Source organism: Anastrepha ludens, chromosome 2, assembly GCF_028408465.1.
Source record: "Anastrepha ludens isolate Willacy chromosome 2, idAnaLude1.1, whole genome shotgun sequence".
NCBI classification, from domain to species: Eukaryota; Metazoa; Arthropoda; class Insecta; order Diptera; family Tephritidae; genus Anastrepha; species Anastrepha ludens.
In genome coordinates, this window is record NC_071498.1 from 146,535,402 (window position 1) to 146,789,902 (window position 254,501).

At 37.7% G+C, this 254,501-nt stretch overlaps 16 protein-coding genes across 28 annotated transcripts; 7 read left to right on the top strand and 9 right to left on the bottom strand.

The window, feature by feature from the left end:
* Window positions 1-6,581: 6,581 nt before the first annotated feature.
* LOC128855513 (uncharacterized) lies at window positions 6,582-23,218 on the bottom strand. Its single transcript, XM_054090472.1, has 7 exons — window positions 22,962-23,218; window positions 15,516-16,591; window positions 13,366-13,594; window positions 13,054-13,254; window positions 11,516-12,973; window positions 11,226-11,414; window positions 6,582-8,547 (listed from the first exon to the last, which is right to left on the bottom strand). Exons 1-7 carry the CDS (start codon window positions 23,062-23,064, stop codon window positions 7,118-7,120), a joined length of 4,686 nt encoding a protein of 1,561 aa, XP_053946447.1. The 5' UTR covers window positions 23,065-23,218; the 3' UTR covers window positions 6,582-7,117.
* Window positions 23,219-50,973: 27,755 nt separating this feature from the next.
* Window positions 50,974-61,641, bottom strand: LOC128855514 (attractin-like protein 1). 2 transcript variants are annotated; one of them, XM_054090474.1, is made up of 10 exons: window positions 61,345-61,641; window positions 60,804-61,255; window positions 58,958-59,176; window positions 58,738-58,895; window positions 57,298-57,445; window positions 56,190-57,164; window positions 53,299-55,162; window positions 53,143-53,229; window positions 52,081-52,162; window positions 50,974-52,012 (listed from the first exon to the last, which is right to left on the bottom strand). In XM_054090474.1, exons 2-10 carry the CDS (start codon window positions 61,106-61,108, stop codon window positions 51,858-51,860), a joined length of 3,993 nt encoding a protein of 1,330 aa, XP_053946449.1. In that variant the 5' UTR covers window positions 61,109-61,255; window positions 61,345-61,641; the 3' UTR covers window positions 50,974-51,857. The 2 variants fall into 2 exon arrangements, with proteins under 2 accessions (XP_053946449.1, XP_053946448.1); XM_054090473.1 differs by having other exon boundaries at window positions 60,804-61,641.
* A 416-nt stretch (window positions 61,642-62,057) lies between these two features.
* On the top strand, window positions 62,058-65,054 carry LOC128855516 (protein CASC3). Of its 2 annotated transcripts, none has more exons than XM_054090478.1 (2): window positions 62,058-62,189; window positions 62,245-65,054. In XM_054090478.1, exon 2 carries the CDS (start codon window positions 62,282-62,284, stop codon window positions 64,997-64,999), a length of 2,718 nt encoding a protein of 905 aa, XP_053946453.1. In that variant the 5' UTR covers window positions 62,058-62,189; window positions 62,245-62,281; the 3' UTR covers window positions 65,000-65,054. The 2 variants fall into 2 exon arrangements, with proteins under 2 accessions (XP_053946453.1, XP_053946452.1); XM_054090477.1 differs by having other exon boundaries at window positions 62,255-65,054.
* Window positions 65,055-68,171: 3,117 nt separating this feature from the next.
* LOC128855515 (RNA exonuclease 1 homolog) lies at window positions 68,172-72,129 on the bottom strand. Of its 2 annotated transcripts, none has more exons than XM_054090476.1 (11): window positions 71,880-72,129; window positions 70,674-71,824; window positions 70,402-70,591; window positions 70,170-70,336; window positions 69,964-70,098; window positions 69,673-69,775; window positions 69,512-69,614; window positions 69,154-69,437; window positions 68,796-69,096; window positions 68,467-68,726; window positions 68,172-68,408 (listed from the first exon to the last, which is right to left on the bottom strand). In XM_054090476.1, the coding sequence occupies exons 1-11, from the start codon at window positions 72,007-72,009 to the stop codon at window positions 68,329-68,331; spliced, it is 2,904 nt and encodes a 967-aa protein (XP_053946451.1). In that variant the 5' UTR covers window positions 72,010-72,129; the 3' UTR covers window positions 68,172-68,328. The 2 variants fall into 2 exon arrangements, with proteins under 2 accessions (XP_053946451.1, XP_053946450.1); XM_054090475.1 differs by having other exon boundaries at window positions 69,154-69,440; window positions 71,880-72,128.
* Window positions 72,130-75,211: 3,082 nt separating this feature from the next.
* Window positions 75,212-82,407, top strand: LOC128855518 (peroxisomal carnitine O-octanoyltransferase). Its single transcript, XM_054090479.1, has 9 exons — window positions 75,212-75,452; window positions 75,810-76,199; window positions 76,254-76,437; window positions 76,503-76,708; window positions 76,785-77,000; window positions 78,431-78,622; window positions 78,693-78,823; window positions 81,720-82,136; window positions 82,202-82,407. The coding sequence occupies exons 2-9, from the start codon at window positions 75,822-75,824 to the stop codon at window positions 82,329-82,331; spliced, it is 1,854 nt and encodes a 617-aa protein (XP_053946454.1). The 5' UTR covers window positions 75,212-75,452; window positions 75,810-75,821; the 3' UTR covers window positions 82,332-82,407.
* A 2,473-nt stretch (window positions 82,408-84,880) lies between these two features.
* LOC128855519 (protein suppressor of variegation 3-7-like) lies at window positions 84,881-87,778 on the top strand. Its single transcript, XM_054090480.1, has 4 exons — window positions 84,881-85,048; window positions 85,105-85,401; window positions 85,459-85,534; window positions 86,615-87,778. The coding sequence occupies exons 1-4, from the start codon at window positions 84,999-85,001 to the stop codon at window positions 87,152-87,154; spliced, it is 963 nt and encodes a 320-aa protein (XP_053946455.1). The 5' UTR covers window positions 84,881-84,998; the 3' UTR covers window positions 87,155-87,778.
* A 3,678-nt stretch (window positions 87,779-91,456) lies between these two features.
* Window positions 91,457-95,726, top strand: LOC128855520 (protein suppressor of variegation 3-7). Of its 3 annotated transcripts, none has more exons than XM_054090483.1 (9): window positions 91,457-91,657; window positions 91,778-92,176; window positions 92,254-92,673; window positions 92,732-92,902; window positions 92,961-93,296; window positions 93,359-93,574; window positions 93,639-93,830; window positions 93,902-94,447; window positions 94,526-95,726. In XM_054090483.1, exons 1-9 carry the CDS (start codon window positions 91,641-91,643, stop codon window positions 95,109-95,111), a joined length of 2,883 nt encoding a protein of 960 aa, XP_053946458.1. In that variant the 5' UTR covers window positions 91,457-91,640; the 3' UTR covers window positions 95,112-95,726. The 3 variants fall into 3 exon arrangements, with proteins under 3 accessions (XP_053946458.1, XP_053946459.1, XP_053946457.1); XM_054090484.1 differs by having other exon boundaries at window positions 92,967-93,296; XM_054090482.1 differs by lacking the exon at window positions 91,457-91,657 and having other exon boundaries at window positions 91,664-92,176.
* A 4,366-nt stretch (window positions 95,727-100,092) lies between these two features.
* Window positions 100,093-104,517, bottom strand: LOC128855523 (TBC1 domain family member 5). The gene is made up of 10 exons (XM_054090488.1): window positions 104,239-104,517; window positions 103,011-103,190; window positions 102,857-102,941; window positions 102,673-102,789; window positions 102,470-102,615; window positions 102,358-102,408; window positions 101,949-102,045; window positions 101,754-101,890; window positions 101,131-101,692; window positions 100,093-101,055 (listed from the first exon to the last, which is right to left on the bottom strand). Exons 1-10 carry the CDS (start codon window positions 104,370-104,372, stop codon window positions 100,468-100,470), a joined length of 2,097 nt encoding a protein of 698 aa, XP_053946463.1. The 5' UTR covers window positions 104,373-104,517; the 3' UTR covers window positions 100,093-100,467.
* A 106-nt stretch (window positions 104,518-104,623) lies between these two features.
* LOC128855527 (uncharacterized) lies at window positions 104,624-171,403 on the top strand. Of its 4 annotated transcripts, none has more exons than XM_054090497.1 (4): window positions 104,624-104,833; window positions 170,137-170,515; window positions 170,585-170,712; window positions 170,811-171,403. In XM_054090497.1, the coding sequence occupies exons 1-4, from the start codon at window positions 104,831-104,833 to the stop codon at window positions 171,216-171,218; spliced, it is 918 nt and encodes a 305-aa protein (XP_053946472.1). In that variant the 5' UTR covers window positions 104,624-104,830; the 3' UTR covers window positions 171,219-171,403. The 4 variants fall into 4 exon arrangements, with proteins under 4 accessions (XP_053946472.1, XP_053946470.1, XP_053946471.1 ...); XM_054090495.1 differs by lacking the exon at window positions 104,624-104,833 and adding an exon at window positions 126,059-126,251; XM_054090496.1 differs by lacking the exon at window positions 104,624-104,833 and adding an exon at window positions 126,262-126,408.
* On the bottom strand, window positions 106,753-107,332 carry LOC128855529 (uncharacterized). 2 transcript variants are annotated; one of them, XM_054090499.1, is made up of 3 exons: window positions 107,224-107,332; window positions 106,975-107,160; window positions 106,753-106,913 (listed from the first exon to the last, which is right to left on the bottom strand). In XM_054090499.1, exons 2-3 carry the CDS (start codon window positions 107,147-107,149, stop codon window positions 106,846-106,848), a joined length of 243 nt encoding a protein of 80 aa, XP_053946474.1. In that variant the 5' UTR covers window positions 107,150-107,160; window positions 107,224-107,332; the 3' UTR covers window positions 106,753-106,845. The 2 variants fall into 2 exon arrangements, with proteins under 2 accessions (XP_053946474.1, XP_053946475.1); XM_054090500.1 differs by having other exon boundaries at window positions 107,227-107,294.
* On the bottom strand, window positions 133,927-190,576 carry LOC128855521 (tubby-related protein 4). 2 transcript variants are annotated; one of them, XM_054090485.1, is made up of 12 exons: window positions 190,162-190,576; window positions 179,969-180,150; window positions 159,003-159,167; window positions 157,663-158,122; window positions 157,076-157,584; window positions 156,781-157,009; window positions 156,430-156,692; window positions 153,548-154,909; window positions 151,118-151,828; window positions 146,762-147,094; window positions 135,393-135,584; window positions 133,927-135,300 (listed from the first exon to the last, which is right to left on the bottom strand). In XM_054090485.1, exons 2-12 carry the CDS (start codon window positions 180,065-180,067, stop codon window positions 135,184-135,186), a joined length of 4,440 nt encoding a protein of 1,479 aa, XP_053946460.1. In that variant the 5' UTR covers window positions 180,068-180,150; window positions 190,162-190,576; the 3' UTR covers window positions 133,927-135,183. The 2 variants fall into 2 exon arrangements, with proteins under 2 accessions (XP_053946460.1, XP_053946461.1); XM_054090486.1 differs by lacking the exon at window positions 151,118-151,828.
* On the bottom strand, window positions 177,640-179,154 carry LOC128855525 (jerky protein homolog-like). The gene has a single exon (XM_054090489.1). It carries the CDS (start codon window positions 179,090-179,092, stop codon window positions 177,668-177,670), a length of 1,425 nt encoding a protein of 474 aa, XP_053946464.1. The 5' UTR covers window positions 179,093-179,154; the 3' UTR covers window positions 177,640-177,667.
* Window positions 186,570-187,773, bottom strand: LOC128855298 (protein suppressor of variegation 3-7-like). Its single transcript, XM_054090083.1, has 3 exons — window positions 187,739-187,773; window positions 187,240-187,671; window positions 186,570-187,167 (listed from the first exon to the last, which is right to left on the bottom strand). The coding sequence occupies exons 1-3, from the start codon at window positions 187,771-187,773 to the stop codon at window positions 186,570-186,572; spliced, it is 1,065 nt and encodes a 354-aa protein (XP_053946058.1).
* Window positions 190,577-191,405: 829 nt separating the features above from the next.
* Window positions 191,406-195,368, top strand: LOC128855522 (programmed cell death 6-interacting protein). Its single transcript, XM_054090487.1, has 7 exons — window positions 191,406-191,790; window positions 192,051-192,169; window positions 192,247-192,528; window positions 192,592-193,541; window positions 194,163-194,802; window positions 194,859-195,053; window positions 195,127-195,368. The coding sequence occupies exons 1-7, from the start codon at window positions 191,579-191,581 to the stop codon at window positions 195,243-195,245; spliced, it is 2,517 nt and encodes an 838-aa protein (XP_053946462.1). The 5' UTR covers window positions 191,406-191,578; the 3' UTR covers window positions 195,246-195,368.
* Window positions 195,369-195,525: 157 nt separating this feature from the next.
* Window positions 195,526-216,077, bottom strand: LOC128855526 (HSPB1-associated protein 1). 3 transcript variants are annotated; one of them, XM_054090492.1, is made up of 4 exons: window positions 215,915-216,077; window positions 196,455-196,954; window positions 196,013-196,376; window positions 195,526-195,948 (listed from the first exon to the last, which is right to left on the bottom strand). In XM_054090492.1, exons 2-4 carry the CDS (start codon window positions 196,937-196,939, stop codon window positions 195,574-195,576), a joined length of 1,224 nt encoding a protein of 407 aa, XP_053946467.1. In that variant the 5' UTR covers window positions 196,940-196,954; window positions 215,915-216,077; the 3' UTR covers window positions 195,526-195,573. The 3 variants fall into 3 exon arrangements, with proteins under 3 accessions (XP_053946467.1, XP_053946465.1, XP_053946466.1); XM_054090490.1 differs by lacking the exon at window positions 215,915-216,077 and adding an exon at window positions 197,034-197,143; XM_054090491.1 differs by lacking the exon at window positions 215,915-216,077 and adding an exon at window positions 197,034-197,096 and having other exon boundaries at window positions 196,455-196,976.
* Window positions 209,958-241,155, top strand: LOC128855528 (uncharacterized). The gene is made up of 4 exons (XM_054090498.1): window positions 209,958-210,853; window positions 235,787-236,092; window positions 239,756-239,954; window positions 240,009-241,155. Exons 1-4 carry the CDS (start codon window positions 210,816-210,818, stop codon window positions 240,381-240,383), a joined length of 918 nt encoding a protein of 305 aa, XP_053946473.1. The 5' UTR covers window positions 209,958-210,815; the 3' UTR covers window positions 240,384-241,155.
* The last annotated feature ends 13,346 nt before the right edge of the window (window positions 241,156-254,501 follow it).

Below are 254,501 nucleotides of genomic sequence, written 5' to 3' on the forward strand. Positions count from 1 at the left end.
CAAAAATTAACAAAGGGCGCTCGGGCGCTCCGAAGCATTCAAGCAAGTAGATAGCAGCAACCGACTTCTCGTTAACGCGCTAACGATAACACTCGACACTACGTCGCCAACAGCAAATCGATATTTTAGAAGCGCTATGACGGCTGAAGAACTATTATATGGCCCAGGAATAGATGACACAGTGTAAGTAATTAAATAATTCGTATTACTCTACATAAATCCATAGCAAAACTTTAAATGCGTTTTTCTTAAAACTATATTTTTTGACCTGGGGATCCTGTAACTCAAAAACCGCTTAGTAGATTTTAATAAAATGTATACTGCTTTTGAAAAACATGGAAAACTCGGGTCTGATCGAAAGAATTTTTTTCAAATTTTTTTTTAAACAATTGTCGGTTTTTTTCTCGAAAACATTGTTAATTAAAAAAAAAAGCTTCGATCAGGCACAAGACTATCTATTAATAAAACTAATTTCTCTTGTCCAATTGATTTTATATGAATCTCCAAGGACTTGTGATGATCACCACAAGGGACTTCTGGAGATTCGGACTCCAACAAACAGCGATAACTTTTAAATTATTAATTTTTTTGTTGAAATTTTGCTAAAGTCAAGTCGAAACATGATGTATTAATGATATGTTTTTATCTTTGTGAAATAAAGCAATTGACTAACAAAAAAACAATTATTGAAAATCATCATTTTTCGGGCCTCTGGCTACCCCTGACCCCATAATATTTGAATGTAAATAATATATTTTATCGACATTTATTTCATATACGTATGCCCATATTTATGTGTATAAATAAATAACGCGTGATTTTTTAGATATTATCTTTTTAAACAGTTGGTTTAAACAGCTGACGCACGTTTCGTGTTTTGTTTCACTATCAAACATCTTCAGTTTGGTCTATAATTTAACCATCGTCTTATATTTTATTATAAAAAGGCGTGTTCTGTTAAGAAGTTTAAGATCCACTTTTTTATCGAAAAATTGTGTTCAGCGACGAAGCTCATTTTTGGATCAATGGATACGTAACTAAGCAGAATTGTCGATTTTGGAGTGAAGATCAGCCAGAAGAATTGCAAGAGCTAGCAATGTATCCAGAAAAGGTCACAGTTTGGTGCGGTTTATGGGCTGGAGGTATCATTGGACCGTACTTCTTCAAAGATGCTGCGAATCGTAACGTAACTGTGAATGGTGAGCGCTACCGTGAAATGATATCCAACTTTTTTTTGCCCAAAATGCAAGAGCTTGACTTGCATGACATGTGGTATCAGCAAGACGGTGCCACATGCCACACAGCACACGTAACAATGGACTTGTTGAGAGGCGAGTTCGGTTAACATTTTATTTCACGTCAATTGGCCACCCAGATCGTGAGATAAAACGCCTTTAGATTATTTGTTGTGGGGCTTTGTTAAAGCTCATGTCTGTTCAGACAAGCCTGCTTCAATATCAACATTAGCATGAAATAATCTTCAAACTTTAAATTATATGGACTGTACTATTGATTTAAATACAAATTTCATTTCAAAACCTTCCTATAGCTCTTAAAAAATCACCCTTTATGTACCATATGCCAAGTCTGATATGAAAAAAAATTGTTTCCCTTATTCCAAGACTATATTTTGTGAATTAATTTTTAAATTTAAAACCGATCGCGAAGTTTGGCCAACGTGAAGCTAGCTATGTTATCTAAGCAAATAGGTCATAATGAATTCTCTCATAGAAGAAATGGATTCATCATACATTTAATTGACTAAAAGAACTGTAAACTTACTTTCACCTTATTTTACTATGCTTTGCCCACGTAAGTTTGGCGTCACCATCATTCTTACATTACTAACTGCATTCACACACTCTGTTTTGAAAAAAGCTTCTTCCCGTCGGCGCTAGCATTCAGGTGCTGCATGCCGAACTGCCGCATGCCGAACTACCGTTTAAACTTTTGAATACTAGCTCCAATTTTCTAGCAATGCTCTGAAAGCTGGCACTGCGCTTTGATAAGCCTCTTCTGGACGGATGAACCATGGGAAGGTGGGCTCATTGGAAACAAGCTCCGTCAATCCCAACTTTCTTATAATGATGTCTGCAATGTTATCGATTTCGTCGGGACTGCCCAATCGTTCTCCCTGTTGGAACTATTTGGGAGATGCTAGCTCTTTGCAAAACAAATTATCACACCATAAGAAATAAAGCCTTTTAAGTTCTCCATTAGTGTATTGATCTCGGATTGTTTCAAATATTCTATCATGTCCTGACTTAAGCGGTATGCGAGGATGTATTTCATGTCATACTAGCCTTGGAATTATCAACACCAACTCTTGAGCGAGTTTTTGCGCGTAAGCAGATCATTTTGAAAATGAAATGAACATTTTTTCTAAAAATTTAACTTTTCCTCCACTTTTACTAAAAATTTCTGTAGCTTGCAACCCAGAGTCTTGGGAGCCGATTTTTCAAGTCAAGAGGGAACGCGAAAACTGCTTACTGAGCAAACCTTTTATTATTGAATCAGGATATACATTTCTATTATTTTGGTTATTTTATTTGTTATGTGATTTATGAACACCATAGTAGTTTTTGAGTAACATACCATAAAATCCATCCGAAATTGTGTAGAGAAATGAGTCTCATATGATTCATGAACTCATTTCAAAACGTTCTCGTAAGTCACATATGGCTCATTGTACAGGGAAGTTGTTAAGCTACCACTTCTATTCCACCAAATTTCCAAGCAATGATTACTTGTTTCTTTATCCTTACATAAGTACCTCTAGCCCTCGTTTTTTAACATTCTACAAAATCAAAATTGTTGTTGTTTTTTTTAACAGATTAAAAAAAATTATGAGTGCATGAATCATACGAGTTTCCTCAATACGAAAAAAGAATTTATACTCCAATTTTCTCGTCCCAATTTATTTTGTTTATTAAAAAACTACAAAATATGAAACTTGTATATTAAATTTTTTTAACCAAAAAAAGGTGTTGCCATACTATGAGTCATACTTTAATACAATCAAGCAACTAACTACTTGCCTTCTTTCTATCTATTCACGCTGCTCTTCAACACTACTAGATGAATTTTCACGGGGTTCCACATTGGGTAACCTAAAACTATGTAGCTTATTCCCAAAGACAGTTCAAAGCAATAGGAGATATCCATCTTGATTTTACTTTATGCCCAGCCTCAACCTATTAGTGGTAATGAGCAAGGAGGGTCGTTTGAAAAGTCCGTGCAAAATTAAAAACTACTTATGTAATTGTTTCAGGAAAACTTTTTTTATTTTTCGACATAGTCTCCTTTCCTTTCATCCACTTCGTCCAACGTTGTTCTAGTTTGTTGATCCTTTCCCTATTTTGGGTTGAAAACTAGCTACTAGTTTCGGCAATCACCTTCTCGTTTCAGTAAAATCTTCTTCCCGCCAGATCTTTCTGCGAACAAATAGGAGTCCGAGGCATCCGAGGGAGGCAAGTCTGGAGAATAGGGGGATGTGAAATGAGTTAGAACCCTATTTCCATTAATTTTGCTTCCATAACTGCTGGGCCGTAAGCTGGTGATGGAAAATGAAAATCACTCGACTTCCTCGATTCAATTGAATGCCAAACAAAAGAAATAGACCTACCTGGCTGAAACTTGGCGTGTGCTCTTCAAAGAGATGCTACTAACTAAATATAACATCGATACGCGCCAGTAGTGCTATTTTTCTGACTTTGCACGGGCTTTTCAAATGGCTCTCGTAGTCTATAACAAACAGTTGCAAACGCATTTTCGCTAGCTAGGTATGACTAGTCATAAATAAAAGTCTTTTTGAGTTGAAAAGAAAAAACTTTGATTATGAAGGTTCAAGAACGTCAAATCTAATACAAATTTCGTGGTCAAGTTTCGATTTGCAAGGAAGTTGATAGGTTCAGTAAAAGTGATGCGAAATTAATCTTTTTGACGACTTTATCGAAGACATTGATCCTTGCAAACTTCGAAAGTCGTATGAATAATCCAGCCTTTATTTCTGAATTCCCTACTCGTTTGACTATGGAATCATTTTTCAACAATTACTATCCCTGGGAATATTGCAGTCAACCAACCAACCGTTGAATTGTATGCAAGAATCCAGTATATAAACAGCACTCAAAATCTCGTATACGTTTTGCTTACCTTCCACCGAATCCATAAATAAATATCATTTCATATTTTACCAAATTCTTTCATTGCAATGAACTTTTTTTCTTCAACCTTCCTTGAAACGAGTCAAAATAAAGAACAAAACAAAAAAAACTTTTTTTTTTCTTAATACATATAATTAAGAGTACACACAGAAAATTTAATGTCGTTCCGGTGAATATTTTCGAAGTTACACGCAAATTTGGTCAAAGTCGGTGACCAACATTACTCGAAAACGGCTAAGCCGATTAGTCTCAAATTTTAACACGAGCTTCTTAAATATATTTTTGAGTAACTAATCACAGATTTTTTCTCACCAATAAATACTTCTTTTTTTATAAAAAATTTAAGGTCGTAATTTTGATCAAAAATCTTTTTTTTTTAGAAACCCCAATTTTGTCAAAAAATGTATTTTGCTTATTCTTGAAAATTCGCTTTTTTCGGCCTTCCAACTGTATATAACCCCTTAAAAATGAATTATAAATGTGGAGCATTTGCCACATATTCCCATGCAAACGCATGGAAATACATAGAGGTCTGGCCAGACCCGGGTGCCCAACAGAAGGTTTTAAAAAGCTTGACGAGCCAGTTAAAAAATACACCCAACATTTTTCCATAGCATCATAAGTTGCGGCTGGCCAGCGCTTATCTTTAAGGAATTAATTATTTATAATTAGTTCGCAGGTAAATAAAAAAAAAAAAAAACAATAAATAAATAATTGGCGCGTACACTTCTGTTACAAGCAACTAAAATTTGACAGTTGACATCGACAAAAAGGCATGCAGTTTGTCTTTTATTTCCAGCATTGGTTAAACCTGGATATTCAAACAAATAAGGACTTGAATGCTGCTTAGTCATCAAATTTCTTCTTCACAAATTCGAGCGCTTAATCGCTTGTATGGCAAGTAGTGGGATGCAACAATATTTAGTCCAACCTCATCCGAGAAGGTAATTTTTTTTTGCCAAAATCCAGATCTGCGTATAAACAACTGAGACGGAATTGCGATAATCTACATTCTACCAAAAAAATATCATCGGGAATTATTCACTTAAAAAGCGCGTGCGACACATACCTATGTCTACATTTTGTTTTTGCTGGAATGTTAGAACAACTGTTCTCTATAGTGTCGCAGAGTTTGAGCGGGATCTGTCAATTAGTTTGTTTTTGGTATTTATGTTAATTATATCAGTTTACCGCAGGTGTGCTTTGCGATTTTCACTATAGATAAAAATATCGAACAAGGAATTTGTCTTAAATTTTTTGTGTGTGATATAAGGCTTTTGCAGAGGGCCGAGAAGTCGTGGAACATTTGCCCCGATCTGGTCGCCCATCAACGTCTTCAACGGATGAAAACGTTGACAAAGTCAAGGAAATGGTGCTGGAAAACCATCATTTAAGTTTGAGGGTGGTCGTTCGTAATCTTTAGCGTGTCTCACGAATCAATTCGCAACATTTTACACCATCACTTGGACCCGAGACGCGTGGCTGCTCGGCTCGTTGCAAGAGAGTTGAATTTCTTTCAAAAAATTCATCGGAAGAAGGTGGCTGAAGGCATGCTTGAGCAAATGGATTCGGACCTAACGTTTATCCAGCGCATCGTAACGGATGATGAGACCTAGGTATATACTTAGTTTGAAATGCAAACCAGTCAACAGGCGGGTGACTGGCGCTATCCACATTAGCCGAAACCCAAAAAACCATCTCAAAGTCGGTCAAAAGTGAAAGTCATGCTACTTATTTTCTTTGATTATCATGGTGTTGTGCACTCGGAATTCATTCCGAAAGGTTCCACGGTAAATAGAGAATATTATTTGGAAGTTATGCGACATTCGAGATAGAATGTGTGTAGGAAACGACCGAATTTGTGGAAAGAAAACTCATGGATCTTGCACCACGACAAATCCCCGTAATCATCGATCTACCACCGTATTCACCGGATTTAGCGCCCTGTGACTTTTTCCTTTCCCAAAACTCAAATTGCCATTCCGCGGACGCCGCTTTGCATCGATACAGGCCATTAAGGAGAATTCGCTGAAGGAGCTGAAGAAGATCTCTTCAAACGCGTTTAAAAGGTGCTTTAATGACTGGCCTAATTGTTCGCAGTTGTGTATTGCTTCGAATGAAGCCTATTTTGAAAGTAATTAAACAAATATTTTGCATTTTATTGAACAATTCTCGGTACTTTTTTGACAGAATGTAACGTTCGGCGAGCGTGTAACGATGCATAAAAAAATGAGAAAATTTACTGAATATTTTGGCAGCTGGATGTTAGCCGCTGAAGCAAACACTGTTTTTTCATTGTTAAAAAGTAAAAAAAAAACACTTGTCAATTGAAACTTACAATTAGAATTCACTGAAACAGGTATAAAAAAAATATAAATTTATTCATGCAAAAGATCTTTATTTTTTAACTTCATAGTCTTAAAAAATCTAGTCATATTACAATTTGTCAGCACTTTATAAATAATTAGAAATAAATACAAATACATATAATAAAATAACCAATATGTACATAGGTATGTATGCATGTGAAATCGCTAAAAAAAAGTAAATAATGTATAAATGAATAATATTTACAACTTCTAAAACAATAATTATTTTAATACTATCTCGCCACTGTTATGGGCATCTATGCACAAAATCTGCAGCGTAGAACAGAAATAAAATTAACAAATACAATCAATCAACGCCAGGCACACTCTGGGCCACACCGTACGCCGAAGTGTGCGGATATTTTATGATTCGCCCACGAAAAATGCCAGATTTTTAAAGTTATTTTTTCTTTTGGAAAAATTTAATTTGCTGATGTTTATCAAATACAAAGTTGATCCATTTCGCAAAAAAATAACATAAATAACGATTAGCTAACTTCTGGTAGCCCTTTTATGTAGCGACCAGAGCGTCACCCGCAAATAGTCAAAAACAAAATAAATAACAAAAATTGATTTTATAAATTACAGCGCTTCCTGTTTTGACGAGCTCTCCAAATCATGTTCGTGAGTGCTCAACACAAATATCGGTGCAGTAAAATCCACTGCTTTATCGCCACCGCCTAAGGTTTTGGTACCAGTTTCAGCTGGATAAACGGGATAGCCATAATGGTCGGTTAGAACTTTTGTTCGTTTGCCTCGTTTTAGCATAACATACACCACGAAGATGCTGACTAGAAACGCCGAACTGGTTGCCATAATGAATAAAACCAACTGAATCGTACTTTCGTGGGAAACCGCAGTTGTAACAGGCGAACTCACGCTGCGGTGTATGAAATGCGAGCGCGTAATGTCGGGTGTGAAATGCCCACCCACTAAATTGAATCGATTCGCATTTATGGCCGATTCAATGGCGAAGGCCAGATCGATTTTCGCCTCATTGTGAAGTTCAAAACGCACAATTACAGATCCGTCGAAATTTTCTTGTACGCGTAAATTCTCCACAGCATCGCCGAGCAATTGGTACAGCTCTCTACGTATGGTGTCATAGGCATTTCGAATATTTCTATTTGTGCGATTTACCATGTGCAATTCGATCGCCACTGATGCGATTGGGGTCTCCGCGCAATGATGTGTACCCTGCCGAAACATGTTAGATGTATCCATTTGATTGCCTGCCGCATCGACACACCAACAAGTTTTGCTATTGCATTGGGTTGGCAGGAATGCGCCCTCTTCATCACAAGACACGGGGAAGGGCGCGGTTTCGGCGAGAGCACGACAACGAGTCGTTTCCACCGGCATGGGCTTCAGAGCTTCGATACTCAACTGAGAGTCCAATAATGAATTCGCTAATTCCAGTATATGCTCAGTAACGTACGCTTCAGCTGCAGTATTTGGAACGGCTGTAACTTCTTCTTTTCGATTGGCTGGTATTTGATGATGTTCACTCTCAACTGCCATGTTGTCATTTAGCCGTTTTCCAACACGATTTCGACCACTATTCTCTTCGGTATCGATGTTTATGTCTAGAGATTTTGCCTCAATGTTATACTCCTCAATATCGACCATTGTTGTCATTTGCCTGATTAGTTCCTCCATCAAATGATCGTCAACATTGAATGCTTTACTTTGACGGCCCTGGCGGCTGTTACAAATGGGCTCCACATCTCTTGTGAGTGTACCTTTCAGCGGTGCTCCTTTCTTATCGGCACACCAGCAAACTCCGTTTGTTGAGGAGGAGGTCTTAATGGGACGTTGTTTTAAAGCGCGTCGTAGTTCCTTTGTTCGAGGAGTTGACTCGTCATTCAGAGATGGTTGCGCTCCTAAGCATTGCACTGGACTCCAATGACCAGTGACGGGGTCACAGCGTGGTTGAAACCAGACTGATGTGTAGCCAGAATGTTGCGCAGCTAAGCTGTTTTTCAGCTTGAGACGCTCACATGAAGTTAGAACTGAAATTAAAGTAAGGAAGAATAAAATATGAAAAAAAATAAAACAAATAAATATAAGAAATATATGTAAATTAACTATTAGGTTCATAGAAGTTAAAACATTTATGTGCATACAAAATAAAACTTTCACGCGCTGCCCTTAGAGAGCTCACGCGGCGGCTACAGAGACCCATTATAGTGACAAGAACAAAATTGGAATATCCCCAATTCCTTTCTTTCACACGTTGAACGTTGTAGCACTCTCATTCGGGAGTACGTAAGTTCGAATCTCCGTGCAAGATGATTGACAATTTTTTTCTTTCAACTGAATGTACCTACACTGTTCAGGTGCTCGGAGGGCGTTCATTGGTACAGTAAACGTTGAGTGGATTTTCCTTTGTTCTTTGTTCAGGAGCCTATATTAGTTCACCTGCTGTTAGTACCTGTTCCAGCAATTTCATCTACCCTTTAATACAGTGAATCTAGAGGATTTAGAATGCTTGTAATCGATTATCCAAATACTGTTTTCTCAAATACTCATCTGCTCCCCCATTTTATGGAGCACTATTAACTGAGAGCCGAACAGGTCAACCCTATGTGTTCGAAGAGATTATTGGAAAGCTCTAAGTAGAGTTTGTCATTTGAGTGGCGAGAGGTCGCGCAAGCCATGACAATCTCGCTCATTACGGCACAACCCCAATAAAATACGTCGCGCTGTGGTGCAGCAGGAACTTCAGTGAAGTAAATTTTTATACAACTCAAATGCTTTCGGCGCACGCGTATTTCCAGAAATACCTGTTTGAAACACACCTTTTGAAGTGAAACTTCTTTAGGCGCGTCGGGGACCCCAAGGCAGATTGAAAATAAGCGAGTGAAACGGTAAGTTCGGAGCGTTACCGAAATCCGTCAAATGGGCGGGGCCAAGGAGCAGCTGCTCCTTCCCACTCTCGCCTATTCGCTCTCTCTGTCGCTCTCTCGCATCGCAAGCGCTGAACGATGTGAGGGGGCCACCGAGACACGCCGAAATGTATATAGCACACAAGTAAGCATTGAAGTAGACTGGCGACATGCAGGCAACCGACAATCGACAACCGACAACGGGTATTATAGATAGCCATAGCCCGTGCAAATGAGTGCTGTGTGTGAGTATCAGATAAAGCGCCGATTGAATGTGTGTAAGCGGGAAAACAATAAGAAACTGCTGTGAAGTAAATAGATGGTAGGTATGGAGGAGACGAAGCGATACAATGAGTGCGTTTGCCAAACGAGTGACGATAGTTCAAGTAGAAGGTTGTAAAATGACATTTCAACCGTTTTGGTGATCAAAGCAAATTGATTAACGCGCCAAAAGTAGGCAAAAAATACCATTGGAAGTGCAAAGAAATGTCAGCGTCAAGTGCAACACTGCAGCCAAGTGTCAAATTTGAAGCTAATAAGGACAAAAATAAATAGTACAAATTTATGTGGAGTGATAGGAAAAAAAATATGAAAACCTGAATTTAACACGAGAGAGGGGGGAGAGATCTAAACCGGGGCTCCCATGCATGGATCAACCAACTTAGAAGTTTCACTTCTAACGTGCGTGAGTCTGACAGACCCCAGTTTTTTTTTTAATGCATTTGTTGGGAACAAGAACGCCAAACGCTGGTGAATACAGTCGGTCCCATAACCACTGAAAATGTAATCGACCTCATGCTAAGCCGCGAGGAAACGTGGAAATAATCAGTGGTTTCGAGCCAAAAAAATCTCAGTTTTGGGAGTTTACGAATTGCTCAATTTGAAAAAATGTCTCATCGAAAAACACAATGTTCGGTATTTGACCGCTTTCGGCCAAGCGAAGCAACTCTTTCGCTCTCTCAAGTCTGACTTGTTGCTGCTTTGGTGTGAGATCATGCGCCTTTTGGATTTTGTAAGGCTTGACTTAGAGATCATTTTTCAGTATGCGACGGATGTTTCGGACAGATACATATTTTCAGTTCTTTCGCCAATTGATTGGCATTTCGTTGGGGGTTTTCGCTCAAGTCGATTCTTCACTTTTTGAACAAATTCACGTGACGTTGCAGTCTTTTGATGAACACCTCCATGACGTGTCGCGATGCTACCAGTATGATTGTAATGAGTAATGGTGCCATAAACAAAAACTTTATTTACTTTAAGGTGCTCGAGCTCACGAACATGGATGGAATCTCGCTATTACGTTTGAAATCCATTACTGATTTTATTTTTTCGCGTTTACTCTCAGCAAAATGCTTCCGCGCGCTTGTAAACTATACTGTCATTTAGCCAACTAACAGACAGCTGATGCCGGTTCATCAAGTTGGTTACACTTCCAGTGCCAGACCCTGTGTATTAGTCTTATAGCTATGGCTGAGCTCGTAATTGTAATACATAGATTTGTCTTAGATATTTGTCCCACTAATTTAGGCCCCCGTAGTCAAATGGGTTTGTTTATATCAATAAATGATAGTAAAAGTTTTTCCTAATAGCCACCACTCTTCGACAAATAATAGTAAACTTTCGAGTGTATTCCTGCCACGGAAAAGTTGCTCGTAAGAAATCAACCTTTCGGAGGTGACAAAAAGCTGTAGGTTCTCCCATTGTGTAGCAACATCAAGACGCAATTCACTAATTGGGGGTCAAGCTTGCTCAAACATTTAACAAAGTGAAAGGAGAAATTTCATTTAAGTCTAATAACTCACCTGGGCACACTGAATTGCAAGCCAACTCGCTGTGAAATAGATTCTTCGTTTGGCACGTACTCGCATCAAGATCAATTGTGACAGTTACACATTTATTAGATTTGGGGCTGAAGCGGTATCGAGTTACGTTCCGCTCAGACAGCACTTTACCTAAGCAAGCATTGTCCATAGACTCAAAGCATACATCTCCTGCAAAATTGTATTAATTACAATGCATGCGTATGTAGTTAGCTGCTATTATAGTACAACGCATTTCACACATACATTTTTGCAAATGCACTCATACTTACTTGTTTTTGAACAACAGACTCCACGATGTGTCACTGGATTCAATTGGCAAGTGTGTGTAGTAGGGCATGCCTCGTTGTCGTTGTGCGGTCCACAACTCACCTCAAGATCGCCTTGCTTCAGCGGACTACCTTCGGGACAAACTGATACCCTGCGTGGCACACAAATGGGCATTTTCGGACACGGCGAATCAATACACTCCACATTTATCAGTTGGCATTCCTCGTCATTCGAACAATTGATTTCATCGCAAAAATCTCTACACTCACAAACTGCACACCCATTTTGATCGATTTTGTATCCGGCTTCACATTTCTTATCGCATTGCGATTCCGCACATGCGGCTGTTGAATTCATCTTACATATCGGCGCTGATCCTTTGACTCGTGTGCCACTTAACACCCAGCCATTCTCGTCAACGCACCAACAAAAGCCATCCGGTGAGCACTGTACTTGATTCCATTTGCCAGTGTGCGCGTCACATTGAGCAATATGCATTTTCATTGCCGGAATACCAAGCTCGGAAGCTTGGTGCATCTGTATAGTGTGTAGGTGTTGACAGGCTGTTTTCATTTGAGGTAGCACGCACTGGGTGCCACAGCCATTCGAACAACAGCGTTTGTGTCCATCACAGTGTGAGTCTGTGCGACATTCGTAAGCACAAGTATTGGCGTCCAGATTGTCAGGACCAGGTGGCACTAGGAATGGGCATTGGCCGGGTTTGCGTGGTAAACACGCCGGCACTGGTGGGCAGTACTCTTCATCGCAGGAGACATCGACAATGCGACATTCTTTGCCATCTCCACAGACGATACTCTCACATGGGTCACGACATTGGCAGGCGGGACAACGTGTATTGGGATCCAATGTGAAACCGTACTCACATCCCATACGACAAGTTAGGTCCAAACAATCAATGGATTCTCGAATATTCATGCAATCGTTGTCAGTTAAGTTAAATCCACGTGAATTTGGTATTTCAGTGCCAAAACTGTCGACACACCAGCATTCCTCAACTTCGATATCCACGAGTTCATTGTCGGACAAAGACTGCTTTGGTGCTGGCAGCACTTTCTTGAATTCCACTTCAAAAAGTTTACCCAAACTTTGCACACGATCGGCACCGACATCAATCACTTTAGCATTACGACTCTGCATGGGTGGGGCAATGTGCACTTTTAGGGCGTCGTCGTTGACGCGGTATAATTTTAAACGTTCCACTTGCCGCTTTTCACGTTTCTGTCTTTGATTAGCGCTCTGCAATAGCATTCGCATACGTCGTATGGTATTCTCCTCAAGAATCTTACGTTGCTCAGCACGAGTAACACGTATTTTCTTCATGGTACATTGTCGCTCCAAATAGTTGCCGTCGTCGGTGCAGCGTGGGGCCGGTATAGCCAGTTGCATGCCTTCTTCAGTACCCTCCATACGCTCGGAAAAGTCTCTTAGATATTCGCACACTAAGAATTTTATATTAGAGAATAAAAATGTACACTTGTGTCGTTTTTGCAAAAACAAATAAATAAGAATATTAACGCACTGGTTTGTTGGTGAGCCGAATGTCCTTCCATGGCCGCGATCTCTTCTGGGAGTGGACAACAAACACTTTCCGTATCGTGAGGTAATTTCACACATCTATAGTTATCCGGACACATAATGCGGCTAGACATAGCACGTGACTGTTTCAATTCCGGTCCAGGTTCAAAGAAGGCTGTTGGTTGAAATGCTCGAGATTGGCGTTCTATGCATGTAAATATATAAGTATGTGTATATGAATATATAAATATGAACGTGTTGAAGTTTATATAGGTTGTATAGATCTTGGATTAGCTACTAAGAGCTACTTACGTACCTTCAAAACAATAGATTACTTCACCAGTCACATTATCTGCTAATGGCGCACCCACGTCGCAGGGGTTCGAATAGACCAAGTCAGGTTTACAAACAGGCCAGGAGGCACATAACGCCGAACCAGATTCACACAATGGGTCTGTGGCAACCTCGCAGTGCGAACCGATGGTGCATTTAAAGCCCTCACAAGGCTCTGAGCACTCGCATGAAGGGCAGCCATTGTGATCATTCTAGAATGTGGAAACGGATATGGCATGTATATAGGATATAAAAATATTTGTTTGTGTTTTTATTTCTTGATTTGAAAAGTTAGTACGAGTAATATATGTAGATAAAGAAGGAAAAAAAGAAATAATAAGGAATCAGCCTACATATGTGAAGTATAAAATAATTGAGCTAAAATGGAAACGACAGGGACTTTGTTCTAATAACTTCGAGTTTATTTATTTAAAATAGTCCCCTCTGGCCTCGATACACTGTTTTGCCGGATGTAAGGCTTTTCTAAAGACGGTTTCAGGTCATTGACCGGAATGTATTTCAGGATGTCGGTACAAGCCTTTCGGATGGCCCCTACGGACGCAAAACGTTTTCCTTTCTTGGCCAAATGAAATTTTCCGAATAGGTGGAAGTCACACAGAGCCATATCAAGAGAATACGGTGAGTGATTGGTGGTTAAAATGCGATTTCTAATAAAAAAATCAGTCACAAGAGTGGATCGATGAGATGGTGTATTATCATGCAATAAGCGCCAGCTTCCTCCTTCGCGGTAATAAGGACGAATACGACGAATGCGATGCAACAAACGCTTCAAAACGCCAAGATAGAAAATTGGCGGGAACTCCTTGTGGGCAATTCCCTTGGAATCGTAAAAACAAATAAGCATCGATTTTATTTTTGACTTCTCCAAGCGCGATGTTTAGAGTGGTGGCTCGTCTGGGGCCTTCCATTCGGCACTTTGACGCTTAGTTTCAAGTTCATGTTGGAAACACCACGTTTCATCACCTGTTACAATGTTGTAAAGAAAGTTATCGTCTTTTCTCGCCTCTCTAATGAGGTCTTTCGAATGTTGAATTCTGGTAATTTTTGGTCCTCAGTTAACTTGTGCGGAATGAAATGTGCACAGACCTTTCGTAAGCCCAAACGATCAGTTAAAATGCGATAAATCGATGTTTTGGAGATAGTAAACTGCGATTCTGTTAACTTCAACGATGATTTCGGTTCCTTATTGATAAATTTCCAAACAAAATCGAACGAATTTTCGGTGATTACTGATTTTGGGCGGTCCGTATGTTCAGTGTCATTTATAGTATGTCCTCACAACCACCTCTGAACTCATGAACTCTGGCATGAGATAGACAATCAGCGCTGAGATGAGCTGTATGAGCTTAACGTCGACATAGACATAGCGTAGTGAATAAAGCTCCAGCGGCTACGTTGGCTGGGTCATGTCGTCCGAATGGGTACAAACGCTCCGGCTCTGAAAGTATTCGATGCGGTACCAGCTGGTGGTAGCAGAGAAAGAGGAAGGTCTCCTCTGCGTTGGAAGGATCAGGTGGAGAAGTATTTGGCTTCTTTGGTGTGTCCAGCCGGCGCCGGTTAGCACGAGAAAGAATCGACTGGCGCGCTTTGTTAAACTGGGCCAAAATCGCGTAAGCGTTTCAATTCCCAATAAAAGGTGTATGTAAGAGTCAATTGTATATATATATATACCCGGATGGTTATATATATACTATATTCGGCCGCCGTAGCCGAATGGGTTGGTGCGTGATTACCATTCGGAATTCACAGAGAGAACGTTAGTTCGAATCTCGGTGAAACACCAAAATTAAGAAAAAGATTTTTCTAATAGCGGTCGCCCCTCGGCAGGCAATGGCAAACCTTCGAGTGTATTTCTGCCATGAAAAAGCTCCTCATAAAAATATCTGCCGTTCGGAGTCGGCTTGAAACTGTAGGTCCCTCCATTTATGGAACAACATCAAGACGCACACCACAAATAGGAGGAGAAGGTCGGCCAAACACCTAAAAAAGGGTGAATGCGTCAATTATATATATATATATATGTATATATACAATATATATTCATATATACTTATACATTTATACCATTAGATTTCGTTCACTCACAAATAAATCTTAAACTCCATTTCTTACCTTGAAGCCATATTCACATACAGCGGCGCAAATATTCGTGTCACATTTTTCCATATTAAAGCTTCTAGCCAGCGAATGACTTATCATATTCTCCCATCCATCGCAATTAACATCATTTGCGGGTCCCATTGTGCCTTGAATTTTATGACCAGTACGTGGATCAACACACCAACACACTAGCCCATTACGCGAGCACTGGCGCGGTGAGAATAGCCCACCGGGGCCATTACAATCTGGTTGATAGCCACGACCTTCGCGTTCATTGACTGACAAAATATCCGATAGCGCACGCGCTTGATGACATGTGGTCACATTATATGGCTGTTGACAGTTAAATTGGCAACCCTTTGTAAAACAGCATTTCTCCATGTTACCGCATTCCAGATCGCTGTTACATGGTGAACCGCACATGTAGCCAGTACGCTCGCTGTAATCAACTTTATCTTGCGCTGGACATATTCCGGGTTTCGAGAATTTCATTGAGCTGGGACAACATACTCCATATTCATTACCCGCTTCAACCATGCACCGATAAAGCGGCGGACATTGTGGTTTTCCCACTTCGTTACCACAAAGGAATGGCCGAATGCTACCCTCAATGGCGAGTGGCGTTCCAGCTAGACAGTATGTAGATATAGAACGTGCTTTTTTACAAGTAGGCACCGGCGGACATGGTTCGATTTTGCATTTCACTTCTTGTGACTGGCACGATTGGCCATTGGGACAAAGTATACCTTCGCAAGGATCACGACAACGACAGACACTACATCCAGTCTTAGGATCACGTGCGAAACCAGCTGGACAGAACATACGGCATGCAGAAGCCGGGCAATGCGCTGGTTCGGCGCAGCGTACGCTAGACTTCGTCTCATTACGCGTACCTGGTATTTCCATGCCGTACTCATCGATACACCAACAGTCTAAATCGGCTCTCTCGTTCCTACACTGGATCTTTTCAAACTCCCCATTTTTGTTACATCTAGGGATACGAAGGGCGACATCTTTTTCATTTGGATAGAGGGCCTTGGCACGTCTCGTCTCAACACGACGCAAATGTTGGCAAGCTGTTAGGTTTGCTGAAACGGAAAAAAACACATCATTAATTTAGATCAGACGCAAAGTGAGTTTTCCGATAACAAGAGAATTTCCGAAGGAAGTTTAACTATGGTAAAATGCACGGCGTTCAAATATTAATTTTTGCTGAAATCGGTACAAAGTAGATACAAAATAAGTTTAGTTTTCACTTTTATTTATTATTTAGTTAATTGTTGTTGCTGTTACAGCACTAAACATTCTCTATACATTTTCGGTGAATGCTGCTGAAACGTCAGCCCTTGGCCTGATATAAATCCGAGTCGTTCCGGCAACTGTACCGTTCCGACTGTGGCACTTTCCTGGACTTAGATTGAATTTATCGCATAATTTGTGGCACGCATCGCAATGTTTCTTCTAAACAAAAAAACTTACAATATTATGTAATTGGTTATATAAACCTAACACGGCTATCGAGGCATTACACAATGCACCGCACTGGCAAGGATTGTATGAAAGAAACAATATGTTGTTGTATACGATGTTTGCTGAACTTGGCACCTCTTGTTTAAAGATATTGTCTTGTGGGTATCAAGGTCTTGCGATGCCGCAAAGTGCATTTTGTTCTTTTGCAGTTGTGTTTCTTTGGGTTTATGTGAAGTAGAGCAGGTCTATGCCAACGACACAACGAAATTCTACATCTAATGGAAGATAAAGGGTTTCCCAATAAAAGGTGTTACAGGTGAATGGATTGCGCCATCGAGAGATGATTAACGATTTTTTATGGCCGAAATTTTGCGTATCCCACTAAAAATAGATATACAACTACTCGATGCCACTTTATCGGCAAAAAGAGTGGTGAAATACCTAGAATTGCAAATTAGACATAAGGCTAACTTACTGGGGGCACATAAATCGTACATCACATGCACGAACTCCATTCTTTTATATGGATGCGAAATATGGGCAGATAGTTAAAGACTTGCTTGACTTTGGAAAAATATAAAAATCTATTTTTTGAATTTAATTTTAGGGTAGTTCTTAACACTATGTTAATACTGGACTGACTGCCAACATATTTGACAGTCGTACTTATACTTATACCTCATCTTACTGTTTTAGGTACGCGACTTGTATTTATATTAGTTTCTTTGTTTGCTGTTTAGGAAAAACATGTTTATCTCTTGTTATACTTAAATATGTTTGGATTTGTTAAGCCCTGCATGATTATACTTAGAATTTACTTAACTATTTTTATTTATTATTTGTGAATTAAATCATTCCTCAAAACAGGCGACCCTGGACGCAAGGTGAGTAAGTAAGAGTCCTTCTTAGGACGCTGGCCCTATACTTCGAAGCAATGCGGAAGCAGTCACTGTGTGAAGGGAAAAATCCAAGAGAAGAGGGGGGATATATTTAGTGGTATCACACACACATAGTAGCGACGGTTACTATATGATGCGAAGGCATTTTTAACCCAACCTCACCGCCAAAAAAAAACTATATAATTTCATCTAAGAGATGCTGTTAATAGACATGAGAGCTGTGCCAGCTTAACTGTGGTGACTAAAAAAAACTGAGATTAATCATGTTTTATTTGTCAACAATATAAGGGGCTGTTTTTCTTACGCTAACTTACTTCTGCATGTGGATGATTCAAATATAATTTTTTAACCCGGAAATAAATTCTACACAAAAATACTACAAATTTACAAACACGCTATAGTGAACGTCTCTGTAAAATTCTCCGTGCAAACAGTAACTTTTCGGTAAATCCTACAGGGATCCTAGCTGCTTAAAAACAAATCAGACTACACAGTCCCTGACCTTAACTTCAAGAAAGATTTTACGGTACGTTTTCCACCGAGAGCCGAATGGGGCAAAGGAAAGGTGATTGGAAGATACAATATTGAAATTGACACTGACGATTCTAAGAGACTGTGGTGTGGGAGCTGTCTTCCATTCGGAGCGCCGCTCAACCTATCTCATTCAATTCGGCTTCCTGTCTATGCCAGCGTGTTCCAGGCAGAACTATTAGCGATCAGAGAAGCATGCAAATCACTAAAACTCTAAAAGGAAGTTGGTGCAAGAGAAGCTATCTTTTTACGCACTCAAGTAGCTATCAAGGCCTTAGACTCGAACTCCATTTCATCCATACTAGTCTTACAGTAAAGAGAGGAACAGTGAGTTGCTTAGTAATTGGCTTGAAATTACTCATGCAGCCAGACTCAACCTCGCTTTCAATCCCATCTGTAGAAGCTGTCAAGCGGAAGGGGTGACGCGAAGTCTTTTTCACTACTCATATGAATGTCCAGTGGTAGCTAACGCACGACTTCGCTCTTTCAGTAAGTCTTTCTTACAGCAAATTAATGAAATCTCAGACATCGAGATAAAGAATTTGCTGATATACTTGGATCTCACTTTGAAACAAAATCGAAAAAAAAGAGACATCATCACACGAGAACAGTGGTAGTGAAGCGGTGCTGCTCACTAATTAGGATTATTTCAGTATAAATACTCCACCACTTCAACAATAACAACAACAAATCACACAGCTTTAACTATAAGTTACTTAAAAACTATAAGTCTCCGTAGGATGCGGTTTTCAGTTTTAGGATTGGGATACACCCCCCGCCCCAAACAGAGTTTTTTCAAAACGTGTGGCATTATACTGAATATTTCCCAATACCCAGCGGATTTATATAAATTTCAAAACGAGTCGGCTCCTGACAATCGTTTAAACTCTAGTACTAAGCTTGCATTTCACGTGAAATTACTGTCAAAAGTCATATAAATCCATGCATTTCGTGAAATACGCGTGAAGTTTCATATGTGTCGCTTATTCATTTTTTATTCTACCTACAGCGTACTCCATACTTGACTTTATAAGAAGAAATAGCTCGAACTTTGCAGACCAATAAATCCTTAAATTGCTATTTACTGCTTTTCGCCGATGTACATTAGAATTTACATTTGTTTATTTGGAAACCTTGCCAGCAATGTCAATTCTGTCAATAGAATTGAACGAGCAAATCAAGTTTTTCTTAAGTTTGCTCTCTTTTTGAATTTCTCTGATCCATTCCCGTTATATCTGATCCATTCCGCTTACTTCTAATTAATGTTAAACAACTAGAAAGTAGAAATCGATTATTGCGCTATTTTTTTTGTTTTGTTTAATATTATCAAAGAAATTGATGGTTCGTCTCTTTTAGAAAGGATTAACTTTTCGGCCCTATAAGGTCTTTACATAACAAATATCCGTTCGGTTTGAATGGATTCAGAACAAACTACGCCTGCAATGTCCCAATTGCTCGTTCTCTCCACGAACTCAATGTGATCTCGAATTCTATTAAAGCTCATTTTACATTACCTAAACTATGCTTTTCTGCTCAATTAAACAGTGTATTTGTAGTAAGTAGTCATTTAGAACAGTTGTTTATTGTTTTCAGAATAAATAAATAAATAAATATATAAAATAGGGCGTTCAAACTTAATTGTAAAGCACAGTTAAACTAACACTGAAAATCGGCCCTTATTGGTAACCGTTTTTTAATCAGCACTTAATATCTTTCAAGTTCAATTTCAGCGCAATATAATGGATGCCCAGTAGCTTGCGCACCCTAATTTGTCCAATATTGTTCTAATATACATATATGGATGTATGTAATATACTCGCTTTGAATAAAAGCATTAACGAAATATGTAATAACTAGTGGTGTACAATTAATTTGTTTTGAATAACTTTTCTACCAAATAAAAACAAATGATGATAGAAATCGGTATTTTGACCTTGATGCCCCCCATTGCTTGTCTGCTTGTTTGCTGCAACTGTCTAGTTCACAAGTGCCAAATTTGATTGACGTGCGACGTCATTTGCGAAAATTAAAAATATTCCAACACCGTGATTAGTTATGCGCCACCTTGTATACTTATACGTATGGAAGCATTTATATTAAAAAAATGTAATTCCTGAAAGTGTAAACTACCGATAATGAATGCACATACATACAAACACCATTGAGAAAATATATGTTTAATAAAAAAAAAACGGATATACATACGTACATGTGTATGCACAAGCTTATGCACATATATGCACATACTATATGCATACAAATGCAAACATACACCTTAGCCGACATTACTAAATATCTGAAACGAAAGCGAAAATTGCTAGAATTGGTGTATAGGAAACCAACTGCGTCGTCTATCGTAACGTTGTTAGCACGACGAATGACACACGAAGTTGACTACTACTGCACGATGCTAGGTGATGTTGCTACTTTTTGCCCATTGACCGACTGACACAGTGCTTTCTTAATATTTCTTTTTGCCAGGGTTCTTTCATGACTTTTTGCTTTATTTATGTATGTATGCATGTAGATATCTGGCTGTGTATGTATTTTACACCAGTTTCTTCCTAACCGAAATCTTACCATTAGTTCATTATTACGGAAATGGGGTGTTTGATGTTGAGGCATGTTATTGTTTTTATTTTATATTTGTTCGTTCGTGCGGAGTCTCGACATGTTCGTGCAACATGATGTGTTGGAAAATCACTATAAGTACAGTGGCTTCCCGCACGCAATGTTATCAACTAATGCGTTTCTATGCAGCAAAATCTGATTTAAATATGTGTGTGTGTATTATTATATTACATTAACGTTAAATTTGTTTTAACTTACACCCAAAATTTATTTATCCATACTTAAAATGGTTACAACACAATATATTATATATTGCCAATAGGAAATTTTTTTTTACTTTTTAATTTTAATTAAAATAGCGGAATAAAAATCCACAAAACGCCATGGTATTTCACCGTTTGTGAGATCAAACTGTATTTTGGCGTAAAACTGTACTGTACAGACTACCGTTACTACCACAGCTTCTCGTTTTTTATGATTTCTATCGTCTTATTTTTTAAATTATGTTGAATCATTTTTGTTTTGAAACGATGGTTTTCTATTTCTTTTAGTGTACTTCGTTTTCATTTGTTAAATAAATTTCATTTGATGTTGCGTATATTTTTATGTTGTCTTGAAAGTACATAGTTATATTAATGTCAGCGGAATTTTCTTGTTTCTTTTTTTTAATTCGTTGCAGTTTCCTCAGATAGATTGGCTTGTATGTATATGTAGTTGTTTATTTTTGTTATACCCCTTGGGTCTACGCGGCTTTCTAAGCGGGGAGCCATTTTGTGACTGATAGTGAATTTTAGCGTTATTAAATGCTCAATACGAGTCCGTTAGTTCTTTTGAGGTGTGCAAAGAGAATGTGTCCCCTTAAGAGTAATTTTCTCATAATGTGATTTAGATTGAATTTTTTTAGCAGGCGGCTAAAAAAAGTGACTTCTCATTATTCTGTTAGCGAACTACAGTAAACACGAACTACTACAGTAAACATATGAAAATAGGACGACGAACTGCTGGTTATCTGTTAACCAGCTAACCATTGCTAATAGCAATGAAAGAGATAAATAAAACAATTTGCTTTACTAATATTTTAGAAGTCTATAAAGATTTTTTTAAATAGTAGGTAATTTTGAAGGAATCACTCTTCTATCTGGGTTAAAAAATCTTAGCTAAAACAAGGAAGCAAACAACTTCATCCTGGAAGCTGCGTTCATTCTCTTGTTTAAAATTATAATAATTAAAATAGTTTCAATAAGATAAATAAAATGCAATAATTGTAACCTAAAAAAAAATTTTCGGCAAGCATACATACATTCAATGAAAGAACAAAATACTCATGAACAACTAGTAAGATAAAGCGGCACTGTCATTTTGAGAAGTGAACTGAGCGGCTAGAGTATAGTTTTTGTACACAAATATAACTTCGAACTGCTATCTGAAGCTCGAAATAGCAATCGGGGCATATTTAATCCAATCCCAATGCGTAATTTCTAGTTTAATTACAAAAAAACTTCTGCTATCACGTATGTATGTATGTGTCCCAAAAGGTCCGATGGAATTAACTAAACGTGAGACCACACATTGAGAAAATTACACTACGACTCTTACTGCTAATTTGAGTCTAGCACTATTTTCACGCAATTTGAATAATTTTATTTTATTTTATATTCCTTGTTTTTCGCACAGGTATCGAAAATACTATGCTATTGAGCAAAAAACGCTTTCAAATGCATTATTATTCTTATAATTTTTTATTCACTTCAAAAACTATTAAATTCAGTTCTACAAATCAATATTCATTTTAATACATATGTGTACTTATGTATGTACCTACGATTTCGGTACAAACTCGTCTGCGTTACAAGTGAATATTTGTATGTAAATATAAAAGGACACATGTCCATAAGTATACGTCTGTATGTATGTATGTACCAATATGCATATATATGCACGCTTGTTGGCACATACATACATAAATTTAACTTCATAAATTACTCACCATTTAATCGTTTAGCCTCGGTTGCATCGAATACGCATGCGCAAATGCATATAACGAAGAGTACAAGTTGAAGCAGCAGCTTTCGTTCATTCACCTGCGCCATTTTCGTTAAACTCAAAATTTGGCAACAGCATGAAACCTCAACGGCACACAAGTTTTTCCCTTTTTTATTATTTTGTTTACGAAAGCAGATAGTGTGAGAAGCAAAACCAGCTTTGGTTTAAATTCGTTTTACTTCGTACAATATATGATTACTTTTGAACTGCAACGAAATTAAAATATGTATATAAAAAAAAATTAAAAATAATGATAATAATAATAATAATAAAAATACAATAAAAATTATAGTTGTAATTTTGATTATACTAATTCTCAAAATTATTATTACTTAAAATGCTTTGTTTTCCATAAATAAACGCTAGAGTAAATGATAACCAAGTAAATGAGCTAAAAATTAAAATTCTTTACTTAATTTATTTTAATGGTCCAAAAACTTTAAATCTGCAAGGTGCATTTAAATAGCTTATAATGTTTCTTACTGCTGAATAAAAACAAAATTAAATGCAATTAATACTTCGAAAATATATACAATATAATTAACTCTGAAACTTCTTGAAAGTTTCGCAAAACCGAAGTGTAGCCAAGCTTTGCTTATGGCTATTACATTTACTACTGCAGGCACCTTAATGAACATACGTTTCATTTCATGCGACCGCAAACATACTTACATACATATGTACATGCATACATATATACATATATGCATGTGTATGTATGCGTAAGTTTGTAGAAGATGTTTGAGCGCTACCATCTCAGCTTACACATTTTTGCCAACGATGATTAATCAGTGAGAGCGTCATGGATCGCTTTCACTTTAACAGCGGAATTCAGTTGATTTGTCGCTTACCTTACACTGAGGAGAAGTGGTTGTGAAATCAATTTGAGACGCACGCACAATATTTATTATTAGGATTTCCGTTTGTTTTTGGAATAAAAAATCTACACCAGTGTCTACGTCTGTAATAAGAGGTATGTGAAACTGGTACGAGGAACTTCATTTAGCGAAGGAGGGGAATATGGTAGGATGAGCTACATATGTACATATATATAAATGCATGTGCGGTTGCAAATGCAATATATATAACATAATAATATTTCTCTATTAGGGTGCTTCTTACTTGGCCTAAATTTTTTTTTTTTTTTGTCACGTGTCGCACTTTTATTCTAAGGCGTAAAAAACGTTAACGATTTTCCGAACTTTAATTAATTAAAAAGAGGATAATGTAACTTAAATCAAACAATTATTATAAGAAAAAAAGTATATTATTAATAAAGATTTCTTTGTATTAGGGTACTTTGTTCTGTAATTTTTCACTTCCCAGCATAACAGAACTCACGTGCGCTCTTTAACACGACGCATAAGTGACTGCTTCTTGACAGGGATACAAATTTACCGTTACATCAGAAGATATACATATATTTTCCCATAGTTTCTAGATGAAACATGGGGCCTCAATAAACAAGTTATAATTTCGTTTGTTTGGAGCTGCTGCTACCTGTCGCCTCCATGTGTTGGCTGGTCTCCCGCACTTACGGTTTCCTTGGGGATTCCAGTCTAGCGCTGTCCTTGCGATGCCATCCCGTGGTTTTTGCAATTTGTGTCCGATCCATTTCCCCAATTTCCGATTTCTATGTGAACTGGCGTTTGCCCGGTATCCCGGGTAGCCGCCCAAAGATCATCGTTGCTTATAATATCAAGTCAAAATATCCGTATTATCTTTCGTAGACAACGGGTTAGGAAGGATTGCAATGATTGTGATATGCTTGTGTTTAAGTTCCATGTTTCACATCCATACAGAACTACCGACTTCACCTTGGCATCAAATATTTTCAGTTCTGTGTGCCTGGAGATGTGGATTGATCTCCATACCTTGTCTTGCATGCCAAATCTAACGCGTCCTTTAGATATTCGGTTGCGTATGTCAGTTGTTGATCCACCGTTGTTTTGAAATTATGCTTCCAAGGTAGCAAAATTCATTTACATCTTCAAGCGGCGTGTCGGCAATTTGAAGGGCTTGCGTTTCAGTTGTGTTAATCCGCATTACTTTGGTCTTTGCTATGTTAATTTTTAGACCTATTTGTGCTACTGCGTTCAACAAAATACAAGAACCGGATTTGAATTATTGTACAACTCTATTACAACTACTAGCGAATAAAGTACTAATTGATATTTCTACCATCAAACAATGCCACCACAGCTTTCTTTTTATCTCTTTTTAATCGGGACTTAATGGGCTGTAACCGCATTTATAAATATAGCATGTATTTTCGTACGCTGCTTATTGAAGAAAAAACACGTTGTGTGTGTCTCTCTTGTAACTACCATTCGGATATCAGAGTGAGAACGTAGGTTCGAATCTCGGTGAAACACCAAAATGAAGAAAACGTTTTTTCTAATAGCGGTCGTTCCTCGGAAGGCAATGGCAAACGTCCGAGTGTATTTCTGCCATGAAAAAAGCTCCTCATAAAAAAAAAATATCTGCCGTCCGGAGTCGGCTTGAATCTGTAAGTCCCTCCATTTGTGGAACAACATCAAGACGCACGCCACAAATAGGAGGAGGAGCTAGGGCAAACACCCAAAAAGGGAGTACGCCCCAATTATATATATTTATTTAATTATTATTAAAAATTTTCCGATAAAAGTTCTCGAAATTCAACTGTCACTCTAGTTCATACTGCCTTCAGAGCGATATAATTTCTTCCTTGCTCACATAATTTTTTTCTAAATACTGGCTAATGTCCAAGATTTAATGTATTTTATACCGAGAAATTTTTTTGTATGCGTTTTCAAATATGTTTGTCACTGTATTTGTTTCCGTGTTATGTCAATTTAAAAAATAATCAAAATACATAGATTATAGAATGGTGTGGTAGGGCACGCTAATCACCTACCCTGCCAGAAAGCAAAATAATGTAGGTTAACGAAACCAACACAAGACTGAGTGTGTCGGGGCCCTATGCTCCCGCGTGGAGGCAACAAAGAAAAAACAAAACAAACAAATTTCAAACGTGTGGTAGGCCTTAGAAAACCAGTCTTCATCGAAAATGTTATTTTATATTTAGCAATAGTAAATGGCCTGCCTAATTGTGCAATACTTCAATTACTCGTACTTGACACGCCTAGAAACCCTGACACATTAGAAATACACACTTATATAAAAAAATTAACTGTAAACGCTGTAACGTTCCAGCCGAATTTGCTCCCATATAATACATATATTTATGCCCTTATACTCGTATGTACTATATGTGTACTTATAAATAGAGACATGGAAAATATATAAATATGTTGTAGATATGACCGATGCGTCGACCTTTCATCAATCAAATAACTTGACACTCCAATAACTTTAACGTTAAGTATGCATTTGAGTACATTATGTAAATCTTTATCTGTTGTTAATCTGACATAGGTATACGCTTACATTAGGGTGGCATTGATCTCAGAAATATTGGTGAACAAGTCAAGGAGAGAAAATGAAGTAAGTCGGGCCATAAAGCAACTATATGGGCTAAATTGAAAGTCTGACATTGTCACCAGCACACAATGGTATTATATTCGTACTTGTAACTTTGTTCACATATCGCGGTGGTTTGTAACAGCCATACAACGCAACAGACAAGTGCATACCAAAATGTTCAGAGAAACGAGATGAATCGATTTAGCCAGATCAGGGCGCATAAGTACATAAGTTGCCATTGGATCAAAATCCATCTTCTTCACATAGACACTTGTGAACTAGACAGCTGCAGTATACAAACAGACAAACAATGTTGCGCGTAAAGGTCAAGATAAAGATTTCCATCACCCAAAATTATTATTTTTTTATTTAGTAAAAAAACTATTCAAAAATAAAATTGGATGATAAATTTTCCATCACCTTGTAAGTAACAACATTAAGAAGTCGATATTGATTAGATATTTATATTGATTAGATATAATCCACGGAATAATGAGAAGAGTCGATTTATCTATGTCGGTTCGTACCAGTGGCGTAACTAGGGTATGGCACACTAAGTGACACCTCAACTTTGTATATTCAATATATATTCAATCGCGATTATGAAATTCAGTTTTAAATAAAGATACAAGAAGTCAGGATAGTCGACTCTGTAATCTGTATACTCGCCAGCAAAGAAAACTTAAACGTATACTATCCGCGCTCTACCCTGTTTAAAGTCAAAGCCGGTTTAGCTGACGACTACCGGTGACTCGAAAAACTTCGAACAGCGTGGAGGGAAGCGAGCACGACGGGGAAAGTAGTATGTGCGAACGAGAAAAAACACCGAGGTGGGTAGCGAAGGACCACCCCCTTCTGGACATTTTACGTCTTTGCATGCAACTAACTTGCTTCGTCATGGCACTTCGGTGTAAACATAACTCTAACTTTTATTTTTTATTTGGTTGATTCCAAAAATTGACATCCAGTCCACGTCAAGGACGTCCAAAAACAGCAACAACATCAGAAATCGTAGAAAAAATACAGGATATCGTATTGGAAAATCATCGAGTGACTGATAGAGATTTAGTAGAAGTCCTAGGCATCTCAATGGGTTGTGTAAACTATATTTTGACTGGAGTATTGGCTTTCAGAAAGCTTTGTGCGCAAGGGATGCCACATTCAGTAACAATGGAACAAAAAATCTATTCGAATGCAATTTTCTTAGCGTTTTCGAAAGGATTCAGTGGATTTCGTGCATCGATTCATCACTATGGATGAGACCTGGGTATATTACCATGATCCTTAATTAAAACAAAGCTAAAGTCTAAAGGGTGGTGTGAATCTGGTTCTGCGACTCCGAAACTAGTTCGTGTTCAGAAATCGGTCGAGCATCAGTTTTTTGTGATGCGAAAGGAATTTTGCTTGAGGCTTACTTGCAAATTGGTAAACAATGAATTCTGGATACTATTGTAACGTTTTAGACCAGCTGAATGAAAAAAATTCGTGAAAAAATACCAAGTTTGCAAAAGAAAAATATTATTGTATTTTTCATCAAGACAATGCACCGTGTCACAAAAGCATTTTGAGAATGGCTAAAATCTATGAAATAAAGTTCGAAGTGTTGGAGCATCCACCGTACTCAACAGATCAGGCGCCTAGCGACTTCCATCTGTTTGAAGACCCAAAAAATGCATGCGTGGAAAGCGTTTTTTACAAAATGATGAAGTCATAACTGCTGTGGAATCGTATTTTGCAGCCCTTCCAGGTTCCCACTTCAGTGATGGAATTTATAAAATAGAATCTCGTGGGAACAATTGAATTGATGTTCAGGGAGACTATACTGAATAGTAAAGTGTATTTCAAACCATAAAATTGTATGTTTCTTATCGAACCGCAAAAGTTATTGAACAACCTAAACAACCTAGTATGTAGCGCAAGTTCAGCCAACATATTTTAATTGTTTGTTTGCATCCATTCCTATAGTTCCAACTTGGAGCAAAGGGCATAACCAGCACATTGCACTGATCTTCATAACTCTATCGTGGATAAGTGTTTTTAAAGTGAAATGAAGATTTCCTCTATTGAAATGAGCATCCCCAATGTGTTTATATCAATAATATGTACGGAATGTGGGTGGTTGTGACTTAACGTTACAGACACATGTATGTATATATGTATATACTTAGCGGTTCGTTAGCAAAGTTGGTAAAAATCATCAATGCTCGAATTGTCTGTGGTTGGTTGCCCCACATACGAAAAGCACACCAAACAAACAACTCGATGCCAAATTATTGCGTTTGGCCAGCAACCAACTTTGATAGTTCACATCTATTCACATCTACCAGTACTCGTACATACCTATGCACGTAAGCAGACGGTGGCAGTCGAGTGTGAACAGTAATGTATGAAACAGGGAGTGTGTGTATGTACTAGTAATTAAAAATAAAAGCTTGCGAAGGTGTATAAGAAAACTTTGTAAAGCACATACACACAAACATGAATCGTTACTGTACTCTTTTGAATAAATACAATATAATATTTTCTTGAACTTATTTTTACTAAGATTTAAACGAAATTGAAATAGATCAATCTGAAAATAATATTATTTTTATGTATGTTGCACTAGATTGTTGTTGTAACATATCGAACTTTCTTTTCGGCGCTCCACAAAGAAAGACAAAATAACAGTTGAGGTATTCTTTTCACACTTAGAAGCTGCCATTTAAAATATTTATGTATATAAGTAGGTGATTAGACTAAACTTAAACTATTAAGCTATTCACCAATATGTAGTGTAATCACTCGTATCTAAATATAAGTAGGGATTGCGCAGTCGGTAAAATTTAATACCACCTTTTAAAGCAAAATAATGCACTGAATAATGGCGCCCTTGACCTAAAGAAGTATAGAAAGTAACTTGACTTAGGTAGGTTGGTGAAATGGCTGATGTACCACTCTGGCACTCCCCAAGTAGCGCTAGAGCCCCGTTTTCATACCATTATGAGACCTCCAACAGGCAGATATCTACAGCCAACCAGAGCTGTTTGTAATAGAGAAGAGTGATGGGTAACTTTAATCGTAGAAGAGGGAAACTCTTCAACACCTACTATGTCCTTGCCCTGCATTAGTTAGAACACGAATGAAATATTTAGGAGCTCTACAATATGAGAGATTAGAATGTCTTTCAGGGCTAGAGCTTCAGAGCTTACTTAGATTCGCAAAAGACGCAGGCTTATTACAAGAAGCCTACTACAAGGTAACGTAAGGGTCAAGCTCCACTAGCTGGTACCACTAAGGACCAAGGAATTTCTGAGACCTCCATCTGTTTTGCTGGGGCCAAAGGGTTTTCGAAGTAGCACATGAAAAAATAGAGCTCCATTTGTTCTGCGCTTTGCTGAGAAATAAGTTCTGCAATTCCCTTGTAACAACAGTCAAAAGGATGGCGAAGACTGAAACCTATTCAGTCTCCTTTATGGCAAGCTCGTCAGAAATTTTATTTCCCTCTCTGTTCCTATATCTTGGAATCCAGATCAGAGAACTGTTATCTGCACACCCAAGAGATTTGATCTTCTTCTTACAGGAGGATGTGTATATTTCCTTCGCTCCCCAAGACTTCTACATAAAAAACACTAGCAGATTCTATATTGGAGCTGTCAGTGCAGACTGAGATATTAGCTTCGGTGCAGATTTTGCCCTCGTTAGCGCTTACTTGAACTTAGACCCTGAAAAAATTATTTCAAAGCGCTCAAGTAATTTTATCTAGGCAGAAATTCGCCCATTTCTTATGATTATTCGCTCTCCAAAAGTTTGTAGTAATAATCCATGCACTGCATGATATAATATGTTACTCCGTCTTAATGCAACTATTTTGCACTTATACGATTGGTATTGACGTGGGCAGCAGCATTTGCTTGTAGCGCCTTAACGCCACCTTTGCCTGCGACATCCAAACCATAATTTTTTTCGAGGTGCATCAATAGCTGATGAGTCACTTGTGCATTAGTGTCGCTCCAATTGCGCTAATTTTGATTATTTACATAGTCACTGAGCTAAAAGCGCAAAATGGATGAGGTGCTCTGTGAAAATTTCGCAAATACATGGATTTCTACGATCTGTAGAAGTTGTTTGGATGAAAGGTTTTGCATGATAATTTGTCAATGTCATTTGTTGTAGTAATATCAAATAATTTCAAAATCTCAAAGGATGTATTTACGTGTACACCTGGTTTTATAGTTAGCCCTATCGAAAGTTATATAAATTAAAAAAATATTAAAATAAGAAAGAGATTTTCACGCCAGCCAGTAGGGAATAGCCTTCTATATTTCAATATTTCTTCGACATGGTGCTCAGATAAATGGTGTGCAAACAGTTCGTTATCAAAGTGTATGTGCAGAGTGTCTGAGGACATAATTAGGTTTTTAATTTATAATTTCTCCCTAACTCTTCAGCGTATGAGTGGAGAAGGGACCGTGTTAACTTCGTTCCGAGTAAACTATGTGCGCGCACATTTGAAGTGTATTTCAAGGCCAATGATTCGTATGCAATTCTTCTTTTCCTTAATTGGCGCGATAACCGCTTACGCGATTTTGGCCGAGTTTAACAAAGCACGCCAGTCGTTTCTTTCTCGTGCTAACCCGCGCCAGTTGGACACACCAAGTCCTTCTCTACCTGATTTTTCCAACGCAGAGGAGGCCTTCCTCTTTCTCGGCTACCACCAGCTGGTACCGCATCGAATACTTTCAGAGCCGGAGCGTTTATATCCATTCGGACGACATCACCCAGGCAGCGTAGCCGCTGGATATTTATTCGCCGTTGCCAACGTGCAAAGGTCCAAAAGTCTTGCGCAGAATCTTTCTCTCAAACACTTCAAGCGTCACTTCATCGGATGTTGTCATCGTCCACGCTTCTGCGCCATAGGTTAGGACGGGCATGATGAGAGCCTTGTAGAGTGTTAGTTTTGTTCGTCGAGAGGGGACTTTACTGCTCAATTGCCTACTTAGCCCAAAGAAGCATTTGTTGGCAAGATAGATTCTAGGATGGACTCTACGTTCGTATGCAATAGCTTTTTTTATTTTGCTTACTTTACAATCGATGTTTACGTGATGCCCAAAGGGAAGATTGCAACCGGTTCGTTGGCAAACAGCTACAAGTTTGCACAATAACTCACGTCAGTCCGTGCGCAAAAGAGCGACTGCCTTGGGACTTCCCAAAACTATAATGCATGCAACATTGAGGTTGGATAGAAGACATCACCACTTCAAAATTAAAATCGTGCAAGCGTTGAAGCCTTCATGCAAATGGAAGTAGAAACAAGCAAAATTACCGTTATTGGTCACCTTAAGGATAGAACCCACTTTGATGTCGTCCTACAACTACAGACACGTACAGTTTTATGCCACCTTCGTACGACAGATGTTTTTTATGCGAAACTTTTTCGGTACAGAAATGTACTCGGAAGTTTGCCATTGTCTGCCTAGAAGCGACTGCTATTAAAGAAAAATATTTTTATATCATTTGATGCATAATGGCAATAGCGAGTGGCTGCTAAAACAAGCAAAAAACCAAGAAACACCCACTTACACAATGCACCAGTAGCGCAGACACACCAAATTTTGCGAAGTCCTCAACCATTTGTGCGATTCTTCTGCCAGAAAAATGTGAAACACAGATGTCGCTCTAAACAGTTAGAAGGCGTTGTTGCCAAGCAACGACAGGTGGGCATTCCCCCTATTTAGGACTGGTAGCGGCAGGCTAATCTCCTACCCTGTCAGAAACCAAAAAAATATGTTAACGAAACAAACGCAAGATTAGGTCTTGTCAAGGCCCTATGCTCCCGGGCGGAGCGAACAAGGAAAAAGAAAAAATAAAAGAAATAAAAAAGTGTCATTATACTTTCCTAAGCGCCTTTCGACAGTCTTGAGGGTTTGAAAGAGCTACGCCCCGGTTGAGAGAATACAGAAGGTTGCCCATGTCGTGGTACCATCACTAAATTATCAGTACATTTGCCATAATCAGTTTTTTAGCTGATTTTAAAGGTTTGATTTTGTTTCCAAGCAGCTGTAGTTACACAAAATTACTCTCAATTCCTACTTTGATCTTGGTAATTTTGCATTTTATTATCCTTGAAGCAGCTGAAAGCCGCCTTTGCTAGCGCTGCGTTATCTTTTTGTTTATTTAACAATTCTATTTTTATTTAAGCTTTAAAAAAATAAAAAATAAAAAAAAATAAATAAATATTCTTGATGCCGTGCTGTGTTATATTACTGTTATTTCCTTCGCCTGGCACACATATCTACATATCATAACAGGATTATCAAATAATTTAATAAAATACTTATAGTTTGTGCTCATACCATAGAAATCACCTCAACAGTTAGCTGCATATCCGAAAAATACAATTTCTTCGGCAATGAGTACACTAACACACCTTCCGATGCTACTAATCTCGTTGCATACCTTAAAACCAATTTTTCAAAAGAATCTGAGAGTGAAGAGAATGTCTCGTTCGATGAAAAGATTACCCTGTATTGGCTTCCACTCAGACTTTCCAAGTTGGGTTGCATTTAAGGGGTTACATACGTCTAGAATTTTCAAAAAACCGATTTTTTTTACAGATTATTATTCTTTATAGTTTAGGCGTATTTCTATATTTCTGTGGAAGTCGATTGTAAAAATTCCCCATTGATACAAAGTTATGGTAGAAAATGTGAATGCCCAACGAGAGTTTGATGCGCACAGGTAGCTGTCCTTCGTTTGAGGCACTTGAAAGTTTAAACTTGTTTTTACTTTTACCGGAACGGTGTGCATGATAACTCTTACAATTTTTAATATTTTTTGATGCGTTTTTTTTAATATTCGAAAGTGTTTTCTCTATAGTTTGTCAATCCGGATTCTTGATATTTTTATTCAAAAATTTTATAAACATAATTAAAATGTGACATTTCTGACGTAAAACTCATAATTTTTTTTAAATGCCGTAAATTTCAAAATTTTTCAAAATTCAAAAATCCGGCTTGACAGACTATAACTACAACTTAATTTTACAAGCATTTTTTTTTCATTTTTACAGATCCATCAACATTTCAAGGAGAAATTATGCAGACCGTGGAGCAACTTTTTTTTCATTGTACTTTGGGTCACGAGATTTTCTATATACTAATTTTTGTAAAAAAAAATTAAAATACATTTTTTTATAAAGTTTAAGTACTAATAAACAATGCATAGCATTTGTTTATATTTATTTCTATTGTTATCCCGTCTAAAAACAGTTTTCCTTTTAGCACATTTTTGACGCTACTGGACGTATGTAATCCCTTAACTACACAATCGTTGTTGTCTCATTCCCTTTGTCCAGTCTGTACAATTCTCATGAGACTTATGAAATGAGAATTATAGTTGTTCATTGATTTATGGATCACTTTTTTCTGCCAATTACTGCTTCGCAAAAAACTCATCTCAAGTGGATTCGCGATTACTCAGCATAAAGTTGTAGAAAAATACGGAAATGGGTAGAAACTGTAAAGCTAGTTTTCGGGTGATACCAAAAGTCAAGACTAAAATGAAAGAAATAGAAAAAGAAATTCGAAAAGTTAACCCAAACAGTCGCCCATCGAGTTTTCGTCTAAAGAAATGCAATAAAGGCAATTTCGCATTTTTTCTTTCATTTCACCAACATTTACTGTTGATTGCCATTTCGTTGTGCATACAGTATACCAGCTGAGTGACCCCGATTTCGCCGTGTTTCATGCAAAAGTGAAGTAAACAATAGCTACAGTTTACAACTACAAACTAGGAAGTAAAATAGAGGAAACGACGTGTAAGTCGAAAGAGAAAGAAAACGCCATCATCAATGGCACAGTGCCGAAGACACTAGACTTTTATGGCAAATATTTGCAACCGTCAAAGAGAAGAATTTTACTTGAATTAAAAAAAAAGGAAAAACAAAAAACCATTCACACTCTTTAGCACCTAACGTTTATCTTGGTGCGTGTGTAAGTGCATGTAAATATGTATGGGCGCAAATTTGTATAGTACATTTTATTTCGACATATTTGCTTTGAATGTACGTAGATAAATGTAGATATAGCATATATATATATATATACATTTATCTAGGCACATATGTATATATAATATATATATATATATATATATATGCACATGTAGTATAGTATATGTAAATGTTAGTCATAGGATTTGCATTTAATTCAGTCACAACCTTGGTAACCTATGTACGCAAATGTGTGTATATACATACATATGTATGTACATATGTTTGCAAGAGTGTAAAGTTTAAAGAGTTAGCTGTTTAACGTAACATAAAAATTTTGCAATTTTTAGAGCTAAGCTTTGTGGCGGCTCGTCTCTAAGAAAAGCAAAGATAAACCGCTAATATTTTTGACCATTGCCACAGACGCAAACACATACAAACACAAACAGCTAGACATTGGACGACGTGTTGACGCGTCTGAAAGTATGTTTGCACGGTATACTAATATACTTGCATTTACGCGAGTGAGCCTGGGTAGCAATGGCTTAGTGTAACTTAAGCAAAGTACTGTTATATTGTGTCTTTCCTTGTCGTGACAGCTTTTATGAGGCAGAAAAGAAATTGGTTATGTTTTAGTGGGGGAAGTTGAGCTTACATATAGTTTTTCGTAGAAACAGTGCTTGTGTACGCTCGCACATACATTGACTTATTTTTAATACACATTTGTGCTGAAAACTCCAGCATTATACGCATGAATATATATATAATATATACAGTTGCTATTAAAATAATAGTAGTGCAAGGAGTGAGCTGCCAAAACATTATTATAACATATTTATTTGTGTCAAAATTAACAAAAAGGTAGGTACTGCATTTTTTATGTATTTCCATATAATTTTGTATAATCTGATTGAAAAGGTTGAAAATTTTTCAACTATAGACCGCTAAACAGCGCAACCTTATCAAAAACTAATTTCGAAAGGGAAAACTTAGAAAGCAGCAGCGGGCTGTTCACTGACAATGATTTGTAACGCATTAAAATATAAATCCAAACCTGATATAAGTGGACGGCGTCCCGCACTGATTGCTAAATCAATTAATCGTGTGGTTAGGTATAATTTTTCTTTTAAATCTGATTAAAATAAATAATTATTTTAAATGTTTTTTATTGAAGAAAATCATGCAACTATTGTTTTGCCCGCCCATATGCAAAAGTTTGTATGAAATTTAATTTAAAACACGTTATAATGAATTATTTTTTTCTGTTTAATTTCATGGTTTTAATTTATTTTTTACAATTTCCTAAAATAAAAACAACAAACATAGTTAATAAAAAAAATCGTACTTCTTCTTCATTGCTTTCCCCCTGTTTAGGCACTACTATTATTTTGACCACAGCTGTACATGAAATATGCATATGATATATATGTATGTATATTTTGTTTGAATGGAAATATTTAATTTTTTTGGCAAAACAACTTAACTGACTTCAGCAGGTTTCGAATTCAGTTTAATAAATCTTGAACTTGCATTGAGAAATTTAGTATTTTAACGCAACTTTTACTGTTTTTCACTGGTTTCACTATTAAAAATCAACCGAAAGCTTCCGTTTTAAATGATGTTTTTTATGTCAGTCTAATGGTAATTTTAAATTTTTATTTTTGTTTAATAATCGTAATAATAAAAATCATAATACTGCTCGAAATTAGTGTGGAAAAAATGTATAAATGCATCATTTGCAAATATGTATATGTGTACTGGGATATTTAAAAAAAATATTCAGCTATGCTTATACATAACTCATGCTTACATACATACATCACAAATTTTTCCCATGCACACATATGAATACACTTTCGCTAAAAAAGCGTACAACCACACATTCACACTAGCATGACACACACCTCCCATCCATCTACACCAATATACATACATACATATGTGTGTATGCATTTACAAGAGCCAAAAACAAAATTTCCAATATGACTGGAAAAAGTAATGCTAAAAACTTTTATGATTTTTTTTGTTTTCAAATCCATTTGCATATGAAATTAAAAAAAAAATATGCCGTTTTCAGATTGGTACAACTTTCACGCGTCATCAGTTACGACATTTTGATTGTCTTTTACTTTTGTGCTACTTTTTTATTTATGTAAAACACTATGCATTATAAAACAAACCAAAACGCACTTTGAAGCGATTTTTTACGTTTTTATTAATTTTTAATTTTATTTAATTTGTTTTTTTATTTCTATTCAAGCAAACACCTTTTCACGCACTCATACATATGTATTAAATGCATATATGTATGTTTATGTAATTCCTGAAGTTGGTTTTATTTCATTTTTTTCATTTATTTAAATATTTGTTTCAATTTCGATAAAAATACCGTACAATTTTTTTTGCATATGCACACATACCAACAATTATATGATACTCGAAAGACTTAAGACACAAACTCTCACTTTAACGCGCAACTCATAAATGATTGCACACAGCAGCACCCCGTTGTAAAGCCCGTTGGTGATGAGTGTGAGTAAAAAGATTTCGTAAACTTTTCGTTTGTTCGAGTTGCAAGTTCGTTTCAAACATTCAGCGATTTTCAGGTGTCCGAACTTCACTTTCCTTACACGACGCTAATTTTGTGTCTTTCTCTGTGAAATAAATTCGTTTTTTAAGGTAGTATTGTAAGCGTAAGTAACTCGACGTCTACGCCGTGCGATGTCTTAAAATGTACTAAAGCTTAGTGCTGGCTTGCTTGGTTTATTTCACTGAAATATAATAAATTTAAACGGTTTTCGTAGCTAGTTGTAGTGTTCACCACCACACTGTGATTGATGTCTTTCGCTCAGCTGCCATTCATACAGTACGCAGATTTACAATAGTTTTTTTTTTATGTGATTCATTTAAGCTTAGCTTATGGAGAAACCCAATCGTAAACAAATATAAAGATAATAGCAATGCAATGTTTGTACAAACTGCAAATTAGTTTTTGCGTATTCAACTGAAAACCGGTAAAGGCATATATTTGTATATTTGTATTTTTGCTATTTGGAGTCGAAAACTTACCCCATAACATTTGCGGTTTTTTGCGGAGGGCTGATTATCAATGAAAACCTGTCATCGGTAGCATGAATGGACCAAAATATACTACATATGAGCTTTTTTATGTACTCCTACATCGAAATCAAAAATTTTGAAGAAGGTGAAAAAACGTGGATAACTTTGTGTGAGTTCAGATTATAAGCATTACCTCTTAAGATAGTTTGTTTACGCAGGGTGTACGATTGCAGAATTAGAAGTTAAAAGCCAAATTAAATTACTAATGATAAAAGTTTATTTAAGTAACTATTACAAGGAAGGTAAGTGCAGATTTTGTTTTTTATTATTTATGGATACGTCGGCTACACTCTTGGAATCTGACCTTCGTACTCTGTGCCACTCGTTGGAGAAGTTATGTCGGAATCCCATTAACCACGCGAGCGATATTTTTTTTTAGCGCTGGGTTTCTTTCATAGACTTTACATTGGAGAGGTACTCACACAAAAAGCCCATAATTGTAAGATTAAGCGACTTTGTTCGCCAGGATATCTCACCAAAACGGCTTATTAGTTTGCTAGGGAAGAAATCAGGCATTACTTATATAGCCTTGGTTTCTCTGGTGGCCATTTTATTGAAACTATGAGTGTGTACTGAAGGATGGATCTTCTCTCATTATTGGCGGAAAATAATCGTTCAGCATACGCCAATAAAACATCGCCCACAGAAATTGCTTGCCCTCGACGATGTTTAAAAAAATATTATTCAACTAATTATTCTACTGCTTGACAATGCGCACAAAAACGTCACTTTGAGACTATGAAGTGGCTGTTGATGTTTTAATAATGAATTCTGCCCTTTAAGTGACCAATAACATTTTTTTTAATTTGCATGTCATTTAAATCAAAATGTGTTTCATCACTGCAAAAGTTGTGGTGTACCATTGCAATCGCTGCAACATTGACCTACACACTTACAATTAGAATTTTGAAGGGGTAAAGTCTACAAGATCCTACTTAATGCACAATCGTTTTTGAAAGTCCCAGGGCAGTCGCTCTCTTGCGCACGGACTGACTTCAATTATCGTGTAAACTTATAGTAACGAACTCGACATTTTCATTTGCTCTCGATGTCCGGTTGGGCCCCGACCATGAGGTTTGTTGATCGTTTTCCTTAACTACCGCGATTACTGACCACTTCGTATTCTATCCGCTAGGCCAAACAGTGAATAAGAAGTGCGTTTAAAACTGAATAGCTTAAAAAGGGTGAAGGAGCCAAGTATAGTGATAGGGTTGCCAGAACATCAGGATGAGCTCATTTGTGGTTATATTTTTTTGAATTTATGGCTCGTATGGCTTGTTAGCGTACACCAATACGTGTGGCTAACTACTTTTTATTAATTTATTCAACCTTGTAGCTCGTGAGGCTCCTGAAACAAGTCCTGATCTTGTGGATAGAGCCTGATGGCATGCATGGCTGTGGTAGGCTCCCAGTGTACATTTCCAATTTCCTATTTCATAAGCCGGTATTTAAATGGTAAACAAACAGGCGAGAAAGAAATTTAACGCAACCCGCTTAATGAGAGACGATTGAGGGGAGAAGCGCGAGAATTCGTAGAAGTAGCTGAAGATAATTCCGAAATCGAGCTATGGTAAAAAGTGTTTTGTAGATTGGAAGAGGCGTTAGAACATGTAGATTAATAACCAAGTGGTGGCACAAAATTAATCACCCTATCGGAAGATTTATAAATCTGGCTAATGTCGCCATACGTCAATCACATTGTATTTCACACTTGTGGATTCGATAGCTGCAGTATACAAACTGGATAAAGAACCAAAGCGAATGGGTCTGGTGGTGAACGAGGACAAAACGAAGTACCCTTTCCCAAGTGATGTGCTGCTTATAAAGGGTTTTTAAATAAGGGCGGGTAAATGTTGAAATGGAATAAAATGGCGTTTGCTGTGTGGCACGTAGCGCTGTCCTGCTGGAACCACATGTCGTCTAGGTCCATATGGTTCAATATGGGCCATAAGAAATTGGAAGGGCCACCACGTCTACCGAAAACGGGCGCAATGCGCGCAACGCTTGCGTTAATTAACACTCATTTTGATAATATAGTATTATCATTTAAACGTGCTGTTCAATCGTGTAACTTGCCATGATGATTTGGCACAAACAACTGAATAATAAACAAAAGATTTGACAGATGTCACCAAAACAAAATTTCTGCCACAAGGCGCTAAAATCGACCCGCGCCAATTGAAAAACCTTATATATTTATTAAATTCGTTTTCTAATAGGAACTGAAGATTGGTTGACTTAAATTAGTTTATTTTATTAGGAACTGCAACTTCGTAACTATCCAGCGGAATAACACGCCGATAAGGCCAAAACATGCGTAATTCTATTGAATAGCCGTCTTTATTTTTTTTGATTTCGTAAGTGTGTAAATAAATACATACATACACATATGTATATACATATATGCCTTATTGTGTATGACTATTAGGTTTATTCCGGCCTTTTTCAGAAGGTTGACAAAGTTTAGCGGAGATCATTTCCCCTGATCCGCCTTAAGGTTAATTTACTCGCATTAAACTACAAACCTATATTTATATGTATATGTGTGCACATGGTTGAATAAATAACCCTCTGAAATACCGTCAAATCAATGCCAAGCAATTCGAATAACGAATTTGTATTAATGAGTAGATAATTTTTTGTTTACATACGAGGCTACAAACGAAAACAATCCGGTTTTTCGGTTTTACGCTTTGAAAGTGAATCACGAGAACGACAAATGGAACGGCACGGGGCTTGGAAGTTTGGGCACCAAAAAATAAATATTTATATAAAATGTTTGCTGTACATATCCATCTAATAATAAAGTCGTATTCATAAGTCAGCATTTGGTAGTACATACATACGCACTGCACACGCATGCATATATACTTATACAAAAAAAATCACATTGATATGCATGTCATGCATGTATGTATGTGTGTTTGAGTATATATAAAATTAAATAAAAAATATTTGTTTTGTGATTTAACGCCTTTTTGTGCCGTGAAGTGAAAACGAAAATTGTTTTAAATAAAGAAGCCTCTCCAAAGCAGAAACGATTAGCGTAGCAATGTGAAAGAGAATAAACAGCACTTTCGTTTTCACTTTGCTAGGCGAAACCACTCCGAGGCGAACATGAATGTATTCAGAATTAATTATTGTATATACGAAGATAAATATGTAAATATTTCTTTTCTTCCGCTCGTTCAATATGACTTCGGAACATGATGGATAGGTATTTGTTGTTTTTTTTTGTGTTTGTATAAATTTCCAATTTTATTGCCATTTTATCTTAATAAAATACAATAATTCAAGATTTCCGCAACTTTTTTAAAACATAGAAAAATGTTCACGATATGCCGTGGCCGCTCTTTTCCGACAATACAATTGAAGAATAAAGTATTCAAATAATTTCGACTCAAATTCATGATCTTTTGTACCTTTTAGAGTTCCTGATCCAAATTCTGCGAAGAATTCAAGCACCTTTAGATATTAGAAACTGATGAAATACCACTCTGTACAAATATACAGGTTTTTTCCTGCAAATCGTACTATTTGAAATCGGTGCCAATTGCAAAATATTTGTAATGAAAGAAAGAATTTTTTCGAATGAAAACTTCTATGCCTTCTTCTACTTCTGCATTAACACCTGGGCTGAAAAGTACCGGCCCTAACACATAGATGGCACTAGTTTTATAGCATTCACCTCTTTTCAGTTAGTTATTGTGTTATTGATGTTAGTGAAGCTACTTTTAGTATTTTCAAAACAATGGATCAAAAAGAATTTCGTGTTTTAATTTTAGACTGCTTCTTGATGAGAAAAAATAGCGTTTAAGGGGTTCGGGTAGGCAAAAGCCTGAAAAAATGATGATTTTCAATATTTTTTTTTTGGCTAGTCAATTTCTTTTTACAAAAATAAAAATATATCATTGCTACATCATGTTTCGACTTTAGCAAAATTTCAAAAAAAAAAAAATTAATAACTGTAAAAGTTATCGCTGTTTTTGTTTCTCTCTCGTCCCTTACGGTAATCATCACAAGTCCTTGGAGATTCGTCTAAAATTAATCGGACAAGAGAAATTAGTTTTATTAATAGAAAATCTTGTGCCTGATCGAAGCTTTTTTTTCAAAATTAGCAATATGGCGACCTCAGGAAATATTTTTCGGATTTTCGAGAAAAAAACCGACAATTAATTGTTAAAAAAAATCGAAATTTAAAAAAAAGTCCTTCGATCAGACATGAGTTTTTCATGTTTTTCAAAAACAGTATAAATTTTATTGAAATCTACCAAACGGTTTTTAAATTAAAGTGATCACCAGTTCAAAAAACATAGGTTTGAGAAACACGCATTTAAAGTTTTGCTACCTGCTCTCGAACGCTGGGGAGCGCCCGAGCGCCTTTTGTTAATTGTTGAATAACTCGAAAAGTATTTGTCGGATTCACTTCAAAATTTCACACTATATTTTTAAAATATTACACTTTACGAAAATGTAAAAAAAAATCCAATTTTTTGAAAATTTTGACTACCCGGAACCTCCTAAGCAAAGCAATGATATGAAAAGTGGTATGGGGACTCCGCTCCAACAACAATAAAACGATGGCTTGCTGACTTCAAACATGGACGTAGAGACACCAGTGATGAAAAACGCAGTGGACGTCCAAATGACACGGTAACAACAGCAAACATAAAAAATCCACAAAATCGTTTTGAATGATCGAAAACTGAAGTTGCGTAAATTAGCTGACATCGCTAATATATCAAAAGAATGTATTGGCTTTATATTGCACGAGCATTGGACTATGAGAAAGCTCTGATCAAAGTGCGTGCCGCGTTTACTCACCGTTGACCAAAAACAAGTCAGTTACAAGTAAATCAAAACAATGGCAAAACTACATGAATTTAACTTTGAATTGCTTCCACATCCTCCGCATTCGCCAGATTTGGCTCCCAGCGACTACTGGCTGTTCACAGACCTTAAAAAATGCTTGCCAGTAAGAAATTTCGCTCGAATGAAACCGCTGAAACCGACGCCTATTTTAAGGCAAAAGATAAATCGTTCTACAAAAGTGGTATTGAAATGTTAGAGCCCCGCTGGAATGAATGCGTTGTTCTAGTTGAAAGTTACGTTGATGAATAGAGCTAATTTTGAAAAAAACAAAAAACGTGTTTTTCCTGTTGGGTCAGGGACTTTTGAGGTGTTATATACTTATTTATAAAGTAGTCCATAATGATCGCAGCATACCATAGTCTCTTCCAATTGGCCTATAATTGTGATTATTCCAAGTCAGATTTCTATTAAAAGTTATTTCTAGGTTCTTTGCAGTGTCCACAAATTTTATAACAGAATTATTCAGTTTCACTTCATTGCAGTCCTTAAGTAATGTCGTTGTCAATATAAAATTTTTCATATAGAAACTTCCATAAACACGTACATTTTTTTTTTTCATTTTTTCTTAAGAAATCTCCGAAAGAGGTTTTGTAAATCGCACTGATTTCAAAAAATCGTACTATTTGCGAGTCGAGAAGAGTTTAAAAGATTTACAATATAATTTTGTTTATGTATATATTTGACCTCGAAGGTACAAACGATTTACACGGTGCTCAAATAGACTTCACAAGAAATACTTAGACGGTTGCAGTAAATATAGTAAAAAAGCTAAATTGATATATTTACATAATTTTTTCATTGAGCACTGCCGTTTTGTTTAATTATTTATCTCATATCATCAAAAAATTGTTGTTATACAAGTGGCGCAAAATTAATCACCCTATCGGAAGATTTATAATTTTAGGAAACGCCGTCGTACATCAATCATATCGTATGACACTTACAGATTACACAGCTGCAGTATACAAACTGGATAAAAAACCAAAGCGAATGGGTCTGTTGGTGAACGAGGACAAAACGAAGTATCTTTTTCACTTCGTACGATTTTGCTATTTTTTGTTGGCTTTCGCAATATCCTCCAGCCTTGTTGATATAATTTCGAGACAAGTGGCCTGTGGGGTCATGCACGTCTAAGATTAGTCTTTTTCGTCCCACAAATTTCTTATTTTGAAAAGGTGTACTGTAATCTAACCTGTGAATATAGGAATAAACTGAATCTAGCTCTAAATAATATTGCTGGGTTTATTTTGAGTGCACGCGCCAATATATATATATATATATACTTTTTGGGTGTTTGGCCGAGCTCCTCCTTCTGTTTGTAGCGTACGTCTTGATGTTGTTCCACAAATGGGTCCCTCCTCATAAAAATATTTGCCGTTCGAAGTCGGCTTGAAACTGTAGGTCCCTTCATTTATAGAAGAACATCAAGACGCACGCCACAAATAGGAGGAGAAGCTCGACCAAACACCCAAAACGGGTGTACGCGCCAATTGCATATATCTCTTCTTCATTGGCGCGATAACCGCTTACGCGATTTTGGCCGAGTTTAACAAAGCGCGCCAATCGTTTTTTTCTCGTGCTAACCGGCGCCAATTGGACACACCAAGTGAAACCAAGTCCTTCTCCACCTGACGTTTCCAACGCAGAGGCGGCTTTCCTCTTCCTCTGCTACCACCAACTGGTACCGCATCGAATACTTTCAAAGCCGGAGCGTTTGTATCCATTCGGACGACATCACCCAGCCAACGTAGCCGCTGGATCTTTATTCGCTGCGCTATGTATATGTCGTCGTAAAGCTCATACAGCTCATCGTTCCATCGTCTGCGATATCCGCCGTTGCCAACGTGTAAAGTTCCAAAAATCTTACGCAAAATCTTTCTCTCGAACACTCCAAGCGTCGCTTCATCGGATGTTGTCATCGTCCAAGCTTCTGCGTCATACGTTAGGACGGGCTTGATGAGAGTCTTGTAGAGTGTTATATGCACATATATATGTTATGCATATATATATATATATTATATATTTACCAAAAATATTCTTAGATTTAGCTTAGAGAATGGTTTCTTTGGTCTAAAGATGAGGACGTCACACCGATGGGCAACTATACGAACTCCTTTCTGGCAGAGGTATCCGCCATGAGTTTGGGTCCAAAAATCAACTAACAAAGAGAATACTCGAATGAACTAATTACCATTATAAGTAAAATTCAAGCCGCACTCAATGTTTTATAATCGTTTGAAGTAAAATCCTTATTAGCTTTGAATTGTGTCTATATTACAAACCTCTCAAAAAACAAATTTTATACGCCTCCTCCGGAAGTGTCAGGAATGCCAACGCACCTACTCGAATGCGACGCCATCTCGGGCATTAGAGAAAAACCCTTAACTCCATTTGACCAAAGGAAGAGCACAAACATTCAATGCAACCCAATACCCTTCTAGATTTCATAAGAGCATTGGGTTTGGACTATTTAGCGTCCGTAGTGTGCCAGAGAAATAAATGTATAAAAAATGAAAATGTTGGGAAATCAAATTTGAAAGTTTATTCTTCTTCTCCTTGATTAGGGCGTAAACCACTTAAGTGATTTATGCTGAGATTAACAAAGCGCACCAGTCGTTCCTTTCTGGTACTAACCGATGCTAGTAGGGCGCAGCAAGTAAAGCCAAGCCCTTCGCGAGCTGGGATTTCCAACGCAAAGAAATGCTGCTACGTTTTGTAGCCATCTGGAGTGTTTGTAACCATTCGGAAGACATGACCTAGCCAGCGAAACAGCCGAATCTTTATTCGCTGCACGATCCCTCCTCTCCTTTTTTGGGAGACACCCTTCCCGGAACTGCTTTCTATATTACTTCAGGAGAGCCCACAACGGCATCCATAAAGGAGAAATTCTATTCACCCACGTCTAAGTTCACCATATTTGTAACCAGCTTTCATGCTATAGGCTCGTCTTCTTGCTCGTCTTCTGTAGTACGTTCGCGATGTATTTCTTTACCACGTTCAGCGCGAGGACAGTTCGAGCATTTTCCTGATTATGTTGCTCGGCGCGATGTCGCCAATCTGCTCCCTCAGAGCATTTCTTTCAGCGAGCCATCTGTTACAACTAAAAAACGTGTGTTCACCGACATCGCTAAGCGCTTCGCAGTAAATGCACTTGGAATCGGTATAGGTATCTCTGAAAGTATCCGTGGCCCGAGAGGAACTGAGTTAAGAAGTAGTTCACTTCCCGGAAGTTCCTTTGTCAATTGATGGAATAAGTTTCGCCGTCCATCTGCCACTCGGTTCAGTGTTCCATCGGCTTTGCCACCGCAGCATGGTTTGGCATCTCCGTTCTGAGAAGCTGGTGATGACGTGTTTCTTCTTGGAGTCCCACGCATCCATTCGTTCCCGGACCATGAGGTCGACGGGTATCTGCCCGCTGATCACGAAAATTGCTGCGCCTGATACAGTGCGGTAGGCTGAGGCAACTCTGAGTGCCGCTGTTATTTGCACGGCCTCCAGTGCTTTGCGTTTGGCTTTGCAATTTAGCACAATTCCTCTGCTTCGCTGCCGTACAGGAGAATTGAGTCTGTGGCCGCCGTAATCAGCTTTATTTTGCTCTGTGTTGTCCCACCGATATTTGCCCTTAATCTACTTAGCATACCCGTGACCTTTGCTGCTTTGGTAGCCGCATGCCGTATCTGGGCCCAGAAAGTAAGCCTGCAATCAAGTTGAATACCTAAGTATTTTACTACTTTTTGAGTCACTAATGACGCCTATTTTCTTGCTGACCTCAAGCAGCATGTGACCCCGCGTCATAAGGATGACTTCGGTTTTATGTTTCGAGAAGTTCTCAAGCCATATTAGCGTCTTTATCATGACTTGGTTCAGCTTCCTTCAAGCGTCCTCAATATCCCAAGCTGGTATGACGACTGCTATATCGTCCGCGTATCCCACTAGATATGTATCTTCTGTCATTTCTGTGCTCAATATCCGTCGTAGCTCATATTACAGGTTTTGGTATAACGTAAAATATCCAAAGGTTAATCCAGTCAACCCATCAACTCAAAATTGCTTTTGATGATATGTGAAATGAATATAACGAATTATTTTTCTTCACCTTTAACTTTGAGTTTCGAAGTTTCATTATATTTCTAAGCCTTTCTTCATTTGTTTCTATAACACAATTGAATTTCGCCTTACTACATATTTTAAGAGCTAAAAAATTTAAGAATTTATGTATATGTAATTACTTACTCACCAATATTATTATTTTTTTAGTTCTTTACCTGTCAAGTTGAATCTTTAAAGCGGATTTTTATTACTTTACTTCTTCTATTTATTATTCTTCTAAATATTTGATCAAACAAGAAAAGTTTATGGGAGGAATTTATAAGAATCAAAACGTTTTCTTTTGATTCATAAGAGAATATCTTAAATATTTTTATTCATGAATCCAATTGAATGTTTCCGTCTTTTATTTTGTTGAAAATGTATTGAAATCATTTAAAGAATAGCAAGCTTGAGAAATATACTATGGTGTCTGGCAGTCTGAAAATACAGTTTTTGAGGGCGCACAAGCTTTTCCTATCGTTTTGATGTTACATGTCACCCACAAGCTTACAGCCATTCAAGGCGAATCTTTAAAGGTGGTAAAGGCGGTAAATCAGCTAATTTGTGTTTTTCTTTCGCCATGTCCATGTGGCTGTCAGGAGTTCGGTTGGTATCTCGTCAGTAATTTTGGTACATGTAATGCTAATTTCCAATGCTTCAATCGAAGCTGGATTATCCACAAAGCATTTAGACTTTACTTACCCCACAAATAAAAGTCCAAAGGTGTGATATCACACGATCTTGGTGGCCAATCCACTGGTCCGAGACGCGAGACGCAAATCCATTGTTTCATGGGTTTTATGACTAGTAGCGCCGTCTTGTTGTTGTGGAGATCACGGCCTTCAATTTCCTTTATCACGGCCTCAAAAAGGCGTTTATCATGGCGAGATAGCCTTCGCCGTTCACTATTACGTTGACGCCATCTACGTCTTTGAAAAAATATAGGCCGATGATTCCTCCAGCCCATAGGCCACACCAAACGGTTGTTTTCAATGGATATAATGTCTGTTAGTTGGCTCTTGAAAGGCTTCGGGCTGCTGTTCAACCCAAATACAGTAATTTTGCTTATTGGGATAGTCATTAACACGTTTCCGCCGGCGCTGTTATTCATGGTCTTCGCCCACAGACGGCAACGTTTACATCTTTTCGCTCTATCGGAAGCGATTGCAGGTTATATAAAACGAAATTTTTTCATAAGGGTAGTCGTTTATGGCTTCTCATCTCATAGGTACCGTCTAATAAAGTACCATTGGTGGTACACGCCGTCCCATGAAGCAATCTTGTGCGAGCCACCGTTGGTACGCGCCGCCCCATGAAGCAGACTTGTGCGAGCCACCGGTGGTACGCGCCGGCGTGAACGTGTTAAGCCAAGAATGGGCCTCATGGCTGAACGACATAAATTGGCCTGAGCGCGCGATGAGCTATTTTCACAGATCGTCGATTTTCGTAATAAAGGGCTTTTCAATTGGCGCGGGTCGATTTTGGCGCCCTGTGGCAGCCATTTTGTTTTGGTGACATCTGTCAAATCTTTTGTTTATTATTCAGTTGTTTATGCCAAATCATCATGGCAAGTTACACGATTGAACAGCACGTTCAAATGATAAAACTTTATTATCAAAATGAGTGTTCATTAACCCAAACGTTGCGCGCATTGCGCCCATTTTTCGGTAGACGTGGTGGCCCTTCCAATTTCTTATGGCCCATATTGGACCATATGGACCTAGACGACGTGTGGTTCTAGCAGGACGGCGCTACGTGCCACACAGCAAACGTCATTTTATTCCATTTCAACATCTACTCGCCCTTATTGAAAAACCCTTTACAATTGTACGATTTGCAAACGTTGTTGAGGCGTAAGTCTTTCCATGCTGAAATGTCATTGAATATTGTAAAATTATGCATTTAGTTTGACAGTAGTCACGCGTGACCTAATATGAAATATACAGCCGTTGGAAAATAATTAAGAACGATTTGTTGTCAACCATATAAGCGCATCTTTTATTGAGTACGGAGCCATAATGGTAATTCTTCATTGAAATGCGTTTATTTATGTATTTCTCTTAAAGAGTTCGCATTGATTTTTTGCGTTTTAGTAAGTGTACTGATGTTTTTGTGAGAAATATACGATTCGGTCTTCCAAAATTTTGTGAGTTGTTTTCTGTTTTATATTGTAATTGGTAAGTAAGTAAGAAACAAAGTATCTGGAGTATTCCTACAGCACTTTACTTTAGTTGAAACGATTAAACGATAATGTCGAAAGGGGAAAATTGCACTCCAGCTCTTCGAAAAGCAATCATAGAGTAGCAAAAGACTGGATTATCCTACAGTGATATTTCAACACAATTAAACGTTTCAAAAACGATGGTTTTTAATGCTTTGAAATATCAGTGGCGATATATTTTATTCAGCGATAAAGCGAAAATAAAGTTGGTCCAGATGGTAGGAAGTTCAACATGATAATGATCTGAAGCATACTTCTCATGTTGCAAATAAGTTTTTCGAAGACAATTCGATCACTATTCTTGATCGGGCATCTTGGAGTGCCAACTTAAATCCAATCGAACATCTTTGAAACGCCGTAAAAAATGCACTCAGTACGCAGAATATCAGCAATTTGGATCAATTATTTGAAAAGGTCAAGTAACGGTTGCTAACAAGTGCTGATTTGCACTAAGTAGGCAATTGAGTAGTAAAATCCTCTCTCGATGAACAAAACTAGCACTCTGTACATATACTCTCATCATGCTCGTCCTAACATATGGCGCAGAAGCTTGGAAGACAACAATATCGGATGAGGCGTCCTTTGGAGTATTTGAGAGAAAGATTCTGCGGAAGATTTTTGGACCTTTGCACGTTAGCAATGGCAAGTATCGTAGGCGATGGAACGATGAGCTGTATTAGCTTTACGACGACATAGACATAGCGCAGCGAATAAAGATCCAGCGGCTACGTTGGCTGGGAGATGTCGTCCGAATGGATACAAACGCTCCGGCTCTGAAAGTATTCGATAGCAGAAGAAGAGGAAGGTCTGCTCTGTGTTGGAAAGGTCTGTTGGAGAAGAACTTGGCTTCACTTGGTGTGTACAATTAGCGCCGGTTAGCACGAGAAAGAAACGACTGGCGCGCTTTATTAAACTCGGCCAGAAGAATGCAAAGGCGGTGTGCAGCAGTAATAAAGCAAAAAGGATTTTTAACAATATATAATATTAATATACGCCTTTCCCCTTAGTCAGAACTTTTTATGATTTGACTTTTGTTTAGCTCCACTTCTTTAGAATTGTTATCAAAAACTTTTCAATTGTATTAATTCTTGTAAAGGGTTTTCCAATAAGAGGTGTTATTTTGATATTCAAAGAAAAATGCTATTTTTTAATATAAATGATCGGATGTTTATTTCAGAGGAAGGTATGCCGTTAATAGTGGAAAATAACATCAGGCAAATTACCACCACGATCACGCTTCCTATCTTTTCAAGACATTTTCCATAACCGAATTGCAAAGTGGCTGTCCTTTGTCCTCGATAGCCTCACGAATTCCATCTTGAGGTCTTGAATCGACCTTGGGCTGTAAGCGTAAACCTTCTCTTTCACGTGACCCCAAAGAAAAAAGTCACAAGGCGTTAAATCACAAGATCTCGGTGGCCAATTGTGATCACCTCTTCGAGAGATAACACGGTCCGGAAACTTTTCCTGTAAAAGATCAATGGTTTCGTTGCTTGTGTGGCATGTAGCGCCATTTTGTTTAAAATCAACGTTGTGCAGATCAATACCACCCAATTCCGGCGATAAAAAATCGTTAATCCTCTCTAATCTAATCTAAGTAACACCTGTTATTGGAAAACCCTATAGATGAAGTAGAGAAATTTATATCCACGCTTTGTTAGGTGTTTGGCCGAACTCCTTCTCCTATTTGTGGTGTGCGTCTTAATAATTTTCCACAACTGGAAGAACTTACAGTTACATAACGCCTTCGAACGCAGATGTTTTTTATATGTAGCTTTTTCATGGCTGAAATACACTCGGAGGTTTGCCATTGCCTGCCGAGGGGCGACAGCTATTGGCAAATGCCTGTTGTTTTAGCAGCATAAACATTCCCAATACATATACGGGGAATGCTGCTGAAGTGGCAGTCCTTGGCCGGATATAAATCCGGGTGGAACGACTACCGGTCACGTAGAACCGACTGTCGGGGGGAACGAAAAAAAAATTTAATCAACAAAAACAGAAAAAACCCTGTTCTATCATTTGGTGTTTCATGCCCGAGGTTTCGAATCGGTGCACTGCCGAATAGTAGTCACGCACCAACCTATTCGGCTACGCCAGCCGAGTAGATGAACATCGTATTCAATTAGAGAACAAAAACTATAAAAATATGGCAACGTGTGAATAAGATTAACTGAGCTAAAGCTTTTTAATAAATTTCGTCAGTGATATTTTTTTCTTCATTTCTGAAAGTGTTGTCTATTCATAGATTTTTTATTTCTTACAGGCTAACAGAACATTAATTTATGTCTGGTTTAAAAATTTTATTTTTGAACTATACTAACATAACTAAATAAACAATTAAATAAATGTTGTTTATATTGTATATGTATGTATGTATGTTTATACCCATTTTATCTTGTTTGTATTTGGTTAATTTTTTTAAATCGTCTTTTAACACAGATATTAAAACATTCTACCGCAAAGTATATATATCATACACATTTGATACTTTACTTAATTTTAATTTTTACAACTAATGGTGTAATTATAGCGCAATTAAGCATTGAACCAATCAAAAAAATAAATTATACAAAATAGGTGCACTAAACAAGACATTCCGTACAGCGAACTGTACCTTGCACTCAATTACGTAAAACTTAAATTGTGTTATTGTATTAACCTTTATATAATGTGTCTCTTTAAGTTACATTTTAATAATATTAATGTCTTTTTAGGCTGGCATAAAATCTGTTATAAAGATTTTAGCATTTAAAATTGTAACTATAATAAATAATTTTATGCACTAGTATTTTACAATTATTATTACTAAATGTAAGTGTAATTAATATGTGAAGTAAATCAGTAAGTATGCCTTAGTACAGTGTTTTTTGTTTTTGTATTATAATTATGTATATTGTATAAAGGCATTCATAATGTTACTCCTTTCTTGGCCCCCGATCTACCATACCGTATATGGTTGTGTTCGACTGACTTAGATTTTCGAATGCAGGCCAAAGTGTAAACATGTATCCATGTATGTATGTAAGTAAGTATGTATAAAGGAAATACTTTTACAAGTTTCGCTGTTAATTGCTACACTGAATGTTTTCTCGCATTTATTATGTACAACTGTCCGGATGTTGACTTTGTTTTCTTTTAGATTTTGGCTCTTTAGAGTGTTCGATAGATGGCCGCCGGGGATTGCCTAATGTTACAAGAGCACTGGCTACGGCTAAACCTGCAGACTGTCCAGCAGGTGCATACTGTAGACCACCTAAAACATTTGGAATACATAGATGTATTGTACATTTCAGGTATTTGTCAACTTGTAAAAATACAAACCGGTTGGTAAACGAACTAAAAGCGATAATACAGCTGCTCGATTACCACTACAAGGTTCCAGTGCTATGGGGCTGGGACAATCCTAAATAAATTTTTAATAGAATATTAGCTTAGCTACTATACATATTATATGAATATTAGCTTGGGGAGAAAGAAATCCATTATTTTCTGGGTAGATGCTCGCAGTGATCGATTCTCGTAAAGTGTCGATGAAACAATGCAAAGTTTATGACTGCTATCAAGGTGACATTTCACACTAAAAAAATGATTTGCTGTTTTGTGTTTGTTCCAAGGCGAATCCATTAAAGGTGGTATCGGTAAATCAGCTGATTTATTTTTTTCTTTCGTCGTGTCCATGTGGCTGTCAGCCCAGAGTGAAACAGGGCGAATTCATTCTTTGTTTTCTACTTTGCCTATACTTTTCTTTGACAATCAAACGTACAAAATATTGTTGTTGGCCTAGTGCAACCACCTTTAATGAATGTACCTTGGTTTGTTTCATTCAGTTGTGAGATACAGGGTGCTTACAATGGAAGTCAACAAAGAGAAAATTCGGTACATTTTACAGTTCTTCTGTGATAAATGCGAAAATGCAAGCCAGAGTTCTGAATTTGGGAATGTGGTTATGATGCCATGAAAAAGCTCCTCATAAAAATATCTGCCGTTCGGAGTCGGCGTGAAACTGTAGGTCCCTCCATTTGTGGAACAACATTAACACGCACACCACAAATAGGAGGAGGAGCTCGGCCAAACACCTAACAGAAGTGTACGCGCCAATTATTTTTTTTTTTTTTATGATGCCGATACTGCAACAGCTAATTAAGTGCAATTTTGGTTTCGTCGATTCCGTGCAGGCATTTGTTATTTTAAATGAAATGTTGATAAAATCACAGAAATAATCGAAGTTGATCGGCATATTAGTAATCGTAGCGTCGCCCAGGAGCTAAAGACCGACCATAAAACAGTTTTAAACTATTTGCGCAAATATTTTACGCAAAAATAATGGATTTCTTTTTGCCTCAAACTAAAATATACTCACTAAAAATGTGCAAGCAGACATACCTTTTTACGCTTTTTGGTAAGATGTGTTACGCCCTCCATAGTATGCGTTAAATCAATATTATCTCTATTTTCGATTTCCACTACAACCTACGCAAATATTAATATTCACATAAATCAATATAATTCGCTTTTAAATATGTAAGCATGTACACATACCTGGGAAAATGGACGGCTAGCCATTTGTTCCATTTCGACAAATAATCGCTGCCTTCTTCGGAACATATCGTATTTTTGTTTTATTTTCCATAAAACAGCTGCCATTAGGAGGAGCAATAAGAAGCATGTGGAGAATGTTATAAAAAATTGCTGCAAATTAAGCTTTGGATACTGCGAAAAGGCGATCTGTATCCAAATTGGTGGCCGGAAATCACGAACGAATACGTAGAATGTTGTTATGGAACTGTTGTCTTCTAGCGAATGCCCAAAGGAATACTCCGTTTTGGGAAATCGTTGCCTGAACGTGGAACAATTAATGCCCATAAACAAGAGCTTTTCTGGAAAACCAGCACGCTTAACTGAAATATCCATTTTAGCAGGTACACTACATGTTATTGTGAAATCAGCATCGATCTCGGGCTTTTGTGGCGAATTTCGAAAGTTTATTCTCGTAAAATGTCTATCTTCCTTCTTGGATAGATTGAAAGTAAACTGGTAGTCTATTGTGAGCTCGTAATAGCATGATGATTTGATAGGATCGCCGTTGTAATGATTTTGGGTGTCGCATTTTTCACAATGGTCGCCAACTATGCCCTTGGTATTGCAAAAGCATTTTCCCGTATCTGGCTGGCAATTTTCACCTTTCCCATTGCATTCACACTTCTGGCAACTCCCACCATTAATTGGATTTCCCCAATAGCCTTTGTTACATTTCTCACAATGTTGACCAGTTGTGAGATTCGAACACGGTTGTTCGCAGTTAATGTAGTCGGGGCAGTGAGAATGGCCATTACAGTTGCAGCGCGGACATGATGTAAAATACCAGTGTTTTAGTTGGCATTCGCTGGAATCGTATGGTGACAACGCACCGCCAGCAATACATTTGCCTAACCCGGTATTGGAACCATCATCGCACCAACCACAAGCCGGATCATCCAAGCATTGTGCACAACTATTATAGAAACCACATTGCGCACTGGACTGCGCAGCAGTTGAACGACCAACACCAGTATTTGTAGGCGATGAGCGGCACTTTGCAGAATGAGTGGTCCATTCACGGCATTGTCCGTAGGGAAAGCTGGGAGTGTATGCATTGCGATCCACACATCTTTGCTCATTCTGACACCAAATGCAGTCATCTTCCGTGCAGTTGTTGCAAGTTGTCAACGTAGCGCATGGCTGCGGACAAATAATATCTTCGCGGGTGCGATTTAAATGCACACTATTTGACAAGTAAGGCCTACAGCGATTGTGTTCGGCATCCCAACTACATGCCACATTTGCTGAGCAGGCGTGACAGCTGTGCAACTGCTCACAAACTGTAATAATCATAAATTCTTCGGTTTTCGGACAATTTTCTAAACGTTTAATATTTGCCATTGGAGCGGCTGCCGGCACAAATTGTTGATGCTGTTGTTGATGTTTGTTATTAGCTTCATAAAATAACGTAGTTATTGACGTAGTCTCACGACAACGCTCTCTTGTACAAACTCCATTGCCACAATAAGTACAGCCATATGAATTCGAAACACAAGATTGGCAATTACTAAGTTCTTGGCAACGTAGCACATCATTTAGTAACTCTGAAGTCATTGTGATGCGACTTTTCGATGGACAAACCACATAATCGTATTGCTCCCGGCCGAAAATTGCAGAGCGTTGCACTTGAGTTACCGGTATGCAGCGCATTTTTTGCACGTCCCAAATACATTTGACACCTGGCAGACCATTTGTACACTTCTCTTGTTTCGTATAGAAACTGCAGTAACCAGGAGTAAATCGCAGCATATCATTCAACAATTGACCGTTAAAGCCGCCATATATATAAAGTGCGTCCTCGAAAACCACAGCACTGTGTCCAAACCTTCAATAAGAAATTAAAACACAAGCTTTAGTTCGGAAATATAATATTTAAAAGGCTAATAAAAAACTTAAATTCAACAAGGAAAAGGCGCATTCATTAAAGGTGGTGGCACTAGACCAACAACAATGTTTTGTACGTTTGATTGTCAAAGAAAAGTATAGGCAAAGTAGAAAACAAAAAATGTATTCGCCTTGTTTCGTTTTGGGCTGACAGTCATATGAACACCACCACCTTTAATAGATTCGTCTAGGAAACTATTTTGAAATTCATTAAGCAAGTCTCTTTTTCAACAAATGAATAGTTTTCTGACGCCTTGTTGTTTTTGTTGCTGTGACATAATAAACTTCCGAATAAAATTACGGGGAATGCTGCTGGAGTGGCAGTCCTTGGCCGGCTATAAATCCGGGTCGTTCCCGTAGAGTAGAACCGACTGCCACAGGGACGTTTTCTGACGCGTATAGCTCAGTATTCAATTCATTTTCATTACAAAAAGGTGATAATTATTGAAGGAAAATTAAAGTTTAAGTCTAAGTAAACTCAAATGTCACAGGAATGAATCTTCCTGCAAATCGAATCAATGACATTTCATTATTTGGCACAATTTTTATATGTAGGGTATTAAGAGCTAGCCGCCGTAGCCGAATGGTTTAGTGCGTGACTACCATTTGGGAATGCGTAGGTTTGAATCTCCGCGCACGAAACATCAAACGATAAAAAAAGGCAGGCAATGGCAATGACAAATCTCTGGGTGTATTTCTGCTATGAAAAAGCTCCTCATAAAAATATCTGCCGTTCGGAGTCGGCTTGATACTATAGGTCCCTGCATTTATGGAACAATATCAAGAAGCACCACACAAATAGGAGGAGGAGTTTAGTCAAATACCCCAAACGGGTGTAAGCGCCAATTATTTATATATTAAGAACTATAGTCTCGCGCAAAAGTCTAAGATGTTTGAGAAAGTGAAATACAATATTAAAGAAACTCCTCTTCCAAAAAAACATTACAATAGTTTTGTTTTGTATTTACCTGGCCAAATCTATTTGTAAATGTTGCGGCATTTCCTGCACATGCCATGAGTCACAATACACATCGTACACTAATAAATCTTGACTATAACACTTCGCTCCGTAACTCTGTGAAGTATCATTATGAGTGTTGCCTCCAAAAACCATCATTAGACCATGATTTATGAAGTTGGCCGTATGCAGTAATCGGGCACTTGGCGCTGCAGATAATAGTGTCCATGTTCTAGTTGAAGGTTCGTAGGCGTACAATTTCGAACTTAGCACCTGACTGGATTCACTCTCCGAGATAATGCCGCCATAAACGTATACTTTTTCAGTCAAATAATCAAATGCTGCGCTATGACCAAAACCACCTTTCACCACGTAACCAGACGTCTCAACAATTTTCCATTCGCGTGTACCGAAATTAAATTCTTGTACCGTATTCAGGTAACCATATTGTGGTGAATGTCCAAAAATTGCAATCATATACTGGTAATTATTTTTTTCACCATAACCGGGTACCAAGGTCGCCGTATGACCTGCTACACGTAACGGACCGCACATAGCATACGCCGTTAAGGCCGTTGCATTACATAAGTCGCTCTTAACTGTTATGTTTTCCCAAGTTTTGGCAGATACATCAAATGCCCACAGCTCATTCGAAATACCGCGTCCTTCGATTACACCGCCGTACATGAAAATTTTGTCGCCATACATAACTGTAGAAGCTCCATAGCGCTTCTCAGGTATACTACTTCCGCTATCAATATGCAGAGTTTCCCATACATTGCCATTGAAATCATACGTGGTCATAAGTTCACCGCGACCATATGATTCGCCGCCAATTATATGTAGCGTATCACGCCAAACTGCAGCACCATGCGATGCGGTTCCTGGTGGAGGTGGTGACTGTGTCGGATATATAGTGGACCAAACCCCCAGAGCTATCAGCTGGCCGCAATCATTGCCACCAAATCCGTCATTACATACACATCTAAAGACGTTGGAAAATAAATTAAACATATACCTATTAGAAAATTTGGCGTATAAGATGTCATTACAATCGAAATTTTTTAAATTTATTTACACTCATAATATGTATTTTTGCAAGAGGATTACATATTTACCTTTCTTCGTCATCTTTGCATATTCCCTGGCCTTTGTCCTCTGAGCATCCACTAGGGCATGCGGCTACATCACACGCCTCACCCTTATATAAGGTATTACAAATACATTCACCTTCACTGCATCTTCCATTTCCAGAGCATTCAAGATCTAAAATTATATAATACAAATATTAAAAACATGTTCAAAATATAGTTGTTATATATTACATTTGCCAAAGCAAGTGCGTTTGGGGTAGTTCTCGAGCTAGCACCGAGCTAATATAGTCATTTTGCCATCAGCCAAACGTTCCCTATTTAACATGGATAGGGAAGGTTTGGCAAAGCTAAAGTGATCTCATCTGAGAACATGGAATCTTTAAGCCCGAGGCTGCCGCTAGCCCAAGCCCAGAGCTGATATCACAAAAAATATAGTTTTTGAGCAAAGGTTCAGAATTGAACTGGATCTTAAGGCAAATTGGAGTACCATCATATTTTAAAGAAAACTAAAAAAATTTAGCCTGCACTGGTATACAGATGAATTTATGATCTCAAAACAAAGCTGGCTGTGCCGATGAGAAACAGTCAGGCTACATTCAAGGCTTTACCTTTCTTTGAGGTTTATCCTAACTAGTCCTTGAGTGCAAAGAGAAACTAATTTTATTAGGAGTGCACAATCGTATCAGGCTCTTATAAGTCCCAGGACCCATGAGAATACCTCGAAATGAGCGGTTGATGCAGTGGGTAGAGAATCTGGGGCCTCGCTACTAAAATTCCCCGATCTCTTCCTTGCCATGCGTTGAAGGGAAGAGCTAAGGCTAAGTCTTCATTGCGAGGGTGCAATTCAAAGGGATTTTGGCATCTCATAGACCCCCCTAAGGAGAAACTGAGAATGGTAACTGGCATTCTCAAAGGTCAGTGTAGACGCCGCAGTCATCTGTATAGGTTCGGGGGGAGTAAACTTCGGCCAGAAAAAGGGAGTATACGCTCAGCTTTACTGCAGGAACTGGGTTTTGGTGAAGTGTTGTGGTAAGTAGCGGTCACCGTAACCGAATAGGTTGGTGCGTGACTACGATTTGGTAGTGCGTAGGTTCGAATATCCGCGCATGAACATCAAATAGAAAGCTTTTCTAATATTGGTCGCCTATCGGCGAACATGCGATTGTATTTCTGCCATGGAAAAACTCCTGCTAAAAATCATTTATCGTTCGGAGTCGACTTAAAACTGCTAAACTAAAGTCCCTATATTTGTAGAACAACATCAAGACGCACACCACAAATAGGTGGAGGAGCCCGACTTTACAGCTAACAGAAGTATACGCGCCAATTATTTATTTTTTACTTATTTTTTATTGTGGTTGGTAGAGGGCACAAGAGTCCTTTAGGTGGAAGTGCAAACCTCCTGTTATTTTAATTCTAATTATATTTGTAATAGTAATAGCAAAAAATCGGAGATACACTCACCCTCTATAGTCGTAGGACAACCATCCATCTTGTAAGACAGGTTGAAACCAGACATATTGTAGGCATCATCACTAAAAAAATGAAGTAGCGCTGTACCTGATCGAGCGATCACTTGAGGCACTCTTCGTATCGCAAAGTTATCTCTGTACATCAGTCCGCTATAAGGCAATTGAATAGCTTTTTAAAACTTAATTTATCTTAAATATATATGAACTCTTACCTAAAAACAGCTAAGAGCGGGGAGTCCACGCTGTCGCCGTCGTAAATATACAAATGATCCCAACCGCATTCCGTAGCAAACTCACGCAAATGAATGCGAATAGTAGGTGTTCGCAGAGCATTTGCGTGTGGATGTCGAGCGTCAATAAGCCAACTGCATTTAACACTAACCGAATAATTCCCCTGCCCATCGTGAATTGTTCCCGATGGGTGGTATAATCTTAAAGAAAGGAGAACATAAAATATATTCAAACGTAATTATATAAAATATTGTATCCCTTTGCTAATTAAGTTTGGTTGGGGGTAAATACTATCATGTTTTCAACGCAATATAAAATTTTAAATAAAAATGCTCATGCTTTCAGAACTTGCAAACGGTATGCCGAAATTGTACAATGAAGTGCAGTTGCACAGAAACGTAAGGGAAGACGGGTAACCGCTGGATGAATTAATAACATAATGTCCAAAGAAGGGGCCGAAGTAAAGCAAAGATGCCAAATTTGTTGTTAATGTTACTTCTATGAGTGTTTGCGAGAATTTTCGCTGATTAATCTATTGGCGACGATGGGGTGTACACATTTCCACCCGACTGTAGGTTCCATGTTGACGAACGCTTTAAATCTGGCTAAAGGCTATAATTTCAGCAGCACTCAGAAAAATCTTATGCAGTTTATGCTCTTACAACAACAATATTGACACTAACCGGAGGCATAACGCCAAAACGCAGGCTTCTTACCATTTTTTGACTCATTTATTTATATTGTTAGCGCAAGAAGTAAAGTTTTAAAGCAGTAAGTTGTCTAATAACTTTTAGATTTGGAGGGCATTTTAATTTTTGTAAATACTTTTCATGAATCGAAAAACAGTTGTCGAAGCCATGGAGCTCTGTTGGAAAAATGCATTTTCGAAAGGATACGAATAAATGTATTGTATTACTTATGTATATTTACTACTTTTGGAAATCTTTACATGACAACTTGTAAGAATGAAGTCAATTTCATTATTTTGATGAATATGTTTTAATGTTTATTAAGTACGACGGCTCACGGGTGATTGAAATTGTTGCCGTTTGTAGGTCTTATCTCAGCAGAGACCCAACTCCACATATTTGCAAAAATAGTATTATTTTACTTCAATATACAATTGCAAAATATTTTATTCGCGTACGTAAGTATTAATTACGTATTCCAACAAAATATGAATTAAGTGAACTATGATTAATTGCTATGATTTATTTACTATTGGAAACTCTATAAATTTGTACCTTATATAAGATGAAATTGAACCAAAAGAAATTTTTGGATTTCTATTAGTTTTTATGTTTGTTTCGGTCCAATCTCGAGCCAGGGCAAGGTCAGACGTATAGTAAATTATTTTTAAAGTACAAGCGTTAAAAATATCGAGGAGCTGCGCATTTGTAAACTAGTATGAATTTTAAAATTGATAAGTACTGAAACCCGTAATACACTGCTTCTACCTCACCTATGTTAAGATAAGCCACTACTCCCGATTTTTTAAATAAGCAAATATACATATGTATGTGCATATGTTTATATATACAAATGTGTAGTTACAAAGTATAATACGTCATATGCACAAATGAAAAGGTTTTTTTGTTGAAAAATATGAATGTAATATTACAAAACAAATGCCGTGCAGAAGCCACATAATTGCGGAAAAAATTACAATCAAACCAACATAAGAGACGGTAATCAATAACAAGCAGCCCTAAGATTTTCTTTTTTCCAGGTTGAATATCATATAAGCGATCGACCGTTTACAGGAAATGCCAAAACACTGCAGAATATAACATAAAATAGCTTGGCAATCTACGAAAATTAACTTACCTCACTTTTCCTCCACAGAACTGACACTCAGGGCCCTGCCAACCATCTGCACAAAGGCATTGACCATCTTTCTGACACTGGCCTTCATTTTGGCAGTGATTGCCCTGAACTGTACAATTAAAAGCTGCGACACGACTCAACTCACTAAAGCACCCATGGAAGATCAGAAGCAGTAGAAGTAGTAGAAATTTCCGCCGGTATTTTGCATTAAATATGGAAAGATTGTGTGCAGGTGAAATTGATGCTACCGTGATGGAAATATTACAGTTGGAAGACGATAGCATGGGCAATCTTAAAGGCCTCATCGACTTAGCAGGTAAAATAATATTCCAACCTACTAATGGATTTTGTTCTGTTGTGTCTCTATTTTGAGAACACTGTTCCGATTGTGATTGCTGCCGCTGCAAGTCTCGCTTGCCTTTGCTGTTCGGTTTTTTCCTGTAGCATATAAACTGTGTCAAAGCCACACACATTGTTTGCTTTTAATACTTTTCCCGATTACTTAGTAAATACTAATATTTTTTTAGAGCCATTGACTCACATTTTTATAACATATTTTCAATACGATTGTTAACGCCTTAACAAAAAACCTCAAAAAAATAAAGATTTCACCGATCCACCACTCCACCCTTCGCCGATCTGCCTATTCGTTTCGTGTTGGTTTATGTCTCACTTTAAGAAAAATATAAATGCCATTGAAATTGTTTCAATACATGAAAAAAAATATTTGAAATCACTTAAAAATGCTATTTCTTTGACTTAATTTTGCAAGAAGCCCAAATTATTTTCAGACATTTCTACTTTCTTTGACTTTTCTCTTCACAACAACAATTTGCTATTTTTGCGCTACCAGAATGATAGTTTTTTATATTCGAGAATTGCCATACTTCTAAATATTGTTTTACTTTAAAATACATATAAATACATTGACTTTGATCTAATTTGAGCTTTTTATGTAAATTGTCTTTAGAACATTACAAGAACAACCTTAATCGCGTTAACGTCTAATATTATAACCACTTGTTCGATAAATTAATTAAATAGTTTGTAAAGAAATTTATTGGAAAAAATTAATATGCAAAATTAAAACAATAATTTCAAGCATATTTAATTTTTTATTTTTTAAATTAAAAAATGTCTATATAACTTTTTTTTTTTTTGTGTGAATATAAATCATTTAAAATTCTTGCACGTAAAATGTAAAACATTGGAAAAAATGCATCCCTGAATTTTTCTTATTGACTATTCGGGCTTTTACACGACTCTTCGAACTTTCTATTTTCTGTGATTGCGTTGTGAGCAAGGAACACCTTTTTTCAAGAAAAATATTTGGACCAATTAGTAAAAGTGTCCTAATACATATAAAAAAAAATTTTTGCAAAAAAGGTATCGAATTATCCTTAGTTTAAGAAAATAATACACAACAAATTGAGCTTAACAGAAAATTTCAGACTCGGCGAAATTTATAGAATACTGAAATGGCTGAAGTTGAGAAAGTTTCAACTACAGCGACTAGTTCCCCTGAGGCAGTAAAAGGCGCTGATATACCTTTGTCTGAGATCGGGGAAGCAGCCGGCACCAACGCAGTAGAGTTTGGAACTTCGCCGACACAAGAACGATCGAGCAACTCGCACCCTCATGATTCAGAATATGATACGGCCTCTGATCTTGAAGGCGGCGGTGAAGAATACGACGATGATGAGGATGATGACGATTTAGACGATGAAAGTTTGACGGATGGGGAAAGCATGTCAGACGATGATGATGACGACGATGAAGAAGATGGAAGGCAAGGTAACGTTAGTTTAGAGAAAGCTGAAATAGAAGCCCAAAAGAAAGTAGATGAGGATCGTAGCAACCCACAGTATATACCAAAACGGGGAACATTTTATGAGCACGATGATCGTACTGCTGAAGTTGACGTAGATAGGGTAGTAAATTTAGATGGAATCGGAGAACCTCAGGAGGGAGGTGTTGGAGGAGTTAAACCCCCACAATCGCCAACGATTTCTCATGCTTCCAAAACAATGAGAAAATGGCAACCAGCATCAGCTGTAGAACGTTGGAGTCATGACCGTTTCGATGCTTCAGAACAAGCTCCAAAATCACGGTCAGAATTAGTTTCTTCCTACGGTTACGATATCCGTACAGAAGATGCACCACCACGCGCCCGTCGACGTCGTCGATACGGTCGTGGCCCTAGTAAGTATTCTCGTAATTGGGAAGATGAAAGTGCTTACTTAAAGGCAAGTAATAAGGAGCGCAAACCGCCACGTCCTTCTGATTTTCCTGTATTAAATGAGCGTAGTGCCCACAAAACTCGAAAGACACTCGTAACTCGTGAAGAGAAAGAGAATCGAGTAGATAAAAGGTCTAGTGCTGAAAAATCAAGTAGTTCTTCTCGTCCAGCCCAGTTTCAAGAAGAACGCCGTGATATGAAAGGTAATACTAGTAAAAACAAGAACTTCAGTCATCCATCAGGGCACACTGGTCGACAAGCACCAATGGAATTCAAGCAAAAGCAACGTAATGGTCGATATTCTGGTTCATCATATAAAGATTCTCAAAATGTACGCAATGAAGCGCATTATGATAGACAAAATAATCGCCAACAATCTAATGGCCAACAAGGTTCTGGAATGACTGATCATCCACAACAAAAAGTTGGTAATGGAAAACAGCAGACACATTCCAAACACTCTCAAGCAGAAAGTGGTTATGGGCCAGTGGTAGACAACCAGGTCCTCGTCGGTAATAGTAGCAATAGTCACCAATCGTATCAGCAGCAAACGCAGAAATCGTTATCGCAAATTCAACCCCAATCTTCTACTCCATCGATGCGTCAGCAGCCACAATCAAAAAATCCTTCAACTACATCCAATTTATCCCAGCGTCTTCAGCAAGTTCAGAATCGTAACGATCCAAGTCACGTTGGTAGCGTCCAAATGCACGCTTTAGCATCACAAAATCAAATAGTTAGTCAGCAACAGCAATTAACTGGAAATAATGTGGTAATGGGTACTCAACAGAACAGTCAACAACCTCAACCAATACAACAGATCTCACAAGAGCAGAGAGGACCACCAAAACGTTACTCGAGCCTGCGTCGTTCACAACATGAAGCGCAACATATTACTGAACAAATGCAGCAAATGCATCTCCAACAGCAACAACCACCGCCCATGTTAATTCAAGATCAACACATGCTACAAGCAAACCTCATGCAGCTTTATCATCAAGAAAATATTCAAGCTATGCAAGCTCTACAAGCCAACCAGAACCCAAGTCAAACTCAGAAACCGTCTACAGGCTATGCAGCGGTACCGACACCGGCTCAAGGGCCCCCATATGCTGGTGCTGGAACTACTGCAGCCACACCAGCAGCGTTTTATGTTTCTTCCCCTGATGCCTACACTGCCTCTGCCGCCGCTAATCCTCAAGCGCAACCTGCTGGACAGTATGCGCAACAGGGCCCTCAAAACTACCTGCCATCATCTTCTGCAACTGCTACAGCTACAATCGCTTATGCTGGAGGGCCTTCTTCAGGGACCCCACCTCAAGTCGCAGGGCCAGCCGCAGCGCCATTCGGTCCAGCTGCTGCTGTACCCGCCCCAACGGCCACCAGCTCTGCAGGAGCTGCTAGCACCAATAGCAATTCGAACTTTACAAACTATCAAAATTACAATACTGTTGGAGGAACTACATACTTTGTGCCACCAGCACAATCTACTACTCGCCCTGTTGTTTTACCACAACGACGCCCAACAAACGCCATACCCATATTGCCACCATCCGAAAAGAATAAGCAACGCATCGCAGATGCCAAGGACGAAGCAAAAGGTCTCAACAATGCAGCAACACAAGGCGGTTCACAATCATCGGCTCCTATTGGCAGTGCAGAAAACATAGATCATATAATTGATAATATGTTTGTACAACGTCCGGCTTTCCAGCCACCTCAGGCCGCAGCTAATAATCCGGCTCGCAAAAGCTCTTCACCCTCGTCGAATACCGACAATAGCAATGGAGAGAGCAGTGCGAATGTCAGCAGCGGGGGCGGCTTAATCAATTCACCACTTACCGACGATTTTATTGGAAATAATACAGCAAACGGAGAGAAATCTGCCAGTAATAATGCAGAAAATGCTCAATTAGAAAAGACTATTAACAATTCTATAATACTAACACAAGAATGAGATTCTACACCAACTACATACACATAAAAAAAACAAAAAACAAAAAAAAAAACAATGAATTCTGAAAACGAGGAGCTATACTATACGTAGATAGTATATGATAACTAACCATGTCTTTTTTATGAATTGTAATATGTTGTCTTCAATTTGATTTCATTCCTACTTAATGGAATGTTAAAACTCTAAGCAGGCATGGAGTGGATTTCGCGAATTCTTGATTATGGAGTCAAGTCGAAGAATTTATAATAATGGTTCTGTTTTATTGCTTAATCTTTATTCTGCCAAAAGTTAATACGTATTTGCATATATATACACATGAATTTTAATAAATTAACAGTAGCTTTAAAAAATTGTAGTAAAGAATTATCTTATCTTGAAATAGATTTGTTACATTTGAGATATAAATTTGATCTGCATATGTTTAACTTTTCAAAAATACAATCACTTTATTTATTCGACAAATATTTGTTGTCTTTATACAGGGCTCGTCAAGTTTAAGCATTTGTTTCTCAAACTAAAACCTCACAAAAACAAGTTTTTTTGTTGCTCGCTTGGATAATTATTTATTTTGAAAAGGATATCGCATAAATGGAAACCATTTGACATTACGGCAAAATTACGTTCCCACGGTGCTACGTAACTGGAACGGCTCGAATCTATATCCGGGCAAGGACTGTCGTCACTGCAGCAGCATTCCGCGTATATATATGGGGAATGATTAGGCTGCTACAACAACAACAACGGCGAAATAGACACTGTTTCTAACGTTCTCCATCACGTTGGTCAGAGCTTCGATAGATGTGTTGGTGATTTTAAGTCATCGTGTGTTGACTTTCTACTATGCCAAGAGGCTGGTTGGTGTACACTTTGAACGTCAAACTTCAAAAAACCCCATTGGTCTGGTGAGGTTAAATAGCAATAGAAATAACGTTTTGCCATAATTTAAGCCGCTGTAGCCGAATGCGTCGGTGCGTGCCTACCATTCGGAAGTGCGTAGGTTCGAATCTCCGTTATCTAATAATAGTGGTCGCCTCTCGTCAGACAATGGCAAACCTCCGAATGTATTTCTGCCATATAAAAGCTCCTCATGAAAACCATTTGGCGTTCGGAGTGGGCTTAAAACTGTAGATAAATAAAATAGGAGGAGGAGCTCGGCCAAACACTTAACAGAAGTGTACGCGTCAATAATTTTCTTTATTTTATAAGACGATTATTTGAGAAGTTGTTTTGAATGTACGACTGAATAATTTCTGTTGTTGTTGTAGCATACTAAACCCTGTCAGTGCAATGTAGTTACCGGTCGTCTTCGTCTAGTTCTTCTAACGGTAGGCCCACGAAGCGTGCTGTTTCGACAGGTTGCGCTCAGATGGAGAGTGAAGAGGTGGTTAGTGTCGTGCGGAGTGTCTTCACATGCTGGACATATGTTTAGTATGTCGGGGTCGATTCTGAATAGGTAGGAGTTTAACCTGCTACAATACCCAGAACGTAATTGTGCCAAGGTTACGCGGGACTCTCGGGGAAGTTGGAGCTCTTCGTCTGCGATTGGTGGTGGTTGGACTCCGATAACAGCATTCGGGGGTCGGGAGGTTAAGAGGGTGGTGAGAGTCTCCCGACGAATGTCGTTTATGGCCTATGTGTACACTGTCTGATCCAGTAACTGTCTGTTTGTTTTGTCTGAGATCTCGTCCACGTAGTTGAGGAAGTGCCTCCTGATGTGCCTGGGAGGTGGCTCAGGCTCGAGCAGGTGTCTGCATGGGTGAGGCCTGCGGTAACACCCTAACAGAAACTGCTTACTGAGCAGTTTTTTATGCTCCTTAACAGGCAGCATTTGGGCCTCATTATGCAGATCTGCATAATGAGGTGGTGGTTGGTCTCTAATGACGGCATTCAGGGGTTAGGAGTTTAGGAAGGTAGTAAGTGTAGCCCGATGAATGTAATTTATCGGCTGTCTAAATTCCGTCCGCGTGCTTTCGGAGTATGAAGTTGCATTGTTATAAATCTTATATGAATGATATTGTGAAAAGCAATAGATAGAGCTGTCCCATGATTCCTCTTAAAATGGCCAACCCTCTACGGAATTTTTGAGATATGTATGATAAATGCAGTTTAAATTAAATTGATACTTGTGTAGATGAATTGAGCTTCCATAAAAATATAAGCAGATTTTTACTTAGTGGAAATTCCGCTTCCCTAAACATGCATCAAAAACGAAAAAAAACAATGCGGATTTATATCTCACAAACTCAGTTAAATTCCCCAACAATTTCTGTTTTAGTCGTTACACAACCAGACCAAATTTTGTGCGTGGCATACCGACAGCCAGGCTTGTGTTCCGTGTCCCATCTGAAGACATAGAACTTGAAAAAAATTGTTTCTAGCGATGATAGATTCGTTAACTGAACAACCCGAATTTTTCTTACATTCCGAATACCGGACACTTCTGTCCCGAGATCTCGGAATTCAATTCTTTCTCACACCAAGAACTGACTTCGGACTGCATTCAATAAAAATGTATGGTGTATTTTTTATGCTGTTACAAGAAAAACGATTTGCATGAAAATGATTATCCATCCGAAGGAGCAATAGAACACAGGATTCTCCAATTGCTACTGAAGTCCAAAACAGCAACAAGGTCCTCAAATCGCTTGCCGGCCGATTCTGAACTATGCTGCGCCTATCCGATCGCCTGGAACTAGTGGGTCACGGAGGACTAAGCTTCAGACATGCTGAAATACTGCAATTAGGACAGTCACGGAATGCCTTCTGATGTCTCCCCTACAATGCCTACACAATGAGGCGCTAATGATTCCAGTAAAGGAGTTAAACAATGTGCTCAGCAAGTAGTTTCTCTTCCACTCCAGGACAAAACACATTTACAACTACTGGACTGGACAATATTTAGGCAGAACCTAAACGACATCCATCGGGAGACACTTATCACCTTCCTAAACTCCCGACCTATGAATGCCGTAATCGGAATCTAACCACCACCTATTGCAGATGAAGGTCTTCAGCTACGCCGAGAGACCAGCGTAAGACAACCGGTAACTACATTGCACAGATCTTCCAATTGTGGTGCGATTTCAACAACCGAAGAAAAACAACACCTAAACTCCTTGGAACGATTTTTTTTTGTTAATACATACTTAAGTGGATTTTTATTTAAATTATTTTTTTATTTAATTTAATTTTGATGAAAATGTGCATGGATGTTACATTGTATGTATTATTAATTTATTAAATTAGCTTAACAAATGAATTTGTTCACGTTTCATTTAAGTGAAGTAATAAATCCTTCCTACCATAATGCTTACCGAGATACCATTTGCTCAACTAATCTTATTACGAAGATAGAACTTAACTAGCTGTATGCAGACTTCTGCATCTTCTGCACTATCGTGACCAGCCTCTGAAAGATTACTAAACATTTTAATATACAATAAAGCGAATGCGCAAAGACTTGTTACCATTTTCTTGTATGATGCGTTTCAAATTTTCAATACACAAAGTCTTTAGTGCACGCTTTTTCGGTGGTCCCATTTTGTGTGGAAATAATACCGATGTATCCACTATCACACTGTGTATCAGCTTCAACGCCTTAAGGTCACTATCCAGACTATGACCGACTAAAATACTTTTTGAATGAAACATCGACATTAGTATAGCTTGCACGTCACGCAATGTTCGTGTCTCGTGCTTCAGCATCGCTTCTGTTATCCCAGAATAACTATGTAGAAAACAAAATAGAACTATTGGATGTAGTATTGCGGGTTTAAAATTTACGCATCTTACTTACACAGTATTGTAATCTACAATTTTGTTTTCGGGTTTCACAAGCGCATCGTATACTGTACGCCCATTAATATCTACGACTGTCACTCGTGTCAGTTCGATGCCTAGAGTGGTGTAACACATTTCACAATCGAGAGCGTAAATATCTTTTTTAGTTGGGATGTATTTGGCTTCCTTTTTAATTGTTGTAACATAACCGGTGAGATTATCGTAATCAATATAGTCCGCAACGTGATAATTAGCATAAGAGCAGCCAGGGGTTCCCGTTGGTTGTTGACAACAACGATGATGATTGTCCGCAAAACCTTATTTCATTATACAATTATTTTAAAAATTATTATAATTATGTGGAATACACAAACCTCTACGATATCCAGCACTTTTAGGATGGTAATTACACTCATCGACACACACCTCCTCATAAATCTTCAAATTGAAAACTTTTCCACAACGACTACAATATCGTTCGTCATCATTTGGACGCCGTGACGGTTTCGCACTGGTTATAACTGCAAGACCGGGTCCTTTTCCTGGCCGCGGAAAACCATTTGATACCAATTGCTCTTCTGTTAGACATAGCTCCTGTACCATGTCGTAAGCTTTATCACCAGGCAGCTTGTCGAACGGTTCATCCGAAGCATCACTTCTTCTGTGTGGATATTGATAATATTTAATTAATAAACACAAATTTAACAAAAACCTTTAGAATGACAAACTTACATTTTTTTCTGAACACTCCATGTATTCGACTTAGCTAGTTTTCCAGCTAATACGACTTCATGAGACATCATTCTGTTTGTGTCGGCAGGTTTATTTCCAGAATCTAGACATACCGTAACATTATGATTGGTTAAAAGCGTAACTCGTAAAATATAATATACCTGCCGCTTCCTTTCTCAGTTTATTAATAGCCAGCAACGAGCTACTTTTATAAATAACAGGAGTATTACATTTTTTAAAAACAGCGAGTTCTTCAGTTTGTGCCTGCAACGGAAATGTAACAAAAAGTTTTTAGAAAATATTTGGATTCCCTAATCGCAGTTGACTTCAAAGCATCAGTGGCATTTGATTTATAATTATTGGCAGTTAATATCGAAGTATGCAGTATTCTAACACAATTAGAAATATGGCACTGATACTTTGTAATAATGTGTTCAGAAAGACATATTTACCCGCTCCCACGCATCAGCTACATTAGGATAAATGGCTAGGCAATGCTTCACCATCATTTCGTAATACTGCATACGTATGTTGAATGATATTTTCGAAGAACTTGCTTCTAGAACCGGTGGTTTCGCGGGTTTTACCTAAACAAATAAATAAGCAGCACTATGAAATGAAATACACGAGGGCGGTTTATGGAATGAACTAGACGTACGGCTTCTTTAGTCGCTAAAGCCTCGGTAACTTTGTGTGCAACTCGTTCGCCCTTCTTTATTGTTTGCGCAGGTGTAAATGCCGGGTGCTTTTCGGCTTTAAGCTCTTCCACTTTCTTTTTTGCGCGCTCTAAAGCAATCATATTAGCAACAGGGGCAATAGTACGAGCTGTAAGTGAAAAATAATTGAGAAACTTTCACAATGCTTTCTTGAGAATGCATTAAGAGCCTTACCGCCAGTGCGAGTTGGTGGTGTTAAGTAACTCTTCGGTATGAGTGGTGTAAGCTGGCTCTTTTCTTTGGCCTTGCGCAAAGCTTCGGTTGCCTCTCGCACCTTTTCTTCTGCTTCACGTACAGCGGCTTCTACCACTGAAGCCTCTTCTTCCCTTTTGCGGTGCATAGCTGCTTGTCGATTGAAAATAGCCTTTAACAATGAATAGGAATGGCATTATAATTTATACTTATTTATGAACTCCGTGTGAATGCCGTCCATCTTAAGTACTTACTTGCATTGCATTGCGTATGTGATCTGGCTTGCGCAATAATAGTGGAGATTGCACCTTTAACTTTTCTGCATTGTGATAAGCAACGCGTTTTTTCTGTAATGTGTTAGCCGCGTATTCATCATCTTCCGATTGTTTACGCTTTAATGGACTAGATTCATGTGCGTGATTTTTAGTCTCAGTAGCATTGCCTTTATGCAGGGAAGCGAAATCTTTTTCCAATTGTTCATAAATCATTTGGCATTCCTTATTAATCTCTTCTGTTATGGGAAACTCTTCTGTACTTTCAGTGACTTTACTTGAAATAAGGTCTTCCGAAGTAGGGGGGTTAATGTCTGTCTGCAGTACTTTTGAAGTGTTGTAAGCTGATTGTGAAGAAGAAATTTTTTTGGAACTTGTTTTCGAACTTCTCCCATGCTTTGCGTTTTCCCTACTATCAGATGAAGTAGATGAAGGTCTGCTTTTTGATGACGAAGATCTTGAAGATTTAGATTTTCGCTCTCTTTCGTCACTATGGCTTCTTTTTTTATCTTTATCTTTTTTTAAGGTATCTTCTTGCCGTTGTTCTTTACTTTTTTTACTGTCTGTTTTGTGTATGTTTTTACTTTCCTTTTCTGAAACCTCTTTCCGAGCAATGTCCTTACTTTTGGATTTATCGTTTGAAACCTTTACATCGTTGGAAGCAGAGCATTCTGTTTTAATTTTTTTACTACTAGCAAGCGAATTTTTCTCATCTTTACTGCTGGTATCTGTTTTATTAGGTTTTGGGGGTTTTAGCACTTCATCACTCTTGACTTTCTTTGTGCTATTAGAACATAAAGCATGCTCAGGTTCCCTTTGATTCTCACCATTAATTTTAAGATTTTTTTCTTCAACTTCACAATCTAATATTTCGCCAAGTTCATTTAGCTCATCCTCACAATCTTCAAGATTTAATCTAAAAGTTTCTTGCTCATTTTTACACGTTCCTGGTATATAAATCGGCGCTTGTAGTTCGATGGCTAGATAAGGTTTAGAAGGGCTAGCATTTAGAGCTGGTTTCTCAGGTTGATATTCCAACTTTGGTTTTGACTTTGTAATTGTTGGTAATGGGAGCAGTTTTGGCGTTGGCTTATATTCCGGCACGGATACATTAGCTGTTATGGGATTTTCATCTAAAAAACAGAAATTAATGGAAAATATATGGATTTTAATCCAAAATATAAGTACCTTTTCGCACATGCTTAAAATGACAATAGGGTCTTTGACAGGATTGTGACCCAGTACTAGCACTGTTCCCGCTTGGGCCTAAATAATATGGACACGGAAATCCTTTAAATAAACCAAGCGAAGGTAACATTTTCTAGTTTTCTATAAAGTCATTGTGCAATGCGAAATACTCTAAAGTTTGTTTGAGTTTATTATTTCATCAAAGTACTGTTCGGCCAAGATAACAGCGTTGCCGGCACAAGAGGGAAATTTAGAATAAAGAAGAAACAAGCACAGGGCGGCAAGTTTTGAAAATATTTTAATGGTAGCTCCCTGTGCGGACGCTGATCGCTTGCAAGTCATCTCATATCCCATATCGCAAATGGAAACCATTTATCGTACATCTCATGGAGTAAATTGGAAAGTTTAAGCCGGACGCTATTTTCTTTTGCTCGAAAATGTAAGGACTGCTTTGTTCGGAATTTCGTTATTGAAAAGTTGTGCAGGGTCTTTCAAAAGCAACACCTGGATGTCTGTAATGCATGATTCCAAGAAGGTACTTTTTTCTGTTTTTTTTTTTTTGTTTTATGTCAAGTAGGCCGATGCACAATTTTACATGATAGTTAAAAGTATGGAAACTTATTATGAAAATGTTCAATCTTTAAGAACAATTTATTGCGAAATTCGATATTTTTTTGTTGGAAATAATCGTCCGAAGGAGTTTGACAATTAAATTTTGGTGAAAAATTTCAAGAAACTGGTCAACGATAAAGAAGGATTCGCTGATCAAAAAATGGACTTTCCGTTGAGAATATTTTTCAGCAAGTTCTTGCTGTTGTAGTGCAAGATAATGCTGAAAAACCTTCAACATTGATATCTGATATCTCTACGTTCACGACAATTAAGTAGAGCACAGATGATGAGCATGCTCGTATTTAAATTTGTATTATTGTATATTTTGGAGCTTCGTTCTAAATAGCTTGTCTTTTCCTGTAGAGATGACCTCATCCAGATGTTAAAATCTCGAAAAATATAGTAGCGGTTTTCGGAAGTCGCCACTTTATTAACTCTGTAGACCGAGATTCCTCTACTAATATTAAGTAAAAGTATTGATCCCAAGGTGCTATCGAAAAATCACTAATAACGAGTCAAATAAAAGAGATTAAACTTTCACTATCAATGTGACGTCACTATATCGACTAAGATATTTCAACCAGACGATGAGACAGACTGCACCAAGAATGATAGAATACAAACAAAAGGAAGATAAATTACTTGGTGGTGACGAAGAAGAGTATGCAAAAGCAATAAAAACTAATAAACACAATAATTATTCAGAACGCATTTTCTTACGAGGCGTCATCGCCAATGAAACGCGAAAAATTGCATTCGGAGGTATTTTTTATAATTCCTGTTTTCACAATTTAGAACTAGGTACATCATTTTTGTTAGTTTGTTTAAATCTTAAAATCTCAGTAAGAAGAGATTCACTGAATATTTATCTTCTTCTTCTTAATCGGCGTATCCATGCTGGATGTTCGCGATTACATACAAATGTCATTATGATCTTAGTCGCGCGGTTGTCAGGTCATATTATTAATGATGTCATTATATTTTTGTCTGTTTTTCGCTGCTGCTGTTAGTTCGCCGATTGTTTTGAGGCCTGTCCACTCTTTGATGTTGTCTAGCCATGTTATTTTCTTCCCACCAATTCCTCTTTGTGCTTCAATTTTTCCTTGCATGAGCAGTTTTAAAATATCATACTTGTCACCTCCTGTTATGTGTCCGAAATAAGCGACTTTTCTCCTTTTTATGTCCGTAAGCATGTTCCTAGTGGTTTGCATTCTATTTAGCATTACGTCATTTGATATTTTGTCATTCCAGCTTATTTTCAACATTTTTCTGTAGCACCACATTTGAAAGATTTCGGTGTGTGCTTACGGTTTTCAATGTCCAGGCCTCGCATCCATATAAGAGTGTTGACCATACATAACATTTTAAAAATCTTGTCTTTAACCCGATTGGTATGTCCCGGCGTAACAGTACCTTTTTGATCTTCATGAAGGCCGCTCTAGCTATTTCTATTCTGCCTCTTATCTCCTGATCATGGTCCCATTGGTCATTCAGCCATACACCCAGGTACCTGAAACGTTTTATTTGTTTTGCCCCCTATGGTTAGTCTCGCATAGGAATAGTCTCTGCTGCTTTTATTTACAATAATAAATTTCGTTTTATCAATATTTATGTTTAGCCCGAAAAACACAGTTTCAACTTTGTTTACAATAGTTTGGAGATCCTGGAAATTGTTTGTTACTAACGTTGTATCGCCTGCGTATCGAATGTTATTTATATATATCCCATTAACTTTAATACCTCTTTCTGCGTCATTTATTGCTTCTTCAAATATTTTTTGAAGTAACTGTTTCGGGAAGGCACCAACTTTAGTATTCAATTCGCCTTGAGTTATAACATCAAATTTAATGAATTTGGTATTTTTTACACTCGCATTGGCAACATCTTTGATAATTTTAGTTTTCCAGACTATGCATTTTCCTTCATTGCTAAAAAGATTCACCTAGAATTTGGGCGCCATTCTCTCCATATCATCGTATAAATCAACCAAGTACTGGTTTACTTGACGACATTTTCGAAATGACGATAACATAACATGGCAATGATCACACTTAAAACATTACCTCGCATTCAATCAAATTTGACAGTTGTTATAAAATGAATAATAGAGTGTCGAGATGTTGAGTTAAATCTGAAAGACTTAAACTCAGTTTTTAAATTTCACCACAGTTAAACTAACATTGGGAAACCAGTCATTAGTCTTCTGTTATCTAAAATCGGGTTATGCGTTGGGTTATAGCCAAGTTATGGCTATGCGCCTATGTATCATATATCAGGATAAATAGAATTGAAACGTACGTTGCCAACGACACCAAGGTTACCTATGAATTTCCATGTTCTGGATTTCTTTGTAATAATGAACATTTGTTTCTGACTATTTACAAGTATTCGATTAGTTTCGGGGTGGTGAAATTATCCCTAGTAAAATGGCCGGAAGCACACACTATAATGTGGGCGGAAGCAAACTTTGTACAAATGCTCCTCCAAATCCAATGTGATCACTTCTTTTTAAATTTTTCGTTTTAACGCATCGTGTCTGAGCCTTGACTGACAACAAGCAGCAAATATATGAAGTTAAGTCTGCCAGCGTTTTGCATATACGAACCCTTCGTTTTTGCAAATGAAAAAATATGCAAGTTTGTATAATTGTATTTAAATCCATGTGCATTTTTGTCTGGCGACTGAAAATAATAGGCACAATATTAATTTAAACAAGACAATTCGTTCCACTTAGTTGTTTGCCAACTTTCTGGCAGAGCGGTTGTTTAGTCACTTGCTTACATTCATATACCAAAGTTAATTATAAACACTTACATATATGTAAACGCTTACATACGGTGGGTTAAATACTCGCTCTATGTTGGAGTTCTGTTATTATTTTTGTATTGATAGTGGGCCGCAAATATAATAATTGCGTTTTGCGTATTTGGTTTACTATATTATAAGTAATAATGCTTATAGGTAAGTGTTACAGTTTACATATCACAGTAAACGTTTTATGTTTTGTTTTATTATTAACTATTAGCTTGTGAATATAAATCACATTTGCACTACCAACAGATTTTCGTTTCGAATACACCAGCAATTCCTGATATTAAAACAAACTCAACGCTTTAATTATATTGTAATTTGTATTCATTTAATATAATGAACGACCGAATTCAATTTTTAGTTGAACGAAGTCTAACTATATAATTTCTTTGTATATATCGGCAACTTTCACATTACTATGTGCCTGCAAGTATCTTTTGGTTGTCTTGTGCATATACTTACATATATATATTACCCACATGTATGTACATATGTACCTTTCCACAGAGTTTAACAGTCATGGATCGTGCTAGCATTTACTTCTTGGATAAAGGAGAACCAAACACTTACGATTTTGACGAAACATTGCCTGCATTGCCATTACCAGAGCTACATGACACACTACAACGCTACTATGAATCGTTAAAACCATTTGGTACAGCTGAGGAACTGAATAATTCAAAGCGAATTATTAAAGAATTTGAAACTGGTGTCGGCGCTCAGTTGCATAAGAAATTAAAGCAACGTGCTGCGATGAAAAAAAATTGGTTAGATGAATGGTGGGAGAAATATGCCTACCACATGCTACGACTACCTCTCAATCCTTACATAGTTATGGCAATGCCTGTAAAACTTGAAATTATCAATATTCCAGAAACACCACCTTATATGCTCAAGGTTTGTGCACTTATTACTTAGTTTTTAAACCTGTTTATACAAAAAAATCCGCAGAATTTGTCACGAATAATATTCCATACTCTTGAGTTTTGGGATTTGGCTCGTAAAGCCACCATCAAACCACTTTCCTCCAATGGCGGCAAAATTAAATACTCATCAGCGTTGTATAAAAGGTTCTTCTCAACAACACGAGCACCTGGCTTGCAATATGATTACATAAAAAATGATTTTAAAATTGGTAAATTTCTTTACAGCATATCAAAAATGTTAATTAAACAAATTCTGTTTTTCTTTTGTTCCCAGTTAAAGATGGTGCAACGCCTTCTCATGCTATTGTTTCTGGTAAAGGGCGTATATTCGTTTTTGATTGCCTGCATGCCACTGGTAGGATTATTACTCCACAGGAGATTTTAGACGTTTTACAGCGCGTTCGGTGTGTCTTAGATTATGAACCAATGGGCGATTGTGTACCTGTTCTTACCCATGATGATCGTACTACTTGGGCAAACGTAAGTACATATGTACATACGAGTATATGTAAACGTATTACACAGGGCTCAAATCATTGAACGGAATTAATTATAGAATTATGTACATCTCCAAGAAATTTCGGAGAGAAATATCGAAATTTTGAAGACAATTGAAAGTTCTGCAATTGTTGTTGCATTCGACGAAAATGAACCGCAAAACTACGAAGAGACTTCGCTTTTTTGTGTCAATGGCGATTATCACTCAAAGTGGGGAGATCGAAGCAGTACTATTGTTGCCTATAAAAACGGCCGATTCGCTTGTGTTGGAGAGGTAAGCAACTTTTTTATTGTTCAAATGAAAATTATCTAAAGGGTGATTTTTTAAGTGCTATAGGAAAGCTTTAAAAAAAACACACGTAAAATTCAGAACAATGCATGAAATTTGCGCTTCAAATGGACCATCCGCTTAGTCCAATTTTGGCATACTCTTTCCAATGTTTCAGCCGGTATCTCACATGTAAATGCTTTAATGTTGTCTTCCAATGCCTTAATTGAAGCAGGGTTGTCTGAATACAGGGTTGCCAATATTCGACGGGCCCACCTGGCAACCCTGTATCTTTTGATAGAGACGTCAGATCGCTTAATGACATACCGCGTTGGTGATGCTCTTTCTAATCCAAAGAGGTCAAATCAAAACCGACCAAGGCGTCGCCAAGGACATCCCAAAATCGCCGTTCTCAGCAGTTGGGCATTGCTCGGACCACTTTACAACGAATTATCCGCATTGATTTGCATTTATTCCCGTATAAGATTCAATTGACGCAAAGATTGTTGCCTGCGGACAAGCCTCGTCGATTGGAATGGGCCCAAAGAGTCATCGAAATCCGTCGGGGCCGTCGAATATGGGCAACCCTGTAGACATGAGCTTTAACATAGCCCCACAAAAAATAATCTAAAGGCGATATATCGCACGATCTGGGTGGCCAATTGGCAGGTCACGAACGTCAAATAAAATGTTCACCGAACTCGCCTCTCAACAAGTCCATTGTTACGCGTGCTGTGTGGCATGTGGCACCGTCTGGCTGAAACTACATATCGGCCACATCCATATCTTCCAATTTGGGCCACAAAAAGTTCGTTATCATCTCACGATAGCGAACACTATTCACAGTAACTGCCTGACTGGCCTCTTTTTGGAAAAAATACGGCCCAATGATGCCGCCGGCCCATAAACCGCACGAAACAGTCACTCTTTGTGGGTGCATTGGTTTTTCGGCAATCACTCGTGGATTATTATTCGCCCAATTCTGCTTATTGACGAATCTACTGAGGTGAAAATGTGCCTCATCACTAGAACGGAAGAAGCGCGCGATAAACTTTCTTAACAGAACACGCATTTTTATAAAAAAATTCAATGATTTGCAAGCGTTGTTCGTTTGTAAGACGATTTATGGTTAAATTACAGACCAAACAGAAGATGTGTCTATGTTACTGAAACGACCCGGATTTATATCCGACCAAGGACTGTCACTCAGCAGCATTTCTCGTATGGCGAATATTTATACTGCTACAACAACAACGAAACGTGCGTCAGCTGTTTAAATCAACTGTTTAAAAAGATAATAGCTAAAAAATCACCCGTTAGATATTTAAAACGTATATTTGATAGAATATAAATATACGAAAACATTTTGCTTCATAAAGTTCACAAGTCACTTAATAAATAATAATTTATTCATTTCATTAATTTTTTACTCAAAGCATTCTGCATATGATGGCACTATTAGCGTAAGTTATGCACTTTTTGTGCAACTTAGTATGTATGAAATTTCCGAAATTGACTGGAACTTGAAGGAAACTGCGTCGGTCGTTACCTTCAAGGAACTTAAGTTCGACTTGGATGAAAAATTGCGGGAGGAGATCAAACGTGCATTAGTGGACTGTGACCGAAGGGTAATCACTAATCATAAAATCAGTCTTAACCCAATAAATAATTAATGCACTAACCTGTCAACCCTTTTAGAGAAATGATATTATTATAACACATGATTATTTCAACGAATATGGGAAAGATGTTATAAAAAAATGGAATTTACATCCCGACTCATTCGTTCAAGTTGTTATGCAATTAGCATATGCAAAACTACATAACAAGTAAGGCACTTTTACTCTTTTCAAAAACTGTGTAATAGTGTTTCAGGATATACTAACTTTATTCATTGAGTAGAAGTAGTTATAAATGTTGTAGATATGTAGAAGTATTTAGAATTGTGAATGTTTTTAATTAGATATTTACATTTATAAAATTGGCGCTTACATCTTTGTGGTATATTTGACGAGCATCTTCTACTAATTGTGGTGTGCGTCTTGATGTTTTTCCACAAATGGAGTGACCTTAAGTTTTATGCCGAATGGCAGATGGATTTTTATGAGAAGCTGTTTCATGGCAGTAATTCATTCGGAGGTTTGCCATTTCCACTCCTCGGCAGATTAGAAATAACTTTTTCTATCATTTGGTATTTCATGCCCGAAATTGATGATAAAAATCTATAATTTGCTCCTTGAGAAATCTTGATATTCGAAAAGGAGATGGATGACCGTTAAAGGTTTTTTTATTATGTAGGCAGTTTGGGAGAATATTAATTTTTTAATTTCTTATCCTGGTTGGTTGTACATATGTATGTACAGTATCGGACAAAACATTTACAACTGCAATGCAGCCTTCAATTTATTTTTTGTCATAATGTCATTCTTCACTCAATTGCAATTCAATTTCACGCTATGGATACTAGAGCATCTGAGTAATATTTTTCAAAAAATCTTTTCAAGATCCTTTCCTTTTTGTAGCTGTATTTAAAAAAAAAATTAAATTATCTGGCAACTATGAGCGACAAAACAATTGCAACCTTGTGAGCTTAGCTATATAACGGTAAAAATGCTTGAACTTGGTTTTGTTTTCTAACTGTTCTGAGTTTAGTTTAATCGTGTCAATTTGTGAACATCAGTTTTGTGCAGAATTTGTGGCGATAACATAATTTTTTTGTAAAGTTGAGTTAAATGAAGTAATGGCTCGAAATAAGTTCGGTGAAGTATTACGCGCGCGTGTTGTAGATAAATATAACAAAGGAATGACCCAGAAATATACATATATCCATAAAATATAATATTCGTAAGTCATCAATTTCTCGAATTATTGCGAACTTTATAAAAACCAAAACTATCGCGGTGGTGCATCGAGGAGGCCGACCAAGAAATCGGATGAAAGAACTGACAAGAACTGATAGCGAGAGAGGTAAAAAAATATTCATTTAGAAGTGCCCCCCAATTGGTAAAGGAGCTTGGGTTACCAATCAGCTCAAAAACTGCCAGTCGTCGCCTGGCTGAAGCTGATTTACGGGCGTACCGACCAGCAAAGAAGCCGCTTATTAGTAAGCGTAACCAACAAAAACGATTGCAGTTCGCAAGGGATCACATAGATTGGCCATTAAGCAAGTGGAAAGCTGTTCTTTTCAGCGACGAATCCAAATTTAATTTGGTCGGAAGTGATGGCGTATCCTACGTTCGACGCCCACGTAACAAGCGTCTTCAAAAATCATACTGTGTAAACACTGTTAAGCATAGTGCTTACATTATGGTCTGGGGATGCTTTTCTGCTGCTGGTTTGGGACCACTCCCTCGTATTATGGGCATAATGGACCAGTACGTTTACAGGGACATTATGGAATCGGTAATGCTGCCACATGCTGAGTGGGAAATGCCCTTGAAGTGGGTCTTCCAACAGGATAATGACCCGAAGCACACGGCGAAGGTCCTGAAATCATGGTTCCAGAGGAATAAATTGGACGTAATGGAGTGGCCCCCACAATCCCCAGATCTTAACCCTATAGAAAACCTATGGGAAATAGTAAAAAAGAAAATTGATCGGACTAATGTGGCAAATACTGACCAATTTTTCCAAAGAGTCCTGGAGGCATGGAGAAATATACCACAAACGATAGTTGACAATTTGATAGCTTCAATTCCGAGACGATGCAGAGCTGTTATTCAGAGCAATGGTTTTGCCACGAAATACTAAGTTTAATAAAAATAGTTTACTGATTTCCTTTAGTTGCAATTGTTTTGTCTTATTAGATACAGGTGTTGGACACATTTGATTTTTAAATTTAAGATATGAACTGTTGAATTTGAATAAATTTGTTTTATTTACGTAAATCAACATCTTTTATTACAAATAAAGTGAAATTAACAGGTGCCAAACAAATAACGGCTGAGCAATCGAAAGTTTTCATTGCCCACATTTTAGTTGCAAATGTTTCGTCCGATACTGTACATATAGCTGATACATTATTAGTTATTGAATGGTGGAAGTGTTGATTGTATGTTCTATTGTGGCATATATTGTTAGTGAATATGGCATATTAGAGCACTTTTTCGTTAATGGATTTCATGGTAGTTGTGGTGGTTCATGGTGATGCTTTAACTTTTAGCTTTCAAATACAGAAACTCTTCTTAGTATTTACTTTCTTTTCTTCGAAAAAAAAAAATACATTTTACACGTTGGTCTTCGTCTCAAATTCACGTATGTATTTATTTTCTGTCTTTTATAAAAAAAAAAATTTAATTTAAATTTTTTGTTTTGCTTTTAACCTTGCAACCTACTAATCATTTCGAAAATGTAAAACATACATATTTATTTAGTCAAATCTTATCTGTCCAAAATAACAATAAAAACGAAAGCAAATAATTACTATTTCCTTCTCATCACTATTTTATTTGTTGTTCTATTAACTTTCTAACATTTATCATTATTTTTTTTATTTTGTGCTATTATTTGAATCGCGGGATAAAAATCCAATTCAATTTGAGTGTTTTTATCCGCCTATTTAAATAATAGCACAAAAAACGGTCTACATTTTTGGCATTAATGAACGCATACATACGTAAAAAAATTATATAATACATAACGACTCATTATGGCGGTCATAGCAAACATTTATTTGTTTGTTATTTTGTGTATGCCAATCATTGATTATTACGATATTTTTCACAGAATTGCTTCAACTTATGAAACTGCTCTTATGCGGCACTATTACAATGGTCGTACCGAAACTTTGCGCTCCTGCTCCACAGAAGTACTCAAATTTATTGCAGTTGCAAGCAATTCAATGTCTTCCACTTCAGAAATTGCCTCCGGCTTTCGGAATGCTGTTAATCATCACAATCGCATGATGAATGAAGCACGGAAAGGAAATGGAGTTGACAGACATCTATTTGGTCTATGGTGCATAGCTTACGAAAACCAAATAGATATACCTGAGTTTTATGAAGATCCATTGTATATTCGAAGTGGTGGCGGAGGAAATTTTATTCTATCTACAAGTACGTTGGGTTACTCCACCAATGTGGGATTTGTAGCACCAATGACATTAGATGGATATGGTGTTTTCTACACTATAACTTCGGACACGTACGTTTTATTCATTCAGTTTTATTCCTAACTTTTGTGATTACTAAAATTTTATTTCTTTTTAGTATTTACATTCAAATCACAGCTTTTCGCGGTAGTACAATTACGTGTGCACATAAATTCAATGAAATATTTAAGCAGGAGTTTTCCAAACTCAGAACTATTTTACAGGATACATATAATTCAAAGTTATAAGATAGTTTTATTGGTTTCTGTTATTTATTTTGTTATCACTTATTTTTCAAGTAAACATTTTATTAAAGACATCAACGACCTTTTTTGTCTTATTTATAGATTAAATATACAAGTATCTACATACATATATATTTGATGTTTACACCACTTGTAGGTGTTTGGCGAGCTCGTCGTGGCCGTGTGTATGTGCTTCCACAATTAGAGGAATCTACAGCTTTATGCCGCCTATGAGCGGCACATAGTTTCTTTGAGGAACTTTTCACACTAGAAATATACCCGGAGGTTCCCCATTGCCTGCGAAGGGTCAACCACTATTAGACAAAAGCCTTCTATATTTGTTAAGTGATTGATGTATACAATGTGTTTTCCGCAAGTATTAATGTTTAGTACAAAACAATAGAAAGCAGAATACATTACAGCTTTGATTTCGTTATATCCGTGCTTCCTATATCTGTACATTAGCATGTATTACTTTCCATAAAAAAGTAGGTACTGTTTCCATCCATTCCATCGGAATTATAAGAGAAATAATTTGAAAAAATTAAGTTACGTAAATTAGACCGATTTGCATATATAGAATTTTTTTATAAATAAAAAGAGCATTTTTTCGAAAAAATCACGTCAGTTGATAAAAAAAGTTAGCCAAATCAAGCCATTCACTGAATCTCCACAAACATGCAATTTTTCATCCTTTTATTAGTTTGTTTCGTATTGGAAAGAAGTCTGACGTCAGATTTGTCAAAGTCGCGAAAAATAAAGTAACTGTTGTAGGAAGACGCCACCTTCTGTATTCAATTCGCCTTGACTTACCTTGCGAATTACGAAATCGTTGCTCTTACTATTTTTTATCGAAATTAGCTGTCAAACCAAAACCAATTTGTAAATTAGACCAGAATTAACAAACAATGAATAATAACCGAAAAAAGTTCAATTTTAATAATGGAAGCACAAAAAGAACACCTCCAGAATTGTGGAGTAGACCAAATTGGGTTCTGAGGGCCAAATTGTGTTCCACTTCCATAAGGAGCAGTTGCAGCTATTGAAGCAACTGCATCTTCTAAGAACAGTTAAAAGTTCAACTTGGAAGAAAATTAGCCCTTTGAAAAGCTAATATAAACTTGTGAACAAATATTTTAGAATTAAACTCAATCCTTCTGCGAGATAGACTGATAGCGCGTTGATACACGCTCCTTTTAAAACAGTTTTCAGAAGAGCTGAAAACTTTTTATAAAGTTTGAGAATTATCAAATAAAGCAAAATCTTAGTTTTAACTTTTTTTCTCTTTCACCAATATTTACAAAAATAATAATAAAGAGTAATGAATAAGAAGAAGAGCTACCACAGTAATGAATCATTTGCAAATTACTTATTTATCGGGAGCTTTTCTAGCGGCATGAGAATTATCGATATCGATACTATGGTTTGACAACGCTTCCAGATTGTGGAAATTTACTTCGAAAAAACCCAATCAGTACTGGTGGCATCATCGATCTTTATTTATTTCGGAATGAAGAGAGATGTCGTTACGGGGAATGGCGAGCTCTGTCTGTTGTTTATAAAGATTAATCAGCTAAACAACGACGACATTCGATTATAACAAGACGGCGTAAATTGGTATACAGCGCGCCACGGCCAGATGGCTGAAGCCACTATGACCTGATTTAGATACAAATTGGACTGATCCACTGGACCATGCAACTCATAGCCGCGGCAAATATAAAGTAATAAAAACAAAATCATTCCAACAAAATTTGTTTTGTATTATTATTTTAAATTCTCAAGCTCTAAAAATAAACGGATATTTGGTTAACAGCCAAATAAATCATTGTATAGAGTCATTAGTAAAAACGACGCTCATTCATGTAACAGGATTGCAAAGAAAAATTATAAAATTTCACAGAAAAGCGTATCCAAAAGTCTAAAAAATGATGTAAAAATTCAGATGTTTCTCAATTAAAAACGTTATTATAACTAATAAATATGGTAAAAAATATTTGTTATTATACATTTTCGAAGTCAAAGATATTATTTTGCAGTTTTTCTATTATTTTTAATGTTGCCATAAAAATTCTAATTTGACATAGCCGCCAGTACGCTCAAGTCAAAAAATTCAAGCACTCACACCATCACACACTAGACTGCCTGTCAAACTCACACCAAGCCAAAAAGTATAAAGAAGAAGAGTGTTTGTTATTTGTATTTATGTACGATCAAGGTGGATTTAATAAGGTGACAGCATTCACCCAGCTGAATTTTTCGCCGTAGGTATGGCTTACGTCAAAATGATATGCTTTGTTTGTATGTATTGGTATGTTTGCATTCGTATGTTTACATTTGCTTGCTGATTTTGACATGATGCTTGCACCAAACGCAACAACAAATACATGTAGGGTTTTACTTATATGTGTTTGCTGTCACCTGTAATAAATTCGCCTTGTGTACGATGAAATAAACCTTTCAGAAACCAAGGCGAATAATTTTTGTGTTGAAACAAATTTCTTAAAAATCAAAAATAAATCGATACCCCATAAAATCTATTCATATCGATATAAGTGTATATCGTTCGTTTTTGTACATTCCTACAAACAACTAAATAAAATTCTAAAACTTAATTTTAAGGCAAAGTAAATCCTTTCAAATATCTGTTATCCTGTATGAGAATTTGTAATGAGTGAAAACGAGAAGAATATGTCCACCGAGGATGACACTGAGGAAAGGTATGTTTCTGCTTGGTTCGTTTTATGAACTTCAATCTAAATTACAAAAATTTTAGCTTCTCTCGGCTTCCATTAATTAAAACTCGTGTCCGGAAAAATCTTACTGAATTGCGACATCCCCGACAGAAATTTTGTGCTCGTTGGGAAAAAGATTTCCCTTGGCTTAAAGCCGATAAAGTAGATGAATCTGTTGGAATATGTACCGTATGTAATAAGCATTTAGTGTGTAAAAAAAGCCATTTGGAGCGTCATCAGAAATCATATAAGCATCAGAGGCTTCAGGGTTTTGAATCATTTGACACAGAAGGCGAACCATCACAACCAAATGTGCCTGAATTTATGGAGTGTGGAAAGTACGAGATTAAATATGAATATCTACATACGTTCTAATTATTTTGTTGTTTTTGCAGGCGAGAGTTTGAGCAAGAAGAGCAGGAATTTGGCCAAGCGATTGAGCTAGATCCAGATTATAATTTAGATAATGAGGTAAGTAACGCTTTTACATTTTGGCTGCGGTTTCTCGCACAGGTAATTTTTGTATTTACTGCACTGGCTGCAGAAATCGTCCGTAGTTCTGCCACTGCTTGTATAAAAATACTTTTGATTCAAATTGGTACTTCTAGACGACTTTTTCAGTACAACTATAATACTGCCTTTACGAATATGGCTCTTACAGGACTCTTCCTTGCTACACAAATATCTAGTACATAAGAGAATTTATATTAATTTAGAGGTTTGAGGATTTTGTTGGTAATACCAACAATTGGACTCAACTTTTTAAAACAAAATACTTATATGGTTGTGTTGCAAAATACAGAAAAATATCACCTACATATTTTTAAGAAATTTTACTGAACTGACAGTCCTTGGTAGGATATAAGCCCGATGCATTCCTTTAACGTAAAGTCGACTGTCGTGTAATCTAATAGTATTAGCCCGACTTTAAAATATACTTATTTTCACATTGCAAACAGATTTTTCTTTTACTCAAAATATTCCGTCACGTAACACTTTTCAGGAAACTGTCAAAATAATGCTAGAGTCTAGCTCGTCAAGTATGCACTTAAAGACATAAGTTTCAGATCTTAGAAGAGGATCTTACTGTAACTTTAGTCATATGATTATCATCAGAAGAATCCTATGCTTCTGTTTCAAATAATTCAAAACTTTCATCCTTGTTTTCTGTAATGGTAAAATTGAACACAATTTCTACTTCAGTGAAGTTGTATTCTGGACGGTATAGTCCGCATGGTGTTACCAAAAAAAAATTACTTTTAATATGTATTCAATATGAGTCAAATCCATGCAACAAATTTAAGAGTCGTAATAACAGAGAGAACGTAGGTTCGGATCTCGAATGAAAAAAGTTGTTTCTAATAGTGGTTGCCCCTCGGTAGGCAATGGCAAACCTCCCAGTGTACCTATTTCAGTGCAGACAACTAAATTCTTTCTATAAAGCTGATATTGTATAGTGTTAATAGGGTTTTGCATTTTATATAAATTAATGATAGTACAAGTTACAGTTTCTAATTGCTAAATTTTTATTATGATATTAAACTTTTATAGCGAGATTCTGAAAAAAGATTTAAAAGAAATGTTTCAAATAAACTGAAGACTTCATCACACCAATCGTCTGTGAATGGTTTATCGCAAGAAGAAAGGCTTAAAAACCGGAGCTTCAAATTGGACCGTTTTAAATTGCTCAAACGTATCGACCGCGACCGTAATGCGCTCAATGAATATTATTTAATACGAAAGAGACAACATTCACCAGCAGTTCAACAGTGCAAAGATACATTCGACTTATTTTTTGATAGCGTATGTGCAACTGTAAAAGCTTTGCCTCCAAAACTGGGTGCTGAAGTGAAGGGTCGAATATCGCAGTTGATAGCGGAATTCGAGTTGCGTGCAATATGTGAGAGGGAAGCTCAACAATGTAGTCTTACATTACCTTCAACAACAACGGAAAATACCGCAATGGTAGTTGCTGCCACTACAACTCATCCATCAGACCCAACTCCATCGGTAACGCAGGAGTCAACGGTCATAGATCCCAATGGTGTTCCACATATCGTTTACACTTTCCAGTCGAAAGTACCGGAATGATTTAAAAGATGGCATGCCAGGAAAATAAATGTAAATTTATAATTGTATTACACGTCGGATTGCCACCATTAGTTTATGCATTATTTCATACTTACATACATACGTTTTAGGAAAGTAATACGATTGTAGAATATTAGTTTGTTATTTATGTGATTTAAATAAAAATTTTAAGTTTCAAATTTAGCGGCCGCCGTAGCCGAGTAGTTTGGTGCGTGACTGCCATTCGGTAATGTAGGGTATATTCAATAACGCATTATAAGGCGCAACGTACTTTTTCAGTGTTGGCAATGCGTTCAGAAATGCAAATATGGCAGTACTGCAAATGCATCGCGTTCCAAAACGCCATTTTTGTATCAAACGTCGCGCATTATTTGCAGGAAAAATTTTAATACTGCCAATCTATCAATTGCAACACTTGTCATATTGGCAGTGCTGCCAGCGCTGCAATTACTGCGCATTTATAATGCGTTTCTGAATATACCCATTCTCTGTGCAGGAACAGCAAATAGCGTTTTCTGATAACGGTCAACCCTCGGCAGGCAATGGCAAACCTACGAGTGTATTTACGCCATGAAAAAGCTCATCATAAAACCATCTGCCGTTCGGAGTCAGCTTTACGTTGTAGGTCCCTCCAATTGTGGAAAAATATCAAGACGCGCACCATAAATTGAAGAGTAGCTCGGCCAAACACCCAATAAAGTGTGTAATCGCCAATTATAAAGTAATTTAAATAATATAATTTATGTAATATAAAATTATATTAAAAATATTGCTTGATTATAAATAAAAACGTTTCATTTTTGAACTCAGTGCTAGCAGTTGTGGCCATCGTGATGTTATAAACGAAACGAAATGGCTATCAAAGCACAAACAAATAGGAATTTACATAATGAGCATAATAACAATAGTCATAAATATATTTCATTATAAATTAATAAATATAGAGAATATTACAATTTATCGTAAACGTTTACGTGCTTTTTTATAATTTATCCGTTACGACCATCATATAGTCATACTAAAGAGACACTAATCTCAAACGACTTATTTTTGAAATTACCTTCAAATTATCTCGAGGTTCCATACACAAATATTCAAAATATTGAAAAATTGTTCACGAAAAAGAGCAAACTCGGCTGTATTAAAAATGATGGAGACTCAAAATTATCTTAAAGCCCGGGTGGTAGGTAGCAAACATCGAACTTGTCACAAAACTACTGAAAACCTGTGAACCTAATTACGTAAGTACTCATTTCATTAAAAGGATTAGGTCTTACATGTGTAGAAATCAATTTAGGACGGCAAAAAATATCACAATTAGCGCCTTTTTCATATATGTAAATGAATGATGTCCATCCAGTCAATAGGTCGCCCATGAAAATTAACTCTATCTTTCTATTGTCCAAAAAAAAAAAAAAAAACAAAAAAATAAAGTGAAAAAATTGTAACGATCAGTACGACATTACGTCTCTGATGGGGGCCAAATCTTGTATTCTATTATTCTCATGCAAAACTGGCTTCTGCAGCAATAGCTTTGCATTACATAAAAAAAATATAGGCCCCTATTATGAGTTGCATTTGATCTTCGATATTCGTTGGTTGTCGAAGATCGAAAATCGAATGTCAATTTGGTATTATGAGCGGTGCAACGCTGTCGAAATTTTCGTTGTATACCGAATTTAGAGTCGAATGCAATTTTGCTTTCGATTGTGTAGCATATTGTGGGAAAACTTGTTAAAATGTAAGTTGTTTGCGATTATTTATTGTTTTATAGTAACCAAATAATAAATATATACAAATTTTGTTAATTTTATGCAGGTCGAAAGTCGTGAGTACCAAACAGCAATTAGAAAGGCTAGTTGCATTAATGAAAGAGAATCCACAATTCGCAAAAGGGATTTGCACCAAAGTTCAAGCAGCAAAAAAATGGGAGGAATTTACAACGGAGCTGAATTGCTTGGGACCACCAGTTAGAACGGCAGCAAAATGGATTAAGGTTAATAATGGTTTTTTTCGTGATGTTTATAGAAATACATTTTTATTTTCACTTGGCAGAAATACGTAGAGGAACTGAAATACATATTTTTTTCGAATGACGAATAATTGAATAAAGAAAATTTATAACAAAAATAAAACAGAAACTGTGGCGTAAAGGTTTCTATTTAATATTTTTTAGATTTTTCTATAATATTCTAAGAATTTCATTTCTTATGTTTTCTGCTTCTTCGTTATTTGGCTCCACTTCAATATCTTCAGCATCATCGTTGAGGGTCTCATCGGATAACTCTTCATCCGGAAGTTAAACATTATAAAACAAGCAAATGTGCAAAGCTGCACACACATAAATAATTTGTGTTGCTTTTTTTGGAGAATAGTGAAGAGCTCTTGGCTCGGGTGCACTGCTGCAACTGGTTTTCCGTACTGGACAGTAGGTTCATAAACACCTCTTTAGATAATCTTAAGTTCTTTAAAAAACTGTAAGGAAATTTCTGTAATATTAAGAACGTCAACACATTTTGAAAATACTAAACTTACTCAGTGGAAGCCATTTCTAGGGGGTTGGATGCGCCCCTCAGCTATTTTCTACATCTAGCTAGTTCCACTAATCTTTCATCGTCCGATGAATCGTCGAACCACAACTCCGTTGTACTCATTTTCACAAAAAATACTTTTTTTAACTTTTAAAAATGTTGTTAGCAAAGAATTTCAACACAATCGGTTGTTCTTTTATTTTGATTTGCTGTATCAGCTGAGAAAAAATTATCTATTGTAAGTGCGTCGAGCGATCGAAATTCACAATAGTCCTATTCTTCAACGAATAAGCACCATAATACCAAATGAAAATTCGTTCGATCAGCACTTTCGACTACAGTCGAAGATCGAATGTTGCTCATAATAAGGGTAATAATTTCCTTAATACTTTACTTACTAATAAATATAAAAATTGCTAGTGCCGCCCGACCAAGTTGCAATCAATGCAACTTTTATTTCTGATTCAATATTGCCTGATTTTAAAAAATCATTAATAGAACCCGAAAAATAAAACAAATCGAAAAATGCGGATAATTTGAAAATACTCTTATATATCCTGAGCGCGCTCTTATATAATAATATGTAGGTTCACATATGACTAGATTATCTACTGTTTCGATTTAGCTCCAAATTCGAGAGTATAAAGTTAAAGATACTTTTTTCCATGTGTTATCGATAATTATTACTACGCATGCAAGGAGAAACGTCAAAGTAAAAACTAAATAAAATGGATGCCGGCAAAGAAAAGAGGTTTGTAGACATAATTCTAATAAAATTTTTATTAGATGTTATTAATTCAGCATTCATATTACAGAAAAAATGTGTCCATAAACGCCTTCAACCTGTTATTGCTTATTGTAAAACGCATAATCGAGTTTCACGTGTGTATTGCTGCCATAGTTTTTCACAACTTCAGTAGACGTTGTTTACGGATTTCTTCTAACAGTTGGGAAAATTTTAGTATAATGTAAAACGCTTTGAAAAAAGGTGATACAGGGGGATAGGAGGATGTATCCCCATCTTTCGGAGGTTTATAATTTTAAATAATTTTTTGTAAAAATTGTGTAATTTAGCGAAAAGTTGGTGTTGCCAAACACCTCAAATAAGAGAAAAATTAGCATGGTGCCCATTTACACTGGGAAACACTGTTAACTGTGAAAATTTGCTTTAAGATACGAATAAGAAGCGCCAAGCGTGTGGCCAGTATGGGAGAGAAAATCCCCTCTCTCTTCCATGCCTGGCTTCTCACACGAACAAAATGTTTCCCTGTGTAAATGGGCACTAATTCGGAAGGCGCTTCCTTGTAGATATTTTTATATTACGTGCTTTCACAATTTAACGCTCTGTACTTCGTTTTTATTAGTTTGTTTAGTTTAAATGTTAAGAAACACAACATATTCACCCATTCACTAAATTTTTACAAGCGTGTAATTTCTCTTCCTCTTGTGCCTAACGTCAAACTTATCAAAATCGCGAAAAATAAACTATTTTGGATAGTCGCCACCAAGGCGCATTCATTAAAGGTGGTGGCTCTAGACCAACAGCAATGTTTTGTACATTCGATTGTTAAACAAATCATTGGCAAAATAGGAAACAAAAAATTAATTTGATTTGTTTCATTCTAGGCTGACAGACACATGGGCACGGCGAAGGAAAAAAACAAATCAGCTGACTTACCGATACCACCTTTAACAGATTCGCTTTGGTCGCCACTTTTAGCATTCAGTTCGCCTTGGCATTCTACTCATAATGGGATTTATGAATTAGGTATTTTTGAAGTTTGGCAACCCTGGAATATTTTTATGCAGTCGCGTCTGGACTTTTTGTTTCTATCAGTACACTATTCTTAATTCGGAAGTTTGTTTAAGATTTTTTGTTCGGAGGAGGTTGAAAACACAGTTAAAATACGTATATCATCTTCGTATGCAAGAATATTTCTTGAGGAGCTGTTAAAATGTTACTTAATATTTCGTAAGACTATATCCGATATTCGCCATTTCGTTTTCTTCGCAACCAACAGTTTCGATATTTGAAGCGAAATTGGCGGCTTTTTTCTTGATATATTCGTAAAATGGAGTTTGTTTGTTTAAGGAACGTAAATATAAAAGACGAACCAGTTGATTATCCCGAAAATATTGAGACCATGGAAGTCACATTTCAGGCCGATGAAGCCACTATTGTTGAAGTAGACCCAATGAATTTGTTAGAACCCGTGGCGGAGCGTTGCAGCGACGAAGAACAGGACCAAATGAATGTAACTGCTAACGGCAATGACGAGGGAACTGTTGAAAAGTGGCAGAATTGGATGAGAACTTTTCCATGGTTATTACACAGGTCAGGAAAACGTCTCGGCTTTTGCCTTTATTGCGGGAAAAATTTGACCGTCGAGGGAACTTCTTATTTACAAAGGCACGATGGAGCCTTGATACATAAGGAAAGGCAACAAAACTACGAAGCATTTCTACGTAGTTGTGAGGAAACATTTAATGAGTAAGTATAGGGAAACACCATTGGCAATCTTCACTTTTACTTAATAAAATGCAAATGAATTGGAACACATTTTTCAGAAACGGCTTATGTGATATAAAAAAAGAGATAGACCCTGAATCCGCAGAACGGCTTTCGGTAGAACTAATAGAAAAACGTTTAGGGAAGTCTAAGGAACTGTCCGATTTTAATTGGAAAAATTGGCTAGCTGCTCACAGCTGGTTAGAACGTGAGAATATCGAAGACGAAGTCGGAACAAAGGGTTATTGTAAATATTGTAAATGCGTATTCGACGTGGAGTTTTCACTTACTAGAAAAAGGCACGAAAACGCTGCTAAACACAAACTTGGTGAAAAAATGTTCTTAAATCAAGCTAATGAACAATATTCAAATGAAACAGCGGAAGTTAATCATGAAATATTTGGAAATGGCTTTGACAGAGGGGATGAAGTAGAGGATGGTGAAAACACAATAACAAGAGTAGATAATCATATTACCAGGTTGGAAATGTATACTAATTATTGTTATAAATTGTCTCACGTTAAATTAATTTTATAGTAAGGTATTGAAAGGACGCTTATTCGACAAAGTAGCAAACAAAAGTACTCATCGTTGTTGCCGTGTTTGTAGAGTTGTAATGGATAAACACAGCTGCAGGAAACACATGAAGTCAAAGCAACATCGGAGGAATATGCAGGCGCTAGCCATCAGTTCCAGAAAAGATAAAAAGTAATTATCAAATGTACTATTCTTTGTAATATTTACTTGAATTAAATTTTTTTTTAAGAATCAGTATTTGCCAAGTAAATGGGAATAATATGCCAATCGACTGGAGCAAGTACACCAAGATCCACAGTTGGATTTGTGCAGATCCAAATGATCCTAAATACGCGTACTGTTCATATTGCGAAAAACGTTTTATGTATGGGTTGTCAAGCGTAAAAAGAACTCTTCATGAAAAATCACATTCACATCGCGATGCTGTGAAGCGAAAACTCGGTGAGGGTAAAGTCAATGGTGACTCTACAAACAAACCGGATTCCATGCAGCAAAATGAAGGAGAAAATGTTGAATTTGAATGCGAAGAAAGTGAGCGTGCAGCAAATGACAGCAACCTGAAACGGTATGCAAATGGTATCTACGTACTTTTAATAAAATATTCTACATTACATTAATTCACAATAGCAAACGCGCCATTTATACCGATGAGTGGTTTGAATTAAATCCGTGTTATCAGAGAAACAAAGAGGATGAGGACTATATCTATTGTAAATGTTGTAAAGTACTGCTTTTAATCAAAAACTTGAATCTCGGCAAGCACGAAAGGGCGGAACGTCACCGTTTTTCCCAAAATATACAGGCTCAGCAGTTAAAGGGAGACAAGTTAACTGTTACAAATTTGTAAGTTCATTACTTATAGATAGCCATATGAGTAATATTTCATCTGTCTAATTCGTAATTTTAGGCACCAAGTACGGAAAGAAAAACATGTAAATTTACCCTGGATAAGACGTACAAAGAATGGGCAAACCTTTTGCAAGTTTTGTCGAGTTGTACTATCCCGTCAATACCGGCCGGCTCTACACGAACGTACAGAGCGACATAAAATAGCAGCACAAATATTTCTTGCAAGAAAGAGTAGACAAGATAGCAATGGGTATGTACGGTATTTTGTTGCAATTATGAAGTTAGTGTTAATGTTTTATTATTTTTTTCATAATTGTCTAGCTTAAAAACTGAAAATCATCACTCGGGTGTGACTCGAGAGGGAAGTATTGCCAGTGAGGAGGAGGTCAAACCAACAATGGAGGGCACTGATGATAATGTACCGAACTGGCACAAAAAATACGTTTGGCTATCATTTAGAGAAACGGAATCACGTGAATACTACGGTTACTGTAATTATTGTAAACAAGATATATTCGTACCTACTACCAAGTTCGCTTTGAAGCATGAGTGCAGTGCGAATCACATACGATCACAATTAACTCAGCAAAGCGAAATAGAAAAATCACAAAATACCAAAACACAGGATGCCAATACTCAAAACAATATGAGTGCGAAACATAAGCTGTATAAATGGCTTTTACCTGATCCAGAAGAGAATAGAAGTTTTGGCTATTGTAAATTTTGCAAAACTCGCGTTATGACTGAGGGTTTGATGGCTTTAGCTCATCACAACTCGCGGAGCCACAGAACAGCCACTACAATATTTTTGAGTCAGAAAAACGAAGATTTCGATGAGATCGGTCAAAATAGTATACTCGACGATAGGTAAGTATTAAGTAATATGTAAAGTGTGTAAAAAAATCATAGTACACAACTCAATAAATATGTATATCTCGTATTTAGCACGACAGAGCAATTACATAATATGGAAGGTATTAATCCAGATGAAACTTGTTCAGAAACATCACTGGCTACACGCCTAACAAACGCTCACACGGAAATGCTTAGCTTAATACGTGAAATGAGAGGCAATAAGACGCGGCAGAACATGACATTGTTGTCGGGGCCACTTTCGACAGCTGCATCGCTTTCGCCTTCGGATGCTGATATTTGTTATTCGCGCGTTTCAGAGCAACATAATGGAAAATTGGAATTGAATGTTTTGAGTCAAGCTAAGCGAGAACGCAATACCTACGATTTGTTCTTTGAAAGCATGAATGAGACAGTAAAGCGATTACCATCCGACTTGGCTGCAGAAAGCCGAATTAAAATTATGCAAATCGTATATGATTTAGAAATGCGAGCGATGAAACGTACAACAACACAGCAGCCAGCGCGTAGTCCGAACACGACACCGTTGTCGTCTCGTTCGACAATAACCATGAGAGAACGTAGCACTTCCATAACGAAGCCGACTGCTGCTGAAACGATCATTCCAGACAAAGGCGAGCAAAGTACAAATCAATGCAATGTAAACGAAACGCCGTGAACAAATACTAGTATATACCACCTATTTTATTTATATACTTACATTTTTTTATTTAACGATTTTAATTAATTTTTGTGTTTCAATGCCAGAACAGTTAAGAAAAATATATTGTATGTATATTGGCGAAGTTATTTCCATGTGGATTTTATTGATAAGTGGATTTTTATTGCGCTATATTGCTCTTAATGTATTTTATTTAAACCTAGCCGCAACTGGTTTCTAGGTGACGCATCTTATTGCATTAAGCTAAACTACTTTTGAGATATTTAACTGTACTAACTTGATCATTGACTTGCCTCTCTAATTTCAAAGAAAGAGAAAAATATATATTATTTTGGGTCAATCTGAGACGCTCGATCTACGTATAGGAATTCTTAGCAGTTATGGAAAAACATTATTTAATATATTTGTTTAAGCTTCATCTCATATGTCCTCTTAGTTATGGCTTCATCAACGTAAAATTTAAAAATATGTCTGATATAGTCGTATGTACATGCATACACACATGTATTATTAAGTAGAAATGTAAGTGTAATGAGTGGTAAAATTATCACCATTAGTAAAGTTTTTGAAAAAATACAAATAAACGAATAAGTATTTTTAAATTTAACATAATATGAGAGATGCACCGCTTTTTGCTTCCATTTTTATATTCCGTTATTATTCGACTTGGGAACATAGGGCTTCAACAAACCATTTATATCTTATTCTATTATCTGCTGTTTTCTTTGCGAACATCCATCGTTTGGTTTACTGCTTTTAAATCACGAAGGTTAGAACGCCTCCAGGTATTTCTTAGGCGACCGGGTCGTCTGTGTCCTTGAGGGTTCCAGTTCAACGTTGTTCTGCTTATGCCTTCCCTGTCCTTTCTGACGATACGTATCCTGTTTGGCTCATACATTTTTTGCAGATTTTCCGGAGTTTTCTTAAAGTTGAATGCCAACTAAATGATTTTTTATAAGAATCTTCATGACACATATACACTCAGAAGTTGACCGTAGTCTACCCGGGGGGCAGCCGTTGTAAGAAAAAACGTGGAGTTATTTTATACTCGCACAGCTAGAAACCATGACTACTCACAGTACAATGTCCAGACCCAGTTCTCTTGAGAAATCTATGATGGTTTGGGACATATCAGATGCTTACTTAATGGGAATGCATTCGAGCAGTAAGTGCAATGGTGTTTCTGACGAAGAGTGGCAGAGTTGACAAACCATATCCCAACCCTGTGTAGACAGCTTCGCAGTCTAAAGTGATTAGTGAAAATGTCTATAAGAATTCTCATTTACTTAGATTACTTAATTAGTTAGATTGTAGTTGCCAAATCGATGGCCGGTCTTGACCGCTACCAAAATGTTGTGCCAATCACCACTGCATTACGCGCATTGACGCCAGTTAAAAACGGAGGGTCAGGTTCTTTTTTGCGAGTTCCACCAGTACATTTCGAAAGGATTACCTTCTTTGCTGGAGCGTTATTGTCCATTCGCTCAACATGACCTAGCCAGCGCCGGCGCAGAATTTTAATGCGCTTCGCTACGTCGATGTCGGCGTACAGCTCGTACAGGTCGTGGTTCCATCATATGCATCATTCACTCAAATTGAACCAAAGCGACGCTTCATCGGATGATGACAATGTCCACGCTTCTGCACCATGCGTTAGGACGGGCATGATGAGAGCCTTATAGAGTGTTAGCCCTGCCACTAAGAGGGTATAACCTCAAAATATTTAAAGACTTCATAAAGCTATCTAAGAACAAAGTATCAACCTTCCGGTCTTACTGTATGGCGCTGAGTCATGCACATTGACGTACACCGGTGGACGGTTATTAGGAGCTTTCGAGAAAAAAATTCTTCGCAATAATTTTGGCCCTTTGCGCGTTGGTGACGGCGAGTATCGTAAGGCGATGGAGCGATGAACCTTATGAGCGTTACGACGACAAAGACCTAGCGCAGCATATAAAGGTCCAGATGCTTCGTTGGCTGGGTCATGTCGTCCGAATGGATACAAACGCTCCTGCTTTGAAAGTATTCGATGCGCTATCAGCTGGTAGAAGTAGAGGAAGGCCTCCTCTGCGTTGGGAAGATCAGGTGGGGAAGGACTTGGCTTCACCTGGCGTCTCCAACTCGCGCCGGTTAGCATGAGAAAGAAACGACTGGCGCACTTTGTTAAACTCGGCCAAAATCACGTAAGCGGTTAACGCGCCAATCAAGAAAAAGAAGAAGTGGCAGGCAAAAGATATGTTGTCGCCAGTCTCTCTTGTTAGGAATTATCTTGTTCCGTTTTATGTCTTATGTTTAGTCTACGTATTCCGGAACTATTAAGTATTAAACCTCAAAGGATTATAAAGCCTTCAGGGCTGCTTGGCTATCATTGCAGAAGTTTGTCTGCAAATTTAGCTCCGCACACAGACTGATGGCAGATGGTTTAACTAACTGATTGTTTATTGGTTGTTGTAGTAGTTTATCCGCCCTGCTGAACACGGTGAAGTCGGCGGCCGTTGTGGTCGGTCTTATCTAATGGTAGGCCCCAACAACTCGCTATTACGACGGGGTGCGTCCAAAGGAGAGTGGTATTAGGTGAGTGGGTTTAAGGGAGCACGTGAATAGGTGGTTAATGTCGTTTACCTTCACATGCCGATGGTTGGACTACGATGACGGCATCCGGAGGCGAAACATTAAGAGCGAAATATAGCGCCATCTCAGGAAACTACTTTGCAAAGTGAAGTTGTCATAGATAAGCACACACATACATACATAATTAATATCCACAATGAGAAGTTACGAGCGTTAACATTGCTAAGACTGCGTGGAATAGAGTTCAGTAGCGCCAAGCATTCAGCCTGAGTAAAGCTTAACATTAGAGTCTAAGCAATACACATTTTTAAGGTTAACCAAGTGTGACCACTTCAAACATGTTTGGACCATTAAGAATGTGGTAAGAAGCTCCCCATGAATGCCGTTTAAGGCCACCTTGTAAACTGTTGGGCTCGGTAGGCTTCGTATGAAGTCTTGGATCTCGCCAGTTAAGTCGAAGAGCCTGCAAAGCGTACATCGTCCAGCAAGTGCTGGCAGTAGTGGTTCCTGCGGTGTCATACCAGTGGGAATTGCTTAACCGGGAGCATAGTAGCCTTGCTGAAACATCAGGATACATTAAATGGCGGTCCTGATAGCAGTATTTTGGCAGGTTTGGGGCTTCATCAGCAGCGTGTCATTAGTATCGGACGGGTGCTGCTTATCAGACCGCAAGCAACATTTGCTTGTCCTGCTCTCGACTAGCGATTTGTGGTTCTTGTTGCGGTTATATGCGCGAGAAGGGGAGCAAACTATCGAAGGTAACGCCCAGCAACTTGGGGTTACTGACAATCGATTTTGGTGTGCCATGGTTTGACGCTCAGTTGTAGTTTAACCTTCTTCGTCCCTGTGGTGAGAAGTTGGAGGTTCCTTGCGCTTAAGAAGCGAGAAAGTCTGGAGAGATAGCCGATCACAAGTAATGGATGTCGTTGCCGGACGCCAATATTGAGCATAGCTTAGTTGGAATATGAGATCAACTAAACTCCGTCTGGTGATTGAAGAGACTTTGAAATATAGAAGTTGAAAACCAAGGGAGAATGGAAACCACCCTGTGCCACTCCTTGTTTTATCCTCCTCTGTTTTTAATTTTAATCTCGTAATGTTACTGATGATCAGCGAAAGCGATGGCAGCGCTGCCATTGCGCTTCATCGGATTTGACAGGACCTCACTGTGGGCAAGAGCAGAAGTAAAGCCAGCAGGTTTATCCACCGAAATGATAATGAGCACATGGTCTAGTGCAAGAGATGGCATACTATATATCGCCAAGTTATGCTATTAATCAGATCAGCGAAAGCTGCTCTGCCGAAGGCTGTCCCCTACGATCATTTGGCATATTTGAATGCTAAGGATCGTGATGTGCATTGAAGTCAGCGTTCACCTCTGAAAGACGTACAACTCTCAGGGTAGTAGCAAGTGGCAGGGGGTGTACAGGCATTAAATATTTCGAGCTCGACATCGCCTGACCGGAGAGCTAGACCATGACATTCTAAGGTGCTGTCGATGTCTTCATCGATAATCCGATGTTGCAAAATATGGTGTACTATAAACGCTACGCCACCACCGCTACCGAACCTTCTGGTGAACATTGTTGCCTTTAGGGTAATCTGCGAGGAGCTACTATGCAGTTTTGTTTCTTGGGCCACAGTATCAATTATCTAAATGTGAAATCCGCTATCGCGGCAATCTTTCTCGATTCCTTGCACTTGCAATAAATAAATTGTTGGAGCTTCAACTGGGGTGGGTGGGATGAAATAATGGGGAAGTGATGCTGCTCTGGTGAGTTCCGAGAAACCGTAGAGGATCCGATTGTGGAGCTTAACGGAGGCATCGGCGCGTTGTGCGAAATAGAGGCCGGAGCCGTCTGATGCTGGCATCTGCATGTGGTCACAAACTGTGTGGTCCACTACCTGTGGGTCTGAATAGATCTTAAAACAGCACCACCCGTTACGTTTATTACATCTCATCGAAGTTGAGTTCGGTTGGAGCCGTTTTTTAGTAAACGCTGCAGAAATAAACTTCGGGTCGAGGTTAGGCTTTCCGGTACGAAGGACCGACTGCCATAGAAATGAAGATTTCTTGGTGACCTACTGTCGTTGTTGCAATAGCAGTTTACATATTCGTCGGATTAAGACGTTGAGCGTCGTAAAAGAGCTGCCTTCTAACATGATTAGGAGACAACTCGTCTTCCCGCAGATACTAACTAGTTTCCCAATTTGTATCAGTTTCGATTCGACTATCCACCACGCTTGACAACTCTGACATGGGAAGCATTATGAACAACACCAATTGTTGTCGCACGGTTTCTCGTCCTCAAGCTAACCGATTCGGAAGATGAAAATGTTGGAACTCAACACTCCTACTTCAACAACAAAAAATATATAGATACGATTATCTTAATTTTTTTTCAAAATATTTATGAATTTATTTTTACTGACTTGTATAACACTTTTACTTTTGCATAAACAATTTATGTACATATATTTCAAAACTTCAGTCCGAGTAGTTCATTTCTCTCCAAGCAAAATATAAACAAATGTATTTGTGACTAAATTATATACCAAAAATGTTAAAATTTTGCCCTGATTAATATGAGAACATAAAATTAAGCAAATAAAGTATTAAAAAGATTTTGTGAACATGGGCAGATAGTCGTAGATGTGAAATATTTTATACTTAAGCAATATGCTTAATCGTTTAATCGAATATCACTATACGAAGCATCTGCATGATAAGGATATGTTTGTTTGTATATATTCCACAAATCCATAGTCATTTGCTATGTTGTCAAGGGTTTTGAGATATGCTACTATCATTGTGTGGATCATTTTCTTGATTCAACTCAATATTCGGTTGACTGGCATTGATAGGTTCAAGCACACATTCGGACGGTGCAATGGTTAACAGTTCGATTTCACGAATGCTACCAAGCAAACAAGACGGGGTCGGTATGACATTGTCTTCGGGTCGCTCGTAAGAATTCACACCAACCACTGCACTTGCAGAAAATGAGACTTCATCTGCAACACTTGGAAGATCCTTTTCAGTGGCGCCATCTATAATGGAGCCTACATCCGCCATAGATATACTTTCTCCTCTGGCATGGTTTTTCCAACGGCCTTTTGTCAAATTAACTTGTTCATTGGCTTCCAGTGCTTCGTCAATTGGAGCTCTGGCCACATGTATTGGAAACATAAATTTTACATCGAGAAAACTGCAAGTTTCATCAATACCATCCACTGCTTGTAATAACTCTTTTGAGCTGTTTCTTGGAAGATGATCCTTAATAGTTGTTACATATGTTTGAAGTTTGTGTCGTGCTATAGAGATTATTGTTTGAGCATTCTTCAATTCCAAATTCAAAAGTTCTTGACTCTAAGGGGAAAACAAAAAAAAAACAATATTTTTAATTTAGAATGATTCACATTGCAACAATATAATTGAAAGTACATTTTTTGAGTATCCCTCAGCGATGGTGCTTGGCTCTTCGAGAAGCGCGTCTTTTCTAAACCGAGAAATAGCTGCAGAGTCCGCAGCATTTCTTGTTTGTAGTTTTGCTATTTCTTGCTCTAACCTAGTAAAATTATCCCTAGAAGAAACTGGCATACTTTGCTGTTTGCTAGAAGAATCTGTGTCATTAGAAGTACCACTTAATTTTCGCAAACTTTGTATCGTTGCTTTCACTCCCGTTTTCGGTGATGTGCCCGTAATTGGCTTCTTCGTTTTGAAGTAAACAAAAATATTTGGTGGACGTTCAAATTTTTGCGGCGTAAGCATGTGCAATGCGTGACGTAGAATCAAATTCACATCCACGTTGGTCGGATAACGCATTAAATGGGTAAGGCAAGTTGTTTGATCACTTAAGAGCAGTTTATCTCGAATTCGTATTAACATTGCCACTAGAATATATTTTGGCAACTCGAAATGATCGCTGTCAGCGAAAATTGCATCCCAAAATACCAATAAATCAATAAGTGCGAATTCTCGGCCGAATAGCAGACGAAGCCATCGTCTATTACAAAAACACATTACAAATATATGTAAATTCTCCTATTAAATTTTTTTTTACATACATTCCAAATACATGTAACGGTATATCGAGCTTCAGGAGGTAATTGTGCAAGTGTAAGTCTTCTTTGGCAAGAATTTTTTCGCGAATGGAATTCAGCTGACTTATAATTTCCACCCCGGTCTCAAATGATTTACTCGACTAAAATTGGAAACGGAGTTGTTAAATTTCAGAAAATATTATTTTATAGTCTACATACATCACCATCCGCTGCAACGCAATCATTTGTTGGCTGCACGAAACTCTTTATCCGATAGTAAGACTCAATAGATGACATCAACCGCGAGAATATTGAACTACAAAGATATAAAATTACTGAAACATCTGGATATGACATTAAAATACATACACAATTGGGACCTAGTGACAACTTTGAAAAATCAAAAACCTAGAATGCATCATAACTATAGATGATAATGGTGACAACGATTCTCTTTTAAAATATATGAGGTCGTGAAGAATCGGCCGCGAAGGACCTGCCATAATTAATAACTCTGAATAATTTCTATTTCTAAATATTGTACATAGAAAAGAAAGTACTTCAGCCAACCGATATTGTAGAGATAGTAACAAAAATAAACTACTATTAAAATATTGAAAAAACTTACTAAGAATCAGCTTCTAAATAATTTGCATCAAGCACGTTCAACAGAAGGTCACTGAAAAATTAGATTTCCATTCCATTAGTTGTTGTATGCCAGTAAGGCTATGCGCATTTACCTCTGATGCTGAGATATTTCCAAAAAATGTAGCAGTGACTGCTGATCCCCATATAATACAAATAATATAGGGGCGAGAATTTCGTGCATACCTTGGCGGTAACTCATATAAGGATGCTCACGTGCATAATAGAAAAGGATGTTACACTGCGGATAAGTAAATGGCAATTACTTGATCATAATATATTATATATTTGTACGGACCATAGCATTTTGTATCACTTTTTTACGGAAGAAGTCCACACCAGGAAAAGTACGAACAACATCTTGGCTTATAACAGCAAATAGTTCCTGGTCACTGAAATATTGGTTCCACACGCTCTTAAATGTGAAAAAGAAATTAATAAAACATTGAAATTGAATTACGGCGCATGACGTATAGATGCACCTCTTTCGATTGCGATAGTGGATTATCATCAGGCATATCAATATCATGCGGATCTTTTATAAATTCATCATTGAGTTTGTCATAACTGGCGAAAAAAATTCAAATGCAGCTTTTAAATTGACATTACATTTAGAAAAAAATTATTTATACAAACCGTTTTCTTTGCTTCTCTCGTTGTTCCTTCCAGCTGCGGTAATCTGTATTCAAAACCCGCAGCAATAATGACCAATAAATACTGCGAAACTTTGAAACTTTCAAATCCCCTTCAAATGCTTGTTCACGTATATATTCCGGGTCGTCATCAAGGAATTTCAACAGATTCTCCCATTCTTCTCTGTTTAAATAATTCCATAATATTTAGTATGTTAACTTAATGGCCCAAATACCATACGTTCAAAATTCTTAGTACAGAATAAATAAATATTTTTTTTCCATTTTGCTCTCAATCTAATAGAAATTTATTTTAAAATTGAAGATAATACGCAACGGTCGAACAGGATCCAACTAGTTCCATCGACAGTCAGCATATATTTTGCCGGAACTACCTGAATTTAACTCTCCGTTGGATACCTTTTTTTAAAACCTTCGGTTGGGCACCCGGTTGGCCATTTTTCGTCCTGTTCGAGGATCGTTTAGGAAGCTACCTGGAAGCTCAAGTCCTTAGCTATAATAGAAATATGTTAAATTCACGTCCAAAGTCGAAAAAGTCTGGCCAGGTCCGAGTGCCTAACGGAGAGTTAACTCCCACCGAAGGTAGTTACTTTAACAAAACTATACGAAATGTTTTATGATTTATTTAAGAAATGAGGCTGTATCGTTAAGACTTTTTAGTACTTTATAATACATACACTGGTTGGAGGTTACAAAATACGAAGTCAATTACCCACTTATATAATAGAAACTTAAAACTAACAATTTCGAAAATAATAACAGTAAATTTATTACATTATTAAGTCGATGTTAGAACAAAAATAACAACATTGAATCTAACTGTCGAATGAGTCTGAATTTTTACGGAGAAACGACATGTGGAAGATTATTTTTTAAGTATCAAATCTTTATACAAATACATTGGTTTGGATATATATAAATATAAAATAAACGCCCATTTATTTAAACTGTAACCAAATATACTTGGCGAAATATTGCCATATGTCACATACATACATGCATATGTCAAATGTCGATTACAACAAATTAATTTGTGTGTCCACATAGCTATTCTTGTTTGTTCCATTTGCGGTTGTACATCATTTATGTTTGCCATTTTCATGCGTAAGTAGTGCAAACGTATTTATATGCAGAATTGATAACAAGAGGAAATATAAACACTAATAATGGACAATTTTATTTAAACATTTCGTGTTTTAATTACGAATTACCTATACCGTTCAGCCGAGGACATTGTGTTGGTTGTACTTAGTTCTTCTCCTCGCTCTTCCTTTATATTTGCAGAAATCTGAGAGTTATCTTGAGGCATATACTGCTTTATAGCTTCTATGCCCCTCACATACATTTTCCAAAGAAATTGTACACGTTTTTAATATATATCATCGCCAAACACCAATGCTTTATTAATCCCAGCTCTTGCAATATACGGAACGATGCACTCGAATTTATATTTGTTTTTATCAATTCTCATTGTTTTATCAGTGCTGCCCTTTTGAAAAATTTGGCCCTTTTCAATGATGTTTAATGATATCGATTATAATGCGCTATTATACAATTTGCATATCAATAATACCATTTGTTTCGCCCATGTCCGTTAACCAAAGTTCGGTTCGGCTTCAATTAAAATTAGGCGAACATTTATGTGCGGTTTTTTTTGTTGAAAATTTGCTTAAATATTTGGTTCTTATATGTTTTTCATACGTTTGTGTAACCCTGTGCATAAATTTCAATTTTGAAACTGACAACAATTTGATGCCTGATTGCGAAAACTTATGAATATTGCTGTGAATTACTTGTTGCTATATGGTAGGATGGGGTGACTATCGGGTTCAGCATTGAAAGTGATGTTAATTAAACAATTTCATCTTTATGAATCAAAAAATGTGTGGGGTCGGTTTCCGTCGACCCATAATAAAATTGTGTGTAGGATGGAGGGGATCCAATAAGGTGAAGCACAATGAAATGATGGCAATCACATTTGGTGGGCCAGGCTTAACGTCGTGTAATCATAAGGTGGCACAATTGGACAAATTTCAATGCGCTATTTGATTTCATTAGTAATGAAGCTTAGGTAGTCATCAGGCAGTCAAAAGCTATGACGTAATAAGCATGTTGATGATCTCTTTAAAGTCTCTTTAACGCAAAAAACAAACAGAAACGTGACCTTAGCCAAAACCGTCCCTTTGAGAGTACTGTCATAGTAGCCTGAAACTTGTTGAAAACTTTCGACGCTATCAGCCACACAACGCTACTAAATCGGGTAATCCAATCATCCCTAATATTTCGATATAAAAATTCATAAAAGTGGAGGATAAAGTGCGGGGTGGAGTACTCAGTGTGGTGTATTTTGCCCCTAGTACTCAGCTCGTCAACCACCAGAAAAATACTGAGGACTGCGACGGGATGCCTTCTGATGTTCCCAAAGTTTGCCTTCACATTTGTATTGAGTTAAATATGCTTTCAGTTGAGCAGCTTAACACCATACTGAACAAGCATTTTGCGTTGGGGTACTAACGGGGTCCACCCCAGTGGGTACTTGGTGGAAGCGAAGCCACCTCTTAGGCATTTCAGAACTCATTTCTTCAGGTTTACTGTTGAGGTCCAGACTTATAAAAACCCTCGCCCGAATGGCGTTGTCGGAAACCAATCACCACCTATCACAGCCAGAGAGTTCCAGCTTCTTTATGTCAATTATATTCTGGCATATGCCTGTTATGCACATCCGTTATACAATCCCTCGACCTTCAACTCATAGTACAACTATGGAGTGGGTAAATACAAAAAGCATACATTGAAAGTATGCCGATTTGTCCTATCAACGACAAAATAAAAATATGAATATATCTGTGTATATTTACATATACATACGTACATTTGTATATTTAGTGCATGAATCGTTTGTTAGGAGCATAGAAGAGATCTGATTTGTGGTGTGTTTCGGAATTATCCTACAAATAAGAACAAATAAGCGACATCCTCGCCATTCCCAGTCATTCAAACATCGAAAAAATAAGCAAATTCGTTAAAACTATCGAAATGACAATATAACAAATAATCCAGACACCCACAGACGACACAGAGCTGATGGCCTCTGCAGCCAATGCTCAAACATAATTTTAGTACTGGTATTCATACCAGTCACTAAATAATAATAATAATAATATCCTACAAAACAGATGCCTCCGAATGGTTGTTTTTGTATTAGAAATCCACTTACAGGTTTGATATTGCCGGTCGCTACCAGAAATAATTCTTTCCACCACTTGATGTTTATTCTCACAGTGGGCGACGATGCCCAAGATCGACCAAATGCGACTTGCTCGCGGACAGTGATCATTTAACACCAATATTGCAGACTGAAAAGGTGTAATTTTTTTATGATGAGCCTTTTCATGGCAGAAATACACTCGGAGGTTTGTCATTGCCTGCCGAGTGGCGACCGAAAACTTTTTCTCAATTTCGGTGTTTCACTGAGATTCAACCTACGTTTTCGCTGAATTACGAATGATAGTCACGCACCCATTCGGCTACAGCGGTCGCCATTTGTGGGACAACATCAAGGAGCTCGGCCAAACACCCAAAAGGGGTGTACGCGCCAATTATATATATATTTATATAAAAGGTGTCATTCCTGTCCTTCAAGCTAAAACAATTTGTTATTGGTTATTCAATGTATCCAGTTACAACATCCATTATGATATTCTAATTACTCAACCGAGCACAAATATGTTTTCTAGAGTCAAAAGCGCGCTATTTATTCCAGAATATAATTTCAAATATTAGATATACATGATGCGGCCACTGATCGTTTTGTATGTTTAATGATGTTCGGCAGCTTCCTTAGCTTGGCTTTCGGCCCACTTCTTTTTGTTTTCAGGTGAGTTCGCTAAAATGAAAATAAAATCATAATATTACTGGTTTAAGGAACTCATCTAGTTTCTACTTACCCAATTTGCTGATTTTGTAGAAGACGGGAATGCAGAGACCAAAGGCAACGAAATAATATTTCCAGATCCACTGTTTCTGAATGTAGTGCTTTATTGGGAATTGAGCGATTTTTGCACTGAAAGTATATGGATACTTCATAGGGCGCCCAACTTTTTCAACGGCTTTGTCAGACATCTTTACGATTTCTAAGAAAATTGATATTGTATATAATTTTTAAAAGTATATTTGTTAAAAATTATGTAACTCACAACTATTTCCTCTAGCAAAAATCAGCAGCCCACCACAATGTGATTCCTCTTCTATCAAAAACGAATCATTCACAAGAGCAGTTGTCAGAAAGTCAGTGTTGTTCAAATTGATTTTTGTGAGTGTTGCTAGTCTTATTTCGCTATTTTTTTAACCAAAGGGATTTTTTTTTAAACCAGATGTTGATTACTAATAAGAATTGTAAATATATATTGTGAAATGAGAAAAAACATATAAAAACTATATAAATACTGAAGAGATCTCAAGAAACTTTCTTCTGCTAAATTTTCTCAAGAAAGTCCCTGGTCTGTAGAAAAAATTGCTTTCAAAGGTTCTTAGAAAATAATGTAATTATGTTTGCCAGATAACAAAAATGGATATAAAGTTATTCTTAAGAGGAGTGGACAAGTTTGAGTGCTAAAAGCATTTTTTCTTTTGTTTTATTAAATCGCTGGTCGTAATGGAAGGAACGGGGCGGAAGTATAGCAACAAAACGGGGAAAATTTCGGTAGGTTACATCACTCCTGTTCCGCAACTGACTCTCGTAATACATGTAAAGATGTGTAACCGAAAAATTAGTGATCTAAATTAAGAAATAGTCATACAAAATATGTTTGCACAATTGCTTCATCCTTTTCTTTGTAATTTTTAACAGTAAATTGCGGTCAGTATCGAGATTATCAAGAATTATATTTACCACTATTTTGACGTGATAACGTCTTATAATTCGATTTAACAGGCTGCACGCACGAAAAAATGTGTCGTTACTGTTGAAAATAACTCCAATTGCAATGCGACTCTGTAGTACATACACATTAACATGTGTGTATACAAATTCATATTGTCATGTCATTTTCTATGTTCAAAATTGAAGTCAGTTACTAAAATAAAGCGAAGTGAACAGGTTATGGGCCCAGCCACGAGGGTCTCGCGCTTTGAGTAGTCGGGATATCAGTGAATTAGAAGTTGTTCGAGAATCTGAAACTTGAGTGAATTGTGTGCGGTCACCATGGGGTCCATGTACCAAATTGAAAAATTAGATTAAGGTAACTATGACTCCTGGAGCATCCAAATGCGCAGCGTGTTGGTGCATGCAGAGATATGGATGGTGATAGACGGAGAGCGACCAGTAGCAGATGCGGCGAGCTGGGATGCACTCGACAAAAAGGCATTGGCAATGATCACGTTGAGCGTGAAGCCATCGCAGTTGTGCTACTTAAAGAACTGTGCGACAGCGGCGAGCGCATGGAAGAAGCTCAAGGATGTGCATCAACCCAGTGGTCCAGTGAGGAAGGTGTGCCTGTATAAGCAGTTGCTTGGTTTGCGGATGATGGAGGGTGACGTTATGTGCAGCTACATTAATAAGTTTTGCTCAGCGGTGGACAAGCTCTCGGAGCTGGACATTAAACTCAGCGAGGAGCTAGCAGTTATAATGTTGCTTTCAAGCTTGCCTAAGCACTATGAAAATTTTGTGATAGCCATGGAAACACGCGACAATTTGCCTTCGCTAGAAGTATTAAAAATAAAGTTATTGGAAGAAGGTGAGCGCAGGGGTACCGAATCCAAGGCGGTAAATTGCAGCGAGCAACAGGCATTCCATGCAAATACAAAGGCGTTACGGAAGAAGAGAGGGGAAAAGAAAGATGTCGAATGCTACAGGTGCGGGCAGCGCGGTCATTATAAAAATCAATGCAAAAACAAAATCAAAGAAGAATCAACGAAAACGCAACAACAACAACATCGATCATTTACAGTTCTAGCAGCGGCAGATGTAAGTAAGTTGGAAGGTTCGAGTTGGTGTCTAGACAGCGGGGCGACAGCGCACATGAGTTGCGCGCGTAGTCTTTTTACGAATTATGTTTTCCAAGAAGAGAATGTGGCGTTGGCTGATAATAACGTTATACGTGCAGTAGGCAGAGGCGACGTTATTTTTCGAACTGAATTCTGTGAACTCAAATTACAGAATGTTTTGCATGTACCGCAAATTAAGGGGAATTTCGTGTCGGTTAGTCGAGCCGTCGAACATGGGTGTACAGTTAACTTCAACAACGAGTGTGCGGTTGTAAGTCAGCAAGGCCAGCCAATTTTGAGAGCTGTGAAGAAAAACAAACTGTTTGTAATCGAAAGTAATGGTGACGTATGCTTTAGCACAGTACAGTGCAGTGCGGCAATGTGGCATTTTCGATATGGCCATTTGAATTATGGCAGCCTCATGAAGCTCACCAAGAATATGATGGTGCGTGGCATAGATAACGTAGATTTTTCAGACAAGTCACAGTGTAGGACGTGTATGAAGTGTAAAATACACACTCAACCATTTTCAACAGCGTCAGAAAATCGAGCAACGCAACTACTGGAATTAGTGCATACTGATGTTTGTGGTCCGTTTGAGAAGCGTTCTCTTGGTGGGTCAGCTTATTTTTTAACTTTCATCGACGACATGTCTCGTCGCATATTTACATTTTTTCTCAAGTCAAAGGACGAGGTCTTTGAAAAATTTGTTTCATTTAAAAATATGGTAGAGCGTCAGACTGGACGAAAAATTAAAGTGATACGTAGCGATAACGGACGAGAATACATCAATAAACGTTTTGACGACTTTTTGAAGCAGCATGGCATAACGCGTCAACTAACTGTGCCGTATAGCCCCCAACAGAATGGCGTAGCAGAACGAGCAAATCGCACTCTTGTTGAGATGGCGAGAAGTTTGCTAGTGCATTCTAATATGCCCGAGTTTCTGTGGGCAGAGGCAGTACAGACAGCGGTTTATATTAGAAACAAATCGCCAACTACAGCCTTAGTTGGTATGACACCGTTCGAAGCGTGGAGTGGCAGAAAGCCCAATGTGCAGAATATGCGTATATTCGGGTCAGTGGCTGTTGGTTTGGACAAGACGCATCACAGCAAATTTCAGGCGAAAGGAAAAGAGTACCGTCTGGTAGGGTATTCGTTAGTATCAAAAGCGTACAGGCTCTACGATAAAGAAAAACACCAAATCGTAGAAAAACGTGATGTTTTGTTTGATGAACCTCTACACGCAGCCCAAAATGATGACCAGATAGTATTCAATTTTCCAGCAGAAAATTCAACAGCTGATACACCAGGCCATAATAGAGTGAAGCTACTTCCATGTAGTGATGACGATGATCAGCAGGCAGATTCGTTCAGCGATAGTATGGGTAGTGATGAATACGCCAGCGCAGAAGAGTCAGAACTGGTACACAAGCAAGGGGTGAAGATCGGACCCGGCAGACCGAAATTAATTCGAACTGGTATGCCAGGACGTCCAAAGAAAGATTACAACATCATCCACGCAGTACAAGCTAAAGAGATACAGTTGCCGCAAACATTTGGTGAAGCATGTGGCAGTAAGCACGGTTCATATTGGCAGGCAGCCATGGACGCAGAATATGAGGCACTTGTGGCGAATGGTACGTGGACGCTGACAGACTTACCCAAAGGCCAGAAGGCGATTGGCTGTAAATGGGTTTACACAGTCAAGAGAAACGAAGTTGGTGATGTTAAAAGCCATAAAGCACGATTGGTAGCTAAAGGGTGCTCGCAAAAGTTCGGCGTGAACTATGGTGAAACATTCTCACCGGTGTGTCGGTATGAAACAATACGCTTAATTCTTGCGCTTTCTGTTGAACTGAAACTGCACCTGCATCAAATGGACGTTTGTACAGCATATCTTAATAGCGAGTTAAAAGACGTAGTCTATATGAATCAGCCGGAGGGGTATGCAGACAAGACCTGTCCCGGAAGAGTATTGAGGTTGAACAAGGCGATTTATGGTTTAAAACAAGCAGGAAGGGAGTGGAACTCCATGCTGAATGCAGCGCTAGTTGAAATTGGGTTCACTCAGTGCCAAAACGAGCTATGCTTGTATAAGCAGGACATGAAAGGTAGTCTTTGTTTAATTCTAATTTATGTTGATGATTTGCTTATAGCGTGCCAGAAGAAGACGGATTTGATACAAATCAAGTCAATGATTTCAACAAAGTTTGAATGCGTCGACAAGGGTCAATTGCAGATGTTCTTGGGTATGCAGATACAGCGCGATGGCGATTTAGGCGACATATCGATGAACCAATCACTTTATATCAAAGATATGCTACAGCGTCACAGCATGCAGCAATGTAGGGTCGCAGCAACGCCATTAGATGCAGGGTATCAAGTAGCATGTGACAGCGAAAGATGCGAGGTAGAAGATCCAACGGCATATCAATCAGCGATCGGCGAGTTGATGTGGCTAGCTTTGACTTCCAGACCAGATATTTATCATTCAGCTGTAAAGTTGGCACAGAGGAACAAGAACCCACATAGGGAACATGTCGCAGGTGTGAAGCATGTAATGCGGTACCTAGCAGCCACAATAGATCTGAAGATGAATTATCGCGCATGTGGGCAGGCGCTTGAAGGATTCGTAGATGCGGACTGGGGCGGTGATATAAGCAATCGCAGATCATACACCGGATATGTGTTTTTTCTGGCCGGTGGACCAATTTCGTGGAAGTCCGAGAAACAGGGATCCGTGGCCTTGAGTAGCACGGAGGCTGAGAACATGGCATTGTCGTCAGCTGCGAAGGAAGCGTTGTATTTGAGACGCTTAATGATTGAGATTGGCTGTGGTAAAGCTAATACACCAATTGTTATATATGGTGACAATCTCAGCGCCCAAAGCTTAGCTAAAAATCCAGTATACCATGCAAGATCAAAGCACATCGACATCAGAAAACACTTCGTCCGAGAGCTTGTTCAGAATGGCGATATAGAATTAAGATACATTTCAACTGAGAACATGATAGCTGATGTACTAACTAAGAATTTGTCAAAAACAAAGCACTCTAATTTTGTAAAATTATTAAATTTATATTAATTACTGTAAAATTTTAATGTAAACAGATTCACATTGAGGAAGGGTGTTGAAAATAACTCCAATTGCAATGCGACTCTGTAGCACATACACATTAACATGTGTGTATACAAATTCATATTGTCATGTCATTTTCTATGTTCAAAATTGAAGTCAGTTACTAAAATAAAGCGAAGTGAACAGTTACCTTGCTCATTAGTGTTACCTTGCTCATATGTCGTTACCTTGCTCATTGCATTGAATGAACTGCAAGCGAAAGCGCGGAACGAACGACAAAGCAAACAAAACAAACGAACGGCAACGTTCGACATCTTGCTCTCTCCTACTTAAGTGAGCGTATATATGTATGTATATGCGCATATGTACATATATAAATTCACGTATTTGTATTTGCATATGCCTTCTTATTGATTATTATTAATTTGAAGAATTTAAAATAAAACCAAGTTTGTTAATAATACCTGTTGTTTTAATATTATTATTATTATTATTTTTATTATATATGAAGGAAAAAATGTATGGTAATATTTACCACATACCTTATAAGATATGTTGTATACTAACATGATGCAAAGAATAATGAGATGGCGCCCATCGTGGTCCCGTTACTTTGCGCTCAGCGAATTTGACAACTAGTTACGTGATTTTAGCTCCAGTATGGCCAGATTACCATTTTCGTAACTTGATTTAGCATTTTTTTTTGTTATTTTTATTATTTTTTGTCTCGGAGTTTTAGTTCTTTCTTCATGACATTTTTCTAGCTGTTCTAATTAAAATGTCATGTTTATAATTTTGTAAAATATACATTTTTTAATAATTATTTAAATAATTCACTCAGTTTTATTTAGCTTTACTTTTTTTAACATCTGGTGGCATTGCCCGCGATTGCCGGTATTGTTGGTGTTCTTCTGCTTTCGGCAGTCAAATCTCTCTCTCGCTACTGCAGTGTTGCCTAGCTTTGGATATAAAAACGCATTAAAATGCCCATTCAAAGAAAATAACCCAACAAATTTTTATTGAATCACTTAAAGAACTGTGTATGCGTGACAAATTGTCTTTAAAATATGCGTTTTTTTTTTTAATAAATGTGTTATGCTTATGTACAATTTAATTTATGAGTTTTTTTTGTTAATCGAAATTCTTTTGTTAAGGGAACGACTTTTTTGCTATATTTGAAGTTATGTAACTAGATAAGGTACTCTTTTTGTAAAAATGTCAGTATGGTTTCTTTAGTATTTTCTGGTATTTTGTTGCTTATTTTTACTATAAATACACCTCTTGATGCTCTATGTCTCACTAAGGATTGATGACCGGAAGAAACGATTACACCTCTATGGTTTCAATTCGCATTCAATAAATTCAAAGGCTTTTTAAAATGTGTAAAAAGGTTTTCAATCTTAAGAAGAGTTGAGAGAGGGGCATTTAATATTTTTGCATAGCCTTAAATGGAGCCAAAAATTAAATCTGCACTTTCAAATTATCAAATTATATAAGACTAAAAAAATTTTCATTAGCACTAAAATCTTCTCAGAGTGGCCTTTTTTAAACTTCTTTTGTATAATAATACCGTTTTTCTTCAACCTAAAGTCTCGGTAGCCTTAAATTGAAAACAAAAAGACACAAACACCAAACTTAAAAATTGTCGCATTTTCGGTATAAAAAAGCACTAAATTTATTGCGAAGAGCAAATGGTTGGCAATACCTCACAACTCTGCAAACGTGACGTCACGTACGCTCTGATGGGCGCAATCTTCTTTCTATCATTCTTGGTATACTAATATATGTATATAAACATGCATATACATATACAATTTCGCGCAATTTCAAAAAGAACAAATCTATATGTAAAGATGCATACAAATCATATGGACATATCAAATATACGAATCTATTCCGTACGCAAGCAAATGTAAGCTAATGTGCTTGAACTGCAAGCGAGAGCGTGGAACGAACGACAAAGAGCACAATCGGCCCCCGCGTTCGGTAACGTTCGACATCTGGCTCTGTCCTACTTGAGTGAGCATATATATGTATGTATATGCGCATATGTAGGTATATAAATTCACATACTTGTATTATTTGCATATGCCTTCTTCCTGTGTGCATGGTAATGAACCATTTTTCTGTTGAGAATAGGACGATGATAGAAAAAGTAGGAAATGAAAGGGAGTGTTTCGAGTGTAAAGTGTTTTGAAAAAGGCAAATCGATGATGGTGCCTCTTAGTGTTGTTGGCTTATTAACGTCTGATGCACAATCGAAATTGAAGATATCTTTCATGAATTTGATAAATGTTTCGTCATTTTTCACGTTTGTGTAAATGTAACTTGACCTATTCCATTGCAATTCCATTTACCTCCTTCTCTATATCCATACAAAATATCTATCAAACAAATAAAATTAAAATTTTGTTTTGAAAATTGCAACCATTCCATCAATATTTTCTTATGACGTTGTCTCGTTAAACTATCGACAGTAAACCGACTTTACAGACAACCTCTTTTTTTATTTATAGCTCAGACATACTGAGGCGTTGATCGGGATTAGTGAACAGCCGATTTGCTTATTGGATATTTTTGTCAGTGAAAGATAGACCGCATGTAACAAATACGGGTATTAGATGTCCTGATACTAAGAAATAAATATTTATTTAGGAAAGTCTTAATATTCAATTTCTCAAACTGCTTCAAAATATCAAGGCAATTAATCCAATTTCGAACATGTTATTACATCTGGGCTTTCTTGTTCTTCTCTTTAAAAGTTTCATTATTTATCATTCACAATAGATATTAACTGTAGTTTTTCGGCAATGTTGCCATCGTTCCTAATCCCATTAAATTATGCGAATTAAGTCTAGCTGTCAATCCGCATAGTTGTACTAAATTTCGAATTAGGTCGTTAATCCCGGTTAACGATGCCGTCTGTCTATATTAGGCATTTTTCCTTTTGCTTATGTTCTGTTGAAGGTTAAGGAAAATTCTGTCAATTAAGTGAATAAAGTTTATCAAATATGTTCAATAAATGTATTTCATTGTTCTCTAATTCTAGGATATAAACTAGGCTGGTTTATCAAAACCAACTACAGCAATAAAAAGAGTGTTCAACAAATTGCAACTGTAAATAACGCATATAAGCGAAATAATTAATTTTAATTGAAACGAAAAATATTAAAATACATGTATTTAAAAGTTTCATTAATTCAATCGATTTATAAATCATAATTTAGATACAAATTCCTTGAATGCATGGCAATTTTCAGAGGGGGTGTACTTTTTATCCGGAAAAAGTTGTACAATGTTTAAATGAATTATATAACACATATTTAACTAATTTAAAGCTATTAATAGAGTATTTTTAACAATTTTTGCTAAATCCTCAACATGACGCAAAAAAAGCAAACATTTTTTACCCATATTTCGTCGTATACACCAGCTATTTTTTGTATACAAATGGCGGTCGCCAAAGTATTGCATCTCTTTACGATACACACCATTCCCGCACTCTCTTTGTAAACATTTGCTTTCATTTTACATTCAATCGATAATTAAGTAACAATTCACTCCGATTTTTCAATAGTAGTGCAAACTGTAGTTAAACTAAGTTTACTTAAACGTAGTTTAAATTTAAACAAAGTTTAAAGTGCAGAGCTGTTATTCAATGATAGTTTAAGGTAATTTAACTACAACTCTTTGTAGGGCAGGGCTGTTTTTTCTTCATCTAGCTACAACAGCTGATGTTTGTTTACACATTCGACATTAATAACAGAAAGGCAGAGATTTACAAAACCGGCATTGGAACTAGAGGCGGAAAATACTAAGTATTTACTAGCGAATTGGGGGTAGTGGAGGTATTTACGATAATGATGCTCTAGAAATAATTGGTAATTAGTTATCGAACATATTCCAACACTTTTTAAAATAGGTTTATCATACTTTTGCTTTACATGAAACATTTATTATACAGGGTCCGGCAATTAAAAAAGCCATAAATTTAGTTTAGAAAATTACTTTTATTCAATTCAGAGTAAAAAATGTGAGAAAATATAAGAAAATTAAGAATCAATTTAATTTTGCTGTTTGTTGTCGTTGTAGCAGCATAAATATTCCCATGCATATACGAGGAATGCTGCTGAAGTGACAGTCCTTGGCCGGATATAAATCCGGGTCGTTCCGGTTACGTAGAACCGACTGTCGTGGGAACGTAATTTTGCTCGATATGGCCACCTTTTGCCTTGATTATGACCTTGAGACGCTCCAGAAACGAAGCTGCCCGAATATGACTTGCGGGTATTTTGGTCCACTCGCGCACAATGGCTTTTTTCAGCGCCTCGAGACTGGTGAATATTTTACTTCGGACCTTGCTCTCCAAAATGGCTCAAAGAGAATAATCCATCGGATTCGCGTCTGGTGAATTTGAGAGCCATTGTGTGGACGTTATGAAGTTCGGAACGTTATCTTTTAGCCTTTCTTGGTTCACTCGAGCTTTGTGAGACGATGCCGAGTTTGCCCACGAAATGTTTGTTTGCCCACGGCTTCAAAGCAACCTCCAGAATACTTTCCCGATAATATTTCGCATTTACCTTGACGCAAGGTTCGATGAAAACGATTGGAGAGCGTCCATCTGCGGATACAGCGGTCCACACCATTACCTGTGGAGGGGGCTACCGCAGCCTCCTGGTGACCAATCGATGACTCAAATTCTCCTATGAACGGTCGGTCAAATAAACCCTGTCATTTTGGGAGTTTACGAATGGCTCAATTTGAAAAATTTTCTCGTCAGAAAACACAATTTTCGGAAATTGACCGCATACGTCTTTTGGATCTTGTAAGGCTTGACTTTGAGGTACTTTTTCAGTATGCGGCGGATGCTACGATCAGATATTTTCACTTCTTTCGCCATTTGATTGGCACTTCGTCGGGGATTTCACTCAAGTCGCCTCTTCACTTTTTCAACTATTTCACGTGACGTTGCAGTCTTTTGGTGACCACCTCCATGACGTTTCGCGATGTTACCAGTATCATTGTATCGATGTAATGGTGCGATAAGCAAACACTTTATTTACTTTAAGGTGCTCGAGCTCACGAACAATCGCTGGTTGTGATTTTCCAGCCAAATATAATGCAATCAAACTATTATGTTTGAATTACTGATTTTCTTTTTTCGCGTTTACTCTAGACAAAATGCTTCCGCGCGCTTGTAAACAATACTCTGGACTGTCATATTAGCCAACTAACAACTGCCCGTCACAGTGCGCGAGCGGTCTGAAGTTGTTTACACGTCGAGTGCCGGACCCCGTAGTGTGTGGTACCATACGGGAAAATCGTGCCTTGCCAAAAGTCATATTGGAAAAATCTAAAAGCCTACACAGAGTCTCCTGACTTTTTTGTGAAAAGGGCCAAGTTTTCTTATTGCTTGGAAGTATAAAAGAATAGTGCCGATGGTATCAACTATTCATAATGCTTTTATGAAATCAATTGGAAATCGAAAAAAAGATTTAGATGACACAATCAAACCTACATGCATTGGGATCTCATTGCCTACCTGCGGTGTGCTCCTGGGAGGATGGACTTCGCGCCAACTCAGCGAGCTCTGGGCAAGTACACAAACTTGTAAGGTTGCGAAATCTTTCTGCCACGTATGAACCAGGGGCGCTCGAGGGAGCTTCTGAGGCGCACACTATGCGCGAGGAATGCATGCTGCGAGACTTGGAATTACCTCGAGTCCTTTTTGCGTCGAATGTTTGGAGAATGAGATGGAATCATCTCAGCGCCTTCTCCTTAGCTGCCCTGCTCTGGCGGGGCTAAGATCTAGGCATCTTGGCTCTTACTTCTTTGCTATGCCTGTTGATATAGCTGGCGTTGATATTTCATCAGCAGCACAAAGCTGTTGACGCAACGTAGCACAGTCATCGTTCAGAATCCACACGCTCTAAACCCATCCTCCGAACCCTCCCACCACGACCTCTCCCCGCCCTCTCCTTTCATCCCATCGGTTTTCGCTTTCACCTTACCTCCTCCAAAATGGCATCACAAAGGACGAATCCGTTTATCTTCGTCCAAGTGCGCTCATTTCTTGGGTAACCATTCCAACCTAACCTATCGGACCAAAAGTAAAATAAGATATAAAGAGTTTCTACTGAAAGTAGCTAGAGAATGGATAACTGTGGCTTCCAAAGAATGCAGCACTGTACCTGACACTTCTCAAAGAACTCAAACAGTTCCTTCTATATTCACCCTCCAGGCTTTCCGGACAACTAAGAGATCTTAGAAAAAATACTTACTGCCAGAAAAGCAAATCCGACTAAATCGTGTAGAGTCTGTTCTTGGCAAGGAAAACGGAGCGAATCCCGTTATTTTTGCAAAACTTGGGATGTAGCATCATACGCAGGTTATTGTTATACTTTTTATTATACGGATAAAAATATTAAGAGTTGAATTATAAATAAAATTTATTAAAGTTTATTTATACTGTTCTACTTCCGCTCCGTTCCACATCCACTTTCAAAACAATAGCCCGAACCGGTTTTTTTTTTGTATATATACAGTGAAACCTCCCCTTGCGGACACCTCCAATAAGCGGACACTCCCCATAACCGGACAAAAACTGAGGAACCAAACTTTATGTTGGGTTTTTAGAACGAATTCCACTCTAATAACCGGACACTCTAATAACCGGACGCGGACACTTTTTCTCATTTTTTTTGTTCTAATCACCTCTCGAAAGTGGACGCGGACCTCTCGGTAACGAACAAGCAAAATATATCATTGAACAAATGTGTAAAGAAAACAATAAAAACCTCTCATAAGCGGACGCGATACTCTAATCCACGGAGAACAAAGATAGTAGATAGACAGACAATAGTTGAAATAAAAGATATTAAAAGAATATGGATGGGCGGTGATAACGTCAACAAAAAGAAAAAGTTCTTAAACGCGGATGGCTCAAAAATTGATCATTTGAGTTTCGAATGGTTCGTTAAGGCCAGAAGCCAAAATATACCAATATCGGGTATTATTATAAAGGAAAAAGCAAAAGAAATCGCTGGCCGATTAGGTATTCGAAATTTTTCTGCGTCAAATGGATGGTTGGAGAAATGGCGTAGGCGTCATAATGTGACTTTCAAAAGAATATGTGGGGAATCTTCCGAGGTTAATTTCGAGGATTGTGTGCCAATATGGTTGGAGATAAAGAAAAGCCATTGGTTATCGGAAAAGCAGCATGCCCACGCGCCTTTAAAAGAGGCAATATAGGAAGTTTGCCAGTGGAATGGAAGTCAAACCGGAAAACTTGGATGTCTCGTGAAATTATGTGTGAGTGGCTAGAAATGCTTGATAAAAAAAATGGGCTGCCAGAAGAGAAAAATTTTATTATTTTTGGACAATGCCACAACTCACCCTCGAGATATTAAACTAGATAACATAAAGTTGATCTTTTTACCTGCTAATACAACATCCGTTTGTCAGCCCCTCGATCAGGTATAATACAAAATTTTAAGTGTCATTACAGATGCCATATAATCAAACATATTTTGACAAAATTAGGAGGCATTCCAATGGACAGATTTTCAAAAACTTTTGACATTTTGGAGGCTGTTTTTTTTATTAAATCTTCATGGGATAACGTAACGGCAGAAACAATTAAGAATTGTTTTTCGAAAGCCGGGTTTCAAAAAGCTCCGCTTGAATGTTCTGACTTCGAGGCAGAGGATGATATTCCCATATCGACACTAGCGGCTTTGATAAAGATTTTAAATGAAAATCAGCAAGGTCAGTATACAGATGTGTTTTTGTTAATCGACGAAGTTGTTAATACAGAAGACAATAATATTGACGTTGTCATTGACGAAATTAATACTGAGGAATTATCTGACGGAGAAAGCGGAGACTCAAATCATGTATGTGTCCAGGATGAATGTCAGATGAAGTCATAACCTGAAGCATTAAACAATTTCTAAGAGACGATATTACTGGATTCCAATACACCAAGACTTTAGAATGTCATCTTGAAAACCTTTTTCTGAAACATAAACAGGAAAATCTACGACAGACTACGGCATATGAATTTTTGAAGCCTAAAATATAAATATGCTCAATCAAATATGTATATTCAAATGTGTAAATATACTCATTGCCCCAATATAAAAATGTACATACATACATATATATTTTTCAATAAATATGAAAAAAACTAAACGTACCATAAAAGAACATAAAAAAATTATTTAAAGAGGTGGGATAGTAATTTTAACCTAGAGTTTTTTTTAACCCCCATAAGCGGACGAAAATTGTGGAACCGTGAGTGTCCGCTTGTGGGAGGTTTCACTGTACATATATATAATTGGCGCGTACACCCTTTTTGGGTGTTTGGCCGAGCTCCTCCTCTTATTTGTGGCGTGCGTCTTGATGTTGTTCCGCAAATGGGGGGACCTACAGTTTCAAGCCGACTCCAAATGGCAATATTATTAGGAGGAGCTTTTTCATGGCAGAAATACACTCGGAGGTTTGCCATTTGTCTTGTAACTTCAAGATATATTTCGTTCTGCTTTTTGCTGCGTAATAGTTCCATTCAAGGACTACGACGCCAGTGCTAACTCTGGTTAGTGTCGTTCGAAACTTTCCCGTAAACGCAAACAAACTAAAATGAGTGAGAAGTACGCGAAGAGTTTCGAGGCAGTATTTTTATGCACGCATTCGAAAAGACTGAAAGTATCTTACCCTGCGGCTGAAAAAGTAATTAAAAAATCAAAAAAGTTTGTTGTGATGTGGAATCAGCGGTATAAGGTGTACAAAAATGTTGATGACTTTTCCGAGCGGGGCTTGAAGATCGTCCAACTTCTTTGTGACTACGCCAAGCACAATCAATTCTTGCTAAAAAGGGAACAGATGTGAGTATCAACACATCATCATCACCACTACTCTCAGGAAGACACATTGAGAAACAACAAAACAAGAAAATGGCGTCACAGTAATGAACTGGCCTTCCCTGTCCGCAGACGCCAACCCCATTGAAAATGTGTGGGGAACTGTGAGGGCCAGTCCATGTTTGTTGACGAGCTACGCAGAAAAGATGGTTCAAAGCACGAAGAAGATGCCAGGCTATACTCGGCAACGATGGAGACTACACGGCATATTGAGTAATTGCGACTCGTAGTTTTATACATACTTTCATCTAAAAGAAATTTAAAATAAAGGGTTTTCCAATAAGAGGTGTTATTTTGATATTCAAAGAAAAATCCTATTTTCTAATATAAAGGATCGGATGTTAATTTCATTATAAAGAGGAAGGTATGCCGTTAATAGTGAAAAATAACATCAGCAAATGACCACCATGACCATAACCGAATTGCAAAGTGGCTGCCCTATGTCCTCGACAGCCTCACGAATTCCATCTTAGAGGTCTTGAATCATCCAATTCCGGCCATAAAAAATTGTTAATCATCTCTCCTGTTTCACACCTAAGATCTGTTATTGGAAAAGGGTTTTCCAATATCTTTTATACTACATGGACACTCGCGGTTCCTTTTTTCTAACACAGACTGTAAATTTTCAGAAAAGTTGGCGGTCAGCAATGTGTTAATGCTCGGGCCTGGGGTGCTCTTTCCTTTGAATCTACAATCCAATCGCGAAAAATGAAAGATGTAGACATCAAATTGTTGTGAAATTCATATCGGTAAAATACATTTATTGAATAAATCACGAATACTCTTTTGTGGTATTCCAATTGTGCTGCATGCTATGTGTCTATGTATGTATATTTGTAATTTTTTTTTTTCAAGTTTTCGTATTAGCAATGTAGAATGAACATATTGTACATATTTCCTGACATGTTATTTTATATATTATATTTCAGAAATCAAGTATTGCATCTGCATTTGCATATACGTATGTATGTACTTATACATAGGTATGCATAGGTAGATTAGTATATGCATTCATTTTTTAAGTTTTGCCCCAGCAATGTAGAGTGAATATATTGTACATATAATATATAATTGTATTTATTTACTATGTATTAATTACATTAGTCGACATGTTTCTATTTATTTCAGAAATCATACATACTTATTATCTAGCGTGATTTAGAATTGAATAGCAAATTTTGAAATTGCGACTAACTACATATCCGATATCGAAGCAAAATTGTTTGAAAAGCGCGTTAAAATTTACACATAGTTTTATAAAAAATATTCCATCCATTTTTCGAAAGGATGCTTATGCAACTACAATAAATTTCACACTGACGCTGCTACTTAATTCCTTTCTATAAGAGCAGGTACATACGTACAAGTTTATACCGATGTCACTCAAATATTTAATTAATTTTTCAATTTATATTTTTCAAAATAATACTTTCCAGTGACACACACACATATGTAAATTTGCATGTGTTCATCATTGCATGTGTCATTGTGTGTAAACAAAGCTTTTTACAGATTCTTATTTCTATGTAAAATGTGTATTGCAGAAGTTACGCTTATTATTGAACATTTCTGTGAGTAATTTCCGTGCTATACATTTCTTATATAAGCACATGTATATAGTTATGTAAAAGTATTGCACAAATGTATGTACTATAATTATTATTTTTAAATAAAATGGATCGGAATAAGAGCTTTAAAACCTAGTACTATAAACTTATATGTAAATACAACATTATTCAGATTATTCATATTGCAAACAACAGTACAAGTATAAGATTTAATTAATAAGATTTCGTGGAACTTAATGAATATACAAACAGCAAAATAATTCATAATAAGAGCATTTTTATAATGCAGATATCGGTTTATCATTGCACAAATATGTGTATTGAAGAAGCCTATGTGTGCATGTATAATTATTTCCATCTCACTTAATTCTAGCAAACTTAATACAATTTTTTTTTTTTAATTTTAATATTTTTTTAATTTTTTGTTTGTTTAATTTAATATTTAATTGAATATATAAAAGAAGGGTCTTTTTACACAACAATTACAAAAGAGATAATAATCTAAAAAAAAATGTTTAATTGCCTTAAGCAAACTAGCTTTTATGTTAATTGAAACAACTCGTCCACTTGTCAGTTTTCGTATTCAATCGCCGCTTTTATTTGTGATCAACTTCGATGTTAGTTATTCTTCCACAAATTGATAAAAGGCAGATAACGTTAATGTATAGAGAAGTCTCACGGGCTACGAATAGTGTGAATTGTCACATTGACGTTCTCTGTGAAAGGCTAACACCCGCAATCGTTCGCTTGCGCATTTGCTACAATCGCTGAGTTCAGTTAGAGGTACTCACACCAAATTCGTTACCTTGGCGGTTTGTTAGTTGGCAGTTCGACAAATGTGTTTTGCTGTGAACGACCTTTTTGACTTATTTCTGGTACTTTCTGGCAATGCTTTGTTGCGCCCGCTGATTTACAGTAATTTCATTGAATACAAATATAATTTAAACTAAAAAAAAACTAAAAATGGCGAAATATTGTGAGAAAACACAAATTAGCAAGTTACTTTGGTTGAAGGTAAAGAAATGTATACATCTCAATTAATTGTATAAAATTCATCTATTCAATCCTCAGAATTACTAAGTTACTCAGTTTTTTCTACTACTTTTTGACATTTTTAACTTAAGTTTTGGTGAAACTGGCCATCAAATGCCTATTGTCAAACAGCTGATTGTTATTTTGTCAACTACCTATGGTGGCCATTAAATCAATGAATGCGGCTATACTAAGATCGAAGGTTACACTGTAATGCCGGGCAGCTCCCTAAATGATATTAGCGTAGTATTCAAGGTCAGCCTTATTTGGGTTCCGGGCACAGAGATATTGAGGGAAATTGTAAAGCCGATGAGCTAGCCAGGAAAGGTACTGCTCTTCAACTACTCAGCGATAAAAGTACGATTGGAATACCTTTGGCCACGAGTAAACTAATAATCAAAAACAACATTATCCAAGAGGCCAATAGGTGATGGATAGATGAAGATACATGAGTAACAGCTAGGCCACTATGGCCGCAAATAAACAAGAAAAGAACAAAGGAATTCCTTAACCTCTCAAGAGATGATAACTCGAAGGTCGTGTCTTGTATAACCGGTCATTGGCTATTTGGCAGGCATTCCTCGATACTAGGAGTTTTCTCCCAGGAATATTGCAGAGGTTGGAGAGATGACGAAGAGGAAGAAATAGTTGAGCACTTCATTTGTAACTGTCCAGCCCTAGCAAAAATTAGAGCAGGTTGTCTAGGTAAATACTTTTTCAATTCTCTTACAGAGCTGTCTGGCGTGGGGATGGGATCAACTCCACGCTTCATAAGAGCCAAATTTCTAATAGCGCTCGCCCCTCGGCAGGCAATGGCAGTGTATTTCTGCCATGAAAAAGCTCTTCATAAAAATATCTGCCGTTCGTAGTCGGCTTGAAACTGTAGGTCCCTCCAGAAGGAGCTCGGTGAAACACCCTCGTAGCCATCTGAATAACCACTGATTGGACGAGTGTGTGAATATGAGTGAAATAATCGCACAGCATTCGGCTGCCGAATCCCCAAATAACGTGACAGCTAAAGTTCCCCTCACAATCTTCTTTTTCACCATAGTTAAAAAGAAAATCTGGTAATCTATCAGCCTTGACCCTTGTCAACTACCGATTAAAGCACGGTAATGTCCTGGACGGCCGCCGTAGCCGAATTGGTTGGTGCGTGACTACCATTCGGAATTAAGAGAGAGAACGTAGGTTCGAATCTCGGTGAAACACCGAAATTAATAAAAACATTTTTCTAATAGCGGTCGCCCCTATGCAGGCAGCCATGAAAAAGCTCCTCATAAAAATATCTGCCGTTCGGAGTCGGTTTGAAACTGTAGGTCCCTCCATTTGTGGGACAACATCAAGACGCACACCACAAATAGGAGGAGGAGCTCGGCCAAACCCCTAACAGAAGTGTACGCGCCAATTATTTATTTTTTTTTAATAATAATGCTAGCCATAGTTTTAACTGTTCAATGCTACTTTTTTAATTAAAAGTATTAGGTGCGCAACTAAGTTCCCGCTGTTTGTCAATAGATGCCGCCAGTAGTGTGTGCTAGTCGATTCTAACATAACAAACGTCATAAACCAAGCTTAGACATAATAAAAAAAATAAATAAAATTAATATAGCAATATATGTATGTACATATATTAAGCATAAATTGTAATACTATAATTTTTATTAATTGCAATATAATCGTACTTATGTGAATACTACCTTAATTGTGCGCGAAGTAAAGTATATCCTATCTAATGTTTTTGGTTTTTGGTTGCAAAGCATGACTAAATACCTTTATATAGACCCCATGCCAAATAAGGGTTAGGCACTACACTGGGTACCATGCATTTTTTTGATTTGTTAATAAACTTAGACATTATTAGTAACTAAAAAACATTTCACTTTTCATGAAATGTGAGAAACAAATAAGAAAATCTGCGAGGCGAGTCTAAACTAAGTTTTCTACAACAACATTAAATATTATCATTATAAAATTCTAATTATTTATTTATTTAAATATTACAATTTTTATTAGGTGATTATAAACACGAGTTTTGTTAAAATTATAACCCGAAAATAATAGGGTCCAAAACAATTTTTTTCTTTTTTGGCATGGGGTGTACCACCGCATATAAGCGGAAATCTAAAAGAGCGTGTGCTTTTCATGCAATGAACAAAAACTGAAATCGCTTTCCTATACATTTCGATTGATCTATCTACACAAATCCCGCTCGAGTAACGCACTTCATCGAAATAATCACGATACGCATAAATTGACTGATACGAGTATTCTCTAATGCGTAAGCTTCATTCACCGTTATACATAAGTACATATACACGTGGATTTTTATATGCATCGGATATTGGATATTCTAAAACAATCGGTAACAAATTATAGACCTTACCTTTTCTATTATGCAAATGTACCTATGTATACATCGCATTATAATGAGACAATAGTCAGCTATCACCGAAATGGCTTGCTAAATTTTGTGCTGAAAGTTTCGGTTTGAAACATAAAACTCTCTGAAAAAGTGAAAAAGATTATGAAAAAATTGTGAAGACCTAAACCTTAACAACTGGGGAATCCCGAAAGCATTTCAGCCAATTGAAAAATATCTGGAGATGTGGGCGCTAAATGCATTAAGAGTAAAAAAAGTAAATGAGCCGAATTTCTATGTATATGTAAAGATTTGCTAAATTTTAACCAAATCGGCCCACTTTTAAAGTGAATTATTACTGATACATAAATATAAATGGATCACATGAGAAATAACCGGAGGAAACGAGCAATAGTAGCAAAACCGGGATGATGGTAAGGATGATAATGATGTGCAAATTACGCCTGATTCTTATATCTACTGCCAACAATTGAAGGGGCTGTTTGTGCATTAGTGCGGGTTAAATTATTTCTCTTCTTTGAAGCATAATTCTGAAGCATAACATTAAAATGGATTTCCAGCCTTCAACACATTTTTTTGGAAGAAAATATAGGTATGTGCCCATAATTATGAAAGTGGTTTAAGTCATAGGTACATTTCTTGTTTCGAGATATTTAATGAATTGCGTTTGAACGTTTAATTTATAATTTTCTTAGTTTTGATTAATGAAAATTTATTATCATTATGAAGTTTTGTATGAATTTCATACGAAAATGTTGTTTTTAATACGAAAATGTTTTTTCAAAATTAATTGAATTAGGGACATTCATAAATGTCGAATGTCGAGTCAACTCAGCGAGCGCTGGGCTAGTGCGCAAACGTGCAAGGTCGCGAGATCCTTCTGGCCACGGGTAGATCGGGGACGCTCAAGGGAACTCCTAAGGCTAACAAAGCCCCAGCTCTCAAATTTGGTGGGCATCCTTACCGGACATTGTCCGTTAGGTGTTCACGCCTTAAGACTTGGGATTGCCTCAAGTCCGTTCTGCAGAAACTGTCTGGAGGACGAGGTGGAATCATCTCAACACCTTCTTCTCAGCTGCCCTGCTCTCGTCTGGCAAAGACTTAGAAATCTGGGCTCTCACTTTTTCGCTACGCCTGCGGATATAGCCGGTGTAGATATCATAAATTTGGTGAAGTTCATTAATAGCTTGTTACGGCTAACTACGAACGCAAATCAGCCCTCGTCGGCGCCGTCGTAAAAATGTATGGTCATCATCGTATCTAATCCCAAGGCTCCTTATTCCTTCCCATCTCCTTCCTCCTCTCCCATGTATGGCACCACAACGGACGAATTTCCTAACATTTGTCCAAGTGAGCCCTTTAGCTAGGGCAGCCATTTAACCTACCCTAACCATATAATGCAATAAAGAACTATGAGTTTTCTTTGAAACAAAAATTTTAATGAAATAATTCACGAATACGAACAGATTCACCCGCTGTATTTTTTACTCTTTTTGTTATTGATTCTTCTAGTGACTTCGTCGAAATAAAATCCGGCTGTGACATTTGTTTTACCTAAAATGGGTTTTTCCTTCTACACTTTTCAATTCATTTATCAATTCATAATAATGCTCGGGATTGTATAAGTAAGTTGCTGTTTTTTTATTTTCATTTCTATCAAACCGTGATAGTCATTCGGTACAAAGTAATATCCCGATATTAAAAACTTGTGGTCTACCGTTTCAATGTTATTATTTGACTGAGCAATTGTCATCGATGTTAATGCTACTTTAATGTTACGATTTTGACCTGAACACGCATCATAAGCTATTACGTGTTTTTGAGTTGTTACAATATCTTCCAGATGTGTTAAAATGCATGATACTACTTCCTGTACCACCTCTTGAGGCTGTAGTTTCATCTCATACATACATCTTGTCATTATGGAAATTAACCCCAAGTTATATACGTTCATATTTCGCTATAATAGGCTAACGAAACAGACAATTTAGGGTACAAAAGTAATTTTTGTAAATCAAACGAGAATCCACAGTAATCGCTGGAATTTTCTTTGGCTTTTTTCTGGTACTCTGCAAGACAGTATTTTGTAAATGCACATGACGTTCTTTAAGAAAGGTCACACGCTATTTTCAATGTAATTTTATATGTAATTTCTTAAAATTTTTGACATAGACCACTTTCATAATTAACACTAAATAAATTTCGTATAACGTTGAAATGAAATCCACTATCCTAAGGTTCGTTTTTGACGATATCGTGAAAATTTAATTAAATTCATTTAGTTTAAGATGATGTGGATGTGAAAAAAGTGATAAACTAATTTTTGGAAATTTTGACTTATACCACTTTTATAATTATGGGTACATGTGTCTGGTTTTTTTTTTATTTTTTTTTCCAATTCATCAGAAAAAGAATATTATAGTTGTGGTGAATTATAGTGTATGAATTTCTTTATGTAACCTTTCTTCTTGTTTCTTTATGTAATTTGTATTAACAATTACTGTTATGTTTTTTAATATATTTTACTAATAATTCAAAATAAAATAATTGAAATGTATGGAAAATGGGTTTCCTTCCTTCCAAAGAAGTCAAATAGAGAAAACTTTTTAATTTAACGCTTTCTAGCAGAGATTTTTGAGCAAACTACACATCGAAAATTAAATTTTTTGTGCCCAAAAACCACATACATAAATTCATTTTCTTTCAAAAAAATTCATTGGAAATTAATAGCTAAAATTAAAAATAAGGTGGCTCGAAATTCATTCAGCTATGCTTCCAAGAACTTTTTGTCTTCAGTCTTCAGCCTTCAGTCTCCGAAACAAAGTTGTTTATATTTTTAAAGAATAAACTATCCCGCCTTAATCTCTATATATATAAAAATGAAATGATGTTCGTTTGTACGCATTTTTTTGGGCCGATACGAGGTCAATTTTATTCGTTCTTTTTTCATATTATAGGGATCCACTAGGGGAAGGTTTTTAGCAAAAAAAAATTTCTTTTAAATATTTTCTTCATATAAAAAAAGAAAAAATCAAAATATTGTACAAAACAAAACTTGCTCGATTCTTAGATTAAAGTAAGTTTCGAATCGACATTCATTTTATGTGTACAACTTTTTTTGAATTTTTCGTATTGTATACAGAAATTTCAAATGATTCGAATGAACATTTTTTTTTTTTTTATTTCTTCCATAAAATATTACACCTGTCGTTAGACAATAAGTAATTTGATTTACAAAAAGATGGAATGAGAGTGATATTGAAGGGCCAATGCCCCCAAGCTCATTTAGAAGAAATATATACATATTATTTAAAAACAAGTGGTTAACAAACAATGACATATACGATTAGTTGACAATTGATTACAAGGATTTTGCAAGATCTGTTGGTGTTTGACGGTTAAGCCGACTTTGGATAGATTTTTCTTTATTTGGTAGTCTTCTCATCATAGGATTTGTATGCGTTAATAGTCTATTTATGTGTCTTCTGCTAGCGCTTTGTATTGTTTCATCAATAGTATCGATGTCAAGGTCGCGATGAATATCTGCGTTAGGTATGTACCAAGGTGCATTAGTTAAGGTCCTAAGTATTTATGAAAATAATGTTTCAATTCAATTGAGCAATGCTTTCTTTGACCAATTCTATATGGAAATAAATGCGTTTGCAAACGACGTTTTCGGCTATGAACAAATGTTGGAATCGAATGAAAAAGGAAAGAAACGCGAAATGATAAAAAAAATTCTTGGAAATTTTAAAATGAATGGTGCTTCATTGGAAAAATTCAAAGGGAATAAGAACATACACAAGATAAAGTTAGAATTCGAATTTTTAGATTTATTTTGTTTATTTCTCATTTTTTCAGAAGTACACCACACAACAACTCATTCCAACTCTGATTTTGAAATCCTGTTGGAATTGGTGATCGATAATTTTGTCACTATAATGGTCAATGGAAATTTGCGTGTATCAGACCCTACATATTATTTACCATATCAACTTTTTATGGAACATATGGACCAAATGAACACAAAAAAATAATTTAGTTTTGTTTTGATTTTTTGCAACATTTTGGTTTTCAGTTAATACAATAAAAACAATACTGTTTTTTCGTGAACACAAAATTCTAAATTTATTACGTTGTTTGTTTAGAATTTTTTTAGAAAAAAAGTAAATTTTTTGGTTTTGAGGAAATTTGTTTATTGTTGCTATTTGTGAAAGCGTAGATATTTGTAAGTATTTGACTATAATCCTAAAAGTTAATGGAATACCACTATGACACATAGAAAACATTTTTTCAAAGGGGTGTTTTTCGAAAATTATAAAAAAAATTGTTTTCAAAAATTTTGAAGAAATAAAGTAAAATAAAAAAATTTCGAAAGCATGAAATTTTTTCAAAACCAAATTTTCCTCAAAAAGATAAAAGAAATTTCTTCGAAGAGGTGTTTTTCTAAAATTACAAAAAAAAAAAATTCCAAAAATTTTAAACAAATAAAATAAAATAAAATAAAACTTTTTCAAGGGTATGAAATTTTTTCAAAACAAAATTTTCTGAAAACCAAACAAAATTAAAAAAAAAAATGGTGTTTTCAAAGCATTTCATATTCCACTATTAATAGAGAATACATTTTTTCGAGGGGGTATTTTTCAAAGCGGGAAAAAATCTTTTTTAACAAATCAATTTAAACTTTTACAAAAGTATGAAATTTTTTCAAGAACAAAATTTTCTCAAAAACGTTAAATTAAAAAAAAAATAGTTTTTTCAAAATATTTAATTTTCAGCAATTAACTAAAGAAATTTGTTAGAGCGAAGTGTTTTTCAAAACTTCAAAAAACACTTTTTAACCAAAAAAAATAAACCTTTTTTCAAAAACAACAGGAATGATAACATTGCCTAACAATTTCTGCACTTTTGCACAGTCTAAAGAGGCATTGATACAGAGTGTATTTCCAAACATAGTTCAACATTACAAAAACCATGATTGACTCAGCGAAAGAGCAATTTTAGCTGGAAAAAATAAGGACGTCAATGATATAAATTCAGCTATTTTAGATCAAATACCTGGTGACATAGTTGCGTATAAGTCAATGGACACTATTACTGATCAAGATGAGGTCGTAAATTATCCAACTGAATTCTTAAACTCACTCGATTTGCCAGGCTTACCACCTCATAATTTACGATTAAAAATTGGAGCACCGATTATTATGCTGCGCAATAGTAATGTGCCCCGACTTTGCAACGGTACCAGACTCGCTGTGAAGAAGCTAATGGGTAACGTTATCGAAGCAACAATTTTGAAAGGGAAGTACAAAGGAGAAGACATTTTGATACCCTGAATTCCACTGATTCCGGCGGATTTACCATTCGATTTCAAACGTTTGCAGTTCCCTATTCGCCTTGCCTTCGCTATGAGAATTAATAAGGCGCAAGGACAGTCTCTACAAATGTGCGGTATTAATTTAGAATACCCAATTTTTTCTCATGGACAATTGTATGCAGCTTGCTCACGAGTTGGCAAATCATCGTCATTATTCACGCGAAAGATGAAAAAACCAAAAACGTTGTCTACCAAAAAGTGTTACAATAAAGTTCGAATGAAATTGTATCAAAGAATTTGCTTTGTTTCGTATTAATTTTATTCTCTTTCAGCAAATCATTGAATTTATCGTCTAGCGAAGCGGGCGAGGGTACGCTAGTCTTATATATAAAATAAAGTCAACTTTTTGTGTGTGTTCGCTAACCGGCCGTGTCTTTGCACCGAATTAAACCAAACTTACACACATTGTTAAGTAGGTATTGAAGATGGTTTACGTATAGTTTGGATGCCTATTGGTGGATAGGGCTCGAGATATAGGTCAAAACGTGGACCCGGGTAACTTTCGGATGTGTATGTACAATATGGGTATCAGATGGAAGCTGTTGGTGAATGCTTTAGTTCAGAGTATTTTTCATGCCGCTCCGTGACTGGGGTCTCGAGATATAGGTCAAAACGTGGACCCGGGTAACCTTTGGTTGTGTATGTACAATATGGGCATCAAATGAAGGCTGTCGATAAGTGCTTTAATACGGGGTAATTTTCATACCTATTGATGACTAGGGTCTCGAAATATATGCTAAAACGTGGACCCGCCGTGTCTTTGCGCCGAATTAAACCAAACTTACACACATTGTTAACACTTGATGATCATGAAAAAAGAAGATTATTTTTTAATTTCAAATCAACGCAAATGAATAACTAAGAAACAATCGTCAAAAAGAAAAAAGAAATTTATTATTTTTTCAATTAACAATCGCTCACGTGCTTATATTTTTCTTATACATTTAGGAATTTTCACGTGGTAAATTGGAATTAATTAATGTAAGTTTTCATCAAATTTTGTGGATTTATTTTTTCGGTTCATATGCGATAAACTACGTTTCACCATGAGTGAATCAAATAAAAAAACAAAAAATATAATCCACAAAATTTCAGAATATCATAATTACAATAATGTTTATTACAGTACAAATGCCAAGACAATCGCGTATTCATATTAGTCGCTCGACAAATAATAATAGGCGCATGAGAAATGCTCGGAATAACGCGACATCAGAAGAACGTCAAGAAGAAAATGAAAGCAAATCGGCAACGAATGGCACGGTCCAGATCAAATCGACCAAGAGACATCAATTTGAACAAAGCTGCTATGTAACGGAACTAGACTTGTAGTCAAACGATTGATGAATAATGTTATCGAAGCAACTATTTTAATTGGCAAATTCAAGAATGAAGACGTTCTAATACCGAGAATTCCAATGATTCCACCTGAATTGCAATTTGAATTCAAGCGTTTGCAACTGCCCATTCGTTTAGCATTTGCAATAACTATCAATAAATCACAAGGGCAAACTTTAGAAATATGCGGGATGAATTTAGAAGAACCAGTATTCACCCATGGTCAACTATACGTTGGCTGTTCACGTGTTGGGAAGCCAACAGCATTATATATTTACTCAAAAACAAATAGAAAAACAAAAAATATTGTTTATGCCAAAGCGCTTGAATAAAGAATAAAGAAATAAATAATATGAAAACCATATATTTTCTGTTCTAAACCATATCTATTTTATTTTAGTGTGCCCAGCGAAGCGGGCGGGGTTTGCTAGTAGCTAGTTTTCAACCCAAAATAGGGAAAGGATCAACAAACTAGAACAACGTTGGACGAAGTGTATGAAAGGAAAGGAGACTATGTCGAAAAATAAAAAAAGTTTTCCTGAAACAATTAAGTAGTTTTTAATTTTGCACGGACTTTTCAAACGACCCTCCTTGCTCATTACCACTCATAGGTTGAGGCTGGGCATAAAGTAAAATCAAGATGGATATCTCCTATTGCTTTGAACTGTCTTTGGGAATCAGCTACATAGTTTTAGGTTACCCAATGTGGAACCCCGTGAAAATTCGTCTGGTAGTGTTGAAGAGCAGCGTGAATAGATAGAAAGAAAGCAAGTAGTTAGTTGCTTGATTCTATTAAAGTATGACTCTTAGTATGGCAACACCTTTTTTTGGTTAAAAAAATTTAATATACAAGTTTCATATTTTGTAGTTTTTTAATAAACAAAATAAATTGGGACGGGAAAATTAGAGCATAAACTCTTTTTTCGTATTGAGCAAACTCGTATGATTCTTGCACTCATAATTTTTTATTAATCTACTAGCAAACCCGGCCCGCTTCGCTGGGCACACTAAAATAGAATAGATATGGTTTAGAACAGAAAAGTTATGGTTTTCATATTATTTATTTCTTTATTCTTTATTCAAGCGCTTTGGCATAAACAATATTTTTTGTTTTTCTATTTGTTTTTGAGTAAGTATAAAATATAAATTGAAAATCAGGAAAAAAGAAGATTGTTTTTAAATTTCAAATCAACGCAAATGAATAACTAAGAACAATCATCTTTTTTCCTGATCGTCCATGAATTTTTCGTTTCAATGTATATGTTTTATTAAGCATTGGAGCTTTTTTAACCATTATCGATTTATGTTTTCAAAAAAACGAAACACGAACACGAAAACACGAACACATAATTTCATTTGAACATTCGGATTTCACATTAAATTCTCAAATTTAGAAAGAAATTATTCACTGTTCCAAAATCCACTCCAAAAAAATTCACAAAAAATGTTTACACTTTGCACTTACGTTTTTCCCTTATGGCATCCAAATCAGAAAGAAATATTGACACATTGTAACTCACACTGTCAATTTGACAGTTCAGTTTCGCCTCAAGCGTTAAAAAAGTAAACGACATTATGGCTGGTTCAAAAGAACGCTGTACCCGTTGCCAGTGTTCCGAATTACAACCAAACTTTACGAAACCCATTTTCAATACTTAACAATGTGTGTAAGTTTGGTTTAATTCGGTGCAAAGACACGGCGGGTCCACGTTTTGGCATATATTTCGAGACCCTAGTCATCAATAGGTATGAAAATTATCCCGTATTAAAGCACTTATCAACAGCTTTCATTTGATACCCATATTGTATACACAACCAAAGGTTACTCGGGTCCACGTTTTGACCTATATCTCGAGACCCCAGTCACGGAGCGGCATGAAAAATACTCTGTACTAAAGCATTCACCAACAGCTTCAATTTGATATCCATATTGTACAAACACATTCTAGGGTCCACGTTTTGGTCTCTATCTCGAGACCCTATCTACCAATAGGTATCGAAACTATACGGAAACCATCTTCAATACCTTAATATATGTATATACGAGTATATACCTGTACATACATTTTAGATGACACAGCAGTAACTTAGATCGTTTGACGGAAAATTTTGGTTGCATCACTTTCACCATATAATCCATACTCTATGCTCTCAAAAAATCATGAGTTTCGGTATTTGAAAAAATTTCTTAAGGGAAAGAAATTGAATTCAATTGAGGTCTGTAAAATGTTTAGCGAACTCAAAGCTTTGCGCTGATGCATTATTAGCTCTAGGAAATAATGCTTAGCCGTCGCTCAAATTTGTCACCGAACTTTTTAGACTATCATATTTATAGCAAAAAAATGTTTGAAGATACATACATACATATACATACTTAATAAAACTTGAGGCTTTTTTAGTATTTTAAGTAGAATACTTAGAACCACTGATTTTTCCAGGTTTCTGTATAAAATCAGACTAATAAATGGTTTACTTATTTGAACCGTTGTGTAACATTGGCCAGTGCAACAGCGAACGCTTGTAATGCTGAAAATGGATATTGGAAATCTAGTGTATATGCGTTGCCATCGATCCGTCCGAATTGCATAACCTACAAAAATTTCAATTTACATAAATTATAATGTATATATTTATAACGGTTAATACCGTAAATATTTTTGAATTTTTCATTTCAAGACTAACCTGTTTACCACGAAATTCAATTTGGAAATTCTTCGCCGATTCTTGTGTAACTCGTCCACCAAAGTCCAATTGATACACTTGGTTCAACTCATTCCACATCGGCGCCTTGTTGTGCATAACAAATTCTCGTCTCACTGGCGCTGGATTTGAATAGCTCGAAGAACCATTCGGTTCAATTTTTCCACGTTTTAGCTAATGAGAATATAATTCATTGTGTGATAATTTAAAATTTTTTTAAGACTGGTAATGAACTTATACTATTTTTAATCAATTACAGTTACCAGAACACTTGTGCAGTGGTTCAATAAAGAACTCGGACACCCAAGTGATATGGGTTTAAATAAAAAAATATATATAAAAATGCAAATCTAATGCGTTTATATGTTACATTTACTTTCGTTCTTCACGCGTATTTTTCAAAACTACAAAAAACATAAACAAACTTCGACTCGTTTGTACGTAGAAAATACAAACAAAAAAATTAGCAAAATAAGTAAGCAATAAAAGTAGAGTTCTTTTTTTCGTGTTCCCTACTCTCGGGAGCATAGGGCCTCGATAAGACTCAGTTTTGCTTTGGTTTCGTTAATTTGTTTTTGATTTCTAACAGAGTAGGTGATTAGCCTGCAACTACCAGTCCTAAGTAGTGGGAATCCTTGTCATGTCGGTCTCCTTGCCGCGGGGATAAGGCTTAAGTGGTGAGTTAACCCCATGCTATGGAGATTAACTTACCACGAACTAAGAGGGCAGCTCCATATAGGAATTGGGTATCCACTCATCCGCGGAACGGCGGAATTGGTAGCCACCCAAGTACTATGTGGAGAGTACCGTACCGAAAACCTGCACGAGGTAACCCACTTTCGGGAAATCCTCCCGTCGAGCAATCGACGGCTCGGGCATCGGATGTGCAGGCCCCAACCCCACATTCCCCTATGACCGGAACTGACACCCAGGGTTCCGGAGGCAGCGCACTACTAGTGGTGAAACATGGCACATTGGCTATGCCAATGGAGAGCCGAGTGAGTGTGAGCGATATACCGTCGTCGTGCAGAATCCAATAATCTGGGGCTAATAGTGGGCTGTGATGCAAATTCACAGAACATTGTGTGGGGAAGCAGCCAATGCAACCCCAGAGGTGTCAAGTTACTGGATTTTATCCTGTCATCCGATTTGGTCATTCAAAACACTGGTAGCAAACCAACTTTTGTGACCAGAAGGAGACAAGAGGTGATTGATTTAACACTTACCAATAGGTCAGTTGGAAATCAAATCAACCGATGGCGAGTTTTGGAAGAGGACTCTCTTTCTGATCATCGTTTTATCGAATTCCGACTGGGAATTGACACAATATCAATACCTTCCGGTAGGAATCCTCGAAATGTGGACTGGGACAGGTATGGTGAGCTTGTAACAGAGCGATTACCAAACCTGAAAAAACTCAAATCAGCAGAAATGATTGAAGATGCTACTAAGAAGTTAGAAGGTACTTTAATCAATTGCTTTGAGGAACAGTGCTCACTCAGGCAAAGCAGATTGGGGAAAGCGGTTCCTTGGTGGAACCCTGAACTATCGAAGCTTCGTGTACGGTCCAGGAAACTTCTTAATAAGGCCTTGAAGACCAAAACAGAAGACTGGGCTAATCATCGACTTACACAGAGAGAATATAAGAAAAAAGTACGGAAAGCCACACTTGAATCCTATAGAAATTTCTGCAGTAACGTCGAAGAAATTAGGGAAACAGCGAGACTTGATGGTTCATACACCATTTCCAAATCGGAAACGTTTAATGCTCTACTCGAAACCCATTTTCCGGGTAGTAGAACTCTCTCTGAAGTTGAGAGTGGCATGAACAATAACGGTAGCAACGGTGGAACCTCTAGGTACAGCTGGTATATTGGTAGTCGGATAGTGATAAGGGAATTGATAAGGTTTTCCTTATCTTCCTTTGAGAACTTTAAGTCCCCTGGACCTGACGGAATATATCCAGCAATGCTTAAAAAAGGAGGAGACAGGCTGATTGAGGCCCTGAAAAGGATCTTCACAGCCTGTCTTGCATTTGGTTATATACCATCCCAATGGCGACGCGTAAGAGTAGTATTTATTCCGAAACCAGGAAAAGGTGACTATTCCCTAGCAAAAAGTTTTAGACCAATCAGTTTGACATCGTTCATGATAAAAAGTCTGGAACGAGTGGTGGAGAAGCATATTCGAGTGGGGGTATTGCCGAGAAGTCCACTAAGTAGAAATCAATACGCTTACCAGAGTGGAAAATCATGTGAATCAGCCTTACATGATCTTGTTAGCAAGATTGAAGCTGGGCTGGAAGCTGACGAATACACAATGGGCGTGTTCGTGGACATTGAGGGGGCTTTTGATAATGCCACTTTCGGCTCGATATGTTCTTCTGCCGAACGACTCGGAGTTAATCAAGCCATTATAAAATGGGTATACTCCATGCTCTCTGAGAGGCTGTTAACCGTTGGTGGGAGCAGTGACGAGCAAATCACAGTCAGGGCCAAGCAAGGATGTCCCCAAGGGGGTGTTCTTTCTGCGCTGCTGTGGTGCTTCGTCGTAGACTCTCTATTAGTGGAGATGCAGGAACTCGGCTTTCGCGTCCAAGCATATGCGGACGACGTCTGTGCGCTAATATCGGATGAATCCTTTAGGAGGCTTTGCACGAAAGTGCAGAGGATTCTTGACAAAATCGATGACTGGTGCATGAGACAAGGTCTTTCCGTTAATCCGAACAAAACAACCATAGTCTTGTTTACGAGAAAACGGAAATTGGATGGACTCAGTCTTCCAACACTGAAAGGTGTGACACTTGGTCTTTCCAACGAAGTTAAATATCTAGGAGTAATCTTGGATAGGAAGCTGACTTGGGAGACACACGTTTCACTTGAAGATTTTTCAGCAATGCCGTAGAGCCTTTGGCAAAACCTGGGGTCTGAAACCTGCTGTGGTCCTATGGATATACACAGCACTTATCAGACCAATCATCACTTACGCTTCTGAGGTCTGGTGGCGACGGAGCATGGTTAAGTCCACAATCCGGGAACTATACAGGCTGCAAAGAAGTGTATGTTTAAGCATCACTGGTGCCTCTGGTGATGCCCTAAATGCTATGCTTGAGTTGCTCCCCCTGGATCTTAAGATACAACAGGAAGCAGTAAAAGCAATATGTAGACTCCATAAATATGGTTTCTGGCACGAAGATGGAACTTCGGGACACAGAAAAATCTTTAAGTTGTATCCACTGTTTTTGGCACCTAAAGATGACCTGATACCCACAGTTTCATTTGGAAGGAAATTTGATGTCAGATTGCGTGAGCAATGGAGCAATCCAGAATATATTCAGGGAGGTTTGACGGCTATTTTCTTTACCGATGGGTCCAAGAATGAAATAGGGTCTGGAGCCGGATGGTACTTAAACGATAGTAATAAGTATCACTATGCTATGGGGGAATGGCAATTGTTTTCCAAACAGAAGTTTTTGCCAACCTAAAAGTAGCCGAATGGATAAGCGAGAGGAGATGGAGCGGGAAACAGATTGGAGTCTTCAGTGACAGTCAGGCTGCATTGAAGGCCCTGGAGAACGCGAAGCAAACCTCAAAGATTGTTCAAGAATGTAAGAAGAAGCTTAATTCTGTCGCAAGACAAAACACGCTTGTACTTATATGGGTTCCGGGACACTCCGGTGTTCAAGGAAACGAAATTGCCGACGAATTGGCCAACCGTGGATCAGCGGTGCCCCCACAGGGGCTAGAGCCAATAATCGGAATCAGTCCCGCAGGAATCAAGAATTGGATCAGCGATTATGTAGGCAATCTACATAAAGAGCGATGGTCCGGTCTGCAGAACTGCAAAGTATTTTGTGACAAGTCCAAACAGAAAACTGTCAAACTTTCTACTAAAACTTAGAAGGAAAGATATTCGGTTGATGGTCGGCATACAGGACACAACCCATGGGGTCAGCATATGACCACCATTGGAATCATCGAGGACCCGGTATGCCTGTCATGCTTGGAGGAGGCGGATAGCACTGAGCACTTTCTCTGTGAGTGTCCTGCCTTTGCTAGAGCAAGGCTACGAGTATTGGGTTCCGATGTCATGAGAATGAGTAATATTCGTTCTCTAAAACTGGAGGATATTTACAGATTTGCCAAAAAATCAGGAAAATTCTCACAGGACTAAATATCTCTATTTCTGTCTCTATTCTTTTCTACCTCTTTCTCTGATACTTTTCTCCTTACCTCCTTGACTATCTACCCCCTTTCCAGAGCTTTAAATACAATGGGCTCTTTAGCCTGAGTTTTGTAGGAGCCACCAAATCTCCTGGTGCTCCTTGGCTCGACCTTTTCAAATTCAAAATTCAAGTAGTGGGAATGTCCACCTACCGTTGCCTAGGAACAACGTCTTCTTGCTGCTTGGAGCGCCATCTGTGTCTCACTTTTTTCTGGCAGAAGGATCGCACAGATGGTTCAGGACTTCGCTAAATTTTGTGTGTCTGCGCTATTACCGCAGTCGCCTGCTTCCTTTTGTTGGCGCCACTGAAGCAATGTGTAACTGTGTGGCTTGCTTTAGCAGCCACAATGCAAATAATGCGCTGACTATTGTGCGGGAGTGAGAATGGAAACGATAGGTTTGGGTTTGAAACGTGTGTTTTGAAGATGTTTTTTGGAATGGAATATTATTATAAAGAGGGAAAGTAGGTAAATTTGGAAAAGTGCAAGGACCGTGCTTTACGTGGGATTCGAACCCACAACCTCTGATATGGCAGGGTAGTGCTCTTACGCTAAACCACCGAGGCAGAGTTAGGCAAACAATGTTTAAGAAAAAACAATATAATTAATATAATATTTAGTCGGGAGGCCTTTATTTTTCTCACAGCATTCACTCTTCTTGGCACAATTTCTTGTATGTTAAGGATCTATTTTCACCACTCTTCTTTAATAGCATCTTCTAGATCTTTCTTGTTTCTAATAACAAGCTCTTTCTGTTGGTTTTCCAAATGAGCCGACAGATGTTTAATTACATTGATTACATTGGTATCATCAATGCAACTACAAATACTAAATTTCAGTCAAATCTATTTGTTAACCTTGGAGAAATCGTCGGATAAACAAGGCAAACATAAAAACTAATCACCTGTGGAGAAAATTGAGAGAAGGATCTCACAAAATTATGTGCGGGTGCTTTTTTGGCTGCATGAGAACTAGCGATATCGATAAATATGGTTTGACAGCTGAGAATGGCAGTTTGACAGCTGTGTTGACAATTTCTGTTCTGTAACATTTTGGCAAGTCATCATGAATCGTTTAACGCCAGAACAACGCTTGTGGCGAAGTTCATAGAGCGAAGTGTTAAAGAAGACGCCGAAATGTCGATACGTCGTCGTTCTCAAATTTATGGCCTTTGTCATTAGACTACGAGGAAAAGTTTACAAAAGGATCTTGGCTTATAATACGTTCACATATAAGTAGATGATCTACTTCTTCACGCTTCCGTAATTAAAAAGCGCGATTTCCCATACAAAATTTCCCTCCCAAAATCTGAGATTATAAAATAATCCTTGATAATAACGATACTTTTTGACATACAACCCTTTGTTTTCTCTATTATCCATAATTATTATTACGAATGTAAGGAGAAACATCAAAATAAAAACTAAATGAAATGGATGCCGGCAAAGAAAACAGGTCTGTAAACATAATTTTAATAAAATGTTTGGTAAATATTGTAAATTATGTATTCATTTTACAGCAAAAGCGTGTGTCCATAAACGTTTTGTCCTCTTATTACTTATTACAAAATGTTATATAGAATATCCCATGCGCATTGCTGCCATAATTTTTTGCAATCTCAGTAAACGTCGCATACGGATTTCCTCCAACTGTTTATTATTAGCAGCCAATTGCGCAATTGAATTAGCTTTCTCCTTGTATTTTCTTCATATCGTTAATAATAATTAAAGAAACCGAAAACACCGAAATATTCCACCAAAATAATTTCTATGAATAAAAACCCCTCAAAGCCGTATTGACAGCTGATTGTAAATTTTGCAGGTAATCTTCCATATGTGAACGGGTAGATTAATTTGGTGGATTTATAGATGATTCATGCATATGTAAACGTATTACTACGTGGCTATAAAATAAAGCTCGTGCAAGAATTGAAGCCAAATAACCATCCTTTGCGTCGCATTTTTGCTGATTGATATCATTTAGTCTTATTATTCAGATTTATAGAAAAAAAGCAAAAATTGGACTGATAGAATGGACCATGTCAAGCTCTTAAAAAACCCCTTAGTTCCCACGGAAATCGGTTCCATGTTACCGGAACGATTCGGATTTACTTATATCCGGCCAAGGACTGTCACTTCAGTAACATTCCCCGCACATGCTCCGATTATGTTAGGACTGAAAGCTGAAAGGGGAAAGCACAAAATCGCCCTACTTTCGTTGCTGGGATTTGTGGGGGTTTAGGTGGGATCCCAACCTGTACAGAGATGTACAGTTTTTTGTCGAATTCAATAGATATTGGTTATTGTGCTATGTTTGAGTTTTACTAAAATATAAACTGTTAAAAACCAAAACCGATTTTCCAAAACCATAAGCTTTAGCGCGTAATAATGTGAGGTGTGGGATGAAAATTAATACCACGTCTATAAAAATCACACCTCCAGTGGGACAAAGTTTGAAATCGATCGAAAAATTACGGAGTACGGGGGAAAATATAAAAATCACTAGTTTCGAAGTCATTCCAAGCGGTAACATTAGATAGAGGCATTACTATCTATTACTTTACTAATTTATATGTATGTATTATAAAGTGGAATGAAAAAGAAAGAATAAAAAACAAAGTTATAATTCGATCGAACAAAGCCAAAACCATTTGCTCGTTGTTGTTTCCTAACTCCGATCCCAAGATGAGACAATATTTTTGGTGGTAATAAGCCCATATCTGCAAAATTGATGCATAGGACAAATATTTTATTAAAAGGATATCCTTTTTTTCATTTTGATTACTTAAGTACGCTCTAATAACTCCTGTAGATTTAGAACATTCCTTTGTTTCGTATAAGGGCTTTTTGACACCAAACCCAAAGAGTACAATTTTTGATCCTTTAAAAATATTTCATTGTATATGCTAATCCTCGTAAGTAAATTATTTTTAGTGCATATTTTTCAATTTTCAGTGATGCACGGGCTTAGTTAGCTAAATGATAGTCCAGAGTATTGTTTACAAGCGTGCGGAAGCATTTTGTCGAGAGTTCACGCGAAAAAAGAAAATCAGTAATGGATTTCAAACGTAATAGTGTGATTGCATTATAATTGGCCGAAAAATCAAAACCAGCGATTGTTCGTGAGCTCGAGCACCTTAAAGTAAATAAAATTTTTGTTTATCGCACCATTACATCGATGCAATGATACTTGTAGCATCGCGACACGTCATGGAGGTGTTCATCAAAAGACTACAACGTCAAGTGAAATGGTTCAAAAAGTGAAGAAGCAACTTGAGCGAAATCCCCGACGAAGTTCCAATCAATTGGCAAAAGAACTGAAAATATCCGACCGTAGCATCCGCTGCATACTGAAAAATAATCTCAAATTCAAGCCTTACAAGATCCAAAAGGCACATGATCTCACACCAAAGCAGCAACAAGTCAGACTTGAGAGAGCGAGGGCGGTGTCTGACGAGAGAATTTTTCAAATTCGTAAGAAGATAGGGTTTATTTGACCCATCGTTCATACGAGAATTTGAGTCATCGATTGGTCACCAGGAGGTGACCTTGTTGCAGCCATAAGTAATGGTTTGGGCCGCTGTAACCGCAGATGGGCGCACTCCAATCGTTTTCATCGAGCCTGGCATCAAGGTAAGTATTGCCATTGAGTGAGTGAGTATTGCCATTTTTGGGTGCAAAATATAAACGGTAACCCTTGTAGGATGGTTCCATGTGTAGAAGTCCACGCAAATGGGGAAAGTTACTGATCACCATTCACTTGGGAATGGCCAGGACGATTCTTCTGCATATGGTTCAAGCATTAGCCCACGTATCCTCTGGGTAGCTTCCGAACATCCGTTCGGGAGTGAGCTAACGTGAGAAGGCGAAACATTCCAGGATAGCTGGTTGTGCGTTGGGTTTGGGACCCGCCACTTAAAAATCGCCCCCAATGAAAAGTTTAAAAAAGCCTCGGATGAGACCTCCCTATACTGATGACGACCCCTGCAAACGAACTAAGGATTATGATTTGAGGGCATGCACCTGGAATGTCCGGTCCCTTAATGGGGAGGGTGCCTCTGCCCGGTTGGTTGATGTCCTCGTGAGAGTAAAGGCTGACATCACTGCCATCCAAGAGATGCGATGGACGGTGCAAGGAAAGAAAACCATAGGACCTTGCGACGTCTACTACAGCTGCCATGTAAAGGAGCGCAAATTCGGTGTCGGATTTGTTATGGGAGAGAGACTTCGTCGCCAAGTACTGTCGTTCACTCCGGTGAACGAGCGTCTCGCAACAATCCGCATCAAAGCCCGTTTTTTCAACATATCGCTAATTTGCGCCCACGCCCCGACGGAAGAGAAGGACGATGCGACAAAAGATTCCTTCTATGAGCGCCTGTAACGTTCCTATGAGCGCTGCCCCCGCCACGACATAAAAATCGTGCTTGGCGACTTCAACGCCACGGTGGGCAAGGAGGGAATTTTTGGTCCCACAGTCGGAAAATTCAGCCTGCACAACGAAACATCCGGTAACGGACAGAGGCTGATCGACTTCGCCGCACCAGATTCCAGCATAAGAAGATTCACCAAGCCACCTGGCTGTCTCCTGATCGAAAAACACGAAACCAGATTGATCATGTTGTGACAGATGGAAGACACGCTTCTAGTGTATTAGATGTACGTACGATCCGAGAACCCAACATCGACTCGGATCACTACCTTGTTGCAGCCAAACTGCGCACACGCCTCTGTGCAGCAAAAAACGTGCATCTACCTACGCAAAAATGTTCGACATCGAAAAGCTGAAATCACAACAGACAGCCAGAAGATTCGAAACTCGACTCTCACTCCTGCTCTCAGAGAGTACTGCCCAACAAACCGGCATGCATGAGCAATGAAGCAACATTTCTCGTTCTCTAAGTACCGCCGCCGAAGAAGAAATCGGAATCCAGCGCAGAAAGAAAGTGGGATCGCTACAGAGAGCTGAAAAAGGAAGAGAGACGTATTATCCGAAAGAAGAAACGAGAGGCCGAAATACGTGAGTGCGAAGAGCTTGAGATGTTGGCCAACAGGAACAACGCCCGAAAATTCTACCAGAAAGTTCGGCGGCTTACAGAAGGTTTTAAGAAAAGGGCGTTTTCCTGTAAGAACAAAGACGGCGAACTGGTGACTGACGTACAGAGCAATCTTAAATTATGGAGGGAACACTTCTCGAACCTATTAAACAGTGACAGCTGCGCATGTCACCGAGAAAGTGAAGATCCCGATACCCCAATCGTTGACGACGGAATTGTCGTTCCGCTACCCGATCATGACGAGGTGAGAATAGCGAGAACGCGGCTAAAGAACAACAAAACCGCGGGTGCCGACGGACTGCCGGCTGAGCTATTCAAACATGGCGGCGAGGAGCTGGTAAGGTGCATGCATCAGCTCCTATGCAAAATATGGTCAGATGAAAGCATTCCTGCCGATTGGAATTTAAGTGTGCTCTGCCCAATCCATAAGAAGGGCGATCCTGCAATTTTGCCAATTACCGCGGGATTAGTCTTCTAAATATCGCCTATAAGGTTCTAGCGAGCGTATTGTGTGAAAGGCTGAAGCCCACCGTCAACCAACTGATTGGACCTTATCAGTGTGGCTTCAGACCTGGAAAGTCTACCATCGACCAAATATTCACAATACGCCAAATCTTGGAAAATACCCATGAAAGGAGAATCGACACACACCATCTTTTCGTCGACTTCAAAGCTGCATTCGACAGTACGGAAAGGAGTTACTGTATGCCGCGATGTCTGAATTTGGTATCCCCGCAAAACTAATACGGCTATGTAAGATGACGTTGCTCAACACCAGCAGCGCCGTCAGAATTGGGAAGGACCTCTCCGAGCCGTTTGATACCAAACGAGGTTTCAGACAGGGTGACTCGTTGCCGTGTGACTTCTTTAACCTGATGTTGGAGAGCATCGTACGAGCCGTAGAACACACTCAGGCACAATTTTTTATAAGAGCGTACAATTGCTGGCGTATGCCGATGATATTGAAATATCGGCCTTAACAACCGCGCTGTTAGTTCTGTCTTCTCCAAACTGGATAAAGAGGCAAAGCGAATGGGTTTGGTGGTGAACGAGGACAAAACGAAGTACCTCCTGTCTTCAAACAAACAGTCGGCGCACTCGTGTATCGGCACCCACGTCACTGTAGACAGTTATAATTTCGAGGTTGTAAAAGACTTCGTTTATTTAGGAACCAGCATTAACACCGATAACAATGTCAGCCTTGAAATCCAACGTAGAATCTCTTTACTACTTTGGACTAAGTAGGCAACTGAGCAGTAAAGTCCTCTGTCGACGAACAAAACTAACACTCTACAAGACTCTCATCATGCCCGTCCTAACGTATGGCGCAGAAGCTTGGACGATGACAACATCCGATGAAGCGACGCTTGGAGTGTTCGAGAAAAAGATTCTGCGTAAAATTTTTAGACCTTTGCACGTTGGCAACGGCGAATATCGCAGACGATGGAACGATGAGCTGTATGAGCTTTACGACGACATAGACATAACGCAGCGAATAAAGATCCAGCGGCTACGTTGGCTGGGTCATGTCGTCCGAATGGATACAAACGCTCCGGCTTTGAAAGTATTCGATGCGGTACCAGCTGGTGGTAGCAGAGGAAGAGGGCGGCCTCCTCTGCGTTTGAAATGATCAGGTGGAGAAGGACTTGGCTTCACTTGGTGTGTCCAACTGGCGCCGGTTCGCACGAGAAAGAAACGACTGGGGCGCTTTGTTAAACTCGGCCAAAATCGCGTAAGCGGTTATAGCGCCAATTAAGAAGAAGAAGAACCCTTGTAGCGAGCACTACTGGGCAAATAAACTTCGTATTTAACTCCAGCGACTGAAGGCGTTTCGCAACGTACATTTTTTTAGCCAAGCCTTTATTATTTGAAAATGGACGCTTTTGTACCAGTTACTCGTACACTGCTCATGTGGATATGTATGTGTTAATTTAATAATTTAAAGCTTATGTACTTTTCTTTTGTCGACGCCCGTGTTCCGCCCCCATACATTGCACATATATGCACTATATACTTATGTACAGACATGTGAATGTGTAGAAACACATACAAGTATACTTATAGTAAATGCATACCTTTTGAAGTAGTTGTGCCTTTTGGAATGTTTCCAAATCACGATATTGTTTATTGTAATTGGCGCCTCCGCTTTCTTCGCCTGACCCATTTGTTCCATTGCCTTCATCGTCTGAACTGTCTATGAGACATTGCTTTTTACGATATCGCCTATTTAGTAGAGGTGAATTTAATATTTGACGAATGGGGGAACTGCTTTGACGTTTGTTCTTTTTGCTGACAGCAGGCGAAGCTGGAGAGCTGCGCGGTAGGCGCTGTGGTGTAGCAGGTGGTGTGAGACGACCCTCATCGAGGTCGCGCAATCGGCTGATAATGTTCTCTAATGTAGTAAGTGCCTGTAAGAAATATATTTAAATGATTTTAAGAAGTGTCGATGAGGATATGCAGTTGTACACATACATACTTAAGTATATGCACGGATATGTGTATATGTACATGAATACATTCAAATACAACCTATAAGACCCCTGCAGGGAAAAGCGAAACTAGTATGGAAACATTCGAGTTCAGGTGCTGGCATTTTATAAATACTAATTCGTCATTAATTAGTGCAAATTAGTTGAGTTTTTTTTTAGATAATAAAGTTTAAAACGCGTCTATAGGAGCACCATCAACATTTAATTGAAAAAACTATATCAAGTCCGTGAAATAGAGGCAAAAATGACGACTAATTTATATTTACATGAAATATATTAACATTACTTATATAAAGGGTGATCAGATCGGAGGTACTTTTTCCAATAGGGGTTTTTTGACAGTTCATGCGTGACTACTGGCAAATTAAATACATAATTTTTTTCAGTATTCATTGACTTTTTATCATGAAAAGGCTTACGCCTCAACAACGTTTACAAATCATACAATTGTATTACGAAAATCGACGCTCTGTGAAAAGTCATTCAAATTCGATGTTTACGGATGACCTAAATTGCTCACCCTTAACATGTTTTAAAAGTAGCTAATACTAGTTCTATTGACTAGCCCTACTACTTTAAATGTATTACATCAGATTCTATTTAACCTAGATGTTCCTTGTCTCAGGTTGGGAATTGTTTGAAAGCCAAATCCTTTCAGTAAATTTTCCGTGTTGCAGACAAATTTCAGAAGATCTAAAACAAGAGCATAATTGATTTCATTCGGATCCATTTGATCTCGATGAAAGATGTTCAGTCTTGTCTTTACTAGGGCAATACAGTTGTACAAGATATGCTCTGTGGTTTCATTATCCTCCAGACAGGGTCTACACTCTGTCTCATTACCAGTGTGAATTTTTGAGAGATGGTAGTTTAAGTAATAGTGACCTGTCAGAAAATCAACTATTTTCCTTGTGTCTATTTGACCTGTTGTAGGCAAAAGGTCTTATAAGCTTGGCTTGACGGACGTTTCTTCTGTGACTTCCCAATGGGTATTTCTTTGAGTATTCTCCCAACTATTTATCCTGCATTTAGCTTCTGCCCAATTGATAACACAACATCTTCTCGCAGAGACTTAATCTGCTTGAATTTCAGCCTGAAAGACGCTAGGCTATTTGCCCATTGGTTCGAAGATTTTCATATAAAATTCCCGCACCGACTCCAGTGTTAGTTTTCGAACCGTCTGTGAACCATGCGAGATTTCTTGAATCGCACCAAAATCCTCCTAGTTACCATTCAACGCGGTCAGAGATCGTGATTTCAAACTTACAGTTGAAACAAGTTTTGGAATCATATGGTTCAAGTGAAATGCCATCTGGGGAAATGAAGAAGGCACTGGCCACTGTCATATATACCACCAGTTATCGGAGCGGTGCACACTGTTCTCGATGCCAGTGGACAATCGGGTGCCTGTCGTTAGCTTCGGTAGGAAGTATGATGTTTTGATCCCAAATAGAAATCATTGGTTAAGTCCAGAGAACCTATTAACGGGATATCAGCACACTTTCTACACCGACGGATCCAAAACCAGTAATGGTAGCGGATCTGGATGGTACTTAGTACTCTTATGCTACAGGACAGATAGACACGGTATTCCTTACGGAAGTCTATGCCATCTTGAATTTGGCATACTGGCTAATTGAGAAAAATTGGCTGCGTAGCAGTATTGGAATTTGTAGTGAACGTCAAGCTGCACTGAAAGTCTTTGCTAACCCACGCTGCTCTTCGAAGTTAGTTGGTGAATGTAAGATAAAACTGAGCAGTGTTGCAAAACGCAACAGAGTTAGACTTATTTGGGTGCTTGGACCTTGTGGTATTACAAGGATCGAGTTAGCTGATAAACTGGCTAATGAAGGCTCTGCAAGTATGCCACTAGGCCCTGAATCCTTTCTAAGTATCAATTCCGCATCGATTCAACTATGGATTGACTACTTCATGAGGTCTACAAATAGAGGACGTTGGTCTGGGTTGAACTCGTGCAGAGTTGCACGTATTTTTTTAAATTATTTTTTAGGATGTACTTATTATGTAAGTTTTTTTAATCAGTTTTTGAAATCTTTTTTAATTACAGTACTTGAAGTTTCATTTAATTTGAAGCAAAAAACAATTCTGTACACAATTTTTATATGAAACAGAATGGATGTTTTTACCTACTTATATATTTGAACTGATCTAAAACTGGTTACTTTAGAATCATATTGGACTAGAATTTTTTTGGCTAGTATGAACTGGTATCTTAACTGCCGGTAGAATACGAACTGGTTAAGCTGAAAAGCAAATTGGTAAGTTGTTGTTGTTTAAAAGGTTTTACGGTTCGATAAGAGAGAGCGTTACTACTAGCCTATATATTTTTTTTGTGTTGGTCAGTCTTCATATGAACGTATGTATGTGAAGTTTCATTTCATCTGTCTATTCATTCTTTGTTTACAAGCCATTTAGTATCGACGTATCACAGTATTTTCTACAATGAAAAAAAAATCAAGTATAGTGCAGTGATTGAACTTTTATTTTTGGAAGGTTTAAAAGCAAAGGAAATTTAACATATGAACGAATGTTGAAAGTGTATAAGGACTTTTCGTCATCATTTAGTGTAGTAGAAAGATGGGTTGCTGAATTGAAACCTGGTCGTACAAGCATTGAAAACGATCCACGCCAAGGACGTCCAAATTCAGCAGCAAGCACCAACCAAATACAACGTTACGAAGCATGCCACAAATAGGAGGAAGAGCTCGGTCAACCACCTAATAGAAGTGTACGCGCCAGTTATTATTATTATTTATTTGTTATTGGGATTTAGAAAACTTTGTGCACAATGGGTGCAGCATTCGCTAACAAAAACACTTTCGAATGAGACTTTCTCAGCAACATTTGGGGGGTTTTCGAAAGTATAAAGTTAATTTTGTGCCTCGATTCATCACCATGGATGAGACTTGGGTCTATCACCATGCTCCTTAATCAAAACAAGAGGCTAAAAAGTGGTGTGAATCTTTTTCTTCGGCTTCGAAACTAGTTCGTGTTCAGAGATCAGCCGAGAAGGTGTTAGCATCAGTTTTTTGAGATGCGAAAGGAATTTTGCTTCTGGCTTACTTGCAAACTGGTACAACAATAAGTTCCGAATATTATTGTAACCTATTAGATCAGCTGAAGGAAAAAATTCGTGATAAAATACCCAGGTAGCAAAAGAAAAAAATTCTCTTTCATCAGGACAATGCACCTTGTCTCAAGAGCATTTTGAGAATGGCCAAAATCTATGAAATAAAGTTCGAATTGCTAGAGCACCTATCGTTTTCACCAGATTTGGCCCCCAGCGACTTCCAAATATTTCCCGGCCCAAAAAAAATTCATACGTTTTTCATCAAAGGATGAGGTCATAAAAGCTGTGGAAGCGTATTTTGCAGCCCGTTCAGATTCTCACTTCAGAATTGGAAAAAGTGTATTTTCGACTAAATTCAGGAATACTACACTGAATAATAAAGTGTATTTCAAACCATACAATTGTATTTTTCTTATCGAACCGCAAAACTTATTAAAACCTAGTATTTTTCCCTGTAGAGACATAGCAAGAGTGTCAGTTTTTTTAGTATGCAATAATTACATTGAAATCATAAACATGGTTAGAAGCTGTGCATTTTTAGAGCAATGCAGATATATTTTTCACTCATATTTGATTGCTATAAGAGAAGAAAAGTTGGAAAGTACTCACACAGGACCGGACTTAAATGAGTAGTTAGTTAGCTAAGGACTTTTGTAATGAATGATAATGAAAATGTGAGCACTTATTTGGTACTCAGCTGCCGTGCAGGGAATGTATGTGTGTACATATACATATGTATGTATGCTTGTACCTTATATTTATGCATGCCAGTTAATAGAAGTTAATATAAAAACCGCATGCAATGCAGAATTACTGAATTATTATTTTCTGCTTTTTTTGAAATTATGTACCTGTGCTTGTAATGAAACAGAAGCTTTTGCTTCCACAGGCGTTGCCTCGATGGCATTCAGATTGGCGTTTCCACCTTGCATTTGTCCCAACGGATCACACTGAGTTCTAACAGTATTCAAACTAGTTTGTGCCTCTCTACGTCGCCAACGAACCTCAGTTAATTGTTTTACGAAACTAAATCCATTCTCATTTTTGCGCCCCAAAAGTGGTGTGGAGCTTTCGGTGTTTGTTTCGCTGCTGCTGCCAGTTTCTTTACTTCTACTTCTGATACCAAATCGATGCTTTCGTGTAAAAAGTGGACTGTCGGTGAAGCTTGTTATTACATCCAACTTTTTCTTTCTCGGCGTACTACCGCTTTTTTTCCTTTGTTGTTGTGGTTGCTCCATATATTTGCTTTCAAAAGTGAAGTCTTTTTTATTGCTGGTGGAGACAAAACGTATTGCTTCCTCCTTTTTGGGGTCGCCCACAATTCTCTTTGGCGTCTGGCATTGTTTACACAGCTCGTTGGGATTGACACCTCGGTGACTTTTGAAACAGGTTGTTGATTGGTTGGTTTCGTTGCCACTGGTGTTACCTTCAGCAATTTCTTGAAGTTTATGTGGAATTTTGTCAAGCTCATTGCTAGTTAATTTAGTTTGACTGAAGACTAAGTCACATGAATCGAGGCTCTTCGATTTTCCCGACTTTTCCAATTTTGGTTTACGCGAATCCTAAAAAGAAGTTAGATACTTAGTCTAGTAGACTTTCATTTGATAGCTAATTTTTATGAGAAGTTTGGCAGGTATACATGCAATGGTGGTTCAAAATATGGCCACTTTTAGAAAGAAGGCATTTGATTGAGGTTTCATGGCGATTAGAACCTTACGAGGTTTAGTCTTCTTCTCGCTTGTGTAATGACAGATATTTGTATAACTCCTGTTTTGTATAACCAGAACTGTTTAGGAATGTCAAAGCTTTTCATGGTAATATTGCACCTGGAGCCTTGCTATTTACCGCCGAGGGCTTAGGTTAGGTTAGGTACAAGCGATTGCCCTGTGGGACACACTCAGGCTTCTAGCTCATTATTATGCCGCGTGGGGAACTTGTCCCTATCTCTCCTAAAATCAATGATTGCTTTTCAAACATTTTAGAGTATCGCTAATTTATGCAGATCTGGAGATATTTCAGCTCATTATAAAATTGTCAAAATAAAATGGTAAACCTACATCTGGATAGAGCAGGACAATGGTACAGAAGGTGCGAGATCGTCTCTTACTCTTCCGCATCTAGACAGTTTCCGCAGAAGTCCTGTGTTTGCATATCCACCCTCTGGGGGATGCCTATTTATTAAGCAATGCCCCGTTATAACTGAGATCAGTATGCTAAGACTGTGCTTATTTTGGCTTAGCAGAGATTCTGTGAGTTGAGCAGGGAGAGTCGGATACAATTGTTGGACGATTCTGCAGGTGGTTTCATTACGCCATCTTTCATTCGCTGTCTTACAATTTCTTCAAAGATAAGTACAATAGCTTACATGTTTTTAAGGGAGTGCCTATATACTCATCTGTCATTTTGGTGCTGGGTCTCGCTAGTCCATGTTACCTTCAAGTGAAGAGACTCAGTCATCTCGTTAAGAGATGTGCGGCATTTCATGGCTACCTTGGATGTTGTCGACTGCTTTGTGAGGGATTTTATCGCCGCCTGGCTATCAGTGAAAATGTAGATACCATCTCCAGGAATTGCATCATATTGTACCAGTGTTGCGGTTCATTAATGCCATCAGTTCAGTCTGAAAGTCATTACAGTAGTCGGGGAGCCGAAAACTGAAGGAGATCCCCAGATGTTCGGAATATACACCCCCGTCTACTCTGCCCGCGAGTTTTGAGCCATCTGTGTATACATGGATGAACTCGCCCTGTCGTACATCGTCCGGTACCCACTCTTCTCTCGAGGGTGGGAGGGTCGTGAACGTTGTAATGTCAAGTGTAGGCGGGAGTGCATAGTCCGCCAGTGCGGGAAGTTGCGAAATGCCAGCCAGAAGGGCTTACTGCTATTGTAAAGGTTTAATAAAGCACAGGAATCGGAATGAATTACCTTAACAGTGGCTAATTATCCGAAAAAATTGCGTCATTAAATATTGCTACAGCATGCGAGAAAAACATGGTACTCGTACATAAACATTTTGACCGGTTGTGATAATTTTTCTTTTTTTGTTACATTTTTGCAAAAACCCACATAAATTCAAACTCTAATTAAAAAAAATTCACAATTTTCAATCTTTTGTTCCAACCGGTCACGCTCACACGTTTGCGTCAATAGTTGTACTGAACTCTTCGAGCATTACTCGAGGGGATGTTTCCTCAATTATCTTTACAGCAACACTCGGTTAGGAGCTTTTTGTTGCTTTAGCGAAGTCTGTAATTGTTACCTAAAACGTTAAGGAAACTTACCTCGTTATTCTGTCGTTTCTTTCTGGTTCTGCGTTTGTCTACTAATATTAAACGTTTAACGGGCGCATCTCTTCGCAAAGCCATTAAAGCTTCGTCGGACGGTGTAATAGCAACTGAATCCAAATAACCAACGCTACAACTTCGGGTAATCGAATCGGGTAGAGCTGGTGCAATCGAAACTACCGTAGTTGTACGTTTCATGCGAATTTCTCCAGGCGTAGTGGATATCGGTGTGATGGCTATCAAAGCCTGCTGCGTGGGCGACTGAGTTTCTTCGTCTATATATAAAATATCACGTCGTTTTGTATTATTGCTGCTAACAGTATTAGTAACCGACGTGGAATTACTAACGCACGCAGAAGTTTTCAGTCTTGCATCCATACGCTCAAGATTCAAATTCAGATTCAATGGCACTGGATTGACGTGGCTGTTTGTAGATCGAATTAATTCGGGTAGCAAAGCATTCTTTACCTGCACAACATTATTGGTGTAATCGGTGTTACTCGAATATGACATTACTGTTGTTTGACCAGTACCCGAGACGGCCGGGCGCTCGAATATTATGTCTGCAGGAGCAACGGCATTTTTTGGGGATTGCAGTGTTGGCACCGAGCCGTCACAATATAAAGGCGATATTGCGTGACGTGACTGGCAACTGGAATTCGAACTGGAGCGACTGTAATTGTTTTTAAAGCTACTATAACCAGGACCTAGACTGCTACGTATTCCTGGCGTAGTGGCAGTAATATTTTTTGGACGCATTAGCTTGCTATTATTTGTTCCGTTGGTGGCATGAAGTAAAGTACTGTTAGGTAGTGCTGCTCTGGCGCCATTGTGGTATCCGTTTACATCTTGTGACTCAGTTGAGGAATCATCGTCATAGGATTCTGCTTTGGCCAATGGGCTAATGCCAGCACCAACGGTAGTACACTGTGTTCCATTGCCATTTAATGAATTTTTGTGTCGCGCTAATAGGTGATTAGGTCGTGGTGACATCGGTGCAATTGGTGGGGATGAATCGTTAAGACGACGATGTGCCGCTGCTGTTGTTGCTTTCGCTTGCGATTCTGCAATTGTTGTTTGTATTTGATTGTAATTATTGCCATTACCCCTGGCGCCATTTAGCAGAGCTACATCATCTTCGTCTTCGGAGAAAATATTTGGATTAAAATTTGGATCCGGCCCCGAAGGAAAATCATCACGTAGTTCAGTTATAACTAGTGTCATTTGTCTTGGCTGCAGGTGTAATACGGACGTTTTATACGTTATTTGGCCTAAATTGGCTGGGACGGTTTTAGCAAGTCCATGAATTTTAAATTTGGTACCCCATATATTTGAGGTAACCTCAACCAGTTTCTCCTCCTATGGAAAGTAAAATGTGGAGTTTTTGTTAAAAATGTTTCTTTTGGCGAATAAATAGAATTGTGTAGTAATTAATAGAAATATTTATAATAAATCTACAAATGTATGCAATCTGTTTGCGTGTATATTAACAGAAACTATTTTCGAAGTGCCAATTTTATCTAACTTAGTCTCCTCACAGTGAAATATGATACTGAATTATTTCAATATAATATTACCACAACAAACTTGATGCATAAGTGTGACGCTCTAATGCCCTAAATATATTTAACTGCATAAATTTATGTTGAAGTTGAGGTGAGTGCAAAGAGAAAAGTACAGAGCAGGCATCTCTGTACCGCGAAGCAATTGTCGTTGTCAGAAAAAGCCTTTTTATTTTTTAATATTTTATACTGAATACCCGCTACATTGACCGTTTCCAAGTAGGAATCGTTTTATTAAAATTATAAAAAAAACCATAATTTTTTCGGTAGATGGCTGTAGTGATCGATATCTCGTAAAGTATCGATCAACCAATTTAAAGTTTCACACTAAAGAACTTCTTTGCTTTTTTTGGTTGTTCCGTTCAGTTGTGAGTTACAGGGTATTACGAGTAACAACGGAAAGAGAAGAGAAAATTCGGTACATTTTACAGGCCACTGAAATTGTGAATGGTGTTTATGGTGCCGATACTGTAAAAGCTGATGACGTGCATTTTGGCTTTATCGATCCGTTCAGGCCTTTTTGATGTTAAAGAAAATGTAAACAATGCCTAAAATATCGATAAAATCACAGAAATAATCAAAGTTACACGTTACAGTTAGTAGTCGTAGCATTGCCCAGAAGCTAAAGATCGACCATAAAACAGTTTTAAACTAGTTGGGCAAAAATTTCTTTCGCCAAACTAATATTACGACGGTCTCGGTAGTCTAGCGTAAGTGCACAAGCCTGCCATCTCAGAGGTTGTGGGTTCGAATCCCACGTAAAGCACGGTCCTCGCAAATTTTCCAAATTTACCTACTTTCCATGTCCTCAATCATCCGTGCGATCCATCTGCCAGAAAAATGTGAAACACAGATGGCGCTCCAAGCAGTAAGAAGGCGTTGTTCCTAAGCAACGATAGGTGGGCATTCCCACTACTTAGGACTGGTAGCGGCAGGCTAATCATCTAGCCTGCCAGAAATCAAAAACAGATTAACGAAACCAAAGCAAGACTGAGTCGTGTCGAGACCCTATGCTCCCGAGAGGAGTGAACAAGGAAAAAAAATATTATGAAAACCAAGTTCGTTAAGTTCCGTTTTTGGCCACTTTGTCCATGACTAAACCTTACGTTTCGGTGTTAAGCAGTTTGCCTTCTTGAGCCTGTTTAAGTAGCAATCCTACACTTTAGAACTTTTTGAATTATTGCCGAGCGTACCCTCATATACTCCACTAATACGTCACATATTTTAGGTATTTTACAATAGCTTGCTTTTCACAATTATTTCAGGGAAGCAATCTACATACTAAAAATAGTAATTAAGCTTGAAACTATAGCATACTTCAGGAAGTGTATCAACATAGGCGAGCTCATCCAAGCTATCGGGTTCAATAGTGGTATTCATTGAATTCTTATCACCATTGCCATGTTGGCTCTTTTTTTGGCGCGTCTTTCGTTGGCGTGGTGCGCGCGGTGAGCTGCGATACCGTTCCTCAAACTCACTATCGGAAGAATCGGTTCTTCCACTTTGTCCGGTGGTGGTAGATTGGCTAGATCCCGATGAACTTTTCCATTCCGGCGAGTATTGCAAAAATACCGGAGAATCTATTTTACAAAATTAAATTAAAAAAAAAAAAAAACATTTAATAGCTTAGTTTAGACCTTTTTTTGATTTGAATTGTGTATTACACACCATTCGCTTGTGGATCGAATATAACAAATTCTGGACGTATCTTCGAGGTACGTTTACCCTTGAGAAGCGGTACGAGACCACCCAAGTACTCCAAATAGAGTGTATAGCAAGTGCCCGTAGTTTGGTTCGTGTCATCGTCGTGCCTTATCATGGTGCAGTGGAAACGTGACGAACACATTGGTGGTCGGGAAACGAACTCACGTAAAGATTTTAAATCAGGTACACAACACTGTATGGAAAAAGAAAAACAAATTGAAGTGCATTGTCTACAAAACTGGTCGAATATCCGACTTACTCTTATTGTTTGAGCAAAAAGATTGCCAATCAGACTCCTAATTCGTGACGGCAAAGGTAACAGTGGCAATGTGCGTTCCGAACCAATGCTCGCTTGTATTTGTAGACGACATAAAAGCTGTAGCGATGCTATACGTCTCGACACCCAGGCAATATGCACTTGGGTGCCAGTCGCAATGAATAGACGTTTGTCGTTGTGTCCCCACGTGAGAGCAGATACGGGTGAAGAGGTATTTGGTAGGCATGTCTGGTACAACATATTGCCTGATTCGGTGTAAAATTTTAACATATTTTCATAAAGCGGTGCGCCCTGTTGATCGATCATATTTAGTGAAGTCTCCAAAGTGCCGGCAACAGCGAGCAGTTCACGCGAATTACTCCATTCCATAAGTAGACCAAGATTGCCATTTAGACCAGTGTTGATATGTGCAGGCGATACGTCATCGAATGACTTTAGCAAGTATATAAACCCATTTTGAAAGCTAACAGCCAATACAAAAGAACGTTTAGCTGAAATAAGTAGAGAGAAAAATTTTTTTTTTGTACTTAAATACTTTCCACGCACATCCAATATTATTCATAACATACAGGCATTGGTAACACCTGGCTCGGATTCTTCACCCTCTTCCATTTTGAACTTTTCGCATGACCATGCCATTGATGTTATGCCAACATCGTTACAAAGCTGCACCTGCGATACCATCGCACCATGCACATCCATCACGATCACCTGGCCTTGTGTGGTACCAAAGTATACTTGTTGATCGTCTGGCGTCCAAATGCCACAAGTAATGGTCGACTCCAGATTCAGCATCGATGACCAGTATCGCTGACCGGCCACAGAGCCAACAAGCACGAAACCATCCTGATAACAAATGAGTGCCATTCGTCCATCGTGTGACCAAGAGAAATACGTAACTGGGATGTTACGATCATTAATCAATTCAATAGACCAACGGCCTTCAAACTTTATCCATACAAATATAATACCGGAGCTATCACATGATGCCAGCTTCTGGTATGGTTCATTCCATTTCACCAAGATAACCTGGAAAAATAGAAAAATGAATATTAATGCTAATTCTGCCTACTCGTAGGAGCTAAAGATCGACCATAAAACAGTTTTAAACCATTTGCGCAAAAATAATGGATTTCCTTTTTGCTAAACTAATATACAGTCTGTGTCAGAAAAAAGGAATCGCGATTATTCATGAAGTGTAAAAGATATATATTTAAAATTTTTTTTACATAAAAGGGATGTACAAAACTACCAGGCGCAATTATTCAATAAGCCGAGTAGTCTCCATCTTTGTCGAGTATAGCCTGGCATCTTCTTCATGCTTTTCATCGGCTTTTCCGCGTAGCTCGTCGACAAAGAGGAGTAGATTTTGCGAACTCGACGCACGATTTGCTTTAAATCATCTACTGGCCTTCGGGCAAGATGCATTTTCATAGTTCCCCACACATTTTCAATGGGGTTGGCGTCTGGGGACTGGGAAGGCCAGTCCAATACACGACGCCACTTTCTTGTTTTGTTGTTTCTCAATGTGTTTTTGTGAGGGCAGTGGTTTTCATGATGTGGGACGTTAGGATATGTTCTCCTCCTTCAGTTGACGCTCGATGATGTTGATACTCACATCTATTCCCTTTTTAGTAAGAATTGTGCGTGCTTGGCGTAATCGCAAATAAGGGTTCCGCTTAAAAAGTTGGACGATCACTTTATTCTCCTTTTTTTGTCGTCACTCGCTTCCAGCACTCGCGCTTGGCAAAGTCATCAACATTTTTGCACACCTTATACCGCTGATTCTACATCACAACAAACTTTTTTGATTTTGATATTGAAGTTACAAGAAAAAACCGGTTCTTTTTTTCTGACACAGACTGTATATCGACCATTGGGCGATACTAGTATTGCTAAATTAACTTACTTCAGAACGATGTCCACGCAGGTTATAGTTGGTGCGCGATGGAAAATCCATATTTCTGCGGCAGTGCGAAGTTGTAAACGTTACACCAACAATGCCACGTATATTTCCTGTAGCCAGCCATCCCTCTTGGTAATAATTTGTTCGGTTTAATTTCCAACCTTCCTCCTGTTTCAGAATACAACAAGTAAATATTATATTAATAAATAGTCCGAATGGGGTAAGCTATTTATTATTATTATTATTTAATAAAATATAATTAAAATTATAGATTAATCCAATGTAAAGCTCTAGTTACCAGGGATATCGGGTATTTGGTAAATATATAAAATTTTTCGTATGCCAATTATTTATGTTTAGTACAAATTAATAATGAAATAGTTAGGTGATAGCTTTTATCTCTCAAATCTATTATCAGCTTCGATTATTGCGCTATCTAGGGTCATAACAGTTATAAGTTTTAACGCAAAAACATTCCTGCATAACAGTTATTAGATGAGAAGTATTTTTTGTTTTACGAATACGAATTATATCCCAAGGTCTTTGTTTTTGTTGCTGGATAATTGTTACAAAGGATCTCTCAAAAGTGACGCCTAGTAGTGAATAATTTCTGACGGTGCCTTTTTATGGAATCTTTGACATTTGTCAAGTGAAACTTATTATGAAAGTGGTCGATTTTTTTTGAAGACATATCTCAAAATTTGTTATTTTATTTTGGTGGAAATAATACGAATGAGTCGGCAATTCAAAGTTTGTTAAAAATGTCAGTGAAATTTCAATTTCAAGAAACTGGTTCTGTCGAGCATAGAAGAAAGACTAACTGGCCCAAGATTTTAAGAGGTGTGATCAGATCGTGTGAGCAGACCGTTAACCGGCTCTCAGCGATTTGATTGTGTTGTTGATGAGATTGTGTTGGTGATATATGAAAAAAATTAACACAGTCTACGTTCAAGTTACTTCCGTGCCGTCTGAACAGGTTAGGTTAGGTTAGGTTAAATGGCTGCCCTAGCTAAGGGCTCACTTGGACAAATATTAAGAAATTCGTCCGTTGTGGGGCCATACATGGGAGAGGAGAAAGGAGATGGGAAGGAAGAAGGAGCCTTGGGATTAGAGACGATGATGACCATACATTTTACGACGACGCCGACGGGGGCTGATTTGCATTCGTAGTTAGCCGTAACAAGCTACTGATGAACTTCACCAAATTTATGATATTTACACCGGCTATATCCGCAGTGAGAGCCCAGATGTCTAAGTCTTTGCCAGACGAGAGCAGGGCAGCTGAGAAGAAGGTGTTGAGATGATTCCACCTCGTCCTCCAGACAGTTTCTGCAGAACGGACTTGAGGCAATCCCAAGTCTCACGGCGTGAACACCTAACGGACAATGTCCGGTAAGGATACCCACCAAATTCGAGAGTTATGGTTTTGTTAGTCTTAGGAGTTCCCTTGAGCGTCCCCGATCTACCCGTGGCCAGAAGGATCTCGCGACCTTGCACGTTTGCGCACTAGCCCAGCGCTCGCTGAGTTGACTCGAGGTCCATCTTTCCAGGAGCAGACCACAGGTTCTCAGAGGAACTCCAATTCTCTCATTTCGCGACGAAACCGTCTCCAAAGTTCCCTGTCTAGCCAGCTCATCAGCCCTGCAGTTTCCCTCTATGCCGCTGTGCCCGGGAACCCAAATGAGCCTGATGATGAAGTATTCGGATGCAATCGAGAGAGAAGCCAGACATTCCCCGACCAATCTCGAACGCACAAACAGCGAGCCCAAGACCCTAATTGCCGATTTGCTATCGGAGTAAATATTTACTTCCTTAACGGTGATTACCGAACTAAGCAACCAGTCCACCGCTTCCTTAATTGCGAATACCTCCGCTTGGAAAACACTACAGTGGTCAGGGAGCTTAAATTTAAGTTTGATGGGAGGCTCCTTACAGAATACTCCCCCACCAACCCTTCCGTCCAACTTCGAGCCATCCGTGAACATGTTTGCCATGCCCTGCCGGCAAATGTTGCACCCCGCCCACTCATCCCTTGAGGGAATGGGAGTAGAAAAAAGTTCCGCTCGGACCCAGCGTGGGTGTACAGTGGTCCAACACCATACGGATGAACTCAAAGTTTTTAAGAATGCTAGAGTGTCCGTAACTTAAGTCTAGCCTATGGCCCGAACACCTTAATCTGATTGCGGCGCGTGCAGCGGTAGTGCACGGGCGCCACATTCAGCATAGCGTTAAGCGCTAGAGTAGGAGTGGTACGGAGCGCCCCACTGATTCCAATGAGGGCAGACCTTTGTACCCTCTCCAGCTTCTTAACTGATACCATCCTTTCTAGCGAGTTCCACCAGACAAGGACTCCGTATAGCAAGATTGGTTTCATAGTCGTGTTATAAAGTCAAAAAGTGACTTTAGGCGAGAGGCCCCATCTTTTGCCGATAGCGCCTCTGCAACCATACAAGGCGACTGTTGTCTTTCTGATTCTCTCCTCAATGTTTGGCTTCCACGTAAGACCTCTGTCAAGGATGAGTCCCAGGTACCTTGTCAGAGAGTACCAACGGAGCGCCCGATATTGAGGGGAGAAACACTCTTGGTATTTTGTATTTTCTCGTAAATAAGACGAGCTCCGTCTTCAGAGGATTTATCGATAGGCCGCAATTTGCGGTCCAATTTATAACTAGATTCAGATAACCCTGCATCAGTTCCATCAGAGTATCTAGAAACTTGCCTCTGACAATAAGTGCCACGTCATCCGCGTAGGCAATCACCTTACAGCCCCTCCCCTCCAGCTCCTCCAGCAGACCGTTAAGTACGGCAATCCAGAGTAGGGGCGAGAGAACACCGCCTTGCGGAGTACCTCTGCTCACTTGCCGGCGGAGAGAGGTGTCACCCCATTCTGCCACGACAGGTCGATCGCTAAGCATCGTGTGGATAAGCCTTATAAGTTCGGTTCCGTCTCCTAGTTTACCTAGCGATCTGGTGATTGCCTCCGGGAGGACATTATTAAAAGCCCCCTCAATGTCGAGGAAGGCACCTACAGTGAACTCCTTCTGGTGGAGGGACACCTCGATGTCCTTAACAATTGTATGAACAACAACTGATTGTATGCGTATGTGAATACGTGCGAAATAAGCGGGCAGAATTCTGCTGCCGAGTCTCTGGTGAAGTGGCAGCCGAAGTTACTTTACAATTTTTCACTATAGCGGATAGCCAAACCGGGTAATATTGCATTCTTGCAAAAAAAGTGCACGTTCTTAACAATTAGGCTTCTATGGATAGACTGTTTGGCGGATTTTACTTATGGATGTGTTCATGGTGGGCATTTAAATGATTTAATTTTTCCCTTAAAATTATTGAATGCCAGCGGACGCTGTAGCCGAATGGGTTGATGCGTGACTACCATTCGGAATTCAGAGATAACGAACGTTCGAACCTCGGTGAAACACCAAAATAAAAAAAAACGTTTTTTCTAATAGCGGTCGCCCCCTGGCAGGCAATGGCAAACCTCCGTGTTTATTTCTTTTCTGCCATGAAAAAGCTCCCCAATATCAATATCAAATAACACAAATATTTATCAATTACATTTAACTTAATTCTGCATATTTTAGCCCCCCACTCGGCTTTATTTAATCTTCTCTCAGTTCAACCATTGAGTAACAATATCATGGAGTTCGCCTGGCTTGTCTAATTTATTTCGAATGAACGGTGCGAAAACTGTCTTCATATACTGTATTTGGAGATATGTATGTATAAGTATATGTACGAGTAGATATAGACTGGAAATGTAAAAAATAAATGTTGGGAAATAAATCTTATTGGCAACGGAACAAATATTTATCATCTAATAACGTTTTCGTTAAACTTCAGAATTCCGCCAACGCTAACTGTTATGATATTTTTGGTCCTTGGTGCTGTCAACTTCGATTTGACGTCATGAAAATTTGTTTGAGCTGTACTCGGTAAGAACGATGTTGTACGGAGATAGAAGCCAGCCAATGCAACCATTGGAATGGTTTGCTTGTCGAATTTTTAGTTGTATTAAAAAAATATATATTTGGATCACCCTGCATGTTGTGTTAAAGTACTTATATAAGCCGATTCGTTGTAAGTGAAAAGAGCTATATAAAATAATATGCTAAACTAATTGAAGCAAACATTACATTTAAAAATTGTGTTCATATCGAAAGCGTCAAAAAATAGTTTTCGATCGATATTTCTTTGGATTTGTATTACATTTATTTTGCTAATTAAATTTCGAATTCTAAACTCTGGCTGTGTTACGTCTTTTAAGAAACGCCTATCCATAGGTCAAATGCTCAAAGCCTATACATGCATACGAGGTGTGTTCAAAAAGTATCGCGCATTATGAATTTTCGCAGGTTATGTATATTCGAATTTCGATTTTTTTGTGGCGATATGTTGGTACTGATGTCTCTCACTCATTCCGACGAGTTCGGCCATTTTGAATGCTCAGTTAACTATTGACAGCTGCTTTGCTTGCACGTGTTTCGGCTCGTCTTCGATTTTTACCTATTCAAAAAGATGGATCAAAGAACCTGTATCAAATTTTATGTAAATAACGACGTTAAGTGCGCGGATGCATTCCGAATGTTGACTGTGTCGTACGGAGAAGCTACTTTGGACCAAAGCAACGTTTATCGGTGGTACAAAATGTTCTCAGAAGGCCGAGAAGATGTGAACGACGAAAAACGTGCCGAGCACAAACGCCCGAACAACAGACGAAAAAATTGATGAAGCGAAGAAAATGGTATTGGCCAATAGTCGAATTACTGTTAGAGAAGTTACTGAGGACCTAGACATATTGATTGGGTCGTGCCATTCGATTTTTTTCAATGATTGGGCATGAGACGGGTCGCCCCAAAATTCGTACCAAAACTGCTCAATTTCGACCAAAAGCATGAACGTTGCTAATGCGATGTTGGACTCTGTTCGCGGCGACCCAAATTTGCTCTAGAGGGTCGTAACTGGCTTTATGGTTATGACGTGGAAACCAAAGCTCAATCATCTCAATGGAAACTGCCGCACGAACCAAGACCGAAAAAAGCGCGCCAAGTTCGTCGAATGTAAAAGTTTTGCTTACCGTTTTCTTCGATTGCAGGGGCGTTGTGCATCATGAGTTCTTCCGACAGGGTAAAACGGTCAATAAGGACTATTACCTGCAAGTTGTGCACAATTTGTGCGAGGCCATCCGCCAGAAACGCCCGGATTTGTGGAAGAACAAAAATTGGATCTTGCATCACGATAACGCCCCTGCTCACACATCGTTGCTTGTGCGCGACTTTTTGACCAAAAACAACACACTAACGATGTCACAGCCACCGTATTCCCCAGATCTGGCCCCTGTGACTTTTTCTTGTTCCCGAAACTGAAGAGGCACATGAAAGTACTACGCTACACTACAATTGACGAGATAAAGACGGCATCGAAGGAGGAGCTGAACAAAATAAAAAAAAAATGATTTTTTGAAGTGCTTCGAAGATTGGAAAAACGTTGGCACAAGTGCATAATATCTCATGGGGATTACTTTGAAGGGGACAGAATAGATATTAATGAATAAATAAATAATTTTTGGAAAAACACAAAAATCGGGATACTTTTTGAACACACCTCGTATGGGCAATATACAAAAACATGCATAAAACATATGTAAATGCTTGTATTGTATTTAATACTTAAGAAAGTCCCCCCGTTCACCATGTCGTATGAGCAATGTCTATACTTTTTTTGTTTTGTAATGCATTCGTTTCACTCACTGGCATTTGCTTTTTTGTTTTTGCACCCTCTTATGAAGGAAAAGACTCTCACGTTATTTATAAACTTGTTATGCACTTGAAGAAAAGACAGAGAACCTCCTAGAGAGCAGTGGATAACAGGTGTGCGCCCAGGCAGTGCATTAGAAGAGTGCTTATGTATACTTAAACGATCGATAGAGCTATTCTATTATGCTATAGAGAAAAATACTACATTGAATGTAAACGTTTTTAACACGACTTGTGTTTTTTAATTGCCGGATCGGCATTTTAGCTTAACATAAAAATAACAAATAGTTCACTCTCTTAAATAGGGAATTCTATGTTTTATTCGCATAAAATTTTATTGACTCTACTCTTATATTTGGTTGCACTTACTCACAATTTCTTCGCATATATTTAAGTGCACATACATATGTGTGTATTTGTAGCTTGGTTCTCTCCAGTGAAATTTTGAATTTATTTTCGAAATTTCGAAAACATTTCGGTTCTAAAGAAAGAAAATATTGCAGTTATTAAGAGGACGCCGAAGCAACAAGAAGTGATCGGTCGTGACGTTAGTCGGTGGCGTGTTTTTGTTTTTGTTTTTAATATTTCAAATGTTTTCGTACTAACGAAAGTACCTAAAGTATTGCAGAATATACGACATATTCATTTAGAAATTTAAAAACTGTGTCATAGCGTTCACAAAATCGAGATGCGTCTAACAAAATTGGCAATATGGCAATTTGTGTTGATATTTGCCGCTTCTTTTCTGAATTTGGTTGAGTGTAAATCTTTTTTCGGCATCGGTAGACGCATTATTCATGACGAGTTAATAGTAAAAGATGTTCTTCAAGCACGCGTAGTCGGAGTGGATAAGGGTCCAGTAGTTGGCTTCAACTATGCTATTCCAGAGCCAATAACTTACATTGAAATCACTTCGGAACAAGTAAGGACGCAAATATTTTGGTCACTACACATCACTTCTAAATATACAACTGCACACACTTTTGTTTTTGTGTATAGAATCTTATTTTTGAAACTATACAAATATGAGTGTGTTTATAAAAACTATAAATGTATATTGTGTATTTTATTTTCTGTCTAATTGCAAAATCTTGGCAATTAAAGACGGTACTGGGGAAGAATACTATTAGTGGTATTGACCGGCCTACGTACACACATGCATACATATGTGCATACAAACACACATTTATAGGTGTATATTATGTATGAGAATTGAGGTTGGTTGCAGAATAGGCACGTTCTACATATTTACAAAAGCTATAAAACGTTCCCAAAATTTGGATTCACAAGCAATGGCGTTGAACTTCATGTGCCCGTCGCAATATTTGTCGCGCCAAATTGAATATTTTCATTTTTATATGTATGCATCTGCAATTTGAGGAAATTGTTATTCATTTAATGCCATTTGTGTGAGGATGAAGAAAACAAATCAAGTTCGTTAGCCTTGTAAATTACGTTTGCATGTTTTTTAATAATTGCATTCAGAGTTAGGTTGGTAGGTTCACAATCGCATCGGCAAAGGAGTTTTTATTTAAATGCAAAACGCTCAATGTCAAAATCGTTATCGACAAAACAAGCAGTTGAAAATCACTTAAATGTTAACTGCCAAATATTAACCCTAGTTCGCAAATCTGTTGATCACTTTTTTTCTTTTCATACATATTAGACTCATATTAACGTTTATAATAACGGTAATAATCTGACATATAAATAAGTGAGGCAGAGAAAATTCATACATTTTAGTAAATTTCAACTTCGGCTGGTTATTTTTGGAATCAAACAGACTGATACAAATTTAGAGTTATAACTTGCAAGGTACGGAGGAAAATTTAGTCTTGACATATAAAAAAGTGGGCGATGCTTTTACCCGATCTAAATAATATTTACGTCGGATTTAAATGTGGTGAGGAACAATGGGAGGAATACTAAGTTTGGGCGAGTTTTACTAGGTCGTTACCGAGATTCGTTTTCATTTTTATTAATTCATTATTTGTACTAAACTCGGGTAAATTTTCTTCATTTATAACAGCGATATCTTGTTTTTGGCTTTTTTGAAAATTAATGCGCTTTTTCAGTACCAACCTATCTTGGGCAAAGATTAATATAATATGTTGACTAAGCTTCATTGGGGACGTAGAGACGAACGGACAGACTTGACTAAATCGCCTTATCGCGTCATTCTGAACACAAGGCTATATACATAGTAGTTTTGGGTAAAAGAAGTCGATAATTTTTGTGTACAATTTTTGCCCAATTTATTTAAAACTGTTTTATCTGTCGATCTTTGGCTCGTGGGCGATGCTACGACTACTATCATGCCGGTCAACTTCGATTATTTCTGTGATTTTATCGACATTACTGACATTTTCTTTAACTGAATGGAACAAACAAAAAAACAGCAAAGAATTGTTTTAGTGTGAAATGTCACCTTGACTTACGAGATATCACCATCTATCAAGAAAATAATGAATTTCTTTTTCGCGAAACTAACGCAATGACTAATTGCAGAGCATTTTATTGATATTTTCAATATATATTTAATATAGAAATGTTAATCAAATCTAACCACAAATACAATTTTTAAAAGTAACCAGACTTCGGCGCCACCTGTAGTGTCAAAAATTTATTCTCGCAAAACTAGGGTCCGAGGCCGTGCCGATTACTGGAATATCCAGATTATAGGTGATGGATGACAAATATGAACATTAGAACATAATTTTGGGAATTTTATTTTATAAAATATAAATAGAAGAAATTTAGCTTTTATAAAGTTTTGTAGCAGCGGCAGGCGAATTACCTACATTTTCAGAAATCAAATAGATTAACGAAACCAACGCAAGACAAGTTTTATCGAGGCCCTATGCACCCGAGAGGAGTGAACAAAGACAAAAAAATTGTAAATTAGAAATAAAATATGACACAAAACGCAAAACTCATTAATTTTCGGGTTTTTGTTTTTATTAAATGCATGTGTATACCACTTTATTACCCATATTTTGCTATAATTATACGTCAATTCTAATTTCACGTCCGCCTGTTGTGCAACTAGCACAATAATAAAATTTTACTACAAATGAATATGAGCATAAACTGAAAATTTACTGATCAAATACCGCTATTTAGCAAAAACATGCAAAACAGAACGAAAATATGCATTACTCAATTTGTCCGAATTCTAGAGGAAAGAAAGAGAAATTGCCCGGTTTGTAGGAATGTCCCGAATGTGGAGAAAACGCTGCTATAAGTACATACATATATAAGTATATGGTATTCTGTATATTCTGAATATGAATCGAATTGAACGGTAAATCGAATTTTGAAATACTCGACTAAGCGCCACCTATTGGTTCTGCTCGAGGGCATACAAACAGATATAGTTTATTTTTATACCCGTGCACTTGAGTACAAGGGTATTATAATTTTTCTCACATAACGGTTGTGTGTAAAAGCATAAAGGAATCGAGATAGATATAGGCATACAGTCAACGCCAAAATAAAGTGTACAGCACATATTGACTAGTTTAGACCATTTATTATTTACTTTTAATTTCAATTATTGTTTTATGAAAACACAGTCCATACTACGACAAAACCCATATAAAACAAATTTGCAAAATTTTTAAGAATTTGGCAAATTTGCATACAAATTTCAAACTTTCAGAATTTCTAAAAAAATTTCAAGTATACAATTTTATATCTCATTAAATTTTGGTAAGAATAATGCAAGTTTCAAGTATCTCCCTGATTTTTGAGAGTTTTTTCGGACACGGTCCTGTGCATTCTCTCCACTTAACGCCTACTCCACAAGTCCAGGAGCTTAAGGTCGACCATAAAACTGTTTTAAACCATTTGTGCAAAAATCTTACGGTGAAATAATGGATTTATTTTTCCCCAAACTAATATAAAGTCTGAGTTTCTAAGCTAATTTGCGTTAGGAATGGCTGCTTTTTGGGTAGTTTCCAAAAACAATACCTTTCCTTTCCTTACAATTCCTTGTACTAGAATTGGAAACAAAATACTTTTGAGATTACTTCTAAGTAATTGAAAAAGTAATCACTTTCTTTGCTGTGAACTGAAGGAATTGATTACCAATTAAAATTACTACAGGAATGTAATTGTAATTGTACATTCCTGTAGTAATTGTAATGCAACTGCATTTACCCAGCTCTGAAATTGCTCTGAATTTCAGACAATTCTACTAGGCGAAGGGGCAGAATAATCTTGCCAGCCCATTTTAAACAAGTCTACTTTTATGAAAATCTTTTGTACATTTTCGATTTTCCTCGAATGAACCTCATAGTATGTGTGGGTTATATATTAATGAACAGTACTCTATAAGAGATCGTACTAAGGCAACATAGGAGATTTCAACGTTTGAGGGTCTTTAAAATCAGTGGAATTTCATCTGATGAAACCAAGCATTGCAAATGCTTTAGATATCACATAATCAATATGTTTAGTGAATGAAAGTTTTGTATAAAAAATAATACCAAGCTCTTTCATTTCCCACTTTCTACTTAAGATACAGTTATTTAAAAAAATAAAACATTTCTTGACATTTAGAAATAAATGGTTTGATGAGTCATTATGTAAATCATTTAGAAAAATAGTAAACAGCAAGGGGTCGCTATCAGTTCCTTGCGGTATACCAGACCATGTATTGGGTATGGGTCCAATTTTCACTAATAGTCTCCTACCTTTTAAGAAACTGGCGAAGAACCTCAAGAGGTTTCCTCCAATCCCATTGTCTTCCAGCTTATACAAAAGTATTGAGTGGTCCACTTTGTCAAAGGCTTTCGAAAAGTCTGTATAAATTACGTCTAATTGTTGTAATTTTGTAGCTAAAACAAGATTAGAACAATTAGACCTGCCAGGGAAAAATCCATGCTATGATGTAACCTGATTAAAATGATTAAATAACTTTATTTGTATTGTTTGATTGAATAACTTTACAATAGTGCTCTGCTTGACAATAGGCCTATAGTTCCAGACGTCAATTTGATCACTTGATTTATAGACTGGTTCAATCCAGCAAAGTTTCCATGAATCGATAAAATTTCCACTATTCACATAACAAATACGTAACAGTTGAAGAAAACAATGGAAAAAGAAATGTAAATTAGTTGAGGAAAATTAGGGGCAGAATTAGAGTATACACAGGGGTGATAAAGTTTGTGGTTCCATACAGTGTTTGTATTTTGTAGAGCCACGCTTTAGCTGTAGTTTTAACCGGAAATATTTTCTCACCAAGCATTGCACATCTTCACACTATAAGTGCGAGCTAGTTTTAAAATAATTGCGAAACTAAAACAATTAATTACATTTCTCTAATCTCCTTCATATTTTATGTTAATTTTGAAATGCAGAACGTTCTAGCAGAGGTGAACTTCAGTTATCAGAATGACTTGGTGAAAGGGAATATTATTGCGATTGATGATGACAACACCACAAATACGAATGATGACTTTGAACTATTTGAAGTGCAGATATCAATCTACGGATTCAAAGAGCCTTTACCCAATATAAATCCATCGATTTTTCTCAATAGAGATCAGCAATTTCAAGGCATACTTGAGCCGGACTCTAGCAGTGAATTCGAGTACGAAATTGAAGGCAATGAATTCGAAGATGCGGAAGTGAAAAATGGAAGTGATGAAAGCACAACTGCGTTGGATGACGATGTGGAATATTTTGAAGACTTTGGTGAAGCTGACAAAGTAATCGAACAGGGAATGCATCAAAAAGGTAAAAGTTTATTAGACTGAGCTCTTTCGAGTAAGAATTCTTTTTATATAATCATGACTCTCTTCACAGATGATTATTTACTATATCAAACTTATCAGAATTCGCAGACTTCTACAGAGGAACCGTCAAATCATACCGTTATATTTTACTATATTGACAGTAATTTCATAACCTATGTGAGATTTATAATATTCGATGTAAGTTTCCCTTGCATTAAACAAGTACAGATGCACTTACATTTGTATGTATGTAAATGCGAAAAACACTTTTCTATAATTAGCATAATTATTTGCAGCACACTGTCGACACGGCATCAGAAGACTACAATCCACCTGTAGCGGAATATTCCCACTTCTCCCCGAATAGTCTCAAAGCTGTAATTACGGACAGCAATACTACTAACCTATTTGTGCAGATGCTAATCTATGGTTATCGGCCGGATGATCTTCCAGACGACTACACACCATTTTTAACCAGCAGCTATAATACCGAGATGACAGCATCATCGAGTGCTTTGGAACGTTTGAAAATGTTGATGATTGCCAAATCTCAGAATAGTTATGAAAATTCAGGCGAGATAAATTTTGAAACGGGCGAAAGAAATGAACCGTCGACCAATAGTACCACAATAGATGCGTCAACTAGGCACCACTCAAATGGGTTTACAGTATTCATCATCATATATTTCTTAACATTCTTTTAAATTTGTTTGAATGCATGAATTATAAATTATTTATTACCTACGTCTAATATTATCGTAATGAAATGATCTTGCGGTCCATTGTATTTACTTATGTTACTAAAATGAATTAATTTGCATCCATGCTTTATAAAACAGCAGCACAACAAAAAAGATAGTATTTAAAAATAAAGAGGTTGCTCATTCGATTTGACTTTGAGAAAAATTATGAACGAGTGACAGTTGTGAAAGTGAAACCTAACCTCAAATTCCTAAAACAAAAACTTGATGCCTCTTACAGGTATGACCTATTAACAAGTGTGATTACTCAAATACGAGGTGTCTATTAAATACCAATACTGACGCAGTTTATTTGGGAACCAGCATTAACACCAATAATAATGCCAGCCTTGAAATTCAACGGAAATTCTCTGTTGCCAACAAATGCTACTTTGAACTAAGGAGGCTATTGAGTAGTAAAGTTCTCTCTCGACGAACAAAATTAACACTGTATAAGGCTATCATCATGTCCGTCCTATCGTAGGGCACAGAAGCTTGAACGATGATAATATCCGACGAGGCGTCCCTTGAGGTGTTTGAGAGAAAGATTCTGCGGGATATTTCTGAACCTTTGCACGTTAGCGCCGACGGGTATCGTAGGCGATAGAACAATGAGTTGTATGAGTTTTACGACGACATAGACATAGCGCAGCGAATAAAGATCCAGCGACCACGCTGGCTGGGTCATGCGGTCCGAATGCTTACCAACCCTCCGGCTCTGAAAGTATTCGATATGGTACCAGCTAGTGGTAGCAGAGGAAGAGGAAGACCTCTTCTACGTTGGAAAGTTCAGGTGAAGGCTTCACTTGGTTCACGGCGCCGTTTAGCCCGAGAAATTCACGACTGGAGTGCTTTGTAAACTCGGCCAAAAGCGTAAGAGATTATTGCGTCAATCAAGAAGAAGAAGAAAAGACGCAGTTATAGGAGATGCTCACTGTTTAGCGTGAAGCCCTCTCTTTCCAATGCTATACCTCTCGCTTCAATAAGCATGTTAGTATAACCACATAAAAAATATTGTTGGAATGATTCGTTTTTATTATAAACTGGCTGATAATTTCATGGCATTTATTTTTCGAATATGATATCCGGCATATGTCCGTAACTACTACGAGTTACGTGGACCATTTGATCAGACCAATTTTTTTAACACTTTTTACAATAAATTTGGCCGTATGGCGTAAATAGTGGCTTGAATATTGACTGCCAATGCTTCAAGAGTTACTGGTTTGTCGCCATAAGTCAATGACTTAACATAGCCCTATAAAAAGTAATCCAGCGGGGTTTGATTGGCAATGCGAACTCTCACATATCGGCTCACACAATACAGCCCTGGTTCAAAAATAAAATGCCAGGTCAACGTTTTTTAACGCCTGAAGCAGCTGTTGAAGCCTTTAAGTAGTTCGTTTGGAGGAATCTACTTCTGGGTGAGCAGCAAAAGAAATACGCTCAGGTTTCGACGCGTACTCTACCGAATGGTAGGCACGCAACAACCCGTTCGGCTTCCGAATAGTATTCATTAAGAGGGGCGTTGGTATAGTGAACGGGTGTATATTGAAGGTGATAATAAGCAAATATGAAATCACAATAAGATATTATATTTTAAAGTGTCAGTCCAGTATTTAATATGTAGATACCCCGAATTGTACGTATATTTAAGGCATATATATATGATTTACCTATAGCAATACATATATCCTTTGAGAACTAATTAGAAAGGCTTGGAAAAATTTGAGTTATGTTTTTTTCTGATGAACATTTATATACAGTGTACGACAAAACTAAAGCACGAAACTTCCCATACCACCACAATCAGAAAATAAACTTTCCAACAAATAGTAATGGCAAATCTTTTTATTGTATTTAGAAGAGGGCACATTGGTTATTGTGTAAAAAAAAAAATTATACAATAAACTTCATTCTAAACTTAAATATTAATTCAAACATAAAAGTAGTATTAAATATGCCGCGACAAAACTAAAGCACATTGGTATATACTTGTAAAGAAAAGTTGGTTCTTCTAATATTTCGTAGCGAAGCCCTTGTTTTTCAATACCGCTGCACATCTTCCTGGCATAGACTCAATCAAATTATTTAAAACATCTATGGAAATGCTTTCCCAAGCTCGTTCTACCTGAACAAACAGGGAGTCCTTGTTTTTGCAGTTTTCGCGTTCTATTTTCCGATCTACAATCTCCCATAGATTCTCTATGGGGTTGAGATCGGGTGATTGTGCAGGCCACTGCAATACCTTAATTTTATTGGCAACAAACCATTCTTTCACACATTTAGCGGTATGCTTAGGATCATTGTCCTGCTGGTATATCCAACTCAGTGGCATTTCCTCCTCAGCGTGGGGCAGCATAATGGTCTGGAGAATGTCTTTGTACACAAATCTGTCCATTATGCCATTTATTCTATGAATTGGACCCACTCCATTGCCGGAAAAACAGCCCCACACCATTACGCTGCCTCCACCATGCTTTACAGTACCTTTACAGTAACATGGGTTTAAACGTTGCCCTTTAGGTCTGCGTACAAGCTTCAGTCCATCAGAATTTTGGATGTTGAACTTGGATTCATCAGAGAAAAGGACGGTTCGCCACTTGCTGATGGTCCAATTAATATGCGCCTTCGCGAATTCGAGTCGTGCTCTCCGATTCTTTAATGAAATGAAAGGTTTTTTAGCACTTCTATACGTTTTGAAGCCGCCTTCGACAGTTCTTCGCTGAATGGTTCTAAGGCTAACGGGCAATGATAATTCACTTCTCAGGGATCTCGCCGATATAAAGGGGTCTTTCTGGACCTTTCGGATAATTAATTTATCCTCACGAGTAGTTGTTTTTCGGGGCCTACCACCTGAATGTTTGGTTTCAAAGGAGCCGGATAACCGAAAACGACTTATTGTGCGGGAAACTACGCTGTGATGAATCTTGAATTTTCGAGAAATATTGATAACCGATTCACCGCCATTAAATTCATCTATAATTTTTTCACGTAATACCGAATTATACTTGTTTCGGGCCATTTTTAACGTTTTTTTTATTTCTTTAGCTCGAAAATGTAGTAAATGCCGCTAAAACCACGCAATAACACTGATAATGCTTTGCTTATGCTTGACGTATAATATTTTAAATCCTAACGGTTCTCATTAATAACTAACTGCCAGCTAGGGAGTTGTGCTTTAGTTTTGTCGCAACAAGTTTTTGCACGTGCTTTGTTTTTGCACATAACAGTACTATTTTTCCGTTAAGAAACTGGAATATTGTATTTTTGTATCATATATATTTGTTATTATCAGATTAAGAAAAAACAATTGAAGGATATAACCATTTGTTATCTTTTTTTAACTTAAAGAGTTCAAGAGGGACTTCGTGCTTTAGTTTTGTCGTACACTGTATATACTTATAAGAAGATTTGAAGCTCTGAAGATTTTTTTCAGAGCGAGAAAATATTAACAGTTTAGTTATGATTTAAACACAATTTTTAAAATTCGTACATCTTAAAAAATTCAGAATAGTCTTTGCTATTTAAAATAGACTAAAGGTTCAAATTGATCTAGCAGGCTTTGAAGTTTTCTCCACCTGCCCGGGTAGTTCGTCCTGGCCTGCGTATACGCAATTAGAAGCTTGCTGCAGTTGCCTTTAAGTAGAGAACGACCGAACAACAACTTTTGAGGCCGAAGCCAAACCGAATATTTTCAACGCTCCAAGTAATAAACAAGTACGGACTTTCAAACAAAATCAGTTTATTTATTATTAAAACATAAAAATAAGGTACATAAATTTCAATTATTTAAAAAAAAAACAATATTTTTGTTTGTATACGGGAAGTAGTTATTTAATATCCATAGTAAATAATTTTGTGTTGTAATATAAACACAGTAGCTTATCGGCATTTTCACCTTTCTTGCGGTATTTTCTATTGGTATAGAGCTGACCTGCAGCTCACTTTTGCTCACTAGCCACTCTCGGAGCAGCTGGTAGATACTTTAATGCAATTTTTCTCAACAGAAAATATAGACTTCTATACAAATATTCAAAAATATTTCAATAACATTTTGATAAAGAAAAAGTTAACGAAAATTCTTTTTTTTAATTCTCACTACAAATCATGTCACTATCATTTAAATCTCAAAGGCTGTTTTGAAATTTTTCTGAAGGAATAAAAATTAAGATATATTCAGCTAAAGTTCGTCTTTTTTGTTAATTTTGATAAAGTCGAAGTAGATGCTTGTTCGTTAATACAGGGTGGGCCATATGGCGTTTGCTTTTTGAACCACCTATTTTTTGAGAATGGTAACACAAATGACATGTCAAATGTGTTCATAATTTACTTAAAGGTTTGACATTTACGAAATGGGACGCTATACGCTTGAACAAAATTGGGAAATATTGCAAACTTATTTCCAAAGTGGTGAGTCTTCTTCTTCTTCCGCGGTTACAATAAATGGCGAGCGTTACCGTGACATGCTCAACGAGTTTTCGTTTCCAAAAATTGAAGAGGATGACATGGACGACATTTGGTTTCACCAGGTCGGTGCAACTTGTCACACTGCCAAAGTTACACTCGAACTTTTGAATTCCGATATCAATTGGCCGCCTCGGAGCTATGATTCAAGCCCGTTGGACTATTTTTTGTGGAGAGCCGTTAAGTACAAATGCTATGCGAACCATCCAGAGACGATTGATGCTTTAAAACACGAAATCGAAGCTGCCATTCATGAAATTGGAGCCCAAACAATCGAAAATGTGCTTAAATATTGGGTTGGTCGAATGGCCTACTGTAAAGCCAGTCGTGGCAGTCATTTGAACGATATTATTTTTCATTCATAAATGACAATGTTCAATCTTCAAAATAAAAAAAAAGTTTGAAAAAATATTGATTAGTTTTTTTTTATAGCCGATTCAAAAAACAAATTTTACATGGCCCATCCTATATGATACTCAACATTTTCGTTTTCAAAAAACAAAGAAAGAATGCTTTCAATTCACATTTTGGCAAAATTCAAAGAGGAAATATGATATCTCAAGTGAAGTTTATTGCTATCAGTGTTCAGGTGAACAATTTGTTTTTTTTTTTGCAATTATTTAGAGACTTCAACAGCCTTCATTTCGAAAGCATAATGTTTTGAAATGGGTCTTCCCCTCGAATTCGCCCTTTACTCCTTCGGCAGCATTATATATATGTATGTATATATATATATGTATTTATATAATTGGCGCGTACACCTTTTTTGGGTGTTTGGCCGAGCTCCTCCTCCCATTTGTGGCGTGCGTCTTGATGTTGTTCCACAAATGTAGGGACCTACAGTTTCAAGCCGACTCCGAACGGCAGATATTTTTTTATGGGAAGCTTTTTCATGGCAGAAACATACTCGGAGGTTTGCCATTTCCTGCCGAGGGGCGACCGCTATTAGAAAAATGTTTTTATTAATTTTGGTGTTTCACCGAGATTCGAACCAACGTTCTCTCTGTGAATTCCGAATGGTAGTCACGCACCAACCCATTCGGCTACGGCGGCCTTCGGCAGCATTAGGTTCCATTTTATTCCTCAGCCTGTTGCAGCGCTCTGCAATTGAGGATGGTATCACAAAGTAGAGTGAATTTTTAAATTCAATCCGGTCAATGTTGTTTGTTTTTGTTTTTGTAATACCATCATTGACATCTGTGCCAATATTAGCATTCGTTAAAAGTTGCGGACGTGCTTTGTGTTAAAAAAAAGCTATTTTATATAGTGCCAGAGTTTTCCGGTCAAAGATGTTGCTTTACATTTTGTTTACGTAATGAATATTTTGCTGCAGAAAATCGTCGATGGACAGTCAAAGACCTCGCCGATACTATAAACATAGCATTTAGAGCAGTCAAAGATATTTTGCGCCTAAAAAAGTTAAATCATCTTGGGGTACAAAAACCCTTAACACACCAGCTAACTGCATTGGTTCGTCAAGAATATTTCGCTAAAAATGTAACAACTATCGTTCCACAACTAACATATTGTTGTCATCGTGTGACTTCTGACTCTTTCGCATGCTCTACAGGCGGCTCCAGAAGCACCGTAAGCCTAATATGCATAGATAAGTAATAAGCGAGTACAGTAGAATTCCAATTATCCGGATCAATTGGGACCAGACTCGATCCGGATAATCGGAAATCCGGATAATCGGATTTGACCAAAAAAGCTATATATATAGGGAAATAAAGCATTAATAAGAACATTAAAATCACTTTACTTATTAAGCAATGAAGCAAGTAAGATTAAATATGTAACTTAATTGAAAAAATAATTTTATTTTAACATTTTTGTCAATGTAAGTGTATTAATGAACAAACTCGCTTTACTTAATCATAACTTAATAGAATAAAAGAACTTACTCACTTTACTTCATTTAACTTTAGATATTAAAGAAAATAATTTTATTTAAACATTTCTGTCAATGTACGCTGTTTTAATGAAGAAACTCGCTTTTTAGCAGCTAGATCTTTCAAGCGCTTGACGACAAGAAGGTCTACATGGTCGCATTCAGATTGTCGTTCCATCCAATTTAAGGCAGTCTCAAAACAAGCAAACGCCTCACTTGCAGAAGGTCCAGCTTCTAATTCAAATGTAGAATCATTGTCATCTTCTGTGTCCACTGGGTATGATTCTTCTTTTGTACTCTGAATAATTTCATCGTCACTCAATAATTGGAACCCAGGATCTATTGAATCAGAATGTAACCAATATTCGATATCCTCTACATTGCACTCGGAACAGCCTGGAACTTTTGTAATCATATTCTGCAGGTTTTCCGTAGACATTGAATCAGTATCTTTATCACTTTCCTCGTTGTTCTTCAATTCTGCATTTTCTTTTTCTTCCTGTATTTGCTGTTGTGTTGAAATTCCATTTATTTTATTCCAAGCCCTCTTCAAAGTTATCGCCTTTACGGAAGTCCATGCATCAGCTACCATGTAGCAGCAATCTTTTATGTTAATGTTTTTATGATATATTAGAGTACCTTCTTCATTTTCATCGGCTAACAGTAGCTTACGAAGCAGTTGTTTTTTGTAAAGTCGTTTCATGCATTCAATGATGCCTTGATCCATAGGTTGCAGCAAACTGGTCACATTAGGTGGCAGAAAAAGAGCTTTGAAACGACCATTTTCTCTCTCAAGTAAACTTTCTGAAGGATGAGTAGGTGCATTGTCCAGCAAAAGCAATACATTCCCCTTTTTATTTATTTTCTTTTGATACGTTTTAACATCTGGAATAAAAACGTCATCAAACCATTCCGTAAACAATGCAGAAGTCATCCATGCTTTATTTTGGTTTTTATAAACAACTGGAAGCTTTTTAACGTTTTTAAAAGCTCTTGGGTTTTTGGATTTGCCAATTAAGAGTAATGGAAGCCGATGATTGCCTGTTGAATTGGCACAAGTAAGAACTGTCACGCGATCTTTGCTAACTTTGTGACCAGGAGCACTTGTTTCTCTCTTTGAAGCTAAAGTTTTACGAGGTAGTGCCTTCCAATTGAGGCCTGTTTCATCCGCATTAAAAACAAATTCAGGATCGTAATTTTCAATTTTCGTTTTAAATTCCTCAATAAACTTTTCTGCTGCAGTATTATCGGCAGAAAGCTTTTCTCCACACAAATCGAGCTCTCGAATGCCGTGCCGAGCCTTAAAATTACGCAGCCAACCGTCACTCGCTTTAAATTCGGACAAATTATCCATCTTCTCAGCAAAAATGTTTGCTTTTTCACAAAGAATAGGTCCAGAAAGAGGATTTCCAATTGAACGCTGCTGTAAAAACCATTTAAACATTGCCTGTTCAAGTTCTTTATTTTCAGCAGTTTTCATATTTTTTCTAGATGGACTTCCATCCTCAAATTGCAAATTAGAAGCAAATTTTAAAATTGCAGAACTGTTCTTTAAATCCGAAATAGTCGATGTTCCTACATTATAAGTTTCAGCCAAAAATTTATTAGACACTCCTTTGTTTAATTGTTCAATTATTTTCACTTTATCTGTGATTGAAAGCACAACACGTTTTCTTTTAGAAGACATTTTACGCAAAAACTGTACGCGAAACACTAAAACAAATCACTTAGACATAAAAAATATATAAAGATTGGAAAACGCGACGAAAATTTAACCGCTGTTTGTATACAAGTTTGTACACGCCGAAGAACGCGGTATCCGCATGCGTCTCGGTCAAGTGAAATCTACAGAGGACGGGATAACGTTCTTAAACTCGACGAAAAACGCACTTGCAAATGCTATAGTTTCTACACATTCTACACATTCAAAATTTAGATAACATAAAAAATATTAATAATAAATTATAGTCTAGAAATTCAAGTTTACTTTTCATCAATATTATGTATTTATTATTAAATGAAAAAATATTTTTAGAAATATGTAATTTATTTTATAACATTGGTGCAAGTGACAATTAAAATTTATCTCCGAAGCCCTTTTGTTTTTTGGTAAATTACTTAATTTATTAAAAATATTACAATCACAAAATTAAAACTACATAATAATTTAACTTTAAAAAATGTTAAAACATAAAAAAAATTATAAAAAAAAAAATTTTTTTTTTTGACGAAAAAAAATCCGGATAATCGAATGTCCGGATAATTGGAATCCGGATAATCGGAATTCTACTGTACATAATTTAAACCCAAGGGATTTTATACAATTTGCCATTAGCAGCTTGAAGCTTTCGCTTACCTCTGGAATATCATCAGGAACTTTACCCATCCATGAGAGCGATAAAATTGTGCAATCGCATTTTGTATTCACATTGCGCTCGAAGTGCAGATGCATCATGCCAAACCAGTATGAATGTTAAATTTTAAGCTCGATATGTCGGATATTTAATTTCATTAGTGGCCAGAACGCCGGATTTCAAACTGGAATTAAACAAAATGTGTGCAAGTAATACATTATTTTTCATTGTTAAATTATAAAATTTTATTATTTTTTATTATTGTAATGGATAATTTTCTTCAACTCGGAGCCAGTTCAACTCACAACAGTCGAAGCTTTCAATCGAAAATAAAGAAAAATAAAAAGGACACTAATGAATTTTTTGTATGAGGTATTTAGAATTAATTATATTTATTATAGTTTATGATTGACGAGCCTGTTCAATTATCGCTGCGAGAGAAGCTGTATGAATGTGTTCGCGTTTAGAAATAACAGCACAAATACATTTTAAGCAAATGGTTGTTCTTGTTGTTGTAGCAGCAATTCAAGCCCTTTCGGTGTAGTTTATATCCCCGGTCGTTTTCACCTAACTCATCTAAAGGTAGGCGCAGAAAACACACAGTTTCGACAGGTTGGGCCCAGAGGGAGAGGGGTGTTAGATGAGTGGGTTTTGGGGGCATGTGAAAAGATGGTTAGTGTCGTGCGGGGTGCCTTCACATGCAGGGCATATGTTTGGTATGTTGGGGTCAATTCTGGATAAGTGGGTGTTTAACCTGCTACAATATCCAGAACGTAATTGTGCCAGTGTTATGCGGGTCTCATGGGGAAGCTGGAGCTCTTCATCTGCTGTAGGTGGTGGTTGGACTCTGATTACGGCATTCAGTAGGTGGTAGTTTAAGAAGGTGGTGATGGGCCCCGATGATTGTTGTTTATTGTCTGTCTAAACATTGTCTGGTCTAGTAGATGTCTGTTCGTTTTGTCGTGGATCTCGTTGGCGTAATTGAGGAGGTGTCTCCTGACGTGCGTGGGAGCCGGCTCTAGCTCAAGCAGGTATCTGCACGGATGAAACCTGCGGTAGCACCCAATCTGAAGGTGTTGAAGAGGGGACATCAGATTTTAGCAAATCTGCAGCTTTATCCATTAGTGTCACTAGTGTCCAGGCGACCAGACAGGCGCAGCATAGTTTAGAATAGGCCAGCCAATTGCCTTGAATGTCGATAGCAACAATTCTTTGCCTTTGCCCCAAGTGCTGCCGGCAAGCGATATGAGGACCTTGTTGCGATTTTGGACTTTAGTGGCAATTGCGGCTGTGTGCACAGAGAAGGAGAGCAAACTGTCAAAGGTTACACCCAAAATTTTGGGATTGCTAACAGGCGGAATTGGTGTGTCATCGACTTTTACCTTGACTACCGGTAAGATGTGCTGCATCACAAACAACGACGACAGTAACGATTTACAAGCTTTACGAACAGCTGATTAAATTGTTGGTGGGAAAAATTAAAATAAATTTAGTTTAAATTAAAAAAAAAATTAAGCGAATAAAAAATAACGACCTTAACTTCACATGATTTTATTTTGTCTCTAATAATATGTTCCATTCCATCATCGCTGTCAGATGAAGAGCATTCCATTAGAAATTGTACAGGGTCCGGCACTCGAAGTGTAACCAATTAAAAAGGCCATAAATTTAATTTGGAAAATTACTTTTATTCAATTCAAAGTAAAAAATGTGTGAAAATAATACAAAATTAAGAATCAATTTACTTTTGCTCGATATGACCACCTTTTGTCTTGACTATGACCTTGAGACGGTTCACAAAAGGATCTCAAGCTGCCCGAATGTGACTTGCAAGTACTTTGGTCCACTCGCGGACAATTGCTTTTTCAGCGCCTCGAAACTAGTGAATCTCTCAGTTCGGACCTTGCTCTCCAAAATGGCTCAAAGAGAATAATCCATCGGATTCGCGTCTGGTGGATTTGAGAGCCATTGTGTGGACGTTATGAAGTTCGGAACGTTGTTTTTTATTATTGGTTGGTTCACTCGAGCTTTGTGAGACAGTGCCGAATCCTGTTGAAACGCCCATGGTCTGCCACCGAAATGTTTGTCTGCCCACGGCTTCAAAGCAAAATCCAGAAAACTTTCCCGATAATATTTCGCATTTATCTTGACGCCAGGCCATTGCCTGTGGCGGGTGCTGCCTCCTGGTGTCCAATCGAAGACTCAAATTCTCGTATGCACGGTCGGTCAAATAAACTCATTCGTTTTGGGAGTTTATGAACTGCTCAATTTTAAAAAATTTTCTCGTCAGAAAATACAATGTTCGGATACTGCCCGCTTTCGGATAAGCGAAGCAACTCCTTCGCTCTCATTGACTTGTTGCTGCTTTGGTGTGAGATCATGCGCCTTTTAGATCGTGCAAGGCGTGACTTTGAGATCATTTTTCAGTATGCGACGGATGCTACGTCCAGATATTTTTAGTTATTTCGCCTTTTGATTGGCACTTCGTCGGGGATTTCGCGCAAGTCGCTTCTTCACTTTTTCAACCATTTCACGTGACGTTGCAGTCTTTTGATGACCACCTCCATGACGTTTCGCGATGTTACCAGTATCATTGTATCGATGTAATGGTGCGATAAATAAACACTTTATTTACTTTAAGGTGCTCGAGCTCACGAACAGTCGCTGGTTGTGATTTTCCAGCCAAATATAATGCAATCACACTTTTACGTTTGAAATCCATTACTGATTTTCTTTTTTTGTATTTACTCTCGGCAAAATCTTGTCAATTAGCCAACTAACAGGCAGAGCGAGTGGTCTGAAGTTGTTTACACTTCGAGTGCCTGACCCTGTATTATTGTGGCAATCATAGCTTTCTTAAGGGGTTACATGGGTTTCGTCGGGTAAAAAGAGGCCTATTTTAAATATCTTTTTTCTATGTAAAAAATTATTTACTTAATTCAAACTTTTTTCTGTCTTATAGATACATATTTAAAGAATAATTTCTGAAATTTTCAACAAAAAAAAATTAAAACTCCTTCATTGTGACGTCATTTTCGGTTACCCCCCGAAAAAAAGGTGCGTCCGCGTTGCCAGCATAACTCCTGACAGGCTCAATAAAAATTGAAAAAACAAAAATAAGTTCTTTAGTTAAGACCATAACCTAGTGCTTGAACGAAGGAAAGAAAAAAAAGTAAAAATTGGAATTTTGGCAAACCTTTTTGCAAAAAAATGAAAATTTCGGTAAAATTTGCTTAACATTTTATTTTCTTTAAATATTGTAATTGAAAAAAAAAACAAAATCCTTCGTTCAAGCACGAGTAAATTGTATTTCGAACACCTGTGTAAAATTTCATCAAAATCGATTGAGTAGTTTTCGAGAACATTTGACAACCGACTTTGAAAACACGGTTCCGAGAAAAACGCGTTTAAAGTTTTGAGTAACAATAAAAGTGGCTTGGAGCGCACACACTCCAAAGGCTGTATCTCCGAATTTATTATTCGGATCGACTTGAAAATTTTGGATAATATTCCTGAGAAGTTGTAGAAATTAATAAGCAAAAAAAAAAATAAACGGATTTTTTGAACCAATGAAACCCATGTAACCCCTTAATATACTCCTTGCTTCTGTCTATGCAAATTATTGCTAAATTAGGTAATAACCAAAGAGTACAAGCATAAAACTCAAATGATATCTTCAATGCTTTCGATTTGTATTTCGGAGACTGCAGCAACAGTGACTTGCGGCTTTGGCTCAGAAGTACATAGCTCTATATCATTGGTCGATTCCTATTTAATACATGACTTCAAATAAACTTTATAAATTCTATCAAACATATTTTCACATACATACATTCTCTATTTTAATCACCATTTTTGTTTTTTAGAATTTCGATTAATTTCGCAAATTTTAATTCGCGTTTATTTTAACTTAGGGAACAGCTGTTTTTCTCATTTGCAAATTCTTACAAGCAAAAATTTGTCCAGTCAAAACTTCTCCTCAAAATGCAATGTCATTTTGCCCTCTCACTCTCCCCTACTTTGCAGTTTTTTGGATTCATAAATACTAAAACTTGATAGTTTGTGATATAATTTGCCTCGTGAACTGCAACCCATTTGGTTAACAATGTCGTGAAATCCGTGTTAAAACCTAGAATCACACTCGGCATCCCTTTTGTATCAGTTTGATTTCAGCCATGAAGTATTTAATTTTATACTTTTAAAAGTACAGGGTATGTGTGGACGCGTATAATTTAAAATTTTCAAATTGCTGGGCATTTAAATATGCACTTTCATTCACATATAAATTTGTTTGAAAAACTTTTAGTCACACTATTTTTGTTTGTTTTACTTTCACTTATTTGTCCGAAAATATTTCATAAACTATTAACTAACCGGAAAATTACATCACTTTAACAGCTCCAACTAAACCTAAATCCTAAAGTTATGTCAACGAAATTAATCTTATATAAGTACACAACATGAAGTTTTTTGCAAACTAACAGCAAAATATGTGGCATTGAATGCATACATACTAAGTACATATTCACGTAATAAATTATTAGCACATATTTGCAAAGGATTAGTTCAAGTTGTACTGGTAGCTTTATAAATTGCAGTACGTTTGTTATTTTCAAATATGCAGCATTTGAAATTCATAAAAAACCTTTGGCGAAACGAAATGTACATTTATGTATGCTCATATGTATATACCTACATACATATGTATGTGTGCAAGTTCCTAAGCAAAGATTTATGAATGCAATAACGCATAAGCATGCAGGCAGCAGACTTTTCAAAGCGATTTAGTAGCAGAAAACTTACTTACCTTTGTGGAAATTTGGTCTACATTGAATTCCAAAGTAGTTTTCAATCTTCAACTTGAGTTTTTGTGCATTTTTAATGTATACAAATTCCGCTTTACATGCATATAATGTCTGAAATCACAAGCACAGTCTCATTTTGTACGAAGGTAATTCAATAACTACGGGGTTATGTACATACGTGTGTATGTATGTAAGGGTATTTATGCACACTAACCGTTTTATATTTGTACATAACTCGACACTCTCAAAACTTTTAGAAAAGGATGACGAATCCGCTTAGGCTTGTCCACACGAGCCCAAACTTTGCAAGACACTGACATCGTCGCTATTTTATTTTAACCATTTAATCCACCACACCTACTACAAAAGTATTGTACTATATACAAATGCCATTGATGCTACAGTCGAGAGGGATGGGAGCACGCCTGCGCAGTGTAAATATAAACACAAACGTCTATATTTGTAGGAAATACTGTTATAGTTTCCTATTTACAAGATATGTCGCTATTTCTTATCACTGTTAAAGTGTCAAGTGCTGGCATTTTCACATGCTCACTTTTTTCCCGCTGTCGATGTTGCAGGCAATTTGAAAAATCGATTTTTACTTGACTTTATGGCTTTCGAATTACTTTTCCATTAAAAAATATGCATTCCGGAGAAATAAAAGAAGATGGAAATTGAAAATTAACACACTTGTTTTTAAATAATGCAGCTTATAATTCTGTGTGCGTATTTAGAATTTTATTGGTAACAAATTGTTTTATACGATGCTATTAATTTTTTTCTTTTTTATATTTATTTTTTGCAAATTTAGTTTCATATTCCATTATTGCACAAATCACTTGATATATGTATGTACATACATGTTTTTGGTTAAATACTACCGTTTGCTGCAGCCGAACCGTTGCACCATTCTTGGCTATCATTCCGATACTGTAGTTGAGAAGCTTTCTTAATCCCCGTTAAGGAGGGAGTGAATGTCAAACATGCTTCTGGAGCTTTTTGTGCATTAAATCGAATGCGTCGCGTTGCATATTTGAACAAATGTAGCCTGTGTATACGGTTGTATTTAAATCGCGAGTTCTTTCACAAGCAGGTGTTGAATTGTTACATGAACCATGTTAGTTTCGAAATATATATGAAAGTATGTAGATGGTGAATAAGATTGCTTTATACCTTGCCATATTCCATTATTCGTTTATATGAACGAATTTTCATTTAAATAAAAAAAAACAGCATTAAGTAGTTTCATAATATAAATTTCACAAAACATATCTATAATTGGCGCTTACACCCTTTATTGAGTGTTTGGTCGAGCTCCTCCTTCTATTTGTGGTGTGCGTCGTGATGTCTTTTTTTTTCAAGAATAAATATTGAAAGACGTAAAATTGGACTTTCTTTCCAACAACAAGACAGACAATAAGAGGTGGCGGCTCTTGTTATTATTATTAAAATTAAATTTCGCATACATTTACATTTTTATTTCCTTGATTCTCTAAATGTAATTTAGATAATTACAATTTCATTATAATTAAATTTTAGTTATTTAGTCATTTTTTTTAAATAGAATTTTACATGCCGGAAATTAACAACCTGTGTATCCGAGTGCAAGCTTCTTCTATGAGCTTGAACGAATATCCGCCGCTTCGATTCGGACCATCATTTTTCATAGCAAAAGTCTATTAATATATTTGCATGAAATTAATAACCTAGCAAAACGAATGTGCCGATTTGTTTTTAAGTGACATGCATATATAAAAGAAAAATAATCTGCATATGTTATAATAATTTTCTTTTTTCAACTAAGAGCTCCGAAATGTGCGTCACTTTCTGTTGTGTGGTGTTGTGTTGTGGTTCCATGTACTACCGCAGTCACCGGCTGGTTTATAATAAACGCATTGCTAACGGCCCCAGTATCGGACGACACTACCACCGCAGCAGTACTACCGCCAGCATTTGCCTCATTTTCTGTAAGCGCTCGTAGTTCTAATTCACATATCAGTTGAGATACACGCATTTTGGTTTCAGCAATTAATTTTGGTGATAACGCTTTAACACTAGAGCTGACGCTTTCAAAGAATAAATCCACGTGATTTTTTTCTTTCGGCGTTGATTGCTGATGCGATGCACCCATCAGTTCACGAAATGAATCCATGAGATCGTTTTTATCCTTTTGTATTTGCATAAGTAATTTCATTCGTTCTTTTTTGACACCAACTTTTTTCGTATCATCCCGTAAATTATTTTGTTTTAGATTAGAACTTGTAGGAAGTGGATCGCCCTGACCATCAGCAGATATAGTTTCTTGTTTCAGAACAGTTTCTTCAGTATATTGATCACCTGGTGCTGATTCAGCTTGCACAAATTGAAATGCTGTTTCGTCTTCAGGATCCACACTATGTAAACAATGAAAGAAAAACTTAGTGAATAAAAGACAAGTTGTACTCTATATCTGTGCGACAACTTACTTTCTAGCGGGCTCTTTAGTAGTAACGTACTCTTCAATAAAATCATCTGTCGTATCAGCGCCAAGTTCTGAGGCATCATGAGATGATGCCAAAGATGAATTGAACTTTTTACGTTGTTGATAGTACTTGCTGCGCTCCTGCCGAATGCTTAGGTTTTGTCGCGCCGCACTTTCTCCTTTACTCACGAGTATTTCCAAGTTCCGTGCGTGCTTTGTAGTGCGCTCGTGACGTTGTAGGTGGCAGCGATTGCAATCTAAACGGCATTGACATGCTCGGCAAAATGGTTTGTTAGAATCATCATCACAACGCGTGAGCCACGGTTTGAATATACTCAACCACTTGTGGCAGAACTTTTGTGCATATTTCGGTTTATTCTGAGTTGTTAGGTGCTCCTGTTTGATGGACTTACTTGTTTTCATTCTTGACTCTTTCCTATCAACAAATGATAATGAGGGCCATATTTCATTCAGAATCACATAAAAGTTATAATCCAACTCACCAATCCAAATCGGAAGAATCGTCAGTAAAACTCATACCGCAAAAAATATGTTACCACACAAGTAGTTATTGTTTATTATTTCAACCTTTGTTGAGAAATTTATATTATTGTGATTAATTGGAGGAAATATTCGTGCGCGTCTTTGACTGCGGCCGCTCTAGGGTTGCCAGATTCAATACATTTTTTTTGCACGAAAGTAATTGACTATTGGCCGGTTGTAAGGCCCGTTTACATATACTTTTCATGTCGCATTGGTTTCGTTTCCATCTAGTACCTGACTATCAACTTTGTACAAATATACAAATAAAGCACTCTTTTTCTTCTTATATTTTGACAGGCATCGTTGATGTGAGCAGATGTGAGTACGACAGGCAGTCAAGTATGTGATGTTGGAGTAATTAGTAATTTTGCCTTATCGTATTGGTGGTGTTGCTATGCCAAATTAGGTTTTTTATAGTCACATTACCACAAAATAAAATATAGAGAAAAAAGAAAACAATAATAATAGAAAATAATATCTTAACTTGGAAAATTTATAAAAACAAATATTTTTAAAATATTTCTTAGCTATACTAGAGCTTTTTATTCAGAAATATCTGCATTTGTGCGTAATTTTGTAGACTTTTTATAAGATTTTCAATAAAACTTAATCATTTTTTATTCAACCATGTTACATAAAAGTGCGTTTTGGAATCAGATGATCTCAGCTGTGCGCATTCTTTTACGACCAGCTCAGAGTGTTTTTTCTTATGGATCTGTATAATGATTATAAATACATGCAATTATATGAGGACGTTCGTCAAGAAAGGCGTCAGATCTCCAGATAACAGCAAAAGAAAGAAAAATTACTTGTTTGTACAAAGGAACACTGAGTGAAGGCAATGGAAACTTCCAAACAAACGAAATTATGCACACACACACACATTTTCTCGCTACAGCGTTACCGTGTACAGAAGCTATTTCTTTTTCTTGCCACAGCGTCACGGAAAAAGATAACAGTGCATTGGGAAATATTTTTATAATTCGAGTTTTAAAAATTTAACTTCGTTTTAGTTACTTTGTTTAATTACAATATTACTAAGCCATTTACTGAATATTTACAAACCAGCAACTTCTCTTCCTTTTGTTTATCTGCAGCGCTAACGTCATCGGTTGTCAAAATCGCGAAAAATCAAATAGTGGTTTTCGGAAAGCGTCACCCTTTGTCGTCTGTAAACTGTGGACGTTCGCACAGGCGAGGCTGAGCAACGCCAAAGTAAAGCGTAAATTTGGAAAGCTCTCATATTAACAACACGCTGCGAAAAACTTTAAATTTAAAAATGTATAAATTTAAAAAATGCAGTTATTTATGTAAAGAAAATTTTTTTAACAAATTCGATATTTAAGTTTTTTAGGGTTTTATTTAACTTCTTTTAGAAACAAAAACGAACTTTTTTGTCATTTTAATAATTTTAAAAATGGCGCTAGACATTGACGCTGCCGTCCATTTCGGCTCTTCTATTGATCTGAAACACAAAACCCAAAAAAACTGTTAATCAGTATGATTGTAGCTATGTCCCGTACTAAAGTAAAAAAAAATTAACAAAGTGGCGCGGTTTTGAATTTGACACTTTAAAAATCGGGGTTTTCAGTTTTTTAATAAAAAAAAACCAAATAATAATATGATTATAGTACGACAACATATGTTTTAAAATTAAACACTAAGCCGAGATTGTTTCGAGATAAATGAGTTTAAAGTTTGAGGTACAGGAGCGCGAGAACCGGTCTCTATCTAGTTAATGGACTGTAGAAGCTATAATATTGGGAGTTTCCGCAAGAAAATTTCATCGTAAATTCTTAAGATATATCGAAAAAACAAAACATCGATTTTTTGAAATTTCTAGACAACCAGATCCCCTTAATATGCATGGTTTAAATAATAGTATGACAGTATGGGTTTTCATCTAAACGCTTAACCCGAAATTAAAAATATTTTTAATTTGGCAAGTGGTAATGAGCAGAACTAAAATTCGAACGTTATTAAATCTAGAAAATCATAAATAATCATGCTCTTTATATGTAATAACAATCGATGTTTTTAAACAAATAAATCAAATAATTTTGCTGTCACTACGTTCGACTGACGTTCTCCATATGGTTACATTATCATCTTAGGCCGTGACGTCAGCATAGAAACAGAACAACTAAGTAGAAGAGGAAAAGAGGAATAAGTGAAACCAGGGCTAATCTATTAGAGATGGTATCGGTAAACCAGCTGATTGGTTTTTTCCCCGGCTGGAATTTAGAACAATGCCGATCTTGGAATTCCTGGCAAACTATAATGTTTTTTTTAATGAAACTTGGTGGAGATGTTAGTGAGGTGTTAAGGAACACTCTTTATAACTTTAAATTAATCGGGAAATAATAATTTTTTAATTATTTACATTCAAAATGCCCTTGGGAACATCAGTATAATTTGCCACATTACACTCTATATTTTTTAACATTTCACTATAAATCACCAAATATACACTCACACGCGTGTTTGTACCGATTTTTATGCTAATATTCTAATTATATCTATTAAAATTAAATGCAAATTCATTTGCCTATGCAATCACATTCCAATTTTAAGCGCGAAGAAGAAGAAGATTGGAATTACAACAGTATGGTGTTGCCGGATGCCTGCAAATGAAAACAAAAATTAAGTACTTGAGTTTAGTGTTAATGATGGGAATGGGGGTTATTGTGCCTGCTTACTACATACACGCATATGACGTTTTAATTTTGGGTTCAATGGTTTTAACACGGAAAGGAGTTTTACGCAAAAATACTGTGCATTGCGTAGCCGGAGTTGGACTGATGAGGGTTATTTTTTTGAAGTGCGGCAGAAGGCCGCCCACGCGAAAAGGAGTTCTACGCAAAAATACTGTGGATTGCGTAGCCGGAGTTGGACTGAAGAGGGTTATTTTTTTGAAGTGCAGCCGAAGGCCGCCCACGCGAAAAGGAGTTCTACGCAAAAATACTGTGGATTGCGTAGCCGGAGTTGGACTGATGAGGGTTATTTTTTTGAAGCGCGGCCGAAGGCCGCCCACGCGAAAAGGAGTTCTACGCAAAAATACTGTGGATTGCGTAGCCGGAGTAGGACTGATGAGGGTTATTTTTATGAAGCGCGGCCGAAGGCCGCCTACGCGATAAAGAGTTCCACGCAAAAATACTGTGTTAATTAATTTAATTTAATTTTAATTACTTTATTATTTTTTGTGATACGCTTAATATCATTGTTTTTAAGTTTAAATGAGTTGTATGTTTTTATTTTCAAATTCATTTCTCAACTTTAAATTACAGCAAAAAATACTGCAGTTTTACAATGAACCTTCCACTGAACATCCCTGCGTGCGAACTTCGTTTTCATTTCAGGTGTATGGCAACACCAACTTTTCGCTAAATTATAGAACTTTAACATTAAATTACTTAAAAACTATAAGCCTCCGGCAGGTTCTGTTTTCAGTTTTAAGATGGGGATACACCCCTCTATCACCCCCTTTTTACCGTTTTTTCCAAAGCGATCGGCATTATACTAAATTCTAGCCAAAGAAACGATTATTATCAATTTCGGTTTCATGAGAGGTTTACATTTTTAGAACTTTAATTTCATGTTTAGTATTCTGGTCACACTTAACGAATATCGAAACAAAGTGCAAAGAGAATTGATAAACCGGATAGTAGTGAGATATGAAATAAAATCTGAAGACACACTGGAAAAGAATTTAAGTCGTCATCCATTAGTCAATTCGGAAACAGCAGTAAAAATTTAATTCCCAGTCGATATTCACAGTATTTACTAGAAAGAGACTCGCGATGTCAAAAATACTTGCTGTGCCACCAAAGAAACCGTCAGAGGAAGAAATTGTTAAGCCGCTAAATAATCTTATCCAAAGTACATACAGTGGAGCTAATGCAGAGGAAAAGGCCAAATATTTGGAAGCTGTAAACGAGTTCGCAAAGCAACGCAACACGGCAATATGGAAGTTTTTCGAAAAATATGAATCCTCACTAGAGGTAGTCTACGCGTAAGTATCTAATTAAACTTAGGTGTATGTATATAGATAAAATACATGCACAGAGGTGTATGTATATAGATAAAATACATGCACAGAGGTGTATGTATATGAAGTTTGGACCATAACAAATATGAGTCATGATTTCTTTTGTAACTTTTGATATAATAAATGAAAGTAAAATAAATTGCAATAAATACCTGAGCCCTATAAATGATTCCCAAAGAAGCGGAAGCTGAACCAGTTTGCTTATGTTCTTTGTCTTAATATAGCTACTACGATCAAATATGTGCTTTGGAAACCAAAATTGCTGTAAATGAGCTTCAAATTCCGTTCAAGTGGAAAGATGCGTTCGACAAAGGTTCGATTTTTGGCGGTCGCATTAGTTTAAGTAAGCACAATATATAAACTATAGTAAAAGAAAAAAATTGATTTATATATATATCTACTTTGCATTTAAATGTACAGCTCATACATCACTCCTGTACGAAAAGGTATGCATCCTTTTCAATATTGCTTCTCTACAAAGCAGTGTTGCAGCATCTCAAGCTCTGGATAACGATGAAGGTTTAAAGGTTGCCCTGAAGCTACTGCAACAAAGTGCTGGCATATTCCAGTACCTCAAAGGTGCTACACCAGCTGCCATACCTTCGGAACCCACTCCGGACTTGAGTCAGGATACGTTAATTTGCTTACAAGCACTGATGGTGGCCCAGGCACAAGAAGTTTTCATTTTAAAAGCTATAAAAGGTAACTGCTAATAAGCACCTACTATGGAAGATTTTATTAACCTATTGAAATTAATATTTATAGACAATATGAAGGACCAAATTGTGGCTAAACTTTGTTGCCAATGCGAAGAGTTTTATGCTGATGTATTGCGGGCTATGCAAAAGGAAAGTGTCCGAAATATTTGGGATAAGGAATGGATACCGACCATTGCTGGCAAACAGGCTGGATTTCATGCCCTTACACAACTATACCAGAGTTTAGTATGTCGAGCTTCTAAGAAGATTGGTGAGGAAATTGCACGATTGCGTTCGGCTGTCGAGTTATTTAAAGCGGCACAAACCCGATCCGGCATTTCAAATTACCTTGATGAGTTTTTTACTCGTGCCAGACGAAATTTGGAGGAATCGACAAAAGATAATGAGTTCATTTACAATGAAATGATACCGGATGTGAGCTCCCTGGCCTCTCCAGGAAAAGCTCAGTTGGCGAAAGCTTTGCCATTGTCTTCACCTATGGCAAGTAACTTTAGGGACATATTCTCGGAATTAGTGCCAGTCGAGCTACATCGTGCTTTGACAGCATCTGATATGCGTAAAAATGAAATTGTGAATGTTGAGATAATGAAACTCCGTGAGGCCACCCAAACTTTAAATGGCGTGTTGGCCAGCTTGAATTTACCAGCTGCCGTTGAGACGACTGATGCAGGCAGCGGTCTACCACCATCACTGCGTGAAAAGGCAGTCGATGTTCGTAATAAAGGAGGCATCGAGAGTATAAATACCTATCTGAAGGAACTGCCAGAGTTGTTACAGAGAAATCGTGAAATTTTGGATGAAACCGAACGTCTATTGGATGAAGAGCGTGACTCTGACAATCAATTGCGAAATCAATTTAAAACTAAATGGACACGCATTCCTTCCGATAATCTCACAGAAATGTTCCGTAAAAATGCAAAGAAATATCGAGAAGTTATTACAAATGCAATTGAAGCAGACAAAATTGTGCGTCAAAAGTTTGAGAATAACCAAAAGGTGAGTGAAATTTAAAAATAATATTAAATTTAATAACTCATTTAATTTTCCTAAACAAAAACAGAAGATCCAAGCTTTTTGCACAAAATTAGCATTAAGTTATTTTGTTTATTTCCTAAACAAAAAAGTTTTTGTGCTAAAATTTTTATTTGGCTAAGTAGAACAAGGCTGCCGTAGTCGAATGGGTTAATGCATGACTACCATTCGGAACGCCATGCACGAAACACCACATGATAGAAAAAGTGTTTTCTAATAGCCGTCGCTACTTAGCAGGCAATGGCAATCCTCCAAGATTATTTCTGGCATGAAAACGAAATCCACTATTATCTCGGTATATGGCTGTAGTGAACGATATCTCCTAAAGTATCGATCAAACAGTTTAAAGTTTATGTGCATTGTCAAAGTGACAATTCACACTAAAAAAATTCTTTCACTTTTTTTTGTATGTTCCATTCAGTTGTGAGATACAGGGTGCAAACAATGAAAGTCAACTAAAATTCAGTACATTTTACAGTTTTTTCTTTGATAAAGACGAATAAGTATAATATATATATATATATATATATATTTTCGGGAATTAAGCCAGAAATGATTTATTTATTACTGCTGTATAATTTTTAGGGTATTGAATTGCTCTCAATGGCTCCTGAGCAAATACAGGAGGCAGTTCCATCAGCTGGCGGAAGCATCGATCCGAATTGTCCAAGTGTTCAAAAATTGAAAAACCTTATGGAGTCGGTAGAAACCATTAAAGCGGAACGCGATGCAATCGAGCTGGAGTTAAAGTCTTCTACTTTTAATATGAAAGACGAATTTTTGTCCGCTTTACAAAAAGATGGGGCTATAGATGAACCAGCTATATCCTTGGCGCTAATTGGAAAAGTTTTAAATCCCCTACAATCGCAAGTAAAGGAGAATGTAGAACGTCAGGTGACACTTATTAGTGACATTCAAGAAGCTCACAAGAACTTCGTGACCGAAACCGGTAGCTGTGGCAGTTCGCGAGATAAACTTTATCAAGAATTGGCAACGGCCTATGACAGCTTTATTGAGTTGTTGGGCAATTTGAAAGAAGGCACCAAATTTTACAACGATTTAACAGAACTTTTGGTCGTATTCCAAAATAAAATAACAGATTTTTGCTTTGCACGCAAAACAGAAAAGGAAGAACTTCTCAAAGATTTAACAACAGAGTCAAGCCGCCCAACAATTGGACCAACGCCAACACTACCTTCGCACTACGCATCTACATCAGGAAGTGGTATTTAAAATCAAAATTTCTTTTGATTTGAAAATTCTAATGAAATCATTTTTCAGATGTTAGTCCATCCAGTTCGGTGTCCTCAGTTCCGGATGCACCTACACCATCGGCCGGAAATGTGCCTTACCCGCATCAAATGCAAGGCATGCCAATGCCGTATGGTGCTACACCGGGGGTCCCTTATCCAACATACGTTCCACCACCAATGCCACAAGGATTTAATCCATATGCAACGCTGCCTTACCCAGGAAGTATGCGCTAAATTTGAAATTACATATTTTCTGACATTGTCTTTATATGCCTTTATATTTTATCTCTACTTAGCACCATTTCAATATAGTGGATTTCCGCAGGGACCTCAGCCGGGTCACTATGGGACTTACCCAGGTAGCTTTGCTCATCAGCAGGGGGGTTATCCCAACCAAAAGCCACCAGGCTGGTAAACATTTTTACATCTCGTCCACAATTACAGTGCGTTGTTAATTATTCGTTTTTGTTTTATGATTTCCAATTGAGTAGCATGGAAATTGGTTTTATAATAGTAAATTTTTGCACATGAATTCTCATATCGGTAATTTTTATTCAGTCAACTATTTAGTATTATTAATCAAATGTATTGCAACAAAACATATATATACTCGTGAACTTATATATACCTATACATACATACATACAATATACAGAAACGAAACTATCGAAAAATTATCAATAAAAAATCATGTTAATTCAAAAACATTTTTTAATAACTAAATAGTGACGAATGCTAGTTCTTCACGATTGATAGCGTTTGAAAAATTCTTTTTTGATTTGTTCTATTACTGTAGGAGCACAAACACTGTTTATTAAGGAATTTTTGATGTCATTTAATTGGTGGAGTTCTGAGTTTGTTCTTATTAATTTAAAACGTTGTGCATTTTTATTCAGTAAGGCCTCGTAATCACCCTTTGCCATAGGTGCGAGATATTCTACCATTCCTTCGGGCAAATCTTTTATTAGGTTTTCGCACTCCAGTTCATCTAAGTACTGATAAGGACAAGATGAAACATTAAGTCGACGGGCCTTTACTTTTGGACCACTATCTTTAGAGTTCTCATGTAAATATTTTAAAATTTCAAATATTTCTGAATCATCTTTTATTTCGTCCTCCTGAAAAGTATAGATGTGTTTAGTATTTCGTTTACTTGCGCTTCCTCTTTAGGCACTAATTTACCTGATTAGGATTAAGAATATAATTTCGCTCTTCCCGGTTGCTACTTTTTACAAAGCGCTCAATTAAAATCTTAACAATGCATTCCTGTAATTGTTCTTCTCTATCATTCTCCAACGGTATCCAGTAGTTAATGCTTAATGAGACGTCCATAGCCTCAACATAATGCCACCAATGTTTGGGCACTATCAATACATCCTTTGCATTTAAAATGCATCTATAGGCGGAACTATGAAACTTTGACAGTTGTTGCACCTCTTCAATGTTTGGTGCAAAAAAATTCTCCTCACAATAAATGCTAGACTCTTCATAAGGTATTCTTGTGCAAGTCAGCGGAGTTTTTGGTGGGAAAAGCAGCCATGACTTCCTTGTAATTTTATTAGATTTAATTAAATTGTAAATGCATATAAGCACATGTGCTTTTTTATTATATATAAATTAATACCTGCCGAAAACTTGTACTACAATGTTACATCCATAGGTGTCGTAGTGACACGGCGTATTCGTTTGCTTAGAGCACAGCCAGTAATTGCATTCGTCGGTAACTTCACTAAAACCTAACCTTGAAAAATCAATCCCTTCGTTAAGTGCTGCTGGCAAATTATTTAACCTTTGGTAGTTAAGCCCAATCCAACATTTATCTGCTGTTGCTAATTTTTGTTTTTCTAAAAATTGTGATAATGTCATTCGTTTAGATTTTCTGTTGCGTTCCCAATGTGGTGATTGATTGCCTTCATTGCAAGGCATTACCTCGAATTCTGTCAAGGAATTTGTGGCTTTGTCATAATTTAAACACCATTCTTCTAACGATTGTTCGAAATATTTCCAGTTCATTTTAAAATTACGTAGTACAAACGGTTTCCGGGCATTCAAAATCAATTTACGTAATGTAAGAGCTTCCGTCTCCGAATTTAGCGAGGTCTGGGCCATAACGAGTACAGGCAGCTAGTAGTATAAAAAAAATTCACTACAAATTAAAATTATCACGTAATATACAAAAGTTATTTCTATTTAATTCACATACATAAATGATTAAACAGATTTGTTCCTTATTGCGAATATTGTGCGAAATGGAAACAAATGTTTTTCTCAACTTCATTCCTACGTGCAGTATTGCCACATCGAGCGATTTCGTTTGTAGGAAAATGTACGGACGTGGGGTATCCAATCGGATAAAAACAAAAGATTTTATTAAAGTCAAATATTAAAAACCAGTGTTGTCACACACTGTTTGTAAATTTATTGAATTTTCCGTAGAACTTCTTTTCGCGTGGGCAGCCCTTACCAGTTCGACTCTGGTTAGGTTATTCACAGTATTTTTTTGTCGAACTCCTTTCCTTCATAAAAATTACCCTCATAAATTAATATGTCATATGTATGCGTGTAGTATGGATCTGGTATGGAGATAGTCCCCATTCCAATAATCAACATTGAACTGAAATACTTCATTTTGGTTCGTATTTTTATTTTAATTTGCAGGCATCTGGCAACCCAATATTGTTGTCAATTCCAATGAATTCTCAACTCTCGTTTAAAATTGGAATGTGATGATATGGATAAATACATTTGCATTTCATTTTCATTGAAATATTGTAAATACAAGTATAAAAACATGTAAAATTATGTGTGTGATTGCATATTATGAATTGAAGTGAAATTTAGAAGAAAATATATTAAAATGTGCCAAACCAAGGGGAAGTTACTGAAGGCATTTTGAAGGCAAATAATTGTTTCATTGTAATTTTTAAAACTATTATTTCCGGAATTTTGTGAGTACTTAGAGTTGTTCAAAAACCTTTCCCTAACATTTCCACCAAGTGCTATTAAATAAATTATAATACTTTGCCTGAAATTGCGATCCGCTACTTTTTTATTTTGTAAAAAAAAAATATAAATAAATATAATAAAAATATAATTTTCAAATAGAGTCATTCTGACGAATCCTGAACACTCCCGAAACGACTGGTAACAATTCTGCGTTCAGCGGGAATAAGCAGACATAGCAAAGATGAGAAAATGTGTGCCATAATTGTCGACCTGTGCTTTTCGAAATTAAAATATCAAAAAAAAAATGGTTAAGTGCCTAATGCCCGAGGTTCTTAAATATATTTTTTAGTAATTGACCAAAGATTTTTTCTCACCGATAAATATTTTTTTATGAACAATTCAAGACCGATATTTTGGTCAAAAATCGATTTTTGTTCTTGAGAAACCGCCATTTTGTTAAAAAAAATTATTTTGCTTATTCCTTCGATTAATAACATTACTTTAACGAAATCTGTTTGGGTTTTTAATTTCAGAGAATCCAGTTCATAGATACCTATAGTGGTCACCGTAAAACGTCGTTTTTGAAAGACATGTGTACACATTTTTAGATTTAAAAGGTTTCTCAGGAAAAATTCTGGAAAATGAGTTTTTTTCGGCCTTCTAACTGTATATAACCCCTTAACAAAATGCCACAAAAATCTATTTATCTTTTGATATAAAAAGTAAAGAATTCGTTAAAAAAAGTGTTTAAGTAGTTTATATGCTTTGGTTGGGCTTTTATTTGATTATACATTATACAAATTTCCCAAAGGCAAGTGGTTGTCATGATTTAATACCGTCGGTGTTTCATGTTCATTCAATTTAGCAATCGCTGCTTCCAAAGCTTCACCTTCTTCTTCTTAATTGGCGCGATAACCGCGTACGCGAATTTGGCCGAGCTTAACAAAGCGCGCCAGTCGTTTCTTTCTCGTGCTAACCGGCACCAATTAGACACACCAAGTGAAGCCAAGTCCTTCTCCACCTGATCTTTCCAACGCAGAGGAGGCCTTCCTCTTCCTCTGCTACCACCAGCTGGTACCGCATCGAATACTTTCAAAGCCGGAGCGTTTGTATCCATTCGGACGACATGACCCAGCCAACGAAGCCGCTGGATCTTTATTCGCTGCGCTATGTCTATGTCGTCGTAAAGCTCATACAGCTCATCGTTCCATCTTCTGCGATATTCGCCGTTGCCAACGTGCAAAGGACCAAAAATCTTACGCAGAATCTTTCTCTCGAACACTCCAAGCGTCGCTTCATCGGATGTTGTCATCGTCCAAGCTTCTGCGCCATACGTTAGGACGGGCATGATGAGAGTCTTGTAGAGTGTTAGTTTTGTTCGTCGAGAGAGGACTTTACTGCTCAGCTGCCTACTTAGTCCAAAGTAGCACTTGTTGGTAAGAGAGATTCTACGTTGGATTTCAAGGCTGACATTGTTATCGGTGTTAATGCTGGTTCCTAAATAAACGAAGTCTTTTAAAACATCGAAATTATAATATAACTGTGACGTGGGTGCCGATACACGAGTGCGCCGACTGTTTGTTTGAAGACAGGAGGTACTTCGTTTTGTCCTCGTTCACCACCAAACCCATTCGCTTTGCCTCTTTATCCAGTTTGGAGAAGGCAGAACTAACAGCGCGGTTGTTAAGGCCGATGATATCGATGTCATCGGAATACGCCAACAATTGTACGCTCTTATAAAATATTGTGCCTGAGCGATTAAGTTCTGCGGCTCGTACGATGCTCTCCAACATCAGATTAAAGAAGTCACACGACAGCGAGTCATCCTGTCTGAAACCTCGTTTGGTATCAAACGGCTCGGAGAGGCCCTTCCCAATTCTGACGGCGCTGCTGGTGTTGAGCAGCGTCATCTGCCATAGCCGTATTAGTTTTGCGGGGATACCAAATTCAGACATCGCATACAGGTAACTCCTTTCCGTACTGTCGAATGCAGCTTTGAAGTGACGAAAAGATGGTGTGTGTCGATTCTCCTTTCATGGGTCTTTTCCAAGATTTGGCGTATTGTGAATATTTGGTCGATGGTAGACTTTCCAGGTCTGAAGCCACACTGATAAGGTCCAATCAGTTGGTTGACGGTGGGCTTCAGCCTTTCACACAATACGCTCTCTAGAACCTTATAGGCGATATTTAGAAGACTAATCCCGCGGTAATTGGCAAAATTGCAGGATCGCCCTTCTTATGGATTGGGCAGAGCACACTTAAATTCCAATCGGCAGGCATGCTTTCATCCGACCATATTTTGCATAGGAGCTGATGCATGCACCTTACCAGCTCCTCGCCGCCATGTTTGAATAGCTCAGCCGGCAGTCCGTCGGCGCCCGCGGCTTTGTTGTTCTTTAGCCGTGATATTGCTATTCTCACCTCGTCATGGTCGGGTAACGGAACGGCAATTCCGTCGTCAACGATTGGGGTCTTCACATTCTCTATGACATGCGCAGCTGTCACTGTTTAACAGGTTTGAGAAGTGTTCCCTCCATAATTTAAGATTGCTCTGTACGTCAGTCACTAGATCGCCGTCTTTGTTCTTACAGGAAAACGCCCCGGTCTTAAAACCTTCTGTAAGCCGCCGAACTTTCTGGTAGAATTTTCGGGCGTTGTTCCTATTGGCCAGCATCTCAAGCTCCTCGCACTCACGTATTTCGGCCTCTCGTTTCTTCTGTCGGATAATACGTCTCTCTTCCTTTTTCAGCTCTCTGTAGCGATCCCACATGGCTCGCGTTGCGCCCGATCGCAGCGTGGCTCTATAGGCGGCATCCTTTCTTTCTGCGGCAGCATGATATTCCTCGTCGTACCAATTGTTTTTTCGGGCTCGCCGGAATCCGATTTCTTCTTCGGCGGCGGTACGTAGGGAACGAGAAATGTTGCTCCATTGCTCGCGCATGCCGGTTTGTTGGGCAGTGCTCTCCGAGAGCAGGAGTGAGAGTCGAGTGGCGAATCTTCTGGCTGTCTGTTGTGATTGCAGCTTTTCGATGTCGAACATTCTTTGCGTAGGTAGATGTACGTTTTTTGCTGCACAGAGGCGGGTGCGCAGTTTGGCTACAACAAGGTAATGATCCGAGGCGATGTTGGGTCCTCGGATCGTACGTACATCTAATACACTAGAAGCGTGTCTTCCATCTATCACAACATGATCGATCTGGTTTCGCGTTTTTCGATCAGGAGACAGCCAGGTGGCTTGGTGTATCTTTTTATGCTGAAATCTGGTGCTGCAGACTACCATGTTTCGGGCCCCGGCGAAGTCGATCAGCCTCTGTCCGTTACCGGATGTTTCGTTGTGCAGGCTGAATTTTCCGACTGTGGGACTAAAAATTCCCTCCTTGCCCACCCTGGCGTTGAAGTCGCCAAGCACGATTTTTATGTCGTGGCGGGTGCAGCGCTCATAGGAACGTTCCAAGCGCTCATAGAAGGAATCTTTGGTCGCATCGTCCTTCTCTTCCGTCGGGGCGTGGGCGCAAATTAGCGAGATGGTAAAAAATCGCGCTTTGATGTGGATTATTATCCACCGGAGAGAACGACAACTTGGCGACGAAGTCTCTCTCCCACAACAAATCCGACACCGAATTTGCGCTCCTTTACATGGCAGCTGTAGTAGACGTCGCAAGGTCCTATGTTTTTCTTACCTTGCCCCGTCCATCGCATCTCTTGGATGGCAGTGATGCCAGCCTTTACTCTCACGAGGACATCAACCAGCCGGGCAGAGGCACCTTCCCCATTAAGGGACTGCACATTTCAGGTGCATGCCCTCAAATCATATTCCTTATTTCGTTTGCAGGGGTCGTCATCAGTAAAGGCAGTTCTCATCCGAGGCTTTGCAGTTCTTTTCATTGGGGGGGATTTTTAAGTGCCGGGCCCCAAACCCAACGCACAACCAGCTATCCTGGAATGCTTCGCCTTCTCACGTTAGCTCACTCCCGAACGGGTGTTCGGAAGCTACCCAGAGGATACGTGGGCTACGTTGTGAGCTGCTTGAACCATATGTAGAAGAATCGTCCTGGCCACTCCCAAGTGAATGGCGATCAGTAACTTTCCCCACTTGCGTGGACTTCTACACATGGAACCATCTTCAAAAGCTTAATTTTCAAAAAATCAGCACTTGGTTTGACCAATACCCTCTTGTAAACCGTGTCGGCCCATGTAAATGAAGGCTCATTTAAAACATATTCGCTTAATTTGAGTTTTCGGATGATATAGCCGGCAGCAGTTGAACATAGTGGACTCGCTCGGCAAGGGAAAACCTTTGTTGTACAAATGGTTGCACGTCTTAGTTCTAGCCGAATATCGTCCCATGCCCATTTTATGCATTTTCTCACTATTCTCTAATTTTCTGATATACGTGGCGTGGGTTTTTATGTCTTCCATAAAACGGCGGGGCCTACCTCCGAATGGCATATGATTTTTCATGGCTGCCATTGCCTGCCGAAGAGCGACTGCCATTAGAAAAAACGTTTCCTTCCAAATGTGTTTCGTACACACAGCCGGTTTTGAGGCTACGCACTTCCGAATGGTAGTTACGCATCGATTCTTTCGGTTACGACAGAGCTCGAGAGGTTATGAAATATCCGCTTAGTAATATTTAGATGTTTGTTGATACTGAACTGCTGTTTGTGAAATGTACCCCATTTAAAATATCAAATGTACCTCATATTCTTTTATTTTCTTAATTTAATTTTCTTACTTAAAATATTTTATTGCCTTTAAATTCCAAATACTTTTCGAAATAATAAAAAAGTAGTGTTGTTTAAATTAATGTATCACCTTAGAATATTATATTTATTGAATTCACTTCACAAGTTACTTACATATCACTGTCACAAAATGCAGAAGCTTACGTAAAATGATAAAATCCCATGCATTTTTGCCAAAATTTTCGCATTAACTACCAAACTTCCTGAAGCTTAATGGAATCATGTGTATTTTACTGTTCCCAATTCACAAACTTCATTACTGGCGCCAATTTGACTTCAAAAGGGCCACAATCAAATCTGCCCCATAGTCACATATACCCCAACTTCCCCTACACCGTCATACGATAGGCGATTGATTTTTAAGTGGGGAGCCACAAATCGCAAGTTATTTACGTGTAGCGCTTAGCAGTGAAACGTTGACTGCTACGATGCCTCCAGTATATGACTTCAATTTCAGTTGAATCTTATATGTGTGTAGGCCAATGACTGTTCTCAAAATCTTCGATGGTGTGTACGGACGAGGGGAATTGTCGAACTTAATGGGGGAAGTCCATGTAGAAGCCGCAAAATCGGCTGAAATTGTTTTTTTTATAACATATTAACGGAAAGGATAAACCTATAAAATTAAAAAACAAGTTTGAAATTAATTATAAAATAAGCCTTTGAAAAAAAGTCAGAATTTAGAGCTATTTTATTGACATTTTAAACTCCAAAAAAATAATTTATCAACGCGAAATATCTGAAATTTAGGGTTTATCTTCCGATAGTAATGTACAGAAAGGCCTCACCAAACTTCAAACAAATCGGTCGATAACTTTTTGACTTACAACACAAGTAGTTTTTAAAAATACAGTTTCGCGATAAATGAGTTTAAAGTTTGAACTACAGGAGCGCTACATAGTTAGTGGGCTATAGAAGCTATACTATGAGGAATTTCCGCACGAACATTTCACAGATACTATACTTTCGAAATATCGAAAAAAATCGATTTTTTTTTAATTTTACATGGACTTCTCCCCTTAAGTGTACAAATATATTTTCCTATTGAAAGTTGTACACGTTAAAAAATAAGTTACTAAATTTATTTTTTAAATCTACGATCTCCGCCCTCATCTGCAAAATTAATAGATTACCGAAGCTCCCAACGGGAAGCAAGAAAATTGAATTTCCTTAAAATATTAGACAAAACTTCCTTATCGGTATTAAGTGGCCAATCCTCTGTTCTTTATTTCACCATTTAAACGCTTTTCATAGTTTCTACTAAGTTTTTACATATTTCTAGTTAAATATTGTACATACTACTCGGTTTTCAGAGCTTCCATCAGTTTGTTTGTGTTCCGAAAAACATAATTTTTTCAGTTTTCTGGACAATTTCTCCAACAACTACTGGTTTTACAAATCATTTAGTGAATATTTTTCAGATTTGAGTTTTAGCATGCTAATTTGTATGGTTACGTAGCCAAATGTTGTGCATGACAACCATTCGATAGAGCTCGAGTTCGAAAGCCGTTATAGGCATGAAACACCAAATGATAACAAAGGTTTTCCCCATAGCGGGTTTTCCCCTCCGCAAGCAATGGTAAACCTCAGAGAATATTTCAGTCACGAAAACACTACTCATAAAAAGTCATCTCAATCCGTTCTAAGGCGGCATAAAACTGTATGTAGGTCCCTCAATTTGTGGAAAAGTATCAAAATGCACACCACAAAGAGGAGGAGGTGCTCAGCCAACGCAGTGGACAAAACTGAACACATACGAAGACACAAACGATTGAAAATAAAAGCCGCAAGGAACAAAGGAAAAAACTTAATGATTGCGAAGAACGGATGATTTTAAACGAAGTTAAAATAAATTCCTTTATATCACCCGTAAAACTTAATAGAATGTTAAAGGAAACTACTAATAAAATGGTTTGTGGTGAGACAGTTCGAAGTATGCTAAAAAAACATAACTTCCCGGGGCGAATTAATTGAAAGAAGTATTAGTCTGGAAAAACAAGAGCGTCCACATAAAATTTGCCACTGAATATACTTGCACGTATAACTTATAATGTAGATTTCAGTATGGTACTATGGTACAAAAAAACACTACTTGTACTTATTATATTTCTTAAGGTCCGGAGTCCGTTCTGCCACTCCCTTCTGCACTCATCAAAGCCAAGGTTGGCAAATGGCTTACTACAACCCAGGTAGGCTGAAAGAGGCTGCAAATGGATTAAACTGAAGTTACCTGTCATGCCCGACCGACTGTCGCAAATCCTCCTGGCATTTAGCAGAAGGGACTGTAGGCAGCTGGTTGAACTGATGACGGGCCAATTTCTGTGGGCGAAGCACATGGAAAAGGTAGACATCTCAAACGGTGCACCCTACCCAGCTTGTGAAGAGGAGGGTAAGACGGCGGATCACTTTCTGTGCGTCTGCCCCGCCTTCGCTCGAATCAGGCTTGAGGTCTTTGGCACTGATGTGTAAGACACTGATGTGGTGCCTTGGTTTCTTGGCACTACAAGATCTACTCAGATTTCTTCGAGAATCTAAAAGGTAATCCGAGTGCAGTACAATGGATTTAATTGTGTCTGAGTGCCGTACTAGCTAGTTGTCTCGACAAAAAAAAAAAAAAAAAAAAAAGTAAAGACTGATAAAAACAAATGTAATTGAAATGGGTCGGATGGAAATTGTTATGACTGGAGAAAATCCTATTCTAAATTTGAGCTCAAGAATACAAAGGCTAATCTGAAGCATGGAGTTGATATTGTGATAGTGTGGATGGTATTCCAAGCGCTGAGTTGGAAACATTTATTTTGTAGAAGGTAACATGGATGAATTTCAATATCTGAACACCTTTAAAGCTAATGTTAGGGGCAATGTGCCGATCGTTTGGGTATATTACACAATTTTGCTATCGAAACCATAATCTTCCATGATTACTAGGAAGTGGCCTAAGTACCCGCTAAATGGAGATAGTGCTACCTAATACTCTTGGTAGCCAATCATCTCAAGAAATGGATCTGAACTTTAGTCCAAAAAGTTGAGATCAATCCAAAGATTGGCCGCCACGAAAAGGTAATTAGACTCAATCGGAGCAATAGACTCTTAGGCGTTAACGTAAAAATATTTGTAGACTATAACGATTTCCACGTGGTGTGCAAATAGTATTGAATATAACTCGTTTCACCAAAAATAAACAGAATTATCTCCTTTAGCAATATTCTGCTTTGAATTTGTATAATATGTATCTTTATTCAGATTATCGAAATGGACTTGCTCAGAATTTATGTCGCGCTTGGCGGACTTCTCTGATCTAACGATTGTACGATTTTAATACTAAATAGTCTATTTAGTATATATACATATATACTTACAAACATGCATGCCTGCAACTAATTACTATAATGCCGACAACAAGTTCTAGGAAAATCAAAACCATCCTCTCTTCCTAAACCATTCTTACCAAGAACTTTATTAACTCTTTTTATAGCTTTTAACCAAACGACGATAGATATGCTTTTTAGATATTACAAATCTACGTGCATATACGTTTATATATGTATGTATATTATGTACTTGCACATTTGAGTATCATTTTCATTCTGGAATGGTTTACAGGCGTGTATAAATTTGTATGCATACCCCGTAGGAAAGTTCCTAACTGATTGCGTTTTGCTTAGTGAAGTTGAAATTATGACAAAGAGGGTCGTTAGAAAAAGTCCGTTCAAGGTCAGAGAGATGACACTACAGGCGCGTATTGAGTTTATGCTTAGTTAGTAGCATTTCTTGGAAGAGCTCATTCCAAGTTTCAGCCAGATCGGCATATTTATTTGTGTTTGGCATTCGTTTGAATCGAGGAAGTCGAGTGATTTTCTTTTTCCATCACGACAACGCACCAGCTCACGCCTCAGTAGTTGTGATGACAAAGTTAATGGAAATAGGACTCTCACTCGTTTCACATCCCCTCTATTCTCCAAACTTGGCTCTCTCGGATCCCTCGGTCTACTATTTGTTCCTCAATTTTACAAGCTACACCAGCCCACTTAAGCCCCACATTAAATTGAAATTGCCGATGAATTGGCCAACTATAGATCAGTGGTTACCCCACAGGGACCAGAGCCAATAATCGGAATCAGTTCTGCAGGAATCATGAATTAGATCAGCGATTAGGTCTGCAATTTACATAAAGAGCGATGATCTAGTCTAGAACACTGAAGAAGTGCAAAGTTTTTGTGCCCGAACAGAAACCCGTCTTTCTTTCTTCTAAAACTTGGTAGAAAAGACGGTCGGTTGATGGTTGGTATTGGCATAGGACACAACCCATGGGGTCAGCATATGACCACCATTGGAATCATTGAGGGCTCGATTTTCGTGTCTTGCTTAGAGGAAGCGGATAGCACTGAGCACTTTCTCTAAAGCAAAGCTACGAATTTTGGGTTCCGATGTCGTGAGAATAAGTAAAATTCGTTATCTCAAACAGGGTCCGGCACTCGAAGTGTAATCAACTTCAGACCGCTCGCGCAGCTGATGCACGGGCTGTTCTTAGTTGGCTAAATGACAGTCCAGAGTATTGTTTACAAGTGCGCGGAAGCATTTTGCCGAGAGTAAACGCGAAAAAAGAAAATCAGTAATGGATTTAAAACGTAATAGTGTGATTGCATTATATTTGGCTGAAAAATCACAACCAGCGATTGTTCGTGAGCTCGCGCACCTTAAAGTAATTAAAGTTTTTTTTTTATGGCACTATTACTCGTTACAATGATACTGGGAGCATCGCGAAACGTCATGGTGGTCATCAATGGACTGCAACGCCACGTGAAATGGTCCAAAAAGTGAAGGCTCGACTTGCGCGAAAACTAAAAAAAAACTGAAAATATCTGACCGTAGCATCCGTCGCATATTGATAAATGATCTCAAAGTCAAGCCTTACAAGATTCAAAAGGCGCATGATCTCACACCAAAGCAGCAACAAGTCAGACTTGAGAGAGCGGAGGAGTTGCTTCGCTTATCCGAAAACGGTCAGTTTCCGAACATTGTGTTTTCTGACCAGAAAACTTTTCAAATTGGGCAATTCGCAAACCCCCCCTAAAAACGATAGGGTTCATTTGACCCACCGTTCATACGAGAATTTGAGTCATCGATGGGCCACCCCGAGGTAGCACCCGCCACAGGGAATGGTTTGGGCCGCTGTAACCACAGATGGGTGCTCTCCAATCGTTTTCATCGAGCCTGGCGTCAAGGTAAATGCGAAATATTATCGGAAAAGTATTCTGGAGGTTACTTTGAAGCCATGGGCAGACAAACATTTCGGTGGCAGACTATGGATGTTTCAACACGACTCGGCACTGTCTCACAAAGCTCGAGTGAACCAAGAATGGCTAAAAAACAACGTTACGAACTTCATAATGTCCACACAATGGCTCTCAAATTCACCAGACGCGAATCCGATGGATTATTCTCTTTGGGCCATTTTAGAGAGCAAGGTCCGAACTAAAAGATTCACCAATCTCGAGGCGCTGAAAAAAACCATTGCCCGCAAATGGGCCAAAATACTTGCAAGTCACATTCGTGCAGCTTGCGATTCGTTTCTGGAGTGTCTCAAGGGCAAAGTCAAGACAAAAGGTGTTCATATCGAGCAAAAGTAAATTGATTCTTAATTTTGTTTAATGTTCACACATTTTTTATATTAGTTTGAATTAAATAAAAGTAATTTTCCAAACTAAATTTATGTTCTTTTTAATTGGTTACATTTCGAGTGCCGAACTCTGCATGCCTAGCAGGTACATGCCAGATATTACTAAGGCTGCATCATCGGACACCGTTTTAACAGCGCTACATACGAGTAATGCGCACAACCGATATATAGACTGTAGATCTCGAATGTACAAAATTTCGCTTCTCACGACATTAGTCAGAAGCTGACGGCGATTATATTTTGATCCTCGTACGTCCGTCGTAGTGGTGAATGCTTTTTCGTTGACGTACTCGAGGTGTGCTTTGAAGGACAGCATTTTAGCTATCATTATTCCCAAGTATTTGATTGATGTAACGGTCGATATGTTGAAATTTTCGATTCTAAAAAATACCGCTTCTGGCTTTGTTCAGCTGGATATAAGGACTGCTTTGGCCTTTTATTACGCTAATTCTACAATAAATTGTTTTGTGCTAGCCAAGTTTGCATGGATCGCATTGTCGCGGATATCGCCTAAATTTTTAGCCGTTACCACAACCACAACCGTCGACAAAGCCAATTACCTTGGTTCCTTCTGCAATGTTGACACGGATAACACCATCATCCAGCCTTTCGGACAGCCAATCGGTTCTTAAAGCCTTGAACAGCTTCACATTCAAGTCAAAGGTTATAATATAGTGAAACAACACTCAACAAACTGGTCACTCATAATTAGGTCACACTGATTTGGATACCAGGACATGAGGGACACGAAGGAAACGAGTTGGCAGACTTTTATGCCGAAAAAGGGGCAGAAGGGCTTTTTATTTGACGAACCCCATTTTTCGGCTTTAACAAAAATAATTTAAAACAGGATACCAAAAAATGGGTTCCAACTAAAATCAGGGATCACTGGAACGGCACAAGCAAACTTAATCACTCCAAAAAGTTTTTGAACTTCAATGCCAACTGAGCAAAATCTGCTCTAACCCTAGATAAAAAGGGCCTCAGATTATTCTGTGGAGGTCACTTTGCCTGTAATAAACTCTTTAACACAATAGGGTTATCTAGTACAAGATTATACAGGTTCTGCTGTGATGAAGAGGAGTCTATGGAAAACTTAATCACCAACTGTGAGGCATTCGGCCACAGGAGACAAAGAATCCGGGGCTCGTACCGACTAGAGGAGGAAGACCTACAATTACTCCCTCCTAAGGAGCTGCTTCGATTCCTCGGTATACTAAATAATTATAATTAAGTAATTAGGGGCACACAATAGATCAATCTGGTCGCAGTGCATAAAGGCCTTACAACCATAACCATTACCAACACCGTCGTCCATTATATTCCACAGCAATGACCCGAGAACAGAGCCCTGTGAAACGCCACTCGTTATTTCAACGCGTAGCGGTTAAAAATTGGCGTGCAAGTACACGACGTAATCGTAGAGCTACAACCTTTCTTCCCCATTATCCTCTTTCTCCAAATACGTAAGTCAATCGTAGAACTATAACTTTTCTTCCTCTTCATCTCCTCAACTTTTCCTACACGGCACATAAAAACTTGCTGCACACATCAATATGTATCATTCAGGCGTTAGTAGCTTTGTAAAGGTTTAAGCTTGAATGCGCTGCACCACACAGCACAACACAACACAACAGTTGCCAACTTATTCTTCTTTATCCACTATTTCTTACACATAGTATTCCTCAACCTTTAAGCCACATGATAACAAGATGGCCAAGAATGACGGGGCATATAAATGTTTGCCATGGACGGCTACAAAAATCCAGTGACGACTCGCCGCCATCAATTCAGTCTTCGCCGAGATTTTATCGTGTGCGAGTGGTTTTTTATAGCGTTTGCGCAGTTGCACATTCGGCCGGTCCATAGTATTTTGGCATATTCCTGCAATTTGGTCCGTCAGTAGTGCTTCGTGTGGTGTCACATGTAGAAGTGACACACATACACATACATATAAGTACATACATTGTATGTGCATGCATAGAAGTTGCATTCGAAAAACACAAAAAACAAACACATTGGCGTTCTTTTATACAATAACCCATAGCCGGTGTAGCCGATCCCGTTTATTTTGTTACCATTTGACCGCTTGGTTAGCCTTTTTTGTGTGTTTTTGTGTTGTTTGCAAAATAATCGACTGCCATAATTCAAATTCGGACACAATGCTTGTGGCTTAGATGCTTGCAACTCATTGAGAATATGTGAACAATGAGCATTCCTGCTGGTTGGTGGTGTTCCCAGTTGCTGCAGGCGAATTCGTTCAAATATTCTGTGAAGTGACAATTCTTCGCGCGGTATACGAAGATGATTCAAATCGTATGCGTTTGAAAACAAAACAGGAAAAAAAAATAAATTATTATGTTTAATTATCACTCGTAATTTGATAAATACAAAAATAGAAAATTGCATTCAATTTCAAGTGCATTCCTATACTTACGTATTTGGCTGCGTGCGTGTGTGCGTGAACTTGTGCGGGCACAAATAACAATTCAATTCATTCGAGCACAATAGACAAATTTGCTGTCTGATAACTTCTTCGTGTGTGCTAAGACTAGTGCAGAACACAATTCATGTGCTTTTGTATGTTATTTGTAAAAGAGTTCGTTCACCTTAGATGATGGAAATGTTGCAAGTTAACCTATTGATTGCAAGGTATGGATAATAAAAAAGTTTGAAAGTGGTTTTGAATTAGCGCAACGCACTTGATCTACGGGGACATGGGAGTAAATAAATACTTCGTGGGATACATAAAAACACGTTTATTCAAATAAATAGCTTCGCATCAGCGGTTATTAAAAAACGTTTCGTTATTATAATTTAAACAAGTTTTTGAAATATTTATAGCCATGCATTTTTGTTAAATACCTGTATGTATGTAAGTGGTTTTTATGTTTTCCTTAATTTGCAGCTTCTACAATTTTACCATAAAAATAACTCGCACTTGGCCTTAAGCGGATTTAATAGGTTCCGAAGAACAAAGGATTCGCTCTTAAACGCAGTTTTATAGTTACAGTGCACGATTGACGATACCAAAAAAATCGTGTGGAAGTATCTATATGCAACAGTTACTCACACCTCATATGATACAGATACAATGTTTTGTAAGGTGTTCTATATTTCATAATATTTTGCGACAATGCAAAAACAGAGTATGCAGACATTTTATTTACTTTGTGCACTCGAAGTGTGATCAATTAAAAATACCATAAATTTAGTTTGGAAAATTACTTTTATTCAATTCAAAGTAAAAAATGTGTGAAAATAATACAAACCGAAGAATCAATTTACTCTTGCTCGATATGACCACCTTTTGCATTGACTATGGCCTTGAGACGCTACCGAAACGAATCGCAAGCTGCCCGAATGTGACTTGCAAGTATTTTGGCCCACTCGCGGACAATGGCTTTTTTCAGCGCCTCGAGACTGGTGAATCTTTTAGTTAGGACCTTTCTCTCCAAAATGGCCCAAAGAGAATAAACCATCGGATTCGCGTCTGGTGAATTTGAGAGTCATTGTGTGGATGTTATGAAGTTCGAAACGTTGTTTTTTAGCCATTGTTGGTTCACTCGAGCTTTGTGAGACGGTGCCGAGTCCTGTTGAAACGCCCATGGTCTGCCACAGAAATATTTGTGGCCTCCTCCACAATACTTTTCCGATAATATTTCGCATTTACCTTGACGCCAGGCTCGATAAAAACGATTGGAAAGCGCCCATCTGTGGTTACAGCGGCCAAAACTATTACCTGTGGCGGGTGCTCACTCCTGATGGCCATTCGATGACTCAAATGCTCGTATGAACGGTCGGTCAAATAAACACTATCGTATGGGAGTTTACGAATTGCTCAATTTGAAAAATTTTCTCGTCAGAAAACACAATGTTCGGAAACTAACCGCTTTCGGCCAAGCGAAGCAACTCCTCCGCTCTCCCAATTCTGACTTGTTGCTGCTTTGGTTTGAGACCATGAGCCTTTTGGATCTTGTAAGGCTTGTCTTTGAGATCATTTTTCAGTGTGCGGTGGGTGTTACGGTCAGATACATATTTTCAGTTCTTTTGCCAATTGATTGACACTTCGCCGGGGATTTCGCTCTAGTCGCTTTTTCACTTTTTGAACCATTTGACGTGACGTTGTGGGCTTTTGATGACCACTTCCATGACGTCTCGCGATGTAACAAGCATCATTGTAACGAGTAATGGTGTGATAAATAAAAACTTTATTTACTTTAAGGTGCTCGAGCTCACGAACGATCGCTGCCCGTGCGTCAGCTGCGCGAACGGTCTGAACTTGGTGCCGGAAACTGTAGTAGCTCACAAATTTTGGGGTTTGAGCTCCGTACTGGCTTCGTGCTAAATAAATTTGATCCAAATAAGTTTATTTTTACATCCTATGAAAAAAATATGGTCCTCTGAAATGCTGGAGTCTTATTTAGATGGTTACGCGCAAACTGAAATCTCTTACTTCCATTCTTTGCACTTAGGAAAGGTTTATTACGAGCTATTCTGGAATTAAAATTTGCTTCACTCAGTATTTTTCGAACAGTTTCTGTATGGCCAGACTTTGGAGCGCTTGTTGTTGGATTTTTCTTCATCTGGCACGCTAAACACTGACAGTTTTTCGCTGCGAAAGTTTTATTTGTAGCCTGTCGTCCCTTATTTACCACAAGATTTTCATGCATAAGGCGTTCAATAACGCGCTGAACTGTTGACGAATGTACATATACAATTTCAGCTTTTTTACGTTGCGCCATTCCTTTTATGAATATTGTTGCTATAGCGCTAAGTGTTGCTAAGCAACCTTCAACATCCATATCTCGACGTGCTCAACAATTAGGTAGGCACGCATGAATCGAGAGTTTTGCGGATTTTACCTGTTGACGTGCTCATGATGGACATTTAAATGATGCCACAAATTATTGTTAAGAGCCGTACTTTGAACAAAAAGTGAAACCTGAAAGGATCTACATTTTTAAATGTTTTATTTTAAGACAACATCTAGGCGCATCTTTTGGCCAAAAAGTAAGAGTCAGTCATGCAATGCATAGAGCGATTCATAGAACTTTCGAAACAATTTATTTAACTGAAATTCTAATCAATTAAATCCAAGCGCAGTTCGAAGTGCTGGTATGCAGATGGATCAAAGCTTGAAGATGGCAAAATTGGGCCTCATGTATGTACCTATTTGCTACAAATTCCAAAAAAACAAATTTAGAACTCAAAACCTGGCTTTTTTAACAACTGCATGTTGAGCTATTGCTCGTCGACGTTTCGAAATAATACGTTCAAGATCAAAACTCAATCAAGAAATTTTCTATCGCAATAACAAGTTTGGTGTCCTTTTAATGGAAAAATTCTAGGCTTTGGTATGATTTTAATTCCAAAAAACAAAAATTAACATTTTGAAATCTTAAAAAATATTTCTGAAAAATGTGTCCCCCCAAAATTTTTTTTAATTGTCAGTACGTCGTGTTTGGAAAAAAAAAATAAAAAATTTTGAAATTTGAAAAAAAAATTTTGAAAAATGTGTTCTTCAAAAAAGTTCTTGAATTGTTAGTACTTCGTTTTTTGAAAAAAAAAAAATTAAAAAATTTGAAATTAAAAAAAAAATGAAATGAAAAATGTTTCCCCCAAAAGCTTTTTCCAAATTTTATTACCGTTTTTATTGTCTTTTATTTTGTCTTCTCTTATGCCGACATTTTTTTGAGTAATAGGTAATTCTTAGGAAAAAAGTCTTGCGCAATTTATCTTATCTTGAAGTTTTTTGGCGGATTTACTTGTCACGTGTTTTCTCTCACCTACAGTATTTGTGGACTAATTTTTTTAATAATTTAAGTAAATACTTCACGACTATTGCATGCGGGCGTTAATATAGCGGAATTCTTTGATATTTTATTTAATGTTTTTTACCCCTTACAAAAAAAAAGAAAATTCGAGTAAAAGCCTGTTAAATCATTGTATAAATATTTAATTATTTAATCAATTTTGGTTTTGAATAACTTTTTTTATAAATAAAAACTCATTTTGAGTAATGAAAATTTGTATTTTGACGTTTATGTCTATTTGTATACTGCAGCTGTTTAGTTCACAAGCGTTAAATGTGATTGACGAACGACGCCATTTGCAAAAGTTAAAAATCTTCCCACAGATTTAATTACATACTTTAAGTTTGTCAAAAACCATGTTTTTCGATGTGTATAAATAATGCTATAGAAGGCATTGGGATTTCAGCTTTGTGTCCCACAATGGGGCACCTATTTATTTATCCCTTTTCTTGAAACACTTATGTGGCCATTGAACGTACTTTTACTGGGAAGCAGTATTAAAATAAATATTAAGGGGACAGATACCTGTAAAATTTCTATTCTCTATTCTTTGCGTTCGAGCGCTGGGAGAGGTATAGTTACGTATTCAAACTTTAGACGCGTTTTTCTCAAAACTATATCGATCTCCCTGAAATTTTGTACACATCTTTTTTATGATATGACTTTCTATGTGAATTTATAAGTTTTCGAAAAAATTTCGAAACATTTTTTTTTTAAGCAAAAATAGTAGGAAAATTTGGCCCAAAATTAATTTGCTTTTTAAGCATTTTATTCCGCGATTTTTTTTCCATTTTTTTTTTAATCATGTAGAAGTTATGACATTAATAAACAAAAAAAATTTTTGGTTTTTTGTATTCAGGCCACTGACGCCGATGCTACAATGCCCGCCGATTGAGAAGCCCCGCTGCGACCTTCCTGGAAGAATAGAGTGTACATCCGCCATTTTAAATGATTAAATATAAAAAAAAAATTTTATTATTTTAATGTATAAATAAACTGTATGCTAATTTTGAACAAAATATATAGATTTCTTCATTTTAAATAATTTTAATGAAAATCAGAGAAAATATGGCCGTTTACAGGTATCTGCCCCCTTAAACAATCTTTAATTTGCAATAAAACAAAGTAATAATAAAACTAATTGGCGCTTACACCATTTGTTGGGTATTTTGCTGAGCTCCTCCTCCTATTAGTGGTACATGTCTTGACGTTTATTCCACAAAGGGAGTGACCTACAATTTAAAGGCGCCTCCGAAAGACAGCTGGTTTTTTTATAAGAAGTTTTCTCAAGGCAGAAATACACTCGGAGGCTTGCCATTGCCTGCCAAGGAGCAACCGCTAATAGAAAAAACTGTTTCTATTATTTAATGTTTCATGCCCGGAGTTTCGCACCCAGGCACTACCGAATGATAACCACGCACCAACACATTCCACTGCCGCGGCCATGTGTTTTTTTATCTAAAACTTTTTTTCAACAAAAATGTTTCGAACAAAAAATTTAATTAACAGTACTTTGACGTTATTACATATTTATAAATTACTGCGCTTGCATCTTTTGAAGACCATCCGGTCGGTCCAATTTCACACCTTTTATCTCGCTAATAACATAATAATAATAAAAATAATAACTTGACTTACCCCCACAAAATGTTGACTAAAGGAGCCAAATCAAATGAACAATTGACTGGTCCATTTCTTGGTATGCTTTGGTTAGCAAAAGATTATTTTCACAAGAGCTGCTTTGTACTTAAACAATTCGTATAGACGTAGTGAATCAAGAAGTCATGAATTCTTTACTTGTAGCACTCGTTATTAGAACCAACTTTATATATTGGAGTCAGGAGTCTTCTGAAGCTCATTCCTACTCATAATATGGCAATTTTGCATATTCACTTACCTACTAACAACATCGAAAAAAGGAAGTTAACTTTCGGTCTATTCTTGGATAGTTATTAATAATAACGTCGAATCGGCAAATTGGTTTATCAGTAATATAAACCACTCACTCATATGGGCCGTTTTTTGTTTGACGTGAGTTTTAGGAATAAATGCCCACCATTCGGCAAGCTGATTTGACATATATACAAGTATGCATGTGTACGAGCTTCTCCCCCGATTTGTGTTGAGTGTTTTGATGTTATTACATCACTGGAGAGATTTACAGTTTTACAGTTGATCTCCGAACAACAGTTTCTCAATATGAGAATATTTTTTTGTTGTTTTATGAGAATATTTTTCATGTCAGAAATACACTTGCACCTTAGCTATTATCTATCGAAGGATGGGGTATAAGTAGTAGAAAAAACATTTTCTATCACTTGTTGCTTCATCCGTAAATGGCTACTGAACCGGTATTCGCTCAAAAAGCCCTTCGTCAAAGCGTCTGAATTTCTCTCTGAAAACGAGGAAGCAGGCGGGAATTTAGAGGAAAGATTATAAGACAAACTACAGGTAGACAACAATCGATGAACAAACCACACGAAACTAGCCGAGAGTTTCATCAGTCCTATAAGCGCTCAGTTCCGAGCCTGCACAACGATTTTCATAAAAGCTACATATACTGCTGAGAAAGAGGTAGAATCCAATTAGCACTTTCTGCCTGCATTCATCGAACTTCTAAATGCGCTAGAGATTTCTGGGCAGCCACTTCTTGGAGAAATTGGCTTCAGCGAAAGTATGCAATGGCCTAAAAACGTGTAGAATTGGGACTGGAAAAATATTTCGATAGCCTTTTCGGTCACCGAGTAAATTATTTTTAGAAAGCAGTTTGTCTGTACCAATCCAACCTCATCCAACATAATTTTCTATATTTTTCAGCTTTGGCGGAATAGTTCATGCGTGCATATTTTTTATGGCATTAATATACAGATAATTTATGTGGCAATAAATTATGGCAACACACGATGTTAATTGGTTCATTAGAGTAAAGAAAATTTAATATAGGGTATTTAATGTAAAAATGGTAATAAATATTTTATTGGAGAATTAAACAGTGGGCAGATACACAGAGGTGCACTTTTCGTACGAAATAAGTAGTAGTAGTAGTCCATTAATTACTAAACTTTTTGCGCTCGAACAAACCAAATGGGAAAAAAAGAATATTTTTATTACAAAATTTTTAAGCGCCTCTAAAACGAATATTTCGTGTAGTTGATGCCATTCTTGAATTCCCTCTCACACATACAAATATATATGTATGCATATGTATGTATGTGCCAAAGACATGCCTTTAGCTTCTAATCTAGAATCGCGATTTCTCGACACGCATAATGTAGTTATTACTCATTCATACATATGTAAGTTCGTAAAGTTGTTTTCAGACCCTGGGTGTTCAATGCACACCCAGAACGAGAAAAATACGATAATTTTATGGAAGCCCCAAACTGCATAGCCATTAATGTAGATAAATCGTTATCCTTTTGATTTTTTCAATTTGCATTTTTGTTTTTTTATTACAAAGCACTTATTAATATTCGATGAAGTGCTCCAACCCATCAATGTTGCCACTTGCACATACACACACAAATAAATTTATAAGCTTGGAAGTGTATGCATATGTTCGTAGGTGTGTTTCTCTCGCTATGCATGCCTTGTACTTATATATATTGTATATATACATATTGCATATTTTCTTACACACACGCACACATGCATACATATATTCTTGCGCCTGAACTTTAGTTCAGACCAAAATCGCAACATAAATTGCAAAATGTGGTGGCTTGTCAAAAAATAAAAGTTATGTTGATGTTCTCTTTCATATTCTATGTATGTTTGTATGTATGTACGCATATATGCACATAACAAATACCTTACTCATACCTGCGCTGTTGACTTAACAATGCAAAAATTTTGTTTATTTTTTACCAGCACACAATTTATTACCCACCGTTGCAGTGATGCGCTCGTTCCTACATATATACAAATGTATGTGTGTATGTGTTCACAAACAAAAAAAAAACAATTATGTACAAATATACATATCTACTTACTTAAGTTTTGTATTGAGTGGAAGTCTTCTTATATACCAACAAATATTATTTGTGTACATTAGGATGGGCCGCCTTGGTAGGAGGGAAAGTTCGTGTTTCAAAATTTTAGCTCCCTGCCCCCAAATTTATCCCTCGGGGTCAAGATAATTTGTGCACTAATATGGAATGAATCAGACAGTACACTACACATGTATAATTCACTCACTGTTATAATTCTACAGGGTGTTTCAAGTTCGAATTGCCTTTATTAGCAATGCTTTTCGGAAGGGCTGTAATATCAGAGACAGAGATCAGATAATATCAGGAGATAATAACATTTTTTCCGATAGTCATGGCTCTGACGACGCCATGGTTCAGACCCAAACTGATCAACTCCTGTAAGGAGACGAAGAGACCAAATCTCTTGGGGGTGCAGGTAACATTTCTCTGATCTGGGTTCAAGGACATAGGAACATACAGGGAAATGAAATTACTGATGAATTTGCCTGGAAGGGATACAATTGGTTTCAGAGGCCTCCCACCCGGTCATTGGTATCCAGAAAGTGAGGAGGAGATGGAGCTCCATTTCTTCATGTGCTATTTCGAAAACCTTGTGGTCTTAGTAAAATAGACGCAAAACGCAGAAAGTTTTGAGCACTCCACGCCATTCAATTTCCAAACTCGTAGCTCGTAAACTCCTCCCGATTATTGGATGATTGGCATACCTGCGGTAAGCCAAGGTTTAGCATTTCACCCCTATTGCAGAAGCTGTGTGGACCTCTCAGAGAAGGAGATTGTTGGCACTTTCTCTGCCACTGGGTGCTGCTTTCTTCGAAAGCCTGGGACTGTGCGCTAACCTAAATCCCATCAATCTTCTCCATAACATCGAAAGCTCTGCCTGTTGGAGATCTCATAATGGTATCAAAACGGCGCTTTAGTTCTTCTTTGGGGGGACCATTTCACCTGCCTACTGGTTTAGCTATGTTTTATTTTGCCAGCTGTTGGTGTTCAGTAGTGTCTCTTTCGACAAATGTTAAGTAGAAACTATACAATTCATTAAAATGGGTTTGATTAAGCTAGCGAACTGTATCGAAATAATTAAAATTGACTAAAAAAACGATAGATCTGTGAATACTACATCTCACAAAATTGTTTATATTTTCCGACTTACCAGTATAATCATCCAACAGAAACCAGCATAAAAAAGTTTATAAAAAAAAATTGAGTCCTTAAAGGAATTAAAAATATCAGAGCCCCTTGTAGTTTGGTAGTGCCAATGCGCCAAATTTCTTCGAAAATACACCTGGAAATCGGGGAAAAACAATAGATGTATATATTCCTGTGGTTCCTAGGTGGAACGTAGGACCTCAACATATAGATTATAATTTGGTTTATTTAAAGCTAGAAAATTAATTCGTCTCCAAGAATGACCTGCTCTCTGCACTTCTGCTTTAACCTATTATTATTATTAGAAGGCCATTACGCACTGCGACCAGAGCTGATCTATTGTGAAAGGCCTATTTTGTAACCCTAGAGTTTTAGGCTTTTTAGAAATTTTAGCACAGTTTTGGGTTTGTTGTTCCAAAGATTACATGGAGATACTACGATACCACCAAGGTGGTGAAGTCTTTGTCTGCCCAACGCAGGACATTCACAAAGCACATGTTCTGAGCTTTCTATGTCCATTTCGCAAAAGCGGCAGACATTGGTCTCGGATAGACCAATATTGTTTAGATGGTACCTCAGGCTGCAGTGACCTGTAAGGTATCCGGTTAAAAGACGCAGATCTACTCTGTTTAGTGAGAGAAGTTTGTCAGATATTCCTTTGTTGGGACTTAGGAATAGTGTGCGGCAAGTTTTCTTTCCTCCCATTTCCTAAGGAATTCATTAATGTGGCCTTTTGTCAGTCCACAGAAAGGCTCAGGACCAGTAAGTTGCATATTTGCTCCTTGTTTTGCAAGGTCGTCAGCCATTTCATTTCCCTCATGTCCTTCATGTCCCGGAATCCAACATAGTGTTACTGTGTTGAGGTTTCCTAACGTGTTTAGGAGGTTTAGGCAATCGTTTACCAATTTAGAGGTGATGGTTGTTGATAGAAGGGCTTTTAAAGCCGCTTGGCTATCTGAAAGTATGTAGATGTGAGTACCTCTCATTTTCCTTCTAAGGCATTCTCTCACACATATTTCAATGGCATGTATTTCTGCCTGGAATATTGTTGGGGAGGATCCCATCGGAATCGATTTTTTGAATTTGGGCCCATTGATTCCTGCCCCTGTTCTACCATTTTCCAATTTGGACCCATCAGTAAACCATAGCTGGAAGCCAGGTTTGAAAGTGATAGAGTTAGTTCTCCAGTCTGTTCGTTCATTGATTATAACTTGGAAGTTCCTTAAGAGTATTGGTTTGGGTGATAGTATATCATCCCTATGAAGAATGGGACTATGTAGGAAGTCTTCTAAGATCTTTAAATGTCCTTTCATATCCCCACTTATAAGTTTAGATATACCTTTTAGTCTTAAGGCACTCGAGCGAGCTTCCCTTTCAATTAGAATTGGAAGCGGAGGTATGTTCAGGAGCACACCCAGTGCATCCGTGGGACACGTTTTCATAGCCCCTGTAATACCAACGCATACCAGGCGATGCAGTTTGCTTAATTCGTTTGCCGCCTTTCTTTGCTTGACCTTGGGCCACCATGCTAAGGATGCATAAGTGACTATGGGTTTTACAACTGTGGTGAATGTCCAGAAGGTCATTCTAGGGCTTAGTCCCCATGTCTTACCAAAAAGCCTTGTACAGGCAAAGAATGCCCTTGTGGCTTTTGAAGTAACTCTCTCAATATGGGAGTTCCACGTAAGCGTTTTGTCAAGACTAACGCCAAGATAGTTCGCTTCTGTCGAGAGTTCAAGTGTTGTTCTATTAAGGGTCGGACATTTGAGTTTTATGTTCCTTCTCCTAGTAAACGGTACAAGTGTTGTTTTGGATGGGTTGATGGAGAGCCCTTTTTCTGTGCACCATTTGTTTATTATTGTAAGGGCTTGCTGCATGCGATCCGAAATGGTTTCCTCATGCCACCCTAATACATAAACTACTAGGTCATCAGCGTAACCCTGAGTGTGAAATCCTAGGTTATTCAGTTTGTGGAGAAGTTCATCTATAACTAGAGTCCACAGAAGAGGAGAGAGTACGCCACCTTGAGGGCAACCTCTTGTGGCTTTGATAGATTTGATTGTTATCCATCTAGTGATGGGTTCAGGTACCTCCTTTAGATATAGGGCATTATAGATTGCCTCATAGGAGGTGTTATCAAAAGCTCCTGATATGTCAATAAATGCACATAGAGCTATCTGTTTGGACTCAATAGCCTTTTCAATAACTGTTACCAGGCTGTGTATTGCAGTCTCAGTGGATTTTCCCTGTTGATAGGCAAATTGAAGTCGATGCAGTGGGAATTTAGCTAGATTGTATTCCCTAATATACTGATCAACTATATTTTCCATTGTTTTAAGGAGAAATGAGCTGAGACTAATTGGTCTGTATGATTTAGGCAATTGTTCGGGTTTTTTCCCTACCTTTGGAATAAATACGACCTTAACCTCAGCCCATTTTGTAGGCAAATATCCTAGCAGTAAGCTTGCAAATATCCTAGCAGTAACTGCTTTAACCTAACATCTCCAAGTGTTGGCTGGTTTGTTTAGTTGCAGCGCAAAAGTCATTATTGCTTATGACGTTGAGCCAGAATATTTCCTTGATCTTGCGAAGCCAACGATGGAAGAAGGATTGCAACGCTCGCAGAACGCATACAGTCAGGTTCAACGTTTCACAACTATATAGAACTACTGCCTTCAGGTTGACGTTGGAAACCCTAACTTCGTATATTTGAATGTGTGCGTCGATCTTCAAACTTTATCCAGCATGCCAAAGGCAGCTCGTCCTTTTGCTATGTGATTGTGTATGTCTGTTGCAGACCCATTTGTTTTTTTTTTTGTAATCATGTTGCCAAGCTAACAGAACTACTACATTTAGAGGAGGACCGGCAATATGGATGCGTTTTGCATATTGATTATCAGGCATGTCTATTGTTGCAAATCCACTAAACGAATTTATCTTCGCTGATATATGCGAATATTTGAGCGCCATCAAACAAATATCGTCCGCATAGTCTAGGTCTTCAAGATGACCGTTCAGACCCCAGGATATACAGTCCGGCTCACTTGAATAGAGGCCATAATTTTTAAGGAAGAAAGTGGTTATTAAAGCAACCGTATTTGATCTAGTATTGCAAGGGGTTCTGATCATTCAAGTAAAGACGTACTTTGCTCAAAAATAAAATCCATCAAAATTTTATTTCTTCTTTTTATTTCTCAGCAGTAAAACTTCAGCTGTTGTAATATTGTGCTTGATTTATTGGTTCACTTGATTATAGGCACTAACCAAATAAGAACAAATAATAATAAATTTTGTTCTAATCAAATGAACTGGGCCGCACAACCTCGTCGCATTACTTGGTCGAGGCTCAAGTGAAACCGCAGCTATAGCCCTGCCTGACAGCGGTTGGATTTCACGCTGACACTTAATTCATTTTCGTGCTTCACACGGCAGCTAGCACCCGAGTACAATTCTTTTATCAGGCTAATAATTTTATTACGTCATGTCTTTTCAAACGCCTTTTCAAAATCGATGATGCAGAAATAGAAAGGAGTGCGCCACTCGACCGACTATTCTACAATCACTCTTAGGGTGTTAATATGATCGACGCTCAGGAACAATTGACGCTTTGAAAGGTAATATTTGGCGTACAGTTGCCGAGACTGAGCCTAAATTTTGATAAGATTTCTACGACAAATTTTACCAAAAAAATGGCACTTATCATTTATAAATTGCAAATCTTCAACTGCTCAATAAACAGATTATAGTTCAATAATTCAGAAATATTTATGTATTTTGATTTTAATAACTAAACTCGAACTTGAAAAATCCTGTATTAAACGAGGGACATTCAAGTTTCACTAAGAAACTCGTAGATCTAAGTAATGAATTTACACCTGATAACACATTTTTGTCTATCCTTTGTTACTTTATTGAAAGATGGGCCTTTCTGTCGTATTTTGCACCGTATGCAGTGCCTGTTGCACAGATTTACACCTAAGGACTAAGCCCAAACATTCGCTATTCAACGAAATTATGTGTATATGCAAAAAGAAGGTGTACTCATATAATCGGACATTTTTTTTACTTTGCTTTTGCTACACGTTTATATCCATTCGGACGACATAACCTAGCCAACGAAGTGGCTCGACTTTTATTCGCTGCGTTTTGTCTCGGACGTCGTGAAGCTCATATAGTTCGCATACGACACTCGCCATCCCCAACGTGCAAATGTTCAAAAATCTTCCGCAGAATTTTCCCCGATACACATTTCATAAGCAACTTGTAATAACTACGGAATTTTTTTTTTTTGATATTCCGGCCTAGTTCTAATATTATAATTTCAGAAAGATGTTTAAACTCATAGCAAGGAAAAGAAGGTACGAGTGAATGTCAATCTGTACAATACGAACCTAGTCCACTTCGAAATGAAACACGAGATTCTAAATTAGGCTCCCTCCAAACTGCGATGTATTATTCTAACCTTTACCCCACAAGTTAAGCCTTGTAATGAGCCGACGATTTACTGGGAGTAGTGTAGAGCAATTTCTGTGCCACTGCCGAACGTTCTACGGATCCCAGCAATTTTCTAAAACAATCAATACATCACGAGTAGGATCTAAAGACTACATTTCTAAACAATCTCTCAGTAGACCCAGAGTGTGGATCCGAAACCATGTGTCGAAACGATTCGGTAAGAAAAGGAACTAATTTAGAATCAGTAAACTCTAACCAGGACGCACACTCCATTCTGAATTCACAGAGAGAGAACGTAGGTTCGAATCTCGGTGAAACACCAAAATTAAGAAAAACATTTTTCTGATAGCGGTCGACCCTCGGCAGGCAATGGCAAACCTCCGAGTGCCTGTTTTCTCCCATGAAAAAGCTCCTCATAAAAATATTGCCGTTCGGAATCGGCTTGAAACTGTATCAAAAAAAAAAATTGATATATTTGTTATTTAACCAAAATTGTTTAAACAAAAGCAGCTCTTTTTCCAAAAAAAGCTGTTTGTGTGTTTGTTCGCTGTCAACCGAATGAAGCAACAGGCGTTAAGCGATAATCTCACTACACCTCATTAATGTTGAATTACATCGTATGGTGACGTATGTATGTATGTATTTACGAATCGCTCGCATTATTTCATTTCGGACATATGTACATATGTATCTATGTATGTACTGAATTCCATGTAATTATATGCACATATAATTTTACAGCGAAATAAAACGCTATTTTCACGTTCTATATTAGTAATTCCCACATAATTAACACGTTCCCTGTCTGCTGAGCCACATATGGTTCAGGAAACGTGCGCCTGATAAGCACTGATACGTTCCTGAGCCATATGTGCGTCAGGGGGTATATAAACCACATGTGTTTCATGAACGTGCAGAAGCAAAAATGTCCCTCTACGCTCATGGACCATATGTGTTTCAGGTAGAAATACCCTACATCCGTTTTTTTAATTATTATCTATACTAATATTATAAAGAGGAAAACTTTGTTTGTTTGTTTGTTTGTTTGTTTGTTTGTAATGAATAGGCTCAAAAACTACTGGACCGATTTTAAAAATTCTTTCACCATTCGAAAGCTACATCATCCACGAGTAACATGGATTATATTTTATTTTGGAAATAGGGCTCGAGATATAGGATATGTACAATATGGGTATCAAATGGAAGCTGTTGGTGAATGCTTTAGTCCAGAGTATTTTTCAAGCCGCTCCGTGACTAGGGTCTCGAGATAGAGACCAAAACGTGGACCCTAGAATGTGTTTGTACAATATGGATATCAAATTGAAGCTGTTGGTGAATGCTTTAGTACAGAGTATTTTTTATGCCGCTCCGTGACTGGGGTCTTGAGATATAGGTCAAAACGTGGACCCGGGTAACCTTTGGTTGTGTATGTACAATATGGGTATCAAATGAAAGCTGTTGGTGAATGCTTTAGTTCAGAATATTTCCATCCGCTCCGTGACTAGGGTCTCGAGATAGAAACCAAAACGTGGACCCTAGAATGTGTTTGTACAATATGGATATCAAATGAAAGCTGTTGATAAGTGCTTTAATACGGGGTAATTTACATACCTATTGATGACTAGGGTCTGGAAATATATGCCAAAACGTGGACCCGCCGTGTCTTTGCACCGAATTAAACCAAACTTACACACATTGTTAAGGAGGTATTGAAGATGGTTTCCGTATAGTTTGGATACCTATTGGTAGATAGGGTCTCGAGATATAGGTCAAAACGTGGACAAATGGAAGCTGTTGGTTAATGCTTTAGTTCAGAGTATTTCCATCCGCTCCGTGACAAGGGTCTCGAGATAGAGACCAAAACGTGGACCCTAGAATGTGTTTGTACAATATGGATATCAAATGAAAGCTGTTGATAAGTGCTTTAATACGGGGTAATTTTCATACCTATTGATGACTAGGGTCTCGAAATATATGCCAAAACGTGGACCCGCCGTGTCTTTGAACCGAATTAAACCAAACTTACACACATTGTTAAGTAGGTATTGAAGATGATTTCCGTATAGTTTGAATACCTATTGGTAGATAGGGTCTCGAGATATAGGTCAAAACGTGGACTCGGGTAACCTTCGGACGTGTATGTACAATATGGGTATCAAATGGAAGCTTTTGGTGAATGCTTTATAACAGAGTATTTTTCATGCCGCTCCGTGACTGGGGTCTCGAGATATAGGCCAAAACGTGGACCTGGGTAACCTTTGGTTGTGTATGTACAATATGGGTATCAAATGAAAGCTGTTGATAAGTGCTTTAATACGGGGTAATTTTCATACCTATTGATGACTAGGGTCTCGAAATATATGCCAAAACGTGGACCCGCCGTGTCTTTGCACCGAATTAAACCAAACTTACGCACATTGTTAAGTAAGTATTGAAAATGGGTCCAATGCTTAATAAAACATATAAATTGAAACGAAAAATTCATGGATGATCAGGAAAAAAGACGATTGTTTATTCATATGCGATGATTTGAAATTTAAAAACAATCTTCTTTTTTCCTGATTTTCAATTTATATTTTATATTTACTCAAAAACAAATAGAAAAACAAAAAATATTGTTTATGCCAAAGCGCTTGAATAAAGTATAAAGAAATAAATAATATGAAAATCATATATTTTCTGTTCTAAACCATATCTATTCTATTTTAGTGTGCCCAGCGAAGGGGGCCGGGTTTGCTAGTAAAGAATAAAGAAATAAATAATATGAAAATCATATATTTTCTGTTCTAAACCATATCTATTCTATTTTAGTGTGCCCAGCGAAGGGGGCCGGGTTTGCTAGTATATAATAAAATAATATTTAAATCTTTCATCTCATCTCGGCTGACCTCTTCCATTGATGCAATTGTAGATATCATTATGGGGCATTGTCTAACGAGGACGCACGCATATGCACTTCCGCCCAAATTACTTTTAACGCTTCTATAGGGATAAGGAGAAAGTTAAGAGCGTCTAGCCTTATCTCTGGCTCTGGCTGAAATAAGAGATCGGATTTTAATTTCGGAGTTGGACTTAACGAGCATTCAGAATGTTTTTAAATTTCATTAAGAAAGTAACGCGATGTCAACAAGAAGTACATAAAAAGGGACAGAAATTTCTACTCCAGCTAAGGGAGATCTATATTTTTTATTTCGAAAACGATTAACGAGGCGCGTATCAAGGTTATGCTTAGTTAGAAGCACCTATCGGTGTGTGTTCGCCAAGTTACAGTCAGATTGGTATATTTCGTTGTGTTTGGTATTCGTTTGAATCAGGAAAGTCGAGTGGTTGCAGCAGTTGTGGTCGCAAAATCAATGCAAATAGGATTCCAACTCGTTGCCCATCTCCCTTATTTTCCAGATTTGAGTTCCTCGGATCCCTGGGACTACTATTTGATTTATTCAATGCATTTGAGCTTGTCCTGATAGTCTGAATGCATTGTTTCACTCACATCAACGCGACGACTTTTTTTCAAGAAATTGAGAGTTTTCGGTACCAAACGAGATTTGACTTTTCGTAGGCCCAAATGGTCTTTCAAACTGGTTTTCACAGATCCTTCTGATATTCCGATCATATCAGTAAGGTCTTTAACAGTCAACCGACGGTTTTTGAGCACTAACTCCTTCACTTTATTGACGTGTTGGTCATCTGTTGACGTCGATGGTCGTCCGGAGCGCTCCAAGTCATCAACACGTTCTCGACCCTCTTTCAAGTCTTTGTACCACCTATAAACATTTTTCGCGACATGGTCGAATCACCAAATGCCTTCTGCAACATGCTAAACGTTTCCGCAGCCTAAATTTCATTCCGCAAACAAAATTTGATGGCACTTCTCTGCCCAATCAAATCAGACATTGTAAAAATCGAAAAATGGTCGTTTGGTAAACACAAGCGTGAATATATTACTGGTAATGACATTCACATGAAAGTTGGCCCAGATGTTATTAACAGTGCTGCCAACTCATGAAAAAAATAACTAGAATGAAATTTTAATCCCGCGAAGTTTGACAAATAAACTCACCTTCCTTGTTCACTCCTCTCGGGAGCATAGGGCCTCGTCAAGACTCTTCCCTCGTACACGGTTCTGCACTGTTGTTTTCACACCGTCCCATGAGATGTCGGCATCTGCTAGTTCGCGCACCATCGACCTTCTCTAAGTGCTTTTTGGTCGACCGCAACCTCTGCTCCCTTGCGGGTTCCAGTCCAGTGCCATTGTCGTGATGCTATCTGGTGGTTTTCTCAATGTGTGACCTATCCATCGCAACTTTCTGCGTTATTGTGGTTAACTCTCATAGCCTTGGTTATGGCGATGTTGACCTCCAGTCCAACAGTGCGTCGGGAGACTATATCAAAAAATAAAAAAAAGGTTTACCCCAAACAATTCAGTAGTTTTTAGTTTTGCATGGACTTTTCAAACAACTCTCGTATCACTCCAATGTGGTTCTCAGATTTATATATGCATATATTTATGTAATTATTTGAATACCGTACAGAAATTTCTTGCAGCATGCTTATGTAAGTACATACATACGTCTGTAAATATGTATGTATATGCAATTGCTTCTTTATTATTCAGTACATTTAGCGAACTAGCGAACTTGTTTTTCTTTTGTTCCACTATCCTTTCCTTTCATTTGCGGTTCCCACTCTTTTTTCGCATGCAATTCTGGAACTACACCATAAAATTTCTCACACATACTTATACACCTGCATACATAAGTACCTGAATGAGTATGCTGAGCACGTCGAAAGGTATTTCATTATTATTGCATCTACAAATTCTTGATGTTGGGTCTATGCCATCAGTTCGATGATAATTTGTTAAGTAGGAATATATTTTCAATTGTATTCATTCGTAAATATGTATGTATGTATGTGAATATAAATGTGTGTGGCGGTGTGCACAAAGGCACCCAGCTGGAATCACGCCATTTACAGTCGATTATTGATTAACTGGTGTAATTTGCATACATAATTTCAAGTTAATTTTTTCAGTTATTATCGTGTTGAAGAATTAGTTGTGTCGATAAATTCACCAAGGGGTATTCAGTCACAAAAAAGGAGAAAGAGCAAAAACGTTTCATAACGAAGGCAGTAATAATGCATATTTTCAATTATTGTATTCATGGATGTACATATGTATGTATCTATTTATATATGTATTTATGTACATATCTGAATGTACGAAAGTGCATATGACTATAATTTTTTTCTTTTGATAAATGGTAAAACGCAGAAGAATTTAATCAAATACTTAACTTTCGAAATTAAGGTTTTTACCTTTTTTATATGTCAGCGTTTTCCCTTTTTCCCTTAAATGAGCATCATCGTTTGAGATATTTGTGTTTTTGAGGAGTTTGAGAACATGAAATGGTAAATCAAAACATAAATGATTTTTTTTTTATTATAATCTGATAAATAAGTTCAAGGCAAGCTGTATTTTATAGGTACGCAAGCCAAGATCATTACGTAAAGTTTTCCACGTAGTTGAAGGACAAAGGCCAACATGTTGAGAATGACGATGAATTGACATTTCGGCGTTCAACGCTTGGCTCTATGAACTTCGCGCACAGATTAATTTTTTCTAAGTAAATTTTCACAATTTGGAAGCGTTGTTCTAGCCCAAACGATTCATGATGAGTTGCCCACCTTAATGAACAGAAATGTCAACAAAATTTGCTATTCTCAGCTGTCAAACCATAGTTATCGTTATCGATATTTTTTATGTAACTGAAAGAACACCCGATATAAGTTGTAAAAGGTTATTTTATTTTTCCACAGAAATCGGATGTCGAAACGTTCTGTACTTATACGAGGTGTGGCTATTAAAAACAAAAGACAGACGCTGCTATACAAGTACGCATGGATCAAACACTAAGGGTAGATTCACACTATGGTGCCGATCACGGTTCGTTCTCGGTCTAGTCTCGGTTCGGTAAAATCTTTCGACATCTACATTTGTGTTCTTACATCGGTCCAGTCGCGATTCATCGTTCGTTGAAAATGAAAATGAAATTGAAAATTTTTTCAATTCTCCAATAGGTTGCTATTGTCGAAAGACTGAACCGAGAACGAAACGTTATTCACACTATCAGTACAAGTCGCGGCAAGTTCGATCACGCTCCAGCAAAATATTCTTCGAACTTGATCGATGCTGGAGTGTGACTGTACCGAAACTTGAACAGCACGGATAGTGTGAATACAGTCATTGTTTTTCGTTTGTGAATATTTTACCGGACCGAGACTGGACCGAGAGCGGACCGTGATCGGCATCATAGTGTGAATCCGGCCTAAAAGTGCTGGCCCAATGCTCGCTTCGCTGTTGTTGTTGCTGTAGTAACTTTGCCCTGTCAGTGTGGTATAATCATCGGTCGTCTTCGTCTAGCTCATCTAACGGTAGGCCCAGGAAACTAGCTGTTTCGACAGGTTGGGTCCAGAGAGAGAGGGGTGTTAGATGAGTGGTGTTTGATGGGGCATGTGAAAAGGTGATTAGTGCCTTCACATGCCGGACATATGTTTAGGATGTCGGGGTCGATTCTGGATAAGTGGGTGCTTAACCTGCTACAATATCCAGAACGTAATTGTGCCAGTGTTATGCGGGTCTCACGGGGAAGCTGGAGCTCTTCATCTGCTGTAGGTGGTGGTTGGACTCCGATTACGGCATTCGGTAGCCGGGAGTTTAAGAAGATGGTGATGGGCCCCGATGACTGTATGTCTGTACACTGTCCGATCCAGTAGCTGTCTGTCTTTTTGTCTTGGATCTCGTCCGCGTAATTGAGGAAGTGCCTCTGGAAGTGCCTGGGAGGTTGCTTAGGCTTAAGATGTCAGCATAGGTGAGGCCTGCTCGCTTTTCGCTTTGCTTTGATTTTCTTTGAAAGCTTTTCCGATACCAAATGGCAGCTGTAAAAGCTGTTATAATAATAGGAAAAAAAACGAAGTGTCGTATAAAAGTGAAAGGGCTTTGTAGCCCCCCTTTCATTCGAAACTTTAAAGCGCTTCTAGCAAAACTGCCATTTGGCAAAATTTGATACAATATAAAGGGTTTTCCAATAACAGGTGTTATTTAAATATATAAAAGGCTATCGAGAGATGATTAATGTGTTTTTATGGCCGGGATTGGATGGTATTGATCTGAACAACGTTTGTTTTCAATAAGACGGCGCTACGTGCCACACAAGCAACGGAACAATTGATCTTTTCCGGGAAAAGTTTCCAGACCCTGTTATCTCACGTAGAGGTGATCACAATTGGCCACCGAGATGTTGTGATTTAACACCTTGCGACTTTTTTCTTTGGGGCCACGTGAATGCGAAGTTCTACGCCAACAGCCCAGGGTCGATTCAAGACCTTAAAGATGGAATTCGTGCGGCTATCGAGGACAAAGGGATTATGGGAAATTTCATGAAAGGGATATTGTCCTATAAGCGTGGTCGTGGGGGTCATTTGCCTGATGTTATTTTCCACTATTAACGGCATATCTTCCTCTTTATAATGAAATAAGCATGCGATCATTTTTCTTTTTTTTCTTTGAAATCAAAATAACACCTATGTTTGGAAAACCCTATAGTACATTTCTATTTATTTTTTATTTTAACGTCAATGATCGCCGGGTGTTAAGAGTGAAGTCTTCTCTCTCTTCAGCACAGCTCTTCTAGTTTCTTCAAACATATCAGTATAGTCATAGCCTTCGTGCACATTACACATAGTTCTTTTTTTATTTTACCCGAAATCTGTTAATCGTAAAAATTAGCAATTAATTCTTGTGTTAGCAATGAGTTCTTGTGAAAATGCTTATGAAACTCGAGGAAATCGTTGCTGAAATTTGTGATTTATTGAAGGAAGTGCATGGCATTAAGCGCTTATTCAAGTTGGCACAAAATTAATCACCTAATCGGAAGATTTATTTTTTCTGCAAATGATGTCGTTCCCCCAACATTTAGGGTCTCGCACTCGAAGTGTAATACAAAATTTAGAATCATTTACCTTTGCTTAACTATGGCCTTGAGACTCTCCAGAAATGAATCGCAAGCTGGCCGAATGTGACTTCCAGGTATTTTGGCCCACTCGCGGACAATGTCTTTTTTCAGCGCCTCGAGACTAGTGAATCGTGCTCTCCAAAATGGCCCAAAGGAAATTCTCGTCTGGTGAATTTGAGAGCCATTGTGTGGACGTTATGAAGTTTGAAACGTTGGTTTTTAGGCATTCTTAGTTCACTCGAGCTTTGTGAGACAGTGCCGATTCATGTTGAAATGTCCATAGTCTGCCACCAAAATGTTTGTCTGCCCACGGCTTCAGAGCAACCTCCAGAATACTTTTCCGATAATATTTCGCAATTTAACTTGACGCCAGGCTCGATGAAACGATTAAAGAGCGCCCACCTGTGATTACACCGGCCCAAACCACTACCTGTGGCGGGTGCTGCCTCCTGGTGGCCCATCGATGACTCAAATTCTCGTATGAACGGTCGGTCAAATGAACCCTATCGTTTTTACGGGAGTTTACGAATTGCTCAATTTGAAAAATTGTCTCATCCGAAAACAAATGTTCGGAAATTGACCGTTTTCGGCCAAGCGAAGCAACTCCTTCGCTCTCTCAAGTCTGACTTGTTGCTGCTTTGGTGTGAGATCATGCGCCTTTTGGATTTTGTAAGGTTTGACTTTGAGGTGATTTTTCAGTATGTGATGGATGCTACAATCAGATATTTTCAGTTCTTTCGCTATTTGATTGACACTTCGTCGGGGATTTCGCTCAAGTCGCTTCTTCACTTTTTGAACCACTTAACGTGTCGTTGCAGTTTTTTGATGACCACCTCCATGGCGTTTCGCGATGGTACCAGTATCATTGTATCGATGTAATGGTGCGATAAATAAAAACTTGAATTACTTTAAGGTGCTCGAGCTCACGAACAGTCGCTGGTTGTGATTTTCCAGCCAAATATAATGCAATCACACTATAACTTTTTAAATCCATTACTGATTTTCTTTTTTCGCGTTTACTCTCGGCAAAATGCTTCCGCGCACTTGTAAACAATACTCTGGACTGGTATTTAGCCAACTAAGAACAGCCCGTGCATCAGCTGCGCGAGCGGTCTGAAGTTGTTTACACTTCGAGTGCCGGACCCTATAGTGCAAAATTAATTTGACGCAAACCTCTCTCTCCATGCTAATATGTGTCCCTGTTCAAAGGGATAAAGTTTCTCCGCGCGGCATATTAGCAAGATCGGCAAGATAAAGCGACAAAAAGCACTTATAATATACTAATTTCAACGTAATAACTTACATGGTAAACTTTTAATATAAAAGCAAACGATTTTGGTTTTCTACTTATGTCATTTTGCAGTGAAGAAGAATTTACGCATTACGAAAATACCAGCAATAAATGCGGAATAATTTCCGGTATGAGATATCGTTTCAAACATACAATCAACGATTGGGCGTTTTTCTATTTATATATTTAGTAAATATCATCGTAAACATTTTGGTCCTATAATTCTTTCACGAGGTATATGTACTTCCATATGTGGGTATGGGTTAAAAAATAGTAGTGTATTTTTTTAATTTAAATTAAAGTAGAAAAAACTACGATGGCAGACAAATTACATTTAAGAATTTTTTAACTTTTTTAGGATAATTTAAAATAAAACTATTAATAAATTTACTTCAAAAGCCGAACAGCCTACATATACATGCATACATAAGTATTTCTCCATTATTTAAAATAGGCGCCACTGCAATTGGCGGCTCAACCGGGATTGTTCAGTAAAACGGCGGAATTTTTTTTATTCTTTCTTTAAACTATCAGAAATTAAAAAGCAGAAAATTACGCATGCGTGAGACGAATAATAAATAAAATACGAAAATTAAGAAAAAGAATAAATAGAGTGTGAAATTTAAAATGCGATATAATCACGGATTAGCGGAGGAGTGGAGAAATTTGTAAGAATTGTGTTTATGGCTCGATTTAATTTGTATTCGGAAGGTGAATTGGGTACTTAAGAAATAACGGTTTTTCCACTACATGACGCGTGAAGTTCAGATAGAGTGGCAAAAATGGGCACACTAATGGCGCCAGCGGATGGTTTAACATGTAGAAGTCCACCCAAATGGGAAAGTCCTTGATCGTCAATAACGTGGGACCGGCCAGGACGATTCCTCTGCATTTGGTCCACACATCTTATAACTTCCGTGCTTCGCCCGAGCATTCTTTGGGTAGCCTACAAACATCCGTTTCAGAGCAAGCTAATGTGAGAAAGCGAAACCCGCCCTCGGATGAGAACTGCGTATTCGGATGACGGCCACTGCGAACGAACAAAGGATTATGATTTAAGAGAATGCACCCAGAGTGACCGGTCCCTTAAAGGGGAAGGTGGCTCTGCCCGGCTGGTTGATGCCCTCGTAAGAGCGAAGACTGACAGCACTGCCTTTCAAGAGATGCGATAGACAGGGCAAGGCAAGAAAAACAGTGAACCTGGCGACTTCGACTGCAGCTTCCATGTAAAAGAGCGCAAAATTTGGTGTTGGATTTATTGTGCGATTACTTTCGTTCACTCCGGTGGGCGAACGTCTCACAGTAATCCGCTTCAAAGCGAGATTCTTCAATCTCTCGGTCATTTGCGCCTACGCCCCGCCAGTGAGAGCTTCAATGGGCGCCATGAAAACTATGCGTAATTTTAAAATTTGGTAGATATTAAAAACAATAAAATGCGAAAAGAAGATAAAAGATAAACGATTTATGTCACATACTAAAAAAATTATTACTTTTACAAATTATAGGTTGTTGTTGTTGTTGTTGAAGGGGTTGAATATTTCTACTGAAATAATTCTAATTAGCAACCAGCACCGTTTTACTACCACTGTTCTCTTGTGTTTTTTTAGCAGCAAATTCTTTATCTCGAGGTCTGAGATCGCATTAATTTGCTGTGAGAAAGGCTTACCGAAAGAGCGAAGACTTACCCTAGCTAGCCATGGACATTCACATAAGTAGTGGAAAAGACTTTCCTTCACCCCTTCGGCTTGACAGCTTCTGCAGATGGGATTGGAAGGAAGGTTCAGTCTTCCAATGACGTGGTAATTCGTCCTTTGGGTTTTGTACGACGGTCATGTGTTTTTTGTTGTAATACTATACATGTAGTTAATTGCTTCCACCTTTTTTCGGCTAAAGCATTATGGTGTGAAGCAATGGATGTTTTTATTGTGTTGAGTGCGGTGGCGACTGCCAATGACTAAGCAATTCTAGTTCCTCTCTACACTGTAAGACTAGTTTGGATGAGGTGGAATTGGAATCTAAGGCTTTGATAGCTGCTTGACTGTCTGAAAAGATAGCTACTTTTGCTCGAACTTTCTTGTAGCGTTTTAGCAATTTACATGCTTCTCTGATCGCTGGCATAGTCAGGAAGTCGTATTGACTGAGATAGGTTGAGCGGCTCTCCGAATGGAAGACAGCTCCCACACCACAGTCTCTTAGAACCGCCAGTGTCGATTTCAATATTGTATCTTCCAATCACCTTTCCTTTGCCCTATTCGGCCCTCGGTGGAAAACGTACCGTAAAATCTTTCTTGAAGTTAAGTCGGGGACTGTGTACGTAGTCTGATTTGTTTTCGAGCAGCTAGGGTCCCTGTAGGAGGATCTTGCTGTGACCGTACGATCTTGTTGTCCAGTTTCCTATATCTCTGAGTCTCACCGCGTAGCAAGTATCATAGATGTGTTGGTACATTGCGCGCTTCAATAGGACTGGTGCTAAGCCCTCCTGTAGTTAAGATACACGCTGTTCTTTGTATCTTGTTCAGCTTAGTTTTGTTGTATTTTTTCTGTTGCAGGCCATCAAACTAGTGCCGCATATGTTAGTATTGGCCTAACAATGGCTGTGTAGGACCAATTGGATAGTTTTGCTTGGAGACCCCATTATTTACCCAACATTCTCTTACACGTGTGAAGTGCGATATTCACTTTCTTTACCCTGTAATCTACGTTGGGCCTCCAGCTGAGTTTGGGATCTAATATGACACCTAAGTATTTTGTCTTTTGAGTTAGCATAAGACTAACGCCGTTTAATTTTGGGAGATTAAAGTTTGGTATCTTGGTTCTAAATTCACAAATTCAATACACTTGCGAAATAATTTTTTATAAATTTATTTTAGCTTGTGCTGCCTGGCGTTTTTCAATAATTTTGCACAATGCTCCACTGGAGGAGAAGATGGCAAGAAAGGTGTAATTAGAAATATATCTCGGCCATCGACGTATGACATAGAAAATTGGATGATAAGGGACAGAAGCGCAATGCAACGAGATGATCATAAGAAGGTGCAGAAGAAAGGACTATCACGCAGTTATGAGCATCAGCCAATAGAACGCCATTTCCAGACCGATGCAATAACATCCGAAAATGTGGACACATACAAAGCGCTGCCTAAAAACTCACACACATTAAATAAGAAGTTGCTCAAGTAAGTCTGAAATGTATATAGAAATCTGTTAAGTTTAGGCATAACAGTATTATAGAATTATATATGTATGTATGCTCATTATTAAGGTGACCCAATATTAACAATTTAAATTCATTATTGTTTAGTGAGAGGCGCTTAAAACAACTTTAATTTTGGAAAAAAAAACATTTCTTTGCCGAGAATAATAGAATACAAAATAGCGACTTACCAAATGCCGGGACGAGAGTACAGAAAATACACAAACCAAAAGAAGAGTTAGAATAAACGAAAGTGAGTGGAGAAGCTAAGAATGTTGAATAAATCGTGCCCATATACCTCTGCACGTGCGTACATTTGCAAACTAAGCTGTGTTTATTTTCTGTACTGACGTCACTCAATTATTAAATTCGCTCTTCTATATTCTCTGCATCGTGTTGCTTTTACACCATATGTGGAACTCCTTTTGGGCTGGAATAAAAATTCGACAAATACGATTTATCAAAATATCTCAACGTCATCTTCACCTAGCGCGTAATACATTGTATCGTACTATATATTTAATCCCTCTGGTGAATATTGCGACCAAACAGGCGGGCAGCCAAACTGACAAAATATTTAAAAACTCTTTTAATACTTCTTTTTTCCTTGTTTACTCCTCTCGGGAGCATAGGGCCTCGACAAGACATTTGTCTTGCGTTGGTAGGAGACAGAGTGGTGATTAGCCTGCCGTACTGCTATATTAGCAGTATTAGCAAGTGTAGTCAGCAAAAATTATAAGTATATATAAATATATATATATGTATATAAATATATACTTACACCTTTTATTTGGTGTTTGGCCGATCTCCTCCTCCGCTTTTCATGGCAGAATAACACTCGAAGGTTTGCTATTACCCGCCGAGGGGCGACTGCTATTAGAACATTTTTTTCTATCAATTGCTGTTTCGTGCCTGAGGTTTCGAACCTGTGCACATCCGAATGGTAGTCACGTATCAACCTCTTCGCTTACGGCAGCTATCAGTCAGCAAAAATTAGAGGAAAGATATACAATGTGGGGCAAAATTAATCATCAATTTGTTTTTGAATATTTTTTTAATCAGTAAAAAAGAATTTTAAGCGATGGAAATCTTTATTTGGACATGCAGCGCTCCATTGCTTGTCTGTTTGTATACTGCAGCTGTCTAGTTTGCAAGTGTCAAATATGATTTTTTTTTGGTAAGTGAAGTAGGGTTCAAAATACCTTTGCACTTACAGCGACCGTCGTCTATTGCGTCAAGTGGTGTGGCCACTAAAATAATACCTCCTACCTTCTGGGTAGGCATCCTTTCCGGGATTACTTTCTGTATTACTTCGGGAAGGCCAAGAACGGCATTCATAAAGGGCAAATTCTATTCACCCACGTCTGGGTCCACCCTATTTGTAGCCAGCTTCCATGCTATAAGCTCGTCTTCTTGTGTGTCTATCCCAGAAAGCGAGCTGTTGCGACAGTTTAGGTTTGATAGGGCATGTGAAGATATGGCTAGTCTCGGGCGATGTGCCTTTCCATGCTGGATATATATGGGCTATGTCGGGGTCGATTCTGGATAGGTAGGAGTTTAACCTACTACAACATCCGAAGTAAAGGAGAACAAACTATCAAATGTGACATCCAAAATGTTGGGGTTGTTTACTGTCGGTATTTGTGAGTCATCGACTTTTATCTTTAACTGTAGTTTGACCTCCTTCGTCCAGCTGGCAAAGAGGATCGCCGCGGATTTAGTGGAGGAAAGTTGGGGACTCCTCGTAGTGAAAAAGTGGGAAAGTCTGTTGAGATAATCGTTCACTGTGGAACACAAGTCAACGATTTCATTGCCTTATCGAACAATCGTCAGCATAGGAGACCAGGGAAACTCCCTCTGGTGGTTGGGAGAAGTTGAAAAGCAAGAGCCCCACGCTGCGGAACACCTTGCTTTATACTCCTCTGTTTTGAGTCTAGGTTTCGAAAAATGACTGACGAATGCCGACCACATCTTCAGTCCCGGCGGGAGAGTTGACTGTATAATATGTATCATCCAGCAGCGTGGATTAGCTGACAGTGACGAAAGCCTTCTTCAAGTCCAACGCTACTAGGACAGTCCACTTGCAGCAGCGGTTTTGGTTAAGTCCGCGATTAATGGCAGTGAGTGCTGTGGTGGTACTGCGCACTCGGCGGAATCCATGCTGAAGTGTGGCTGGGGTCAGTTGTTTCGTGTAGAGTGAGAGTAAGAGCGCCTCAAGAGTCTTCTCTATTGGGTGATAAGACTCCCCTTGGTTGGCAGATTTCCCAGGTAGGTTTCAATAGATCTCTATGGTTATGGTTATAACTACGGAATTATGACATGCCAGCTTTAATCGATTACAGTGTTGCCCATATGTTGGTTCGATCAGCAAATCTATGGCGTTATGGTTATGGCACCTCTACTTTGGACTTATGGCGTTCCACCCCTAATCGATTACAATGTCGCCCATAGGTGGATTCGATTAGCAGACATTTATTTGTATCTAAAATATCTTCCTTTGATTGCTGAATTCAAGCACATTTCGCAGATAGAGGATATGGGTAATGGCGGATCTTTTAAAGGCGATATCAGTAGGCCAGCGGATTTGTTGTTTTTGTTTTCTTTCGCCGGGTGCAATAAGATGTCAGAAGAAAATGAAATGATGAAAGCTGTTCCATTCTCACCATCGTCGCATGCTTTAAGCTTCAACAGCATGCGGGCTTTTCAACGTAGTTCGTCCTTTATTTTAATTTCCACTTTCTTTTGTTATAACGGTCAACAAGTATGTAATGTACAAAACGTTATTTTCGGTTTAGTGTCATTACCTTTAAGGACTTCACCTTGTATAGGAGTCTTAAATCTGGTATATGTGTTTAGATAAAATAAAAAAGTTTATTGAAAAATCACAGGGAGACACTCTAATTTGACTTATAAATAAATATAATATCATCATCATCATCATTGTTGGCTAGACAACCCCGGTCGGGTCTTTGTCTGCTGTAGCATATGCCTCTAATTGTCTCGGTTTCGTGCCTGTGTCCTCCATACCCGGAATTCCAATAAGTCTGCGTCTTCTTCTACGCCATCTATCCAACTAAGCGGCGGGCGGCCCCTTCTTCTCTGTCTGTGGGATTTACCGAAGAGTATTTGTTGAGGTGAGTAATCCGTGTTAACCCGCAATATGTGACCTGCCCATCTCAATCTGTTGATCATGATTGTGGTTATCACAGATGGGTGCGCATATAGCTTTTCGAGTTCATGATTGCAGCGTTTCCGCCACTCGCCTTTATCGCATATCACGCCAAAAATTGTTCGCAAAACTCTACTTTCGAAAATCAGTAGCTTTTATTTATCTGCTTCTTTGAGTATCGACGTTTCACTGCCGTATAGCAAGATGGAAATTATAATTGAGCGATACAGTGAAATCTTTATTTTTCTGTCTAGAAGACGACCCTTTAGGTATTGACACAGCGAAAAATAGCAGCGGTTGGACATAAGGATTCTGTGGCCGATTTCTGCAGAAATTTTATTGTCAGGATTAATCATTACCCAAATTTATTTAAATTCCTTCACTACTTCGAAACCATAGACATCGATTTTTAGTATTTGACCCACATTGTGTCTGATATGATATTATATACCTGTGTTTTTTTCCATATTCAAATAGAAAACTTGGATTCATTAAAGTGAAGGCACCCAACAGTCATCACAGAAAACGTCTCGCTGTTGAATCAAGACGTCACACATCCCCCGATGATTCTCATATGTTCATTATAAAACTACCACCGAACTTCGTCTATTACACCAATCCAAGAGCTGAAGCTAATAGCATTACCGATATGAAAACGCACCTTCAAAAAACAAATGTAAGCATTAAAATATTGTTTAATATTCAAGCGTATAAATTTTCTCTTTCTTAGGTTTCAACTTTCCCATTTAGCTCCAATGGCAAGCCGGGACGTATCTACCATTGGAACCTGCCAATATTGCAGAAATTTCTCGGAAACAAACAGCCACTGCCACATTTTGATGCTAACGGAAGAAAATATGTTATAAATTTCCAAAAAATTCCAAATTTTCAAAAATCATGGGAAAATGACAGCATTGAAAAATCCTATAAGTCCAACTATAAAAAGTCGCTCAAACATAAATCACCTTCGTACTATGCGCCCACTGCCGCAGTCAATAAAAATAGTTTTAATCGATATTTTTCAGGAAATGGCAAGCCGAAGGGCTTCTATGTCATAAAGGAAAATCAGAAAAAAGACTTCTATTATAAGAATATTGTGCCATAAAAACGGTCAAAATGACATAAATGAAGTAACTAGTTTTATTTTTCCCTTTAATTTTTAACGAATAATTGTTCTCTGAGTATTTGCAGAGAAGAACAAAACACTTCAAAGAAGTCCTGGTCAACTTCATAATAACTAAAATAAGAATATCCACTTAAAGTTAGGATCAACGTAATATAAGTACATAGTACACATACATACGTATCAATACAGACTGGCATGACATTACATATTAAGCGAGTTTGAAGCTGTGTTTTCAACCGAGAAATAAAAATATATATTTTTGTATAATTAAAATAATTATTGGACACAGTGGATCAATAAATACACGCATAGGGAAGTAGAAGTAAAATTAAAAACTATTTTGCAAAAAATGTGCAAAAATCTGATTTAGTGTTGCCACACAAATTTTCTATTGCTTAACTTTCTTGAACTATTAAATGAGATATGCAATGGAAATATTGCGTTTCTTGAAGTGTGGGTTTAACCAACGAACTATAGGTCTTCCAAATACTCAGTTATTATATAAGTTTTAAATCAAACTGCTTTAAAATATTATTTAATCTAATAGGATACAGATTTTCGTTGCTTCATGCGCAAGTTTTTGGTTTTTTATAACCCAAAAGGAATAAAAGATATTTCCACAATAAAATGAAATCGGTTTTTTAACATAAGAAATTTGAAATTAAAAGGGACGATGTTAAGGGGAACACCACTGCGAAGGCGTGAAAATTAAGTAATTTTCATGAATTTTTTTTATAAGTAGGGGTGATTATTTGAGGATCGGACAGATTATAATTTGTTTGTCATATATTCAACTATACTGACACAAATTTTTATTAAAAAATATTAAAAATTACAATTGTTATTAATATTAATGCAATGACGTTATAAAAAACTGATGGCCACGATGCAGCGGTGAAAAATCATCTGAAAGCAAAAAAACCAAAAAAATTCTTAATCTGTACATCAATGGCTATCGTCGTACGTGGCGTTTTTGTGTGTTTTTTTTTAGAAAATGCTGCAGGTTTGAAAAATGAGTTTGTGTTTTACCCTTTTTTTGTTTTCGAAAGGCTTGAAAAAATATTAATTTTTGGAATTTTTAAAAACGGCTATGTACGACTGTAGCCAATACAGTACAAAAGTTAAAAAAAAAATTAAAATGGGTTCATAAGTCTTCGAGAAATCGAGGCCACCGTGTTCAGAAAAGTCTTTTGGAGAAAAACGCGTTTAAAGTTTTTATTGGCCGTTGTAACTCACTACCTGCACTTATTGTATTGAGTATAACTTCGTCAATTTTCAAGATTTGAAGTTAATTTTTTTTACATATTTTTTAATATATCTACTTTAAGAAAATGCAAAAAATTTTTTTGAAAAATCACAGTGGTGTTCCCCCTTAAGATAAAAAACTAGGTGAAAAAAACTTTAAAATGTGAATGCCGAGCCGTGAGGGCAAGACGCAAGAAATGGCATATCTTTAATTAGAGTAACAGGTTCGCCTTGTTTTAACCGGCTGGAGAGAACCAAACTCGGGTTGTTAAAATCATATCTTTAACTAGAAGTAAAATTGTATAAGAATAGGTCTAAAGGATTCATAAGAGACTGCTTTGTATAATTAATTCATATAAAAATTAATTTAGAAAAGTTGGCTAATTAACGCATTTATGTACTGTAACTTTTGCAAAGAATTTTGTTCTTGAATTTAGTTTTGACCCTAATAGCTTAGGCAGATGGCGGCGTTAATCGGAGTTGTCAGCGCAGTTAAGGGGACAGCTCCTCCAGACAACGAGTTTTTCAATCATTTTTGGCGAAAAAATGAAAGTATTTATTATCTTAAAATAAATTACATATTAATATGCATGCTTAAATGGATATACAAATATTTTTTTGTAATAAAAAAATGGCGGCGTTACTGCTGCTCAAACATGGCTCCCTTAATTTGCGCTGTGGAATGTACAGCCTCTTATAATCAACTGAAGTCAACCAGACCAAAATTTTTTACTAAAGTAAGTTATACCGCTTTGCATTTATCTATTTTTAACAAGAAAAAGAAAACAAAAAATGAATATACATTTGAGGTACAGTCGGTGTCAGAAGAAAATAACCGGTTTTTTTCTTGTAACTTCAAGATATGTTTTGCTCTGCTTTTTACTGCATAATAGTTCCACTCAAGGCCAGTGCTAACTCTGGTTAGTGTCGTTCGAAACTTTCCCGTAAACGTAACCAAACAAAAATGAGTGAGAAGTACGCGAAACGTTTTGATGTGTTATTTTATGCGCGAATTCGAAAGGGACGAAATTATCTTACGCCGCGGCTGCAAAAGTAATTATTGTAAAAAATAAAAAAAAGTTTGTTGTGATGAGGAATCAGCGGTATAAGGTGTACAAAAGTGTTGATGACTTTTTCGAGCGCGGCTTGAAGCGAGTAATGACAAAAGAGCAGGATAAAATGATCGACCAACTTTTTAAACGGGATCCTTCATTGTGACTACGCCAAGCACAATCAGTTCCTGCTAAAAAGGGAATAGATGTCAGTATCAACATCATCGAACGTCGACTAAAAGAGGCGAATACATTCTACCGTCCCACATGATCAAAACCACTGCTCTCAGAAAAACATGTCGAGAAACAACAAAACAAGAAAATGGCTTCACAGTATTGGACTGGCCTTCCCTGTCCTCTTTGTCTACGAGCTACGCAGAAAATCTGGTTCAAAGCTTGAAGATGATGACAGGCTCGACAATAATGGATACTATTGTACATACACGGCTTATTGAGTAATTGTGTTTGTTTTGTACCTACTTTCATGTAAAAAATTTAAAATATATATCTTTTAGTCTTCATGAATAATGGCGGTTCCCTTTTTCTGACACTGACTGTACATGCAAAGGCCAATATGTTAAAGAATATCCCTGTAAAATTTTAAGTTGAGTCATCTTCATTACTTTTTGAGTTATATTCGACAGCGCGGAAAAAAACTTATTTCGGGAAAAACGCGATTAAAGTTTTCGATCTTACTCATCTTTCGTTCGAACGCCTATCACTTCACTGACTCTATAGGAACTTTTTAGACTTTCTATTAAGCTTAAAACATTGAAAAGTTATTCTTTAGATTGTAAATGAATTTTTAAAGCAAAAAAAAAGAAAATTTAACGTATAGCGCAGAAGCTTGTACGATGACAACATCCGATAAGAGGTTAGGAGTAATCAGAGGACCGAAAAAATTATGATTTTCAATAATAATTTTTTTTGGTAGTCAGTAGCTTTATTTTACAAAAATAAAAATATAGCATTAATAAATCATGTTTTGACTTCACTTTAGCAAAATTTCAAAACAAAAATTAATAATTGTAAAAGTTATCGCTGTTTGTGTGAAGCCCGTTTCTCCAGAAGTCCCTTGCGGTGATCATCACAAGTCCTTGGAGATTCATCTAAAATCAATCGGACAAGAGAAATTAGTTTTATTAAGAGATAATCTTGTACCTGATCGAAGCTTATTTCAAAATTAACAATATGGTGACCTCAGGAAATATTTTTCAGATTTTCGATAATAAAAACGGACAATTAATTGTTAAAAAAAAATCGAAATTAAAAAAAATCCTTCGATCAGGCACGAGTTTTTTATGTTTTTCAAAAGCAGTATACATTTTATTGAAATCTACCTAGCGGTTTTTAAGTTACAGTGATCACCAATTCAAAAAACCTAGTTTTGAGAAAAACGCATTTAAAGTCTTGCTATCGATTACCGGAGCGCCGGAGCGCCCTTTGTTAATTGTGGAATAACTCGAAAAGTATTTGTCGGATTCACTTAAAATTTTCACACAATATTTTTAAGAAAATGTAAAAAATACAATTTTTTGAAAATTCTGACTACCCTTAATCCCTGACTACGTTCCTTGGAGAGTTTGAGGCAAAGATTCTGCGAAAGATTTTTATACCTTTGCACGTTAACAACGGCGAGTATCGCAGGCAATGGAGCGATGGGTTGTATGAGCTTTACGACGCCATAGACATAGCGCAGCGAATAATGTCCCCCGACTGGATACAAACGCTCCAGCTCTCCATCTGTCTATGCTATAAGCCTCAGTTTATATCACTCATTCAGTTATATATTACTTGCAGAGAAAGATTTGAATTGCAATTATGAAAAAGTACTAAAAAATGTATTCAAAAATTATAAATGTAATAATAACAATAAACAAACATGCAAATATATCCTAGGCAAAGGGAAAAATATACTATTATAGTGTAAGCATAAGAGGTATCAATAATTCCATCACTTTTCAGACAAGCGAAGCAAATTGCATGCCAATTAAGCATATGGCTTAGAAGATTTATTATGAAAAGGCAGACTACTACATTAATACCACGAAATAATACCCAAATTCGATATAGCATTTAAATCTTGTAGGCATAAGCTTGAGAAATTATTTTTGTAAACTTTATTATAAATGGTATACACTTACACACATACACGTATGGTATGTTACTGAAGATCTTAATCGATTAAGTTTACACAGATATGTAATTAAGCCTACACAATGTCACTTCAACGCACTGGTACATGTAAATCCGTACTAATATCCACGTACTTTAGGGCGGGTAAATTTTGTTTTCGACATCGTTCCTAGCAGATTTGGATTTTGCATACAATTTTGAGAAAAAAATACACTAAGGCATAGTTCTAAAGCTCATTTCAAGCGCTCCAAATTTTAACCACTTGCGCTGGAATGGCGTGCAATGCACAACGACTTGTAATCTGCTCTAGACTGGCAATGACGTGAAATGTACACCTGCTGAATTAACGGTAAAAAAGTGCTGTTTATTTCAAAATCAAAACAAATTCGAAATTCTAAGAAATATTCATTTTCAAAATCTTGGCTGGACATTGCAGAAGACATTTTACAAAATGTTCATATTCTTGAATACCCAACACGCGGAAGGAGTTCTTTAGATGGGCAAAAAAGTGGGAACACCCTCCCAAACAAAGTAAACAAAAGCCGCAACGAAGATATCAGGTATGCACGAAAAAGAAAAAACGCAGTGAAACCGTATGGGAATGTAAGAAATGTCTTGTTGCACTGGACGTTTCTGATTATTTGAAATACAGGGTGGCTGATGAATTTTGCTACATTAAGAAACTCAAATAACTTTTTTTTTAGTGTATGGAATTCATTTATTTTTTTTCAAGTTGAAGGTCATTAAATTTTATTAAATGTAGCTTAACTATTGGGAGGTTGAATTAGTTTTAAAGGTTTTTTTCGAAGATTTGGGGCTTTATTGTGAAAAAACGGTGCAAAATATTTTATTTGAAGTATTGGCCATCGCTAGCTACAACTTTCGCCCATCTTTCGGGCAATTTCCGGATGCCGTTTCTCCAAAATTCTGGCCGCTGCTTGGCTATCCATGACTCAACCCATATTTTGGTAGCCTCGTACGAGGAGAACCGCTGGTCCGCCAAATCGAGACTCATATGCCGGAACAAATGATAATCGGAGGGAGCTATGTCTGGACTATACGGCGGGTGGGGTAACACTTCCCAGCCAAGCGTTCCAAGGTATTTTTTGACAGGTTGAGCAACATGCGGCCGAGCGTTGTCATGTTGCAAAATAACCTTGTCGTGCCTTTTTACAGTTTCCGGCCGTTTTTCTTTCAATGCCCGGCTTAAACGCATCAATTGCAGTCGGTAACGATCCCCCGTGATTGTTTCGCCCGGTTGGAGCAGCTCAAAATATACGACGCCGACCTGATCCCACCAAATGCAGAGCATGATTTTCTTGCCGTGAATATTCTGCTTGGCCGTCGACGTTGATGCGTGGCCGGGCAAACACCATGATTTTTTGCGTTTTGGGTTATCGTAGTGGATCCATTTTTCGTCGCCAGTCACCACCCGATGCAAAAAACCCTTCCGATTTTGTCGCTCGATCAGCAATTCGCACGTAAAAAGTCACCGTTCGACGTCGCGCAGCTTCAACTCGTACGGGACCCAATGTCCTTGCTTTTGGATCATTCCCATCGCTTTTAGACGCTTGCAAACGGTTGATTTATCAACGCCCAATGATTCAGCAAGCTCTTCTTGGGTTTGGCACGAGTCCTCGTTTACCAATTCCCCCAATTCCGCGTCCTCGAACTTTTTGGGCTGGCCAAGACGCTCCTTGTCTTCGGTGTGAAAATCACCACTTTTGAATCGTCGAAACCAGTACTCACATGTTGAAATTGACGGAGTATGGTCTGGGTAGGCCTCCTGCAGCAATTCACGGGCTTGGGCTGTATTTTTTTTCAAATTGAAGCAGAAAAGCAAAGCTTCCCGCAAATTGCGTTTCGACGGCACGAAAGTTGACATACTCGGAGCACGAAAACACTGCGTTGTTTATACTTCAGCGAAATGACAGATATTGATAAACAAAGCCTAGGGATGAGGCTTTGTCATGAATATATATTCAGCATTGCCAACGCGATAAAGTGATAAATAGCGCCATCTGTGTGTCACCTTTAAAACTAGTTCAACCTCCCAATAGTTTTAAAAATAATTGAATTTAAATGCCCCCCATGCTCGTTGACACAAGTGCGGCATCTTAGTAAAAAGTTGTTCATTGCTGCTTTGAGAGTTGCGACAGGAATAGCCGCAATTGTTGCCCGAATGGATTGTTATAGTTCATCCAAATTTGTTGGCTTTGTTTTATAAACTTCTTGTTTACATAAACCCCACAAGAAAAAGTCAGGTGCAGTAAGGTCAGGCGACCTGGGGGGCCAACGAAATTCGGAGTTTCTTGAAATCAGTTTATTGGGAAATTTTCGTCGCAACTCTGTCATGACAGTCTGGGCTGTGTGAGACGTTGCCCCATCTTGTTGAAACCACACAGAGTTGAAAGAAATTCTCTTTCGGCGTAGTTCTGGATAGAAAAATTCTTTCAGCATTTTCAAATAACGGTCTCCAGTAACCGTAACGGTGTGACCATTTTCTTCAAAAAAATAAGGCCCGACAATACAGCGTGAAGAAACCGCACACCACACTGTCACGCGAAGAGGATGCAATTCCGTCTCGTGGAGTATCTGTGGGTTAGAAGTACTCCATATTCGACAATTTTGTTTGTTCTTCTTCCACCATTTGCAGGATCTTCTGGCAAAATTCCAAGCGAATCGGCAAGTCTGCTGCATTCAGTTTGTTAACCATTTGAATTTTGTAGGGAAATAAGTCTAAATCTTTGTGCATTATTGTTTGCAAAGACTGTCGGCTGACACCAAGTTGAGCAGATAAGCTTCTTGTTGAAACCCTTGGATTGCTTTGTATAGCTGCAGCTACAGCAGCGATCGTTTCCTTCGTCCGAACTGGTGGGTTTCGATGATAAGGCCTTCTTGCGACTGTTCCTTGCTCAGTAAAATTATTCACCAGTCTCATTATGGTCCATCTGCTCGGGGGATCGCCGCCAAACATCCGCCTGTACTCTCTCTGTACCAAAACTACGGACTCCAGTGCGTGATAGCGGCGGACTATCCAAATTCTTGTTTGCGTGTCCCAGTTATCCATTTTAATAAATTTTAAAGATCAATCTGCAAATTAAAACAAAAATGGAACAGATAACTTAAAAAGAAAAAAAGTTATTCAATTTTTTTTTGGTAGCGGCTTTCGTCAGCCACCCTGTATATCAGACTGTACAAAATTATTAATAAAATTCTTTGAAATAATAGGACTATGAATAAGATTTATATTATTATTTATATTAATTCAAATATTGTGACTACATATATGCATCTGTTAAACACACTCAACTAAGAGCATTGAAATTATTCCAAGCAAGATATATGTATATATTTTTTTCCCCCATAGTTCCTAGATGAAACATAAGGCCTCAATAAACAAGTCATAATTTCGCTTGTTTAGAGCTACATGTTTAATTTGACTCCAGGAACGGTCTGCCTCCATGTGTTGGCTGGTCTCCCGCACCTACGGCTTCCTTGTGGATTCCAGTCTAACGCTGTCCTTGCGATGCCATCCCGTGGTTTGCGCAATGTGTGTCCGATCCATTTCCACTTGCGATTAATAATTTCTCGTTGAACTGGGGCCCCGGGTAGCCGCCCAAAGATCGTCGTTGCTTATAATATCAAGCCAGAATATCCGCATTATCTTTCGTAGGCAACGGTTACGAAGGATTGCAATGATTGTAATATGGTTGTTGTTAGGTTCCATGTTTCACATCCACACGGAACTATCGACTTCACGTTGGCATGAAATATTTTCAGTTTTGTGTACCTCGAGATGTGGGTTGATCTCCATACCTTGTCTAGCATGCCAAATGCAACGCGTCCCTTAGATATTCGGTTGCGTATGTCAGTTGTTTATCCGCCGTTTTTTGAAATTATGCTCCCAAGGCAGCAAAATTCATTTACATCTTCAAGTGGCGTGTCGGCAATTTGAAGGGCTTGCGTTTCGGTGGTGTTAATCCGCATTACTTTGGCCTTTGCTATGTTAATTTTTAGACCTGTTTTTGTTACTGCATGGCATACGGCTTGTAGTGTAGCATCTGAGCAGAGCTCGTTATAATTTGGTTTACCCGATACAGTCACCGGCTTTTGGAAAGAGGTTAAAAAACTATATTTAATTAGTACGAAGTTAATATGAAGATTAATATTACGAATGTAATATTTTTAATAAAAACGTATACTTGGAGAATTTTCGCTACGAAAAATATGTATATTTTTGATATTTTTGATATCTATTCTTTATTTAAATAGCCCCTTGAAAAGTGTAGGTTCTTCCATTTCGAAAAGAAAAACAAGACGCACGCCTCAAATTAGGGAGGAGCTTGGTCAAACACCTAACGGAGATGGTTTCTGCCAATTACATGTCTATAGTAGGAAAAATTACGGTATGTAATTTTTTTATATGCAAATCAAATTAAAACTTGCATTAAAACCAAAAACAATTAAATTTTATAATCAAAAATTTCTTTGTAAAATTTTTCCAATTCATTTTTACAATTATCATCCCATTCAAAATTATTTGGTTTTATATCCTTTTTACTTTCAGCGGTAGTTTTTGTACTTTCTATCGTCATTGCCATAACTCCCTCTGAATTTTCATATTACAAGGGTCATTGGAAATGTCAATGCAAATATAAAATTACTTAATTGTTTGGAGTAAGCCTTTTTCATACAGACAGTCTCCTTTTAGACTCATACACTTCGTCCAACACTGTTAGGGATTCACCAAATAATCCGATTAATAGGATTTCTTCAACTCTCAAAAATAGCCATTCGTTTCTGCAATCACCTCTTCGTTGGAATAAAATATTTTTCGCCCCAGTAGTCTGAGATATCCGAGGAACTCAAGTCTGGAGAATAGGATGATCTAAAACGAGTGAGAGTCCTATTTCCATAAATTTTGCGACCACAACTGCCAAAGTGTGAGCTGGTGTGTTTTCGTGGTGGAAAAGGAAAATCTCTCATTCTTCCTCAATCTTCCTCGATTCAAACGAATGCCAAACACAAAGAAATATACTGAAACTTGGTATGTGTTCCTCCAAGAGATGCTACTACCTAAACACAATCTCGATACGCGCCAGTAGTACCATTTCTCCGACTTACACTGATTTTTCAAATGACGCCCATAACTAAAGATAGCTTTTTTAAAAAATGTGTGGCTCGAAATTGACTTTAGAGCTATACTCTTATGGATCTTTTTTCTTAGAATCATATTTTAGATCCGAATCTGCTAAGAGCGATGTCAAGAAAAATATTTCCATACAAATGGAATCACCCTAATATACATACATATACTTAAGTATCAATAATTATATAAATAAAATAAACTGAGGATAATAATGAACACATTTGAAACCCGAAGTATTCAATGTTGTTGTTGTGCTAGTTGGAATATAGTATGTGATGTTGCCGGAATTTGCGCTTAAAACTTGATGATATCTCATAAAAATAACACTGCTGCAATTATTGGAGCTCGAACTCTTCTATAGAATTGCAATTTGCGCAACTGGAATTGAGGACGAAAAGTAAGGTAAAAATAAATAAAAGCTATTTTAATAGTAACTCGAATGCATCCAATATAATTTGAGAAATCCTCTACCCAGCGAAAGTGAGGACAATTGGTAAGCTATACTATGAGGGCCATAACTCCGAGATATCTTCTTTTTTTTTTTATTGAAATGTTATAAATTTTTATTTACATTCCATAAAGATTACACCTAGTATAAAACTAATAAATAATTTTCATTTCACAATTTGAAGTGTAGCTTAAACAATATTGACAACTAAGTCTTGAGGTACAATGGGCTATATCTACATTTAGCCCATACAAATCTCCTGGACCTGATGGGATATTCCCTTGCCTTCTGCAAAAGGGAAGCCAATACATTGTCCCTACTTTGTCCAGACTATATAAAGCAAGCCTATTGCTAGGTTATATTCCTACGAAATGGGCTGAGGTAAAAGTCGTATTCATTCCAAAGGTAGGGAAAACACCCGAACAATTGCCTAAGTCATACAGACCGATTAGCCTTAGCTCATTTTTCCTAAAAACAATGGAAAAAATATTGGATCAGCACATACGGGAGAATAACTTGGTTAATTTCCCACTGCACCAACTTCAATTTGCCTATCAACAAGGTAAATCTACTGAGACTGCAATACACAGTCTGGTAACCATTATTGAAAAGGCTATTGAGTCAAAACAAATCGCACTTTGCGCTTTTATTGACATAACAGGAGCTTTCGATAATACGTCCTATGAGGCAATCAACAATGCCCTATCTCAAAAGGACGTACCTAAACCCATCAGACGATGGACTATATCGATGCTGAAATCCAGAACGATCAGTACAGAATTAGGAGGAAGAATAAAGTCTATCAAGGCCACAAGAGGTTGCCCGCAAGGGGGAGTACTCTCTCCTCTTCTGTGGACACTAGTAATAGATGAACTTCTCCACAAACTGAACAACCTAGGATTCCACACCCAGGGCTATGCTGATGACCTGGTAGTATATATAGTGGGCTGGCATGAAGAGACCATCTCTAACCGCATGCAACAAGCCCTCAACATAATAAACAAATGGTGCACTGACAAAGGGCTCTCTATCAACCCATCTAAAACTGCGCTAGTGCCGTTCACCAGGAAAAGGAATATCAACATCAAATGTCCTGTCCTGAATGAATCGACTCTACAACTCTCCACAGAGGCGAATTACCTTGGTATCAACCTTGACAAAGCGCTTCCCTGGAACTCGCATCTTGAGAAAGTTACTGTAAAAGCCACAAGGGCATTCTATGCCTGCACAAGGCTTTTTGGTAAAACATGGGGGCTCAGCCCCAGAATGACCTACTGGACATTCACTACAGTTGTTAAGCCTATAGTCACTTATGCTTCCATAGCATGGTGGCCCAAAGTCAAGCAACGAAAGGCGGCAAGCGATCTTAACAAATTGTACCGCCTCATCTGCATCGGTATAACAGGAGCAATGAAAACATGCCCAACTGACGCTTTGGGCGTGCTCCTAGGTATACCACCGCTTCCCATCTTAATTGAAAAAGAAGCAAGATTGAGTGCCTTAAGACTAAAAGGCAACGCCGATCTTAAAAGTGGAGATATGAGAGGACATCTAAAGATCTTAGAAGACTTTCGACACACTCCTATACTACACAGGGTGGATACAATATCTCCCAAACCCATTCTCTACAGAAACTTCCGAATTATTATTAATGAACGAACAACTTGGAGAACTAATTCTATCAATTTCAAGCCTGGATCTCAATTATGGTTCACTGATGGGTCCAAGCTGGAAGATGGTAGAGCAGGGGCAGGAATCAATGGGCCTAAATTTAAAAAATCGATTCCGATGGGACTCTACCCAACAATATTCCAGGCAGTAATACATGCCATTGAAATATGTGTGAGAGAATGCCTTCGCAGGAAAATGAGAGGTACTCACATCTACATACTCTCAGATAGTCAAGCGGCTCTAAAAGCCCTTCTATCAACAACTATCACCTCTAAATTGGTAAATGATTGCCCAAACCTTCTCAACATGTTAGGAAACCTCAACACAGTAACTCTAGTCTGGATTCCGGGACATGAAGGGCATGAGGGGAATGAAATGGCTGATGACCTCGCAAAACAAGGAGCAAATATGCAACTTACTGGTCCTGAGCCTTTCTGTGGACTCACGAAAAGCCACATTAATGAATTCCTCAGGAAATGGGAAGAAAGGAAATTTGCTGCACACTGGCTAAATTGTGCCGGTCAGCGTCAAGCCAAACAATTTCTTAGTCCCAACAAAGGAATATCAGACAAGCTACTCTCACTAAACAGAGTAGATCTGCGTCTTTTAACAGGATACCTCACAGGTCACTGCAGCCTGAGGTATCATTTAAATAACATTGGTCTATCAGAGACCAATGTCTGCCGCTTTTGCGAAATGGATATAGAAAGCTCAGAACATGTGCTTTGTGAATGTCCTGCGCTGGGCAGACAAAGACTTCACCACCTTGGTGGTATCGTAGTATCTCCATGTAATCTTTGGAACAACAAACCCACAATAGTGCTAAAATTTATAAAAAGCCTTAAACTCTAGGGTTACAAAAATAGGTCTTGCACAATAGATCAACTCTGGTCGCAGTGCGTAATGGCCTTCTAATAATAATAATAATAATAAGTCTTGAGGTTTCTTTCTTTTTAATCTTCTTTTTACAGTTGCTTCATCGCTTAGTACGGAAGCTTCTGCGTTAGTGTGTTTTTTAAACTTTTCAGCATGCTTAACTGCACAGAGATTGGCTGTGTCTGAGACGGTTTTCAAATTTAAGTCCTTGTGCAGATCTTCATTACGCACGTACCAGGGAGCTTTAACGATTCCCCTGATTACTCTATTTTGGAGGCGCTGTATAATGTCGATATAGGTCCACATCGGCTTTAGCACTTGGTTGTAAATGAGGAGTTTATTTTGAGTTGATAGCTCAGAGTTTCTGCCAATTAGCCATTGGAGTTTTTGCGTCTTTAGATTCAGCTCAGCAGCTTTGATTTTCACGTGCTCTTTCCACTTGAGCTTTACATCTAAAGACATGCCTAGATACTTTGCACTATTAGCATTTGGCACTATTGCTGACAAAATATGAACTGGTTTGTAGATAATTTTTTTATTAGTAAAATCCACGTGAACTGATTTGGTTTCATTTAGTTTTATGTTTCAATTTTCAGTCCATGTGACTACTTCGAACTTCGACAATGGACTTCTGCAGTTTCTGGATGGATTCGTTTTCAGTTGATCCAACAGCTAAGATGCATGTATCGTCAGCGAATGTAGCTACTTTGCACATTTTCGGTACTGGCAGGTCTGCGGTATACAGTAGGTACAGTACTTGGCCGAGTATGCTGCCTTGTGGTACTCCGAGATATCTGATGCGGTGAAATGTTTTGAACGAATGAACAGAATGCACAATTAAACGTAAAAAATTATAAGTTATATTCCAGTTAGCTTTTATAAATTTTCGTTGTATACAATATTCACATCTCTTCCATCAGGAGCTGCGCGCTTATTGCTTCTTACAAATTTTGAGCGTAGTAACGTTTGCGCATAAAAACAACACGGCTAATGCTAAACAGCAAAACACAATCAAAGGAATAGAAATGTAAAAGCAATATTGCCTAGCATCGTCAAACGCAAAAAACGAAAAAAGCAACAAAACGAATGCGCAGGCATGATGAAAAGATGCAGACTGAGCGAATGTACAGATATGCCGACGTCACTTGGCCTGTGCTTCAGAATGATATAGGATAAAAATTATCACAGCCAACGTTCATACCATTGCACTATAGGTAAAATGACTACTTTTTCTGTGCAAAATTAATTACATCTAAAAAATCATGATATTCAAACCAAAACTAGTCAGAAATTCACTAGTAAGATTCAATAAAAAAAAGGTACTTAACCCATTTACGACCACAGATTAAAATCAACCCTTTTGCAACAATTAATGTAAACGTGACAATTCATTTATTTTTTTTAATTATAGAAAACATTATTAACTACTTAAATCTAATTCATTTTGTAGATTTAATTTAAATGTAACATCTTCAATTTTATTAATTTCATCATCTTGGTTGTTAAGATTAAATTCT

What these genes read in the sequence shown, in the direction of transcription:
- LOC128855513 (XM_054090472.1), bottom strand. Translation starts at nt 23,064, where the DNA reads ATGGCGCAGGTGAATGAACGAAAGCTGCTGCTTCAACTTGTACTCTTC. An exon ending in CGAGGCTAAACGATTAAATG is followed by an intron (nt 16,592 to 22,961) that starts GTGAGTAATTTA and finishes TTTCCGTTTCAG; the next exon opens with CAAACCTAACAGCTTGCCAA. An exon ending in AGTCTGTTGTTCAAAAACAA is followed by an intron (nt 11,415 to 11,515) that starts GTAAGTATGAGT and finishes ACAATTTTGCAG; the next exon opens with GAGATGTATGCTTTGAGTCT.
- LOC128855514 (XM_054090473.1), bottom strand. Translation starts at nt 61,276, where the DNA reads ATGTGTGTGGCTTTGACACAGTTTATATGCTACAGGAAAAAACCGAAC. An exon ending in TTGTCCTACGACTATAGAGG is followed by an intron (nt 57,446 to 58,737) that starts GTGAGTGTATCT and finishes ATATAATTTTAG; the next exon opens with ATCTTGAATGCTCTGGAAAT. An exon ending in TTACCAAAAAGCGTAAAAAG is followed by an intron (nt 52,163 to 53,142) that starts GTATGTCTGCTT and finishes AAATTTATTTAG; the next exon opens with GATTGTCCCAGCCCCATAGC.
- LOC128855516 (XM_054090478.1), top strand. Translation starts at nt 62,282, where the DNA reads ATGGCTGAAGTTGAGAAAGTTTCAACTACAGCGACTAGTTCCCCTGAG.
- LOC128855515 (XM_054090475.1), bottom strand. Translation starts at nt 72,009, where the DNA reads ATGTTACCTTCGCTTGGTTTATTTAAAGGATTTCCGTGTCCATATTAT. An exon ending in ATTGTAGATTACAATACTGT is followed by an intron (nt 68,727 to 68,795) that starts GTAAGTAAGATG and finishes TTTTCTACATAG; the next exon opens with TTATTCTGGGATAACAGAAG. An exon ending in ACGCATCATACAAGAAAATG is followed by an intron (nt 68,409 to 68,466) that starts GTAACAAGTCTT and finishes GTAATCTTTCAG; the next exon opens with AGGCTGGTCACGATAGTGCA.
- LOC128855518 (XM_054090479.1), top strand. Translation starts at nt 75,822, where the DNA reads ATGGATCGTGCTAGCATTTACTTCTTGGATAAAGGAGAACCAAACACT. An exon ending in GATTCGCTTGTGTTGGAGAG is followed by an intron (nt 77,001 to 78,430) that starts GTAAGCAACTTT and finishes TTTTACTCAAAG; the next exon opens with CATTCTGCATATGATGGCAC. An exon ending in TAGTGGACTGTGACCGAAGG is followed by an intron (nt 78,623 to 78,692) that starts GTAATCACTAAT and finishes CAACCCTTTTAG; the next exon opens with AGAAATGATATTATTATAAC.
- LOC128855519 (XM_054090480.1), top strand. Translation starts at nt 84,999, where the DNA reads ATGAGTGAAAACGAGAAGAATATGTCCACCGAGGATGACACTGAGGAA. An exon ending in GAGGATGACACTGAGGAAAG is followed by an intron (nt 85,049 to 85,104) that starts GTATGTTTCTGC and finishes CAAAAATTTTAG; the next exon opens with CTTCTCTCGGCTTCCATTAA. An exon ending in ATTATAATTTAGATAATGAG is followed by an intron (nt 85,535 to 86,614) that starts GTAAGTAACGCT and finishes AAACTTTTATAG; the next exon opens with CGAGATTCTGAAAAAAGATT.
- LOC128855520 (XM_054090482.1), top strand. Translation starts at nt 91,758, where the DNA reads ATGGAGTTTGTTTGTTTAAGGAACGTAAATATAAAAGACGAACCAGTT. An exon ending in TGTGAGGAAACATTTAATGA is followed by an intron (nt 92,177 to 92,253) that starts GTAAGTATAGGG and finishes CACATTTTTCAG; the next exon opens with AAACGGCTTATGTGATATAA. An exon ending in AATGACAGCAACCTGAAACG is followed by an intron (nt 93,297 to 93,358) that starts GTATGCAAATGG and finishes AATTCACAATAG; the next exon opens with CAAACGCGCCATTTATACCG.
- LOC128855523 (XM_054090488.1), bottom strand. Translation starts at nt 104,372, where the DNA reads ATGTATGTGAGGGGCATAGAAGCTATAAAGCAGTATATGCCTCAAGAT. An exon ending in CACTATCGCAATCGAAAGAG is followed by an intron (nt 102,790 to 102,856) that starts GTGCATCTATAC and finishes TTCACATTTAAG; the next exon opens with AGCGTGTGGAACCAATATTT. An exon ending in CTGAGGGATACTCAAAAAAT is followed by an intron (nt 101,056 to 101,130) that starts GTACTTTCAATT and finishes TTTTCCCCTTAG; the next exon opens with AGTCAAGAACTTTTGAATTT.
- LOC128855529 (XM_054090499.1), bottom strand. Translation starts at nt 107,149, where the DNA reads ATGTCTGACAAAGCCGTTGAAAAAGTTGGGCGCCCTATGAAGTATCCA. An exon ending in CTACAAAATCAGCAAATTGG is followed by an intron (nt 106,914 to 106,974) that starts GTAAGTAGAAAC and finishes TTTTCATTTTAG; the next exon opens with CGAACTCACCTGAAAACAAA.
- LOC128855527 (XM_054090494.1), top strand. Translation starts at nt 165,459, where the DNA reads ATGCGTCTAACAAAATTGGCAATATGGCAATTTGTGTTGATATTTGCC. An exon ending in ACAGGGAATGCATCAAAAAG is followed by an intron (nt 170,516 to 170,584) that starts GTAAAAGTTTAT and finishes CTCTCTTCACAG; the next exon opens with ATGATTATTTACTATATCAA. An exon ending in TGAGATTTATAATATTCGAT is followed by an intron (nt 170,713 to 170,810) that starts GTAAGTTTCCCT and finishes AATTATTTGCAG; the next exon opens with CACACTGTCGACACGGCATC.
- LOC128855525 (XM_054090489.1), bottom strand. Translation starts at nt 179,092, where the DNA reads ATGAAAACTGCTGAAAATAAAGAACTTGAACAGGCAATGTTTAAATGG.
- LOC128855521 (XM_054090485.1), bottom strand. Translation starts at nt 180,067, where the DNA reads ATGATGCATCTGCACTTCGAGCGCAATGTGAATACAAAATGCGATTGC. An exon ending in GCCAGGTGTTACCAATGCCT is followed by an intron (nt 157,585 to 157,662) that starts GTATGTTATGAA and finishes TACTTATTTCAG; the next exon opens with CTAAACGTTCTTTTGTATTG. An exon ending in TTGAATTTCGTGGTAAACAG is followed by an intron (nt 135,301 to 135,392) that starts GTTAGTCTTGAA and finishes AAATTTTTGTAG; the next exon opens with GTTATGCAATTCGGACGGAT.
- LOC128855298 (XM_054090083.1), bottom strand. Translation starts at nt 187,773, where the DNA reads ATGAGTTTTACTGACGATTCTTCCGATTTGGATTG. An exon ending in GATTCTTCCGATTTGGATTG is followed by an intron (nt 187,672 to 187,738) that starts GTGAGTTGGATT and finishes ATTTGTTGATAG; the next exon opens with GAAAGAGTCAAGAATGAAAA. An exon ending in ACTAAAGAGCCCGCTAGAAA is followed by an intron (nt 187,168 to 187,239) that starts GTAAGTTGTCGC and finishes TTGTTTACATAG; the next exon opens with TGTGGATCCTGAAGACGAAA.
- LOC128855522 (XM_054090487.1), top strand. Translation starts at nt 191,579, where the DNA reads ATGTCAAAAATACTTGCTGTGCCACCAAAGAAACCGTCAGAGGAAGAA. An exon ending in CATTTTAAAAGCTATAAAAG is followed by an intron (nt 192,529 to 192,591) that starts GTAACTGCTAAT and finishes TAATATTTATAG; the next exon opens with ACAATATGAAGGACCAAATT. An exon ending in AACGCTGCCTTACCCAGGAA is followed by an intron (nt 195,054 to 195,126) that starts GTATGCGCTAAA and finishes ATCTCTACTTAG; the next exon opens with CACCATTTCAATATAGTGGA.
- LOC128855526 (XM_054090490.1), bottom strand. Translation starts at nt 197,108, where the DNA reads ATGAAGTTGAGAAAAACATTTGTTTCCATTTCGCACAATATTCGCAAT. An exon ending in AAATCTGTTTAATCATTTAT is followed by an intron (nt 196,955 to 197,033) that starts GTATGTGAATTA and finishes TTATACTACTAG; the next exon opens with CTGCCTGTACTCGTTATGGC. An exon ending in ATATTCTTAATCCTAATCAG is followed by an intron (nt 195,949 to 196,012) that starts GTAAATTAGTGC and finishes TATACTTTTCAG; the next exon opens with GAGGACGAAATAAAAGATGA.
- LOC128855528 (XM_054090498.1), top strand. Translation starts at nt 210,816, where the DNA reads ATGATGGAAATGTTGCAAGTTAACCTATTGATTGCAAG. An exon ending in GTTAACCTATTGATTGCAAG is followed by an intron (nt 210,854 to 235,786) that starts GTATGGATAATA and finishes AATTTATTTTAG; the next exon opens with CTTGTGCTGCCTGGCGTTTT. An exon ending in CGCACCTTCAAAAAACAAAT is followed by an intron (nt 239,955 to 240,008) that starts GTAAGCATTAAA and finishes TCTCTTTCTTAG; the next exon opens with GTTTCAACTTTCCCATTTAG.